Genomic DNA, 269,794 nt, shown 5'->3' on the forward strand with positions numbered 1-269,794 from the left:
GGCCAAGGAAGTCCCATCACAAGGCCCTTCTTTGTGAATTTTATTTGAAGGGACCTGGGTTGGGAAGATTCCCTGGAGAAGGAAATGGCAACCCACTCCAGTATTCTTGCCTGGAGAACCCCATGGACGGAGGAGCCTGCTGGGCTACAGTCCATGGGGTCGCAGAGTCGGACACGACTGAGCGACTTCACTTCACTTCAAAAATAGTTAGGAAAAGCTGAAACCAAAGAAACTTTTTTCACATGTTCCTTTTCTTACATTCCCAGGCATTGTTAAGCTGAGCACCCATACTGAAACAAATATACTATTTGCACCACTCCGACTCTTGTCCCCTCCTCACCCCTCCATCGGGAGCAGATCTCCTGCCCTTCTACTGCTTACAAGCTGTGTGACTCGGGGTAACTTACTTGACATCTTAGAGCCTCAGGTTCGTTGTCTATAAAGTTAGAATAAAAATAGTTTAGTTTCTGCCTCAAAACGTGGTTGGGATTCAAGGGCTCACGCATAAAAGGAGTGAGGATATTTCTGTATCTATCTCTCCGTTGTCTCAACTACCCCAGAAGAGTAGGTTGCTGGGCTCCAAGAGCACTCGCTGTTCAAGTCTCCACTGTAACACTCACTGTGTTGTACTGCAGTTGGGTGTGAGCCCACGGAGGGAAGGGAACTTGTCCCACCCCAGGACTGCACAAGGTGCGGTACACACAGAGGCCCAATAGATGTTAAAGATGAATGAACAGTGCAGATATCCGGCCTCAGCAACATATGGGACATGTTACATCCATTATTTTGCTTCCACACATGGCTTTAGGAAAATTTCATCACCACTCTGAGACTAAGATAGACTGAAATCACATTATCGTGATGCAAATAAAATAAAATGTCCAAGTAGCCTAAAACCTCACAGAAAGATAATTACAGTAGTCTGCAACTCGAAGAAAAGCAGTAATAAGAGGAATTCCAGGAGACAGAAACCTCAGAGCCTTTAATCAACCTCATGATTGCCAGTCATTTTTCTGCAAGGTCCAGGAGGCCTTTTGGGTCCAGTTGACCCACACTTCACTTTAGTGTGGATAGTGAATAAAATTCACGGAGGGCAGAACTCCCCTGTAATCAGAACGATAATTATAGGTGTAGAGTTAAAGCTGTTGCCTAGTGAGTCTCCTTTTATGTTTTAAAGTGTAATTGCCTTTTTGAGTGTTTGTTTGTTTGTTTGTGGCCTCAGATACAACTGGTTAAGCTTCTAATGCCAGATGATTTACAGTAATTAAGAAGATGTTACTATGAAGGCAGATAAAAGTTCTAAAGGGAAAAGAGGAATCCTAGGCTCTAGGATATTGTTGTACACTTTTATTCTCCAAGGATGAGAGCTGGTACATACAAAACCAGCTTTGTTTTAGGCAATTATTATACTCCCCAACGGGCTTCCCTCAGTGGTAAAGAACTCGCCTTTAAATGCAGGAGACGGAGACATGGGTTTGATCCCTGGGTCGGGAAGATCCCCTGGCGAGGGAAATGGCAACTCTCTTCAGTATTCTTGCCTGGGAAATCGAGTGGACAGAGGATCCTGGCAGTCTACAGTCCACAGGGTCGCAGAGAGTCAGACACGACTTAGCGACTAAACAACAGTGTACTACCAAATAGCAGATCTGGCCTGGAATCTGCTTTCCTTTCACAGAGATGGCAAGATTAAAAACAAAATTATATTGGAGGGCATCTTCTCTACAACTAACATTGCTAAAAATATTTTCAAACAGAAGAATCCAGTGTCCTTCTGCCTTCATTCATGCGAAGTGATTGGGCAGTAATAGGACTAAATAACAAAGAAACCTTGGGTAGAGCTGCCTTGCTTTGAGAGAAAAGACAAGAGGTCTTGGAAATACAGCAACAGGATCACAGACCTTCAAAATTCCTTGCTGTGTCTTAAGTAATAGGGGCATTTTTAGCAGTTTCTCTCTCAGATGATAAAGAACTTGGCCATGACCTCACAGATATGGCTGAATAGCAGTCCTTGTGTTGGAATTACAGTCATTCCTCTGTATCCACGGGGAATTGGTTCCAGGATCCCACTCAAATACTCAAATCCTCAGATGCTCAAGTCCCTTATAAAAAATGGCATAGTATAACCTATGCGTATCCTCCCATATACAGGCAGACTTCGGAGATTTCAGGTTCAGTTCCAGGGCACCACAATAAATCGAATATTGCAATAACTCGAGTCATACACTTTTTTTTTTTTGCTTTCTCAGTGTGTATAGAAGTTATGTTGGGAATTCTCTGACAGTCCAGTGGTTAGGACTCCACACTGTCACTGCTGAAGGCTTAGGTTCAATCCTTAATCCCACAAGCTTCGCAGCACAGCTCCAAAAGGAAATTAATTATGTTTACACTGTACTGTAGTGTATTAAGTGTGCAATAGCATGTCTGAAAAAATGGACATACCTTAATTTAAAAATACTTCATTGCTAAAAATGTTAGCCGTCATCTGAGCTTTCAGAGTCGTACTCTTTTTGCAATAGTAATATCAAAGATCATTGATCACAGATCACCATAACAAATGTAATAACGAAAAAGCTTAAAATATTGTGAGAATTACGAAAATATGACGCAGAGAGATGAAGTGAGCAAATGCTGTTGGTAAAACGATGCCCAGAAACTTGCTCCATGAGGGCTTGCCACAGACCTTCAATTTGTAAAAAACAAATTATCTTGGAAGCAAGGAGAAAGAGATGTGCCTGTACTTGACACCATCTCTTGATTACTTATAAAACCTAATACAATATAAAGACTATGTAAATAGTTGTAAATAGGGCTTCCCAGGTGGCAATAGTGGTAAAGAGCCCGCCTGCCATTGCAGGAGACGTAAGAGACTTGAGTTCGAACTCTGGATCCCTGGAGGAGGGCATGGCAACCCACTCCAGTATTCTTGCCTGGAGAATCCCATGGACAGAGGAGCCTGGCAGGCTACAGTGCAGGTCCGTGAGGTCCAAAGAGTCGGACACGATTGAAGCGACTTAGCATGCACACACGCAAAAATGGTTGTAAATACAATGTAAATGAAAAGTGAAGCAGTCGTGTCCGACTCTTTGCTACCCCATGGACTGTAGTTTATCAGGCTCCTCCGTCCATGGGATTTTCCAGGCAAAAGTACTGCAGTGGGTTGCCATTTCCTTCTCCAGGGTATCTTCCCTACCCGGGGACCGAACCCGGATCTCCCTCATTGTAGACAAATGCTTAACTGTCTGAGGCACCAGGGAAGTCCTTGTCACAGGGTACATTCAAGTTTTGCTTTAGGAACCTTTATGGAATTTTTTTCCGTGAATATTTTCCTTCCTCGGATATAGAACTCGAAGATATGAAGGGCCAACTGTACGTACTCTGAGCTTCCTGAAATTAATTCACTTTTCCCTACTCCTTCTGATTTAGTGATTATTACTCTCATTGCCCTATAGACCTTGATAGCTAGTAGGTTTAATCATTTTTAAAGTTTTTAAAATCTTTTCAAAAAAATAAATAAAATCTTTTCAATGTTTTAATTTTTATTCTTTCAAAGACGTCTTGTTTTGACTGTAATTTTGAGATTAATAATAAGAAATACATACAGCATTTGGTCTTTGACCTTGTTCCTGGCACAGAGCTCCTAAAACCCTAGGAATTTCCTGTGAAGGGAGAGATTAAAGGTCTTTTGTTATGTTAATGAGGTGGCTTTGTGAAGGCTGCTAAAGATGGGGGCTGGTTGCCAGAGAAGGCAATCACGTGATTAGAGGGTGGGAACATTCAATCCCACGCCCTCATCTCTGGGGAGAGGAGAGATGCTGGAGAGTTCAATTGTTCTGTCGCTCAGTCGTGTCCGACTCTTTGCAGCCCCACTGCAGCATGCCGGGCTTCCCTGTCCTTTGCTATCTCCCGGAGTTTGCTCAAACTCACGTCTATTGAGTTGGTGATGCCATCCTCTGTCACCCCCTTCTCCTCCTGCCCTCAATCTTTCCCAGCGTCAGGATTTTTCCCGGTGAGTCGGCTCTTCGAATCAAGTGGCCAAAGTATTGGAGCTTCAGCTTCAGCATCAGTCCTTCCAATGAATATTCAGGGCTGATTTCCTTTAGGATGGACTGGCTTGATCTCTTTGCAGTCCAAGGGACTCTAAAGAGTCTTCTCCAGCACAACAGTTAGAAAGCATCAATTCCTCAGCGCTCAGCCTTCTTTATGGTCCAACTCACATCTACGTGACTACTGGAAAAACCATAGCTTTGACTGTATGGACTTTTGTTGGCAAAGTGATGTCTCTGCTTTTTAATACGCTGTCTGGGTTTGTCATAGCTTTTCTTCCAAGGAACAAGCATCTTTTAATTTTGTGGTTCCAGTCACTGTACGCAGTGATTTTGGGGCCCTCTGGGGAGGGGAGAGAGGCTGGAGAGTGAATTCAATTACCAGTGGCCAATGATTTAATCCATCATGCCTACATAATGAAACCTCCATGCTGCTGCTGCTGCTGCTAAGTCACTTCAGTCATGTCCGACTCTGTGCGACCCCATAGATGGCAGCCCACCAGGCTCCCCTGTCCCTGGGATTCTCCAGGCAAAAACACTGGAGTGGGTTGCCATTTCCTTCTCCAATGTATGAAAGTGAAAATCGAAAGTGAAGTTGCTCAATCGTGTCCGACTCTTATCGATCCCATGGACTGCAACCTACCAGGCTCCTCCGCCCATGGGATTTTCCAGGCAAGAGTACTGGGGTGGGTTGCCATTGCTTTCTCCGGAAACCTCCATAAACACCCAAAAAGACTGGTTTCTGAGAGTTTCCAGGTTGGCGTGGAAGCTTGTGACCTTTTCCCATAGCTTACCCTACGCTCTCTCTTTCATTTGGCTGTCTCTAAGTTACATCCTTTTATAATAAGTTGGTAATCTAGTAAGTAAAATGTTCTTTTTGAGTTTTGGGAGCCACTCTGGCAAATTAATTGAACCCTAGGCGGGGGTGGGGGACAGGCAGGGGTATTGGAGCCTCCATTCTATAGTCGTGTGGTCAGAAGCGCAGGTGACACCCGGATTTACAATTGTTTTCTTAAATTGGGGGAGCCACAGTCTCCTGAGACTGAGCCCTTGGCCTGTGGGGCCTGCTTCTGCAGGTAGATGGTGTCAGAACTGAGTTGAATTGTAGGATCAGCTGGTGACAGAGAATTGCAGGGTGATGTGGGAAAACAAACATACATTGTGATTGGAGCCAGAATTGTACTGTCCAGCCCATTGCTCTATTGCTATGCTATGCTAAGTCGCTTCAGTCGTGTCTGACTCTGTGCGACCCCATAGACGGCAGCCTACCAGGCTCCCTCGTCCCTGGGATTCTCCAGGCAAGAATACTGGAGTGGGGTGCCATTGCCTTCTCCAGTGCATGAAAAGAGAAAAGTGAAAGTGAAGTCGCTCAGTCATGTCCGACTCTTCGCGACCCCATGGACTGCAGCCTACCAGGCTCCTCCGTCCATGGGATTTTCCAGGCAAGAGTACTGGAGTGGGGTGCCATTGCCTTCTCCCATTGCTCTATTAAGAACTACCAAATCTTGTTCCTAGATAGAACCGTGGAGCTTCTGTGAATTTTCCCTTCACACTGGCCATTCTAATATTATAAAGCAAAAAGGCAGGGAAGATTCATCCTGGAAATACAGTTTAATTACAGACAGTCTGTGAGTGTCACCACATACACAGGGCAGGTGATTCCTCCTGGGATGTGGAGTCCGGAGAAGGTGCTTTGGAACTCTGTGTTCTCTGGGAAGCTAAAGAGCTGCAGGTTCAACGGTTTTCTGGGTCTATTTAGAAGCACTGTTCTAAGTGCTTCAAGCGTAATTAGCTTGTCAAATTCTCACAGCAGCCCTCAAGGAAGGTACCGTACTCCACCCCAACCCCTGGTGTACATATGAGAGGCCCCAGGACTTGCTGTGGTTCTAGCAGGACTAGTTCATAAGGCTAGTAAGGCTAGTGAGATACCAGAGCATCTCAGACCCCTCAAACTCAGACAGTCCTATAGCGGACAAAATGACTTCCTCCTACGGTCTTTATCTCAGATAAGAGCATCATCATCTCTTAAGATTTAGACTTAAAACCACTGTGTCTCTTCTCTCCTCCCTGCTAACCATAAACAGTCCCTTTCTCTTTTCTACCTTATGCCTTTCAAATTGGTCTCCTTTTCTCACTGCCAAGTTCAAGCCTTTTTTTTTTAACTTCCACATTAGTAGTGAGCATTTTTTTTTGCATTAGTGTCAATTTAAGAACAATATACATGTCTATAAGCTGTCTTTTCCCACAAGAGGAAAAAAAAAAAAACAACACTATCTTCTCCCAGATGGTTGGAACATGGCTCAAGCCTGCTCTTGATTATCCCAGGAGCTTCCTCACTGCCTCTGCTCCCTCCCTTCTCCCCGCTCTACCCAACCCTTTACAGATCTGCCAGAGTTTTCTTCTTCAGAGTCCTAGTGTGCCACTTCCCTGCTCAGAAACCTCTAACACCTCCCATTGCTTCCAAGGTCCTTCCTGACCTAGCTTGCTGCTCCCCACTATTCCCCACCCCGCTTGTGCGCCTTGCCCCCTGCCGAGTGTCTCCGGCTCCTTCCTGGCACTTTTCGCCTCTCCGTTGCACTGCGCAATACTCTGAACAGACTCAGACTCCGTTTTTCTCCACCTCTGTTCCTTCTGTTCACAGTGTTTCCTCCCCACGAAATGTTCCTCCTCTGTGTTCCCACTTCTCAGATCCCTACCTGAACCTACACACAGACACAAGCACACCTGCACGCTCCAATGCAGCCTGCGATGTGTCCACTTTGGCTCAGCCATGGTACCCAGGTATTTGGTCAGATCCAATCTAGGCATCGGAGAAGGCAATGGCACCCCACTCCAGTACTCTTGCCTGGAAAATCCCATGGATGGAGGAGCCTGGTAGGCTGCAGTCCATGGGGTCGCTGAGGGTCGGACACGACTGAGCGACTTCACTTTCACTTTTCACTTTCATGCATTGGAGAAGGAAATGGCAACCCACTCCAGTGTTCTTGCCTGGAGAATCCCAGGGACGGGGGAGCCTGGTGGGCTGCCGTCTATGGGGTCGCACAGAGTCGGACATGACTGAAGTGACTTAGCAGCAATCTAGGCATTGCTGGGAAGATACTTTTCAGGTGAGAATAACTTTTAAGTCGGTAGACTTTGAATAAAGCAGATAATCATAGTCCATAATGTACATGCATGCGTGCCTGCTTTGGTCGTGTCTGACTCTTTGCGACCCTATGGACTGTAGCCTGCCAGAAGAAAAAGGCTTTTGCAACAGCAGCCCCTCCCTGGGTCTCCAGCCTCTCAGCCCACCCTGCATATTTCAAACTTCTGAGCACCCACATCACATGAGCCAATTCCTTAAAATCTCTCTCTTGATAGATAGAAAGACGTATCAATAAAAAAGACACATACACAGAACCTTATTGGTTCTGTTTCTTTGAGAACTCTGCCTGACACAGTTTCTGCCTGCTCTGTGCTCCCGCGGCCCTTTCTCTGTTTCCATTGCTTCCTGTTTTGCGTAACATACATACATGTGTACGCAGGTCAGTACCTCCATGGGTACATGTCCACTGAGGGCAGAGACACTTTCTTTTCTGCAGATCTCCATAGAACTCAGTGCCTCTTAAAGATCTTGCTTCACCCAGAAAAGAGATGTCCCAAAGCAAAGACAGAAGAACTGGGGAAATGAAGGGCTTGGATAGGGCAAAGCGGAAATAACCAACCCCGAAAGGAAACACACGGTCCGAAGGTTATAACCTCAAGACTCCTCAGGGCCAGACAGGCCCAGTGGATGAAGGAAGACAGCCAGACATAGTGGGGGACATGGTGAAACTGGAGGGGTGACTCCATGCGGGGCCTACTAATATTTCCCTAGAGGAATGCAGGCCCAGGGGTGCCAGGTTATTCCAGAAAGGCTAACCATCCAGACTTCTGTGTGAAATGCCCCAATCTTACAGTGTGTGCCTAGAAGGTTTCAGGCTATTGGTACTGTTCTATTTGTTAAGCGGGGTTGACGGGTATGTGAGGGTTTGTTTTTCCTGATTCTTCTTGCCTCACAGATGTTCGAAATACCCATTTCTGTGCATTACAAATTAAACTGAAAAATCTGTAAACCGTTTATATGAATTCAGTCGTGCCAGCAGACCACCCATCTGTGTCCTCTGCTGCAGGTTAGTTTGTTGTTTTGCAAAACTCACAGATTAAATGAAGCTTTGTGGCTATATACCTTCTCTTGAATAATAATTGGATTAGTTAAGCGTTACTTTGGGCCGAAAATAGAAAAAAGGCAGCAATGCTGTTTCTTCCACAAGAATTGCTGTATGAAAGGAAAAATGTCGCAGCTCACTGACTGCCACCCACTCCTTCCTCTCTGGAATGTTTTTGTATCTTTCTTTTTTTTTTTTTTGTATCTTTCATATGCTACCTTTTGCACAACTTGATCTTGAATAGAAGGATATTAATTATACTGCACAAACCAAACTCTGACTCCAAGCATATACATGTCCCTCTTTGCAGCTTTGATGAAGTCTGTATGTGTGTGTAACAGGGCACAATTTGTACTCAGTGTCTGAGAGAGAGATCTAAATACTAGCACCATGGAGATAGCTCTGTCTTTGCTTCCAAAAATGTTCAGCCTGTATTTTGAATGAAGCAACTATGACTCCCTTGCAGCTGGGAACAAGTTACTTCACCATTCTTCGCCTCAGTTTCCTCATTGATAAAATAAGAATAATGAGAGCCATCTCCTAAGTATCATGTATGGGTGATAGGAAATTATTTTATCTGGCTGGAGGAAGAAAACTACAGAGAGGGAAAAATATCAAATCAAATTGTCATTTTAATCATTCTGTTAACAAGCCGAACTTGGGTCTACTCCCCTGAGTACAGTAAAGCAAATCTACTGACAACCAGATTGTCATGAAGGAAAAGTGTGGTATTTATTATAAGGCTTTATACAAGTCATCTGGGCCAGCTAGTGCTGAAAAAACCCCAACTGGGTTTCAGAAACTTTCTTTTTTAACTTTTTTTTTATTATGGAAAATTTCAAACATACACAAAAGTGGAAGGACTAGTGTAATAAATCCCCATGGGGGATTAGCCTTGAGAATTATCAACACATGGCCAATCTGATCTCATCTATCTTATTCTCTTGTCCCTTCTTCATGTATTTATTTTCAATTGGAGGATAGTTGCTTTACAATATTTTATTGGTTTCTGCCATATCTATTGTTTTTTAACAGTAGGTCCTTTTGTTTGTTATTTATTTTAAATAGCTGTGTGTGCATGTCAATCCCAAATTCTAATTATCCCTCCCCACCAGGTAACTATAAATTAGTTGTCTATGACTCTGTTTTGTTTTGTAAATAAGTTCATTTGTATCGCTGTTTTTTTTTCTTCTTAGATTCCCCATATAAGCGATATCATAAGGTATTTCTCTTTTTCTGTCTTACTTCACTCAGTTTGTAACAGGAAAGTATTTTTAAAGGACAGGTAAGGGGGGCGGGTTGCAAGGTCTGTAATCATCTTATGCACGGCTCTCTGATTGGCTGATGGTGAGGTAGCAGGGGGATGTCACAGGGGTTAACATTATCAATCCTTAGGCTCCAGTAGGCTATGTGTTCAGGGTCAGTAGATAACATAATTCCATGTGGTGGAGAGTTTTCACATCTGTAAAACAACTCAGATACTGTTATCTGGGTATCACCTTCCAAAGGCCCCATCTCCTCCTCAGGAGAGGAGCCTAAAGCTAAGGATGCAGGGGAGGGGCCTACCCCAGGAATGCCCCATAAGGTCCTGTTGGTTATGATTCAAAAGATGTTTATTGAACACCATGATAAGAGCTGGATGTGAGGGGTGGCAAGTTTAAAACATGGCCTCTGCCTGTGTATGACTGAGTCCCTTTGCTGTTCACCTGAAACCATCACAACATTGTTAATCAGCTACACCCCAATACAAAATAAAAAGTTTTTTAAAAAAGAAAGAAAGAATGCTAGATTCGAAAATGGCCTCTGCAATCACAGAACTGGGGAGACAAGACATATACACAAAAAGTGATTAACCCAACATGAGGCAATATGTGGTAAATGCCTTCTAGACTGTGAGCTCCTCTACTGCTGGGCCTGCGTGCTGTTTGTCTTGTTAAATGTGGACCAAATGAATGAGTCCAGGGCAAACTGGCGGGCTATAGTCCATGAGGTCGTAAGGGGTTGGATGAGACTGAGTGACTAACACTTTCTTTCAAATGAATGACTGGTGCCAACAGTGAAAATGAAAGTGAAGTCGCTTAGTCGTGTCCTACTCTTTGCGACCCCGTGGACTGTAACCCACCAGGCTCCTCCGTCCATAGAATTCTCCATGCAAGAGTACTGAAGTGGGTTGCCATTTCCTTCTCCAGGGGATCTTCCTGACCCAGGGATCGAACCCAGGTCTCCTGCATTGCAGGCAGACGCTTTAACCTCTGAGCCACCAACAGTACAATAGCTCTTCTAAGAAGGAAAACACCTTGGTGGGCTAGAAAGTTCCAGAAGCCTTCAAAGTTGCAGCTTGAGTCAAACCTGGAGATGTGGTTAGGATTCAGATATGGTTAGGATCAGAGGGGAGGGGAAAGGCGTTTCTGGTGGGGGTAGCTGTGGGGATGAGGGAGAAGAAAAAACCTAGTATATGGAAACTTGTGGGCAGGGTGGGGTAGAAATGGCCAGGGAATTTTTTGTAACAGTGAGTTTTAGAAACAATGGTTGGAGGGGACAATTTGATAGTTTATCAACAAAACAAAGCAGGAATACAGCGGTGAATAAGCAAGACTCCAGTCCTTGACGTCATGGAGTTGGCCATCCATTGACTATGGTGTTTAAGTTTAGACAAATGGGGGAGACTAAAAGGTAAGAAGAAAAAAAGAAAGGTAGGTTGAAGCTGATTATGGAAAATGAAGTATCTGGACTTTATTTTGTAAGTAGTGGGGAGAAACTAAAAATTTCTAAGCAGGGAGTGACAGGAGGAACTGTTGCATTTGGGATGTAAATCTATTGTTGCTTTCTTAGCTTGTGCTGCCATCACAGAATGCCGCAAGACTGGGTGGCTTATGAACAACAGACGTTTACTTCTCATGCGGCTGGAAGCTGAAAGTTCAAGACAAAGACACCAGCAGATTTGGGGTACTGCAATGTTCTGCTTTCTGCTTCATGGAAGAGACCTTCTTACCATGTCTTCACAAGGTAGAAGAGACTAGGGAGCTCTCAGGTCTCTTTTATAAGGGCACTGATCCCATTCTTGAGGGCTCCACCCTTAAGACCTAACCACCTCCTAATGCCATCACATTGGGGATTAGGCTTCAACACATGAATTTGGGAGGACACAAACTTTCAGTCTAGAGTGTACAGGATGGGTTGGGGCAGGGGGCAGAGAAGCTGAAGCTGGATATGTCAAGTGTCCCCACACCAAACTGAAGTAGGAATAGGAAGAAAGGGAGAATATAAGGGAGCAACGTCACCAAGGGAGAATTTACAGAATGAAGTCCTGATTAGACATAAGAACAGAAAGCATTCTCACGTTTTCAGCCTCAAGTATTTGTTATAATGATAATTTGATCAAGCTTTCTACTTAAAAGATTCTTGACCTAAACCACTGGTTCCATCCTTTTTTTTTTTTTTTTTTCCATAAGATTTTTCTTTTGTTTTGTGTTTTTGGCCTTGCCTGCTATGCAGAGCCGTCAATGGGGTCGCACAGAGTCGGACACAACTGAAGCGACTTAGCAGCAGCAGCAGCTATGCACAGCTCCCTGAACAGGGACCAGGGATCAAACCCTTGCCCCCTGCAGTGGAAGCACTGGAAGCTGAGTCTTCACCACTGGACCACCAGGGAATTCCAAATTTGATCCTCTTCTCTCACTTAAGAATCCCTAAAGTGTTAGCGTTAGTTGCTCAGTCATGTCCAACTCTTTGTGACCCCATGGACTGTAGTCCGCCAAGCTCCTCTGTCCATGGGATTCTCCAGGCAAGAATACTAGAGTGGGTTGCCATTCCCTTCTCCAGGAGATCTTCCCAACCCAGGGATCGAACCCTGGTCTCCCGCATTGCAGGCAGATTCTTTACTGTCTGAGCCACCAGGGAAGCCCCTAAGAATCCCTAGGTTCCTCCCAAATGTGTCGCTGGACATACTCTTCTAGGTCCCTGGGGAGGGAACATCATACTTTACTAGGAATATAGGCCACTGCATAATAAATCTTGTCTTGCCTTCTTTGAAGAGTCAGTGCAAAATGAGGCAGCTTGTCATGTGAGTCCAGTCCTTTAAGCTTCTTGGGTGACGTTGCTATATTAAGACCAAGGACTGTTATGCAACAAGACCCAGCTACACCTTTCCTTGATGCCGGAACTTCTTAGTGAAGACCACCTGTTGAACTAACAGGTGTCATTTTATTTTTGAAAAATAATCACATCCAGGGGGTGAATTCTCCATTAATCTCATAGGATCTCAGTTGGAGTATTAGTCAGTGGGGGATGTGGAAAGAATATTCTAGAAAATGAATGAGTGGTAATTTTCATGAGAAGAATAGGTGGAAATGTTTTTACAAAATATGCCATGACCTATGTATAGCTAGAATAATACTAGAGTTTCAACTCACCCATAACTGACAGTCCTTGAGAAGCTGTGTGAAAAGAGGCAAGCAAGGATCAGCGTTCCCACCTTCCCCAGTCAGAGTAAGTGCTCTATCTCGGGCTCCCACAACCTGCTTTCCATCCCTTACCACATTCCATAGAAGGCACGTGCTCCATGTCCCTGTCCATGCTAGATTATGGACACCTAAAGGCAACTGTACTTTATTCCTTTTCACATCACGAGGACCTGACTCTGTACCTGAAACATAGTAAGTGTTTAATAAAAACATTGGATGGATGAATGGGCAGACAGATGGACGAAATATGTACATGCCCTTATTTGGCATGGAATACAGGATAGGCTGGGAGATCACTGTATATCTTTTTTTTAACTTTAAAATGAAACCATGTCAAAATTTCAAACTTTACTCTGCCAAAGACCCTGGTAAGAAGAAGAAAAGACAAGTTAACAACTGGAAGAAAATATTTGCAAATCATACATCTTACAAAGTACTTGTATCTGTAATATATAATTTTAATGATAATAAATAATACAATTAGAAAATTGGCAAAAGACATGAACAGATATTTCACTGAAGAGAGTATACAGATGGCAAATGAGCACATGAAAAGTTATTCAATATCATTAGCCATTACAGAAATACACGTTAAAACCACAATGAGATAGTACCACACACTTATCAGAATGGCTAAAATTTTTAAAATTCTGACAACACCAGATGCTGGAAAGGATGTAAAGAAACAGAATTTCTCCTATGTTGCTGCTGGGAATGTAAAATGATGCAGTCACTCTGGAAAACAGTTGGGCAGGTCCTTTTAAAACTAAAAATGGATTTACCATACAACCCAGCCCTTGCACTCAGGCATTTTTCCCAGAAAAAAAAAAAACTTATTTTCACACAGAAACTTGTATAAAAGGTTCACAGAAGCTTTATTTGTAATAGCCAAAGACTGAAAGCTACCCAAATGTCCTTCAGTGGATGACTGGTTCAACTATGGTACATCCATACCATGAACAGAGTATACCATAGAACAAACTATTGTATTATGGGCTCAATGTTTATGGACTCGCAAAGTTGATATGCTGAAACCCTAATCCCTCCCTGCTCCAGTGTGATGGTGTTTGGAGGTGGTGCCTGTGGGAGGTTATTAGGTTTAGATGAGGTTTGGAGGATGAGACCCTCATTGTGGGATTGGTGCTCTTATAAAAAAGAGGAAGAGATGCCAGAGTGTGCTTGCATTCGGTCTTCCTCCCTCTCCCTCCCCGTCACCATCCTACACACAGAGGAAAGGTCAGGTGAGGACACTGCAAGAAGGCAGCTGTCTGAAGCCAGAAAGAGGGCCTTCCCCAAGAACCCAATCTGCCATACCTTGATCTTTGACTTCCAGCCTCCAGTACTATGAGAAATACATTTCTGTTGTTTAAGCCGCTCAGTCTGTAGTACTCTGTTACAGCCACCTGAGCTGCCTAAGACATATTGTACATATCACAACAAGATGGACATATCTTCAGGGAATTATGTTGAGTGGAAAAAAAAATCCAGTTGCAAAAGAGTACATACTGTACGACTCTGTTTATATGACTTTAATGGAATAACATAATTCTACAGATGGAGAATAGCTTCGTATTGCCAGGGGTTCAGATGGGGGAGGTGAGCGGAATGGGAGTAGCAATAAAGGAATAACCTGAGGGAAACTTTTGGAGATGGTAGAACTCAGTGTCTTGATTGCAGTGGTGGTTACACAAAGCTGCACATGTGATAGCTTTGCACAGAGCTCCCCCCGCCCCCCGACACACACACAAATGAGTGCATGTAAAACTGATGAAATCTGAATACAGTCTACGTATTGTACATTTCCTGATTTTAATTTTGTCCTAAGTTGTACAACTTCCTGTGACTCTATAATTATTTCAGAATTTAAAGTTTTTATATACTAACATAATATTGTGAATCACAAAATTCTTCAACTAAAAGAATTTTTTTCTAGTTAAAAAAAAGATTGTTTTCTAAAAACACCAGTTAGCATTTCTGACTTGCAACTTTGTTTTTTTTCTTTATGTACTCCCTCTCTTTTAAATACTGCTTCTTGCACCATGATTTGTGAGAACTTTGAGGCAATTAAAATATATCTAGAGGCTTCAAAGTGAAAGTGAAGTCGCTCAGTCATGTCCGACTCTTTGCGACCCTGTGGACTGTAGTCCACCAGGCTCCTCCGTCCATGGGATTCTCCAAGCAAGAATACTGGAGTGGGTTGCCATTTCCTTCTCCAGGGCCAGGGATCAAACCCAGGTCTCCTGCAATGCAGGCAGGCGCTTTAACCTCTGAGCCACCAGGGAAACCCAGAGGCTTCAAAGGTGCCTTTAAAGTTGTAATCCTTTTGTTATTGTTTCGTGGTGGTAACAGTGGAAGTCGATTTCTTTCTTTTTTTATTTCTTTTAGAGGCCCAACGCCAATCCCCTCCTTTCCTTTCTTGCTGGTTAGTGAAATCATTATCGCCTTCCTTCTTGGTAAGCTCTTCTGAAAAATGTTGGCCGAAGTGTTTTCTGATGATCCTGGAAGATGATTAGAGAGTGTCCAGAGATGTAAATTAGTCAGTGACATACATGCTGAACTTTCCTTTTGTCACTTCCCCCAAAGGTTTATTGGACAATCATATTCTTCAATTAGCTTAACTTTAATAGCAGGCTGGGCTCCTTACTTGTGGTTAATTAACCATCACAAACTTCTGTTATTTCTTGACCTCATCACAAGGACAACTGGAGAACTGTCTTGTCCATTCAGGCCGCTGTAACAAAATACTCAGACTGAATATCTGAGACTGGGTGACTCAGAAACAACAGACATTGATTTCTCACAGTTCTGGGGGCTGGAAGTCCAAGATCAAGACGCTGGCAGATTCAGTGTTTGGTGAGAACCCATTTCCCAGTTCCTAGATGATCATCTGCTTCTGTGGCCTCATTTGACATGAGGGGCTTGGGAGCTCTCTGGGCTCTCCTTTATTATAAGGACACTAATCCCATTCACTGTGGCTCTGCCCTCATGACCTCATCACCTCCCAAAGGCCACACCTCCTAATTTCATCACCTTGGGAATTGGGATTTCAATATTAGGAAGAACATTTCTCCCAGGTCCTCCAGGGACTCCACAGGGGTTGGATGGTGAAGCAGAGAGAAAAGAAAGGCAAGTCCCCTCAGGGAAACTATTTCTTGAGAAAGATCTGGGAGTCTGTGTCTATAGGGGTGGTGTCAGGCCTCTTCTTGTTCTGCTTCCACGTTCCCTGCCGTTGGCCGTTGGGCCTTGGGTCTGCACTGCTTATATCTTCGCCATGCCCTTGGGGACCCAAGAGAAACCAGCTATCACAGTCCAGTTAACAAGTACCTTTGTCACTTCTGAGTCCCTCTTCTGTGCAAGACTCCTTGGCGGTGCTGACCATAGGGTTTATGCCACACAGGTTTTTTTTTTTAATATTTTTAAAAGTTTTTTTTTAATTTATTTATTTTTAATTGAAGGATAATTGCTTTACAGTGTTGGTTTCATTCCTGTTAAAGATTTTTTTTGACATGGACCATTTTTTAAGTCTTTATTGAATTTGTTATAATAATGCTTCTGTTTTATGTTTTGTTTTTTTTGGCCATGAGGCAGGTGGGATCTTAGTTCCCTGACCAAGGATCCAACCTGTACCTCCTGCATCAGAAGGCTTTACTACCGGACCACCAGGGAAGTCCTCGCACAGGATTTTGAACAAAGCCTTCCAACACACAACAAAGATGTGTTACATCCTCTGAGATCAAACCAGTAAAAGATCAGAAATATTTGGTCTTAATATACAGGGCGTCCATAAACTCTGGAAACAAAGATGCTTTTTTTTACCTGGTGATGTCCTGATGACATTCTATATTTTTGCCCCTGTCCATTCTGGATGACTACCCTGTATAGTTAGCTAGGGTGTGACTCAGTTACACCATGAATGGAGCTGTTTTCAGTCCGGCTATTTATAGTATCTCTGTGGGTTACCTGACTCCAAGCTACTCAGTTTCAGGACTTCTAACTCATAGATTCATTCATTAGGCAGACATTTTTGAGTACCATCTGTGTTTCCTGACAGCATTCCAGGGAGAAGGAAGAAAGCAATTCCCGTTGATTATCTACCCTGTGGGGGACACTGACCCCTGGACAAATTCTTTGTGTCTTATCAGCTCCATCAACATAATTAACATGTTCCTTCTTCTGAGAGGAGGGAATTGGTGAAACTGGAATCTCTCCGTCAGCTCAATGACTGTGTTGTTCTGACTGCCTTCATGTGTGTAATTGTTCAGCGTTGAGTCTACCAGCCTCATCATCATCAACAACAACAATCCTGTGAAAACTCAGCAAGAAAACGACTGCTCTGCTAAAGTCGTTTCGCAGGCAGAGTGCCCAGATTGTCTTTCTTTACTGAGTTCTTTAAGCCAGTCTCTGAAAAACACCTGTACTGTGTTCTATGTCTCCAGAAGGACCCAGTTCTTAGAAAGAGATCCTGGAGAAACATGATTTTAACTAAGAGCAGTGAATTGATAGCAACCGGAAGCTGTTTTTCCAATCAGTTCTGGAACATTGGCCCAGAGTTACTTCCCGGGTTCCACCAGAATGCTACCAGTAGCTAATGTTACCTTTATTCATTCAAGAGGCTCATGATTGTTATTACTTATTTTCCTTAATTGTAATCACAAAACTTCCAATCTAGCAAAGGGGGCCCACAAGTAAGATCCAAGAAGAAACTAATTGAGGTCTAGAAGCTGAGGTATAGGGACTTCCCTGGTGGTCCAGTGGCTAAGACTTTGCATTCCCAATGCAGGGGGCCTGGGTTCAATCCCTGGTTAGGGAACTAGATCCCACATGCTCTTTTTTTTTTTTTTTTTCCCACATGCTCTTAACTAAAGATCCCACATTCTGAAACTAAGACCCAGTGCTGCCAAATAAATATTTTTTAAAAAAAGAAAAGAAAAATGCATATCTTAAAAAAAATTTTTTTAAATAAAAGCTGAAGTATAAATGCTGGGGAGATTCTTGATGTTCCCTTGTGCTGAGCATGCAGAAGGATGAGTCAGCACATCCTCATGGGAGTAGACAGTAGTTTGGAACTGAAATTTTGGTGCACTTAGGAAACTGGGGCTTAATCTGGGTGCTAGTTATGTACTGTTATATAAAAGACACCCCAGGGACTTCCCTGGCAGTCCAGTGGTTAAGACTCTATTCTTCCAGTGCAGGAGGCATGGGTTCAATATCTGGTTGGGAGATTAAGATCCTGCATGCCACTCAGTGTGGCCAAAAATAAATAAATAAAATAACCCTATGGACCATAGTCTGCCAGGCTCCTCTGTCCATGGGATTCTCCAGGCAAGAATACCAGGGTGAGTTGCCATGCCCTCCTTCAGGGGATCTTCCCAACCCGGGGATCAAACCCTAGTCTCAGGCATCTCCTGCTTTGGCAGGCGGGTTCTTTACCACTAGCCACACAGTTCTGAGGGATGATAAAAAAGGCTCAGCTGTGCGGTGCTTCTTTGAGGTTCTGAGTTTGGTTGAAGTAAAATGGTGCACAAGGCTGGACTTATCTGAATCTTCTTCACTCTTGTCTGGCCCCTGGGTTGGAGTGGCTGGAAAGCAACTGTGGTCTTCCTTACAGCATGGCAGTCTCCAAGGACTTGCGCTTCTTGAAGCAAGCATGGCAGCCAAAGCACGTGTTCCAAGAGACCCAGGTGGTAGCTGCAAGACTCCTTAGAACCTAGCCTCAGAAGTCACACAGTGTCATTCCTCACTCTTCTGTTAGCCAAAAAACAAGTTCCAGAGTCAGTCAGGGTCCAGGAGCATGAATACCAGTCCTTTGTAGAACCATGGAGCAGGCATGAGGAGGTTTCAAACACCAGTATTAAAGCAGGACTTATATGTGAGTATGTGAGTGGTGGGATACACATGGTGCCTTGCATGCCTTTCCCAACACCAGGTACAGAACCCAAGCTCCCAGGGCATTCTGCAGGCCAGGACACTGGCAGACCCAAGCTTTCTTTACCTTCACCATTCTTTTTGCTCACCACTGTCTGTCACCATGCCAAGCAAGGTAATTCCACCTCAGACTATCTTTTTTCACTTTTGTCCTCCTTCACCTTTTCCCCAGAGCTTCTTTCCAACTAGTACATAGTTAGTTCAATAATCTCTCTGCCTCTTTTAATTCCGTGTACTAGCCCAAGCCCCACCTAACCATGGCTGATGTTAAACCAGGGAGCTTTTAGGGCTGTGGTTGTATTGAAAAAAGGCCATACATTGTGAACTAAAATTAGACCAAAAGTACCAATGACTTCAAGTCCTTAAACTCTTTGAAAGTATTCAAAAGTACCTATTTAAATCTTCCTAAAAGTTAATGGCTTCTTTTCTACTTTCTATTAAGTGTGTTTTGGTGTTTTTTTTTTTTTAAGTACTAGTGATGTGGATGAATAAAACCTGTCTTATTTTCTGTTCTGAAATTGTTTTTCCTTTGTTTCTTTAAAAATTATTTTTGTAAAATGACAGTTTGTTTCTTACTAAGTTTTAATTATAAGATACGGGTATTTCAGCCATAATATAACATATATAGAATTTTGAGGTCTAGCCTAGAAATCTGACGACCATTTTAAACATTACTGTTTTCCTCTGGGAAAAAGCATTCCAAGCTTGAAACCACAAACTTCGGCATGGCATTTTGTGGACACGCCCCATTTGTTTCTGACTTCTGCCTATTCATCCTCTTCTTTCCATGGAGATATATCATGAACTTGGATTTGGTTGTATTACATTAAGAAACTGAAAAGCAAAGTCGATGGGGGAAGTTTCAAAATATTCTGTGTCTTCATGCCATGCTGTAACCATCTGTGGAAATCTTTAGCCTTACTGTAAAACCAGAGAAATGCAGGCATTTCCCTTTAGGAACAATTTTCCATTTAAACAAACTGCTGGAATCCAGTGGTTAAGACTCTGCGCTTCCACTGCAGGGAGTGCGGGTTCCATTCCACATCCCACATGCCCCACAAGGCGGCCAAAAAACACCACCAAAAAACTGATGGTTGACATTGCTGGCCAGTTTTACAACAGTACTGTCTGAGCTGGTGACTCTGGGGTCACTTTCCACATTTATCTGCTTTCCCTCAGCTGTGCCTTTCAAGCTGCTGGTACCGAAAGATTGAGAAGACAGTGGGAACAGTTGTAACAGCAGAACTAAAAGCAAAATCCTTCCAACGGGTCCTAACACAAAGTTCTTCATACATTAGTATTCTGGTAAACAGACTAATGACTTACAGCCCTCTAGCTAGACAAAAATGTGGATTTTCAACAAATGTTATTATTTCACAAAGAGAATCACCCTGGGCAATCCAAGAGAAATTAGAAATAGGATTTCAGCTAGCCACAATTTTCTGGAATCCCAGCATGTCTGTTCCATAAAATAAGAAATGCCTTTATGCAGATGTTTGTTAATTATGGATGGTTTTTTATTTAGACATGCTCATTTTTTCCCTTGAATTATTAAATTATCGGGGCATGCCAGAGGGACTTTGGGATAAGCCATAATTTGTTTATAATTTAAGTATTGTTGACTTACAATATTGTATTAGATTCAGGTATACAGCAAATACACAGAACTATACAAAAAAGACCTTCACGACCCAGATAATCACGATGGTGTGATCACTCACCTAGAGCCAGACATCCTGGAATGTGAAGTCAGGTGGGCCTTAGAAAACATCACTGCGAACAAAGCTAGTGGAAGTGATGGAATTCCAGGTGAGCTATTTCAAATCCTGAAAGATGATGCTGTGAAAGTGCTGCACTCAATATGCCAGCACATTTGGAAAACTCAGCAGTGGCCACAGGACTGGAAAAGGTCAGTTTTCATTCCAACCCCAAAGAAAGGCAATGCCAAAGAATGCTCAAACTACTGCACAATTGCACTCATCTCACACGCTAGTAAAGTAATGCTCAAAATTCTCCAAGCCAGGCTTCAGCAATACTTGAACCGTGAACTCCCAGATGTTCAAGATGGTTTTAGAAGAGGCAGAGGAACCAGAGATCAAATTGCCAACATCTGCTGGATCATCGAAAAAGCAAGAGAGTTCCAGAAAAACATCTATTTCTGCTTTATTGACTATGACAGAGCCTTTGACTGTGTGGATCACAATAAACTGTGGAAAATTCTGAAAGAGATGGGAATATCAGACCACCTTACCTGCCTCCTGAGAAATCTGTATGCAGGTCAGGAAGCAACAGTTAGAACTGGACATGGAACAACAGACTGGTTCCAAATAGGAAAAGGAGTACGTCAAGGCTGTATATTGTCACCCTGCTTATTTTAACTTCTATGCAGAGTACATCGTGCAAAATTCTGGGCTGGATGAAGCACAAGCTGGAATTAAGAGTGCCAGGAGAAATATCAGTAACCTTAGATATGCAGATGACACCACCCTTATGGCAGAAATCGAAGAAGAACTAAAGAACCTCTTGATGAAAGTGAAAGAGGAGAGTGAAAAAGTTGGCTTAAAGCTCAACATTCAGAAAACTAAGATCATGGCATCTGGTCCCATCACTTCATGGGAAATAGATGGGGAAACAGTGGCTGACTTTATTTTTTGGGGCTCCAAAATCACTGCAGATGGTGACTGCAGCCATGAAATTAAAAGACGCTTACTCCTTGGAAGAATAGTTATAACCAACCTAGATAGCATATTGAAAAGCAGAGACATTACTTTGCCAACAAAGGTCCATCTAGTCAAGGCTATGCTTTTTCCACTGGTCATATATGCATGTGAGAGTTGGACTGTGAAGAAAGCTGAGCACTGAAGAATTGATGCTTTTGAAGTGTGGTGTTGGAGAAGACTCTTGAGAGTCCCTTGGATTGCAAGGAGATCCAACCAGTCCATTCTGAAGGAGATCAGCCCTGGGATTTCTTTGGAAGGAGTGATGCTAAAGCTGAAACTCCAATACTTTGGCCACCTCATGCGAAGAGTTGAGTCATTGGAAAAGACTCTGATGCTGGGAGGGATTGGGGGCAGGAGGAGAAGGGGAGGACAGAAGATGAGATGGCTGAATGGCATCACTAACTCGATGGACGTGAGTCTGAGTGAACTCCGGGAGTTCATGATGGACAGGGCGGCCTGGCGTACTGGGATTCATGGGGTCGCAAAGAGTCGGACACGACTGAGCAACTGAACTGAACTGAACCTATGTGTACGGGTTTATTTCTGGATAAGCCATAATTCTTAAACTTTAACAAGACATAGAAATTTTGACTTAAGCCAGGGATGAGAGGAGGGAATCTTTTTCTTTTATGGCCACACCAAGTGGCATGCGGGATCTTAGTTCCCCAACCAGGGATCGAACTCGTGCACCCTCCATTGGAAACTCAGAGTCCTAATCCCTGGAGCACCAGGGAGTAAGAGGAGGGAATCTTTTTAAAGAGACACCAAATATTTATTTGTCACCACTCAATCTCATGAACTCTAATCACTGCCTGAAAATTAATCTGTCACCATGTCAGGTCTCGTAAACAGGTAAAGAAAAGCAGAGTCATCTTCTATTGAATAGCACCTGTCAGAGAGTTGCCAAAACTCTGGAAAGACTTCTCAGGCAATGTTAACTGTGCAATCCACAGCTAGAGCACAGACCAGCTTCCACAAGAGATGCCAATATGACCTGAGATGTAATATTTCAAATTGCAAATATCCTCTTACTGTGGAAGAATAAATTGCAGTCAACCTTTATGGACAGCAATTTTGTCAATATTAAAGTCCTTAAATAAAAGCATTTATACCCTTTCGTTTAGAAATTCCACTTCTAGAATTGCATTAAAATAAATCAAAAATGTATTTTGAAAATGTATGTAAGAAGATGTTTATCACAATATTATTTATAACAGCAAAGACAAGCAAAAGAAACCAATGTGAAAAAATAGGGCACCCAAAGGACTGAGTACTCTGAAGTCATTTAAGTCATTAAAGTTCTAGAAAAATCTTTAATGTCCATAATACTTTAAGTAGAAAGAAGCAGGTCATAAAGGAGCATCTTGTCCAGATTTTGAGGGATGTGTATACATTTTTTTGGCTGTGCTGAGTGGCTTGTGTGATCTTAGTTCCCTGACCAGGGATCGAACTGGGGCTCTTGGCAGTGAGAGCGTGGAGCTCCAATCACTGGACTGCCAGGGAATTCCCAAAAGTAATTTTAGAGTCTGTGTGCCCATCTTATTTTCCAATTTTACAGTGCACATATGAGTTACATATATAATATAATCAGGAATAAACATATTCTAACAAAATAGTGGTTCTGTAAGCCCCCTTTGTTCTCCTTCTCTGAACTTTTCATTTGTGTCCCAAACCCCCTTGCAAATCTGAGGAAAATTGTACATTTTCTCCCCAGAAGTGTAAATACCCATCATCAGACTTCACCAAACATTTCTGGGGATTTACCACCTACAGGTTGATAGGTCCCAAGTTAAGAACTGTCCACCCAGAGTCTGAGTGGCTTCCACCTTGTGGATTTAGTCACTCCAGTGGTGCCGGGGTCTCCTTTGGCACTCCAAGAGCATGGACATGCCCATCAGCCTCTGTGGATTCATGGACCCAAGCAGGTCCTTTGAAGGTGCCCTAGCCTCTCAGGGCAACATCAACAACGGAGAGGTGTGAGTGGAGAAGATCACAGTGTTCAGGATCTCGCCTGTGAAACCAGGGTGCTAAGAGTACAGCACGCAGGCCACTCGTGTGGCTTCCTAATGAGCCCTGGTCACTTGATGGTCCTAGGCGACTGGGGACTATGTACTCCGATGACTGCTATTTACATGCAGCCAGCATGATCCTGAGTCTCTGAAAATTAATAGCAAGGTGTCATCGTTGAGAAACCTGACTCCATGAAAGAATAAAATGATGAGAGCAGAAAGTTATGACACTGGAAAAGCACAGTCACCGGGTTTCTGTCAGAAGTGTAGAGGGACATAGAGCTTCAAGCCACAATCTCACTGGACTTCAGAGGAAGATCACACACGTGGGCCTCACACACAGGCATAGGCTGAGGCTGAGGAAGCCTGTTAAGGCTGGTTTCTGCAGACTTGGAGTCAGAGCCCTTCGGAAAGCCTCCGAGGTGGCTAGCCTGCAATGATTCCATCCACCAAGACCACAAATACATGAGGCAGAGCTAAGTGGGAGGGCATAACGATGATGATGCCCTGCTGTGGGCTTGTTAATCTGAGGAGCCTGCAGGCATCCGAGTGGAAATGACCAGCGGGCATTAGGAAATAGGGAGCGGGAGCCACTGAGTAGCCAGATGACGTGGCTGCTAAAACAAGCATAGTATTAGGCTGCATTTATAGCTGCGTAGTATTTAGGCAGAGGCTGTTTGCCAGTCAGATCTTAGGTGGAGTGCGCCTCATTGTATCACTAGCAGTGGGGAGGGAGTGGGCATAGTTTCAGACTGACGTTAGTAACCCAGCTCAGAACAGGTCTGGGTGTGGTGGGGGATGGGGGGTGAGCAGGATGGTAGAACTGGAAGTTGTGGTATACACACTATGAAAAACTAGATGTCATTGCTTTCCGGAAAAGGAACTCTAGGTTGAATGCTTAGTGGGGTAACCGATATGAAAATGGAACCCTCTACAGAGACACCAAGTGACAGTAACTGTGAACTTACAGAGTGAGGTTCCAAATTGGCATATGTCATCATATACAGATTTACAAAAGAAATGGTTCCTGGACTCTGGGGGTCAAGGATAGGAAAGGTCTGAGAGTGGGAAGTAGAAAATAGATGAAGAGATTTGAGGTAGAGGTAGATAGTAGTTGTCATGTCTGAGACCCCACCGACCCCCTAAAAATGAGAGTTTATATGGGGAAGGATGTATGTGGGAGGTGGTGCCTTTTAACCCAAAGCCTAATAAGGTGTCCCTCTGAGCCGGTGTCCTCACTCCCTCTTGAAAGCAGAGCCTGAGAAAAGGGCTTTGCGTAGTTTTTTTGTGTGTGTGTATGTGGAATTGGCCCAAGGGCTTCCTTTGTAGCTCAGGTGGTAAGGAATCTACCTACAATGTAGGAGACCTGGGTTCGATCCCCGGGTCAAGAAAATCCCCTGGAGAAGGGCATGGCAACCCACTCCAGTGTTCTTGCCTGGAGAATCCCATGGGCAGAGGAGCCTGGTGGGCTACAGCCCATGGTGTCACAAAGAGTCAGACACAACTGAGCCACTGACACTTCCCACTGCCCCAAGGAACAGGAATGAAGGACAGGGAAGAGTGAAACAGGGAAGAAGGGAACGCCAATCCAAGTTCATCATTATTGTAGGGAACTGGGGTCTCATATCACTGGGGACTTCCTGAGGAGCCACGTAAAAAGTGCCTCAGGAACGTCTGTCTGAGTGATGGAAAAAGACAGTATTTCTAAAATTTTTATTCAGGCTCCAAGCCTGAATAGATTGAGGGTTGCACTTAGGGTATTTGCACACATATAGAATGTCACATGTAGAATGTTGGGTTCCCCCGGCCTCCACCCAGCCACAAAGAAGCCCAGGCCCCAGTGAGAGGTGCTAGTTCAGCAGGGGGACATGCTGCTGCCGGGGCCCCAGGAACTGTGTCAGCTCCATACCTGAGAAAGCTAAAGCAGGCTGGAGACTGGGGTCTCTTCCCACCCTGGACATCTAAAGGGCAAATGACAGGCTCACTGCCTCAGTGACTAAGACAGGAGAGCACTGCCATGTTGGATCAGCCTATACTGTGTTGGGAGAAAGGTTGTCTGGGTATTTCCTTGGCCCTGAAAGGAGACAGCGTCCTTACGGGATATCTCAGACTACCCAAGAGGACTTCTGGGGTGGGGAGTAAGGAGACCTCTACTTAGAGAGAAGCTGGGAGGTACTGCCATTGCAATGCCCATGAACACTCTTGAGGAAGAGAGAATCAGTTCTAGATACCTGCCAGGCCCAGAGAGAGAACCAGATCAATAGACACCACTCCTTCCCCTACTCCACCCTCCCCCTGAGGAGCTGGAGGTGCGGAAGGGAAGGGGAAGTGCAAGATGGAGAAAGAGAAAGGGAAGTCAGTCACACAGACTTGCTGCTGGACAGTTTCAATTGGAAGCAGGCCTGAGCTGGGGGAGGGGAGAAGTTATGAAGAGTATCTTGGGCTGGATATTCTAATTATGGAAGAAGAGAGGCTGTATTTGTTACTTTGAAGGACTCAAAGGCTCTATGTTACCTGAGACTGAGCTGAAAAGTAATGGGGTCCATTGAAATATTTATCTAGTAATGGCATTTATTTATTCAGTGTGTTTGTCCGGATTCTCCAGAGGAACAGAACTGATAGGATGTGGGTATATATATAGAGAGAAAGGGATTTATTATAAGGAATCAGCTCATGCTATTGTGGAGCCTGACAAGTCCCAAGGTCTTGAGTCGACAAGCTGGAGACCCATAGAGCTGATAACGTAGTCCAGGCCAAGTGACAGCAGTCTCAAGACCAAGGAAGAGCCGATGTTTCAGGTCCAGTCTGCAGGCAGGAAAAAAATAATGTACCAGTTCAAAGACAGTCAGGTGGGAGGCATTCAGGCCTTCAACTGATTGGAACAGGCCCACCCACATGCAGGAGGGCAATTTGCTTGGTCTACGGATTCAAATGTGAACCTCATTCTAAAACACCCTCACAGGGGATTTCCCTGGTGGTCCAATGGTTAGGATTTGGTGCTTTCACTCACAGGGCCCAGGTTCGATCCCTGGTTGGGGAACAAAGATCCTAGAAGCTGTGCAGCATGGCTGAAAAAACAAAAAATCCCAAAGCACCCTCAGACACACTCAGAGTAATGTTTGATCAAATATCTGGTCCCCTGTGGTCCAGTCAAGTTGACATATAAAATAAACCATCACATTCAGGAGATACAGTTTAAAATTGTATTTATTTGGCTCCAATGAGTCTTAGTTGCAGCACTCAGGATCTTCAACCTTCTTTGCAGCATGTAGACTCTTAGTTGCAGCATGTGGGATCTAATTCCCAGACCAGGGATATCAAACCCGGGCCCCCTGCATCGGGAGTTTGGAGTCTTAGCCGCTGTGTCAGCAGGGAAGTCCCCACTGAATGGGTTTTTTTAAGTTACTCAATAAAAGTAATGTTTTCATTATATGCAAGTCAAGCATAGACAGCATGCCAGTTACACCCTAGCTCAGGACTTCCTATGGGGCCTACTGAACCTGACTCTGATCCTTGGTTACCCTGTCCCCTTCAACCTTCCTCCTCTGTCTTGAGACATTGTTAGTAGCTTCCTGGCTTTCAGTTTTGGGCTCCATCCTCTGAACTGCAGGCAGCACCCCATAGTTATAACCCTAAGGAACTCCCTGTTACATGTGGTCTTGTGCATCAGTGCTCAGTCGTGGTGTGTGCTTAGTTGCTTCAGCCTGACTCTTTGCGACTCCATGGACTGTAACCCACCAGGCTCCTCTGTCCATGGGGATTCTCCAGGCAAGAATACTGGAGTGGGTTGCCACGCCCTCCTCCAGGGGATCTTCCCAACCCAGGGATCGAACCCAGGTCTCCCGCATTGCAGGCGGATTCTTTACCATCTGAGCCACCAGGGAAGCCCAAGAATACTGGAGTGGGTAGCCTATCCCTTCTCCAGGGGATATTCCTGACCCAGGAATCGAACCAGGGTCTCTTGCATTGCAGGCGGATTCTTTACCAGCTGAGCTACCAGGGAAGCCCCTCCATTATGACAGATGGAAGCAAAGTAGAATGGGTTGAGAGGAGCGTGCCTGGGATGGCCCAGAAATGCACATTGTGTCTTGACTCTATTGCCATGAATTGGATTGAATGCTGGTGAGGCCACCCTGGGGGTGAGGGGACAGGCCAATACAGTAAATCCCCTACCTTCGAATGAGTTCTGTTTCAAGAGCCAGCTCGTAAGTCCAATTTGTTCATTAAGTCCAACAAAGTTAGCCTAGGCGCCCAACTAACACAATCAGCTATATATAGGACTGTACTGTAATAGGTTTATAATACTTTTCACACAAGTAATACATAAAATAAAACATTTTTTATTCTTACAGTGCAGTACCTTGAAAAGTACCATAGTATGGTACAACAGCTGGCATATAGGTGCTGGCATCGAGTGAACAGGCAAGAAGAGTTACTGACTGGAGTAGGGAGAGGAGGTGGGAGATGGTAGAGCTGAAGAATCATCAGCAACAGGAGATGGAGGGCAAGCTGCAGTTTCACTCATGCCTGACATCATTGGACATGCAAATGCACATTGGCATCTTTGAAAGTTTGCAACTTGAAGGTTCATATGTAGGGACTTACTGTACCTCCTAGAAACAGTGGCTCTTCTTCAGCCAAGAGCCAGCCTAACTCCCACCCTTCCTTGTGCCTCTTGCTGGCTCGCTTCTCCCTTCTGGTGTGTGTTAGTTGCTCAGTCATATCCGACTCTTTTTAACCCCATGGACTGTACCCCGCCAGGCTCCTCTGTCCATGGGATTTCCCAGGCAAGAATACCAGAGTGGGTTGCCGTTTCCTTCTCTAATCTGCAGAATTTTCTTCCTACAACCTCTCCACTCCTCATCATCCCAGCTTCTCTTTTCTTTCTCTCCTTTGCCAAGTAGCTGATAGCCTACCTGCAGGGAACTTGCTGTGGACCATCCTTGATCCATCTCCTCTTCCTGGTGGGTTCCCTGGATTCAGTTCTATGTTAAATGTGATGCGACAAGGAAGCCAGCTGGACATATCTATGCATATGTTTTCATTTTATTTATTTATTGCTAATACATTATTCATTTTTATTGAGGTATAGTTGATTTATAATATATTAATTTCAGGTGTACAGCATAGCGATTCAGCATTTTCACAGATTATACTCCCTTGAAAGTTATTACAAGGTAATATTGAAACTTATCATTCTCTGTGCTATACAACATATCCTTGTTGCTTATCTATTTTATACATAGTAGTTTGTATCTCTCTCTTTTGCTGCACAGGGTTTTAGTCACAGCACGTGGGATCTAGTTCCCTGACCAGGGATCCAATCCAGGCCCCTTGCATTGGGAACTCAGAATCTTAGCCACTGGACCACAGAGAAAATTCCCAGTAGCTTGTATCTCTTAATCCCATATCCCTAATTTGTCCCTCCCATCCTTCCTCTCCTCTTTGATAACCACAAGTTTGTTTTTTATATCTATGAGTCTGTTTCTGTTTTGTTTTATGTTCATTTGTATTATTTTTAAAAGCTATGTGTAAGTGCTATAATATTTGTCTTTCTCTGTATGACTTATTTCACGAAGCATAATATTCTCTAGGTCCATCCATGTTGGTGCAAATGCAGGATTTCATTTTCATTTTAAAAGGCTGAAAATTTTTTTATGAAAAATGTCAACATATACACAAGCAGAGAAAATACGCTAATAAAATCCTTTGTACTCAATCACTCAGTTTTAAAAATTATCAGTTCACAGCCAATCTTATATCTTCCATAGTTTTGCATACTTCCCCACTCCCAGAACACTTTGAAGCAAATGCCAGACATCATATCATTTTATCTACAGATTTCTCAATATGTATCTCTAAGATCTAAGCAGTTTTATTTCCCCCCAAGCAGTTTTATAAAAGAATATAATTACAATTCAATGAATACTCCCCATAACAATAATTACTCCATTATTATCAATTATATTATTCACATTTCCCCAATTGTCTTAATACGATTTTAATAGTTTGTTTGAATTGAGATGCAAATAAATCCATACATTTCATTTGGCTAGTATGTTTCTTAAGTCTGTTAATCTATAGGTTTACTCTCTATTCTTTTTTTTTCTCGTAATTTTTTGTCATTGTTGAAAAAAAAATAAGAGTTTCCCATAACCTGAACATTGCTTAGTGCATCCTTATGGTATGATTTCATGTGTTCCTCTGTCCTCTGTATTCCCTGTAAATTGGTAGTTAGAGCTAGGCCAGTGCTGTCCAATAGAATATTTTGCAGCTACAGAAAATTTCTATATCTGCATTATCCAATATGGTAGCCACTAGCCACATGCAAATTTTGAGTTCCTGAGATGTGGCCAGTGTGACTGAGGAACTGGATTTGTAGTTTTATGTAGTTTTATGTTCATTTAAATATAGATGGGGTTGCAGTGAATTGGAAGATTGAGATTGATACATATACATTACTATATATAAAATAGATAACTAATAAGGACTGTATAGCACAGGGCACTCAGTACTCTGTAATGGCCTACATGGGAAAATAAACTAAAAAAGAGTGGATATATGTATATGTATAACTAATTAACTTTGCTGTACACCTGAAACCAACAAGATTGTAAATCAACTATTGTTTTTCAGTTGCTAAGTCATGTCCAACTCTTTGTAACCTCATGGACTGTAGCATACCAGGCTCCTGTCCTCCACTATCTCCTAGAGTTTGCTCAGATTTATATCTATTGAGTCAGTGATGCTATCTAACCATCTTATCCTCTGCCTCCCCTTTCTCCTTTTGCTTTCAATCTTTTTCAGCATCAGGGTCTTTTCCAGTGAGTCAGCTCTTTGCATCATATGACTAAAATATTGGAGCTTCAGCTTCAGTAACAGTCCTTCCAATGAATATTCAGGGTTGATTTCCTTAGGATTGACTGGTTTGATCTCCTTGCTATCCAAGGGACTCTCAAGAGTCTTCTTCAGCACCGCAATTTGAAAACATCACTTCTTTAGCCCAATTAAAATATAGGTAGCCACATGTGGCTATTGACTACTCTAGTGGACAATGCAGATCTAGAGGCTTGATCAGAGTCAGTTTTATTATCAAAACTACTTCAAATACTTCCATCATCCACCACTGTATTTAGAACAAATTTATTTCTTTTTGTAGTCAGTCCACCCTAGCTGTGTCTAAGCCTTTTATGCATGTCCCAACAGTCCACAGTGTGGCACTGTGGGTCTGATCTCTTCTGAGGAGCCCACCAGCACCATGGACACAATTGGCTAGGACCCAGCTACACAGCAGTTTTTCCCTTCCTGTTTTGCTTGACTCTATTATGTTTCTTTTACAAAGCTTATAAAATCATGGAATTAGAATATTTCTTCATTTTACAGGTAAAGAAAATAGAACAGGGAGAGGAATAGGCTGCTTCTCAAAGCTGTGCTCCCCTCCTCAGTGAAGAGCCCTTCCTGAGAACCCCTTTGAAAGTGGGAGGGAGGGATGCAAAAGGTTATACAGCTAGTCAATGGCAGAACAGAGATAGCACTTAATTCTGTCTTCTGATGCCCACCCCAAGAGTTCTTTCAACACCAAATTCCATAATAGATTTGCTGATGCTGAACCATCCTTGCATTCCTGCAATAACTCCACTTGGCCATGTGTTTTAACATCTTATACACTGCTGATGAAAAGTTGGGAAGTCATAATAACACAAACAAGAGGTATATTATGTGCTAATCTGTAAAAGTGCTGCTGTGGAGAAGAACAGCAGGTGCCATTGGACATGGAGAGAGTTGGACTAGTTGGGAAAGCCAAGTAGGGACTAGCTAGGCATGGGGAACACAGAGATAGTTTCAGGCAAAAGAACCTGGTAAAAGATTAAGGATATAGAAGGAGAGAGGGCACAGCTTCTGTATACAAACTAGGTTGGGGTGAGAGAGAGAATCAATGGTATTGACGATATTCTTTCATGGAAGAATATATTTATATATAAGAATACATTCTTGTGGAAACAACCCAAATACCATCAGTGGATAAATGGATAAACAAAAATGTGATATAGTCATATAATAGAATATCATTTAGCTTGGAACTTCCCTGATGGTCCAGTGGCTGAGACATCCTGCTCCCAATGCAGGGGGCCTGGGTTACATCCCTGGTCAGGGAAGTAGGTCCCACATGCTGCAACTAAAGAACCCATGTGCCACAACTGAGATCTGGTGCAGCCAAATAAAATAAATAAATAAAAATTCTTAAAAAGAATATCATTCAGCCTTAAAAAGGAAGGACATTCATACAACATGCATGAAACTTGAAGATGTCCTACTAAGTGAAATAAGCCAGGCACAAAAGGACAAATATTGTATGATTCCAATTATATGAGGTATCTAGAGTAGCCAGACTTATAAGACAGAAATTAGAAATGGTGGTTGCTAGGGGCTAGGGGAAAGAGGAAGTGGGGAGTTAGTGTTTTAAATGGTATAAAGTTTCAGCTTGGGAAGATGAAAAAGTTCTGGAAATGGATGGTGATGATGGTTGCACGACAATGTGAATGTACTTAATGCCTCTCAACTTTTAATATTTCATCAGTTCATTTCAGTTCAGTCACTCAGTCATGTCCAGCTCTTTGCGACCCCATGGCCTGCATGCAGCATGCCAGGCCTCCCTGTCCATCACCAAGTCCCGGAGTTTACTCAAACTCATGTCCATCGAGTCGGTGATGCCATCCAACCATCTCATCCTCTGTTGTCCCCTTCTCCTCCTGCTATTTCATACGTATACATTTTTTAAATGTAACATATATTTTAGCACAATAAAAATTAAATAAAAACAAAATACATACATTCTTATATATGAGAATATATGTATATCTCCCGAGGAATATAAACCAGGGTGAGCAGGTGTTGTTTCTGGAGGGTGGCATGTGTTTTCAGTTACTCAGTCATGTCTGACTCTGCAATCCCATGGACTGTAATTCGCCAGGCTGCTCTGTCCATAGAATTCTCCAAGCAAGAATACTTGAATGGGTTGCCATTTCCTCCGCCAAAGGATCTTCCTGACCCAGGGATTGAACACGCATCTCCTGCATCTCCTATGTAGTGAATTCTTTACCACTGCTCCACTTGGGAAGCCGTCTGGAAGGTGGAAGCACAGAGAATATTCTATATTATATTGGGTTGGCCACAAAGTTCATTTGGGTTTTGTCATGCCATCTTATAGAAAAACCCAAATGAACTTTATGGCTAACACAATATATTTTCATATTGTTTGAATGTCTTCCAAGGAGCATGTAATTTTTAATCACCAGATAATTAAAGATGAAAAAGCTCTAACAGAGGAGGACGTAATATGATGGATGACCATGAAAAGAGCATGTCACGGGACTCTGGCTGAAAGTCATCTCAGGAGAGGGTTTTCCTTTTTTGGAAGAGGGAGGGGTCCACTTTTGCTTAAATCCCTGTGAATGACTGGGAAAGAGGCACACAGACAAAAGGTTAGGGCTCTGGAGGAAGCTGACCTCCAGGAAGTCCTGCTTGAGCAAAAGGGACTTGTCAGCAGAGCAAATGCATACCCTCAACCTGGGCCCTGGCCAGGGGTCTGAGGTGGTTAAGTATATAGGAGCTGAGAGACCCACAAGCAGAGGCCCCAAGACCCGGGCATCTGGCTAGAGAGCCTAGGCCAGGCCTCAGGGGCTGCACAGCAGCCTCTCCACCCAGCAGAGACAGGCTCATACAGACATTCTCTGTGGCCAGCCTGCCCTGTGGGAGAAGCTGGCACGATCCAGGGGGCTGGGAGGGAACTGGCACTTGAAATGTTTGTTCCTCCGCTCTGCTCCCAGGTTGCTAGGGTGAAATTCATAAACACACTGACTGGCTTCGTTGCTGATTAATGAGCTTCAGCTTTATGTCTGACAATGCTTGGACTTGAACCAAGTGGCTCCCAGCTCCTTTTAACAGAAATTCCAAGCCTTGTTCTTCTCCCCCAGCCCCATGCTCCCCCAGCATAGTCCAAAGGGATAACTGGTCCTTCCTTCTCCACCGAGGGCCGCAAACCCTCAACTCCTCTCTCATTTGCTTATTCAGTTCAGTCAGTTCAGTCGCTCAGTCGTGTCCAACTCTTTGCGACCCCATGGATTGCAGCACGCCAGGCTTCCCTGTCTATCACCGACTCCCAAAGCTTGCTCAAACTCATGTCCATCGACTTGGTGATACCATCCAACCATCTCATCATCTGTCATCCCCTTCTCCTCCTGCCTTCAATCTTTCCCAGCATCAGGGTCTTTCCCAGTGAGTCAGCTCTTCATACCAGGCGGCCAAAGTACTGGAGCTTCAGCTTCAACATCAGTCCTTCCAATAAATATTCAGGGTTGATTTCCTTTAGAATTGACTGGTTTGATCTCCTTGAGGTCCAAGGGACTCTTAAGAGTCTTCTCCAACACCACAGTTCAAAAGCATCAATTTGCGTATTAGGTCCCTCCTAATTCAGAGACTGGCTGAGTGGCCGTGCCCCCTCATGTGGCTGACAGAGCACTTGTGCCCTTGAACTCATCCTTCTCATCCATGTCTGAGACCTTTCATGATTTCCCTACTCTTATGTATTCTCTCTTGAACCAGATTTCATCTTCACAGGCTGTTCATGTGATTCATATTTCCCTTGTCCTTGAAAAAACAAAACCCAGTTGTGGCTTGTAGCACAGCCTCTGTCCCAGCCCATACCACATCTCTCTCCCCTCTCCTTCCAGCCTCCAAACCACTGCAAGCCATTGTCTAGGCCCAGGGCACCTCCTGTGTGTTTTGAATTCTTTTTTAAAAGACAGTTTTATTAAAGTATCCTTTACATATAATCAAAGAACCAATTTTAGTGTATATTTTGATGAGTTTACAAATGTATACACATGTGTAACCACTATCACAATCAAGGTATAAAAGATTTTATTACCCTGAAAATTGTGTCCTTCTCAGGCAACTACTGGTCCTCTTTTCTGTCATTCTAGATTAGATTTGTGTTTCTAAACTTCCACATAATAAAAAAAATAACAAAAAAAAAGAAAAAAAATTAAACAAAAAATAAAAATAAACCAAAAAAAAGAAAAAAAAATAAACTTCCACATAAGCGGAATCATACAGTATGTACCCTTTTGCATCTTGCTCTGTTTGCTCAGCATGTTTTTTGAGAGTCATCCATGTTGTTGCATGTCAGCAGTGAATTCCTTTTAATTGATGAGTAGTATTCCATTACATAGAAGTACCATAATTTGTTTATCCATGTAGATGTACCATAATTTGTTTATCCATTTACCTGTTGAAGGATATTTGTGCTAGCTCCAATCTTTTAAAAGATATTATGAATAGAGCTGCCATGAACTTGTATCCAAATCTTTTTTTTTTTTTTAGTTGCAGCATGTGAAATGTGGGATCTAGTTCCCTGACCAGGGATGGAACCAAGGCCCCGTGCATTGGGAGCTTGGGACCTTAACCACTGGACCACCAGGGACCTCCCTGTTTTCATTTATTTTGGGTAAATATCAAAGAGTAAAATGGCTGAGTCATATGGTAATTTTATGTTTATGTTGATAGTTGTTGTTTAGTAGCTAAGTTGTATCCGACTCTTCTGGGACCCCGTGGACTATAGCCTGCCAGGCTCCTCTGTCCATGGGATTTCCCAGGCAAGAATACTGGAGCGGGTTGCCATTTCTTTCTCTAGGGGATCTTCCCCACCCAGGGATAGAACTTGTGTCTCCTGTATTGCAGGTGGATTCTTTACCGCTGAGCCACCAGGGAGGCCCCCTTATGTTGATTAGGAAGTATCAAACATTTTCCAGAGTTTCTGTAGCATTTGACATTCCCACCAGCAGTGTATGAGAATTCCAGTTCCTCTACATCTTGGTCAGCACTTGGTATTGTCAATCTTTAATTTTAGCCATTCTAACCATTGTGTGATAGCACTCTGCTTTCTTTTAGATTTTTATCATGAAGTATTTTCAGCATTTGAAACATTAAGAGAGATTAATATAATGAATACCATCGACCCAGCACCTAGCTTTGTCAGACGTTAGCATTTTATCATAATTGCCTCTGATCTAATTTATTTTTATCCAGAGAATCTACTGAGAATTCCATGTACAGCACAATCACAGGTCTACATTATGTTTGAGGAGCGGAGAAGGCAATGGCACCCCACTCCAGTACTTTTGCTTGGAAAATCCGATGGATGGAGGAGCCTGGTAGGCTGCAGTCCATGGGGTCGCTAAGAGTCGGACACGACTGAGCAACTTCACTTTCACTTTTCACTTTCACGCATTGGAGAAGGAAATGGCAACCCACTCCAGTGTTCTTGCCTGGAGAATCCCAGGGACGGGGGAGCCTGGTGGGCTGCCGTCTATGGGGTCACACAGAGTCGGACACGACTGAAATGACTTAGCATAGCATAGCATGTTTGAGGAGAGAATTTAGTTTTGACCTTATAAATAGTTTTATTAAGCCAACCATTGACAACAAATTGCAGTAAATTTAATTGACTATCAATATCAATACTTGTTTTTAAATAATTATTTAATCTTGATAAACATTTTTCCAAATGAGCACTTTTTTTAAAATCAGAAAGTTCAGTGTATAAAGCATGAAGTGGTGAAGCATCTTCTTTTTAAACAGCTTCCTTAAGATCTAATTTACATACAGACCAGTCACCAATTTTTAAAACCATTTTTAATAATTATATTCATTTATTTTGGCTGTGCTGAATCTTCATTGCTGCATGGGCTTTTCTCTGGTTGCAGAGAATGGGGGCTATTCTAGTTGTGGTGTGTGGGCTTCTCACTGTGGTGACTTCTCTCGTTGTGGAGCACAGGCTCTAGGCCACGTGGGCTTCACTAGTTGTGGCACGTGGGCTCAGTGTTTGCAGCTCCTGGGCTCTGGAGCACAGGCTCAATAGTGGTGGTACACGGTCTTAGTTGCTCCGAGGCATGTGGGATCTTGCTGCAGCAGGAATCGAAGTGTATCTCCTGCATTGGCAGGCAGATTCTTTACCACTGAGCCACCAGGGAAGCCCTCATTTTTATTTTTTAACTTTTTTTTTTTTGGCTGCATCACACAGTTTTCGGGATCTTAGTTCCCCAACCAGGGATTGAACCCAGGCCCCTGGCAGTGGAAGCGTGGAATCCTAACCATTGGGCCACTAGGGAATTGCCTCACCCATTTAAAGTGTACAATTCAATGCTTTTTAGTATGTTTACAGAGAGGTGTAACTATGATCCCTCTGAGTTCTATTTTCATAAATTTGTTGAAAATTGGACACTTTAAATAAATAATATAATATGACAACTATGGAAATCATAGTCTCCCCCATTCCAATGTTAGTTATTGTTGCTGCTGTTTATTCTTATTGTTTCTGAACTAATTCTGTAAAATGTATTCTTTTTTATGAGTGGCCGCTGAAGTCTGCTCATCAGCTTAGTGGTCAGCTAGTGAATGGCCAGAGATGTCCTTAAGTGTCTGGAACCAATAAGTCTCTCAGTCACTGCTGGAGGGCTTTGTGTATATGTTGTTCAGTGCTCAGTCAGGCAGTTGACAACTCTGCCATAGCCTTCACTTCCTATTGGCACTGAGCCTCAAGCTCAGTCAGAACTGAGAGAAGAGGACTTTCTCAGGTCTCTCCTAGGCACGTGCACATCCCTATGCACGCAGGTGGCCTTCCAGATTCCCAGGTGTATGTTGGAACTTTTCAAAGGCCTCCTCTATGGACATCTCCTTCTCAGCTCCTCCTCCTCTGTCATCCCTCTCTGTTGGCAGGATCTCCAGTTTAATTAGGACTTTTTATATTATAGAAAACAGTTTTTCCTCAGGGAGGTCAACTGTAGGTCCCATGTGTGGAAACCAGGGATACAGGCCACAGGACCTCTTCAGGCCACTAAAGGCAGAAAGGAGCCAGGGCAGCAGAAGCCTGAGACTCTTCCAGGCCACCCTCTCATCACATATCCCAGGCTCTTGGGCAATCTGCTGTCTTCTCTCCCTGATGATCACATTCTCTGCTTACTCATTCATCCTTTCTGTTCCCTCATAACCTCTGCTGACTCAGGGCCTACCCACATCATGACCTTTTAGCTTCTGCTCCCACTATTATCCGATGAGTTCCTCAGCATGTCCTAGTTTTAATCACCAAGTGAGAGGAAATCTTGTCTGGGCTTGTGGATTTATTTGTCTCAGGTTAAGTGCTCACGCTCATCTGACTGGCCTTTGAAAGTGGGTGGAGTCAGGTGTTTCATTGAAAAACACCTTCCAGGGGGCCGTGGAACAGTCTCACTCAGAAGATGGTGAGGACTGGCAGACATCACAACTGACATCCTAGGACTCTCAAGTGCCAAGGCAGAGCGTAATGATTAAGAGCGCAGTGTCTGAAGCTAAGCTGCCTCAATTTGCATTCCAGCTCCTCCACTTCCCGGTTATGTGTCCTTAAGCAAGTTAACTTCTTGGAGCCTCAGTTTTCTTACCTGTAAAACGGGAATGGTGGTAATACTCATACCTAGTACAGGAGGATTAAATGAATTAGTGCGTGTAAAGCACTTAGAATAATGTCAGATGTATAATATGTACTCAATTAATGCTAGAAATCATTAATCCAGCCACTAAATGAAGAAACTGCAGACTCACTTTTCCCTCTCTTTCTATCTCCCACTCCCAACATCACATTCTATCTGTTTTATAACCAGGTTCCCTTAAGGTTCCATCTGGACTGCCTCACTGTTTCTCTTTAAGAACCTGGCAGGCACCTCCCAAGTAGTGTCCTTGCTTTCGAATCTTCCCATTCTAGTTCCATCTTCTCACTGCCTCCAGAATTATTTTCTAAAAGACACAACTGGTCATGATACTTTCCTTCTTGAAAAAACTCCAGTAGCCTCTGATGCCTACAAATTACAATTTAAGTTCCTTAGCATTCCCAGGTTTGTCCCAACTGATCCCTCTCAGCAGGATGAAGTACTGAATTAGTCTTTTATATGCTCTTGGGCATGCCAGCCAGGCCTGTGTAGCTCCTTGCCTTAGGGCCTCTGAAGGGTCAAAACTGAGCTGCTCGCACTGTTTACAACAGCCAAGACATGGAAGTAAACTAAATGTTCATGGACTGATGAATGGATAAATAAGACGTGGTGTATATATATACAGTGGAATAGTACTCAGCCATCAAAATACTGAGATAATTCTATTTACAACAACATGGATGGACCTAGAGATTAACTAAGTGAACTAAGTCAGACAAATATATGATATAATACATGTGGAATCTAAAAAAATGCTACAAATGAACTTATTTACAAAACAGAAACAGACTCACAGACATAGAAAACAAACTTATGGTTAACCAGAGGGGAAATGTACAGGGAGGGATAAATTAGGAGATTGGGATTAACATATACACACTGCTATATATAAAATACCGGAGATGGCAATGGCACCCCACTCCAGTACTCTTGCCTGGAAAATCCCATGGATGGAGGAGCCTGGTAGGCTGCAGTCCATGGGGTCGCTAGGAGTCGGACACGACTGAGCGACTTCACTTTCACTTCTCACTTTCATGCATTGGAGAAGGAAATGGCAACCCACTCCAGTGTTCTTGCCTGGAGAATCCCAGGGACAGGGGAGCCTGGTGGGCTGCTGTCTATGGGGTTGCACAGAGTCAGACACGACTGAAGCGACTTAGCAGCAGCAGCATATATAAAATACACAACAAGGTCCTAGTGCATAATACTATATTAAATACCCTGTGATAAACCATAATGGAAAAGAATATGAAAAAGAATATGTATATGTATAACTGAATCACTTTGGTTTTTTTTTTGAATCACTTTGTTATACACCAGAAACTAACACAACATTGTAATCCAACTATACTTCAATCAAAACAAAATGAAGCAAAACAAAACAACACTGAGCTGTTCAAGGCAAGTCCTCTTTACAGTCTTTGGAGAAAACCTGGGTTGATGGAAGAGGTCCTTCGGGCTGACAAGAGAGTAATAGGAGGGAGAAGCATTCATCCCAGTGGGCAGGAAGGGGCACTGGCAGCTAATGCTTAAGGAACTCAAACTCCCACATGGCTTTCAGGGAAGGGTTTTTAAAGTAACATTTGGGGTGAGGGTTGTAGCTTGTGAACTTCCTTCTAATTGGTTGGTGGTGAGGTAACAGGGTGGTGTTTCAGGACACTTTAAAAACATTTTTATTGGATATAATTGATTTACAATGTTGTGTTAGTTTCAGGTGTACAGCAAACTGAATCAGTTATGCATATATCCATTCTTTTTTAGATTCTTTCCCCATGAAATTCCAGGCAATTACAGAGTATCAAGTAGTGTTCAATAACAAGCATACAGGTCCTCGTTAGTTATCTATTTCACATATGGTAGCATGTATATGTCAATCCCAATCTTCCAATTTATCCCTCCCCCAGGTAACCATAAATTTATTTTCTACATCTGTAACTCTATTTCTGTTTTGTATATAAGTTCTTTTGCACCCTTTTTTTAGATTCCACATATAAGTGATGCCATATATTTGTCTTTTTCTAACTTACTTCACTCAGTATGACAATCTGTAGATCCATACATGTTGCCGCAATTGGCATTATTTCATTCTTTTTTATGGCTGAGCAATATTCAGTTGTATATATGTACCACATCTTCATCCACTCGTCTGTTGATGGACATTTAGTTTGCTTCCATGTCTTGGCTATTGTAAATCGTGCTGCTATGAACATGGGGGTGCATGCACCTTTTTGAGTTAGAGTTTTCATCTTTTCCAGATATATGCCCAGGAGTGAGATTGCTGGATCATATAGTAGCTCTATTTTCAGTTTTTTAAGGAACCTCCATACCGTGTCAGGAGAAGGCAATGGCACCCCACTCCAGTACTCTTGCCTGGAAAATCCCATGGATGGAGGAGCCTGGTGGGCTACAGTCCGTGGGGTCGCTGAGAGTCCGACACGACTGAGCGACTTCACTTTCACTTTTCACTCTCATGCATTGGAGAAGGAAATGGCAACCCACTCCAGTGTTCTTGGCTGGAGAATCCCAGGGACGGGGGAGCCTGGTGGGAAGCCTCTATGGGGTCGCACAGAGACGGACACGACTGAAGTGACTTAGCAGCAGCAGCATACTGTGTCAGGAAATTTAATCATCAACCTTCTAGTTCCAACCAGTCTGGAGTCTACCTGCTTATGGTTGGCATGTGGTTGCCATCCTCTATCTGGGTGGGGGTCTTAGTTTCTATAGAACAACTAAAAGGTATGTGTCAGATTGTTATGTCTATTCTGAGAGGAGGAACCAGGACTCCGTTTCATTGCTCAGTTGTTTAAGCTATCATTACTTTTCTTGCTTAACTGCTTTCCCTTTGTTTCTGAGTTCCCTCAGTTCCCTAATTAGTAAGTGATTGAGTCTGCTCTTTGGAACTCACAGAAGGCCTAGGAGATTAAAGCTTTTTCTCTACAAACAAGAAATGGGAAATACGGAGGGGCTTCTGTACCTGGGAGGACCCTACAGGGTTCTGCTTGGTTTTACACCGATGTTTTCCCTGAGACTACCACTCTAGTGAACATGGCTGTGGCCCAGATTTCTCGGCAGAAAGCTCAGACCATTACCTCTTATGCAGAATGGAGGGTGGGGCTGGCTGCAAAAGGTGAGTGTTGATGTCTCCAAGCCCAGAGATCTCCCCTTCACAAAGCTTCCTCTATTGTCTCTGGGATTAGCTCTGCTTCTCAAGCCACACCACCTCGTTAGGGAGCAGCCAAGGCTGAGGTTTGTTCTAGAACCTGGGATCGCCCTGGGGGTGGAAAACTTGCTATGGCAGTAACCATACTTCTTGTCCTCCTTTGTAGCACCAGTGATTTTCAAGGTGAGCTTCTGGGCCCACCGGCAGCAGCAGGACCTGGGAACTTGTTAGAAATGCAAATTCAGAAACTCCGAGGGAGGGGCCCAGAACTCTGTGCTTTAATGAGCTCTCCAGGGTAATGGGATGCAGCTTGAGTGTGAGAACTTGCTAAACTCTTTTAAGTCTTTCCCGGGATTTGATTAGAGTGCATCTTTCCTCCCCACTAAGTAACTCAGCTGGGGTGGGTGTTGACCTGAGCAGCTTCTGCAGAGGCTGGAGGAGCCTCTGGGATCAACTCTTTTTGATTTGGGAGCATTGAGGGGTGAGGGACCTTAGGTAACTGGGTAGATGGAGACAGACTTATAAGCACCATAAAAAAATAAAGTTCTCCTGTGGCCCACCTGAATGTGAGATCACAAACACAGCTTTTTTGTTATCTTTTTTAACCTCAGGTGCAGAGGGTCAAATTAATAACACTCCTCTGTGGTATATCAATAACAACGATTGCATAAGACCTGTCGTGTGTGTGTGTGTGTGTGTGTGTGTGTGTGTGTGTGTGTGTGTGTATGTATGTATTTCCTTCCCCACTTCTATCCCCCATAGACAATCATTTTAATGTATATCTTTTCTTTTATATAGGCTCTCACAAAATGGGTACTGGTATTTTCCATGAATGTATTTTTGGTTTTAATGTAAATTGTATAGCCATGTAACAGACATATGGAAAACGCGCACATCATAAGTGCACAGCTGGATGAATTTCCATAAAATGAGTACAGCTGTGTAACTAGGTCCCAGCCCAAAAAAGACAACATGATGAGTGTTCCAGAAGCTCCTCTCCAAGGGCAATTTGTCCAGACTTCTAACAGCATCAATTAGGGTTCCTGTTTTTGCAATTGAGATGAATGGCACCTGTATGCATATATTTTGAAATTACATCAATGGTATTGTGTTCTATAATTCACCCTGTTTCTTTTTTCACTAAGTTTTTCAGAAGCGTTCCTGGTACTATGTGTACATATAATCCTTTGCTTCTAATCTCTGCATGCTAGCTCTTTGCCATCACCTCTAGAGCAGGTTTTAGGTTTTTCTGTGGGCGTGGTCCTTTTGTTTAGCTCCTCTTCACACCTGTGGTAACAGCCTCCAAGATGGCCTCCAGTGATCGCTGCTTCCTGGTGTTCATGCCTTTGTGTAAGCCCTCCTGTTGAGTGTGGGTTGGACTTAATGAGTAGAATAAGGCAGGAATGATGATGGGTGACCAGGAGAGTAGGTCATAAAAGGCAGGGTGGCTCATCTCTCAATCTCTCTCTCTCTTCCCCTCATCCCTCGGGCTGCGGGAACGCTTGTCCGGAGCAGCCCCATAGAGAGGCCCACGTGTCAAGGCACTGAGGCCTCTTGCCAACAGCCACATGAATGAGGTCAGAAGCAGATCCTGTAGGCCCAGTCAAGTCTTGGGAGACTACAGCCCTGGCTGCCAGCTTGACGGTAGCCTTCCCCATAAGCCCCCCTGAGCATCCAGATTCCTGACCCTCAGAAGACATGTGTGGAACTGTTCATTGTTTTAACCCGCCACGTTTGGGAGTAACTTGTTACACAGCCATTTATAACCATTCTCTCTCCCATCACAGTGTCGTGGTTCACAGCTGAACTCTGAAACTAGGCTGTCTGGGCTTAACTCCTGGTTAGGCTACTTCAAGGCTGTGTGACTTTGAGCACGTGACTTAATCTTTCGGTGCCTCAGCTTCCTCAGTTATAAAAATGGGGGACACTACTGTTACCTGCTTCCTCGGGTCATGAGGATTAAATACATACATAAAAAGGGCTTAGCCAGGTGCCTGGCATGTAATTAGCAGTGGGTAAATGTTGATTGCTGCTGCTGTTATGATTCTGGCTGATGGGAGAAGGTTGCAGAGACTGAAGAGGAGTTGAGGGAAACACTACCACAGCACCACGATCATGACTTCCAGAGAAGTAAGGGTGGGATGAGTCTTTGCCAGTCCTCCTGAAACAGGTCCCTGTGGTTTTGCCTCCAGGCAGAGCATGGCCAAGCTCTGTATATTGCAGGTGGGACCATCCTGCCCAGGTGAGGAGAGGCAGCCCTTAGGATGGCTCCATGGATGCCCATTCTTGAGTGAAGCGGCCATGATTCTGAGCACGCATCCTTGGGTTTTAAAATCCCTGCTCCGGAAGATGAAGTCAGAGAATGCTTTAGAAAGGTTGGACTTTGACATATACACAGTATTATATATAAAATGGGCATCCCTCGTGGCTCAGTGGTAAAGAATCTGCCTGCCAATGCAGGAGACTCGAGTTCAATCCCTGGGTCGGGAAGATCCCCTGGAGAAGGCAATGGCAACCACTCCAGTATTCTTGCCTGGAAAATCCCATGGACAGAGGAGCCTGGCAGGCTACAGTCCATGGGGTTACAAAGAATCAGACGCTACTGAGCGTGCACACACACACACATATATAAAATAGATAGTAAGGACCTACTGTATAGCACAGGCAACTCTCCCCAGTACTCTGTAATGACCTACATGGGAAAACAACCTAAAAAAGAGCAGATATATGCATAACTGATTCACTTTGCTGTATACCTGAAACTAATACAATGTTATAAATATAGTCCAATAAAAAAAATTTTTTTTTAAGTTTGGACTGTGGCTGAAACTGGAAACACTGGGATTTCTAGTTTCCAGTATGCAGGAAGTATGAGTTTTCCTTTTCCCAAAGGAAAAACATTTGTTTCCATTTTATTTGTAAGCCTGACATAAGCTTTTTTCCCTCAACCGGAAGGTATTATGGACTGTGTACTAAAGGAGAGAAGGGTTAGGAAAATGTAAGCAGCAAACTTTTACCACAAAAGTAAGATGAATTACTAAGTGAGAGAAACCAATCCAAAAAGCCATATATACTGCACAATTCCAACTATATGATATTCTGGAAAACACAAAGCTACGGACACAGTGAGAGGATTAGCAGTTGCTGGAGGTGGGGGAGGGATGAGCAGGAGGAGCACAGAGGATTTTTAGGGCAGTGGCACTATCCTTTAGGGCTTTCCCGATGGCTCAAGCGGTAAAGAACTCGCCTGCCAATGCAGGAGACACAGGAGACTCGGGTTTGATCCCTTGGAGTAGGAATGGCAACCCACTTCAGTGTTCTTGCTTGGGAAATGCCACGGACAAAGGAGCTTGGCCGGCTACAGTCCCTGGGGTTGTAAAGAGTCGGACATGACTGAGCACACACTAGAACCCTAAAATGGTGGATACAGGTTATTATACGTTTATCTGAACCCACACAACACCAAGAGTGAACCGTAATGTAAACTCTGGACTTCGGGTGACGATGGTGTGTCAGTGCAGGTTCATCAGCTGGAACAAACAGCACTCTAGGGGAGATGTTGATAATGGAGGAGGCTCTGTGTCGGGGGGGAGGGCAGGAGTTAATATTAGAAATCGCTGCACCTTCCTCTCAATTTTGCTGAGAACCTAAAACTGCTCTAAAAAAAAAAAAATTTAAGTAAAATGAGAAAGCTTGAATTTGAGGGCATTTTATTTAGAATTCTGAATACAAGTAACGGAAGTTTCAAGCTTCCTGAACCTCCGAAGGTGATAGGTCATAGGTGTCTGGTGAAATAGAAGACAAGATATTTTTGTTCTGGAAAATGAGAGAAGGCAGCAGTTGGGGCTCGGAAGGCAGCAGGGAGTTCAAGCAGAATTCCTGTGGCCTGTCCCTCTCTACGCCAGCATGTCTTTATATTCTCTCTCTTTTTCTCTCGCCCCGCCTCAGCCTTTTGTTCTTTCACACAGCTCCCCTCCTCAAGCTCACAGCCTCCCACAATCCCCTACTTACACAGAACGCTTTCTGGCTCTTCATAAACACTGTTTTCTTTTTCTCCACCCCAATCCTAAATTCCTGGGCAAGGGGACGCTGGTGGTCCAGTCCCTTGGGGCGGGTGTTTGCTCCCTGCCCCAGAAGCTCGACCCGCGGGCTGGGGGTGGGGGGCACCTTACAAAGGAAGCTGCCTGGAGCCCATCCCTGCAAAACAACAACGAATAAGGGTTCCCGGAGGTGTGCAGGGGCTGCGGACTTTTAGCTGGGCCGAGTTCTGTGACCTGTGACAGTCCTCTCCCCAGAAGCAGATCATGTTTGCTGCTGGCAGAACTCTGCCCCACTTTTTCCCTTTTGATTTAAGGCCGGTTCAGGGGCTCGGATTTGGAGCGACTCTTTACCGCCAGCTCGCCTTAATTCGTCCTTCTTATATAACCAAATGGCAACCGAGAGGATATTTGGATTCCGCTTGCTTTTTCTGTTGTTGTTGCAGTAGTTTATTTATTAGTGTGCAAAAAAAAAATTAAAAGGAAGAAATTAAATATCCCTGTTTATGTTCTAGTGCGCAGGTCTGTGTGCTTGTATGTTTGCAGCCTGGCAGGGGGAAGGGGGACGCAGGGCCCCCGGGGAGGGGGCTGGACGGAGGGTGTCAGCATCTTCCGCTGCGGAGGCGACGGGCCAATGCAATTCATTCCTCTTCCTCCCTCCCTCCCCCCACCGACTCTCCACCTTCCTCCCCCCTCCTCCGCGGGTTCCGGGCGTCTTTGGAAGGAAAGGGCTTGCTGAGAGAGTGGTTTCGAGGCTAGAGAATCGCCATCAGTCATTCTTTAAGGAAGCAGGGACGGGATCAACAGGGCGGTCGCAAGACGCCCCACCTCCCGGACTGCCGGGCGCCCAGCTGCGCTCCTTCACTTCGGGGCTGCCCGCAGGCGTTACAGTCTAGAATCTGAGCCCGGGGATGCCGGGGTTCCCGGAGAGCGTGAGTCAGAGGGGCAGAATCCTGGAGAGCTCCAGAGTGACCTTTAGCTCCAGGGTGGCTCGCCTGTCCCTTGCAAGGATGGAGGGCTGAAATTCAGGCTGGTCCGCCTTTTCCAGCCGCTTTCAGCCCCAGTCTCACCCTCCCCCGGAGCCCGAGCCCGTGCTGTCGAGCAGGGCAGGCGGGCCTGGGTACAGTCTTGACCTGATGCGACAGGAAGGAGGAAAGGAAGGCAGAGCGGGCTGCCGCAAGCCGAACTTCCTCATCGTCTACTCATACTCCGGGCTGCAGGGTTGGGGGCTCCTGCCCCGCTGAGTCCTGCTGCTGGGGCCCCAGCTGCCTTAGGAGCTGGTTTCTCATCCTTGGTGATCTCATGACACACCCAGAAATTTTATGTAATATCTCTATGACATTCAGGGGTGAACTGGAGAGTCAAAATGTGGCCTGCTGGGGGGAAAAGTGTATTTCGTTCTGTGTATTATGTAATCATGTAAAAAAAATTAAATGTGTTGAATATCAAGTATGCATATATATTTTAAGGGAACTCCCTGGCGATCCAGTGATTAAGACTCACCTCTTCCAAAGCAGGGGTGCTGGGAACTAAGAACCCACATGCCCAGTGATATAGCTAAAAAACAAAAATAGACATATACATTTAAAAAATATATTTATTTAGCTGCACTGGGTCTTAGTTGCAACATGTGGGATCTTTAATTGCGGCATTGGGGGTCTAGTTCCCTCACCAGGGATGGACCCCCGGCCCCCTGCATTGGTAGCATGGAATCTTAGCCACTGGAACACCAGAGAAGAGCCACATTTTTCCAATGAAATCTTTCCAACCCTCCCTTTTATTTTTTACTTTTTACTATGGAAAATTTCAAATATATACAAAAATAGATGAGTAGATAATGAATCCCCAGCTTCAGTAATTATCAAGGAAAGGCCAATTTTGTTTCCTCTCTACCCCCACCCACTTCCTCTGCCTATTATGGTTTTTCATTTTGTAATAATAAATTGAACTCCAGTTTTAATTACCTTTTCCTGTGTAATAAGCCACCCCAAGGGATAGTGGCCCAAAACAGTAATAGTTTATGATGTGTTATGATTGTGCTGGTTGGTTGGGTACTTCCTCTTGCCAGTTTTGACTGGACTCACTCAAGAGAGAGAATCAGCTGAGCTGGAAGATTCCAGATAGCCTGACTCAAATATCTGGCTATGGATTAGGGCTCCTCGGGTCTCCATGGCTTTTTATGTTCTAGTCGGCTAAGTGGACTCCGTTATATGGCAACCAGAACTTTCTGAGAGAATCAAGGTAGAAGCCTCAAGCTTCCTGAACTGACTGTGGGAGTCACAAGTCACTTCCATCTACTGCTATTGGCCAAAGCAGGTTACAAGGCCAGTCCAGACTCTGGGGTAGGACGGTGAAGAAATAGACTCACCCTTGGATGGAAGGAATGCAGGGCAGGGATACACTGCAAAATGAATACTAGCATGCAAGGGATTGTAGCTGTTAACCAGTCTAGTACACAGTTTTTATCAACATATGAGGTTTTATGCTTGTACTGCATGCATGCTCAGTCACTAAGTCATGTCCGACTCTTTGTGACCCCATGGACTATACCCACCAGGCTCCTCAGTCCATGGGATTCTCCAGGCAAGAATCCTGGGGTAGGCAGCCATTTCCTCCTCTAGAAGGAAATTTTCTTCCCCGACCCAGCGATAGAACCCATGTCTCCTGCATCTCCTGCATTGGCAGGTGGCTTCTTTACCACTGAGTCACCAGAGAAGCCCATAGATGTATATATATACACGTATATAAGTATACATGACCTTTTCCATTATGGTTTATTACAGGATATTGAATATAGTTCTTCTCCAATTCACCACTGACACTCTCATTCATCACCTGTGGAAATGCAAAATGATACCGCCACTTTGGAAAATCATTTGGTGGTTTCTTAGAAAACTAAACATATACTTAGCATATGATCCACTACTTGTGCTTCTTGATATTTACCCAAAGGAATTGAAAACTTATGTCCACGCAAAAACATGCACACAGATGTTTATAGCTGCTTGATTCATACTTGCCAAAATTTGGAAGCAACCAAGATGTCCTTCAATAGGTGAATGGATAAACTCTGGTATATCTCAACAATGGAACGTGATTCAATACAGAAAAGAAGTGAGCTGTCAGAAAAAGTCATGGAGGAAGCTTAAATGTATATTAGTAAGTGACCGAAGCCCATCTGAAAAGGTACATACTGTTTGATTCCAACTATATGACACTCTGGAAAAGGCACAACCATGGAGACAGTAAAAAGGTCAGTGGTTGCCAGGAACTGGGGGAAAGGGGGATGAATACGAAGAGCACAGAGGATTTTTGAGGCAGTAAAAAGAAATGGTCTTGTAATAACTAAAATACTAAATGAATAAATGGTAGCATTAAAAAAAAAAGTCTATTAAGAAACAGGGCTGAAAATGGATGTGGTAATGGTTGTACAACATGAATGTATTTTTTTTTTTTTTGCCACACCATTCAGCATGTAAGAGTTTAGTTCTCTGAAAGTGAAAGTATTAGTCGCTCAGTCGTGTCTGACTCTCTCTGACCCCCATGGACTGTAGCATACCAGGTTCCTCTGTCCATGGGATTTCCCAGGCAAGAATATTGGAGTGAGCTGCCATTCCCTTTTCCAGGGGGTCTTCCAGACCCAGGGATTGAACCCAGATCTCCTGCATTGCAGGCAGATTCTTTACCATCTGAGTCACCAGGGAAGTTCCACAATATGAATGTATTTAATGCCACTGAACTGTACACCCCAAAATGGCTCAAATGGTCAATTTTATGCTGTGGATATTTTACCAAAATAAATTTTTTAAGTACATCTTTACCCCAATAATTTGAAATGCCATATACTTTGTCATATACTAAATTGCCAAATATATTTGAGTCTCTTTCTAGACTTTCTCTAATCTATTCCACTGGTTTCTTTTCTATTCATGTACCAATATTACATTGTTTTCATTCTAAAGGCTTCATAGTATTTTTAATATATGTTGGGAAAAAATCATGAAATTTATGCCAACAAATTTGACAACTTAGGTGAAATGGAAAAAGTCCTTGAAAGACATAAACTATTGAAGCTCAATAAGAAATAGGTAACCTGTTTAGCCTTACATTGATTAAAGATATTGAATTTATTGAAAATATTTCTACAAAGAAAATTCCAGGCCCAACTGGCTTCATGGGAGTATTCCAATAAATATTTAAAGACAAAATGAGTCAATTCTCCACAAACTCTTCCAGGAAATTAAAGAGGAGAGACTATTTTCCAAATCATTCATGAGGTGGTCAGCATTACTCTATACCAAAATCAAACAAAAATTTTTTATAAGAAAACTATATACCAATGTACTTCAGAAACACTAATGCAAAAGTTCTTAACAAAATTTGAGCAAATCAAATTCAATAATATATAATAAGAAAAATACATAATATCTGAGTGGGTTTTATCCTAGGAATGCAAGATTAGTTCAATATTCAAAAATTAATCAGTGTAATTCACTATATCAATGATGAGAAAAACCATATGATCATGAATATGAGATAAATATCTCTCACATCTTCTTTATATATAATAGATTACATCTCAGCCATACAAAAGATGAAATCTTGCCATTTACAAAAACATGGATGGATCTTGAGGGTATTATGCTAAGTGAAATGTCAGAAGAAAGACAAATATTGTATGATTTCACTCATATGTGGAATATTAAAAAAATAAATGAACAAACCAAATGAAACAAAAAACAAATATATAGATACAGAGTGCAGAGTAGTGGCTATCTGTATGGCTGGTAGCATAACTGACGCCATCTTGGGCTCTTGCAATTTCTCCCATCTTTTCACTGACCCTACCCAGTCTGTACTATGTAGTGAATCACTTATCTGTCGTCAAGGGTTTTGTAGTTAATAGAGGTTGTTTCATAGTCATCAGGATCTGGTAGGCTCTATGCTTTCTTAGTCCCCAAACAATGATGAAAACCCTTTGTGACATATTCCCAGTGCCCACATGACTAGCTTGCTGCTGCTGCTGCTGCTAAATTGCTTCAGTTGTGTCTGACTCTGTGCGACCCCACAGACGGCAGCCCACCAGGCTCCCCCGTCCAGGCAAGAACACTGGAGTGGGTTGCCATTTCCTTCTCCAATGCATGAAAGTGAAAAGTGAAAGTGAAGTTGCTCAGTCGTGTCTGACTCTTAGCGACCCCATGGACTGCAGCCTACCAGGCTCCTCTGTCCATGGGATTTTCCAGGCAAGAGTGGGGTGCCATTGCCTTCTCTGCATGACTAGCTTACCCATTCGTAAATCTTAATTTAGGAATGCACGGCCTGTTTTCAAGTATCTGTACCCCTACCCTAGATTAACTATAAAATTGTCCCAATGCCCCTCACTGGTGCAAAGTGCAGCTGCCAACTTGATTATATGGAGCTGCTTGCCTAATCTTTTGGTCTCAAGATGACTTCTCAGTTTCATGGGCACTTTTTGTTCCCTCAGTCCCCCAATATTACCAGAGGAAGGGGGACAAGTTGGGTACAGGGGATCAACTGTATGTTGATGGATGAAAACTAAATTTTTGGTGGTGAGCATGTTCTAGTGTATAAAGAAGTAGAAATACGGGAATTCCCTGGTGGTCCAGTGGTTACGACTCCTCGCTTTCACTGTCAAGGGCCCAGGTTCAATCCCTGATAGGGCAACTAAGATCCTGCAAGCTGAAATAGAAATATAATGTTGTACACATGAAACTTATACAAAAGAATGTTACTTCAATTAAAAAAATTTTAGAAAAAGAAAAAAATGGCTGCCATTATTATCTTCTTTGTACTTGCATCCCTGTTCAATGCAGAGTAGCTGCTCCTATCAAGAACTGCAGCCCTTGAACCTGAGCTGGCCTTGGGACTTGCTCTGACCAATTGAATACAAAGTGTTATTCCTGGTCCAGGCCTATCTCAAAAGGCTGTGAGCATTTTTTTGCTGTTTCAGCTTACTCTTTTGCAACTCAGCTACCTCCCTGTGAACAAACCCAGGCTAGCCTTGGGAGATGTGAGACCGCACGGAAGAAATACAATCTAACTAGCTGAGGCTATCTCAGACCAGCCTGTCCCCAGCCAACCTGGCAGTTGATGTCACAGACGTGGGCATGAGCCAAGTGCATCAGTGGGACTTAGCCCAGATTGCCAGTCTGCTAAATCCAGAGTTGGTACTTTAAGGTAGGGGTCCGCAACCTCTGGGATCTCATGCCAGATGATCTGAGGTGGAGCTGATGTAATAATAATAGAAATAAAGTGCACAATAAATGTAATGCACTTGAATCATCCTGAAACCACCTCTCCACCCCCTGGTCCATGAAAAAATTATTTTACATGAAACCCATCCCTCATACCATAAAGGCTAAGGACCACTGCCTTAAGGCACCAAGCTTTGTGGTTGGTTGGTTGGTTTGTAGCAAAAGCTCACTGACTCAGTATGACAAAGGACTTTTTTGATGAGGAGCCTAACCCTCTCGGATGCTGGCTTCCTTAAAGTTGGAGAGTTTGAGGGACACTGTTTGGTAAAGTAACCAAGCAGGACCCTATGGGGGCCTTCCCAGGACAGACACCTCCCCTGACCCATGTCCTCCACCTGCCTCTTGTCTGTAGGAAAACTTTAGCCTTCTAGCCCTTCCCTGGGTTCCAAAGAATGTAATCAGAGTTGTGAGAAAATGCAGAAAGACAACAGTCAAGCAGGACAAAATACTGATAGTTTAGCCCTTAAACAAAGTCAGGGACCTTTAGTTCCTCCTCAAAGGCTAGAGATAATATTCTGAGCCAAACCGTTTGAGCTGTTTTGCAGAGACCGAAACCCCCACCAGATGGAAGAAGTTAACTGTCTGCTGGCCACAAGCACATAGGCCCCAGACCAGGAGGAACCAGGTGGTTGATGATGTTGACTTTTGATTATCTCATCACCAATCCATCAGAAGAATGTCCACCAGCTGATCACATACCCAGCAACCCTCTCTCTCATCTTTAAAAACCTTCCTCTGAAAGCCGTCAGAGAGTTGGGTCTTTTGACCCTTAAGTACTGCCTAGGCTCCTCGCTGGAAGCCCTGAGACAGATGGTGCGCTTTCTTTCCCTACAACCGGGTGTCAGTAGATGGGCTTTACTGTGCCAGAGAGTGGATCCAAGTTTGGTTCGGTAACCCTAAGGGTTAGGGGAAAACTTTTGGACATGGCCGTTCCCTTCAATAACGCTGAAGAAGTCTTCCCTGGTGGCTCAGTGGTAAAGGATCCTCCTGCCTAATGCAGGAAGCACTGGTTTGATCCCTGATCCAGGAAGATCCCACATGCTGCGGAGCAACAAAACCCATGCGCCGCAACTACTGAGCCTGTGCTCTAGAGCGCGGGAGCTGCAACTATTGAGCCCCAATATGCTAAAGCCCGTGCTCCACAGCAGAAGAAGCCACTGCAATGAGAAGCCCGCGTGGCAACAAAGACCCAGCACAGTCAAAAATAAAGAAAGAAAATTATATAAAATAATGCTGAAGAAACCTAGGCTTTCTTGGAGGTCATGTTTCCAGCCGTAATTGTTCTTGGACCTCAGACCCCAGTATGAAGGAGATATGGATGAATCAGCACCAGGCTGAGGATTTCAGTGTACTGATGGTGGGGCATAGGGAAAGGAAGGGGTGGAGAGCCACTGGCTCCCCCATGGGCCTCCAGAATCTTTTGCAGCCAGCCCTGCAAAAACAACTCCCTGCCTGCCCCCCTTCGCCCCTCCGCCCCAGGAAAGCTGGCAGGCCCACCCAGCTTCACCTGGTGGGAGGTTCACACAGGAGATTGTTATTCAGAGCTGGGTTTCACACCTTCTGGCATTCCATGCTAGCCTAGTTTTTAATAAAAACAACCCTATTTTGGTGCCTTAAACCTATTTTTCACCATCTGGCATACCCTTGTGCCTCTTATGTTTCTTCTTCTAGTACAGCCTGACAGGAAAAAACCAACAGTGGGACTAGAAGCTCTCCACCAAAGAGGATACATTGTTGTACATTCGAATGGATAAGGCACCTTTCTGTAACTTGTAGCGGCTTAGTTCTGAGCAACAGACTTTCAAAAAAAAAAAAAAAATCCTCTTTCTACAGATGTCAATAGGACAAGATGAAAGAAGTTTACCTCATGAAACATTAAGGTAAAACATGAATGTTTTGTTTTGTTTTGCATAACAGATGATGACAATCCTAAAATACCCAAAAGACTAAGGAGGAAGAAAACTTACCCCTTCTGTCTGAGGGAATGGTGACAGAATGGCCCCAAGCTGTCCTCTGCAGTTTCTTTGGGGGATGACACTAAAGGAATGGAAGGCTCTGGGGGAACCAACAGCTAAAAGTAGCTTAATGAGTGAAAGTCATTCTCACTTGATCAAGCTTTTAGTAAGTCTGTGATTTTGTGATTCCCTGAATTTTCTAGAGTCAAAGTCAGCTGTTGGACTTAATGTTCACCAGCACCTTTTTACTGATAAGAGAGCTACTTCAAAGCACACAAATGTGTCTAGAAAACAGCTCATGTGCCTCTCTTTACTTAATGAGCCTATAGTTCCTGATTCTCAAGTATGTGATGAATGGTGTTGTGTGGGTGTTCATTTGAGGCAGCTCCAGGTTTTGTGAGTTATTGAAGATTATATAACTTGGTGGGGGGGATTAAAAAAGAACAGAAAATTAGGAATACAGAATTAGTTAGGAAAGGAATGTTCTTTAGAATCAGAAAGAATACACAATACATAACATTTTAAAAGCTGAGAAATACTTCAAATCTCACATAATTCAGAAAACTGACATAAAGTTTTGTTAACTGCCTGACAAACTCCTATAACACATTTTTCCCCCCTACAATTTTTGGCTGCAGATGCTTTGCCTGCCTTTTCATATGACAACAATCTTGTAATATCATTTTCTAGCAAGAGGATAGAAAAATAATTCATGCTGATTTTCTTTTAGTTTGGTAGATGGAAATTTGTTTTTCATTGATAGTTTAGAAGTTTCAGCTTTGCAATTTGTTATTAATGCTGTGTACATTTTTAGGACCACTGTCAAATTTCGGGAAACCTCTGTCAAGTTTCTTTCCTATAAAAGCTGTACATTTTCTGGGCAAATCAGGGTCTCATATTCAGAGACCCATCTTACTCTGAAATGACAATACTCAGTCAACTTGATGTCAGTGTCTTGTAAAGATCTATTATGAGATTTGTGTTATTTTTGTCAGTGTCAGTATTTTGATCAAGTCGGCAAGAAACTTAATTTTCCTCCAGTGTGTTCATATACATCACTTCTTCTCATTAAGTATATTATTAATCTCCAAACCCATATATTGCCTCTATTCAAATTTTCTCTTTCTCTTTTGGTATGATCTGAAAAAAAATTTGTTACAATTTACTTCTCCATGCCAGAATTGTTTCTGTTGGTTACATATGGACATATTTGAAAATATTTTATAGAGGGAGTTTGCAATTGTATTCACTGCATTATTGATGATAACTCGCAACAGGAAAAACTTCCGTTTTGAGCTGCTCATAAATTTAGGCATTTGATGATTGGAAGAATTTTCCAAATACCAGCTTCCGGCTCTGTACATTTCAAACCCTGTTTCTCCTCCTCCTCCTCCCACATCCCAGCTGCTCTAGTGCTCAGTGTCATGATGGCAGGTGGGCAGTGGGATTATTCCTGGAAGTCATTCCTACCCCAGGATGGCCAGTAATAACTATCTATGTAAACAGTTCCCATTAAGGCCACAGTAAAATGTACCCCCAACTCAACTTGCTCTCAGGCAGCTTCTAATGCTTCAGGACCCGAGGGGAAGTGTGACAGAGTCAGGGTGAGGAGAGAGCCATCTTTACCTATTACGATTCAATACAGATCTTAACTAATTTGCAGTTCATTCCTGCAAATGGTACCAACACATAGGACCAGGTGGATCCATTTCTGGCCGCGCCCCCAACCCCCACCCCTACCCCCTCCAAGAGTCCTCTGCTAATGAGGGGCTCTGCCGCTTAAGCTCTGTGTAGGTACCAGCCTGTGAGGGGTTTTTGTTGTTGCTTTGAATTGACAAAAGCGGCAGCAGAATACCAAAGGGCCGACTCCGGAAGCCTTGGATTTGTGTCTCTCTGTGACCTTGAACGGGTTGTTCCCCTCTCCGTCCGCCTCGGTTCCCCCATTTCCCAGCCTACCACGCGCGAAGGGCCTCCTTGCGCCCACCCGGTCCCGGTCCCCTGCCGTGTCAGCACGCGGCCGCTAGAGGGCACCATAGGCCCGTCTCAGAGCTGGGGAGGCCAGGCGACTGGGCCCGGTTGCCAAGGCGACGGCGGCGGCCGTCTAGCCCCTGCTGGCTCAGCTCCGCCTTCTTAGATGCTTTACGCAACCAATCACGAATCGTGCTCCATGGGAAACGTCGGCTCCCACGGAAAGCTGGTAAAGTGGGCAGGGCCTCGCGCAGACTCCGCTTGGCTTTGAATGGCCGCTCGCGATACGACAGGAGCTTTAGAGAATAGGCGGGTTCCGTGACGGGCAAAGTGCTGTGATCCCTGCCGTGGCCCTCCCTGCCACCAGGGGGCTTTGTCACCCCTCAGGCTCATTTCACTCACAGGACACTCCTTGATTTGAGGTGTCTGGGACGGGGAGGGGCTGATCTGTAAGAGATCTGTGACGGACTGGACCACCAATGAGAGAGCAAGGCTCCCGGCCTCCTAGGCGGCTGCTCTTCCGGCTCCGGTCCTGGAGGGCCTGTGTTGGTGGCACTGCCCTGGGCTAGGTGGTAGGGTCTGATGGCGTCCGCAGAGCCATTTGGAGGTCAGGTCATGCACCCGCAGAGGAGCCCATCCTGCCGTGTGGCCCTTTTGCAGGGTGATGGGCATTGCTCAACGAAAGGTCGCAAGAGATTTTGTCTTTCATCCCTGGGCCTGAGGCATGCGAGGGGGCTCTGAGCCCCCCTCCCATGTCTGGGTAGAAAGGGTCGGGGTGAGGAGGCAGAAGCAAAGGATGTAGGTGAGAAAATCGATCTGCCTAACACAACAGTTGTCTGTCCCCACGAGTGAACCCTGGGATAGCCCTGGTCCATGGTGATGTGGAATTCCTTTGTGGCTTAGTGCAGGGCTCAATTTAAATCGATACTTATTTATCGATTTAATAGAGGGGAGGGGGAGGATAGATGGCAGAAAGGGTCAGCCAAACAAAGAGGGTACAGGAGGTTGTGCAAGGAACCAGTGCATACCCAGCAATGGGAGTAGGGGTGTGTGTAAGAGCTCCTTGTAACCACAAGGGGGTGGAGTGGAGGCGAAGCCTATGTAGTGTGTGTGTGTGTTAAAATACACATAACATAAAAGTCACCATTTTAACAATTTGGGTGGTGTTTTTTTTTTTTTTTTGCCCACTCTCTATGGCTGCAGGATCTTAGTTCCCCAACTAGGGATTGAACCCTGGCCCTCAGCAGTGAATGTGCAGTCTTAACCACTGGACTGCCAGGGAATTCCCAACAATTTTTAAAGTATACAATAAAGTAGCATTTAATACATTCACAGTGTTGTGCAACTATCAACATTGTCTAGTTCCAAACATTTTCATCACCCCAAAAGGAAACCCTCACCCGTTAGCAGTCACTCCCTATCCCTTCCCAGCCCCTGGCAACTACTAATCTAATCTGTGAATTTGCCAGTGCTGGGCATTTCGTGTAGATGGAATCATACAATGTACGGTCTTAGCGTCTGGCTTCTTTGACTCAGCATGATATTTCCAAAGTTCATCTACGTTATAGCAGGTATTTAGTACTTAATTCCTTTTTATGGCCAAATAATATCCTGTTGTGCAGATAGACCACATTTTGTGAATCCATTTAGCTGTTGATGAGCACTTGCAGTTTTTGCCTTTTGGTGACTGGGAACGGAAGCACATGTACAATTACATCTGCGTCTTCCTGTCCTCTGTGGGCCTCTCTGGGTGCAGCTCTCTCTGAATGTTGGGCCGTGAGCAGGTCTTCTGGCATCTACCCCCCCTCCTCCCTGACCCCAGCCCAGGGAAACTGTGTGTGGTCTGGGGGAGCTTGGACTCGTCAGTCACCACCTCAAACAGAGAGGGTTCACTGGAGTTATTTTGTTTCCTCTCAGGGGCTAGGCCTTTACAACTCAGACACCAGAATCTGCTTCTTTTTCTGTTCTCTGCTAATATCAATACATCCATAAAGCAGAGAATAAGACTGGTCTGGTTGCTGCCACAATGAAAGGGTGGAAGAGCTAGGGACAAAGGAAAAATACTAAAAGGTGGGAGGACATGGGGTAACAAAGGAGTCAGTTCGAAAATACAACCCCGCATACTTTCATTTTTACTTACTCTCTTGATAACATGTACACGTGATTGGAGGGTGGGACATGGGGGTCACAGCCCAGGAAAATGCAGATGGGAAGTCAGGAGGGGCTCTCTTCTGCTGCAGCAGGGTCAGTGTGCCCAGACCCTGATATGAAGCAGGAAGAGGGGAGGCTGCATGTGTATGTGGAGCAGGGGGGCAACCCCACCTGGACAAGTAGAACCAGGGGGTCCTTTGCCAAGTGAGATGGGTAAATTGTGATCACCGGTCCTGGAAAAGGTTGCCAATGGGCCTCTGTAGGGGGACTCTCTCCCCAAATCCACAAAGTACACACGCAGAGAATCCTCCCTAGGCTTGTGAATCATCAAACAAACCGTGTCAATCTAGGATTTTAATGGCCTAGGATCCTTTGATGTATCAGGTCCTCTTTTTTTTTTTTTTTTAAAGTTGCTCAGTCTTATCCAACTCTTTTGCCACCCTATGGACTATAGCCACGAGGCTTCTCTGTCCATGGGATTTCCCAGGCAAGAATACCGGCGTGGGTTGCCATGCCCTCCTCCAGGGGATCTTCCTGTCCCAGGGATTAAACCTTATTTGTCAGGTGGGTTCTTTACCACAAGCACCACCTGGGTTTGCAAGATTCTGAATCAGCTGTTCCACTGAACACAAGCAGCCCCACTAACTCACTGCAGTTGGGATTCAGCGTTTACTGAGATGTCCTGGATGAGCTGCTCTCAGATTCCCAGGTTTCACTTATTTTTATTTTAAAGGAGACCAACATCCCATGGACAGAGGAGCCTGGCAGGCTACGGTCCACAGGATCAAAAAGAATTGGACAGGACTTGGCACACAGCACAACAGTGGTTTGCCAACTTTGTTTTTTCTTCTTTAGATCCTTCTTTGTTGTCGTTTAAATGGAAGTAAGCACTTCTCTGGTGGTTCAGTGGTTAAGGTTCCCTGTTTCCAATGTAGGAGGCATGTGTTCGATCCCTGGTTGGGGAACTAAGATCCCACATGCTGTGCAGCATGGTAAAAATTTTTTTCAGTTAAAATATTAAAAAAAAACAAAAACAAATAGAAGTATAGTTGATTTATAGTGTTGTTAGTTTCTGGTATAGTCTTCCCTGGTGGCTCAGACAGTAAACGCTCTGCCTGCAATGCAGGAGACCCAGGGTTTAATCCCTGGGTTGCGAAGATCCCCTGGAGAAGGAAATGGGAACTCGCGCCAGTATTCTTGCTTGGAGAATTCTATGGACAGAGGAGCCTGATAGGCTGTAGTTCATGGGGTCGCAAAGAGTCAGACACGACTGAGCACCTAACACTTCTTTTTGGTATATAGCAAAGTGATTCTGTTACATATATGTATATATGTATTTCTTTTTCAGATTCTTTTCCGGTATAATTCATTATAAGACACTATATATAGTTCCCTGTGCTATATAGTAGGACCTTGTTGTTTATTTTATATATAATGGTGCATATATATTAATCCCAAAATTTCTAATTTATCCCTATTTCCTCATCCCCTCTTTGGTAACCATAAAGTTTGTTTTCGATGACTGTGGGTAGGTTTTGTAAATAAGTCCACGTGTATCATTTTTGAGAGTCCACATATAAGTGATATGTGGTATTTGTCTTTCTCTAACTTCCTTCACTTAGTTTGATCTCTAGGTCCATGCCTGTTGCTGCAAATGGCTTTATTTCATTCTTTTATATGCTGAGTAATATTCCATTGTATATATGAACCGTATCTTTATCTGTTCATCTGTCGATGGACATTCTGGTTGTTTTCGTGTCTTGGCTTTTGTAAATAGTGCTGTAATGAACATTGGGGTACATGAATATTTTCAAATTAGTTTTCTCCAGATATTTGTGCAGGAGTGGGGTTGCTGGATCATATGGTAACTCTATTTCTAGTTTTTTAGGGAACCTCTGTGTTTTCCATAGTGCCTGCACCAATTTATATTCCCACCAAGGGTGTAGGAGGGTTCCCCTTTCTTCAAACCCTCTCCAGCATTTATTATTTATAGACTGTTTAATGATGGCCATTCTGACCAGTGTGAGGTGATACCTCGTAGTTTTGATTTGCATTTCTCTCATTTGCACTTCTAATTAGAAGTGTTGATTAACATCTAATAAAAAAGATGGTGAACATCTTTTCATATGCTTATAGGCCATCTGTATGTCTTCTCTGGAGAAAGAACGAGCCTTCTGCCCATTTTTTGTTTGAGATGTTTGTTTTTTTGTTATTAAGTTGTATGAGCTATTTGTATATTTTGAAAATTAAGCCCATGTTGCTCAAATTGTTTGCAAATATTTTCTCCTAGTCTGTCGGTTGCCTTTTTGTTTTTCTTATGGTTTCCTTTGCTGTGCAAAAGCTGATGAGTTTATGTAGGTCCCATTTGTTTATTTTTGCTTTTATTTCTATTATCTTGGGAGGAGACTGACCTAAGAAAACATCACTACAATTTATGTCAGGGAATGTTTTACCCATGTGCTCTTATATGAGTTTTATGGTGTCGTGTCTTATGTTTAAATCTTTAAGCTGTAAGTTATCTGCATATAATGACAATTTTACTCTTCCCTTTCAATTTAGACAACTTTTATTTCTTTTTCTTATCTGATACTGTGTCTAGGACTTCCGATACTATGTTGAATAGAAGAGATGAGAGTGGACATCCTTGTCTTGTTCCAGAATTTAGCAGTAAGGCCTTTAGCTTTTAACTGTTGAGTATTATGTTGGCTGTAGGTTTGTCATAAACAGCTTTTATTATGTTGAAATATATTCCCTCTATTCCCACTTTGATGAGACTTTTTCTCATGAATGGGTGTTGAATTTTATCAAATGCTTTTTCTGCCTCATTGAGATGGTCATGTGGTTTTTGTCTTTCCTTCTGTTGATATGGTGTTTGACAAGATTGGGTTACACGTGTTGAAACATCCTTTTGACCCTGGGATGAATCCAACTTGATCATGGTGTATGATCTTTTCTGTATATTGTTGGATTTGATTTGCTAATATTTTGCTGAGAACTTTTGCATCTATATTTATCAAAGATATTGCCCTGTAGTTTTCTTTTTTGGTAGTGTCTGTCTAGTTTTGGTATCAGGGTGATGGTGGCTTCATAGAATAACTGGGAGTACTCTCTCCTCTTCAGTCTTTTGGAAGAATTTGAGAAGAATCAGTATAAGTTCCTCCTGTGTTTGGTAGAATTCCCTGATGAAGCCATCTATCTGGTCCTGGACTTTGTTTGCAGGGAGGTGTTTTTTTTTTTTTAATTAATACAAATTCTATTTCACGTCTAGGGATCTGTTCAAATTTATCTAATTCTTCTTGATTCATTTTTGGTGGGCTGTCAGTTTCTAGAAACTTGTCCATTTCTCTAGGTTGTTGAATTTGTTGGCATATAATTGTTCATTGTATTCTATTTTTTTTAAATGTCTGCAGTATCTGTTGTTATTTCTCCTCTTTTATTTCTTATTTTGTTTGTTTGGTTCCTCTTTTCTACTTGGTGAGCCTGGCCAGAGATTTGTCAGTTTTGCTTACCCTTTCAAAAAATAGCTGTTAGTTTTATTGATGTTCTTTTTCTATTATTTTTGTAATTTCTATTTTATTTATTTTCTCTCTGCTCTTTATTATTTTCTTCCTTCTGCTGACTTTAGGTTTTGTTTGTTCTTTTTTTCCAATTCTTTTAGGTTGTAAGTAGGGAGTTTATCTGAGATTTTTCTTGTTCTTTGAGGAAGGCCTATATTGCTGTGAACCTCCCTCTTAAGACTGCTTTGGCTGCATCCCATGGATTTTGTATGATTCTGTTTTCATTGTCATTTGTTTCAAGATATAATTAAATTTTCTCTATGATTTCATTGTTGACCCATTGTTTTTTTAGAGCATGTTATTTAGTCTCAATGTAATCATTTTTTCCTTCTTTCTATGGTTGATTTCTACTTTCCTACTGTTGTAGGAAGGGGGAGGCCCCCCTACAGGGCCCCAAAAGCAGGCTCTTGTCTAACATTCGGAAAAGAATTGTCCGAGAAGACACGTGCTGACAAAGCAAGAGATTTATTGGGAAAGGGCACCGGGGTGGAGAGCAGTAGGGTAAGGGAACCCAGGAGAACAGCTCTGCTGCGTGGCTTGCAGTGTTGGGTTTTATGGTGATGGGATTAGTTTCCGGGTGGTCTTTGACCAATCATTCTAATTCAGAGTCTTTCCTGGTGGCGCATGCATCTCTCAGCCAAGATGGATGCTAGCGAGATGGATTCTGGGAAGTGGACGGACACGCGGTGTCTCCTTTAGACCTTTCCCGAACTCTTCCGGTTGGTGGTGGCTTATTAGTTCTGTATTCCTTATCAGGATCTCCTGTCATAAAACAACTCATGCAAGTGGTTACTATGGTGCCTGGCCAGGGTGGGTGGTTTCAATCAGTGTGCTTCCCCTAACAATACCACTGTGATCAGAAAAGATCCCTGAAATAATTTCTATTCTCTTAAATTTGTTGATGCTTGTTTTGTGTCCTACTATTCTAAAGAATGTTCCATGTGTAATTGTAAAGAATGTGTATTCTGGTATTTTTGTTTTTTTCTGGCTTCATTCACTTTATTTTTCTCATATAAAATTATGTGGTGGCTACAGCTAGAGCCTGGGTCCTCTGCATAGAGACTCTGGTGTGGGTCTTTACAAAATGGTCAGTGAATTCCTGATACGGAGACTTGGTGAACGCTGTCTCTTTCCAGAGATCAGGGGTGAGATAACTGTAGGTCTTGGAAATGGCATCAAAAGTAGCCTTGGCGAAAATTCCAGGGTGGTGGTGCAGCCCCTGGCAGAGGTGTAACAATCATCAGTGCCAGCCATCATCAGGAGCTTCTTGGGCACAGGGGCTGAGATGATGCCAGTACCCCTGGGAGCAGGGATGAGGCACACCAGCACAGAGCCACACCGTCCAGTCACCTTGCAATGGACGGTGTGGGACTTGCCAATCTTATTTTCCTAGTACGCTCGTCACATGGGGATGATAGCTTGGCCAGGATGATGGTCCCACGGATGGCAGTGGCTACTGCCTTAGAGCACTTGACATCCGAACCGACATGTCCGTTGTAATCCCTGATGGCAACAAATGCCTTGAACCTGGTCTGCTGACCAGCATGGTCTGTTTTTGCATGGGCATAATCTGGAGAAGGCAATGGCACCCCACTCCAGTACTCTTGCCTGGAAAATCCCATGGATGGGGGAGCCTGGTAGGCTGCAGTCCATGGGGTCGCTAAGAGTCAGACACGACTGAGCGACTCCACTTTCACTTTTCACTTTTCACTTTCATGCATCGGAGAAGGAAATGGCAACCCACTCCAGTGTTCTTGGCTGGAGAATCCCAGGGACGGGGGAGCCTGGTGGGCTGCCGTCTATGGAGTCGCACAGAGTCGGACACGACTGAAGCGACTTAGCAGCAGCAGCAATCTTTAAAACCTCGTCCTTGAGGGACGCTCCCAGGAAAAAGTCAATGATGTCATATTCTTTGATGGGCAGAGAGAAGAGAGAGATTTCCTCCAGGGACTTGATCTTCATGTCCTTGACCAGGCAGCCCAGCTTGGGAACCGGGAGCCACACCTTGTCCTTGGCCTTGCCTCCGTGAGCTCTGTGGTCTCTGCCCTATCCCTGATCCCGGCTGTGACCCAAGCCCAGGACCCCCCTGCTGAAGCCACCTTGGAAGCCACCAGGGCCTCCCATTCCAGGGCCCCCGGGGCCTCTAGGCCTTCTCAAAGCACCAGCATCATCCGCCATTTGGTGTTCTTATGAAGAACCGTATTGTGGTATTTTGAGGCTGTAATGTCCTGAAAATATCAATTATGTCTCTCTATTTTATTGTGGAATTTAGGATCTCTGTTGCCTTACCATTTTGTTTTGTTTTGGTCTGAAAGATCTGTCAATGATGTCAGTGGGGTGTTAATGTTTCTTAGTATTATTGTATTCCTGTCGATTTCTCCCTTTATGTCTACTAGTAAGTTTTATGTATTTAGATGTTCCTATATTGAGTTCTGGTAAAGACTGAGGGCACGAAGAGAGAGGGGTGACAGAGGATGAGATGGTTGTGTGGCATCACCGACTCAATGGACATGAGTTTGAGCAAACTCTGGGAGATAGTGAAGGACAGAGAAGCCTGGCGTGCTGCAGTCCATGGGGTCAAAAAGAGTTGGACACGACTGAGCACACGACTGAGCGACTGAACAACAGCAACAACCAATACTCAGTGCGTATATGTTAATGAGTATAGCATTCTCTTCTTGTACTCATCTTTTATCATTGTACAGTGTTCTTCTTTATCCTTTATGGCCTTTTTTAAAAGTCTGTTTTGTCTGATATGAGTATTGTTACCCCTACTTTCTTGTCATTTCCATTTTCGTGAGATAGCCTTTTTCATCGCCTCACTTTCAATCTATGTGTGCCCTTTGCCCTAAAATGGGTCTCTTGTAGGCAACATATTGTAGGCTCTTGTTTTCTTACCCAGTCTGCCACTCTGTGTCTTTTTTAAAATTATTTTTTCTTGGAGTATTGTTGTTTTACAGTGTTGTATTAGTTTCTGCTATGCAGCACAGTGAATCAGTTATATGTACACAGATGAAAGTTTGCTGCTATGAGCCATGAATGACACCAGGATTCGTGGCCTCTGGAGGAGAGGAATTCAATCCAGGGCCAGAGACAAGGCTTGATCGCTCAGAGCTTTTTGTATAATAAAGTTTTATTGAAGTATAAAAGAGATAGAGAAAGCTGACACAGACATCAAAAGGGGACAGAAAGAGTGCCTCCTTGCTAGTTTTTAGCAAGGAGTTATATACCCATTCAGTTCAGTTCAGTCGCTCAGTCGTGTCCGACTCTTTCTGAACCCATGAATCACAGCACGCCAGGCCTCCCTGTCCGTCACCAACTCCTGGAGTTCACTCAGACTCACGTCCATCGAGTCAGTGATGCCATCCAGCCATCTCATCCTCTGTCGTCCCCTTCTCCTCCTGCCCCCAATCCCTCCCAGCATCAGAGTCTTTTCCAATGAGTCAACTCTTCGCATGAGGTGGCCAAAGTACTGGAGCTTCAGCTTTAGCATCATTCCCTCCAAAGAACACCCAGGGCTGATCTCCTTCAGAATGGACTGGTTGGATCTCCTTGCAGTCCAAGGGACTCTCAAGAGTCTTCTCCAACACCACACTTCAAAAGCATCAATTCTTCAGCGCTCAGCTTTCTTCACAGTCCAACTCTCACATCCATACATGACCACTGGAAAAACCATAGCCTTGACTAGACGGACCTTTGTTGGCAAAGTAATGTCTCTGCTTTTCAATATGCTATCTAGGTTGGTCATAACTTTTCTTCCAAGGAGTAAGCATCTTTTAATTTCATGGCTGCAGTCACCATCTGCAGTGATTTTGGAGCCCCCAAAAATAAAGTCTGACACTGTTTCCATCTATTTCCCATGAAGTGATGGGACCAGATGCCATGATCTTCATTTTCTGAATGTTGAGCTTTAAGCCAACTTTTTCACTCTCCTCTTTCACTTTCATCAAGAGGCTCTTTAGTTCTTCTTCACTTTCTGCCATAAGGGTGGTGTCATCTGCATATGTGAGGTTATTGAGATTTCTCCCGGCAATCTTGATTCCAGCCTGTGTTTCTTCCAGTCCAGCATTTCTCATGATGTACTCTGCATATAAGTTAAATAAACAGTGTGACAATATATAGCCTTGACGAACTCCTTTTCCTATTTGGAACCAGTCTGTTGTTCCATGTCCAGTTCTAACTGTTGCTTCCTGACCTGCATATAGGTTTCTCAAGAGGCAGGTCAGGGGGTCTGGTATTCCCATCTCTCTCAGAATTTTCCACAGTTTATTGTGATCCACACAGTCAAAGGCTTTGGCATCGTCAGTAAAGCAGAAATAGATGTTTTTCTGGAACTCTCTTGCTTTTTCCATGATCCAGCTATTAGCAAGCTGCTAATTAGAGAAAGGAAATGCCTCAAAACTGAGAGAGTTGCACCAGGCCCCTCACCCACAACATGCATCTTGAGATAGCATTGGCACAAGGTAAGTCATCCTGGCCATAAAACAATTGACATGAATCTTGAAGAAAGGCAGATTTCCAAGCAAATACATAGTTCATTAACATATATTAAAGATATTTCCATAAGAAAAACACAATGGTTAGCTCAAGGTTTGAGATTAGTTAACCAGGTGTCGCCATGACAACATAGGATTGGAAGTGAAAAGAAAAAAAAAGTCTGCCATTTGCTGCTTGGGGACCTCTGGCCTCCCTACCGAGGCTATTAACACTCTCACATATATCCACTCATTTTTAGATTGCCTTCCCATTTGCACTGTATGTCTTGATTGGTGCATTTAGTTCATTGACATTTAAGGTAATTATTGATAGATAATGTATTTATTGCCATTAAAACCTTTTTTTCCAGTTGACCTTATATTTCTTCTTCCTTTCTTTTTGTTTTTCCTTTTGTGGTTTGATGGTCTTCTTTTGTAGTTCTTTTTTGAGAATCTATTATGCTTGAGTTATCTTCTTTTTGGTTTTTGTGTATCTATCATGTTTTTGATTTGTTGTTGTTCAGTCGCTCAGTTGTGTCTGACTGTTTGTGACCCCATGGACGCCAGGCTTCCCTGTTCTTCACCATCTGCTGCAGCTTGCTCAAACTTTATGTCCATAGAGTTGGTGATGCCATCCAACCATCTCATCCTCTGTCATCTCCTTCTCCTCCTGCCTTCAATTTTTCCCAGCATCAGGGTCTTTTGTAATGAATCAGCTCTTCATATCAGGTGGCCAAGGTGTTGGAGCTTTACCATCAGTCCTTCCAATGAATATTCAGGATAAATTTCATTTAGGATTGACTGGTTTGATCTCCTTGCAATCCAAGAGACTCTCAAGAGTCTTCTCCAACACCACACTTCAAAAGCATCAGTTCTTCAGCATTCAGCCTTCTTCACAGTCCAACTCTCACATCCATACATGACTACTGGAAAAACCATAGCCTTGACTAGACAGACCTTTGTTGGCAAAGTCATGTCTCTGCTTTTCAATATGCAATCTAGGTTGGTCATAGCTTTTCTTTCAAGGAGCAAGCATCTTTTAATTTCATGGCTGCAGTCACCATCTGCAGTGATTTTGGAGCCCAGAAAAATAAAGTCTGTCACTGTTTTGTTTCCTATCTATTTGAAATGAAGTGATGGGACCAGATGCCATGATCTTAGTTTTTTGAATATTGAGTTTTAAGCCAGCTTTTTCACTCTCCTCTTTCACCTTCATCAAGAGGTTCCTTAGTTCCTCTCCAATTTCTGCCATGAGTGTGGTGTCATCTGCATATCTGAGGTTATTAATATTTCTCCTGGCAATCTTGATTCTATCTTGTGCTTCATCCAGCCCCACATTTCCCATGATGTATTCTGCATATAGGTTAAATAAGCAGGGTGACAATATACAGCCTTGACATACTCCTTTCCCAGTTTGGAACCAGTCTGTTGTTCCATGTCCAGTTCTAACTGTTGCTTCTTGAACTGCATACAGTTTTCTCAGGAGGCTGGTAATGTTAGGGGATTGAAACCGCCCACCCTGGCCAGGCACCATAGTAACCATCTGCATGAGATGTTTTAGCACAGGAGGTCCTGGTAAGGAACAGGGAACTAATAAGTCTCTACCAACTGGAACAGTTCGGGAAAGGTCAAAAGGAGAAACCACATGTCCTACCACCTCCCAGCATCCTTCTCTCTGGCATCCATCTTGGCTGAACAAGGCGTGCACCACCGTGAAGGACTCTGAGTCAGAATGACTGGCTAAAGACAACCCAGGAACTAGTCCCATCCCCATAAAACCCGAGACTGCGAGCCACATGGCAGAGCAGTTCTCCTGGGTTCCCTTACCCTGCTGCTCTCCACCCGGGTGCCCTTTCCCAATAAAATCTCTTGCTTTGTCAGCACGTGTGTCTCCTCAAACAATTCATTTCCAAGTGTTATACAAGAGCCCAGTTTCGGGCCCTGGAAGAGGTCCCCCTTCCTGCAACAGTAAGGTGGTCTGGTATTACTATCTCTTTAAGAATTTTCCATAGTTTGTTGTGATCCACACAGTCATAGGCTTTAACATAGTCAGTGAAGCAGAAGTAGATGTTTTTTCTGAAATTCTCATTTTTTTTCTATGATCCAACGGATGTTGCCAATTTGATCTCTGGTTCCTCTGCCTTTTCTAAACCCACCTTGTGCGTCTGGGAGTTCTTGGTTCACGTACTGTTGAAGCCTAGCCTGAAGAATTTTGAGCCTAGCTTGGAGAATTTTGGTTTGTGGTTACCCTGATTTTCAAGTATGTTAACCCAGTACTGCATCTACATGCTTTAGACCAGTAGTCATATAGGCTGAAGCACATTCTTTAGAAAAAACTACAGAACTTGCCTGGTTAAGAATCTGTCTACCAATGCAGGGAACATGGATTCAATCCCTGGTCTGGGAAGATCCCACATGCGGAGGGGCAACAAAGCCAGCGTGCCACAACTACTGAAAGCCTGTGCTCTGCAACGAGAGAAGGCACTGAATGGGGATCCTGTGCAGCGTAACTAGAGAAAGCCTGCGAACAGCAGCAGAGACCCAGCGCAGCCAAATGAATTATGTACAAAAAAAATCTACAATTTTTTATTCCCCTTCCCCACATTTTATGATTTTGATGTCCTCTTTTACATCTTCATGTTCATCTTTTTGCTGTTCTTTGGAGTTATAATTGAATTCACAAAATCTTGGTTAGTGGAAACACTGAGTCCTAAGCACTGGACCACCAGGGAATTCCCTGTACTCACTTATTTAAGTGATTTACTTTCCAATTGTTATTTTCTCTTACAGATTCTTGCTGCTTTTCTGTTTCGAGTAGACCTTTCAATATTTCTTTTAGGATTGGTTTAGTATTGCTGCAGTCTTTTAGTTTTTATTTCTCTGAGAAATTCTTTGTCTCTCCTTCCATTTTAAATGATTATCTTGCTGAGTAGAGTATCCTAGGTTGCAGGTTTTTCCCTTTCAGGATTTTGAATATTTCTTGCCACTCTTTTTTGGCTTGCCACTTTTCTGTAGAGAAATCAGCTGATAGCCTTATGGGGGTTCCCTTGTAACTAACTTTGTTTTTTTCTTACTGACTTTAGAATCCTCTCTTTAACTTTTGCCATTTTAATTACATCTTAGTGTAGGTCTGTTTGGGTTCATCTTGTTTGGGATCCTCTGTACTTCCTGTACCTGGGTGTCTATTTTCTTCTTTAGGAAATTTTCCACCATAATTTCTTCATATACATTTTGATCCCTATTTCTCTTTCTTCTCCTTCTGGGAACCCTGTTATGAGTGGGTAGGCTCACTTTATATAATCTGATAGGTCTCATATACATTGCTTTCATTTTTCTGTCCACTGTTCTGCTTGGGCAGTTTCTAGTATTCTATCTTCCAGATCATTTATTATTTTTCTGCATTATTAAAGTTGCTATTTATTGCCTTTAGCTCAGCTTTCATCTTAACACATGAGTTTTCTAATTTTTTTTTTAAACATTCTCCTTTTATTTATTTTTTCTTTCAGCCGTGGCTCGTAGCATGTGGGATCTTAGTTCCCCAACTGAGGATCGAACCTGTGCCCCCTCCAATGGAAGCACAGAGTCTTAACCACTGGACTGCCGGGGAAGTCCTGAGTTTTCTAATTTTAATTGTCTCCTCTTTATACTTTCTAATTCCTTGTTATAGTGATCTGTACTTCTATTGATAGCCTTTTGTAATTCCTTCAGTATTTTTGTAACTTCTTTTTTGAACTGAAGATCTAGTAGACTGGAGAGGTTGGTTTCATTGTTTGTTCTTTCAGGGGATTTTTCTTACTCTTAATTGGGAGTGAGTGCTTCCTCTGCTTCTTGATTTTACTTATATTTGTCTGACTATGAATATAGGAGAAACAGTTATTTAGTGTCTTCTTGGAGGTGTTTGTCAACCTTGTGCTATACCATTTAGAGAATGAAACACACATACACACAAAGCCACCTCATCATATAAGGATGGAGATTTAAATTTCAAAGATCCATCTATATAAAATAGATAACTGACAAGGACCTACTCTGTAACACAGGGGACTATACTCAATATTTTGTAATAACCTATAATGGAAGAGAATGTAAAATATATATATATACTTCAATAAAAATTTAAATAATACTAAGAAAAGATCCAAAGATCCTATAATCTTATAGGGCAGTCTTTTATTTTTCATTTACTTATTTTTATAATTTTATTTACTTATTTTTGGCTGTGCTGGGTCTTTGTTGCTACAGAGGCTCTTCTCTGGTTGCAGTGCACAGCTTCTCATTCTGGTGGCTTCTCTTGTTACAGAGCACAGGCCCTAGAATGCACGGGCTGCCGTACTTGTGGTGCACGGATTTAGTTGCCTCATGGCATGTGGGATCTTCCAGACCAGGGATCGAACCTGAGTCTCCTATATGGACAGGCAGATTCTTTACCACTGAGCCACCAGCGAAGCTTATAAGGCAGTCTTTTAAATGAGACATCCAATGTTATGAAAGTCTTACTATGTTGTACCTATTTCTCTCATTTTTCCTTAATTTGACCAGACAAATGTTCAGAATATGAGATTTGGGGACCAGTCCAGGGTTTAGGGCTTCCCTGGTAGCTCAGATGGTAAAGAATCCACCTGCAGTGCGGGAGACCTGGGTTCAGTCCCTGGGTGGGGAAGACCCCCTGGAGAGGGAAATGACAACCCACTCCAGTATTCTTGTCTGGAGAATTTCATGGACACAGGAGCCTGGCAGGCTGTAGTCCATGGAGTTGCAAAGAGTTGGACACAACTGAGCGACTAAACATTTTCACTAGGGTTTAGAAACTTATTCACTGCTCCCCTACCAGGGCCCCTGGAATCTTCTAATCTGGTTGTCTTGTTTCCTTCTTCAATTAGTATTCCCAATTTGGTTTTTAAGCTTATTTATTTATTTATTTTCATTTTATTGCCCTGGAGGAGGGCATGGCAACCCACTCCAATGTTCTTGCTTGGGAAATCCCATGGACAGAGGAGCCTGGTGGGTTACAGTCTGTGGGTTTGCAAAGAGCCGGACACGACTGAAGTCCATCAGTCCATGGGATTGCAGAGTCAGACATGATTTAGCAACTGAACAACAACTTCATATATATGAAGTTCATTTATAAACATTTATATGATTAAAAAATCATATATAAACTTCATTTATATATATGTTTCCTGGGTGGCGCTAGTGGTAAAGAACTCGCCTGCCAATGCAGATGCAGATGAGAGTTTGATTCCTGGGTCAGGAAGATCCCCTGGAGGGAGGGCACGGCAACCCACTCCAGTATTCTTGCTTGGAAAATCTCATGGACAGAGGAGCCTGGTGGGCTACAGTCCATGGGCTTGCAAAGAGCCGGACATGACTGAAGCGACTGAGCACAGCACAGCACGTAGTTTTATAATGTTGTGTTGGTTTCAGGTATATAGTGAAATGGTTCAGTTGTACATATATACAATATATATATGTATTCTTTTTCAGATTCTTTTCCCATATAGGTTATTACAGAACATTGAGTAGAGTTCCTTGTGCTCTGTAGTAGGTCCTTGTTGGTTATCTGTTTTATATATAGTAGTGTGTATATGTTAATCCCAGTCTCCTAATTGATGCCATGTTTCCCCTTTGGTTAACCATAAACTTATTTTTGAAGTCTGTAAGTCTGTTTCTGTTTTGTAAATAAGTTCATTTGTATCTTTTTTCTTAGATTCCATATAAGTGATACTATTTTTGTCTTTATCTGACTGACTGAGTATGAGAGTCTCTAGGTCCATCCATGTTGCTGCAAGTTGGCATCAGTTTGTTCATTTTTTTGTAGCTGAGTAATATTCTATTGTATATATGTACTATGTCTTTTTTTGTGGGGAGGGCTGCTCCCTCAGCAGTGAGAATGTGTTGTCCTAACCACTTGACCGCCAGGGAATTCCCTGTACCGTGTCTTTTTTTTTAAAATCAATTCCTATGTTGATGGATAGTCAAGTTGCTTCCATATCTTGACATTTATTGTAAATAGTGCTGTTATGAACATTGGGGTGCATGTATCTTTTCAGATTAGTTTTTTCTAGATATTTACCCAGGTGTGTGATTGCTGAATCATATGGTAGTTCTTTTTTTTTTATTTTTTAAAAATTTTATTAATTTTTATTTTTGCTGTGCTTGATCCTCATTGCTGTGCAGGCTTTTCCTAGTCACAGTGAGCTGGGGTTACTCTCTAGTTGCAGTGCACAGACTTTTCATTGCCATGGCTTCTCTTGTTGCTGAGCACAGGCACTAGGATATGAGGGCTTCAGTACTCGTGGCACGAGGGTTCAGTACTTGTGGTTCTTGGGCTCTTGAGCACAGGCTCCATAGCTCTGGTGCATGGGCTTAGTTGCTTCTTGGAATGTGGTGTCTTCCCAGATCAGGGATCAAACCTGTGTCTCCTGCATTGGCAGGAGGACTCTTTACCACTGGGCCACCAGGGATGGCGCCGGTAGTTCTCGTTTTAGTTTTTAAAGGAACCTCCATGGTGTTCTCTATAGTAGCTTTGCCAATTTACATTCCCACCAACAGTGTTGGAGACTTCCCTTTTCTCCACACCCTCTCCAGCATTTATTGTTTGTAGATTTTTAAAGGATTGTCATTCTGACTGGTTTGAGGTGATACCCCATTACAGTTTTGATTCACGTTTCTCCAATAATCAGTGATGTTAAGCATCTTTTCGTGTGTATATTGGCCATCTCTATGTCTTCTTTGGAGAAATGTCTATTTAGATTGCCCACTTTTTGGTTTTTTTTTTAATATAGAGTTGCATGTTGCTATTTGTCTATATTGGAGATTAATCCCTTGTCAGTTGCTTCATTTACAAATATTTTTCTCTCATTTTGTGGGTTGTGTTTTAATTTTTTAAGATTTTCTTTGTTGTGCAAAAGCTTTTAAGTTTAATTAGGTCCCATTTGTTTATTTTCATTACTCTTAGAGGTGGATTCAAATAGATGTTCCTGTGATTTATGTCACAAAGTGTTGTGCCTGTGTTTGCTTCTAAGAGTTTTATAGTATCTGGTCTTACATTTAGGCCTTTAATCCATTTTGACTTTAGTTTTATATATGGTGTTAGTGAATGTTCTAATTTCATTTTTTTACATGTAACTGTCTAGTTTTTCTAGCACCATTTATTGAAGAGACTGTCTTTCCTCCTTTGTATATTCTTGCCTCCTTTGTCATAGATTGACCATGGGTTCATGGGTGTATTTCTGGGCTTTCTATCCTGCTCTGTTGATCTATATTTCTGCTTTTGTTTCAGTACCATACTCTTTTGATTACTGTAGCTTTGTAATATAGCCTGAAGTCAAGGAGCCTGATTCCTCCAGCTCCATTTTTCTTTCTTAGGATTTCTTCAGCTATTCAAGGTCTTTTGTGTTTCCATACAAATTAAAAAGTGTTTTGTTCTCAGTTAAGTTCAGTCGCTCAGTCGTGTCCGACTCTTTGCGACCTCATGAACCGCAGCATGCCAAGCCTCCCTGTCCATCACCAACTCCTGGAGTCCACCCAAACCCATGTCCATTGAGTTGGTGATGCCATCCTCTGTCGTCCCCTTCTCCTCCTGCCCTCAATCTTTCCCAGCATCAGTGTCTTTTCAAATGAGTCAGCTCTTTGCATCAGGTGGCCAAAGTATTGGAGTTTCAGCTTCAACATCCATCCTACCAATGAACACCCAGGACTGATCTCCTTTAGGATGGACTGGATGGATCTCCTTGCAGTCCAGGGGACTCTCAAGAGTCTTCTCCAACACCACAGTTCAAAAGCATCAATTCTTCAGCGCTCAGCTTTCTTTATAGTTCAACTTTCACATCCATACATGACCACTGGAAAAACCATAGCCTTGACTAGATGGGACCTTTGTTGACAAGGTAATGTCTGCTGTTTAATATGCTGTCTAGGTTGGTCATAACTGTCCTTCCAAGGAGTAAGCGTCTTTTCATTTCATGGCTGCAGTCACCATCTGCAGTGATTTTGGAGCCCAGAAAAATAAAGTCAGCCACTGTTTCCCCATCTATTTGCCATGAAGTGATGGGACCAGATACCATGATCTTAGTTTTGTTCTAGTTCTGTGAAAAATGCCATTGGTAATTTGATAGAGATTGCATTGAATCTGTACATTGCCTTGGTATTTCCAGTTTACTCTTTTTTTCAAATTGAAGTATGGATGATTTCTAGTTTGCTTAAACTGTATTGAGGAATAATTGCCAAATATAATTGTATGTATTTAAAGTGTACAACGGGGGACTTTCCTGGCAGTCCAGTGGTTAGGACTCTGCACTTCCACTGCAGGAGGCATATGTTCCATTCCTTGGACTAGGAACTAAGATCCTGCAAGCCATGCGATGCAGCCAAAAGTTAAAAATAAAAATAGAATAAAGTGTACAATGTGATTTATTGACATGCATACACATAGAATGATTACCAAGATCAAGATAATTAACACACCCATCACCTGACATAGTTAACATAGTTAACTCTGTGTTGTGTGTGTGTGGAGAGAATGCTTACAATCTATTCTTGCCAACTTTCAAGTATCAAATACCTTTTTATTAACTACCATCAGCATGCTATTCATTACAGCCTCAGAACTTATTCTTCTTGTAGATGCAAATTTGTACCCTTTGACCTACAGCACCCCATGCTAATTAGAAAGCATACTGCTCAAATCAGAACCTCTGATAGCTTCTAGAAGTGTATTAGTGGTGAGCAACCTTTATCCGCTCCCCCCAACCTCCCGCAGCCTTCCTCAAGAGACAATTTCAGGGAAAGAAAATGATGCTTATAGGCTGCCTGTATTTGCATTGCAAATGAAAATAGCTTTGAATCCTGTGGGGGAAATATGTATTTTCTTCCAGGGGAGCTTGCCTGTGCAATCAAGTAGATTTATTCTAATGAGCAACCGATGCCATTTGCCAGTTACTAAAATGTTAATATCGGCAGAATTGAAAACTAGTCACATAGAGGCAGTTTTCTAATTTTTTATCCTAAAATTAGTTGACAGGCTGAAGGTGGAGATAAATAGAAGAGCATAAAACCATTTATTACAAGCAGTAGGCTTCATCTCGCTCTCTTTGATACATCAGTTAGACTTGTTTTGATGCACTACAGGAAACCAGCTTATTAAGAATTCTGCTTGTTGGTAATACATTGCAAACTGTACATTTCAGTCAGAACTCAAATGGTTTCCAAGGTGCAGTCATAAAGGCCAGTGCTCAAAATAGCTGCTGCCCCCAGGGAGTGAGGGCTTCCTAAGAGGCCCTTAAGGGAGCCCAGAGCGAATTTACTGGAATCGCTGGTAAATTGGAGGCTTTAAATCGCTGGTAAATTTGGAGGCTTTAAAAAAATATTACAAATGTAAGTCCTTATGTGTTACCAGGCAGATCTTGACACACAGGTCCTAACTCAAAGTACTATGTGATTGACACTTGTATTTACTAAATCATTCGCGTCCTAGTTGATTAGAACTATGATAACAAAGAATTTGATTCCTTTGATGCTGAGGCCGCTGAGTTAACATCTGGAGTTGAAGGGCCCAGATTGGAACCCCTGAGAAAGCACTGTTATCTATTTAGCCATCACTCTGTTCTGGCCACTAGTGCAGAGAGACTTACAGAAAGGACCAGGGGAGGGTAAGGTGGTTAGCAAGATGGCACATACGGGAACTTATTAATGATACAGCAAAGGAGGAACAGACATAGGGTACAAAACTTGGAGAAATCACACGATCTGGGAGACGCTTCAAAATTCACTTCCTCATGTTCGTTGTTTTAGGCGAGAATGTTCCTTACCATAGCAAGACTAAATATATTGTCTGCCAGGCCTTAATTCTCAAATTGGTTTTCATTGTTAAAAAATGACGTAGAAAATGCTGAGTGGCATTCTCTCCGAAGTCTGCGGCATTGCAGAGCGCGTTTATTAGAAGCCATGAAAGCTACAGAAGTTCTCGTCTTATTTTCTGCATTTCTAGTTTTATGCGATTTCATTCAATTTTTCTGCTTTGGTAATAAATTTAGAAAGGAGAAGGAAAAGAACACAGTTACAAATCCAATACTTACGGACTTTCCTGGTGGTCCGCTGGTTAAGAATCTGCCTGCCAATGCAGGCGACACAGGTTCGGTCATTGGTCTGATCCCACGTGCCACGGAGCAACTAAGCCCATGCGCTACAACTACTGAAGCTCAGTGCCCTAGAGGCTGTGTTCCACAGCCAGAGAAGGCTGCATGCTGCAGCTAGAGAGTGGTCCCCACTCACAGCAACAAAGACCCAGCACAGGCAAAAATAAAAATATTAAAAATAGATACATAACACTTCTTACCATTTGAAAGTGAAAGGCACTCAGTCGTGTCTGATTCTTTGTGACCCCATGGGCTGTACAGTCCATGGAATTCTCCAGGCCAGAATACTGGAGCGGGTAGCTGTTCTCTTCTACAGGGATTTTCCCTGTATTTTCCAGGGATGGAACCTAGGTCTCCCTCATTGCAGGCAGATTCAGTTACAATGTGCTCGCTAATAATTAATAGTAACTTTAATCCCTGCAGTACAGCTTTTCTAATTGAAATACATTTGATGGGTAACATTATGCAAATTTAAAACAATTTTTTCCTTTGTTTCCTTTGAAGATAGTGTGACTTGTTTCTGGACAAAAACATCTTCAATATTCTCTCCTCTGGGAATGTAACATTAATCACGGGGTGGGGGGTAGAATTGATCAACAAATAGTATCAGGCACAGTCAGGAAGAGGAGAAGGGGCGACAGCGGATGAGACGGTTGGATGGCATCATTGACTCAATGGACATGAGTTTGAGCAAACTCAGGGAGAGACCGAAGGACAGGAAAGCCCGACGTGCTGCAGTCCATGGGGTCGCAAAGAGCTGGACACGACTTGGTGACTGAACAATAACAACAGGAAATGCTAGCTATCTCTTCAAAGAGAGAAAACCATGTATTTTGGTCCCCAGTCCCACAGATGAAACATTTCATTATTAAATGCTGATGGAGTCCAGTCAAGTCACCACGCAGGAGCCCCAGCCATCAGCACCATCCATAACTGTGGGGTGGTTTTACAAAGCTACCTCCTGTTTGCTTTATTCATTTGACCAATAGTTTAATACAAAGAAAACAATTTCTCGTTTTTCTCTGAGCAACCCCAGAAAAAGTCATTTAAGCTTTTTGAGCTGAAATTTCTTCCTGTGCACGATAACTCATATGATGCTGAGGATTAGGGCTGTCCTGCTTTCTGGGAATGAAATAATCCAATCTTTTCATGTTGTCCTATTCTGTAGAAAAAAGCAAATAAATATAATGTGATCTCGTGATAGCAAATCAATAAGGAAAAATCCCCACTGGGTTTTTCCAAAGCGAACACAGAGGAAAGCTAACCGCTATTGGTCATTTATGAATATCGTCCCCCAAGCATTACCAGGAATCACTTGAACTACATGGGCCAATGTTCCAGAAGATCCTTTGTGCTAATTTCGGCAACAAAGCCAAATTTAAACAGAAAAGTACCCCCTCAACGTTGCCACACCCCTACATTTTCTTGCTTTTCTTTCAAAAGGAGGGGCGCCTGAGCAACAACAGAGTGCACTACATTTCTTTCTCTGAAGCAAATCACACGTTTCCAAAACATCTTGGCTAAAAATAAATTAAGTTGTGTTTCTTTCCGAGATGGAAATTGCTTTTGGCTGCTCACCCAGCCATACTTTTCTGCTAAACTCTGGGCTTTGTTTTTGATTTTCATGAAAGCAGGTTTATAAACACCAGAGGCAAAATGCAGCAACTAGAACAGATGGTTAAAGTGCTACTTCATTTGTCATTATCGGTTTGGGGAATACTGCAGAGTCGGGCTGCTGGGCTTACAGGCGTTCAGCTAGAGGAATTGTCTTGGGCAGAATCAAAGCCCCTTGTTGCAAAGCTGGGGCTCAGTATTTTCCTTTCCTGAAAGGAACAGGTGACAAACCATTCTCTTCTTGCCCATGGGGCTTTTCCCCCAGGTGAAGAAAAATGAGGTGGCTAGAAATCTTGTCTTTTCAAATGGGGGAAGGCAATGTTGATGAAAATAATCAATAAACAGTCTATAATAGGAATAGGAAAGAGTTTTATTTGAGCCAAACTGAAGATTATAGTGTGAGAGACAGCCTCTCAGATGACTCTGAGAAAGTGCTCTAGAGAAGCTTGGTTTTCAGCGCAGTTATATTAATATAGCTCATCAGAACGAAGAACATTAAACAAGTCAGGGATACATTCCTGCAGGGTCTGAAAAAACAGATCAGCACATACAGAGCGAGTCAGTATGGCCTTGGCATCTGAGAAGGGAGTCTTATTGAAGGAGCACCACCATCGGTGTCCCAGGAAGGGGAGCATTTAATCTTTATATTATTATTTTTATCTTACTTAATTTTTACTTTTTGTCTGCCACACAGCATGTGGGATCTTGGTTCCCCTACCAGGGATCGAACCCGGGCCCCCTGCATTGGAAGCATGGAGTCTTAACCATTGGACATCCCAGGAAGTCCATAATCTTTATTTTTTAACATGAACTTTCTTACTTCTGGTCAATGCACCCTTTTCTTCAATAATTAAAGCAGATATACAATATATGTTTCATAGGCCACACACAGGCTGTTTACTTAGCATGAAATTCGAGTTAGATTATGTCTAAGCCAGAATGACTTCTCCATACCTCAATACCTGAAACCTTCTTCCATGAGCAGTCATGTCATATCCCGCGGCCTTACAGTTGGTGGGGAAAACCATTTGTAACCCAGAATCCCTTTGCCACTTTTGACCTTTGACACCTTTGCCTACAAGATACTACACTACGGTTGTTTTGTTCACACACTGCATTGTCAACGTTCCTGAATTTACTAAATCCGTTTTTTTTTCCTTGGGGTTCTTTAGGGAAGATTCTCCCTGCTCCTTCTCTAGAGAAACCCAGTGAGGTGCCCGGGGGTGAGTTGCTGTGGCTCCTGCACGGGCCGCCTGGCAGCAGACTGGGCACCACCACAAACAGTGCCCGAGGGACACTCGCTGAGTCCAGACCACGATGGCTTCCAAAATGGAGGAGGGGGACGGGGCTGAGGATGGGGTGGGGGGACTCGGGGGCTTTATTGGAACACTTGATGTTTTTAATGAAAATAATACTTGAAGCAAATATACCAGTAATAGGTACCTGGGTGTGTGTCTACTTGTCTATAGTTTTAAAGTTTGGCAACCTCCCTCCCTTTTTTTTTTTTTTTTTTAAAGACCAACAGTGCACTCTGGAAATGGTTTTCAAACCTGACTGCAGTTATATGTGGAACTTTAAAAAATGTTTCAGATTCCTGGGCCTGCTACGCCTATACTCAGTTTTCAGGGGTGGGACCCAGAAATGAGGGTCCTTTAAAAAGCTCCCCAGATGTTTCTCATTCAGCCAGTCCAGGGTTGGCCCTTAGACCAGCTTTGAAGCACCACTACCTTGCAAAGGTCATTCAGCTGATACTTATAAGTATTATAATACTTACATGCATGTGTTAGGTCTTTTCAGCTGTGTCCAACTCTTTGTGACCCTATGGACTGCAGCCCACCAGGCCCCTCTGTTCATAGGATTCTCCAGGCAAGAATACTGGAGTGGGTTTGCTTGCCCTCCTCCAGGGGATCTTCCTGACCCAGGGATCAAACGTGCATCTCTTAGTCTCCTGCACTGGCAGGAAGGTTCTTTACCGCTAACGCCGCCTGGGAAACCCACAGTACTTATAATCCTATGTATAACCCCAAATTGTGTTAACTTACGCTACGGGGTGGTTGTTTTTTAGTGTGTATCTATCATTGGGTCCTTTTAATCTAACTGTAATAACCTAAATTGTTGGTCTTGCTGGAGTAACAAAAGGGTCTCTTTTTAGTCTCTTTGTGAAAACTAGGTCAAAACTCATTTGATGACACACAGATCCTTGTGCAGTTTTAAAGCCAAACTTTTAAACTTTAATAGGTTAGATTTTAGATTACAACACGGTCTATAAATGGCCTTTCAATATACATGAAATTTCCTTTTCAATCTGGAACTTTAATTCTGCCAGGTTTAGGGCAGTTCAGCTTGACAATAGCATCTTTCCCCCAGTATGATTGGATATTATAGAATTGTATACAACATTTCTTTTGCTTGTCCTCGTGTTTAGCTTTAAGTTTCTTTTCCCAGGCTCACTCAGAAATTTTTTAGTTTTATTAATTAATTTTTATTTATTTATTTTTTGGCTGCAGATAGTGAGACCTTAGTTCCCTGACTAGGGATCGAACCCAGGCCTTCAGTCATGGAAGCATGGAATTCTGACCACTGGACTACTAGGGAATTCTGCCATGTTCACTCAAAATGATTGTTTTAAAGGTAACGAGTTTAAGTCCACATATGTGGACTCACATTTACATGTGCACAAAGTCACTTGTTGACACTTTTGCCCCAGTGGCACACGTGACATCCCTCCCTTTTGCTCAGTCTGTGCTCAGCGGCTCAGTCTTGTCCGACTTTTGTGACCCTGTGGACTGTAGCCCGCCAGGCTCCTCTGTCCAGGGGGATTCTCCAGGCAAGAATACTGGAGTGGGTTGCCGTTTCCTCTTCTAGGGGATCTTCCCAACCCAAGGATCGAACCCAAGTCTCTTGCGTCTCCTGCATTGGCAGGCAGATTCTCCACCACTACGCCACCTTCACCACTATCCCCATCCTCCATGAGGAACAAAACAAGGAAGTGCAATTCAATAGCTCTCTCTGCTATTTGGCAGCAGCTTGGTCGAGGTGGCTAAACCTAATAAATCAAAACCAGGACAATTCTATAACTATGTGTGGCTTGCTAGCAAGCATATTTTATGGTTTGTTTTCTTCACAACAGCTAAGACTAGGCTGGGTTTTTCTCTTTTCTTTAAAAAATTTAAGATTGATCCTCTAACAGGTGAGAAGCACTTCCATGTTTGAAGGGCCTCCAGCCCTGGCTGTCCAGAATGTGTTTGGGACTGTGAGTGTGAGGCTGGCCCGCTTTGGGCTGGGCGGGTTCTTAGCCCAACCTTGCAGGGATCATCGTGTATTTCTTCAGCACCTGTCATGATCGTGTCCTACATCCATATTCCTGGGATACCTGTCATGTGTCCAACAACATCTTACATACATTTCAGTAGGTAGCGAAAACTGAGAAGATTCCCTTCTTCTCAGTGTAAAATTCTCCTATTCTCTGACTTGTTTGCAACTTCACTGGTGTGGACAGGCTTATTATAAGAGCAGAACTGGAGACCTAGTGACCAGCTGTGCTCATGTGAGGTGTCCCTGCTCGTTTTGTCTGGCTCCAGACCTTTCCTAGGGGCCACTGCAGCCCTTGCTGGTTCCTTGATTTCATAACATTGGAAAAAGGGAAGCAAGTTCAAGTCTACAGGAACATTAGAACAGCAGAGAGTTTTTGTTTGTTTGTTGGACTGTACCATGTGGCATGTGGGATCTTAGTTCTCCTGCAGTAGAAGTGCAGTCTTAATCATTGGACCATCAGGGAAGTCCCTTGATCATTTTCAGTGCAAACTAATTCAAGCAAATACAAAGAAATAAGGGCTTCCCAGGTGGCGCTAGTGGTAAGGAACCTGCCTGCCAATGCAGGAGATGTAAGAGATGCGGGTTTGATCCCTGGGTTGGGAAGAGCCCCTGGAGGAGGGCATGGCAGCCCACTCCAGTTTTCTTGCCTGGAGAATCACCATGGATGGGGGCCTGGCGGGCTACAGTCCATGGGGTCACAAAGAGTCAAACAGGACTGAAGTGACTTAGCAGGCAGTGACAAAGAAAGTGGCCAGAGTTGGACAACATAATATTCCTTAAATGTGTGTATGTTCAAAATCTGAATATTAAAGGAAAAGTAAATATGAACAAGCAACTCAAAAGCCAACAATGTAAACAAACCACTTTGGGCTGTGTCCACCTATCCAGGTAACCAAGCTCAACGTAGGATTTTATTTACAGGAATCCTAAACTTAGTTTTTCGATTTTAATGCAAAACTGAAAGGTTTGACTGGTTGCCTTTCTTTAAACTTGAAGGTTGCAATGACTATAAAGAAAGCTGCTTTTCTTATAAAAGGCACAAGCAAGTACATCTGAAAACCCCAGCAAGGACATGCTGACCCTAGCATTTCTCTGGAGAGAATGCAAATGACTTTATACTCAGGATTAATGACTGCATTTGATGACCAGAGACCACAGCTTATGAGGGATGTAAGGCTTGTCAAAGTATAAGGTTTTTCAACACTCACTACATTCTACTCTGGCCTGCACTCCTTCCAAAACAGTATATTGGAAGCTTTTCCCTGTAAGAATGGAGTGTCTGCTCATCTCAGTGTAAGAAGCCTACTTCAAGTGTCTGATGCTGAGTGGATCAGTGCTAAACAAAAACCCAACATCTGATTTATCTACCACTTACGTTACTAGTTACAGTTAACTAATCCAAGCTTCAGTAAATCAGAAAGGCAAATCTGTTCATATTTTACTGCAAATCTGAAGTTTTTTTTAAAATGGATTTGGCTGTGCTGGGTCTCTGTTGCTCCGCGGGCTTTGTTCTAGTTGCCTCGAGTGGGGGCTACTCTCTATTGGGGTGTGTGGGGCTCTCATTATGGTGGCTTCTCTTCTTGTTGAGGAGTATGGGCTCTAGAGCACAGGTTCAGTAATTGTGCTGCGTGGACTTTTTGTGGTCTCCAGGCATGTGGAATCTTCTTGGACCAGGGATCAAACCCGTGTCTCCTACACTGGCAGGCAGGTTATTTTACCAGTGAGCCACCAGGGAAGCCCGCAAATCTCAATTTTTGGTTTTTGGCTTTTAATTAAAAATCTCAACCTTGGGGCAATAGAGAAGGCTAACTACAACCCAAGAGCTTGGGATTTACATCTGACTCAGTAACTTTAGCTTTTAAATCTCTTTAGTGTCATACATTCATGGTCTTAGCCTCTGACCTAGTCAGACTTCCTAAGGAAGATATGGTTAACAGCCTTGTAGGAATCCACATTAGGGCCATTTTACTAAGAAAGGATTTATACTAAGTGCTTAAGACATTCTGAAAGTAGATGACTGGAAGAACTACTAGACTACTGATGAATAGTTTTCAGTAGTAATAACCTTCTAGACACGCAGCCTGAAAAAGCTGTTTCCCTATTCACCCAACAGAACACACTAATTTACATCAAGAACCCTTCAGGGGCACATCCTATACATAGAGACCTTTGGGAAAAGGATTACGAAGGGTTAACCTCTATTTCCTTGGTGCCCGGAGACACTATTCCTTGTGCATAGTAAGACACTGCCAGCCTTCACAATGTTAACACTTCCTTCTCAGTCCCACTTAAGTGCACCAGATTATCTACTTCTGGATTCCAAAGAAGATGCACCCAGTGTTTTAATGGGTGGGGAAGAACTAGATGGCAACTCAAAGAATACACATCGAATCCTCATGTGAGCCCCCCGCCCCCAGGACTTGCGGAAAAACATTCCAGTGTCCAAAGCATCTGTTTTGAATAGTTTTACATCTATACAATTGAAAAGAAATAGGAAATGAGTAGACTTCAATTTTGTAGGGTGGTCCCCGCTGGGCTCCCTCTGGGGCAGGACGTGGTGAAGGGAAGGTGAGGCTGGGGCAGCTGGTGTTTGACTGTCATTTATGTGGAAAAAGCCCACCACAATGAAAAACTTCTATTTTTAGATAAATGCTGATGGAGCAAAATGAGACGACCTTGTTTTCAGATGACAAAGCATTCCCATTTTACTCTTGAGCTGTGTACATTTCAGTGGAATGTCTTTAAAAATCAACTGATTTTATGTGGGTCTGTAATTTGTTTTGTGGAGGAAAGTTTTTAGTATAGTTTAAGAACATTTCCCTTGAGAATTTAGGTCCTAAAGCAAATGAATTATTAATAAAGCCTTTGCTATCACCCTAACTTTAAACTTTGAGGTAGAAATACTATCCATTTTCTACCTACCTGTAAATCATCAGATTATAATGAAGCAGTTCAAAATATTGGTGGCCATATACATTTTCATCGTTAGATGTGTTCATGTGTCTAAAAATACTTAAAAGTCAAACGGCTTAATCCAACTAGTTTTCCAAACTGCAGAATACTAGATTTATTCATCTTCTGGTTCTCATTTTTAAAAAACAAAGTTTGATGAAAATTAGGGCTATGTCTCTTTCTTTAGCAGTAATGCTTGCAGAAACTCAATTTAAGGGAAGTACCAACGGGTTTCTATGGAAGTCATATTTCTTTGGAACATGGCAACAAAGAATTGCTTTTCAGATACTAGAAAGCAGAGCAGATGGAATTTGTTAGACAACTGAATTTTCACTTCTATTAACACATCATGAGAAACGCTGGGCTGGAAAAAGCACAAGCTGGAAATCATGATTGACGGGAGAAATATCAATAACCTCAGATATGCAGATGACACCACCCTTATGGCAGAAAGTGAAGAGGAACTAAAAAGCCTCCTGATGAAAGTGAAAGAGGAGAGTGAAAAGTTGGCTTAAAGCTCAACATTCAGGAAAACTAAGATTATGGCATCTGGTCCCATCACTTCATAGGAAATATATGGGCAAACAGTGGAAACAGTGTCAGACTTTATTTTTTGGGGCTCCAAAATCACTGCAGATGGTGATTGCAGCCATGAAATAAAAAGACACTTACTCCTCGGAAGGAAAGTTATGACCAACCTAGATAGCATATTCAAAAGCACAGACATTACTTTGCCAACAAAGGTCTGTCTAGTCAAGGCTATGGTTTTTCCTGTGGTCATGTATGGATGTGAGAGTTGGACTGTGAAGAAGGCTGAGCGCCGAAGAATTGATGCTTTTGAACTGTGGTGTTGGAGAAGACTCTTGAGAGTCCCTTGGACTGCGAGGAGATCCAAACAGTTGATCCTAAAGGAGATCAGTCCTTGGGTGTTCACTGGAAGGACTGATGCTGAAGCTGAAACTCCAGTACTTTGGCCACCTCATGCGAAGAGCTGACTCATTGGAAAACACCCTGATGCTGGGAGGGATTGGGGGCAGGAGAAGGGGACGACAGGGGATGAGATGGCTGGATGGCATCACCGACTTGATGGACATGAGTTTGGGTGAACTCCAGGAGTTGGTGATGGACAGGGAGGCCTGGTGTGCTGCGATTCATGGGGTCGCAGAGAGTCGGACATGACTGAACACCCCTCAAATATGTGACCTGCTTTATTGCTGATTTAAGTGAACTTTGAAACCAAGTGTTTGACCAATCTTGGTTTTAGAATGAACGGTTGTCAATAGACCACAATCTCGTTTGAAAGGCTTAGATGTGAAGATACAAATTAAGGGCTGCATCCCTCTACTTACAAACATTTTCCTTTTAAAGTTCCCTTCAGATCAATTACACCTCTAATTTACCTTCCATTTAGAAAATCTTATTTTAATAAATAAAAGGGGAAACCGAAATTTAATTTATAAAGTTTTATTTTTGTATATGTGCTAAATCTTAGGAACTGTGGACAATCTTCAGTCTGTTGGCTTGTAAAAGGCTGAGAAGTATGTGATCTGGGTGGTGAGATTTCCTTTTAGGAATCTGGATTTCAAAATGCAAAAAAATTTTTTCACTCATTTGCAAGTTTAAAACATGGTGCACCTTTCCCCCTTTTTTCTTAGACCTATAAATTCGGAGGAAAAGTGCTACATTTCTGCAGACGTAAAATAATCTAAAATAATCGTAAATACAATCGGCAGCAAGTTAATACATTTAGCACTTCTGTAGTGATTTACCACACCCAAAACCTTATTTTCAAACACTAAACACTCACATAGGCGCAGGCCCTATTTTAGTTGAGCCCCACTAGGAAACCAGTACTGAACGTTTGTTTTAAAATCAGTAACACAAAAACTGGAGGGGAGAGGAGCAGTGTTTACTTTCTCGGCAGTATGTAATACCTTCAAACTAGAGACCAAAATTGGGCACTTACGAAAAGGCAATTTTTAAAAATCCAGTTATAATTCTAAATAAGGCAGGATATATCCACCAAAATTAACCACAAGATTCAGCAAAGTAAGAATTCCAGCTGGAAAAATAAGAAAAAATGGAACTATTTTGGAGTAGTCATCTGAGTATTCACAGACTTGCTTTCATTTATAAATGTAATTCAAATAAAAAAGGCTCCTCATCTTTTTAACCCACTACTAGGGTTAAATACTTAAATTGTTATCATTCACTAATAAAAGTTAATCATGAAAAAAATATAAAACATTTTCATAATTCTAAATTTGTACACATAACAGCTGAAAGACAAGGCTGGGAAATTATCATTGAGAGAAAAATCAATGAAGACAAAAATCCCAAATACGAGGATGTTCTTATTTCTGCCTCGACAATGCTGAACATGAAAATTTGGTTGGTAGAGGGCTTAGAAACAGCAGCAGTATGGTTTTCGCCAAGTTGTGCACTGAAATACTTAGATCCAATAGGGCAAAGCCCTTGTTCACAGAGATTAACGATGCAAATAGCTTCAGTCTTTATGTTAACAGATTCTACTGTCTCCTAAAAAGTAACCATGCCATTTAGAATTTTCGGGGGTACTTCTCTGAAAGGAAGACTAGTGATTCTGCAACAAACATTTAAAGTGGGAAATATATATATGGCTCAAGAAATCAGTTGAGGGAGAATTAAATAATCTGTAGGCACTTTGAAGACTTGAAGTTTAAAATGTGCCATTTGTGTTCAGAAAAAGACCTCAAAATCACTGCTATGTTGCTCTTACAATAACATGCATCTTAAAATTTTCAGTTATACATTAATGCTTGCTTAAGAGTTAGAGAAAATAATTTGCACAAACAAACAAAAGTAACTCTTTCCATTCACTTTCCCTAGATCCTGATCACAGCACAGACCACTCTTCCTCAAGTGGAGGGGGAAAGGATTCACAAGCCCTCAAAGCAGCCAAGGTGGGATCTCCCTCCAAGGAGAAAAATTCACAGCCTTTTAAAATGTCAAGTTTTCACATCTAGAAGTCATTCGTTTTTAAATTAAGTATATTACATACTTTTGTTAAGGACCAGAACACACACAAATCAGCTCAGATGGTGTAATTTATGATAGCAAGTTGTTCAAATAAATTTAACCTGTTTTTGCTCACTGTTAAGGAGACTTGGAATTGAGGAACTTCTAAATTCAGGTTACCAATTGGAACTGCAGATGGTGTGTATGACTTTGGCTCACACTTAAACTCATATGTAATATACTTAAGGTAAAAACAGGCTCTATCCGGTGTCAATTTTCCTAATGTTACAGAAAACCTAGAAGCACAGGTTGACTACAGAGTACTTACTGCAAATAAGATATCCAAAGCTTTATCTTAAATACCTGCCCCCTTTAATCACAAAATAACAAATTCTCAATTTTGTTTCTGCTTTGTTCAATTCCAACTATAGCCTTTTTGACAAAACATTTGCCTATTAACTGAATTGTAAAAAATACAACCAAGCTTGTGCTCATTAAATATACATGTATATAAAAAACATACAAAAAGTACAAGATTGATTATGTTAGGAAACTTTTACAGTGTCAACATCCTGTTTTTGTCTTAAATCTTCAGTCAAGGGCCAAAGGTCAAATCTTTCTGTGCACAAAAACTCAATGTGACTGAACTCCTGAATTCAGGGTCATGTCTAGGTGTGCTATGCACAGAATTAACCTTAATATGCAGTCCTTAAAAAAAAAAAAAGTAACAACAACAAAAAACCCCCAAACACACCACAGGACAAAAAGTTCTTCTTAAATCAAATTCTATTTGTGAATTCAGCAAAATAATTTCTATAAAATAAAACAGCAAAATATTTAAATAGAATAGGGTGGACTGTATCTGTTTGCAGGGGTATTTGGTTTTTAGACAGGTTCCAAAAAATTACACACATTCAAGTTACCAATTCTCTTTTAAATACAGTATTAACTGATGAATTTATCATCTTAAATGTTTATTCTGATATTGATACCTCAATTATATTAACCAGTTTTCTTTTTAATTAGACCCTGCTTCAAACATGAAAATTTTTGGAATAATGGAGAAGGAGCTAGGACAACTCTTGCTTTCAAGTGAACTGTGACTGAGCGGCAGCTCAGCCAACATCTTGGTGCAATGGTATTCCAAGTACTGTGGGTTTCTGATGACCTCCGCTTCACTGGGATCCAGCAGAAGGCAAGTTTTAGAAGGTTCTCCTAGTAAGCTCTACAAAAGAAACAAAACAAGCACACCAAATACAGTCTTCTATTATGCTCCGAGCATCCTGGCATAGCAAATTTTTGCATATTTGTTTTAATCTTTTAAAATTCCCATTACTGACACTTAAAGTTTCTTTATCCCACCCAGAGATTGAATTGTCAAACATTAAGATGTAAGCAACATATGTGTAACTGAAATCCACCTGTTTATCACACTTCTCCCCTTGTTTTTATATTTTATATTCTAGGTGTAAGGAAAAGCTCTGAGCAATACAGCTGTCACACTGGGACAACTGCTGTCATTATGGTAATTTTTTCCTCATTGGCTACACTAACCTGGTGTGAAGCCATGCTAAATGTTACAGCATAACTATAGCTTCAAAGTGATTAACCTAACATCAGAATAAAAAGGCAATGAAAAAGATCTAGAAACAATGTTACATCACCAATTTTCCACATCAACCAAATAATTTAAAGGTTACCAGCCTTACATTGCTCATAATAAAACTGACTCCAGTGGCCAAGAATGAACATGAAACTATTGGTGTGGCTGACATGGACGGGCTCTGGTTTGTTGCTGTTGGTTTATTTTTTGTTTTTGTAAAGGAGTTGATCCAACTGCCGTCAGGCAGGCAACACTGGTTGGAGAGTGCAATGGGTATAACAAGAAAATTAATTTTTGTAGGTTTTGTAGATCTGTGAGTCTCATCAAGAAAAAAGTCTTGCTTAAGAATTAACAGTCAGACATTAATATACTATATACACCTTTGCCATTTACACATTAGCATCAGGCCATTTATTACAAAACACTATACACTTTCCACTGCAGGCGAGTTATATATTGACAGCAAATTTCTGCAGATAAGACAGTGAATAAACTTTCCACTCCATATTGATTAGGAATAGTTTTTTCTAGTTTTAAATATTAGCCAGACACAGAAAAAGGTTGGACTGTAAGGCCTGGGTGCAGTCTTGATGGAACCAGCTAGTCGTGTGCATTTCACTGATCCTTCGTCTGGGGCGGGGACACTTCTTCACTGCCTTCGTAATTTTCTTGTGCTCGCTGGCCAGTTCTCTGAGGGTTGTTCATGTGATGTGCTGCTGGGCCTGTATACGGCTGTCCATGCACATGGTTATTCTGGGCGGGGAGACAAGATCTGCATGTTAAACTTAATATAGTGAACTTCAACTTTAAAGACCACAGGCTGAAGCTTGTGGAAATGTAAACATTTCTTTTTATTCCTGGGACTTAACAAGTAAATATGCTTGGGCTAATGATGAAAAACACTGGTTTGAAACAAAAAAAGATAGCCTCAAAGCCCCAAGTAAGAGCAGCGTAGGTGTAATTCTTCGGCCAAGGCGATTTAAAGTGCCCCAAATTATTCACATTCAAGTCTGACAAATAAGGGATAACAGCCCATTACTGGTTGCCGTTAAAAAAAAAAAAAAAATCACAAAAGTGCCAGAACACATCCACTCTCACTCTAAGCACCTTGAAACTTCTATACGAGAAATCTGACTAAATGGTCATATGAGATCTGCGTAAGCAACAACCTTCAACACAGAATGATGATAATGAAAACAAAACAACATTGAAGATAATGGATTAATCAGACATGATTAAGCATGAGCTGTCTCAGGGCTGAGGGAAGTAATTCTTCTCCTGCTGGATTTGGGTCCTTAATGTTTTAAACTCCTGAACTCTCATTTTTCTGTACATTCCCACCACCCAAGCCAAGAAGATTTTAGCTTTCACTTTCTGTAATTTCTATTAGGAAAATAAATATCTTGAATGTGCATTTTCTAATTAGCCAGCATGCTTCCACCTCTACTATGAACTGTAAGAATGCTTAAACAATGGTTCTGAAAGCATGGTTCCTAGACCAGCAGCAGCATCCCCTGGGAATTCTTAGAAAAGTAGATTTTTCTGCTCCCACCTCCTAGACCTATCGAATCAGAAACTCTGGGGTGCCCCCTCCCTCAACAGCCCACCAGGGGATTCCAATGCTTGTTCCAGAATCACTGCCACAAAAGATCAAAATGCGTCACACCTGGGACTTAGACACGTTCTCATTTAGGAAGTTTCTTCATCTAAATTTAGTTATTGATCTTCTAAAAAAATTCATGGAAATCTGTCAAATCCCTGACTTTTTTCCAATAAGTTTTTACTGTCATTGAAGTCTTGATTATGCTATGTAAGCAAACAGTTCTTCTTTCATTGCTATATCCAGGGTCTTCCTTCACTGCCATATTTCATGTCTCTACTCGTAGACCTGGCCTATTAGGAAATGTCATCTTAATCCATTATAGTAAATATTATCATTTTATATTGATACAAATAATCATAGTTTTTACTAACTTCATCTACTAAGTACAAGAGGGGTGCATATATTTGACCAGGAAACACCACAGGGGAAGCTCAAACATATCACACTGTGACCCCATGCCAACCATTCCTCTTGATCATGCCCCCAAAGCTGGTCTAGATTATCCCCCCGTTACTTTACAGTGGCAACAGAAAACTTAGCCATCCTATAAATAATGCGTAAAAATTCTAGGGGATAAAAACACAAACTAAGCCTGATACCTGCTGATACTGAGATCCAGGTGAGTGGGGGTATAACGGGGCATCTTCAGGTGGAGGTGACTCATGCTCATCTGGGGCATCTTGGTCATCTGGTTCCTGATTTTAAATATTTACAAATAAAGAATTATGTAGGCAAATTCCATTTTTTTTGGTTTGAAATAAAATCTTTAAAAAACCAACCCACTGACAAATTTTATTATAGATAAAATAACTGAAAGAAACCTGATTTGGCTTCTCTCAGAAATACTAGATTCAGGCAATCTCCCCAAAATTTCTTTAAAAGATTCCCTCATTAAGACCACATATAGTATACATATTAATGCAAACAAAATTCCACATAATTCTTCCCCCATTATCATTAATAAACACTGGCCCTATAAAGTAAAAAATTACTTTGCTTTCTTCCATTTCTATCTGCTGCACACTGGTGGCTTTTTTTACCTCCTCTGGACAGAGTTCACAAGCTTTTGCAAGTGTCATCCTAGCACTATGTGATCTCTCCAAGAAATAACCATTTGATGTTTCATTGCTTTGCACTGGAGGAGACCAATTGTTGTAAGTGTATTGAGGATTGCCAGTGTATGGTCGTCTTTCAAGTTCATCCCCAAGCCATTCCACTGCCCAGGTCCACTTCCTTTTAAGATCTCCATTTCCCTTCAAAAGAAAATAAAGCTATGTATGTAAAAAGGTTTTGCAATGTTTTTCAAAGTTAACTTGAAATGACAACTCCAAATTCTTGTAATTCTCATCTTTTAAAACAGAATCCTTAGATTCAGGTTTCTATGCAATTATACACACACAGAGGTTTCTACACAATTATACACACACACACACACACAGAGAGAAAAAACCCTCACCTGTAGAATCTGGTAAGCAACAGGACAATTGCTAAAGAGCGCTACCATACATTTTATACACTGGTATGCTCTTTTTTGATAGTGATTCTTAGAGCGCTGGATTGTGTCAAACAGCCCATCTCGGTCATCTGGGATTCCTTTAAGTGCGTTGTGAATTCTGAAAGGGAACGACATAAATTAAAACTTCTAAAATCAAATAGCAGCTAACATTTACTAAGTGCCTACTATGGGCCATTCAATAAAGGTCTTTGATGTAGTCATGTGATCTATTATTTGAACATGTAAGAAAAAAAGAGGTTAAAAGGCTTGCACCCAAGGTCATATGGCTGCCTAGAACCAACTTATTTCTGATCCAAAACGACAAATATTGTATGATTTCTTATACGAGGAATTATTGTATGATTACTTATACGAGGTATTCAAAATAGGCAAAAGTTAGAGAAAGCAAGAATGGGTACAGAGTTTCAGTTTGGGATGATGAAAAAGTTCTGGGGATGGACAGCAGTGATGGTAACACAACACTGTACACTTAAAAATGGTTAAAACAGTAAATCTTGTTATGAATACTTCCAGTTTTTCAAAAGATATTTTAAAAATTACCTGCCTACAAGTCTACTCTGAGCTATATATAAAAAGAGAATTGAAAAACAGGTGTTTTTTTGAAAATACAAAATGTGTACATGAATGTTCACAACAGAATTATTCACAACAGCCAAAAGGTGGAAACCCAAATATCCACCAACAAGTGAACAAATATAGAAAATGTAATGTATCCATACAACAGAATATTATTCAGTCATGAAGAGGGATGAATTATAGATATGTACTCTAACATGGATGCATTTGAAAACTATGCTAAGTGAAAGAAGCCAGATACAAAAGAACATATTGTATGATTCCGATCACATGAGATGAACGGAATATCCCAAGTCCTGGGTATTTGCCCATGGATAGACAAATCTAGAGAGACAGAAGCAGACGAGTGGGTGTCGGGGGTCGGGGCAGGAGGACTAGGAAGTGACTGCTTAAGTGGGTTTGGATTTTCCTTCCACAGTGATGAAAATGAATGGAATTAGACAGTGGTAATGGTTGCACAGCACTAAATATACTAAAAGTCACTGAACTCCATATTTCAAAATGGTTAAAATAGTGAATTAAAAAACAAATAGTGAATTTTATCTCAATAAAGAAATCAAACATGTAAAATATCATGTATGAAACGAGATGCCAGTCCAGGTTCGATGCACAATACTGGATGCTTGGGGCTAGTGCACTGGGACGACCCAGAGGGATGGTATGGGGAGGGAGGAGGAAGGAGGGTTCAGGATGGGGAACACATGTATACCTGTGGCGGATTCAGTTTGATATTTGGCAAAACTAATACAATTATGTAAAGTTTAAAAATAAAATTAATTAAAAAAAAAGTTTTGCAAGATTGGAAAAAATAAAATGAATTCATAATTAAGTATTAAAAAAAAATAAAATAAATCTTACCTGTATAGTCAGTAATTTAAAAAAACCTTTTATACACTGTACATTTTACTTAATAGAATGTTTCAAATCAAAAGGCAAGTTTTGTTTTTTTGTATTACATGCATTCATAAAACTTATTTTGTTTGGAAATAACTTTGTAATTTTGCAAAGTTAAACAATCTCAGGCCACACAGTCAACCATGTAGAGGCTTCCTGCTATTTAACTGGAAACACTGCAGTGTATTTTCTGTTTTTACCTTCAGTTTTTTCAAGTGATAATGAATCAACTGCTTTAAAAAATACCATTTTTATCAATATTACCTTTGCCTCCCTTGTTCCTCAATGCCTAACAGTGCCAAGCCCATGGGAGATGCTCCATAGATACACAGTTTACCGAAAGACTAAAAGCCCACTATGAGAAATTTATTTTCAAGCTTGGTGCCAGGGAATCATAACAACAATCTTATTACACAAAAAAACAAATTCCCATGTTTAAACCAGCACATGTGCCTATAGTGTTATTACTTATTCTAATTAGGGCTAAGATATGGCTAACTGGTTTAAAGCTATACATGTTTCTAGTATTTTCAAAAGAAAACAGTGAAAACTTAAGATTCCATTTCAACTGACTCATAAGTTTTAACTCCTCTGATCATACTGAGAAGGGTACTGGTAGTGTTCAAAATAAACGGCTACAGTTTTGGAACTATTAAATTTTGTGTTTAATGGAAAACTGATTTCTGGTTTAATTCAATTTTTATAATATTAACTGTTTGAAATCTATGATTGTTAATTTTGGTGAATAATTTGAAAATATTATTTCATGATTTCTGGCATTTGCAATCCGCACTAACACTCAAGACTTTAATTTCTCTTTAAGCATTTTGTTGTTACAGAACTTGTTTTCAGGTTTGTTTTAGTTATAGTGACAGAGAGGAAGCAGTCTACTATACAAAATCTTAATTGTTTCCCAACAAATTCTTCAATATATATTAAACAAGATTTCTTTAAACAGAACACATTTTAAAAAAGGTTATGTATTGATTGGTTGAAAAAAAATGTGCCCAGAGGCTTGCACGAGCCTAACTGCGTATCCCCCGGGGAGCAACGGCCTAGTAGCACTTGCTCAGTGCTCACACTTTCAGATCATTAACTACAACGAATACTGGGACCCGCCTATACTTCTTTACAGAAGGGACTCTCACATAATTCTAAAACTAACGTAATCCAATCCTAAAATAACTCTAGAGCATCACTGATGAAATGGAAACATTTACCAAAAAATTCCTCCAAATATAAAACAACGCCAACTGAAAGAAAAAGGTTAGTATATTAAGTATGCAACTTGGGCAATGAGAGGGAAAAAAAAAATGAAGTTGTGAGGGAACCATTTTATTCATCCTTAAGTTTTACAATAAAACATTTATTAGACTTCCAAGAGGTTAAAAATAATAAATGTGCTGTTAATTTCACTTACTCTAAGAACTGGGCAAGAAACAAAAAAAAGGGTAGCTACCTGTGAGTCTGCCAGGAGTCCTCAATCAGCAAGATCTGCAGAAGCAGATCCAAGTAGGGCCGGAGTTCATAAGTGTAGGAATATGCCACCTAAGAACAGGTAAAACGTGGTAAAGAACTTATTTAAAGCAGCAACACTGGTGATCACTTTGTAATGTGTAATGTATAAAAACATCAAACCACTATGTTGCACACCTAAAACTAGTATACTTGTATACTTACAAAGATAATAAAAATAAAATAACAAGTTATAGAGACGTATGAATGTATATTTTCCTTTAACCTGCCACAGAAGTTCACTGAGGACAGTAGATGAGAACTGAGGATTCTCCCAGCAGCAAAAACGAAGCAATTTGACGGTTTCCTCTGAGTTGCTGCAGTCCTCAATGATTTTCTTCACATAACTTGTCCTCACAAATAAAATGTCTGCCACGTTCTGCTGAATTGGCATTATAGGTTGTGATAAATTAGGATCACCAAAAGGATTGGGAAGAGGAGGGTTACCTAGAATACAGATTTGTCATCAATGAAAAACTAATCAGCTTCTCCACAAGAATATCCAGCTTTCACTACAGAAAATAGCTTTATCATTTTTTTTTAAAGAAAAAAATAATATAGATCATTTCCCAAGTACAAAGAAAGTAATATGAAGCATTATAATGATCAGATATATCAAGATGATAAAACATAAAAGTTAAATACCAATACTGGTATTTTCTTATTTAAAAGTTAGTTCTTAAACTACTTCATAAACAAGATGCCAACCTCAGCAGCAAGTAGATAGAAAGATTCCCTTAAGCATGTGAAAACCATGCAGGACTCAAAATATAAAATATTCCAAAGCATGGACTTTCACAGATTCTTGTTTTATACTGAAACTTCTTCAGAATCACTTTAAATATTTATGGTCAGTAGTACTTTAAAACCAATGTAAAGAATGGAGTATTTGACTTTACCATTGATTGAAGACTGCATTCTTGATGAGACATTGCAACAGCGGATTAGCTGTGACACTACCGAGTATAATTTGCCTAATTCAGCATACTGATACTTGATTGGAGGACCCGGACCTTCGTCTAAAGACACAAGCATAAAGGTAGCAGGTACACTCAATTTCAGAAGCTGTGTCTTCTCTGCCACACCTACAGTACAGAAGGGAGAAGCAGGAAGAGAGGGGAAGAATTATATGAAAGAACTGGGATGGAAGGGCTTCATAATAAAGTAGTTATTTTTTCTACAACCTTTATGATCAGAAGATTACTTTTACTTGGCATTCAGAGTATTATTAAAAAATAATAATACAAAAAATAATTATTAAAACAATTAAAAGAACCAAAAATCTAATTGGAGTTAAATATTAAATGGTTAAACAGTGACTATGACATTGCAATCCTCGGGACACTTCTATGGCCTGGGGAGTCTCAGGGACCAGCCTAGACGGCAATCCTAAATGAACGCCGAAAATGGAGAAATCAGAATTCTCTTATAAATTGCCTTTCTTCTTTCTTCTAAGCCAAGCTTCTTGAAAGACGCCTAACCTCGTTCCCTCTACTTTCTCGTTGGCCTGCTCTTCAACCCATGCTTACCTGGCTTCTGCCCCTCTTTCTGGTTTAAAGTTAAGGGAATAGTTCTCAAATTGTAACTATTTCACCCTTTCTTGGGTTCCTCTCATTTTCTTTCTACCTCTTCTTGTTCTTATTTGAGTCCTCCTCCTGTCTCTTAAAAAGTGATGGTCCTCCAAGTTCCCATGTCAGGCTATCTCCTTACACTGTATGCCTTCCCTGGATGATCAAACCCATTCTAATGGCTTCAAGTTCCAGCTATTTTTATTCAGCTGATTCAAAAATATTTCCAAATAGATCCTGTTCTACCAGACACCTCTATTTGGGTGTCACAAAGACTCAAATTCCCTGTCCATGTTCTTCCTGTGTCTGCCCTGCTCAGTACATGGCACTACTACCTGGTCAGTTTAGCAAGCTGGAATTCTGGGCATCATTCTTAACATCTCTCCCACATTACCCTTCCCTGAATATCCAATCACCAAATCCTACTGGCCTTACATCTAATGAAAAGCACCAGAATTTGTCTACTTGTATTCCCCTCACTGTCAATTTCTCAGTATAAGCCACATTTCTGTCAACAGGTGGTCTAGGATTAAAAAATCCTCTAGTCTTACTTTCCCTGTAATCCATTTCACACTGCAGCCAGGATGATCTTTCTAGAAGCCACGTCTATTCAAAATTCTATAATGGATCATCAATGCCCTCAGGATAAAGTCCAGAATCTCTCAAGGCTTGACAGAATAGCACAATTAGAGAATTCTGCTCACCGCTCCTGCCATCCCCATATTACATCAATTCTAGTCAGATTGAATAACCTTTCATTTCTTCCATGAGCCGTGCTGAATTTACTTCCAAGTCTCTGCACCCACTGTTCACTCTGCATGGAAAAATTCAACCAATTCCTACAATCACTTTCTCCATTAAGTCCCACACACTCCCCAAATCTGGTCAGGTACCCCTACTGATGTACTTCTACAGCATGCTGTATTTTCCTCATTATTGTCACATATTTTATGGCAAGTACCCTTTGATTTGCTTCTATACCCCATTAGAAAGTAACAGTCTTATTTACTGCCATGTTCCAAGAAGTATAATAAATACAAGTCCACAATCCCTATTTGAAATCCCTAGATTCAAACAGCTCTTTTCATCAATATAAACAAGTTCACTCATAAAATGTGTTTGAAAATCTGGCCTGAACTGACAAGAGCTATTACAGTCTTCCATCCAAGCCCTCTCAATGTGAATATTCATATGTATGATTACAAAGTGCTGTCCTGGACACTGCTCCAGGGATGTTACATAATTCATGGCATATGCACTATTTTACCTTTCTTAAACCCGAACACTTCTGAACCCCAAAGCCTATTGGTCCTAAGGATTTTGCATTAAAGTTTATAGACCTGTATTTGCTTTCAGCAGAGAAACTTTAGATTTCATTATGGGCAAATGATGAATGCTTTTTTAGACAGGGAATACCTAAAAAAGGGAGTTGAACAGAGTATAATTTTTATAAATACCTAAGATTTGGCACATCTAAATGTGAAGTACAGATTCCCCTTATGCTTGTTTGTGTAATAAATATTCTTTTCAACTGCAAATATGCAAGTATCTTTAGTATGGGGAGGTAAGGGAAAAGACGACAAATACAAAGTAGAATGCTGCTGTGTTAAAGGGTTATGGATCATTGGTGGGTTAGTAAGTGACACACATAAAACCTGGAATGACAGTCATGTTTGGGTTTAGAATTTAACATAAATAACAGGCAATTTAAGTGAATATTTATATTATCCTCAACTTTTAATTTCATTTACTTCAACAAAACTTAAGTATAGACTAAATCCTTCACCCAACCATGGTGAATATTACACAATCATCTGGGACCTTTTGAAAATGTGGATTCCTTGTGTTAGTTCTGAGAATTCTTATTCCGTTGGTTTGGGATGGGGCCTAGGAATCAGTATTTTCAAAAAACCAGGTCTAGCACCACTGCTTTAGGAGATAAAAATATGATTAAGATACAGATTCTGACCTGTGTCTGAGCAGAGATAAGACACATGCATAAATAAAGTACAAGGTAAAAAGTGTAGCAAAAAGTTTCAGATAAAATTCATAGTAGGTTTTATGAAACACTTTCTGTTTTAGACCAGGTTATATTTCATCACTTGACTTCAATGATTTCATTGCTTAATACGTTAAAGCAGAATTATGAAAACTTAAATTCTTACCTAAATTGGCATACATTACGAACAGGTTGAAATACTGCTGTAAATGACGCCCATGCTCTGAAACTTCTCTTCTCAGCAGATTTAATACTGCTCTTAGTAAGTGATCACTCAGGCTTAAGTTGTCATAAGCCTGTAAAAGATGAAAACATTGGTTGTTTTCCAGCAACAAGATGCAGGTACGATATAATTCTCTTTGCATAAAAACGGAAGACGCACATAGACATGTTAAATATAGGCAGAAATTTCTGGAAGGACTGATCACACAAGGAACTATTAAAAAGGGTTACTTTTTTAGGAAAGGGGATGAATTAAAACTCATGTATAACAGTAAGTGTATAACTAAGCCACTGAATGTAACTGAATTAACAGAAAATTCTGTTAAGTTTTAAAGAGCCAATAGTCACTATTCATTGCTGGGAAGTACTTTTTAATGGAACTCATAGACATTGAGGCATCAGATCACATGGTTATTACATGCTCATGCACATTTATTAGGTAAACATCTCAAACAGATGCACATATGTGTGGCTTCAGCTTCCAGGAAACAGAATTCATGTGTAAGCATTTAATCATTAGAAGTAAACTGGGCAATTACCTGACTAGAAGGTCCTGGAGATGCAAAAGGCGATGGACATGGCCCATCTTGCAAGGAAAAATGTGCAATAAAAACTATCAGTTTTGCAAATGCACCTCTCACTTCTGCACTAGGGCACTCCAGAAGGTATTCAGAGAAGCGATTTGAAACATTAAAAAGGACATTATGAGCAAACCAAAATCGTACATTCTTGCTGTGACGAAGGAGAATACATAATGCATCATACCTAAGACAAAACAAACAAAATCCTAGGTTCAATGACAAAAACGATAACCCCCATTCTCTTAACATCTTACTATTAGAATAGTTAAGTAAATATTGTTAAATCAAGGTATGATATAAATGGTCTCTAAACTTCCGCAATTAGAAACAAATTCCGCAATTAGAAACAAATTCATTTTAAGTTTCTACCTTTTTAACCTATGGCTGAATGTAATCTAGGGAAGCTAAAATGTAATCATTTTGTGATTAGATAACCTTTAAGTATCATCCTGTAATGTTTTGTACACAAAAGTCAAAGATATGATACACTATAACAGAAGCCGGCTCCTGAGTAATAAAGGGCCACATTTAATCTCAGCAATTACTTAAATATGATTTCTTTCACTATTGCTACCAAGATTTTTTAAATTCTGCATTCCAAATCTGAAACAAGATTATTAGGGCTTGGAAAAAATAAAGCAGTATATTAAAGAACCAAACTAAATGCCAGTAATAATAGGAATGAAAATCCAAAACAATGTACCAATCACTGGCGGAGCCACGGACTATTTTCTTGGTGTGAAATCCTGTGGTAAAGAGGAACCTAGCGGCAAGCTGAATACTAATCATTGTGATTTCTTCTGCTTCAGGCAACAGGTGATCTTGCCCTATAAATAAAGTGCAGATTAAAAAATAGTCAAATTTGTATGCCCAAGCCCCGTTTTCATACAAATCTGCATTACCTACAATTTTCCAAGCCCCAACTATGTTAAAACCCCTGAGGCTGCTTATGAAATAATTCTATTCATTAAAGCAAACTTCAACTAGTGCTTGAGTAAATAAACACAAATTGTTATAACAAACAAAAGCTCCTCTGTCTCTAAATACCCAGATAATATATAATGCTCAAAGGTAACAGTCATCTGAAACAGGACTTGAAAACAATCAGAAAGAAAGAAAACAAGCATGTTGATGCCTGCCAAGAAATCCTGCAAGAAGAGGTATGCTTTGTTACTAAGAAGCTAAATTCTTGATGCTTACCTGGAGGAGGATTTAAGTAAACACCATTACATGTAAGCAGTTTTTTCATAAACTGAAAATATTCCATACTGTATTGCATTCGGTTATGCATGAATTGCACGTTCTGTTTCCGTACACTTCTCTCAATGGCTGATGGCATAATAATCTGATGGGGTCTTGCGGTGATAGCAAGCTCTGATATGTATCGTATCAATTCATCACCCTGGTCTATTGTGTCCAATCGTTCATAAAAAAGTATATAAGCATTCCACCACCTTTTCTGGCGCCTGTATGACATGCGCTTCATCATGTGATCGAATACTTCTCCCATGTACTCTCCACCGAAACACTGGTTTTTCATTTCTTCATCGTCATCCATTTTACATTCAGTTACATCTCCATCATCAAATTTGTACCAACGGTTTCTCTCACCATCTCCTCCATTCCTTTGAATGATGTAAGAATAGTAATGTCCTCCGCTTGCTTGACCGCTGTGTACAAGCACCCCGACAAGTCTGTATTTCGTGCTTCCTGCTGTCTCACTGTCAGACTGCTCATTCTGTTGTATCAACTGACTCTCTGGGTTTACATTATCTCCTTCCAGCTTTGCAACACCTGCAACTGTGTACGGTTCCATGTCCAGCTCACGAGGAAATTCAAAATAATCATTAAACTTGATTGCACATTCTCTTTCCCAATCATAGTCGAATCGTTTTAGTTGGATAGCAAGAACAGGAGGCAATTTTTTAATAAGCAAGCGCTTTACAGTATCAACCTAAAATGAACAGAACAAATTACTAGATGTTCTTATAATCCACTGCAAAAAAACACCAAACTTTAAAACTCTGTTATTAAATTCTCAACACTCATCTGAAATTTTAAGTGTTAACATAACGTGATAGTGAACATAATCAGAGCAGTTCTGTCAGTTTATAGTTTATGTTAACTGAAACAAGTCATACAGAAGGTACTCTGATGCCACTTGCTACCAACTGCAAAAATTAGTGATTTACTCGCTGCCTGATTTCTATGTTGGCAGTATTACCTAACCATTATTAACCTGTTTGCTATTGTTATTTTAATGAAGGTGTAATTTGCTGTGAGCCAACTACAGAAATATAATAATAGCAGCCAATATTTATTGGGCAGTTAGGTGCCACATTATATGCTAAATGCTGCCCCAGTAGTAACATGTATAATCCTCACAACCCTCTCAAGCAGGTACTACTGAACCTTAAGCATGAGAATGAGGAGCAGTTGAGAGATTTAAGTAACCTGCCTCAAGGCTTAGAGCTTGAGTGGCAGGGGTATGACTTTACAGATCATCTCAATCTCTAGATTTTAAAACCTCTCCAAGTGGTATGTGAAGTCAAAATAATACAGGTGACTTAGAGGTAAGAGGGCTTGGGAGCCCAGAAAGATACTATTAAATGCCCACAGACAAAAACCAATACCAGGTGAGTCACAAAAAAATTGATCCAAGTGGTTTTAAAAAACAGGTGGTAGAAGAAATCTTATGTGGCTACATAAAGCAATTAACAGTTAGGTTTCAGCGAACTTCTCGGTCTTGGCTAGTAACTCTGGATGTGAGAGGAGCAATGTTTTCCTCTATGAGCTCTGTAGCTTTGCGGAGCTCAAGCAGTCTGGTCAGATATGGATGAAAGGTGCCTGTGTACGTCAGACAAGAGATTGTGGTATTAAGCTATTGCGACCTCTAAAGTGATTCACTCTTATCTTTACCTGCTTCCCCTAGCCCTTTCTGGTACTAGCTTCTCTTTACCTGACAAACCCTTTAAGTCCGTTATCTTAACTACCTCTCTGTTACCACTGTTAACAAAGCAGGGCAGGGAATAAAGAGGGCAAATTTTGAGAACAAATGAAAACAATCATTCTTCCAAACCCATTATATGTAACCATCATTATTTTAAACAAAACTGGGCAATCCATACCTTTTTATTGCATTTTTCACAATGATAAGCATTTGCACCTTCTAATAAATCTCCTTTGACATATTGTTCCAAAGAATCAAGAAGATTTTGGTGATTTCTAATGTCTACATTCAAAGTCGTAAAAGATTCTTCACACTCGTATCTAAAGATATTATTTAAGAAATGATCAAAGAGAATTTATTCCTTAATTTTCTAAACATCTTACTTAATTATGGGCTCAATGTAAACCACTTTTGCAATATTTATAATAGAACACAAAAGCCATCAAGTTAAAAAATGTACTCATAAATGACAGTTACCATTTACAGGCCATTTATCCTCTGCTGGGCACTACATTAGATTGTTTACACACTATACATAACAGGTTCTTTGTCTTCACAACAAATATTTTCTATGACCATCTCCGCATCAGAGATGAGGGAAGTGGGGTTCAGAATGTGAAGATTACCAGGAAAAATGGTGTTCTGAAGCTAGATCTGTCTGGCTTCACAGCTCCATCTCTATATAGTCTACCATGCTCCTTCCGCCATCATCTGTTTAGATTATAATGAGCTAAATTTCTAAATGTTTCTCCTCTTCTATAATGGAAACATTACTAAAGCACAAGTTGAACATACAAATGAACATGGGCTAAGCAATCTGAATAGGAGCCAGAATCCCACCTTTTGGCAATATTCTACCAAAGGAATTTTCAGATTTGTGAAGAGACATATTTATAAATTTAGAACATAGGATGTGAGAACTTCACTCTCAACCATTAAATTAATTCACTGAACAAATATATGCTGTGCCTACCATGTATAAAACACTGTGGGATAGTCAGTGTTTAAGATGGTCCCTCGTATTAAGGGCTTTTCAATTTAGTTAATGAAAAAGGCATTTATAAGTGACATGAATGGAATATGAAGTATTAAGCAAATTGTTATGATAACTAGGGAAGAGCCCATGGATGAGAAAAAAGAAGTCCGATTTTATGATTTCAGGTAAAAAATTGGTCATTCGAAAAATGAGAAGTCAGCAAAGTTTCTCTGTATGTGAAAGGCCAGAGAGTAAATATCACCAGTTTTTTGGGGCCTTGAGGTCCTTATAGCAACTACTCAACTCTGTTGTTACAGTGAGAGCAGTCAGACAGTTGGTAAAGGAGGGGGTATGTGCCAATAAAACTTTACAAAAACAGATGCAGGGCTGGACTTGACCTATGGTCCACAGTTTGTTAACTGTTATTCTAGATAAATACCCTAAAACAGACTGTCACAGGACTCTCATTTATGTAACCTTCTAGCATGGAACAGGACTAGTTTAGTTGTGGAGTAGGTATTTGAACTTCAGGAATTTTACTTAAGATTATATGTTCTCTGGACATTTTCACTTAGCAAAGAAAACCAGTAATTTCCCAATAATTTTGAAAACTGTCTATAAGAAACCAAGAAAAACTGACCAAAACAGCCAGAAAAAATTTTTTAAATCAGTATAAAATCAAGAGGTTAAAACGACAATTTTATGGTCTACCTAATAATGCACAAAGTCTTTCAAAAGAAGCAAAAGTTGCCCCCTCTGTGTAAACAATTTTATGGCCTCATTCAGAATGAATAGCTTAACATTTATATATAATATTACCACTCCCTCAATCATTTCCAAAATGAAATGATTCTAAAATGGTTCAAAAATGAAGCACCCCCCACTAACTATATACACACAACCTATGACTATACATAATGCTCTTTTGTTCCTGTTGTTCAGTTGCTAAGTTGTGTCCTTGTAGAAAATACTGCCTTACTGTGATATTTTGGTGAGAAGGGACTTCAATAACTAACATTAATTAATTGATGACATATAAGAGAAGTTCCAAAGTAAAACTTCCATAAAGTAGTCATAAATGTGTATCTATCAGTAGTAAACTTTAATAGTTATTTTAACTATTTTCAATAAGAGTTCTTAATCAACTTCCCTTTTAAGAAAAAAAAAAAACCCCAAACAAATGTTTATATTTTTTGCTATAAATGCTTTGTGTGGGAAACATACCTTAAAGACAATGACAGTAATCAATGCTATTTTCAAAGAGTCAGCATTTCATTTGTATAGGAAATAGTGCCCCACACTTGTCATCTTCTAAACTTAACATATTTACAATATTATTAACTATTTTAAGATAAAGGAAAAATTCATTAGTAATACCTGTATATGCAAAATGCCATGTATTTTCTTAGGCATGATCATACATAAGGACATATAAGAGTATAAAATAGTAAGAGCTTAGGTGGAGTTAAAGGAACCAAGTATTATTTGACAAAACCAAACAAACAGATCCACAAAGTTCATGTAACTTTTCTGTTGTTAAACTTCATTGTAATAAAATGAGAAGACAAACAATCAACCTCCTCCAATAGTAAGGTACGCACAATATATAATTCATCCCATCTCATGTATTTAAGTAAGTGGTAGCATTACCACTTCACTTTTTTACGTAATTAATAATAAACAGTACAACATACATATAAAGTATGCAATTAGTACTCACCTATGTGGGCAGCCTTGGCAAATCTTCTGATCCGCAAAGGAACCTCCTAAGACTTTACTTAGCATAGCTGGATGTCCTAAGGCTTTCAAAGCTTCATCTAAACTATCCACCAATGAATTAAAAAATTCTAAAGCATCATGTTGTTCACGAAGATTAACAGGCTCACCCCAAAGCCTAAGAAATGAATGGAGTAAAATATGTAACGTGTGACAGTCCCAGAACAATAAATACAATATATTTTTCAGGGAAAAAGCAATACAACCTAAAAAACACATATAAACTGAGATTTTACTCCTCAATTACATGAGGAAGTAGGAAAAAAACAAATGCTCTTTATGTATTGATTGTTGAGTAGGAGAAAGTAAGATTCACAGGAAAAGTGGTACTTTACTAGGAAAGAAATACCACAAAACTACAAAGAAAAACTACATGGTGATGTTACTATATGCTTCTCATTGCACTGCATTCAGAGGTATTTCTTCTTGCCAACAAAGTTTAACCTGAATCTAATCATGGGGAAAAAATTACACAAATCAATAAAGCACCATACATCATGACAAATTAGGGAGATTAATTTAGAGATGACTGAAGAGCTAATAACCAAATTCTTGTGATTCTTTCTAGGATACCAGTCTGAAATTGGGGGGAAAAAATTACAAAGACTATTTTGGGGAAATTGGAATATATACTGATGACATTACTGAATACTGTATTTCATGCATATGATAATTGTATTAAATATTATGTAGGCAAATGTCCTTATTCTTAGAGGATACACTTTGAGGCATATGAGGGGGACCAAGAGTAATACCTCCAACTATCAACTAGTTTAGAAAAAACAAAAACCAAAACTCAAGTACACCCACAAGCAAATATGGCAAAATGTTAACAACTGGTAAATCAGGGTGAAGAATATGCATCATAAAGGTGATTCCTATACTACTTTACCTTTTCTGCTGCTGTGAAATTTTTCAACATAAAAAATTAGGGGTGCGAAATGTGGTTAACTCACCCACATGTACTTAAGAGTACATCACAGGTCTAAAGTGTAGATAATCCAAAAGTGCTAGTCTAGACAAATTGAGAGCTCCACTAACAGGGAACAATGAACTCAGAAGCCAAAAAAAGCAAATGTATTACAAGAAGAGTGAGAATTATAACCAAACAACACATTTTAAGACAAAAGTTCAAAAAGTTTAAGAGTAATAATCTGGAAGAGAAAGAACAGAAATGCTAAAAGCCTTATGGCAGAGATGGGACAAGCTAGAGAAAGAAAGAAAACTTGGAATAGTCAGAGGAAGGTGCGAGTTCTGCCAGGTGATGGGACTGCAAGAGTGAAAGCGGAGCTGGGAAAGGGTGGGGGGTGTGCAAGCCAGTAAGTGTGGATTAAATAGGGGGCCTAGTTAGAGCAATCGGTGGAATTTATATGGTGAGTCATACAGAGATCATTGTATTAGAAAGCAGTGGTTTCAAAAGAAATCTAAGTAGTATCCTGGGAGGGAAAAGGGCAGCCACTATGACTGAAGCAGAGAAGGCGGACCAGAGAGGCAGCGTCAGGTGACCCTGGCTCCCCGCTCTCAGCTGTCTGGGAGATACCCTGAAGGGATTCTAAGGAGTAGTATTTAAGGGAATACCCTGCTGGTCCAGTGGTTAGGACCCCATGCTTTCACTGCCAAGGGTCTGGGTTCAATACCTGGTTGGGAAACTAAGATCCTACAAGCTGTCTGGTACAGCCAAAAAAAAGAGAAAGGAGTACTATTTAAAAACAAAAACACTATTATGAAGGATTAGGGTGTTTTCATACATAGTACTACATAGTACAGATACATAGTTGTATAACACTACAGTATTTTAGTACAGTGCATGACACAGAGGTAATAAAAAAAAAGGTGAAATAAATGAGGCCAGAGAAATAAGATCAAGACATAACTGAACAACAACAAATTCCACCCCCCCCCCCAGGTATTTATCACACCTTTCCTATAAAATTGTACATTAGACTAGCCAAAAAGTTGCTATGGGGACGTTTCCTTTACAGATCTACTCTGGCTATTAAATGAAAGAATGATAAACTAGGATGTGACCATTTTGTAGTACTGATTAAACGCTGCATTTAGGCAATGATAATCAATGGGTGTTATCCTAGGAGGCAGACAGACATTATATACTTCTCCTCACTGAGCTCACTGTTATCACCTATGAGGTAGGCCTTGTCTATCCACTCCAAGAAAAAAATAACAGCGGAACCTGATCGAGCCTCTAGCTCTCTCTACCTATTTATATGACATGTAGGGAACTGAGGAAAACAAAGCACCACAGGGATCTCAATAAAATCCAAATGGGAAAATGTATGGAGTGAACTACTTACTTGTTTTTTATCCCCAACAAGTAACTACAAGGGTGAAAAAAGAAGAGACTACAGAGACATATCAACACCTGCAGCATATGGACTTCATTTGGGTCATGATTTCAAAAAATTAAGTAAAAAAAAAAATTATGAGGTCATTGGGTAAAACCAAACATTGACAAGGATATTAAGGAATTTTTAAAGGACACGATAATAGTATCATGGTCACATTAAAAAAAGACATTAGAGATACACACTGAAATATTTATGGGTGAAATTATGCATCTGCTTCTAAAAAGAAGTAGATGGGAATGCAGATTAAACGGCAACGAGTTGACAATTATTGAAGTTGAGTGATGAATACATAAGGGTTCATACTCTTCTCCCTACGTATGTAAATATTATAAGCTTTCAAAATAAAAAATCGTTAACATCTTAAGAGACTAAAGAATGCTGCCTCTTACTAAGACATTTTCTACCTCCTTTGGGGATAATGAGAAAACAAACCCAACTATGAAATAAAGTTTGACTATTACTACTGCTTAAATATTAAACATAAAAGTACTTTCCAGTATAGGTTTTAGAAGTTTAATGTTAGTGTCATGAGACGGTCATAAAGGTTTAAACAATATCCCAATTACTGCTGCTGCTGCTAAGTCGCTTCAGTCATGTCCGACTCTGTGCGACCCCATAGACGGAAGCCCACCAGGCTCCCCTGTCCCTGGGATTCTCCAGGCAGCCATCCATAATTTACCTGAACTGTTTCCAAAATCCTCTGGGCACATAGTACTGTAGTCGAGAAGCAGCTAAATGACCAAAGATGACCTGAAGGTGTCTCAAAACACCAATATTGTACTCTTTTCTGTCTTCTGTTTTACTTAATGCTGGTTTGTCTTCAAATTGTTGAGGGTATCCAAATACATCATCTCTGGGATCAACATTGCTCTGGAAAGCAAAACATATCACTAATGAGCTAATCGAACTTCAAAGTATAGTAAAAATTATGTTGAGACAAATGCTGAATGATCAGTGAACAAATCACTTGTATTTCTATTCATTTCCAAAGCACGTAACGTTCAATTTATAAATTTTAATTTACAGTGTCAGAGTTTATCCCCACCCATTTCACGTAAGAGTTGTCATAAGGAATAACTATGTATTTCAGAGGTAGGTGATAGAGCAAAGGACAGTGAGGTAATTAACTCAGGCTGTACTGGTCACAAACGCAGGCTTTGCTACTTATAAGGCTAAGTGACTTTGAGCAATTAAGTGCCTCGTGTAAATGGGTGAACACACTCTTCATGTAGGTGTTCTGAGGAGGATATGAGATAATGTATGCAAACTGCTTAGACTTGTAAACATTCAACACAATGTATATGTTAAGAGAGTAGTACTCTTCAACAAATGGTGCTGGAAAAACTAGATATCCATATGCAAAGGAATGAAGTTGGACTTTCCCCTAATACTATACACAAAAGGTTATTCAATGTGGATCAAAGATTTGCTAAAACTACAAAACTCTTAAAACATAGAGCAAAACCTTCAAGACATTAGATTTGACACTGATTTACTTGATATGATACCAAAAGCACATGCAACGAAAGAACAGAGACATATTGGACCTCAGAAAAATGAAAGAGCTCTGTGCAAAGAAACTGGAATCCTAGGACGCTATTGGTGGAAAATGTAAAATGGTGTAGCCACTGTAGAAAACAGTTCCTAAAGAAAAATAAAACTATCAAATGATCCAGCAATTCCATGCCTGGGTTCAACAACCAAAGAACTGCAAGAAAGATCTTAGAAGAGATATTTGTATACCCATGTTCAGAGCAGCATTATTTGCCAAAAGGTGGAAGCAGGGACTTCCCTGGCGATCCAGTAGTTAAGATACCAAGCTCCCAATGCAGGGGCACAGGTTCCATCTCTGGTTGGGGGACCAAGATCTACAAGCCGAGTGGCAAAAAAAAAAAAAAAGAAAAGAAAAAAGTAGAAGCAACCCAAGTTCCCACTGATGAATAAATGGATAAACAAAATGTGGTACATACATTCAAAGGAATATTATTCAGCCTTTAAAAGAAAGGAAATTCTGAGACATGCTGTGAAATGGATATTACATTAAGTCAAACAAGCCAGTCACAGAAAAATAAACATGGTACGGATCTACTTTGGTGAGGTACCTAGAACGGTCAAATTCATAGAGATGGAAAGACAATGCTGGCTGTGGAACTGTGTGTGAGACCTAGATGTAGAAATAGAAATGGCCAGTCCCTGCTCAAGAGAAACTTAGTTTAGCAAAGGAAAAAAGCACACAGGCAAAGAAAGCAAACCTGGGGAAGAGTTGAGGCAAGTGTATGTTTCAGAAGCCCTCCCTGTGATTCAACTACTCAAGAGCAAAGAGTTTGGTGACTGAAGAGATGGAATGAGAAAAGAACCATTTAAGACATTTGCTACAGACAGAGCACACTCTGGCTTGTCTCCTCGGCTCTCACCAACACCATGAATGGGAAAAGGTCAAATAAAAACAAAGAGATACAGGGTGAACACAAACATGACCACAGTCTCTTCTTTAAAGAACTATGCCATAGTTAGGTCAACTCTGATCCACCACTATCTAATTTATTCACAGCTTTATTTCTGCATTGGATACTTGGCAGGAGCCTAAATTTTGTCCGAAGTAGAGAGAAGCTTGTTTCCTAAGTAAAACGAGTTATGATCTGGGAGAAAGGCAAAAGCAATCAAAAAGAAAGCATAGGTAATGAAACTGGTATAGTATATAACAGCATAAGTGGAGATACATAATTAAAATATCAAACAGGAAAGTAAATGTAATTAAAGTATTATTAAAGATGAAGGTTTTTATCATCATACAAACTCTAAATTAAACCAAACCTCCAAAAGTTAGTACATTAACTGTTGCTTTAAAAATATTAACTATCATAAAAATCAGCTGTAGCTGAAAGTCTCATAGGCAGTGAACACTATGTCGAGGCAGCAGTCTACACTGGGAGGCTCTAGCTTTATTTTCAAATATATGCCAACAGGTCCAACGAAAGTAGCTCTCTAAGAGAGAACAACAGTTATCTAGAATCAGAACTTCGAACACAGAAGACAAAATTGCTAAATAAAATTTACCTCATTGTCCTGCTTCTCATCCCCAGACAAATCATCGTCTACATCACTACCTGTGCCTTCAATTGCAAGAATACCATTCCTAATGGACGGAATCATGTAGAGCTGCTGAATCACAGAGTTCATGTAACAAGTAGCACCAGCGTTTTTCAGCCCGACAAATCCTTTTGGTGGGCGGGGTCCAACAGGTGGTAGATATTCCCACTCGGTAAGTGCTTCACAAGCTGAGAGAAGACAAAAGATTCTTGTAGCGTGAATACAAATATTTTGCCCACTTTATACTTTACCAAGTTGATAAGTTAACATCACCAACAATTCCACTACTTTTACGGCCACCTGAAGCAGTGCTCTAAGCACACATTTCAGTCTCAACAAACCTAAGATGTATGGCAACACGCACCTCTGTATACATTCTTACCCAGGGTCTGTGAACTAGAGTTTTAGCTGAGGTTGCTTCTATGGCAGTCTCAGTAGTCTCACAAGACGGCACAAGGCAAAATATTTTCTACATGTTTACTTTTAACTTTATTATAGTTTAGTCATTATGAACTTTAACTTTTTCTACTTTTGTATGTTTTTTTAAAGCACCTTCAAACTCATTCTGGCATGAAGTGTTATATAAAATATATAAATACATTATAGTTTACTCAGTTTTAAATAATCCTAAGATATTACGTGTTCATGGGGTTCTCAAGGCAAGAATACTGAAGTGGTTTGCCATTCCCTTCTCCAGTGGACCACATTCTGTCAGACCTCTCCACCATGCCCGCCCATCTTGGGTGGCCCCACAGGGCATGGCCTGGCGTGCTGCGATTCATGGGGTCGCAAACAGTCGGGCACGACTGAGCGACTGAACTGAACTGAAGATATTACCTGGGTTGATAGCTAGGTTCTGATACCTACCAACTCTTTCATCTTCAGCTAAGCCTCCGTTTCCTTCCTAAGAAGTGTCGTAATAAGAGTAACACTTGCCTTGCCTATAACTACAGTGTTATTTTGAGGAGCAAGAGACAGTGGATTTGAGTTCTGTGTGAATTGTAAATCAACGAACATCTCCTTCTACCTAGTATAAACCTGAAAACAATGCAAATATCATCACTGCCTATAAGACCAGTTAAAGAAATTATAGTACACTGAACTGAAAGATATATAGCTAATAAGTGGATTTAGGTAAAAATTTATGTGTTGATAGGAAATAGTCAGATATATTAAGGGGAGAACAAAGAACACTGTGCACTACATCACAATGTGTGGTTAAAAAACTAAACAGAACAACATTTTGTGTGCAGATTCTGCATACAGAGATGCTGGGAGGACAGACAGGGACTGAAGATGGTGGTTACAGCTGTTAAAGGGGACTACGGGACTGGAATGGGCAGGAAACAGTTTGCAGAACATACCGTTGTTTGGTACTTGAAATTTTTACTGTGCAAATGAACTCCTTAAAAACAAGTGGCCTTTCTCTTTCTGCCATGTTGCAGCCTATGGAGGAGTGCTGGGAACAGGACTTCTAGAACAAATAGGTCTGGAAGGCTATGATCCAAGGCTCCACTTTTGGTGGCTCTAAGCAGGGTACTGTGAAACCAGAGGGAGCACTTGGATCCTCTTCTGAAAACTGGAGGTGTTTATGCCCAAGATGAAACCGAAATTTGGGCAAGAGATGTGTTCACGTGTACAAAGCAAAGAACAGTGACTCCTGGCACTAAACTGAACAAAACTGTAAGAATCTGGGGAAAAGATAACTTGTGTCTATGGAAATAGTGGCTTGGTTCCTGTGGAATTCTGCTGTATCTCTTGAGGGTTTAAACTTATTGAAAACTAAAGTGTGGAATTATTTAAAAAAATGAAAACAAAAAACCCCCATCCTATTGTATATAGATTTTGATAGGATAACTATCTAATCTTTTAAGCAGTTTAATCAGAATCTCCTACAATATTATTAAAAACATCTTGAAATTCTAAAATACAAGATATCAGAAAATAATGTGACATGTTCTTGAAGACTGCCCATAATCAATTATATTCTTAAGCTTTGGTTTTCTTCTAAAACAGAACAGCCTCCATTGTGGTTTGCTTTCTTATGTCTGTTGTGTCAGTCATTTTGTGTGTGTGTGTGTGTGTGTGTGTGTGTGTCAGTCATTTTAATATCGTCCTCATCCCCTGAGCTTCAGTTCTGTATCAGTGAGATCTGGAGTCTACAGTCTGTTCCATGGGTTTCATGTGAGCATTAACTGAGGATCAAGGGCACTAGAATGTTATCTTCTCACATCCTAGTCTTTAAAACCAGATTTCTCAGAATTCATTTGAAAATAACATTAAAGAGCTTCTAAGTGAGGGCCTGAAAGGTTTTTCAATGCATGTAATTTGAATTTTTACATTGTTGAACTCTGAAATCTATTGACTATTTATTTCCTCCTGGAAAAGGAAATGGCAACCCACTTTAGTATTCTTGCCTGGAAAATCCCATGGATACAGCAGCCTGGCAGGCTACAGTCCATGGGGTCGCAAAAGTCAGACACGACTTAGCGACTAAACCACCATTTATTACTCTGGAGTCTGGATTTTAGTCCAGATTTGACTGAAGTCAAGTTTTGTTGCTAAAGACTTGTACCACTCACAGGAAGATATTTTACAAACATCTGAAAACTTTTCTACATTAAGACTCACTTGTAATGGTGTTAAACTAGTTGCTGAAAGAAAGGAAAACATTGAATTGAAGATATTTACTAAAAGGAAAAGAATTTGAACACATTAGAGAATTACCTGTCATCAGAACTTTGTATTTTAAAATACTTACTAGTTATTGCTGTGCCAATGTAGTACATTTCAGTCAAAGAATCTACTATCTGTTTGAGGTTCCTCACACAGCCAACAGCTAATGCTACAAGTAACTCAAAGCCCGCATTAATGGTAGCTGGTGAACCACAGACTGGAATAGCCTGTTCGGCTGGCAGTTCTCCATTTCTCATATACTGCAGGTAAACATTGGACGCAGGGAAGATGAAATCATCAATTAATTCCTACAAAGTTGAAAAAAGATTATGTATTAGCAATGGTATGTATTTATATTAAAAAATATAGTTATTTATGTGTGCATGTGTTTCTTAAGAAAGAAATCTCTTGGCAGGAAATATTGTTAAATTACTTGTCAGAACACAAGATCTCATTACATTTCCGCTAACTTACTTGGATTTTCTAATAAAAAGATCCCTGCTTCAAAACACTTTCCTACAATTAACAAACAAATCTAATTTGTCAGGCTAAAAACTACGTTAAGTATCGAGAACAAGCTGACTGTAGCACTTCCAATTCACATTAAGTAAATTTACTCTCTTAATCACATGTATACCAAAACTCATTTTGAATTAGAAGAAAATGTCCGAAAGTGGTACTTTTTGTTTCCTTGCATTACCACGTATGTGAAAACACTCATTATAGAAATATGCAGTCTTGGGACTTTCCTGGTGGTCCAGTGGCTAAGACTCCACACTCCAAATACTGGGGGCCAGGTTCTGATCCTTGGTCAGGAACTAGATCCCACACACCGCCACTAAATACCCTGCCTGCCACAGCTAAGACCCAGTGCAGCCAAATAAATATTAAAAAAGGAAAGAAATATGCACAGCCTTACATAACAGAGGTCTGTCTCATTTTACATAGTCTGATGAAGTGAAAAGTTCAGATTTTCTAAATAGAAAAATTAAATAGTGCTTACTTACACGTACTGAAATTTATGTAAAAATTTTAGAAACGGTACTTAAAACATTACTGTAACCTCTATATTCTTTAAAAGGAGAAAAGAGAAAAGGACAAGATAATACACCAAAGACTAATGATACCATAAATTAACCAGACAGATTTACTAATAAACATTCAGAAGGTTATGATATCCAGCCAAGATGACATAACTTACTTTAATGAGATTAGCACCTCCTTTTTCACAACCAATATGATACTTTTTCTCAGGGGTTTGAAAAGCCAGTAATTCTTTTGTTACCCCAAGATGACCTTCCAAGATCGTCTCTTCAATACCCGTTTCACCTGTTCTCTTAACATCATCCTGCCAAAGAAAAATATCAAATGCCTAAATTATGAAAGGGTGGTAAAGAGGGAAGGAGAAGTCAGAATGAGAGAGAGCTGGACAGAGACAATTCCCTTAAAACTTTTCTATTCTAAGCAATTTTTTTCTCTCCAGAACTTTCAGAAGTAGGCTTCCCAAACTAGGAAGAAATGTTAATCTGAAGAAATATTAATCCGAAGGCTATTAACTACCAATCTCTTTAGAAATAAATTCTTCTACAACTAAGTATCAGATGTTAATAAAGTTAAATGAAGTGCTGGCCTATCACTGATTTTTTGATGAAAACAATTCAAGAATACTTTTCAAAAGATGAAAATTTGCAAATGGGCCTAAGATTCTAAAATAGAAGAAGCTGCATGTCAGTGTTTTGAGTCTTATGTGAAACAAAGCATTTGACAAAACTAGTTATGCATTCATTCAGTGAATCATGAGTTAGGAATATCCAATAACACAGAGTACATTCTTTGGTTCTTTAACCAAAGTGCTCAAAGACTATAAACTATCTAATAATAAAACATTCTATTTATTGATACGATAAACACAGTACTAAATGCAACTTACCCTGATTCTCTTAAGCCAATCAATTTCGTTATTGAGAAGAACTTCTGCATTGGGTATGTTAATATTACTATTGTAGGCATAATTAAGAAGGTGCCTTAAAAGAGTAAAGTAGTCGCCTGAATGTTTAGCTCTCTCTCTGGCTGTGCTCTGAAACAATAAAGTTGAATAATATTAATTTACAAGTCCATCCTCAGAATCCACTTTTTAAAAACCCAGAGTTAACTAGAGTAGATGACCAAGATAGTATGGGCAATTACTAATATTTATTAAATAAATATAGACTGCTCTAACTTTAATATAAGCTAACACCATAAATTCTTGACTGTTCCTTGTGTAAGAATGAATCACAATGATAAGCATATTTTTAAAATGTCTCACCCCCAAAACGGTGAAGAGCAGAGTAATGAAGAAAAGTAGAGGCCTGTGTCCCATGCAACATCTGGTGCACATTAAAAAGAACTGCTCCTGTGCCACCTGGCGAACAGTTCTGAAATAAAAATTTTTCACATTCAATATATTATCTTCATGAAAAAAAGGAAAAAAAAAAACAAAAAAACAAAAAAAAAACTTCCAACACTGTCTCTTGGGACGGGGGACGGTGTTAAGGGGTTGGTAAATTCAAAGTAAAAATACAAGAAAGAATATGTAACACCCCTTTAAGCAGCAACATTTCATAGATGAACTTAGGCTGTGTCAAGAACTAAAATGTCAAAATGTCACCAAGGGAGTTTGAGGGATACCCTCTCACACCCTCTTTCTTGGAACAGGCTGGAAATGTTCCTCTAGATACAAGAGTTGTATGGTAAGCCTTATGCATCTTCTGGGCATTCCACAGAATTTTTATCTCAAAGCATATTACCCAGATCAGCAGCATCTGAGAACTTGCTATGTGGTTTCTTAGTTCCCAGCAACCTGTGTTTTAATAAACCCTTCAGGTGATTCTAACATGTGCTAAAGACTGAGGATAACTGTATTACACAATGTTCTATGATTACTCATGGGAAAAACTTCTCTGGTCCCAGTACTGGGAATTTTACCTAAGCACCATGGATCTCTTAAAAAATATGTATCCTATACAGCTATCACTAGAATAAATGCTTTAAGAGGGCAAAGACATCATCCATTTAGTTTACTTCTGTGCCTCCAGAATGAAGAATCATGTCTGGCATGTAACAAGTGCTAAGAACTAGTTACCAGATGTTTAAGTACTGTTGGTTTACAAGATGGAGGTCTGTCTCCATTAGATAGCAAGCTCTTTCAAGGGCAGGGCTTGGCTTCTTTGTTACATGAGTTCCTGGCACTTAAAGCAACTTCTGACATAAGGAAGATGCTCAAAAAGTATCTCCTGACAAAACACTTGTGCATTTCAGACATTACCAACTACATTTTGTGAATAACTGTTTCTGTCAATGTGCTAGCTGATAGACAGCTTAGAACCAGTTTTTTAATTCAATATAAGAAGCTGAAAGTATACATTCTGTGTACTAACCTCCCTCCTGGATATTTTTAAGGTTTCTGAACTCAAGTACATGGTCCTATAAACCAGAGGGACCTTTAGAAGCTTTGTTGGTTGAGTCTGGTGAAACTCAAATAAATTAACACCCAGAGTACTTAGTTTTGGGGGTAGAGGGTCTTTAACTTTTACAAAGTAAGTGTCATTCATACTGTCCCAGTTTATTTATCTTTTTTGAAGTTAGGTATGCAGCCCAAAGAGCATGAGGGTCTATAAAGAGTTGATGCTTGCCAGTTCCTAATGAACCCTCCCTCACACATGTAGACTTCAGTAACTCATCAAAAGAAACATGTCTTTAATAGGATTTTAAAATAAAATCTGGTTGTCTGTATCCTCACAATTTATTCAATCTGATTATTTCTCACATCTACTATTGCTGTACTTCCAGAGTCTCTCATCTTTTATTTGGACTAATGAAGTAGTCCAAGTGCATTTCCTGCCACTCTGTAACTTATTCTCAACAAAGCAACCAGAATAAACTTAAATGTTAACCCAGGGCACATCATTCCTCTGCTCAAAACCCTTCAATAGGGGCCTTCCCTCACGGTCCAGGTGTTAAGACTCTGTGCTCCCAATGCCGGGGGCACAGGTTTTAATCTCTAGTCAGGGAACTAAGATCCCACACGCCCAGCGGACTGGCCAAAAACAAAACAAAACAAAACAACCCAACCAACCCAAATGGAAAACAAACCCTCCAATGGATACCCATCGCAGGTAAAAGTTAATGTCTTTACAATGATCTATAAAATCCTCACAGGCTGCTTGTTGCCTCTCTGGCCTCACCTCCTATGACTCCCCTGCCTCTGCTGTTCCAGTAATCCTCGTCTCCTCCATATTGTTCCTGCCTTGGGATATTTGCATCTGTTGTTTCTTTCTGCTTAAAGCACACTTCCCCCAAGGCAGGAGGGGGAGGGATAAACATGGAATTTGGGATTAACAGACTACTAAATATATATATATAAAGGACCTACTATATAGCACAGGAAACTATATCCAGTAGCTTGTAATAACCTATGATGGAAAAGAATCTGAAAAAATATATGTATATAACTCAATCACTTTGCTATACATCTGAAAACACTGAAAAGCAGCTATACCTTAATTAAAAAGCAAACATTAAAAAAATATATATTTGGCCACATAACCAAAATATATTTTTCACATAAAACAAAATTTTAAATAAGATATGATGGAGGTGTTAGCTAACCTAAGGCTATGGTGGTAACCATATTGCAAGATACGAGTGTATCAAACCAATACTTTGTACACCTTAAACTTACAGTTATGTTGACTACATCTCAATAAAGCCAAAGAAAATAAAAAAATACAATTCAAAATGAAAAACAAAACACAAAAAAATCCCACCCAAAAATCCAACACACTTCCTCCATAGATCACTATGTCACTCTTTCCAGAGCTTTGTTTAAAAGGTCTCCTTCTCAGGGAAGCCTTCTCTGACTATCCTACATAAAACTGAACTCCATTGACCGCACCCCCGCCCTTTATCCCTAATTCCTGCTTTCTCTCAATAGCATTTATTATTATAACATACCATATATTTTCCCATGTCTTCCCTCCACACTCCTCACCTCCCTTTTAGTACAGACTCCAAGAAGGCTGGCATTTTGCCTGTTTTATTTGCTGCTATATCCCTAGTAGCTAAGTTACATATGACAGTAATACTGATTAGAGCTCAAGTTTAAAAAGTTACCTTATGAAGGTCAAGATTAGACTGACATAAGAGGATGGAAAACTGACATTTTCTACAAATTTCATTGACTTGCACAAAAAGAAGCCCAAAGCACAGTCAATGTCATTGATTAAATGCTCTTAAAATGAAAAGCTAGGACTTTATAATTGGTCTTTATTCTTGGTGTATAATGTTAAAGTTCTTACCATAACCACACCTTGTGAATTTCGTACTGACTTAACAACTTCACTAAAAAAACACTTGCCTTCTAGGTATGCAAGAAAGGAAGCCAATGTTGTATTTACTTAAATCCTGTAAACCACATTTTTAAAATGGACTAAAATACATACCTCTTAGGTGAAATTAAATTCTGAAATTATAGAAAAAGTAATTTTACTTTTGAGAATAATGTTGACATTGTGTAGACAAAACCGAACAAATTCAGATCTAAGCAAAAACACAGTTTAATAAAAATTTCCTCAATATTAATGTGCTATAGAGACAATAAACATTTGATTTCCGGGATAAATTCTGCCAACATAAATTAATTCATTTCTGCTTTAAAAATTAAGATCAAATCTCTTACAATTAAAAAGATACTTACTTGCTGTGACAGTGCAATAGTAAATCAATAATGAATGTCTGCCAAGCCTTTTCTTTACTAAGAGTATCTAAGGCTGTTGGAATCAAGGCAAAACATAATGTCATCACTTCCATTGCTTCACAGCAAACCTGTTCATCCTCCAAATCTGGCTCATTGCCTGCATTGGTCTGTAAAATTATAGTCAGGGACAAATTACCTAGAGATGCATTTAAGAAAAATCTCAAACAAGTTCAAGTTAATGCTTAATACATACCTACTCACTTAAACCACCTGGCCTCAGCCTCTTTACCTACAACTCCTAAGACCCTTTTGGAATAGTACAGAAATGGCTATAAATAAGAGGATGAAGTCTAATTCTATTCTTCTGCTACATCCCAAGGAGGGCCGCAGGAGTACACTGAGCATACTACCTGCTTCTTTGCCCCTCAGGCTCCTGGAGACCTTCTGCGTTGTGTACTTCTGCACCAACAACTGTTCTCAAGAATCATTCTGGCACTGCAACCAGACCACTCAACTGACTAGTTCCATCATGCAGCCTGCCTAAAGTGCTATTTTATTCAAAAGTAGTGGTCTCAGACCACTGTTCAGGAAGGATTCGAAGGTTTTCTAAACTAAAATATGCTTCAGTAGGTAGCTAATAAATTCTAACCTGAATTTATCAATAAGCAGTATTTCTAATACATGCTGGCAAAAGAATAGGCATTCAAATATTTGCTAAATGAATAAACACCACCACACCAGACATACTATAGGACGTCAAAACATATCCCAGGCAAATCAGGGTTATGTTGACCATAAAAGGGAAGCTCCTACAATTTAATTTCCCCTTCTATATATGTGGCAGTGGTTATCAAGGGCAGGTATATATAACAGAAAGTCAGAGTCAGTCTCTCTTCTTTAAATAACTTGATTAATCTAATGGGAGATCAAGGATGATACCTAACTGGCTGATATTCTTGACTGCTTTAAAAGAATCAAAAATACTTAATGCCATGGTATCCCAACTGACAGTCACCTAAACTAAAATTTACACAAGACATAAAGATAATGAAAGAAGAATAAAGAGAATAGGAGAAAGCAAATTCAGTATGAAACAATCATATCTGACCATAGTGAGAAGTACAAAAAGATAGTTTAAGAAAAAGCCTTGTGGCACAAATTCGAAGTACTTTATTTTCAAAGTAAAATTTTACTATATCCTCACCTTAACTATAGCTATCAGTTTATTTTCAACCATTAAAATGCAACTGGTTTTACTTTTAAAGATGGCAAATAATTCAACCTCATGTACAATTAAACAGCATTTACTTTAAAGTATTACATTTCTGTGGTAATTCTTACCTTCTCATAAATTTTAGTGATTTCTTCATTTGGGCTAAATACTAGCTGTAATGCCCCACATCCTGATGCCCAGATGATTTTTTGGATAGCTCTAATTACACAAATATCAGGCATATATCTTGAAGCCTGCAAGACAATGAGTAATTAGAACAGTTGATAAAGCATTGGAACGAAATAATCCCTAGAAAAGCAAAAATGCTTCTCTGTAGAGGAAACAGAAATGGCTATGAAGCAGCACCACTGACTTTAGGTTCCCACATTGCCTTTGTCCCATTATTTCGTTTAACAGCAATACCATGAAGTCTGCTATTATTACCTGGCTCTACACTACTTCCAGAAGAATCTGAAAAAGACTACAGACGTGACCTAACCATTCCACTCCTAGTTTTTCACCCAGGAGAAATAAAAACTTAGGTCCACGCAATCACTTGTACAGAATGTTCACAGGAGCTTTATTCAGAGCTAAGAAAGAGACACAATCCAAATGTCCTTCGCCAAGTATGTGGATAAACACCATGTGGAATATTCATAATGGGATATAATACTCAGCAATAAAAAGGAACGGACTAATGATCCACACCACTCAGATAATGCTCAAAGCCATTACTCTGAGTGAAAGAAGCTAGACATAAAAGAACACAAACTGTAAGATTCCACTTGTGTAAAATTCTAGAAAGTGCAAACTACTATACAGTAAGAAAAGATCAGTGGTTATCTGAGGCCAGAGGAAGAAGTGACTGCAAAGGGGCATATAGAGAGAGGGACAGAGATGTTTTGTGTCTTGACTACAGTGGAGGTGAGACACAAACATGTATTTGTTAGATTGTACTTTAAAAGGGTGCTGCTATTCATTGTATATCATGAATTATGTGTGTTCAGTTGCTCAGTTGTGGCCAACTCTTTGGGACCCCATGGACTGTAGCCAACCAGGCTCCTCTATCCGTGGGATTTCCCAGACAAGAACACTGGAGTGGGTTGCCATTTCCTCCTCCAGGGGATCTTCCCAGCCTCGGGATCAAACCCACATCTCTTACATCTCTTGCATTTGCAGGTGGATTTCTTTATTATTATTTTTTTTACCACTGAGCCACCTGGGAAGCCCCTTATTGCACATAAAGGCGATTAAAACCAAAAAGTACCAATATTAACATTAGACACAATTCATGTTAAGGGAACTTTATCTAGACTAACTTGGTGATTTGAGTGGGTGGGTCTAGGAAAAGGAAGCCCCAAAATGTGATAAGGGTTATTTCTACATTAACAGAGGGTCAAAAATGAAAGAAATGAACCTTCCGGAATTTGAGAGCCTTACAAGTTTAACACTAACCTCATCAGATATTTGCTGAGCAAGACGAATTGACACATTTCTAAGCATGCATTCAGACGATGGATTGGGAATGCTCTGAAGGGCACTTTGTAGCACCACTGCTTGATCATGAGTCACTTGGTTGACCTGAAAAAAGTCAAACATTTTAATACTATGTACATACCCAGACTCAATCATTTGCCCCTCATTCATCCCCACTCCCCCAGGATGACATGCCCTCTGTAAATATACTGTAGAACCTATGTGGCTTACACAAAGAGTTCTTTGCATTACCAACAATGTGGGCTTTCTCTTTCCCTTGTGCAGTGGAGGGCCACGTATCCCTCTGCAAATCCCTTTTAGATCAATCTGACTTGTGTCTCTACAACTGCATTCAGCATAACTTAGAGAGGTGAATGAGTGATCAACCCACTGACTCATTCCAATTCTATCTAGAAACTCAGTAAAGTACTCCACATGCGTGCTCCTACGCAGACCCTGCTCCCCATTCACCTGGTCATCAAATTCTTCTTAGAAAAGGAGAAAAACTAAGGAATATCAGTAATAGAATAGAAGCATTAATGTATAAAAGGCACCAGAGCGTCACACTTAAGTTCATAAAGAAAAAATGTTCAAGTCACTAGCCAGGCAATTCTGACTGTTTTACAAGTTCTACCTCCTCTTTATGCTCCAAGTATTTCTACAACAGTATTTAAGACAAGTCTGTTTTACTAATTTTGCCTTTAGTGTCCTGATGACTGTGAGCTCCTTGAGATTAGAAGCTATTATGTACCTTTGTATCCACAGTAGCACATTCTCCGAATAAAAGAGAAAAGTGAAAGAGGGAAACATTTATATTTTGTTTACCTCATTAATAAGCTCCTGTGTCAGGGATTACAATAAAAATGTTTTTATCTTAAGAAGAACACCACTGTTTAAAAATCCTAGTAAGTATGCTACTTTTAATACAGAACAATTTAAGACTTAGGCCACTTTTTTTCATTAGCTTTTTAAATGAAAATTTCTAACATATATGACAATGAAGAGAACAGTATTATCCACTGTGCTGCTTTAACAATTATGAACAAAAGGACCAAAATTATCTTAGCTAACCACTCCCTCTCACTTTCCATCCTCTTCCTACCCCAGGATTATTTTGAAGCAAATCCTAAATACTATATAATATCATTTGTAAATGGCAATTATTTTTGAGAAGGTTCTTTCTTTTAAACATAATCATAAGTATCATTATCACACCTATTATGTTATTATCTCAATTACATGTGATTATTATAACATCACATATATAATCAATATTCTAATCTCCCTAAGACCTAAGCCATTCCTAAAACAGAAAATTTGTATTCCTGAACCTTATGTCTTCTATTGTTAACTTAGAAAACCATCACTTATGAGGCATGTAAAAGAACTCAAATGCATAATTTTAACTTCTCATAAACAGACATTGAATTCTGGCATGTCTTGAGAACCTTTGCTAAAATGGATTAAGAATGCCATCAAGACGAAAATGAGATCAGAATTGGAGGTTAAGCCTGTTAAGGTAGGGAGAGAGGCTGGCAACAAGGTAAATCAGTTACAGGTGACCCCTGAACAGCATGGGTGTTAAGACAGACATTCCATGCAGTTGAAAATCTGCACATAGCTTTACAGTTGGCCCTGGGTATCTGTGGTTCCAATCAATTTAGGATGGTGTGGTACTGCAGTGCTTATCGAACAATCCATGTATAAGCAGACTCGAGCAGTTCAAACCTGTGTTGTACATGGTCAACTGTACATCTTTTTTATTACCACCTGTGTCTATATGAGGTAGTAAGAGATTCATATGGAGTGTTTCATAGGTTGAAAATAATTGAAAGAGCGACTTCCCTGGTGTCCAGTGGTCAGGACTTTGCCTTTTCACTGTTGAGAGTCCGGGTTCATTCTCTGGTTGGGAAACTAAGATCCCACAAGCTGCTCAGCAAGGCCAAAATAAATAAAATAACTGAAAGACTATCTGGGGTTTCTAGTGGTTCCATACCAATTTTAGGATTATTTGTTCTAGTTCTGTGAAGAACGTCACAAGTATTTTGATAGCAATTGCATTAAATCTGTAGATTGCTTTGGGTATGAACATTTTAACAATATTAATTCTTCCAATCCATGAACACAGCATAACTTTCCATTTCTTCATATCGTATTACAACTTCTTTTTATCAATGTCTTATAATCTTTAGAGTATAGGTCTTTCATTTTCTCGGTTAAATTTATTGCTACATATTTTTTTTTTCCATGTGATTCCTTTCTCGATTTCTCTGATAGTTTCTTATTAGCATATAGAAATGCAACAGATTTCTGTATATCAATCTTGTATCTCACAACTTTACTGAATTCACTTATTCTACTATTTTTTTTTTGGTGGGGCTTTTAAAGTTTTCTAAAAATAGTATCATGTCATCTGCAAACAGGGATTCAACAATTCCAGTCCTGGGTATATACTTGAAGAAAATGAAAACCCTAATTTGGACAGACACATGCACCTCAATGTTCATAATAGCATTATTCACAATTACCAAGATACGGAAGGAAGCAACCCAAGTGTCCATCAACAGATGAATGGATAAAGAAGACGTGGGGTGTTCGGCCATAAAAAGAATGAATGTTTGCCATTTGTGACTACATGGGACGATCATGAGGGTATTATGCTAATAGAGTAAGTTAGAGAAAGACAAATACCGTATATTTTTATGTATATGTGGGATCTGAAAGATAAAACAAACAAGTATAGCTAAACAGAAATAGAACCACAGATACAGAAAACAAACTAGTGGTTACCAGAGTGGAAAGGGGTTGGTTGGAGAAGGGCAAAAAAGGTGAAGGGGATAAGAGGTACAAACTACTAGGTACAGAGTGAGTGAGTTATAAGGGTGTAAGGTATAGCACAGGGATAGAGCCAATATTTTATAACCACATGAAGTATGATCTATAAAAACATCAAATCACTATGCTGCACACCTGAAACTAACCTAACAGTGTAAGTCAACTACGTGTCGATAAACATTAACTGAAAGTCAACAGGACTTAAGGGGGCTGGGAAGAACTCTCCGCTCAGAGTACAGTCAGTGAAAAGCATTTGTAATTTTAATACAAATATAATTTAATAGAAGGAAACCAATAAAATGAGGCACTACTGGAAAGGAACTGAAAGCACTTTGAATCAACTCTGAACTCTATACTTAAGAGTTGCTAAGAAGTTTAAATTTAAAAACTGCCATCTATTATTATAAAAAGATTTTTTAAAAGTCTGTATTACCGATGCCATCGGATTCACGCCTTCCACACCCGGCTGACAAGCTTCTGCCACGGCTCGAACGTGACCATAGCCAATGGCAGTTAGCAACAGCTTGGCTATTTTAAGAGCATTGAGGTAGGCACCCCTTCGAGTTTCCATATCTGCATTTGGTAAGAAGTTATTTCTGGTTAGCATGCTCAAGACAAGGGGGAGGCCACCACTTTTCAAGAAGTGAAATTGAAAATCAGAGGAATCATCAGCCAGAAGTGCACCAGCAGGCATTAACAAGGCATAGACTACCTGGAAAAAAGAAAAACTGTATTAAAAGATGTAAAAAAGACAACTTATTTGCCTCATCATCATTAGTTTAAAATTTTCCTGTATTTTTAAATTCTTTCAAAAATACTTCACAAGTTTTCCATGTTCTTCACACTATCATATAAAAGGTCAAATTTAAAGAACATGGGATAAATTCAAAAAGTAAAACAAACCTCTGTTAGGTATAGTACTTGTGAGGCTGAAGGACCAAAGAAAAGTGAGTCAAGAGATGGACTAAGGCTGCTGTCTCCAAGTTTGGCATGGTCTAAACAAATAGCTCTTAATTTTTCTATTGTTGTGCTATCTGTAAGAAAAAAAAAGAGACATAGTCTAAAATAAAACATAATTCATGCATTCATATTTCATTTTGGATATTCTAAAGACTACTTTAGTATGGAACAGAAATCAATTGAGTTACAGACTCAAACTTCACAAGACATAACGAGATCTGCATTGATTTAAAACAAAGAAAAAGTCACAATCAACCAGGGCTCTTTTATCACTCAACCCAGGTATGAGGGAAGCAGTCTCCTCCTACTCAGAGATCTGAAATCAACATGTCTTCCTCAGACACTAGAGACTGAAAATGGAGAAGGAAATGGCAACCCTCTCCATTATTTTTGCCTAGGAAATCCTATGGACAGAGCCTGGCAGGCTACAATCCATGGAGTCACAAAGAGTGGGACACGACTGAGTGACTGAGCACACAGCAACGGAGACTAAAAAATACAACACATTTCAAAAGTAGCTGAAAATAACAAAATGAAAGTATGACAAGCTCTTCTCTCCAACTTTTCTAATGTTAGCCTCCATGACACCACACATTAACTGGTTTGTTATAATGCAAGAAACTTGGTGGTACCATTAGAAACTGTACCTTAAAAAGTAAACATTAAAAAAAAAAAAAAGGGAACAGTACCTCAAAGAAAAAATATTTTTGGGATAATATTAAAAGATGCACTTCACTTAAATCACAGTGAAAAGATACCGTAGGAAAAAATCCCATTATTAGCTACCAAACACTCAAACTTACTTCAGAAAGTAGAAGTACTTTAATTTGCAAGGTAAATGCCCTATGATTTAAATACACTTGGATAAATAAGATTTTCTTTTTTCAGTAAAAGCTTTTTTTTTTTGAAAAGTAAAGATAACTGAAGATTACTATAATTTCCATAGGCTAAACTAATTTTTAGTGGCCCAGAAATATCTTATCAAAAAAATTCAAATTAGTGTCGAAATTGTTGGTTTTCCCTATTCTGAAGAGGGAGTAACATGTAACTAAATGAAATATTGTTTTAATAATATAACATTTGTGAATATCTTCTCCTGTCATTAAATATTCACCCTCTACATCATTTTTAAAGATTAAAATGATACTCTAACAATGGGTATTTTAGGTTTTCTCAAAAAACTTTTTTTAGACAATAAAGATCCAAATTATTCTCTACAAAGAAACCAATTCATACACTATATCTGAAAATATCTTGCTTAGTTTTATAAGTATTCTGAGTGAAGGGCAAAGGGAATAGGAGAAAAGAAACACGGGCTATAAGAAAAGGATGCACTGAATTTTAAGTAAATCATTTAATGTTGGATTATAGTTTATTCATTTGAGGGATCTGAACCAAATCACTAGTGGCCATTTCACCTTTAGCATCTATGAACCTAAATAACTTTAGGTCTTCGATTATGTACATGCTCATTTAACAGAATATGGAAAATAAGAGAAAAATTTAAACTGCCCATAATCCTGGATTTTAGTTTATTTCTTTCTAGTCCTTTGAAGAGATACCTAAGCCTAATTAATTACATGATATAGCAGCATGCTATTAAAAAGTCTAGAAAAATGATGAGCAGTAACACATGGGTTAAGAGTACAAAGTTTAGAGCCCAACTGCATGCATTATCTTAGAACTTCCTCTAAGCTGTGTGTCTCTGGCTAAAAGCAGCAGCGGCAGCAGCATCAACAACAACAACAACAAAAATCACCCCGTGCCTCAGTTTCCCCATCTTTAAAATACAAATAAAAATAATAATTCCCTCCATAGGAATGTTGTGAGGTTAAGTAACTTAACAAGTGTGAAGATATTAGTTAGACCAAACTCCTGGGAAAAAGAAAGCTCTGAAGAGGAAAAGCAACTCCTCTGCTGGTAAAGCAATATACATTTTAACTTCTCTGTATCAGGCAAGAACCTGGTTTCCTGATGTGCATGGGTCACAAGAACTTCTGAGTTTACCTACAGAGGACTGTGTAAGTTCTAAGGTTTAACAGCAAATTATAACGGAGGCGCTTGACTTTAGGCAAAGACTCAGAATAAATAGAAGTCAATTACTAGGAAAAAGCTTCTAATTCCACCTTGGTTTTGTTCCTCCTTTTAAAATATGTGCAAGTGTGCACAAACACTAAATGATTCCTCAAATGTTAGAATGTATAACTACTTCCTCTTCTTTGAGCTCCTGCTTCCTTTCTTAAAGAATGTGTTCATGCACGTGCCCATGTGTGTAACAACCACAGTGACAGAGACTAGGTTAACACTTGCTGAATAATGCTTAAATACCAGTCACTAGGCTAGGGTTTTCCATATACGATCTCATTTAATTCATACAGTTGTATGAAATCATTATTATTGGTCCAGTAAAACTAAGAAAACTTATGGCTAAGGCCATGGAGTAGCAACTTGAAGAAGCAGGATCTGAACTCAAGTCCATTTGAGTCCAAAGCCTATGATTTGTCTACTGTCATACAACCATTACTGGCATTTTCAAAGCTGGCTATTTCTAATTTAGGTACGATACTTGGATTACATAAAATATGACAAAAGCACCCTCCTAAGTTTTCTGCTTGAGCTGCCTGGCAAGAGCTCCCTCTCACCACCTGGTGGCAGTATGCTCCAACCACAAGATCAGGGATTATGAGATGGCCCTTTCAAATATTAAAGTTGAATTTGCATATATCAAGCAACAACTGTGACTCGAATACTAGGTAAGTAAAATAAATTCTAAGCAATACAACAGATAAAGATCAAATTAAATCAAGTCATTAAGAAAAGCTTTATTTAAGAATCTAATTAACATCTGAATTGATTCTATACCATATAACTCAGGATGGGGTAAGAAAGGTCAACATGGTGTCTACTTTAGAAAAAGGAGACAATGGAAACACAAGACAGTTTTAAAATTTATCTAGGCCAATTACTGAACTGCATTTATCAGCAATAAACTTCACTAAAATGAGAATAAATTAAAATACATGAACTCAGAAAGAATAAAGACACTGAAAGGAGTGGAAAGAACGTTAGAGATGTCGGCAAATTATTGAAGGTGTAGAGGGGATGGAAGATATTAATAGCTGGCTTAGCTGAACCCAAGAAGTGCTTTTTGGGGAGAAAGAAAAAGGGTACCTATAAATTAGCACCCCACCAAATTCTAGGAAAGTTAAGGATATGAAAGCAAAACATACTTAGCAGATGCAGACAGAGTGACTGAAGTCTGCAAAAGAAGCAACTTTCTACTCTATCTCCCTCCCCAACACACTGATAAAGCTGGGAAGCAGATGTCTCACTAATGCAGAGAATAGAGACAAATATGGAATACAGAAAAACTAAAAAGCAGGATTAGTCAGTATGAGTCCATGTTGGTTTTCTGATATAAATGTGTGTGTATTTAAGTGTGTATTACTTCCTCAGATCAAAGAAAAGGCCTAGGTGACAAGAACACCGCAGTAGTTACGAGCACAATTTAGCTGTTGCATTCTGGTTTCTAGCAGAGTACCCTCCCCCTTGCTAAAAGGAGAAATGCCTGATTCTAGGGCTGGAATAGAGAAAGCACTACCATGAACTTTAAATATCTCGTGCCAGAAAGTAAAAAGTACTTGAAAGATGATAAAACTATATCTAAGCTACATCTAAAAAAGCATTGGGTTCATATAAAAACACAGTGCGTACATCCACTGATCGTGACTGGGACAACTGAGTATCAAAATAAATAATGATTGTAATGGCTATTATGGATAAGGTGGTTAGATAGCATCACCGACTCAATGGACATGAACTTGAGCAAACTCTGGGCGACAGTGGAGGACAGGGAAGCCTGGAGCGCCTGCAGTCTATGGGGTCACAGAGAGTCGGATATGACTCAGCAACTGAGCAACAACAACGTAATGGCTATAACCCGATGGATAAAATAAGAATCTATGAGTAAATAGTGATCACACATTAATTTACAGGGGAGAAGCAAGGCTCTACTCTATCGTTCTTGGAGTTCTTGAATTGTACTTACAACTTTTCTGTAAGGTAGTAAATGTTTCCAAAAAGTTTTTTTAAACTTTTTAAAGTTGTATAGAATTGAATGATCTGGTCCAATTCTCTCCACCGACTCTTATTTTCAGCTCATAACTGTGTAGAACATTAGGTTTTAGACGAAAACATCTATTAGCGCACAAACACTGAAATGTGTTCATGAAAAACAAAATCCTATGGAAAGGATTCCTTGGAGGAAGATCTTAAAATTTTAACACTAGAACATCTGGGGTCAAGAAGTTAACAGAAGAGCTAGAAAAAGTTAAGGATGCCACCACAAAGCTGAACTACTAATCAAATGTGAACTATTATTCAGATTAGTATTGTTTCGGAAACAAACAAACCAAACCACCTCCCATGTACCCCTTCTGAAATAAATGCATGAAGGTGTGCCTCAGAAAGATAACAGAGTCCCTCAAGAAAGGCTCAAGACATAGGAGCTGATGAACATGAATCTACCATAGGAAGGCTGAAGAAAGAAGTCCCAAAATGGTAACTGCATAACAAACAGCAACCAGATGAGAGGAGGCAAAAGAAAAATTCCAGGACAACAGTGGAGCTGACATATAATACCCATGATAATGGAAAATTATTTTGAGAGATTATTAGAGAATACATGGGAAGAATTAGTGATAGGTGTATAGAAAACCAAGAAAATGAAAAGGGAAAATTAAGCCCTGAAAAAAAAAAGCTGCCATTAATCTAGCAAACTACTTTTCACATACTCTTAAAAACATAAATGCTGAATATGATTTTAAGAAAATATTGGAGGAGGGATTTCCCTACAGGGCCGGTGGTTAAGACTCTGCCCTTTCACTGCAGGGGGCTCGGGTTAGATCAGGGAACTAAGATCCTGCATGTCATGTGGCACAAAAAAAGGAAAAAGGAAAAATGGGAAGAATGTGGAAATAACTTTTCATTTACACAATGGAAAATCAGTAGGTAGGTAGGTAAAACTGACAGTTGCGTGAGGGTATTATTTACAGATAACACACACAGATAATAAAAGCTACAAATTGAAAATGGCTGTTTCCCAGGAATAAAAAAGAAACAATGCTATAGATGACACATGACCCAGAACACAGTCCAAGGGTCAGAAAATGTTTTCTGTCAAGGGCCAGATAGTAAATATTTAAGGCTTTGCAGGCCATATGGTCTCTCCCATAACTGCTGCTATGCTATGACAAAAGCAGTTACAGACAGCATGTACATGAATGAGCAGAGCTTGTACACCAATACCTTTGTTTATGGATATAAAAATTTTAATGTAATATAATTTTCGTAAGTCACAAAATATTCTTTTTGATTCTTTTCTTTAGCAATTAGAACATGTAAAAACCATCCTTAACTCTTGGACTGTTCAAAAAGCAGGCAGTGGGCTGGATTTAGCCAGTGAGCTGAAGTTTGCCAACTCCCATTATTTTCCATCTAGGAACAGAATTTGTTAACAAACCCATTCCTGTCCAACATGTACTTTATCAACACCATAATTATTTACGAAGGAAATTCTTACCTGGTGGCATAAGTTTCATAAGTACTCTTGCTCCATCTCTAAGAGGTGGCATATTTAAGCTGCTACCCAAGTCTGCGACTTGCCAAAGGAAAGAGATGTATCTGGGATTCAGTGACATTATCTAGAATACAAAATACACGGAATGTTATCTGTAAATTACACCTCCACAAAGGAAGAGTCCCCAAATAAATGTGTTTGTTAATCTCCATACTGTTGCTTCTGTCATTTCTATCCTGAAATGGTCGGCCTACACATCTTCTCACCTTTACAAATCCTTCGTAATGTAGACTGAATATATTATCCAAGCCACCTCTAGTACTTTGTGTCTGACAGCTTTTTTACTATTTTGTTAAACTATTCTTATTATTCATACAAGTCAGATTCTGTATAAACTAACGGCTGCCATGCCCCACTAACAGTTAAATTCCTAATCCAACTGATTGAGAGAGCCAACTCTTCTGACACTAGAGCGGCTGGTATTATTAAAATTTTTGTGGGGAGGTAAGGGAGGGAGAAGTTACTTTCTTTAGAAACAAAATTACGTTACTGGCGATCTGAGAAAGACTGTGGGTATTTTCCTACAGAAACAGTTCTGAAGAATTCATTTTTTGTGGCACAAATACAAAATACAGTGCTATTTTTCTCAGTGAACTTACAAATTATAATTGAGTTGTATAATAGGCTAGTTTTATATAAATATAATGGCACTCTATCTATATAAAATGTGGTTTTTAAAATTTCAACCAAGTTACAATCACCTTTCAAAGGATCTATTTGAAAGTTGATGGTTAACAACTATACAGTTATGTACAGTTATTTGATATTTTGCCACAATAAATTTTAAGCTCAAAAAAAAAAAAAAAAAAAAAAGAACTATTCTATACACGTTCTTAAATAATCTAGCATAATGCCTTGCATACAATAGTTCAAAACTATCTACTCACCACCCCAGGCAAACAGCTTTCCACTTCTGGATTGGGACCATCACTGTAATGATTACCATGGTTTCCAGGAGACCCAGTTGAGGAATCAGAAGAGCTATCAGGGCTTGAAGGCATATTGGAACTGATCTGTGTAAGTTTGGCTGTAATTAGCTAAAAAATGATATATAAGTTAGTATCAAAGACAAGGAAAAATACACAAAACAGTAGTGATATATACCAATCAAAACAAAAAACTACATGCTATCTTTTCAGAAATATAACTATTGTCTAACCTAATCACTTAAATTGTTTTGTTTTTAGAAATCTTTTCCTCTGCTATATTGTAGGTACCATTATGACTGTCTCAGTGTTACAGTAATTCAAACACCTAATACAGTCACACATATAACGGATGCTTCATTAATATTTATTGATTGAAATGCTGACTACTAAATTGAGAGTCCCAGGCTTGATTTTCTTGAAAAATTTGGTAATTATAGATACTTACCGACTTATCTTTTAAGTTTAATTGTCCGATCAATTTTCTATCATCTGCAGGATCTATCAGTTCACCACCCACAAAGAGCTCAATTTTTGTATGAGCTACATTGGCTTTGATACGATTGAGAATACATCGTCGTACTGAACCGATTGTATCATTTGTATGAGACCATACATCCAAGTCATCAACCTGTCTGCCTTGGTTTGGAAATCGAACTATAAAAGAGAGATGTTTACCACGGAAAGCTCTGGGGAAATAAAAAAAGGGAAAACATCATCGTATTCAGCAGACTTTCAATCTTCTTGCTAAGAAAATAAAGCTAGGAATTTAAAATGGAATATTTTCTTACTAAACAAGGAAAAATGAGTTAAAGACATATCATTTTTGTGTGCTATGCTTAGTTGCTCACTCATGTCCGACTCTTTGCAACCCAATGGACTGTAACGTGCCAGGCTCCTCGGTTCGTGGGGATTCTCTAGGAAAGAATACTGGAGTGGGCTGCCATGCTCTCCTCCAGGGGATCTTCCCAACCCAGGGATCAAACCCAGGTCTCCCATGTTGCATGAGGATTCTTTACCATCTGAGCCACGAGGGAAGCCCATATTATTTTTAGGATCTTAAAAACAAGTATTTACTGCTCCTTTTAATTCCAAATATTATAAGTAATCTTCAAAACCCAACAATCATAGTTGTTACTCTTGTACTCAGTTTGTAGGTATCTAGTTATAAGACATTATAAGAGACATGAGTAATATATCACTTATTTTTATGCTATAAAAGCCCAACTAATACCAAAACTCATCCCCTCAATGATACTTATGTTGGCATATTATTTTCTGCAGGTAAGAAGCAAAAAAATAAAAAACATATTCAAGGAGCAATTTAAATAATTTCATGGTTAAAAATAGAACTCTTAAATACTAATGGCTCATATTCAATAAATATTTCTAAATTATACATATTATTTGAAATTACTAAATGGTAAAACCTTAAGAGAAATATTAATAGACCCAAATATGAGTGAATTAGGTAAGGGAAATTTTAAGAGGCACAAATTCTCAGTTACAAAGTAAGAGTCACGGGACAGGTGGTAACTAGGCTTATCATGGTGATCTGTAATGAAATATTCAACCACTATGTTGTATACCAGGAATTAGCATAGTATTGTAGGTCAATTATACCTCAAAATCAAACAAACTCATAGAAAAAGAGATCAGACTTATGATCAGCAGGCAGAGGGAAGGACAGGGAGTGAGGAATTGAATAAAGGTGATTAAAAGGTACAAACTTCCAGTTATAACTAAGTAGTAGAGATGTAATGTTCAACATGATTAACAAAATGCTGTTATATATGAAAGCTGTTAAGAGAATAAATCCTGACACTTCTTAGCACAAAGGAAGAGTCATTTCTTTTCTTTTCTATCTATATGAGATGATGAATGTTCACTAAACTTATTGCAATAATTTCATGATGTACTAAATTATTATAAACTTATAAAGGCTGTATGTCTATTATATCTCAATAAAATTGGGTGAAAAAAGAAATGTTAGTAATCATTTGAAAATATTTCTTACTGTATTGGCTATCTGTCAAAGCAGCCTATTTTAAGAGTTCTTTCCAATTAACTCTGCAATCAGACTATACTATTATTTTCAAAAGTGGAAACGAATGGTGTCAAAACACCTCAACAGCAAAAATATCCCTGGCAACATTTAATGGGCAATAAAATCAATCGCAAAAACAAAAACAAAACACCAAACAACCCCCCCCCCAGAATAAAAAGAAACTAGACTTAATTTGAATGCCCTAAACAAAAAGCAACAAAAAACAGATCCAGGAAACAAAACAAAAAAGGTCTACTATTAAAAAAAGATTCTGTAAGATACAAACACTGTTCTTAAGCAAGATGCTAAGAACATTTTTTCAAAAATGAAAAACTTCCTTTCCTTCTTCCCGTACATCATCACTTTAAAATCCAATGGCTAGGAGACTGTCAATTAAGTAGCAGCACAGTAGATCAGTTACAAACCTTGACATAGGCAGAATTGTTCTTTCCTCATGATAATCACTATCACATTCATTTATATATTCCCTTAATACAGTTAATACTCGAACCATTCGAACAGCTTCCTGTCTCGCACAATTAATACTGTCTTTGTCACCATCCAAAACACATAAAGTGTCATAGGAGGCTTTCAAACGATCAAAGCAAGACTGAATGAAGTCTTCATGGATCACCACCTACAAATAATGGGCCAAATACAGACAGTTCAAGCTTTATATAATTAAAGATGGGAACAATTAACTTAAAGGTAGATCTCATTTAACCATAATCATATTTAACAAGAGTTTATACTGATAATAAAACACACTGTGGTTGCCAAAGTGGGGAGAGAGGTTAGGGGAGGGAAGGATTGGGATTAGCAGAAATAAACTATTATATATGGAATAGATAAACAACAAAGCCCTACTGTATAGCACAGTAGCATAGCATATTCAATATCCTGTGATAAACCATAATGGAAAAGAATATGAAAAAGACATATTGTATATATGTATAACTGAGTCACTTTGCTGCACAGCAGAAATTAACAAAACATTGTAAATTAACTACACTTCAATAAAACAAAAACAACAACAACAAACACTCATTATGTTTTATCAAAGAAAGCTAAGGTTATTTAAAAGTTAACAAGTATAATCTAGACACACAAAAACTGAATTTCAGGATGAGGTGTTAAAATTGAAAGAAATTCAGCTGAAATCTCCTACTATAATTATACTCAAAATAATCACTTCAAGATAATTTTCAAAACGAGACTCATTTAGACAGCATTTTGTATGAGAGAAATGTGGACTAAATATTTTAGGTATATTTTTATAATATGAGTTAAAATAAAAATTTTCTAGTTGATTCTGAATTAAAGAAAAAATTCTCATTAACAAGAGTTCTTCAATCAGAATTCAAACTTGTGAAAATTTTAATACATGTTAATCCTCACCTGATTGACCTGTAGCCTTGGACCAAGGTTTGTGTATATCTCTTTAAGGAGATCTATAGCTCTGCTGGCAATATCATCATTACTCTGAATCACCACCTAGATTAAAAAAGATTGAAGTGTAAATATCTTTCAAGAAATATTTTAGTTGGCCATTTCCATTCAAACCATACCTTCAGGATTTTTAATACAGCATTCAATAATTTAAAAAGCAAACCTCAAGTCTTTGTATAAATCAAGTTAAGAAAGGAAGACACATTTCACTAAGAATAAAATATGCTGTCATTAGTATCATTTACTCCTGCAATTCAACACCTTGGTAACCAAGCAGTGGGCTTCCCTGGTGCTGGGTTTACTTGCTCAGTTGTGTCTGACCCTTTATGAAACCATGGACTGTAGCCCTCCAGGCTCCTCTATCCATAGGGATTCTCCAGGCAAGAATACTGGAGAGGGTTGCCATGCCTTTCTCCAGGGGATCCTCCCAATGCAGGGATCGAACCCAAGTCACCCGCATTGCAGGCAGATTCTTTACCATCTGAGCCACCAGGGCAGCCCAAGAACACTGGAGTGGGGAGCCTATCCCTTTCTCCAGGGTATCTTCCCAACCCAGGAATTGAACTGGGGTCTCCTGTATTGGCAGGTGAGCCACCAGGGAAGCCCCGCCTGCCAATGCAGGAGACGCAAGTTGGATCCCTGAGTCACAAAGATCCTCTGGAGAAGGAAATGCTAATCCACTCCAGTATTCTTACCTGGGAAATCCCATGGACAGAGGAGCCTAGAGGGCTATGGTCCATGGGGTTGCAAAAGAGTTGGACACGACTCAGTGACTAAACAACAATAACCAAGTAGTGAGATATTAAAGTAGGAATTTAAATTAGTTAAAGGAAATCAAGATAACATGAAATACAGCTTAGCATAAAAGGCTACCCACCCCATCTTTATCATCTAATCATATCAATGGTTTTCAAACTATGTATAGACTCTGTGATGAAGAGTTTTAGGGATGAACCCTATAAAAGGCATGGGAGGGGGAAGGAAGTAAAGCACAGGGAGACTGAGTCGCAAGAAAAAAACACCAACCAGGCTTTCTTTTCTCACTTCAACTAGTTTTACATTTTGAAGTTTTATGTAAACTTTGATTTTAAAAAGCAGTTTCTGCTGTTTAAAAATGTTGAAAACCACTTAAAGTGTGAATAATCAAATACTAAAATAAACAATTCAGTCTGCCTATGGTTTGCAGAAACACATTTCATATCCAGAAAACAATATAAACTGCTGCGAACAGGTCAGATTTTTAAAGATATTTAAAGATAGGACTAATATATTAATAACTACAACATGGATGGAACCTCAGGGCATTATGCTAAGTGAAATAAGTCAGAGAGAGAAGTACTGTATGATCTCACTTATATATAGAATCTAAAAATCAAAGAAACACAAACAAAAAATTGAACTCATAGATAACAAAGAATAGATTGCTGTTTGCCAAATGAGTGAAGGGGCTCAAAGTAACATATAGCGTGGTGCTATATTTAATAATACTGTATTGCATATTTGAAAGAGTGAATGCTAAGGCAATACATTTTTCTTTTTGACCATGCCACACAGCTTGTGGGATCTTAATTCCCTGCCCAGGGACTGAATCCAGGCCATGGCAGTGAAAGCAGAGCTCTAGCCACTGGACCACCAGGGAAGTCCCAAGTAAATCTTAAAAGTTCTCACTACAAGGGAAAAAAAAAAAACTGTAACAATAGATTGTGATCATTCTGCAATATGTACACATCAAATCATTATGTTGTACACCTGTAACTAACATGGTGTTGTATGTCAGTTATAACTCAACTAAAAAATATATATAATATTGTAAGTTAAAACAGTGCTGATAAAGTATACATTCATAAGCCTTTCTAAATAAAGTCTTCTTTTCTCCTATATTAGCATTAAGTGTATAATAAGCTAAATTAATACTGAAAAGAAATAGAGGTCTACATTAAATTAAAAAGGGGAAGAAAATAATTTTCATGGAGAGGCATGAAAGATTTCTATGGTTAGTGCACTTACATTCTAAACACATCGGGGGCAGACAGATTCTAAGCCAAGAGAAAAGGAGTATCAGTGGCAGAAGGAGGGGAGGTGGAGGGAGAGAGAGATGAAAAAGTCCAAAGACAGATGACATAGTAAGATAAAGATGAACTATCTCTAGCTCCTAGGACAAGCATCAGAGCAGCAAATTGTGATTTCTTACCTATTTGAAAAAACTATATCACATACACAGTTTATCAAGTTCCCACTTCTCACTTACCCTCCAAAGGTAGTCTAATCCAATTAGTTCCAAATCATCCATCATATATGCTCTCCTTTTGGCTACCAGTTTTCCTTCCCGACAATTCACAGCTTTGAAGAATCGTTCAAAACATTTCATCCCATTTTCAGTCAACAAGGATGGATCAAGCTGAAGTACATTGCTTTCAAAGAAGTCCTTATTAATATCAGGATCCAAGTCTGGTTCATCCCCCATCAACTTGGAATACCACTTAAAACAGGCTTCACGATCACAAAGGTAAACTGCATTCTCTGCTAAGCATTTCCATATTTGTTTTGCCTGAGGAGCGCATAGCCACAGTTGGCCATCCTTTAATAAAAATCTTGAAAAACATAAAATTAGCAGTTAGATCTACATAATTTTTATCCTGAAAGGCAATCTATCTGTATATATGGGAAATAATCCACTTATCACAACTATATTTTAACTACAGGTAAAAGGATGTCAGTTCTTATCAGCATCTTAAAATAATTTATTTCGTAATTTTTATCTATTACTAAAAAATACTAGGTATTCATTCATTCAGCAAGCACATATTAAGCATCTACAATGTACCAAGAACTCTGCTACATCACTGGACCTAAACTAGGGGGAAAAAAAAACAAAACAAAACCAAAACAAACCTTTGTTCTCTGTACACCTGAAAACACCGTAAATCAACTATATTTCAATAAAAACAAAAGGATATACAGTGGGAGAAAAAAAAAGATTTGTTCCCTGATTTGATCTCTGAAACCAGACAATTTTGAAAGTATGTTTAATAGGCTATCTGAGTTTTAGCATTCTGCTTATATGGTATCACCGGAGAAAGAGGTATTCTACTTATGTAACTTTCACAGATAAATCATAACACTGAAGAGTTAAAATTCCTTAAATTTTAATATCTGCTGATGATCTGATCTAATAGTCATCACTCAGCACTTGGCCACATTGAACTGAGTAACATACATATGTCTTAAACTTTTTAATGTCAAAATTCAACGGGATGCTTATCAATTATTCAGTGGCATTCTCAGGGGTCTTTCTAGTTTGAGGACTATAGGTTTAGTTAAAGACAATAATGGTGAACTCTGTTTCACCTAGTTTCTTCAGTTAGCTTTCTTTTTCTTTTAGCATTCATCCACCCACCCTGTCTGGCGCATCTCCGAATGACAGAATGAACATCTCGTTTTATTCTGAAAAACTTCACACAATTTTTAGCTAATCTAAGGGTGCCTCTTTACCCAATTACAGAGTAAGGTGAATGTATTTAAGGTTCCCTTTTCATTTCAAAGCATTTTGAGTTATTAATTCCAGTGTCTTTGACATTTTCATAAGACTGTTAAGCTTAAAGAGGGCTTTCTAGCAGCTGTCCTACCTAACCCTGTCACCCTGTCTAATTTACAGACAGGAAACTGAGGTCCAATGTGATAAAATACAACTGTTTTCATTTTGGGGTTGTGTGTGTGTCTTCTTTTTCTTTTTTTTTTGCTTTCTTTAAGCAAAAATTCCATTTGGAAGGGCACTGTATAAAAAATAAAAGCAGAGCCGCTCCAACTGTTGGGAAGAGGAGGAAAGAAGTGAGAAAGGGGGATAAAACTTCCACTGCTCGTCCAGAAATCTTGGAGGAAGCTCCTCAGAAGCCCTAAGGCTCCAAAGTAGGTTTGAAAAAATCACTTGTCTAATAGAAAGAGCAAAGACTGAAGCTGGATACACCTAGTTGAGTAGTGTAACCAACTATATACCGGGGCTGCATGATTTCAAACATAGCTTTAAGCCATGTGAATCTCAGTTTCCTTATTAATCAAATGGGGATAATACCTATCTCCCTGTGCTGCTATTAGGTTAAAATATAAAGTGAGTAAAGCTCAGTTCCTGTGCCTTCAGAGAACTGATGTAGGTCATACAGATAAGTACTAATAGAGCAGGGACTAAAACAGCTTCTCTGATCCCAAACTTTAATTTAGCAAAAAAGTTTATAACACCTCTTCTGTTCTAGGCAATCTAAAGGATACAACACACACCAATCAATAACAATGTCTTACTATGGCAATGATTCTCAATCTGGGGAGGAAGGTTCTTTCATTCAGATAATTGAAAAACCACACCCACACCCCAACCCCTCTACAACTCACAGAACCATTTTGCTTTAAACAAAGGCCAAATTTCTTTAACTCTGGTGTCTAGACTTTGCCCTCAAGTTAAAATCTGAATGTAACTACTTATGCAAATATTTCCAAGTAAGCACATAATTCAATAACCATAAGCCTATAATTAATGCAGTCCAGGAGAAAATTCCCCAATGTATCAAAATAATACATGCAATAGATTTTCTGAAGCACTGATAATTTGGGCATTTCCCTTAGGGTGCTTATGATCTGAAAATATATGATGGGGGTTTCTGAATTGCAAGAAACCTCTCATCATCAAAAATTTTAAACAATTTTAAATCTATAAGTATATAATCATTAAAAGCTAATCACTGGAGACGTCGCAGACCCGGGACCCGGAGCAGCTCAGAGGCGGTGAATAATAGCTCTTCAAGTCTGCAATAAAAAATGGCCTCCAATAAAACTACATTGCAAAAAATGGGAAAGAAGCAAAATGGAAAGAGTAAAAAAGTTGAAGAGGCAGAACCTGAAGAATTTGTAGTAGAAAGAGTGCTAGACCGCCGTGTAGTGAACGGGAAAGTGGAGTATTACCTGAAGTGGAAGGGATTTACAGATGCAGACAATACTTGGGAACCTGAAGAAAATTTAGATTGTCCAGAGTTAATTGAAGCATTTCTTAATTCTCAAAAAGCTGGTAAAGAAAAAGATGGAACAAAAAGAAAATCTTTGTCTGACAGTGAATCTGATGATAGCAAATCAAAGAAGAAAAGAGATGCTGCTGATAAACCGAGAGGTTTTGCCAGAGGTCTTGATCCAGAACGAATAACTGGTGCCACAGACAGCAGTGGAGAATTAATGTTCCTCATGAAATGCAAAGATTCCGATGAGGCAGACTTGGTACTGGCAGAAGAGGCAAATATGAAGTGTCCTCAAATTATAATTGCTTTTTATGAAGAGAGACTAACTTGGCATTCTTGTCCAGAAGATGAGGCTCAACAATTGTTTGCATTGCCTTTTATATATATTTTTATATATATATATAAAATGTGGGTCTTGGTTTTTTGATTTATTAGTGTGAAGAAATAACTACATTCTAATGAAAATCAGGTTTGATTTGTTTGTTTTGAAGTAATATTGGGAAAGTTACATTGGGTTTTTTGGTTTTTTTTTTTTTTTCCATCTGTAGCACTGGTTACTTTGAACAAATAAAAGCTTTCTGTTGACTCCTTCAGTAGGAAATAATTTGATACCATGGTATATTATTTCCTCAGCATTAGAGAACAGTTTTTCTAAATGTTGGAGGAAATCTCCATAATCATTACTCAATCAGAATTTAGAATTTGCATTTAACTTATATATGCCTGAGGACCATTCTAAGTTTTTTATATGTGTATACATAAAAGACATATGTAAATGGTTTGGGAGTTAATTTTTTTATTTTGGTAAATATATTTAAACCACAGCCTTTCATAACCATGGATAAGCCCATGTTCTGGAATTACATCATTTTGAGCAATATAAGAAATAACTTCAACTTAGATTAAAAATTTAAGTCTTAACCTTTCAAATTAAATAATTTTGTAATTAGACACATTAAGGAATTTAAATTCGGTAATTTTTTTAAAGCATCCCTATCAGAATCTGCATATAAATGCAGTTTTATATGCAGAAAACCTGGAAGGAAAATTTTTATCACTATCAACCACCTTCCCAATCAAATGAAAAAAGTAGAAAAATTCTGGTATGTTTTAATATAGCAAAGCAAAACTTAATTAAATGGACACTTGATGATTCCTTTTGGTGAACCATTGTTTTATAAGAAATTGAAGTCTCTGTGCTATATTTAGGAAAGGTTGTGATACATGGGATGTCTCAGATTTGTTTCATGGAAACCTAATCAGATAGTTTTTAAATATTGGCAGTTTACGATCTACAGGAATAAATGAGTGAACAAACTTTTCTAATCTACGCTTGACCTACATGTATTTTCAGACTTGACTCCAATCCATTCCTTACATGAAGGCTCAATTTTCTCAGTATTTTGGGTTACTAGTTCAGCAGAAGCCAAGAAAAACAATAACTTTGTAGTAATCAGAATATTATTCAGCTGTATATTGTTTACTTTATTATAAATACTGGTGAACAGTGGTCAATAAATAGTTTTATATTCCTTAAAAAAAAAAAAAAAAAAAGCTAATCACTGAGTGTATCAAGCCCTGGACTACATTTAGCTTTGGCTTACAGGAATAAGGGGCTTCTCTGGGGGCTCAGCTGGTAAAGCATCTGCCTGCAATGTGGAAGACCTGGATTCAATCCCTGGGTTGGGAAGATCCCCTGGAGAAGGGAGCGGCAACCTACTCCAGCATTATGGCCTGGAGAATTCCATGGAGTTGCAAAGAGTGAGACACAACTGAGCGACTTTCACGCCCTCACTCACTCACTATGGGAATAAATCTCCTTTCTCTATCCCCAACAGAATGTTATTAACACATAATCTCAGGCTGCCTTTGTCAGCCGCTGTTAGCATAAACAAAGCACCAGAGAACTCAAACCACTCTTTTAGGGTACTGGTCCAACAAGACTTTTGTCCCCATTTCCTTAATATGGTTCTCCAGCCGGCTGTGTCAAATATGGAAATTTGTTCTTTAAAGACTAAATATATTCCTAATATAAACAAATATGAAGACCAGAAGTCTATACAAAAGGTTTAAATATGTTCTTTTCAAATACTGCAAAGAAGAAAAGTTGACACTCAGTCAATAATTTAATATTTAATCATGAACACAAAGGGAAATGTCCTGTGACTTTCATATAAGGATTTCCAGATGGGAAAAATCAAAGGTGACAAGAGCCACCTAACAAAGACCTAGCCATACAGCATATCAACTTGACATTCTTTATCTGTGTCTTAGAGCAACACTAATTGTTTAAAACAAACCTAAGGAAGTTAAGCCGTTCTTGAACTTCTTGAACATGACTGTATCTACTTCCCAGCCTCACAGTTTGTGGGTCATAGTCTTCATGGTCTGCAAATTAAGAAAAATTGTGCATTATACACATGGTTACCCATATCATTGCTGACTTTAATCGAAGGAAAACAAGTCGTTAAAAGATCATTAATTCTTTATCATTAAAGGCAATTTGAAATTTACTTATTAGTCATAATTTCTATCCATCTTTTTACCCAACCAAAATAATCGTCCCTTTTTTCTAACCAAAAGAAAATGGTCTGTTAAATGTGTCATCAAAAATAATTCTTCATACAACCCTCTGTCCAATTTTCATATATAATGAAGTAATGTCTGATTACAGCATAAGATTGACCTGAATGGTCTATGAACTGACCACCAAGACAAACTTTTTTCTCTAATTTCCTTTCTGTTACATTGAAATGTCTTCATGGGAAAAAAAAATGTAGTTATAAAAAATTATATTATTAACTTTTATCTACTTTTATCTGGACATTAGAGTAACACAAGATGCTCCTCTATATAATGAAGTTATCATACCGTAATTATCACCACCATGTTGTTATGAAAGAAAGTCTTAGATAAATCTAAGAAAATCTACCCTTCTATCATGAGTATGAGTAGGTACTGGTCACAAGGTCTAGCCTAAATTGGAAATTCTTAAACAAAAAAGTTAAAAGCCAGTAAACCCTTTGATTTTACTTTCATTAGAGTATATCATACAACGGGGGGGAAAAAAAAAGAGCCTCGGTGTTTGCAATGGAAGAGCAGAGCAAAAAAAAAAAAAAAAAAAAATCATCTTTAAAAGCACCTCCAGTCCTAAAAACATCTTGGAGAGTGTTTTCTGTTTTTGTTTTTTTAATTTATTAGAAAAAGTCATATGATCTGGAAATGTTCAGGTTGATTTGTGACTTATAGCAGAAGAAAGCTGAAGCAAATGTTCTGAACAAGTGCTGTCAACCTCTCAGGAACAGTGGCATTTCTCCCAGAAAGCTGATGAAAGTTATGGAGGAATAAGAAACTGTGTAATTTCCCCTTAGCATTAATTATTGGTGTTTTCATAGCCTGAACCTTAAGGTACATGTGTGCTGGTGCCAAAGAGTTCTAAATGAGTGAGACCCTTAAGAAATAGTAACGGTAATCAATGTCTTCAAAAATAGTGAGGTTTTTTCTCTGAACAAAATCTTGTTCAGAGAAGAAACATTTAAAGATGGAAACATTTACGATGTTTAGAAACATCTTTTGATGCTTTGGTGAAGAAAAGCAGCCCAATGTATTACGACTACCTGCTTTCTACATCTACATATACTGCAATCTACCCAAAGTCCTAAACACATAGTCTACTCCCCCAAAATTCAATTTCATCAGTGCTCAAAGCACTAATTCTCAAGAGGTCTTCTCAAGAAACTGAACAGAATTCTCTTCCACTATGTCAGCAATTTTCTTTTTCAGAGCATCAAAGGATCTGAATAAACAATGGACTACCTCCACCCCCACCAAGGAGTTTACTCACAGCTTTGTTTACTTTGCAGGTTCTTTTTTAGTGGAAGTTTTAATAATTTCAAAATTGAGCTTAAAAAATATTAGAAACCCTCATCACCTTTACCCATATCACCAGCTGTTTACATTTTGCCCTATTTGCTTGATTAGTCATTACATACATGCATGCATGTGTATAATTTTTCTAAACCATTTGAGAGTGAGCTGACAAGTCCCTAAATCCTGCAATGAGTATTTCCGAATAACAAAGACATTATCTTACATAACCACACAATTATCAAATTAACACTGATAAAATAACATTATCTAATCCAAGCCTTCTCAACAGCACATTATTGACATTTGGAGTGGATAATTCTTTGCTGTGGCACTGCCCTGGGAAGTGCAGTGTATCTAGCACTATCCCAGGCCTCTATCTACTAAATTCCAGTGGCGTCCTTGCCCAATCTCCCCCCACCCCAAATTAAGATAACCAAAAAATAACTCCAATTATAATTTTACCAATAATTCCCATTTATGCCTTCTTTTCTCCAAATCCAAGATCGAACACACTGCATTTAGTTGTCGTGCCTTTTAACTCTTCTTTAATCTGGAGAATTCAACATCCTCTCTATTTCTTGACCTTTTATAAAACTATGAGCCAATTTTGTTGCCTGTTGCTTAATGTAGGCTTCTCTGATGCTTTTTTATGATCAGATTCAAGCTAGGTATTTGGCAGAGTACCACAGAAATGACCCTCTGGCCACCTCAAAGAATCACCATCGGGGGAACAGTGTGTGTCACTCTATGGCAGTATTCACATCAACTATGATCACCTGGTGAATGTGGTTTCCACCAGGTTTCTCCACTGTAAAGTTACTATTTTTCTTTTTAATGAATTCGTGGGGAGACACTTTCAGACTATGCAAATAACTAGTCTATCAAATTTACCCACCAGTTTCAGCCTTCTCTCCCTTCTATTTAGGTGGCAGCACTTGAAGAGCCAGGACCCTGAACATATAGAAGAGCTTTGAAAACACCCAGTGAAAGCCAAACAATAATAACAAAACGTCAAGAAGTAAAAAGATCCCTCTCTGCTAAATAGGAATAGAGAGGCCTTCCACTTTGCTACAGATGAGCTTCTGGGCTTATAAAACATAAACAGGATGTCTGTGATTCTCCCTCTAAACATGTAATACTTAAGTATTGGAGAAGGCAATGGCACCCCACTCCAGTACTCTTTTGCCTGGAAAATCCCATGGGTGGAGGAGCCTGGTAGGCTGCAGTCCATGGGGTCGCTAAGAGTCGGACACGACTGAGCGACTTCACTTTCACTTTCATGCACTGGAGAAGGAAATGGCAACGCACTCCAGTGTTCTTGCCTGGAGAATCCCAGGGACGGGGGAGCCTGGTGGGCTGCCGTCTACGGGGTCGCACAGAGTCAGACACGACTGAAGCGACTTAGCAGCAGCAGGAGCCTGATATTATCCTACTGAATAATGTCTCATACCTAATGAGATCCATGCAACACTTTATAGAGGCTAAAAGAAATTTATTTTAGAATTATAGACTTGAAAATTGGTGACTGATGGTATCATCAACCACCAATTTCTAAATGCTGTGAAAAGTCTGTTTTAATAGGAGAATTTTACTAGCTGGAGACTGTTCAGTATTAATCAGAAGAAGTACTATAATAGAGGAAGAAAAGGTATATCAAAGGTTAGGACAAACAGAAGGTATGGTTCCAATAAACTCAGGGGAACATAGCAACAAAAATTCAAGGGCTTACTATGTGCCAGGGATTATTCTAGCATAAATAACTTGTTCAAGGTCATACACCTAATACGTTAGGTCATGTTTCAAATCTAGGCAATCTGTGCAGATTCACAGCTCTTATTTTATGAAGATACAGATAATATAAGAAGGGGAAACTAAAGCCTGAAGATGTTAAGTCCATGCAATTGAGATGAAGCAAAGACTCATGTAGAATTTGACTAAAAGGAGCAGAAAATTCGAGTGAGGCTGAATTGCATGTGTATCATCTCCTGATAGCCTCTACAGTAGGTGTCTCAACCTGTGCCAACGAAATTAAATGAAATACCATATGCAAATAAAGTATGTAAAAATTAGCAATGGAGTCATGTGATTTATATTAAGGCTTCATGGGGGGGGGGGGGGGGCGCGGGCGGGCAGGAAAGGCCTGCATTAGCTTCTGTTGAGGGCACTGTACCAGAAAGAGGAGGTGACATCATAATGAAGAATCAATTACATTAAACTAAGCTTATACCTCTCTCAGATTTTGTTTGACACATGCAAACATGTCCAAAATGTTGGCTGCATTCATATATTGCCATGATTCTTCTAGCATGCTACTTAGAAGGAACTAAGAAATGAAACAATAAAAGATCACTGCCCGGTGCCTATCAGTTGCCTGATGCTTAGATTGCTTATGCTCAGAGTGGTAAATGGAAGACAGTCAACAAAATCAGCTCAGGTATCTGAGAGCTGCTTCATTTTTCAATTATGTTTACCTGAATTTTATATGGGAATGTATGTATGTACCTGAAGTGTTAAGGAAAATTATCCTTGCAATGTGTAAGAGCCTTTGTTGGAATTTTATTCAACAATGCCAACAATCTAAATCTTCAAATAATAGAGGTATGAGAAATATCCTCATTTTTAATACATATATTGGCTTCTGCAGACTCTTAATATATTAAAGGAGAGGTATGTTCAATATCCATTATGTTAATTCTACCTCTCTGGTAATATAAAGTTTTCTTTCTGTGGCTATGGGGACCAACTTCAACCTACAAGAAAGTTTGGGGGTTTATTTTGGAGCCTATGAATTTGGTGTAAGACAGAGGAATATGTACCAACAACCCATCTGCACTCTAGCACACACATTCAGACACAACTGTCGTCTGAATTGAAACAGAGCTCCATATATGGCAGGCACTTAAAAACTGCCTGTTGACACCACAGAAATCACCTGAACACGTTAAAACAAATTCACACTTTGAAATCCAATGTAAAATGTGGACTCTAGTAGTCTCGGATCTCATAAACTTTCAATTAATAAAGTCTGAAGAACTTATGAGACACAGACTTAGGATTACAAAAGAACTATGGTATTTGGAAGAATAGACTTTAAAAAGATAAAGGTGGTGGTAGGAAGGAAACAAAGGATGGAACCAAGTCAGGTACATACCTAGAAAGGTAACAAACAATTGTAGTAGAGGCAGCAGAGCTCCCAGGCAGGGAAGAAAAAGAAATCAATTTAAGAAGGAGAGTAAGAAAGGCAAGCGCTTACTAAAGAGCCTTGAACTGCTGGCCTGGAGTTTAGGGTGTGTAAGATTCAGAAGTAAAAGAAGGTCACAAGCTCATAAAGGAACACAATTTATAAAACCAACTACCTTGCATCTTTAAAAATATATCTGTTGTCACTTCTACGGTAACTGATTAAAAAAAAGCTGGGAAGGGAAACTGCTGTGATTTCCCATAGCTCATGTTAGCTTACAATACATACCTCTAGCATACAGCCTCATGCTTTCCATGTAAGTTGCAAGGTTTTCTGCTACCAAAGTAACTAGGGCATGATTGTGCTGAAGTTGATTGATTAAGTCATGGCGATAGAATACATGGGGACTTCGCTGAGTTTGACTGAAACGAGAAGAACTTAACAATATAATTAGGCAATTAAATGCTGCTGTAATCAAAAGAGCTTATATAATCTAAATTCTTAGCTCCTAATTTAAAAACTTAAAATGGTTTCCTTCGTAACAGAATTAACTTGGCCATTTACTTTAATGATAATATTAAGCAATTTAAAAGAAAACAATCAATGCCTCAAAAATAAGACATTAATTCCATTATTCTTACTTTATACAAAAACTATGCATTAATATTTTCCAATTCACACCATGGGAAAAATCAATGATTGATGTCTTCTTCTATACTATATATAGTAGTACCTAGGTGCTTCTAACTTTACATGATTATCAGAGTTATAAAACAGAAACATTTCTTGTAACATTAGCACTACGAAGATTTATGTTGTAATTGTAGTGGAGATTTAATCAAAGAAAGGGCTTTCATTAAAATTTTATTAGCCAAAGTACAGAATTCTCTCTTATTTCTAGCAAGTATGCCAATGTACTTTCAGTGGTGTGTTTTCTGTCTATTAATGTCATTCCTCATTTCATTTTGTCCCTCTTGCTTTGTTTGCCTTTTCACCAGTATCTACGCTAATCCATTAATTTTTCTTTCTTACAGATGTTATCTTTCCATGATCGGTTCACTCTGAAATAGTTAATGTTTTATTGACTTTGAAATGTCATACTATGTAAGTCTTCACAGTAAAATAAATCTACTGGTTTTTTAAATAGTTAATTTTTAAAGTTAATTTCAAATATTAGATTGCATGTATGTTTAAATGATGAAAGATGACAAGGTACAGTTTGAAAATACTTTTTTTCTGATTTATTTTAGCTAAATTTCTGTTAAATAGCCAACTTTAAATATCTTACATGCCAAACTTTAGTTACTGAAATAATTTGTTCTTGGACTTTCTGGTTATATGAACTGAATAGACAACATGAAGGCGGTATTATCACCTCTATTCTGATACTTATCACTAAATTCTGTCTTCTTCGTCAGTAAAATCAAAGAAGTGGATGTGATAAAGGAATCCTCTTTTGTTTGAATTTAGTGTGTAAGCTTCCTGTCACCCTACTCTAGTTTTCTTAAAACCTGGTTTCACCAAACAATGTTTCTTTTCAGTAAAATATGTAATTAAAAATATTGAAATTTTCTGTTAAGTCTTACCTCAAATTCTGAGGTGCTTCACCAAACAAACTACAAATTTCTCTAATTTGTTTCAGTGCAGGAATCACCCATTTGTCATTTGTACGAAGCTCTTCTATAAAGCGATCTATCCACTGTATCTTCTGTGTGTCACGGTCCTTAAGAAACAATTGCAGTTTTTTATATAGGTCAATACTCAGAAGAATTCTACCTCCAAATTAGTTTGAGAATTACCAAATACAGCTCTTCTTGTAATACCAGCATCATTGCAGTAAAGAATTTAATAATAAAAAAAGCTGCTTTAAACATGCTTTTATTCCACATATACTACCAAAGCTCCTAAATACTATTATAAAAACTCAACATGACATGGATTCAGATATATCTACTGAAAGGTATTAAGCACCCTGACAGAAAGTTTGATTTTAAAAGTTGCCAGGAGGTAGGCATTTAAGCTTTATCCAATGTTTTAAGAGATTCTACCATATAATAAAAATCCAGCAAACATGTAACTCCAATTGCTACTCTGTATGGATTTGTTTTTACCATTGTTAAGAACACAGAAAATTTGTATTTTACCAAGGAAACAATGGTACAGCAACTGAATGAAAAAAATTCACCAAAAATAAAAATAAGGACATCTCCACATACACACAAGGAGAGAAAGAGATAGAAACAGTGATAAGCAATTAAAAACTAATGTTATAAAATAAAAACTATCTCCAAATATTTTTACTTCTCATACTTTATTTACTTTACTCCTTCCCTGAGTCCATAGTAATCAGAAATACAGGTTTGTGTACATAAAAATTTAATAAAATGACTTTTATTTTGTGTTTGTGTGTTTAATGAAATAATTTAAACTCGAGGTTCTTATTATTTGATATGCCAAATACTTAATGAACTATCACAAGTATAGTTAAAAAACACCTACACCTGCTTGAACTCTTGGTTTTTCTCTAAATTTCAGTTCATCAGTACAGCAAATAGTTTTAACAAGCAGGAAAATTAGTTTTTCAGGAATATTCGTTTTATCATGAATTAAAAGATACACATGCTACAAGTTAAAATGCAGGGAAGTTGTATGACTTACTTATAGGGAAGGCACTACATGTTTTAGAGTTTAGGAAATTCTATTAATTTTTCTTAACTTCCCTAAGAAGCAAAGAAAACCTAACTTCTCTTACCTCTAAAGGCCATAATTAGCTTTAGTATCTTATGATCTACTTGAAACTGGTATTTAGCACCATACACCTGACATTACCACGACTTTGTAACTTATTTATACTGTCTTTCTACCAAGAAGACTAAAATGTTTTCAGATGATGCAGAAAATTTAAGACATAAGAGACAGAGGAAGGCAGACTTATATGAACCAAGTATGTCAATTCTTAAAGATCACTTCAAAAATAATGTCAGAAAAACCTAGAACTATTCTATATCTAAAAGCCATCCTCATCGTGAAAGAGAAAGGTCACAAAAAGTGAGCAAGACCGCACACCCTTACCTGGGAACAACTATAATCTAGTATTTTTATGTGGGCGCTGAGAGCCAGGTCCATGATGTCTACAGGCACATCATCACTATGGGCCAGATTCCAGAGGAGGTTCAACACTTTGTGTGCCATCACACCATCTTTGTCATCTTCTGCAAGACGACGTATCAGCTCAAGTAACTTTTCTCGCTGCTTTTTACTTGCATTTGTCCAACTGGCCTAGAAAATAAATTTTAAACCATATGGCAACAACACCTATTTATTCATCACTGCTTAAAAGTGTCACTAGATAAACAATATTCATCAGAGAAACAACACAGCTGAGCACAGAATTATTCAACTGGTATTTTAGCAATAAGATGACAGATATAAACTCCAAGAAAAATCAAAAAAATCTCCATTTACAGTTAAATACCATAGATCAGGGTTTCTCAGTCTTGGTATTACCAACATTTTGGACTAGCAAAACTGTTGTGGGGGGCTGTCCTGTGCACTCTAGGAAGTTTAACAGCACCCCTGGCCTCTACCCCACTAGAAGCCAGTAGCAACTCCTGCTTTTATCTGTGACAACCAAAAATACCTTCACCTATTGCCAAGTATCTCTGGGAAGCAGAAGAGCCTCCGGCTGAAAACTAATGCCTTAGATTCAGTCTGTCATTTGTACCTTTAAAATTATATTAAAAGATGTTAAAGACAACTTGATATACAAAAATATTCATAATAAATCAAAAAGCAATGTGCACTGCACACATTAAAAAAAAAAGTCTATAACAAAGTCTGTTATTATCTAAAAAGTTTCTAACTTACAGACATGATACAATGCTATTTCAATTTAGTAGAAGACTGGCCACTCATTTAAAAGTTCTAAAATAGAAAAGAAACAAAACAACCAAAAAACCCTCCCTAAAATACTACTTTTTAAACACCCGGTTTATATAATGGTGTGTGTGTGTGTGTCTGTGTGTATGCTCTAGTGGCACGTAGTGGGTAGAAACCAGGGACGCTGCTAAATAATATGAGGAAAGGTATATGTATAAAGTTGGTAATTGGTGGTTTATTGGAAAATAAACTGAAAGCAACCAAATGGCAAACAGCAGGATAATTAAGTAATTACAGAGGATTCTTTCAATGGAATTATTACACAGACATTAACAATGTGATAAATACAGGATATCTTGAAGTCAACTGGAATGCATACTTCTAATTCCTCCAAACCCCTTAAAATTATGAAAGGAATATGAGAAAGCTGCTAAGAATATGACTAAAATATTAGATTATATTACAATTAAGAATATTTTAAAGAGACCAGCAAGCATAATGTGCCTCCTAAAGGAAGAGCACACCACCACCTATGATATATACAGACTCCCAGGTCCTAGCAACTCAGAATTAATTGGTCTTGGATGGAAGCTAGTAATTGGTATTATTTTTTCTTCAACTGTGAAATACACATCAAGAAAGGTACAAACATACACACTATAGTACAAATATAAACACCTATGTAACTATTACCCAGGATGAAAATAACAAATGGTAAGCAGCACTCCAGAAGCTAGCTGGGTCTATTTCTGAAGTTTATGTTCTATAAAGGTTTATGAATTCTTGTGTGTCTTCATTCCTTTCTTCAACCTTCTGTTCATTAGACTCATCCTTGTGGTTGAGTTGGTCATTCTCATTGTTATGTTTCATTACATGAACATTCCACCATTTATCCAACTTACATAGCAATTTTTTGCTAATACAAATAATTCTGCTGCAAATGTTGAATGTGTATACTGGTGCACATATGCATCAGTTCCTCTAGAGTATATATTCAGAACTCAAACTGTCATGAAAATCTTAACCGTTTTCCAGAAACACCAAACTATTTTCCTAAGTGGCTGCAGGAACTTATGTTCCTATCAGCAGTCAGTATAACCTATTTTTAACAAGATACCTTCATGATCTTAGACCAGTTATTAACAGAATACCCCTTTGTGAACACTGCCATAGCGTCTTGTCTTCTTAATCCACAAATTCACTCATCACTTGGCTTTTAAAAACCCAATACTAGTAACTGGAGAGACCACTATACAATATGGCCTTAAAAAGTACATGACAGCACTAATGCAGATATGACAACAGGAGCTCTTGGGCTACACCGTATGAATTACAATTCCACAAAGTCCATGAATTACATTTCCAGCTTGCCTGTGCATATCACCCTAGACTACCAGGACTACCCACAGCAGGTAGTCCTTGCTGTTGACGATGTTTCATTGTAACCAATTATCTTTCCCTTCAGTCCTACAGAACCTATAATAAAAACACAAACTGCGAGGGGAAAGGAATCCAAATTGATCACCTGAGTTTAAAAAACAAGAAAAAAACCACCTGAGTTTAAAAAAAAAAACAAAAAAAAAGGTTCTTTATTTATAAGGGCTATTATTATAAAAAGTGCTCATTGAAAGAGAAAACAATGGTAAATTCTGTTACACCAGAAATCATTTAATAATTTCTATTTAAGTATTTACTGGGTAAGAATCATTCATAGATCTAATGAATTAATTCTATTAAAAATGAAACTGTACTACTAAACTACATTAATTATTACCTTAAAGCAATCAAAAAGATGATCAAGTTGCTCAGGAGAAAAATCCCATGCCAATTTCGCCAGTAGATCATGTACATTCTTCACAATGGCTTCATGCTTCCCTGCCTATGGAAAAAACAAACAAAATCAGAGCACACTAAAATCTAAACAGCAATAAGCAGGATATACTGTCTGTGAACACTATTAATTAATACAGTGTTCCCATCTCCATCTAACTGTGTAACCTAAGAAAATTCCTAATGTTTTAAATGTTTTACAACAGCCATCTAAAACCTGCCCATTTGATTTCCTGATATACACGGTTAATGTAGACTTTGCAAACACATGTTCACTTTTAGTACAGTTTACTGAATTTAACATGCCAATTTTAACAATGCAAATAGGAAAATAGTAAGGCACACCAGCGGTATTGTTTCAAAACTGGAACCAAAGTCAAAATTGAATGTTTTCTCAGCTTCTAAAGACTCAATAAGGGCTTCCCTGGTAGGCTCAGTGGTAAAGAATCAGCCTGAAATGCAGTAGACGTGAGTTCAATTCCTGTGTTGGGAAGATGCCCTGGAGAAGGAAATGGCAACCCACTCAAGTATTCTTGCCTGGGAAATCCCATGCAAAGAGGAGCCTGGTGGGCTACAAGTCCATGGGGCTGCAAAAGAGTCGGACACAACTGAGCGACTAAACAACAACAACAAACTCAATCAACAAAGCTTTGTAGTGTAGAACTCATCAATACTTCTCAAGTGCTCCATAAATAGAAAACATGTCATTAAGATAACCAAAGGAATCACACAGTTCCTATTTCTGAAACCAAAGATTACTTACCCTTCTAAAAACTATTAATCCTTTGTATTACAGGTTTTTATAAATAATCTAGTGATTTAACTCTCCTGACACTAGAGTTCTTTAAGTATATGAAGAAATCAATTATAGATGTCTTATACTCTTTCCATAGACATTTCTCATTATTTTACTGTTTGTCTCTTATTTAAAACCTACAAATTGCTGACCTTTACCAAATATATACAGTAGATGACGGACTATTTTTATTTTAAAAATATTACTGGCTATTTCCAAAAGATTCTTGACAGGACTTTCAAACAATGTTAAGTCTTCATTCCATTTCACTACAACTACTTCATTTTCTTTAGTTTTTAGCATGTTTCTTTTTACAAATCAAATAACCACCATCTTAAAGTCCTTACCTGTGCTGCCCAGATATTATCAAGATCTTGTAAGGTCAGGGCTTTTTCTTTGATGACAAAACGAAGAATCTTCTCTAGCTTTTCCACATACTGTGGTTGATGAAGACTATCTCGCAAGACTATGGACAAAATATTGTTCTGCTGTATCCATTCCTAAAAAGAATTCAAAAACTTGTCTCAAAGCTTTCAAAAATATATACATAAAGTATTGCTCACACTTGTAAGCCTTAGTAGGAATTTAAAAACTCACAAAATATAATGTACTAATGTTAACACATTTATGTGTTTTGATACAAAATTATGAAAAAAAAAATCACAACTTCATGGAACTTAATTTTGCACAAACAGAAATGCTTCCATGAATTAAAAATAGTGAATTCATTAAAAAATTTTACTCTAGCATTTACTCAGAAAATTATTGCTTAAATGTAGCAATCACCAATGGTTTAAGTATGGTAGGTATAAGACCCATTTTAGGATTTACATTTTTTATACCAGTTTTTATTTGGATAAAAGGTACTTTTTTATTTTGCTCTTATTTATTATCCAACTACAATATTATTGTTTATCTATTAGCTTGTTTAATCTTAACAATCCTAATGAGGGCTATACTGCCCTATTACAGAAAAATAAACAGGCTCAGTAGTGTTGGAACCAGAAACTGAATCAAGGCTATAGGCTTCCTAAGTCTGAACACTATGCTATATTGCTTGACAGGCATTTATTTAATATTTAAGCCAATAAAAGAAAACTAACTCATGATATAATACAAAATCATAGCCCACACTATATGATTTTATAGTATTCAACTAATGAGAATAAAAACTATATAGCCCCAAAACATGTTAGAGAAAGAAGTACACTTCTCAGCTAGTAAAGGTCCATTTTTACTTCTAATCTGTTATAGGCATGTATTTTTGAAGAACACAATGAAAATGTGGCAATATCAATTTGCTACAGAAGTTCGTAAACACTTAATGCCATTTTCTGTATTCATCTAGGCTTTGTAGCAGCTCAAGGACCAGAATAAGACCTCAGACCACACTGAGTAGCTCTGTGCTAGACCTCCCACAAGGCGATCAGACAAATAACATACCCCAAACCAGAAGGCTACCACCTGACCCCCTAACACAGGGCCAATATCAAGGCATCCTCCACATACCATACCTTTTCTCACATTCTAATCATTATCTTCTTTTACAGTTCTTTTACAGATGTCTCCTCAGTACTGTCAGACAGTATGCACTGAGGTTATGCAACCAATATTTAAGGGGCATTCTTATTCATTTTTAAACTGTAAGTATGCAAGCATCTATGGTAAATAAAATTTCCTAAACTTTCAACATCAAAATAATAGAAACGCAAGTACATAAGTGAAGTCCTTACAATTATGATAAAACATTAACTCATGTGTTTCTTATTCCAGTAATTTTATTTCCTAGTTTAAAATCTTTAAGTGGAATTCATCAAACGAATAGGTCACTTCATTCAATAGGTACCAGATACTACCCAATCACCTTTCTTTACTCAATTTCAACTTCTACCCAGCTAATAATTACTTCAGAACGCCTACATTCAGCAGTAAGTTTATCAAAGATGTGCTAAGCTACCCATTATCATCAAATAATTATATATCACCAAAAATACCAAATAATAAACCACGTTACTTACAAAAAGTTCTCAGGATTAACAGTTACAAATTGATCCAAACATCTCCCAAATGCAAAATTTTCTTTAAAATGCTAATATTACTAACTTTAAGTAGAGCTATGGTTTTTGCCTTAGACAGATTCTTATTCATGAAATTAGAATCAAAGGACTTACTGCCATTCGTTCAGCTGTGAGCCATTCTTCCTCCTCAGGGTTACCATGCCGATGGGTGTAGTATGATACACTAGATATCACCTTATTAACCTCATTAAGTGCATTCATTTTTCCATTGAAAGAAGAAATCTGCAATAATCTATAAGAGAATTTAAGTGTTAAATATGATTCTAAAATTCACATAAATTATTTCAAGAGGTAAATATCTTACCTAAGTATCATTTTTAACCTAAATATTTCTAAGTTTTTTACAGTTTCTTCTTGTCCTGGAACTCTTGAAGCTAAATTTTTCAAAGATTTAATAATCATTGAAAGAGCATCATTTTTGGCTTCATTCTTTGCTTCTTTTTTCAGTTCTTCATCAGTTAAGTTTTCTAAAAACTGTGGAACCATTTCTATTACTGGAAGAAAGTACTTTTTCACCGTATGAAGAGTGAGAAACTCATAGCATTGTCCAAATGGTCTGAAACAAGACAGACAGAAATTTCTTTCAATATACAATTTCTTACAATCAACTAGGACTGAACTCAGACTATTTGTTTTTTTTAATCCAAGTTACCAGCTAAAGAAACCATATTTGAAAAAGGAAACTCAATTTTTACTAAGCAATTAAGTAGCAATTTCTAGAATGCACTGAAGATTCATTTTAAAACATAACTTACTTAATAAGGGCTGCAATTATTTGAACATTTAATGCTGATCCATTAATAAAACGATCATGCAAAATCTGGAATCCATTTAAAGTGCCGAATTTGTTGAGAAGATCCACTAGCCAACCCTGTAATACAGTTAATAAAAAAGTTAACTTCCTACTTTTGGAGAGAAAATGCTATCTGAAGTAATTTCTTAAACACGTTGAAAACAGGAAATGCAATAAAGGAAAATAATTATGTAAAATCATCTTTGAAAAAAAGACACAAAATATTGCATGTTGTTCACAGTAATCCTGCCTATGAGAGAAAAGCATAATTGGTAGTACAGATTAGACCATTAGGGCACAGCTGTTTGTTTGTCTCAATATAACTGGTGAACTGGAATTAGAAGCCATGCTTCCATCTCAAAGATCCCATCATGAGAAAACCTTATTATCTGAAGGTCTATTTTTAAAAATTTAAGAGGGTAAAAAGACTTTAAAAAAAGAAAGATTATTTGGTAACCTAAGATACCGTTTGAAATTTATTTTTTGTTGTAGCTGTGAATAACCATAAATACCCTTGAAACACAATAATCTTAAAGCCCAAGAGTGACCTATCCATTAAAAATGAATTCCTGGTATTCTGTTTGTTGCTCTTAATTAGAACATGCTGGATGATGCTTTGTTCTGACTTGTGAATATCCCCAGTTCTCATGTTAGAGGTACCACAATGCAATATAGTATCAATTACCTTTCAACCTCTTCCCTAAGAGACAACAAGTACAATGTAGCTGGGATAGGCAACAGTTTGTGTAGTTAAAAGCACGCCTATAGGTAAAATTCGGAGAAGGCAATGGCATCCCACTCCAGTACCCTTGCCTGGAAAATCCCATGGATGGAGGAGCCTGGTAGGCTGCAGTCCATGGGGTCGCTAAGAGTCGGACACAACTGAGCGACTTCACTTTCACTTTTCACTTTCATGCATTGGAGAAGGAAATGGCAACCTACTCCAGTGTTCTTGCCTGGAGAATCCCAGGGACGGGGGAGCCTGGTGGGCTGCCGTCTATGGGGTCGCACAGAGTCGGACACGACTGAAGCGACTTAGCATAGCATAGCATAGGTAAAATTAAAAACAAGTCAATAGCTTATATAGATAAAAGAATCAAGTGTATTTAAAAAAGAATCAAGTGTATTTAGAACAGCTTTCTATTCCTTGCCTTCTAAAAGGCTACATTTTGGAAGTCCCTAAGGGAAGAAAAACAAAGGGGGGTGGGGGTGGGGAGGAAGGGGCACTTTCTATATTAGGTCTTAAGCAAAAGTCATTTCTACAACTATTTAAAAACAAAAAACAATGTTCAGGACACAGGAAAAATGCCAAGTATTAGATAATGCTTTAAAGAAACACTATGGCAGTTTTGATATGATTTTTATGAGACTCTAAATCAATTAAATTCTCAAATAAATCAACTACCATATTTCTATGTAAGTTCATTATAATATTTTCCTTTTTATTTGGCCTTAAAAGGCTAAATGAAAACAATGAAAAATCTGAGCGTTTAATTCACCAGGTCCCTTCTGGCATTCAGCAATTCAAAGAAAGTACATACTTATTATGTAATGTATTTTTATTTCTCCAGTAACCAGAATGGGACTATTAGGCTGATATACTCAACAGTTATTAAATATATATAGCATATTATATATATGTGCACAAAGTAAAAATCAGTCTAAAGTTAATCTCATATGTTTTTAGTTGCAATGTAGATTTAAGCAATTAGAAATACTCAAAAACTAGTAATACTCAAAAAAAGCTAGGCTTCAAAGAAAGATACATAAAAAAATCTTCAACTCGAAGCCATCCTAAATCAAGTTGTCCCCTCTGAGACTCTTGCAGATTATTGTTGACTATAGAGCAAAAAATTAATTAAAAAAAAAAATACAGGTATATTTTGGAGATTGTCATTATTTAAATACTGATTTACTCAAAAACAAGCCTGAAGCGGCAACAATATGAATCTAAGGACAAATCAGAAAATCTTAGCTCAATATAATCAATATTCTTTGATGACTTCCACTTTCAACAGAATAAACCAAATATTTTAAATTCAAATTTTCCTGTTTAAAAAAAAAAATAAGGTCAAATTTAAAAAATGTCTTAAATTCTAAAATTTAAAAACTGTATATGGTTAATTATTTAATATTTATTAGAATATAGTTAGGCACTCATTTTTAAACGTACATTATATTTATGCTGGTATAGAAAATTTACACTGGAGGACTTTTACATTTTTAATTGATATTTGTCAGCTTTGCTATTTTGCTTTCATTTGTATTTTATATTGTTTTATGACACATTAGACAGGCCTCAAAGAAATAATCTACTCCACCCTTACTGAAAAGGAAAAACATGTTCTGTTCCATACTAACCCAAATTATGACTATTTCCCAAGAGACTGGGCAAAAGACAATTGGACTAACTATACAGAGAAAGCCAAAAATATTTTTATATTAAAAAATAATAATAACAATGCAAAAGCTATATGAAATAACTCTACCCCATGCTACCAGGAGGTTAAGATCATTTAAAGTTCTGTAGCAGAGCAGAACAACTGTAACATTTAACTTTGAAAACAACAAATCAACACACTTTTGGCGATCGAGGGTCTGGAGAACGAGCAAAGAGTTCATCTTCAGGCAACTGAACATTTGAGGAAACGGATTCACATGGACGTGTACCATTGTAGATATGGAATTTGCAATGAGGATTTAAGGCCATGGAGAGAAGTTCTAGAAGTGGAAACCAATCTTGGGACAACTTGGCCACACATAGTTCCACCAGGCGATGAGTATTGTTGATAATACACCTCTGTTATATAAAAGGAAGGTAATTAATGAGATAAAGAATTCCGAACAGAAATATCTTCCAATCTTAATTAATTATATTTTAATAATTATCCTTCAGTTGTTCGATACTGATCATCTGAGTTATGTTTATCTTTACTAATATTGGGATCAAATTGATATATCAAAAAAGAAATTAGGGAGGTGAGAGAGAGGTTCAAGAGGGAGGGGACATGTGTACCTATGGCAGAAACCAACACAATATTGTAAAGCAATTATCCTTCAATTAAAAATAAATTTAAAAAAGCAATTAGCATTTACTTTATAAATTATATAGTATCTACTTTCAAGAACCATTTGCAATGGCTTACAAAATGAAGTAGGCACTGCTCTGTGTCCCCAGACAAGATGCACATTACCACTGCTTCCTCCCTGTAATTTTTAAACTGGAGGCAACAACTCTAAAATCTAAGCAATGTAGAAATATCCAAGATGGAGTAGGTTTGCTATCTAAGCCTCAATGCAAAAGTCTGGTACTACTCCCAAAGCTTCCATTTCATACTCAAAAACTCACAATTTGTGACCATATTTCCCTATAATAAACAAAAAACAGAAACTTGTAGTAATTACGGTACTTCAATCTAAAAATGCACATTTTTTTTCACTTTTTAAGATCTCTGGAATTTGGTTGTATCATATAATCATACATCATATAAACCTGAGACCACTACTGAATATTGGCTTGTGGTTTAAAATTTCAAGAGATTTTCTCCCCCTCCACCAGGCGCCAAAGTTGAAATGCGCAGGTTTCTTTGGTGTCTCTTTTTGTACGTAAAGTTTACTTCTCTGCATTGACCCTTTGTGTGCCAAATAGGTTCCCCATCTTGGGCGTTTTCCTTCCTTAGTGGTACATAAAATGAGTAAATGGTGCATTTTACAACATGTCATATTTTCAATGAAATATGGTGGCATCTCAAAAATCACAAGGCACTCGAGAAATAAGGAAACAGATTAAACCTATGTTTTCTAACTTGAAAACTCACGTTCTAAATGATCATGCTTCTTCAACAGAAATTATAAAATTTCTCATTTTAAAAAATCCTTTAATTCAAGTAATGATCAAATATGTAACCAAATATATATATATATAAATCATGACTATGTAAGTCAGATTTTTAAAATAAAAGACTCACATGAATCTCAAACTTCCAGCCACTCACTGCCTCGTCTGTAAGGATTTTCGTGAAAGATATTGTTAGCCCATCTCGAAAAAATCGCTGACATGCTTCACTTTTAACATCAAGGCCTAAGAGGAGAGAAAAATTAATGTAAACAAATTATTTCTCTAATTGTCTTACAATGTCCAATTACATGATAAAAAGTAGTAACTGTAAAATATTCAGTAACAGCTAACAATTGCAGACTAGTTTCAGAAAAAAATTCAAAGCATTATCTAAGAGGTCAAAAAAGTAACAGATTGAAAAATAAAAACCACCATCAATGAATTTCAAAAATACTTAACAGTATAAAAGTACATTAAGCCAAGTAATACTAAGATGAACTGAAAATATTTCTAATTATGACAGTGGCCCAACATTAAAAACAAAATGGTTATGAGAACAATGTGATAGGAGATTTAAATACTTTACAGTATTTTATTGACAATAAACTTTAAAACAAAAAAAACAAAAAATGATGTTTCTCAACTATTTTTAAAATCTCATTCTGGTTGTAAATTATCCATTTGACAAATACTATTATATTATTCTAAAGAAGAGCTTCATCAATTAAAGATAAATTTTCATCTTCATTATTAGTCTCTTTTACTGGCTCAACATCTGTTTATGTCTTTAATTCCATCTGATTTCAGAAAGGCAATAGTGCTACATGTCCCCAGTCACACACACAAAATCTTTAACTCTCGACGACAAAATGAAAACCCATTCAATTTGTATATAAAGTATCTGATTTTGGTTGTACAAAAGACATGACATTTAAACCTAGTACTATACTTTAAAAAAATCTGAACCTTGTCTAAAATTAAAATAAACCATGGGTCCTAAAAAAATATGGGGGGGGTGGGAGGGGTAGAGACTGCATGTCCCGTGAATGGCAATGATATTAAATGAAATAACCATTGTGTGTTTTTGCCTATCACTGTACAGTTAGGACTTAAAACATGCCTAGGACAGAAGTCTTCAAAAAATTTGCTGAACGGATGAATAAATGTGTAAATGAACAAAAGAAATTTGAGTAGTAGAAAAACAATGGTAATCTGATAATGCATTTTCATAACTCATTAGATTGGTTTTATAAGATTAATACGGTGTAAAGACACATTCTTTAAATGAAGGCGGGTAATTAAGACAAAGGAAATTTTACCCTTGCTTGGAATGAGACAGACTTAAGTACCAAAGACAATTTTTGTAATAATTAATTTCAACTGATAATGAGAACATATCCATGGCTACCCAATTTCAGAAACTAAAATGTTACTGCTGTTTACTTTAATCTCTAAGCCTTAAAAATATGTACATATTACAATAGTAGCCCTTTGCTAAGAAAATTCAGTTGCACCTTAAGAACCAATCATTGAAAAAAATTAATTCCAAAGTTAAGCTTTTACTTCTAGACAAGAATAAAAACATAGTTTTAAAAAAAACGGGTTATTAAGGAAAAAACCAGTATCTCATCTTTCAAGTCTTTTTTTCTTTTAGAGGAAATTCAAACCTTTCTATGTATTAAAAAATAACACATAAGCTGGACAGTTTAAACATGAATATATACAAATTTCATGTATAACTTCTGAGAGTTCACAAACATCCTTGAAGGTTGTCCAAAGGATATGAACCCTTGCTCCAGGTATAAATCTTAAGCATAGCAAGAAAACTTAGCTAAATGTTCTTATCTAAGAATATACAGAAAAAGTATTCAGGCATGAAGTGAAACTATTTTCTAGTAGGATACATTATATGCAAAGCCTAATACCATTTAAACTTACCTTTTTTACTAAGGTCAATAGCAGCTTCTAAAAGCACTTCTAATTCCCCTTTTGGCAAAACTGGAACCACCCATCGAGGCCTAAGAGTTTTAATAATATAAAAAGATGTTTATTGGTTGAACACTGAAAGAGGCACTATAAATGAGTTACTAATTACAGTTACTTACCTCACCATGAAAATATTAAAATGACACTAAAATATTAAAACCACAAAGTTGGCAGACTATCTGCTTTGTTTGACTAAGTGTCATCTGTTGTCTCTACAAACAAAAAAATTTTTAAGGAACTATCAAGAAAAAAATATAGCAATGAGAGAAGGGGGAATAAATTATTTTAATAACTTAGATATAAAACTACTATAATAATCATATATCACTTAAATGGATATCTATTGTTAGAGTTCATACGAAAGTGCTCATTTACATAAAAAACAAGCATTTTATGTTTCTCTTCCCCACCAGATTTGCTAACATGCAATTTTGTCCCTGAGTGAGCAACCACCAGACAAAAATTGAATAGCAAAATACAACTTTTTGCTATTGTACCTCTGTTATAGAGAATGGTCAGGGACATTACAACTTTATACAATTGTTTGTTTGCTTGACTAATTCATTATATACATTTAATGTGTTCTTTCAAATATATCTCTAAAAACAATGAATTAAATACATATTAATAGGAAAATTAAGATAAATGAAATGAGGAAAACATTTCAGTAATATAGTAAGAATTCCATTATTTCTAGAGAAAGCAGTGCTTATGATAATAAACACAAAGATAACCTGGAAAAATGAAAACCTTATTGCTAGTGGTTAAGTTTTGGTTGGGAGGTGTGTACCTAACAAGGAAATTATAGTGAACCTTACTGACATAATATATTTCTATGTTTAACAATGTGTACTTACATTATATTAGTTATGTAATCAGAATGTTTTTAAAAAGTAAATTTAGTAAAGCAAGTAAGTCCCTATAAGTGTGTGTCTTCCTTTTCTTTTGAGGGGATGTGTCACACCTCCCTAGGACTCACTGTTGAGCTTACAGCCTGGTGTAAGACCACAGACCAGTGGGGATGGGGGTGGGGGTGGGGGTGGGGGGGAGGGTCCCTAACACACTCTTCCCTTATCTTCTTTTTACATATTTTCCTTCCCGTACACACAAGCTTAAACTTTCACTCTCTGAGTCTTATTCCAAATAAAGCGTGGGGGTGGGTGGGGGGTGGAGGTGAATGTTTGTATTATGAATATGAAAAAATGTATATGCTGAACTACTCTTTAGAGATGAAGATCAGGAGAAACAAATGGGTGAGATGCTTAAATGCCTCCAGCTAATCAGTTGACAAGGGGCAGGCTCTGAGGAATTCAATCTCCTTATGACCTGGTTTACCTTAGGGCCATGCAAAAAGTATTCAAGTCATCCAGTAACCCATTCACCAATAAGAAAAAAGGGAAATCACACATATGGTTCTACTTCAGTAATACACCAGCTAGAGTGATCATCATTAATCTTAACACTTTATTGACACTGTTACTTCCTTTCATTTTTAAATCCATTAAGAACCACAGGTTGCAAAATACTTGGCAATGACTAAGATGTTAAGGGTCTTTAAAGAGGCAACATGGTTAACTGTGATATTCTATCCACTCTTGCTCTTTTCTTAGTACTAATCACTATGCTGATTAGTACTATGAAAATATACTATATTTTCATAATATGAAAATACAGTATGAAAATCTTGTTTTCCCTGTGTATGACATACATCAAAAAAACAAGACAAAATCAACTCACCTATTGATCATGTCATCCAACTTTGCCAGGTCAGTATGTGGAAATGCAGGCTCCTCATCTTCAAGCTGTGATGGGGCATCACCTTGACCTTGCTCATCTGGAGGAGTTGCCGGGGAATTTTCATTGGAGGAATCAGGCGATGAGGTCTTAAAGATTAGATATTCCAGATTTAAGTTTCTATAACAAACGTACATCTAATAATTCAAACACCAAAACAGATTGGGGGCAATAATTTAAATTTTTAAAGATATGGTCATTGTAAGTTTATGATGTATCAGGCAGTCTGTGTGCTACTACACATGAACATAAATTCATTTAATCCTCAACAGCCTAAGGAAGTATTCTTCCACTTAATAGATTAAAAAAACAAAACCTCGGACAATACGTAATTAGCCCAAGGTCACACAGCTCCAATTCTGTGGTCAGGATTCAAATCCAGGTCTAATTCTAAAGTCTGAGTTCTTATCTACCATGTGTACTGCTTCTCCACTTACATTTCCCATATATGAGCCGTTCATGATACAAATTACTGCACACATTTTACAGATTAAAAAGTCTCTGACTTCATCTTCAACTAATAAGGCTAACTTTACTCTTCACTGTTGGTGCTTCTTTTTTTCCCCCCTCCATACTTTTTAGTTGTGCACAGTATTTCTACAACTAAGTGAATGAACTTTTATAACCCTTATTAATTTTGAAAGCAGATAGTATTTTTCTCCTAATTGAAACTAGTCTAAATTTTGAGCTGATTTTTGTGTGTTTGTGTGGAATTTTCTACCCACTGTAGGTTGATGGCCCTTTTAGAGAAGGTCCCATTCCTTATCATTTTATTAGCACTCACTGAACAGATGCGTAAATAAATGCTTGTACTGAAGACAGGTGGATGTACTATATTCTAGTTACAAACTTTATACATGAACTCATAGAGCCAATTTGCAAGAAAACAGCAAATCTTTACTTAAGATGATGAACACTATGTAGGTGCTAAAGGGCTAGTTTCAAGGCAAAAAAACTACACAACAGAATTCAAGTTTTAGAAGCCCAACAGAAATATTTGCATTTTAAGTATGTAACTTAGGAAGTCTGCTTCATTAATTTTTAAAAAGCCTCCCCCATTTCCTCTGGTATATATGTATTATAGATATGCTCACAGAAATTGTAAAGACAAAAATAACAATTAAGATACCCATAATAGTACACCAAAGCACCAGAGACATTTTCAATTATTTCCTGAAATTTTTGTTCTGTGACCCCCACAAATCCTGTCCATATATATGTATAAATTTTCACTAAAATTAGGATAATACTTGCTTAAGTTTGTGTCTTTTTCCATTTAAGTATTTTCCCACATCACTAATAATCTTTTTTAAAGAGCTGATTAATGGCCATATGGACATTGCATTCAATCAATTAAACAAAATTAAGGGACATTTAGCATTCTGCAATTTTTACTGCTAACATAAAATTATACTTTTATATATAAATCTTTTACATAAAAATTTTCAATTTTTCCTTAGGACAGGACCCTGGGAATATAATTAGTACAACAACGGTAAAAATTATTTCTTTTAGGGCTGCTGACATATATATTACCAAATTCCATTCCAGAAAGTCTGCACCCTCCCATAAATATCTCCCAAGAGTGTTCATCTCACAGGGCCTTTCCCAAGGCTGCTTCATTTATCACTGAGCTTTAGTAGAGCTTAAAATTCTCTCCTGTGGGAACCCTTTTAAAAATTACTATATATTAAGTGAAAAATCTGATTGATTTTAGAAATTCCCTTTATGCCATATGAAAAAAATATATTCAAGGTAAGCCATAAGGTGGGCAGTGATTAGTGCTATGGTTGCTTCTTCCAGGTCCATTAAGTGCTAAACCTTTTGAAATAACTAGAATCCTAACATTAAAAAGCAGAGGATAAGAAAGCGAAAAAGGGATACTACAGACGGTTATGAATATATTTGTGGGAATTCCCTGGCGATCCAGTGGTCAGGACTCCGTGCTCTCACTGCCAAGGGCCCAGGTTCAATCCCTGGTTGGGGAACTAAGATCCCACAAGCCACGAGGCCAAAAAAAGGGAAGAATGCAATTTGTTTGTTCCTTTTTAAATTATCATCTCCAAAAATGTAAAGAGCTATTTAAAGTAAGAGGACATAAGGCAGATGCATAATATTAAGTTGAAGATCACAAACCCAACAGCTCTTAGTATATACCTTAAGATAAGAGTAAGATTTAATTTCTACCTAAAGCCATGCAAACCACAAACACTGGCGAATGATTTAGGAGTCTGTGCATGGTGCAGGTATGAAACAGAAAAGAGAGGGCAATAGACACTGGAAATCCACCCACAAGCTCCTGGTTTAAAAATATAAATCTCTGGCATCTACCACAAACTGACTATGTTTAAAGAAACACGAGTACTGACTAACAAATTTATGACATAGGAAAGACTTAACTGTGTCCAAGACCTGTGACCATATACTTAAGTATTACATGTCCTAAAAGTGGGAACTGGAGAGGAAAAGGAATAAAATTGACATTTATTAAAACCTGACTTGCTCACTTCTCTAAAATGACAGAGGGAGAGGATGAAAGTGGGGGAAGGAGGGAGGGAAAGAGGACGCGCATGAGCGCGCGCACACACGTGCGACTCTTTCCTATCATTCTTGTCAATAGAGAGAATAACCTATAATAGCTAGACAATAAAAAGTTATCCTCAAATGACAGATATAAGTACTCTACAGTAACTTTTGCCTAACACTAACCCATACAGAATTCTACAGAAACATGCACCAACTGTAAGCAAGTTTGTGATTCACGTGCATGCCCCGCAGTGACAAGTTCACCTCTAAGCTCTGTCTGAGCTGCGTTACAAGTTTTAATGTTTGTCTTATTCAGTTTAATATTTCCTGGTATAAAAGTATGTACAATAGAAAGCTGAAAATTAATTCTTTAAACTCCCATTTCAAGAAGTGAGAAAAAGAACGGCAATTCAAATGCAAAAGAAGTAAAAGGGAACATGAAATAAGGGTTAAAAGCATACAAGTAGGAAGGGGGGAGATAGTTAAAGCCAAAAATTGGTTTGAGGGAAGGTTTGATGAAATTGGTAAATCCTTTAGGAAAGGGTAATCAGAAGACAGAACACAAATTAGCAGTATCAGGGATGAAAAAGGAGATGTTACTACAGATTCTAAGACATTAAAAAGATAAAAAAGGATATTATAAACAGTCTTGCTTCAATAAATTTGACAATCTAGATGCAGTGGACAAATTCCTTGAGAAAATATATTACCAAAAGTCACACACACACACAAATCAGAAAATCCCCCTATTAAAAAAAAATTGGATCTGCAGTTATATCCTTTCCACAAATAAAGCCCCAGGCCAAATTGTTTCAATTTTACTGGTGAAATTATTAATGCAGAAATAACTGAAATCTTACACAAATTCATCCATAGAACAGAAAAAGAATATTACCCTCTGAGTTTTGAGGTCAGCATAAACTCTTGATACCCAAATCTATTTTAAGCTCTAAGAAAATATTATTTCATTTGATCCTATTAATGATCCCATGAAGTAGTTACAGTATTATCTTTTTACAGCAGAAAAACTGAGGCTTAAAAGGTCATATAATTTACCCAGAGTCATAAAGCTAGCATCGCATGGTGCAAAGCTCAAATGTGAACACAAGCAACATGACTTGAGCCCATACGCTCACCACAGGCTACATCAAATGATTTAATGCTTTGTTCTGGAACCGACAAAGGGCTTAACTTTAATGATTACTGATAGAATAAGACACCAGAGGGAAAAAAGGGGCTACATACCCAAGCATCACCACCTATACAGCATTTGAGATTCTTGTTACTGTGTAAGACACACGTTTATTTTTCTTAATAACAGCTTTATGTAACTTCACAAATTATTCAGAATATGCTACTAATTATTCAGAACATGGGATATTTAGTTATTTAGAACATGGGATATCTGTACCCGTAACAGATACACCAACATAGCTTTAACTATTAAACTTCCTACCTGATTCTGTTGGAGGGCGGGCTGAGACTGTCCATCAGGAGCCTGGCCCTGGCTGTCATTCCCTCCTACTGGAGAGCCACGAGTCGTGGCTGTCATACTCGACACAGGGCAGATCTTTGCAATTTTGTCTGCTTATGTAGTTGTCTTGAAAAAAGAAATTATAGTCCACTTATAGAAGGTGAAGTACCAGCATTTGTCAGTCTTAAAAAGCTCCAATTCAAGAATAAACCATCTTGCAGAGACCATTGCATAACCTACAAGTAAAAGAAAAAAAAGCACATTTGTTTTAGACATAAAAAACATTAAGGAATTGTTCAAATTCAGTATTACCAGTGAATCTAGTCAGAAGGTGGCTATATAAAAGAGAGGACAAAGTGAAAAGTTAGTTTCATTAATACTATATTTAAATAAACTGATAATAGTACATCAGTAGTTACATCAAGAAAACATACCAGTACAGCTTCATAATATTTCAGTTTCCTCCTGGGATTCCAAAGACATTATCAAGGTTATTTATTTGGCTGTTATTTCCATTCAATTATGGAGTGGCAAAAACTGTCTTCAATTTGCTAATGCCTTGAATATACACAATCTCACAAACATATTTAAGATATAAACCAAGTAATAAAATCTGATTATTAAAAATATTTCAGGAAGAACTGCACAACTAACATTTATCACTGGTACATGGGTATTAAAATGGTTTCTAAACAAATGTACAAGTGGTTTCAACAGAAACTTTAAAACTTTGGGGGACTTTTTCTTTGGAGAGGATTCAAACTGTATCCTACTCCTCCAATACAACCTGTTTTGTCAAATGACCTTGACTTTTCCCTTTTGGGAAGGTTTTGGCCACAGGCACCCCCAGAGCCACAGCAGGGCTCCAGACCCGAACTGTTTAACAATGGAATTCTTTGCTACCTGAGCAGCAAAGCTGTATAGAGGAAGACCACCAAACCCTCAATTCTGTATTCTTGGCTGCAGAGTAAAATCATCCGAGGTGCTTTTAAAAACACTGATGTCTAAACCCCTCTTCAGAATGAATAAATTACAATACTTTGGAGTTAAGCCTAGGCATCAGTACTTTTAAAAATACCTCCCCCATAACTGATTCTAACATGCCCCAAGAATGAGAGCCTCAACTGACTGATTTACAGGTAATTTAGTTTTAAGGAAACCACATTTCCATTTACTCCATGTTTGCCTCAAGCTTAAATATAATCACTTAACCCAGAGATGGGGTTCTAAGAAGATTTCCTTTCACTTATCAAACTGGAATAATAAAAAGTTTAAGACTGATAATATCGAGCACTGGTGAGGCTAAAAACGGAAAAATCTTTAATACGTAAAGTGGAAAAACAAAGGTAACATGGTTGAACAGCCTCTCTCTCACTTTTGCTTTCCTTTTTTATCAACCTACATTACAAAAAAGTTTTATGTGAAGTAGACAATTAAAACGGAGAAGGCAATGGCACCCCACTCCAGTACTCTTGCCTGGAAAATCCCATGGGCGGAGGAGCCTGGTGGGTTGCAGTCCATGGGGTCGCTAAGAGTCGGACACGACTGAGCAACTTCACTTTCACTTTTCACTTTCATGCATTGGAGAAGGAAATGGCAACCCACTCCAGTGTTCTTGCCTGGAGAATCCCAGGGATGGGGGAGCCTGGTGACTGCCGTCTATGGGGTCACAGAGTCGGACACGACTAAAGTGCCTTAGCAGCAGCAGCAGCAGACAATTTAAAAAACCCACCTACCATTTTCTTCAGCCATTTTGGGTTGGCTGGCAAATTGTTTAACTGTTCTTTTTCTTACCACTCAAAACATCAGCTAACCGATTCAACTTCAATCTTCTCTACTTCAACCCTGCTCCAATCTCTTCCTTTTGATCCCATTACTCACGATCCCCAATGAATAATATCTCAATTGTCACCCCCCTCAATCTTTTCCTGGATGTCTCTTAGCCTATAAATGTGCTTCAATCTTCATTACCAAGATGAAAATTCACCAACTTCCGTCCTTCCCTTTCCCCCCAAATCTTAAAAAGAAGGCCTCTGCTTCCCCCTTCCTTTCTTCCATTGTCTCTCTCATCATCTAGTTGTATCTAAGCTATCAAGACTGTTTTAAGTCTTAGACCTCAGTTGAGGTCTATGGACAGGTTTGAGGATTAACTCCCCCCAAATTACATGCAAATCTTTATAAATACGTACTTTGGAGGGGAAAGAAGGTCTGGTTCACTGATCCATGCTCTACTAATTGACAGCTGATAGTCAAATGACTGTTGCTGTTCACCCTGTCTGTTCTCTTCTCAGAATTAGCCACAACTGGCTGCAACTACTCCCACGTCCGTTCCTGAACCTGAGGTTCCTTGGCGTTTACAATCCTGAACTTCGATTTCCTTTCCACTTCTTTTCAAAGGGGAGGGGAGACAATAGTAAGTAGATAGTAGTCACATTAGTGACAAGTACACTTTTTGACGCTGAAACAACAGTGAAAACATCCACTAAAAAGTTGACTCTAGGTCAGGAACTGAAGGAAAACTTGGGGGTGGGGGTCTTGAAGAGAATGTTCACAAAAGAGTGCAAGATGGATTCATTAGCGTCAGATGGGTTGTTGTTCAGTCGCTAAGCCATGTCCAACTCTGTGATGCCATGAACTGAAGCGAACTAGGCTTCTCTGTCCTTCACTATCTCCCTGAGTTTGCTCAAAATCGTGTCCACTGAGTCGGTGATGCCATCCAACCATCTCTTTATGTTGCCCCATTCTCCTCTTGCCCTCAATTTTCCCCAGCATCAGGGTCTTTTCCAATGAGTTGGCTCTTTGCAAAAGACAGCTGATGTACTGGAGCTTCAGCTTCAGCATCAGTCCTTCCAATGAATATTCAGGGTTATTTCCTTTAGGATTGACTGGTTTGATCTCCTTGCAGTTCAAGGGACTCTCTAGAGTCTTCTCCAGCACCACAGTTCCTAAGTGTCAATTCTTTGGTGCTCAGCCTTCTTTATGGTCCAACTCTCACATCCATACATGACTACTGGAAAAACCATAGCTTTGACTATATGGACTTTTGTCAGCAAAGTGATGTCTCTGCTTTTTAATATACTGTCTAGATTTGTCATTGCTATTCTTCCAAGGAGCAAGTGTCTTTTAATTTTGTGGCTGCAGTCACCATCCACATTGACTTTGGAACCCAAGAAAATGAAATCTGACACTGTTTCCCCATTTTCCCCTTCTATCATACGGTATCCCCCACAAATAAACACCTCCTTCTGAAAGTGAGGAGTCACAATCTTGGGGGGTGGGAAGAAGTCTATTATTTATTCCCAAATGTAGGGCAAGTTGGAAAGGGGGAAACAAATCCTGAGGCACAACAAAATTAAAATGATATTTTTAAGGTACATCCTTACAGTTTACATAGAATGTGGTATTTTCCTGTAAACTAGAAAACCATGGCTCTAAGAAGTGACTTGAACAAAACACAGATAAGTTAATAACTCTAAAGTGAATTTTATTACTTCGTCCATTAAACCAATGCCATCACTCTTCAAAAGGTATTTCCAGGAAGCAAACCCAAGGGTGGATGGATAAACATTTGGTATACACACACAATGGAATAGTATTTAGCGTTAACAAGGAAGAAAATTCTGACTTGGATGTACCTAGAGGACGTAATGCTAAATGAAACAAATCAGTCACAAAGGGGCAAGCGGTCCATGACTCTACTTATATGACGTAACTACACTCAGAGAAGGAAAGTAGAAAGGTGGTTACCAGGGGTTGGAAAAGTGGGGTGACGGGCAATTATTGATCAAGAGGTACAGAGTTGCAGTTTGGGAGACTGAAAAGTTGTGGAGATGGTTGGTGGTGATGGCTGCACAATGTTAATGCACTTAATGCCACTGAACTGTATTCTTAATAATGGTTAAAATCGATTATGAATTTTTCCCACAATAATATATTATATATATATATATATAAAACGGCTCTCTTGCTTTGTACTCCTTTAACATTAGGACATTAACTTAAAACATCTTAGAATTATATTCTCATGTTGTTTGTTTATGCTCAACATCGTTCCATTCATATGCATCTCAGTAACTCTCCATCTACAGACAAATCAAAAATATCTGGCAAAAAGTCAGAGGACAAATTATTCTAGATAAAAGCATTCTGTGGATAACTAAGGGACTATCCTTTTCAACAAAATAACACTAAGGTAAATGGAAAAGGCAGCAGTCTGAGACCTCTCCCCAAATAAAACACCTTTCTCTCAGACCACAGAACTAAATCATCTTCTCCACATTTCTGTGCTGGGCAGGCACAGTAGGTGTCAGCACAGCATATACTCTGCTCTATTCTGCTATTTTTAACAGTCATCTCTCTACCACCACATAAGAATTGGATACTTTTCCCTTAGTGTGCTAGGTTGAGAGATTAAGAACAGGACACAGGAATGGAACAATTAAAAGTAATTTCTGGATTCAAACATAACTCTTGCTCAAAACCCCACCTCTGCCACTTACAAGCTGCCCTATCTTAAAGTCCAGTAACAAGTACTGTCACTACTTTTCCAGGTCTTTAAAGCAGACAGTGCTACCCACAAAAATGCCATGAAGGGGCTTTCCTCGTGGTCCTGTGGTTAAGACTGCATGCTCCCAAGGCAGGGGACAGAGGTTTGATGCTTGGTTGGGGAACTAAAATCTCACATGCCATGTAGCACAGCAAAAAGAGAAAAAAGTCATGAGAATTATTTTGATAAAAGTGTTTCATAAATACCAAATACAGTAATTCTCAAAAATTTTAATTTTCTCTTCCTTTTCTATAGTGTACTGTGTAGAGCTATTGAATATTTGAGCTAAGAATTTGAAAATAATGTATTGAAATATAATGTGGAAAGTCTGAATGGAGGGGAAAAAAAAATCAAAGATATACTACAACTATGTTACCCAAGAATAACACCACTATTTTTTTCCTCCTTTTTCTTTCCTTTTTTTTTGGGGGGGGGGGGCTACACCACAGGGCTTTCAAGACTTTAGTTTCCCCACAGGGATCGAACCTGGGTCACTGGCAGTGAGAGTGCCCAGTCCTAACCACTGACAGCCAGGGAATTTCCAACACTGGTAACTTTCTTACCTTTTTTTTTTTTTTTAAGTGAAATGTTAGTTGCTCAGTCATGTCCAATTCTTTGCCACCTCATGGACTATAACCCGCCAGGCTCCTCTGTCCATGGGATTTCCCAGGCAAGAATACTGGAATGGCTAGGGGATCTTCCTGACACATGGATCGAACCAGGGTCTCCTGCACTGCAGACAGATTCTTTACCATTCGAACCATCAGGGAATCCCCTGGAACACTGGTACCTTTCTTAATAAATCCCATTCAATTCAAGTGGATGGGATATGAATTGCTATCACACTCCTTTACTTGATTACAAGAAGTACTCTCAAGGTTCTAAAGGAGCTTATCTTCCAAGTCACAGATATTTAGGCATTCATAGCTGAGTTAGACGGAGAAGGCAACGGCACCCCACTCCAGTACTCTTGCCTGGAAAATCCCATGGGCGGAGGAGCCCGGTAGGCTGCATCCATGGGGTCGCTAGAGTTGGACATGACTGAGCGACTTCACTTTCACTTTTCACTTTCATGCATTGGAGAAGGAAATGGCAACCCACTCCAGTGTTCTTGCCTGGAGAATCCCAGGGACGGGGGAGCCTGGTGGGCTGCCGTCTATGGGGTCGCAGAGTTGGACACAACTGAAGCGACTTAGCAGCAGCAGCAGCAGCTGAGTTAGAACAAACTTTCTACCAAGTCAAAGTCAAAGTATCCTACACAGAACTGAGCAACTCAATAATCATTCAAATCATTTAAAATCTGACACAATAGCCACCACTTCTTGTAGGAGCACTAAAAGTCGACAAATCACAATGCGAAAATTTACTGTACAAAGTAAAGTTTGAAGCTTAACATTTTATTTTAGAAAAACAAGAGTACTGCAAGGGTCATTGTTCTCCCTCCCTTTCATACGAATTTTACCAGAATGCATCTTGGATTTTCAGCAATACAAAATGGCAATATTAGGTGTTTTATCTGGGGAGAGGTCTCAGACTGCTGCCTTTTCCATTTACCTTAGTGTTATTTTGCTGAAAAGGATAGTCCCTTTAGAACCTATAGTATTTTTATATTCAAACTTAGCATCTTCCAAGATGGGAATAGCATCACATTTACCTGGATAAAGCTTAGTTATCCATTATACTAAATAACCTAGAATTCCATAAACATCAACCATTTGTATTTATTTTAAACTTTGTAGGACTCAATTTCTTTTTTTTTTTTTAATTTTATTTTTAAACTTTACAATATTGTATTAGTTTTGCCATATATCGAAATGAATCCGCCACAGGTATACCTGTGTTCCCCATCCTGAACCTTCCTCCCTCCTCCCTCCTCCCACCCCATACCCTCCCTCTGGGTCGTCCCAGTGCACCAGCCCCAAGCATCCAGTATCGTGCATCGAACCTGGACTGGCGACTCGTTTCATACATGATATTATACATGTTTCAATGCCATTCTCCCAAATCTCCCCACCCTCTCCCTCTCCCACAGCAGCTTTCAAATGGAAGGGCCTTAATACCACAGAAACCCTTAAGACAAAGAATGGTCCTTCTCTACAGGACCTTCTCTACATTCTCCCATCTCTGCTCAAACTTTCCCTACATTCCAGTATCTCTTTTATACAGCACACTGAAAGTCTCTACAATTCCACATATATGATACTACTATACTTAAAGAGTCTTTTCTCTTTCTAAATTTTTCTCTTTTCATCCAAAATATAAAGGACGTTAAAATAAAAACTCAAAGCTTAGTCATTTAAGAAATATATGCTGAGTATCTACAGTGGGCCACATATTGTTTTAAGCATAAAGGAATAAATACATGGCATTACACAGCTGGCAAATCTCTCTGCTCTTGTGGAACTAACATTACACAATGTGTTGAGAGACAAACAAGCAACAATGGCAAGTCCAACAAATTATTTACTGATCACCAAAATGAGTTCATTAGAAACTAATTTGATAGATCATCCTTATATACATCCACGAAATTATCTTGAGAACTTAACCTATTCTGGTTTTATGTATCAAAACCAAAGGGGAAAATTATTCAATTATCTTTCTTCATCTAGTGACTTTCCACGTTTAATTGGCATCTATTACCCTTGTTTTCCTCTTAAAATACTTGACTCAAGCGGTGAGAGACATGCCTGTGAAACACAAGCTATACATACCTAGCACTAGGCCTTCCTCCTCTGACCCATCACTACAAAATGGAGACCGTAATTACAACTAACTAGACAAACTATTATTTTGCAATTAATACTCTAGTACATAACAGAAAGAAAGAACTTACACGTTGGTTTAAAATTTAACTGCAAAATGTGTAAGTCGTCTCATCTTTATTATAAGTCAATATGAAACATCTTTTAAGTACTAAGCTTTATTTCAAAATAACCACTATTTTAGTGTATTGGCTTATTTTAAGCCCAGAGTACTTAGATATTTTTGAATCTTAAACTGGAATTTCTATTGCTATGATAGATTCAACATGTTTAAAAACAAATTTTTTATGCATTGTAGTCTGGAAGAAAAAATATCTTTCTCTACATAGCAGTTCTACAGCATAAGAAATGACACACATGGGGTATTACAGGTTTGACACACGTCCATGGACAGAGAAAAACTGCCAAAACCCTCAAAGTATATGAAACAGAACACAAAATTAAAATAAACAAACAACGATCAAAAACAAGTATGTACTTTTAATTATCTGTGCAATACCTGGACTTCTGCTTTTTAAAAAATCCCTTCTAAGATAACATTGAAATGTTAAGTGAAAATTATTGGGGGATAATCCCGACTAATTTTTAGATAAACTCATTTGCAAACATTGTCACTGTATTTGTTTTAACTAATTATTTAACTACCTATTATTATTATTTGTGACACACCTCACAATCAATTATATCAATACACCATGATCCATAGCCACTCTAAGTGGGTAAGGCAAAACACGTTTCAGTATTTATACTATCCAAGGATTTTTTATTTTGTGGAGTTGTTGGTTCTATTCCATTCAAAGTTTCTCTGTGGCTCTACAATTCTGTATCCCATTATTTACAATGGGTGTTTTTTTGCCCTACACCAATTATCGATACCAGCTGGATGTCCTACAATTCAACTCAATTCTGACACTATCTCCTGAAAGACAGCTCAAGATTTACTCTCCCCCCACTTCACATATCAGCCATAAATCCAAGTTGTCACCTGTGCTTCTGACCGACAGGCTACAGAATGGAGGCTCCAAAGACTCCCTCCTTGGGTTAATTTGCTAGAGCAGCTCACAGAAATCAAAGAAACATTTTACTTACTACATTATTGGTTTATTTATTGTAAAAGGATATAAGTTAAGGAACAGCCAGATGGTATAGGGCAAGGTATGGAGAAAAGGCATGGAATTTCCATGTCCTCTTTGGGCTCACCACTTGGCCCATATTTCCACGGGTTCACCAAACTGGAAGCTCTCTGAAACCCATCCTTTTGGGGTTTTAGGAAGGCTTCATTACCTAGGCACAACTGATTAAATCACTGGCCATTAAGGACCTCTAAGCCTTTCTCCCCTTCCTTCAGGAAGGGAGAGAGAACACTATTCATAGGGTTGGCTTCCCTGGCAACCAGCCCCCATCCTCAGCGATCTAGGGGCTTTTCAAGTCACTTCATTAACCTAACAACAGACACCTTCCAGATCCTCACCACTTAGAAAATGCCAAGTTCTAAAAGCTCAGTCGCCAGTAACTGGGATAAAGACCATTTCTTATTATCAATCATAGTATCACAGGTCCCCTTCCAGTTCCATCTTAATTTGTACATTACTCTAGACAAGTTATGAGCACTTATGTACGGGGCACAATAGTAGGTCCTTTATTTATGTAACCTCACTTAATCACCAGGATCCCTATTCCATGATTATCAGTCCAATTTAACAAACAGAAGCAGAAGCTAAGAGATTAAGTAACTTCAGTTTGTCCAAGATGGCATTAACATCTTTTTAGATTCTCAAAGCCGTTGGCTCTTCCATTATATACCATGAAGATTCTCTACAGCCCCCAAGATAAAGATATTCTTTCCATATTTGAAGAGGGAGAACTAAGAATGGGGTGGGGTGGGGCAAGGATGAGACTGATTTTTCTCTTAAAAGTATGGTTACTGTCAGGCCTGTCTGTGCCAATTATGTTTCTCTTTTTTTGGCATTAAAAATGATCACTACTGAATTTTATTAAAATGCAAACCCTAAAATATCATGGCCCTGCTTAAAAAACCCTCAAAGACCCAATGAAGACCAAAATACTTCTCTAATGGTTTAGTATGCTCTAGAACACCCAACTTTGGGCTCATCTTGCAACTACTCTACCCAAAGCTGGTTCTAACTCCAATTCGCCTTCTTGTTGTTCCTTCAAAATGTACTTTCTCATGCTGACTGTGGAGCCTTTGCAAAAGTGGTCTTAGTCTGGCCCACCAATTACTGATGCACCAATCCTCAACTCTCCTCACTCAGAATCCATCAAGTACTCCTCCCAGAGGCTCTCAGAGGAAACTGCATTCTTCTTTCACAGCACCTGTGTATGATCTCGCTCCCTACCAGAACAGAAAAGCTCCACAAGCGGCAATTCCCCTCGGTGAGTGGTTAGGGCTCTGAAAGTCCACTGTAGGGGGCACGGGTTTGATCCCTGGTAGGGGAACGAAGATCCCACATGCCTCAAGGAACAGTTAAAAAAAAAAAACAAAACAAGTCTAAGGGCAGAAGCTGCATGCGCTTTGCTCATCATTGAATTCCAAGAATTCATTGGCACACAATAGGTAAACACTCAAAACAAAAAAAAGAGGGGGTGGTGGTGGTGAACTACAAGTCAAACCCTCTCCCTTTTCAGTTCTAGAAATTCCTTTTATGACGTGTCCAACATTATTTTTTCCACTCCCACTCACACCACTCTAGGCTAGACTCCAATTTTAACATCCTGGATGGTCTCCACACTACCAATCTTTTTAGTATATTATTGCTAAATTAATGTCAACATTTTCAGTCTCTGAAACCTTTAGTTTTCAGAGGAAAAAACCTCTCTACTTCTTACATAATACTGTTCAAGATCAATCACAATCAGCCCTAACTTATTTTTCCAAGTCCATCTCTCATTCCTCAATTTCAACACCATCACAGTCAGGTTGACAAGCCTCAGAAAGTGAGGCAGAGTGAAGAGGCAGTCAAGTGGAAGAGCCAGAATTCTAACTGAGGGAGTACAAGTTCCAGGGTGACAGTCTTAACTTCCAGGCCACGCATGAATAATGCTTGAAAATAGGGAGAAAACTACCATTAATCTCACCATATCCACACCTCCAAGATACAGTATCAAAATATTTATGATGCAGAAGCACATTTGATAAAACCGGATTTTTCACCTAATTTATAATTTCCTCATGCTAAGTATTCTTCTATATTCACCTTTAATGGCAGCTGCTGCTAAGTCGCTTCAGTCATGTCCGACTCTGTGCGACCCCATAGACGGCAGGCCACCAGGCTCCCCTGCCCCTGGGATTCTCCAGGCAAGAACACTGGAGTGGGTTGCCATTCCTTCTCCAATGCATGAAAAGTGAAAAGTGAAAGCTAAGTCGCTCAGTCGTGTCCGACTCTTAGCGACCCCATGGACTGCAGCCCACCAGGCTCCTCTGCCCATGGGACTTTCCAGGCAAGAGTACTGGAGTGGGGTGCCATTGCCTTCTCCACTTTAATGGCTACATATCACAAAATATTTTCTTCTAAATCACAACAGCTGTACTCCTAAGAAACATGGCATAATCAAAAATGATGTTATAAAAACAATAGTTCAATGGGAAAATGCCATTTCATGTCCATAACTATAAACCTAAATATCCCTTGGCAATTTTAAAATGCAGCCTTCACTCAAGAGTAAAGGCCTTTCTTTCTGTAGTTCCACCAGCACTGCCATTATCATTATAACAGGACTCATCATTCTTATCACACATTATGATAAAATTATACACAAAACCAGTCAAGGCAGCTATATTAAAGAGTCCCCACCCCTCCAGTGTGATGCTAGTTTTAGATAGCTTCAAATTCGATCAATAACTCAAGCTAATGCAAATGAAGATGTCTAATTAATCTGTTAAATCTAAAAACATTACTTAAGCTAAATGTCCGTATTCTATTATCATCACTATTAAACACACACACCATTAATTTTTGTCACTAAATCACCATGTACATCCACTCGTACTTCCTAGAAGTCATCACAACAGAACTGCATCCTTCATTCTAAACTCTGTGGCAACAGAAATTTATTCATTTAGAAGTGCTCAGTAAATGGTCCTTTTTATTCAAAACTTCTCCATACTGTATCTGTCAAGCCATATGTACACAATTAGGGTACCAGAGGTTTTTATATGTACATAAAAGCTTCAATAAATTCTAGCATCCTTCCGAAAGCATTCTCAAATGTGAATTTTTTAGTGGCTGTAGGCAATGAGTAATAAATTAAAAATGACTTATGGGGGACTTCCCTGGCAGTTCAGTGGTTAAACACCCCCCCATCCTCCTCAACACAGGGGAGACTGACTGGATCCCCGGTTGGGGGACTAAGATCCTTGTATGCTGTAAGTGTGGCAAAAAAAAAAAAAAAAGACTTGTGGAATGATGGCATCACAAGTTCTGTGGACACTCTCGCCAGTGAAACAACTGTAACTGGTAAAAACCATTAAAAAACTTCTGTAGTCTCTAGAAATGACCCTAAGGGTACACAGCAAATGAATACTAAAGAAAATCTACTCAGTAAAAACAGAGAGTCTGGCATTTTGAGCCAGCTCAGCAGGACAGAAGCCCCATTCCAGGTGGGTACAGAGAGGAACACAGGCTCTCACCCACAAACTCCCAGTCAACTCCTGCCCCCGCCCACCCCTCCCTCCCCTTAAGAGGAGGAAGATAGCAAGCATTTCTCATCATCCTCAACTCTCAGCTGCAGAGGCTCCCACTGCAGGGAAGAGCTGGGTGGGGAGCCTTTCTTCCATCCAGGTCCCACTTGCAGAGCAGAAGCTCTGACCCCAGGTTCAGCAGGCCAAGAATAACGCGGTCCTAATGACCCTCACTCCATCTCACTCACATGACTGAGGTTCCACACCAGGAGCCTAGAGGCTGCTGCTGCCACTCAACACTACTCATGAAGCAGGGGTACCACTGGCAAACACCCCGTGAGGCAGGGCCACTGCCCCACCCCGATTCTGAAGCAATGGTGTAAAGGTTTTGTTCAAGGGGAGGAGGAGGCCATAAGGGAGCTCTGAAGTTCTCGCCAAGTGAGCTGACTTTACTTGGAACAGAGTAAAGGCAAGTTCGTGCCCGAAGCACTTGAACACAATGGAGGCTGAGATGATAAGCAATTAAGGGGCTGGCTGTCTGAGAAGGGCAACAAGCTCAACTTTACCAGAGAGAACAAAGGGAAAAAAACAGCTAAGAAGAGCCTCCCTGAGGTCAGAAATAAAAGCATTACGACTACTCACAATCACTGATTTTTAAAACTGTCCAGCCCTACAAACAACAGGTATTCAAACATATACACCCAAAACATTAATGAAAACTTAGGAAGTATTGGAAACATTAATAGTCATAAGTACAATCTATATTTAACTATTTCAAATCAATGATACGAAGAGATGGGGAGGAAAGCGAGAAATTAGGAAAACAGTATGGAATTGGCGTAGAAAAAGAATGAACCAAAAAGGAAATAAGGGAAGCAATGGGGCAGGAGTGACAGTTAACATCTACTGAGCAGATACTGCGCGTCAGGTATCATTGAAAAGTTTTAACCTATTAACCCATTTAATATTCAATCTCAAGAATTAAGTACTCATTATTATCATTTTACAGATGGGAAAAAATGAGGCACATAAAGGTAATCTGACTAAAATGAAATAACTAATGGGGGACAAAGCTAGCAAATTAAATTTCAAATCTAGATACCCTGGTACCAACAGTTTTGCTCATCTCCCCGCTATGCTACAATTGCTATTTCAATTTCAGTGCTGGAGGAGAAAAGACCATAGAGGGGATAAATAGAAGGACTTCACCAATTCTTCCCTGGTGGCTCAGGTGGTAAAGCGTCTGCCTGCAATGCAGGAGACCCGGGTTCGATCCCTGGGTAGGGAAGATCCCCTGGAGGAGGAGATGGCAACCCACTCCAGTACTCTTGCTTGGAAAATTCCATGGACAGAGGAGCTTTGTAGGATACAGTCCATGGGGTCGCAGAGTCGGACACGACTGAGCGACTTCACTTCAATTCTAGCAAGTGTCTTAGTCAACCACTTTTGTTAAAGATCTCAAACTTATTTTGCCAGAAGCAGTGTGGTATACAAAAGCAATTCTCTGGCCAAAAATATATGAACTTAAATTTCTACTCTGGTCCTTAACTGTGTGATCTTGGGCAAAATTCCCAAACCTCTTTGGGACTTAGTCTCCTCACCTGAGGAGGACACAAGGCTATGTTTTTGAGGATTAAATGAGGTAATGATTACCCTTAAATGTCAGAGCTGTCCAGTTAAGCATTAGTTTCCTTTCCTCTCAAGTAACATTTCATTGGAGGGGCGACACTTCAAAGACAACTATTTTGTTAACTAAGTACTGCGGATGGAACATGTCTGAGGGTTTGGGAGTGAAAAAACACTTGGTAAATATGAAGTCTGGGGGAAAAAAAAATGATGTGTTCTGTTACAAAACAAGTACAGGCATACCTTGGAGATACAGTGGGTTCAGTTCCAGATCACCACATTAAAACAAATATCACAAAGCAAGTCACATGAATTTTTTGGTTTCCCAGTACACATAAAAATTGTGTTTACAGTATATTGTAGAGCAAATGCCGTTGGAAAAATGGCACCAACAGACTTGCTCGATGGCAGGGTTGCCACAAACCTTCAATTTGCAAAAAAAAACACATCTGTCAAGAGCATTAAGCAAAACACAATGTAAGGTAGTTTTGAGATTTACCTCACTAGCAAATACCAGTAAACACATCTGAAAATCATATTAGCTCATAAGCAACTTTCCCCTCAATATGCTAATATTTTGTACTAAGTAACGGCAGCTGAATGCAGCCTGAGGATGGGATAAAGGTCTGGACTGGAAAGCCGTCACCCTACATTTTTCTTGGCTCAGTCTAGCCGTATGCTGCTCTGTCCTGGAAGTACACATACTGTTCCCTCTAGTCTCTGTGCATTTTAATTTTATTTCAGTCTTGTCCCTAACTCAGTAACCTCCCCATTCCCTATATAGAAGGGTTACCTTAAAAAAAAAGAAAAAAAGAAAAAACTATATTTACTATACTTTGTCAGGAATTTAGAATCTTTTAAACTGTGCTGTTTATTTTATTGAAATTTTTATAGTTTTTGTTCTAACTACAAAATTATATAGCTTCTGAGTGATCAGTTTGCTCTCAATCCTGCTTTCCCCTGAAGTCGTGTTACTTTGTAGTGCCTGATTTTGCAGAGCATGAGGTTTCTCAGCAATTTCAACATAATAGATACACATGGAACAGATCATATTTAACCTCCAAGCATCTTTTTCTCTCTCAAGGTGGCCAAGACCTTTAGAGATTCCTGAAAAACTTTAATGGAAGAATGAATTTGAAGTGCCATGCAAAGAAGGCACCCAATAAATAGTAATGTTTTAACAAACACTGGTTATTTCTCCCTTGAAATGCTAGTTCGATTATTACGCACACTTGACAATTAATTCTGAACCTTCCTGGGCTCCCTATGAATATGATCTCTAGATCAGTCCAGAGGAAAAGTATTCTCCCAACTGTTAATTACCAGGATTCTGTGTTCCTGATATACATATCATAACTGTGCAGATTGAACTTAATAAAATGAACAGTGTCAAAAATGTTAAAGTAGTTGCTTTTATTATTCTGTTAACATTAACACAGAAATCCCATATTTCAAAAATTTGCCCTACTTTTTGAAATGTCTCAAATCAAATCTTACCATCTGTAAGACAATTCATAGCACAGCATTCCTATGAGAACTTGTGCTGGCTCTAAAGAATATGTTACAATAGGAAAACTAAAGAAACCAGTAACAGGACATCGAAATTATTCAGTGTTACACAGTAAGTAACCTATCTTTTGAGTAAAATAATGAACATGAACTGCCCTTTTAGGTATAAATATATTTTTCACTTATTAAATAGGGAAATAACCTGGTAAATATGGAATTGGAGCTCCAGTTCCAGTCACGTGACGCCAAGCATCAGCGTTCCATCAACAATATACTAAGCTGCCTCAAGTTTGCCAAATTTGGTTCTACCTTAACAGTATTTTAAAAAACTAAATTACTTTCTACTTTAATGCTGCTTAAGTATGTGCATAAATGAAATTAGAATTCAACTCCTTATGCTTACTGCTCTGCTACAAAACAAGTTCACAAACTAAATACATACAAAACTATTACTGTTACTAACACGTGGCAGATGGCAGCACACCGCTGGCTGTTAGGGCAGAGGCTCCTTTGGGTTTTGCACGCCATCCTACCACCATCGTGCACCATGTGCGAGATACAGCTTTCCCACTTAAATGACTCCACCACTCTGTCTGTGTACATGATTTGCCATGACATCATTCTTCCTTCACATCAACACATCATTTGCGTGTTACGTCTGCTTCTGTTGCTCTCATCTGACAAACCCTACAGTGGAACACTAATACATTAAAAACACAAAGCTAACGCAAGTGCTGAAATGGTGTGGCAGTTCTGGACTATCCATCCAGGTACCCAAAACACATACACTAATATTTAATATCATAAAAATGAAAAAGACGTGTTTTAAAAAGAAAATAATTGTTCTAAATTGAGCACAAAAAGGGCACCAAAGAGATACATGTTTTTAAGGTTAGAACCTTGCAGGCCATCAGGGAGAGGTGCTCAAAGACTACTGGGATTTGGAAACTGCTCCAATTGTAGGAAATTCTACCTTTACATTTTCCCTTTAAAGTTCTCAGTTATAACACTGTAAAGCTCACTGCTCTCAGCAAGGTCTCTTTTTTATTGAGTCTAAAGTCTATTTCCCTTGTCACTGACACCTATTGCTTACAGTTATGCCCACTGAAACAAAAGTTAATAATATTCACCACTTTCTAAATTATAATCCTTCAAAATACTGAGATTTATACTGTACATAAACTCAAATCACTTCTCAAAAAAAGATACACTTTTCCTTAAATATTCCTTTATTAAATCCTTAAAAAGAGTGCGAGGTCTCAATAAATTTTAGTCCCTAAACAAATCAATCTACTCATAAAAAGCAAGTGAACATCACTGACTTAAAATATTAGACACGGTAACATATCAAATATCACAGAACATATGCCTACTTATCAGTCCACTCTTTGTTAAAAGACAGGTTAAGATAAACAACTCAGAGTTATTCATTAACAGCTCTTACCAATCTTTATCAAAATTAGTTAACACTTTCTTCCCTGGCGGCTCAGACGGTAAAGAACTTGCCTGCAATACCGGAGACCCAGGTTTGATCGAGTAGGAAAGGTCCCCTGGGGAAGGAAATGGCTACCTACTCCAGTACTCTGGTGCAGGAAATTGCAGGGACAAAGGAGACTTGTGGGATCTCAAAGAGTCGCCACAACTTGAGGGAGTGACACTTTCACTTAGAAGTTACTAATCCAAGCATGAACATGCTGATCCAACAAATTGAAAAGAGACTTCATTTCATTTAGTCATTTTATACACGGCAGACAAGATTGCCCAAAATTAGCATTTTCAATGTGCATCCAGTAGGTAAGTACTCGTTTTGCCTGAACCTTCACAAGACTAAATCACAAATGTAAAGAATCTGAAAAACCAAGAATTTGAAATTCCTTGTAGTCAATGAGATTATCTTCACTATGTCTGAAGTTATATATAATAAATTTTAAATAAGTCTTAAGATATAATTCAACTGTATTTATTCAGAGTTGTACAGCTATCATCAAAATCAATTTTAGAATATTTATCACCCCAAAAATAAACCCCATACTATTAGTGGCAATCACCCCCATTCCCTCCTGCTTCACCCCTAGCCCCAAGTTAATTGATATTTTTTGTCTTTATAGATGTGCCGGTTCTGAATACCTCTTATAAATGGTGCCATACAACATGGAGTCTTGTGACTGGCTTCCTTCACTCACCATGACTGTTTTCAGGCTCATCCAAGTTTTACCACGTATCATTTCTCTTTGCTGTTGAAAAATACTCCATTGTATGGTACACATTTTATTGATGTATTCATTAGTTGGACACTGCATTATTCTGTAATATGGTTTTATACATGTAGACTCCGCTGAGAGATAGAAGAAAAAAGCTATCCTTTCAAGTCTGCATGACTGTGTACAATTAATCCTAAAGGTTCAAAATAACATCCTGCAGTATGCCATGAAGGCTAATATTCAAATCAAAAGAGGAACTTATATAAAGTCACTGAACACGAAAACAACATTAAAAACTTTAAAACATTCTAATTCAATTATGGCCCCTCCCCCACTTAGTGTACTGAGACCTTAAAAAAAAAAAAGAGAGAGGCCAGAGGTTAGCAACATTTTTGACAGATCGCAAATGAAATAAGAAGCAGAAGTGCTAAAAGCAAGGGAACCTCATCTTTAAAATGAGAGGCTGCATGCTAAGGGCCCTTTAGCTACATTTTATGCCTCCATGCTGTGGCAAAAGAAGGCCAAATTAATAACAAGGGGAATGCTAATGGAACTCATTTAGTCAGACATTATACAGTGCAGTGGTTAAAAATATAGAATGAAGACAAACTGCCTCAGTTACTTACTCGGAGTCCAAACTGGACAAGTTCCTTCACATCTGTATCTTGGTTTCCTTATATATAAAATGAGGACAATAGTGCTATGTTTTCAAGTTGCTGTAAGAATATATAGAAATTTTATGCACATATATAGGTGCTACGTGTGTGTGCTCAGTCATGTTCGACTCTGTGTGACCCCATGGACTGTAGCCCGCCAGGATTCTCTGTCCATGGAATTTTCCAGGCAAGAATACTGGAGTGGGTTGCCATCTCCTCCTCCAGGGGATCTAACCAATCCAGTGATCGAACCCTCATCTCCTGTACTGGCAGAAACTGGCAGGCGGACTCTTTACTGCTGAGCCACCAGGGAAGCCCAAGGATGAGTAGCAGGTCAACCCAATAAACGTGTGCGGGACAGAGGAACCTAAGGCAGTCAATGTGACAGCAGTTCAGAGTCACAGAAGACCAGCACCAATTACCAACTAAGGCTGATGGCATGCATAACTGGGCAGCACCCACAACCCTGGTTCTCCCCGTCATCAGATGTAATACAGATGTATTTTTTGGCCATGCCACAGCATGCAGGATTTTAGTTTCCCTGACCAGGGATCAAATCTGTGCCCCGTGCAGTGGAAGCACAGAGTCTTAACCACCAGACCTCCAGGGAAGTCCCTAGATGCAAATTTATAACAAAGAAAATTTGGCCTATACAAAAAGTTCACTGGTGGTAAAACATGCACTCTTATTAAAACAAATCAGTAGTTTTAAGAGTATGCAAGAGTTATCTCTATCCTTGCCTATTCCTTAATGTATGTTTATATAGGTGAAATCTGGTTAAATAAAGGCAGGGTGAAATAAAATATCTATGAAAAAGATAATTTATCTTGGTGATATTACTGAATGTCATTACTCTGTGCCAGACCCTGAAAAGATGGACTAATAAACAGTTTCTGCCCTTAAGGAATTCACTAGTCTAGCTCCCTCCCCGCTAAAGGAACAGACAGCAAGCAAATTCTTTAAAATGTATTTCATAACTGAATTTCACACACACACACACACACACAAAAACAATAGCCAACCTGGGCTTCCCTGGTGGCTCAGTGGTAAAGAACCCACCTGCAATGCAGGAGGCTCAGGAGATGCAGGTTTGATCCCTGGGTCCAGAAGATCCCCTGGAGAAGGATATGGCAACCCCACTCCAGTATTGTTGCCTGGGAAATCCCACGGACAGAGGAGCCTGGCGGGCTACAGCCCATGGGGTGGCAAAGAGTCGGCCACGACTGAAGCAACTGTGCACGCACACAAGCTTAGAGACATTTATTGGGATGCACTAAAAATAAAAGTCCTGGACAGTCCTGAACAAACTGAGAATGGAATAAGCTTCCTGGTTTATATCTTTTATGATAACATACTATTTTTTTTGTTGTTTTTACATTTTGCCCCCTCTTCGCCCATTTCTCCCATCCTACTCCCTACCTCTAGTAGTCACCAATCTGTTCCCAATACCAGTGAGCTTCAATTCGTTTAAGATTCCACATACAAGATAAATTATAAGTTTTTTGCCTTTCTGACTTATTTCACTTAGCATGTTGCCCACAAAGTCCATCTGTGTTGTCACAAATGACAAAATTCCATTCTTCTTTATGGCCAAGTAGAATCCCATGGCTAGAGGAGCCTGGTGGGCTGCAGTCCATGGGGTTGCTAAGAGTCGGACTCGACTGAGCGACTTCACTTTCACTTTTCCCTTTCATGCACTGGAGAAGGAAATGGCAACCCACTCCAGTGTTCTTGCCTGGAGAATCCCAGGGACGGGGGAGCCTGGTGGCTGCCGTCTATGGGGTCGCAGAGTAGGACACGACTGAGGCGACTTGACAGCAGCAGCAGTATATACAAACATACCACAATTTCTTTATCCATTTATCTATCAATGGACACTTAAGTTGCTTCCATATTTTGGCTACTGGAAATAACGCTGCGATAAACATGGGGGTGTATACGTCTTTTCAAGCTAGTGTTTCCATATTCTTAGGCAAAATACCAGAAGTAGAACTGATGCATCATGTTGTAGCTCCTATTTGTAATCTGAGGAACCTCCATACCATTTTCCACAGCGGCCGCACCAATGTACACCCCACCAACACTGCACAAACGCTGCCTTTTCTCCACAGCCTCACTAACACTTGTTATTTCTTGTCTTCTCAGTTTATTTCTAAAGTTTATTTTAATTGGAAGTATTCAGTCTCTCAAGTGCAAACATATTTCCAGACATATTCTAAAGCCATAAAATGCACAATTATTTTTTAAATTATCACAGGAATGTTAATCCTCTTTGTCACTACCAGATCAATTACTAGTGTATCTTAAAGAATCTCTTATTTCAGGGAATTCACTGAGCTAGTGACTTTGAGCAGCAAGACCCTTGGCTGTGCTGTATCTTCATTGCTGCGGAGGCTTTCTCTAGTTGTGGTGCACGGGCTTCTCATTGTTGTGGCTTCTCTTGTCGTGGAGTATGGGCTCTAGCGGGTGTGCACTTCAGGAGTTGTGGCTCCTGGGCTCGAGAGCACAAGCTCAATAGTTGTGGTGCACGGGGCTTAGTTACTCCGTGGCATGTGAGATCTTCCCAGGCCAGGGATCGAAGGCATGTCACCTGCATTAGCAGGCAGACTACTTTACTAGTGAGCCATCAGGGAAGCCCTTGCAAGAGACTTAAGTCATTTACTGGCCAAACTTCAATTTTATAGGTAAGAAAGAGTTAAATGGACCAATAAATAGAGTTTAAAAGACCAATAGGCATATGGAAAAAGTTCTAACATCATTAAACACAGGCAAATAGATACCGAAGCCACAATTAGATATTCCTAAATCTCCACCCAAATGGCCAAACTTAAAGGACCAACAATACTAAGTGCTAAGGAAGAGCAGCAACTACACTCATGGTAGGGTTCGAAACTAGTACAAATACTTGAGAAATCTGTTTGGCAGTATTTACTAAAGTTAAACACACATATACCCTACAAGCCAGCAATTTCACTTCTGGGTGTATACCAAAGAGACCATCAAAAGACACAGACTGGACTTCCCAGGCGGTCCAATGGTTAAGACCCTGTGCTGCCAATGCAGAGGACACAGGTTTGATCCCTGGTGAGGGAACTAAGATCCCAGATGCTGCGCCACAAGGCCCAAAAATAAAAAGTAAAGCTATATAGCAGGTAAGCCACTCCAAAGATAATATCAAACTTCCCTTGGGAGTCTAAGGCACTGGTTTTCAAAGTGTGGTCCACTAAGAGCCTTTCAGTAGACTGAACAGATCAAAATTGTTTTCACAAATAATATGACATTATTTGCCATTTTCACTGTCGTTCTCTCTGGAGTACACAGTGGAGTTCTTCCAGTCTATATAATGTACAAATTGAAGAAAGTAGTGGACAGAGACTCCATCTTTTTTCTTTTATTAAGTCAGATATGAAATTTTGCAAAAACATTTTTAAAATGTCACTTTTAACTTCTGTTTTGGAAGTTATTTTACATAGAAGTATTATTTATATTAACATGCAATGAGTTTGATTTTCAAACACACAAAAAGTTTTTAAATGTCTCTGTTTTAGTTTCTAATATACTAAGTATCAATGGACAGAACCCCACATAAATAAAAGCTCCTTGGGGTCCTCAATAATTATAAATGGGTCCTGAGACCAGTAAGTTTAAGAATGACTGGCCTACTGATAAACAATAAAAACGATAAGCTTCTTTTGCTACTTAAAAGTGATGAAAAAAACACCAAGGTTTTCAACATTTTCTCTGAAACCATCTGTGCCAGACAAAAATCATTGCTACTATATTTATCTGCATACTTTCTTAAAGCTTAATCTGGACTTCAGATGCAGAGAAGGAAATGGCAACCCACTCCAGTGTTCTTGCCTGGAGAATCGCAGGGACGGGGGAGCCTGGTGGGCTGCCGTCTATGGGGTCGCACAGAGTCGGACACGACTGAGCGACTTAGCAGCAGCAAGTCTGTAATCCCTAAATTTACAGTACAAGCTGTTGGGCAAGCACAATTAACCCACAGGATACTAAATAAAATAAACCCCTCCACACACACACGGACAACCAAAAACAAGGGAGAGGAAAAATTCAAATTACATTATCTCTCCCTACTTGGGCTTAGGACTATTAACTTAAAAAAAAAAAAACAAAAAAAAAAACCTTTTCCAATGTTCCTTTACTTGAAAATGTCTCTTCTTTAAGACTCCAGTTTTTTCCACATCTCTAGGCATACAGATAAAACTTACTAACTTAAAAAATAAAGTTCCTTAAGTCATCTCTTATCCAACACCTTGGTTTTACAGATAAGTGTAGTGAGGACTCAGAAGGTTAGTTAATTGATTTAACATATGGAGGGGGATACTGGAACTACAACAGCCCTTCTGACTACAAATCCAGTACATTTTCACTGACTACATCATTTTCATTTCAAATATGAAAAGTTTTTTTTAAAACAAAAAACTCTCCAAAATAGGAGTCAGTGGGGTTACTGCAACTATTTAAACAATGACATTATTCATCCATTTTGTGTATCAATCTATTTAAAAAGCTGTAAAATATCACCTATACAAACCATGGAGAGCCTATAGTTAACACTTAACTGGATGCCAGCCAGATTCTAGTCCCCTACATGTTGAGGGAAAGGGTTGCTTTTATATATACATACATATATATGTATATATAAAATACATATTTTATACACATGCATATATGTGTATATATAAAATACACACATATTTTATACATATGTATATATATGAATACATATACATATATGTATATAAAATATACATATATATGTGTATACATATATATACATATATAGAGAGGCATGTGCTTTGAGAATCCACTGTTTAAGTAGTAGAGCCACATTGAGAAATAGTCATTCTATAACACAGATTCCTTTCTCCTGATGACCATTCAATAGATCTGAACAGAAAGAAGCTCTCAGTGGAGAGTCGGGGGAAAGAGTTTAAAGGGAAGGTAATAAAGGTTTTTAGCTAAGTACTGTTTTTTAAAGGCTTTCCAGGTGGCGCTAGTGGTAAAGAACCTGTCTCCCAATGCAGGAGAAATAAGAGACACGGGATCAATCCCTGGGTTGGGAAGATCCCCCTGGTGGAGGAAATGGCAACCCACTCCAGTATTCCTGCCTGGAAAATTCCACGGACAGATGAGCCTGGCAGGCTACAGTCCACAGAGCAGCAGAGTCAGACACAACTGAAGCGACTTATCACGCACTCCATTCAGTGATATGGAAGCCAAAGCATCATCTTCATATAAGTGAAGTCTCAGGTACCTCCTTCCTTTACTCCACTCCCCCCAAACCATGCGTGTGTACATGCATGCTCAGTCACTCAGTTGTGTCTGACTCTCTGTGACTCCATGGATTGTAGCCCGCCGGGCTCCTCGGTCCATGGGATTCTCCAGGCAAAAATACTGGAGTGGGTTGCCATTTCCTTCTCCAGGAGATCTTCCTGACCCAGGGATCGAATCCAGGTCTCCTGCATTGCAGGCAAATTCTTTACCGACTGAGCTACGAGGGAGAAAATAAAGACCACTTCCTACTATAGAGAATCAGAAAAAAGTTCATGAAGATGGCTTGTGAGCTAGGTGGCAGGCTAGCCACAAAGGGGAGATAGAGTTCCAAAAGTAAAGCCATGGGTAAAAAGCAAAGACTAGCGCATCCACATCAACTATGGATAGTTTGATTCGGTAGGAGAACAAGAAGTAACCTCGGAAAAGTAGATGGCAATTACATCCAAATGACCTATTTGGGTAAAGCTGACATGGTAAGAGTTTTGAGCTGTATTTGGGAAGAGAGAAGGAAGAGAAATGGAGGTACTTGAAGAACCTCATTTTTGTGGCTGTGTAGATGAACAGAGGGCTCCCCAGGTGGCGCAGTGGTAAAGAATCTGCCTGCCAATGACACAAGAGAAGATCCCTAGATTGGGAAGCTCCCCTGGAGTAGGAAATGGTAACCCACTCCAGTATTCTTGCCTGGAGAATCCCATGGACAGAGGAGCCTGGCGGGCTACAGTCTCTAGGGCTGCAAAGAGTCGGTCATGACTGAGCGACTAAACAGCAACGAGAGATGAACAGAAGCCAAAGAATCTTTCCATTAGTCTCCTTTCACTGACGTGATTCTTCTTCCCACGATGCACTAAGGTAATCCTCGTGTACTGTGCGTGTGTGTTCAGTTGTGTCTGACTCTCTGCGATCCTGCCAAGCTCCTCTGTCCATGGGATTTTCCAGTAGAAGCAATTCAAGATAGCTGACAGGGAGCTCTGATAATGACATTCATTATGAGACAGAGACTCCACTGGGCTTCTCCAAACCTCAGCCCAGACTCACAGTCTCTCTCAGCCCAGTTCAGCATACTTCAAGTTAAAAATTCTCAAGATTTTTGGATAACTATATTGTACACTTAATACTAATACTGTATGTCAATTATATTCAACAACAACAACAAAAATATTTTTGGTAACTGATTGATATCTACGTACAGAGAACACAGTAAACATATATACGTAGGCAGGTTAAATATAAGAAAATGAGACTTTCTGTAGTCATTTCCAAGAGAGTCTGGGCAAACGCTGTATATAGTCAGTACCCTTTCATACATAATGCATTCCCGAAAATGTGACAGAAGTCAAATATTTCAAAGCCAAACAACAGATTCATTCACATGTTTATAGGGGTTTTTCCAACTCTCAGTCAGAGTAAAGGAAAGTATTATAAAATCCCTAATTACACTTCACCTTTCACATATAAGCTTTATTACATACTTGCCGTACTTAATTTCCTATTTTGTTCTCATTATTTCACTCACCACTGAACAAAGTCAACCAACATAACCAATGAGCAGAACCTAATCCAGTAAGGTTAAAGATTCATGTCCCCAATCAGTTCCTTGCCTCAAAGACATTAGGTTTCAGCCCTCAAGCTGATGCACTTTTGTTTTCCTACTCATTTTATAAAAGGACAAAATACCGTTGAACTTGCAAATTAACACACAAGACAGTGCTGTACAAATATAGCATTAACTGCCGAAATAGAACTGTTCTCAGACAGGCACTACCACCATGCAATAAAAAGACGTTTGCTTCATTTCGGCTAATGGACAGAAGTCTGACTTAAAGAAGGGAGGTTACTTCCCTGGTGGTCCAGTGGTTAAGAATCTATCTTCCAATGCAGGGGGTGGGGGTTCAACCCCTGATCAGCTAATTAAGATTTCACGTAACTCGGGGCAACCAAGCCCACGCTCCACAACCAGAGATGCCCTTGTAGCACTAGGAAGAGTCCATGTACCACAGCAAAGACCCGGCGCAGCTCCCCCGCCAAAAAAGAACAAAGAGAAGGGAGGTTAATACATAGTGTATTAAAGTACTGAGTATACAAAAATCTTATGCATCACAGTTAAAGACTAACATGTTTCAATGGTAAAAAGTACAGAAACAGGAAGCAGAGCTCAAAGTTCTTGTACGAAATCCACACTCTATATACATATACATATATACACAATTAGACTACTAACTCTTACCTCCTTTCCCACTCCACAGCACAGTTTAAAGGTCGGGTGGGGGGGGAATAAGATTGAAACCAGGACTGACAACAGTGAAAATAAACATTGAGAAAGTGAGATAGCTTAAGAAAAAAAAAAAAAAACTTAATTCAAAACAGTCTGGCACCTTTTTAGTGTATATGTGAACCATCCTTAAACTTCAATAGCCACCAAAGAAGAAAAGCAAGAAATACATAAAATAAAACAGGTCAAAAATAGTTAAATTATACTCCTGATGTTACTCCCACTAGCAAAGAACAGAAGGCCCCTAAAAGAGGGATTGAAGAAAAGGCAAGAGAAGTGGGGACGCACACAAAGTGTACCAAGAATCTGGAGTCAGATGAACAGAGGACAGGGGAAAAAAAAGTTTTAAACAGCAGGAAAGTTGGAAAATCATATTAAAATCAATTTCATGATTTTTGAGCAATATTTACCAAAGCAATATCTAAAAAAGGAGCAGCAGAGTGAGGAGGGACCCAAAACAGCGTCTTCTAGGATGAACAAACAGCACACTCTGAAGTCCTGAGGCAGAAGTGGAGGCAGAGGACAGGAGGAAACACGACTTAGTCAGCTGATCATCTGATGAGAACCTTTAAACACACAGCTAATAATAAGGTTGCTTCCACATGACGGAATTATCAGGGGGTGGAGTCTGTGTGTTTTGCTCCTTGCTTTCATTCTCTTATGCTACCCAAACTTTTTAACAGAATAGATAACAGTCGTTTCATAATTAGAAAATTTTAAAAAAGCATATAACATCTTTAGAAAGCTTTCCATCAAATAATAAATTGGTTTTAAGTATTTAAAAGCAAGTTTTGGTGTTCTGAAAAATTCATTTAAACAGAATATTATCCCCTAAGAAATCAAATTAATGAATATTTTGATAACGAACCTTTCCAATTTAGCTTTCCTTTAACATGAGTATCAAACACCACTGTACTGCTTTTAAAATGGTGCTCTTTGTCCCCAGACTCCAGTTCTAAAGGGTTTGTGGAAATTAATTTTTAAACTCCCTCCAACCAGTATGTATAATGGGGACAACTCTGTTTTGTTCACCTTGTGCATCTGTTACCTGGTATATTACGCAACAGGCATTTAACGTGTAATCATTGAATTTAAAGTACAAAGTAAAACAAAATTAAAAATATTCAAAAAGATTAGATAAAGCGATTAACTCGAAGAAAAGTAGGATATGCTCGATTTCACCTCTAAACCAGTTAATTCTCCAAGACTAGTTCCATGCTTGGGAGTTGTTTGAGAATGCATGTTCTCGGGCCCCATTCCATACTTACGGAATTAAACTCTGGAGGCAGGACCCAGCATTCTGTTTTAACAAGCCCTCCAGGTTTGAGAACCAATGCTCCATACCAGGGCTGCCAAACTACAATCACAGATCAAATCTAGCCTCCTGTTTTTGTACAGCCCACAAACTTTAGAATGGATTTCACACAGGGTCATTATAATTACAATCAACTTGATGGCAGAGCATTCGAACTTTAAACTCCCAATAGGCAAAATACTGTATTGTTAGTCCTCCCCCCCATTCTATGCCTCTTATTAGACCAGAATTACAATTAATTGAACTCAATTATCATTATAGTTTAAATTTTATCAACAAAAAATTTACCTAATAGCTTTAATTTTGCCTCTTAGAATGCAAAGTCTACCGTCTATAATATTTACAATCTGGCCCTTTACAAGAAACAGCTTGCTGATCCCTGCTCTGAACTCAGGCAGTGTTATTAAGGAGAGGCCAAATCTTTCTACACTACCTAGGCAGAACATGGGTCCAATACCATATAATTTCTTTATCCAAGTTAAACAGGGTAGACTTACTTAGAAGTTCTAAGTAGCTAGCTGAAAGAAAAGACTAGAACAGAGCGGAAACCAACTACCTAAACTAACAATTCTTAATAATCACCAAAGTCAGTAGGAATGAAATGGACATTAATAAATTGACAGGAAAAAGAGGTTTCCCCTGCTCCTTTTCTTTCTGTTTTCTTCTCTTCCCACTTCATAGGCTCTGTAGCAGAGGATCAGATCCAAGACAACCAGCTCAAAACTGTCCCAAGGAAAACAATTCTTCGGTAACGGTTGGCCAATTAGTCTAAAGTGTTCAAAGTGTACATGATTGATCAGTTACAGAAAAGATAACCAGAAAGGGGCCATAATACAATGATACATCAATTTTGTACAGGCCATTCTAGACATCAGGAGTCAAACATTCCCCCAAATGTTGCCATTCAGGCAGTCAAAGTGATTGTTTACAATTTTGAGGAGAGGTTTCTTTTTGTTTTGGGGGGTTTGTTTGTTCTTGGCCACAAGGTGAGCCATGTGGGATCTTATAGTTCCCCAACGGGACGGAACCCATGCCCCCTGCAGTGGAAGCAGAGTTTTAACCACAGGACCACTAAGGAAGTCCCGGTAAATAATGTTACTCTATGTGTTCTGTAACACACAAAGGTAAAGGACAGAATCTCTGACCTTTTTTATCCATTATTAAGAAAAGATTTTAAGTGTGAATTTTGAATCACTACAAAGGTCACGGAATCCAAAGAATTCAGTAATTAACGTGACTTGTTAGATATGGAAATAGCTTCACATAGAAGCTAGTCTATGCACACTATCTTAGTGAAGTTACTTAGTTTGTTGAGCCATGTGCCACACCTGAAAAACAAGGAGTTTGACTAGATTGTTCCAGGACTTCCAGGACTGCTCATCATAAAAGGATTATCTGGTCAAGTTAAGTGACTCCAAGTAATAAAGGGGAGGGGGGGGGGGCGCCGCAAAGAAATAGAGGAATCATATTAAGAAAATGAACTAAACGTCCAACAAATAATTATTGAAAGTCTATGTGCCAGGCATATGTCAATGACTTAGGACCTTGAATCTGATCAGATAGATGCCACCAACCTAAAAAGAATTTGAACTAATAAAATTAATCAAAGCATCTGAACAAAATAAGTAAGACAAACAAAAAACATACAAGCAGTGCAGAGGTAACTGACAGAGTATCAATACAGAAAAGGAATGGTAAAATAACGGTTGACACCAGAGTTATGTAGTAGTTACTGGCCCAAAATTAAAAGCATCCTAAGTACGGCTATTTCTAAAACCAATACTAAAAGAATACATGTCTGCTGTACTTGACATCTGGGCTCACTGGAGAAGGCTGGCATTCATAGGGAAATTCTATTTAATTTACTTAAAGAGGATAAAAGGTAAAAGGCAAGTTCCACTGGCTTAAACCATAACTAAGCATATTTCTTGCATGCGTGCACGCTCAGTTGCTTCAGTTGTGTCTGACTTTATGTGAACCCATGGACTGCAGCCTGCCAGGCTCCTCTGTTCACGGGATTTCCCATGCAAGAATATGGAGTGGCTTACCATGCCCGCCTCCAGGGGATCTGACCCAGGGATCGAACTCATGTCTCCTGCACTGCAGGCGAATTCTTTACCGATGAGCCACCAGAGAAGCCCCAGCATATTTCTTATAACAACTTAATTAAGGCCCCTTCTATAAAGCACAATAAGGAATAACAAAATTAGAGCTAGGAAGGACCTTAGAGACCAGCTAGTCCAATGGCCCTCACTTCATATAACAAAAGCTTCCAGACAACAGTAATCTCTAGAACAGTGCCTGGCACATGGTAGATGCCAAATAAATATTTGATGAAAAGAAAACTAATGCCTTAACAGGTATTAATACTGTTAGTATTAAAGCTGAAACTCTAAGACGATGCTCAGTAAGAGATAATGAATAAATGTGTGTGTTAACTCAGAATCTCATCTTCCCTTTTTCTAAAAAACATTGCCAAAAAATAACCTAGCTGCTCATCAGAATCATATTCTTAGTTTTTAAATGCCATTTGCTACCTCAAATCTACTCAATTATAATCTCTAGAGAGTAAGACCCAAGCAAATACATTTTGAAAAAGCTGCACAGGTGATTCTGATACACAGCTCAACTAGAAAACTGTTAAGACAGTGACTGTAGAACTGGAAACCCACTAGCTATGAAATGCATATAGAGAGAGTGTGCGTGTGCTGAGGCCCAAAAGACTAGCATAGGCACATTTTAAGAAAAAAATTTATGTAACACATCTCATCTTAACAGTATGCCTTTTCACACCATATTCCTTAAAAGCATATTACATTGATCATTACTTTATATGCAATAGTAATAACTGAACGATAAATTCAAACTCCAATATCAGACCTTTCCTGATATCTTTTTTCCTTATGATGGACCCTACAGCATAGAAAATAGGAAAACAGTGATCATTAATATAACAGATCTGTGACAAATCATGTGACACCTTAAGGATGCTCACAGACTCTGTATTAGCAGCCTTCTCATATAGAATTTAGCACAATGGACCAAGGGAATTAACAGAAACACCAAATAAAGGTGTAATTGCTATTTCATTCATCCCATAAAATTATCAACCAATACTGCAAAAAAAAACAAAATAAAACCTTTCATTTTGAAATTTTTGTGAAAATTACACTGATTTTAAACCAAGCTAAATAAAACTCAAGAGTTCTCAAATTGAGATAACAGAAATTCACATGATACTAAACGTTCACTTATGGGATGATTTAAATAAATTGCTGAGAGAGAAATGTCTGATGTTGCATCTTTTAGGAATCTTAAGTTGCCTTACGTTATTTTAGTCATAAACAGATCCACCAACTAAACTATCAACCTGAACGTGTTGGGAAACATATGGAAGGGGAAGGAAGAACCTATTTGCAGCAGTTTTAGCATTTCCCTTAGTCAATCAAGATATTTCCCAAATTGCAGACCATTATATTTTTATTAAAATTTTAATCTAAAGCCTCTCTGGTACAGGAAACAAAAGTCCCATTAAAAAAAAAAATGGTGTCATTTTACTAACAAGGCAGAGTAGTCGAAGCACCACTACTTGAACCGGACAGACCTTAGTCCTTTGTTTAATGCAAATAATATTTAAGATCCACATATGGTGTCAAACCAAGTGTTTAACATAGCGCTGGCACATAATTCAACAAATGACAATTGTTGTGATAACAGGAAACAGTTAAGGAAGAAAAAACTTTCTTATTTATCCACTAGAAAGTTCAATAGGAACATGCTACCAGCAATAACAGTGGTTTTTCAACCCTGACAACGTGACAATCACCCACAATCCTTTTAAAAGACACCTCTGCCCAGGGCCCATATCAGACCGATTAATAAGTCTTTGGGAGCGGGACCCAGGCATTAGTTTTTGCTTTCTTTTTAAAAACAGAAAACTTACCTAAGTGATTCTAATGTACAGTCAGGGTTGAGGTCCAACGCATTAAACCTTTGTTAAACATTGTTAGATTCCATGTTAAAATTAGAAGAGAATTTAGCAATAAATACAATACCTTTCAAAGATACAGCTCCTCAAAGAACTACATAGAAACTAAAACCCCATTTTCCAAATTTTGGGGGAAAATATTTCAGGATTCAGAAAACATACCACCACTAAGAAAAATATAATGCAGGCTATCATAAAAGCATTACACTGTTTAAAATTAAAAAAAAAACACACAAAAACACCAACTAGCTCCACAACCACAGAATAAAATTCCCCTACTCCTTTGTAATTGTCCAAAACATTTATGAGAACTAATCTTTAAAACAATTTTTTTAACCTGATATAAAAATTCTGAAAGTACAAAAATTGTTACTTTTAAAATTCTTATGAAACAAACAATAAGCTTATGAAACAATGAGCTAAAAGAAAGAATGCTTGCTGTGCCCAACTAATCAAGAACTTGAGGACCAGGAAATTCATGAGAAAAATCCATTTTCAAAAACGAAGCAGCATTATTAACATCATATCAGAAGAATTATCTTTAAGGAGGTACTCATAAAATATCTCGTCTTCTTGAGAGGTCAGAAAATTTATTTCAAAAGCCTGGGTTAAAAAAAAAAGATTCAAAGTAAATCCTCCTGAAGCATTTTCATTGATAAAACAAGAAAACTATGTAACACCAAGGGATTCCAGTAATTTGATGAAAGGTAACATCTGCCCTTCAAAGCTACTTTCTAAAGAATTTAGATTCTCAGATTCTAGATTCATAGATTCTTGTACGGTTTTTGCTGTTATTTAATCCCTCCAAAAATTTTCTCTCTCAGAAACTACCAAGGTCAGCAAACAAAAGAAACGGCAAGAGAACATTAAGATAACAAGTTAAGAGTTACAAACTGTGTTCTTGCAAAAAATAGAGGGAACAGGGTAGAGGAAAAAAAAAACACGTATAGTTCAAAAGGATCATTTTTAAATGAGAGAAAACAAAACATAATAGGCAATCAGAAACATTATGAGTCCGCCCTTGGTGTATTAATTCCAAATGTTTCTTTCTCACTCTAATCCAAGCGCTGTTACAAGTATGACAAAGCACATGGGTTATCAAATTGAGAATGTTGACATCTTTGTACATTTAATGCATAAATCTTTCAGAACTATGAAGGCATTTGCTAAAACCAAAATGGCAGCCCACCGAATCAGTACACCAGTAAGATCTAAAGAAGAGTTTGTAGTCTCTATTTTTAAGTTCAAGTGTACGGATTAACAAAGCCAAGCGAGTCACGGTTAAGGAGTCCTTACCATATAATCACTAAGAATGGATAATGCGCTCCAAAAGAGATTAAGTAACTGCTGAAAAGTTTCTTTTAATCAAAGACTCCCGAATTCTTCCTCAAAAGTTACGGTTTACCAATGTTATGCAGATTCAGGGGGACTCGAGGGTTTCCAGGTCAGAGAACGCTGCAAGTCTTTCCCTCTCCTCGAAATGAAGCGTGACTATTTAACCAAGAACGCGCTCAGTTACATTCAAAGACAATCTGGAGAAATTAAACACACCTGTAAACTGCACGACGGAAAACCCAATTAACATTTTAAGTATGGAACTTCCAAATAATAACAAGTTTAATTTAAGCAGATTCTGTTGAAGAGTTTAAAAATCCCCGGGTAAGTTCCAGTCACCCCAGAAGTCCATACAAATACTGCAAAACACGTATACACCTGTTCCATAACTCTTGAATATTTCACAATGAATGAAAAATATACCATTTCTCAAATCCGAAGCCTCACGTCACAAGAATCCGAAGGTTTTATCATTATCCAACTTACACATGCTAGTACTTTTTTTTTTTGCACAAACCGTTAAAAATATAAAGGTGGTGGGTCCAAGCTCGCTGGGAAGCGACTTCTGCATCAAAACATCTTCCGCAGCTTTGGCCCTCCGTAAATGAAGGGGGGCGAGGGAGATGGAGGAGGCCGATAACCCGGCTCCGGCTCCCAGACCCCAAGGCCCAGGAGAAGCTGCGGGTTATCGCGGGAGGGTGGGGGAGAGGTGGACAAGTCGGCGGGCCCGATAGCCAGGCGTAGCCGAGGCCTAGCTCTACGGCTCCAAATCACTCCACCTCAGTAATGGCGTTTGGTGTCAAGTGGAACGAGACCGGGAAGGAGAACGATTGCGAGCCCGCCGAGGGCCGGGCTGCAAGCCCCGAGGTCAGGGGGCGACGAGCCCCCGGCGCCGACCCGGCCGTGGGCTGCGAATGCGGGGGTTGCACGCCGCGCCCGGAGACTCCATCCTCCGACTCGGCCCCAGACAGGACGGGAAGGGGAGGAGGGGGAGGGACGGAGCCGTCAGCCATTTTCCCTTACAGTCCAAAACACACAGACACGCTCCCGGGACGCCGGCTCGGCGTGGAACAGAGCCCCGCGCCCCCACCCGCGCCGCGCGCGCCCGCCCCGCCCGAGGCCCAGGGCCGAGAGCCGGGAAGCCCCCGGCCCGGCCTCCGGCCGCGGCGAGAGGAACCGCGCACACGCACACCCCCTCGCCCTCCTCCCCTCCCCTCCCCTCGATCCAGCTGTTGGCCCCGGAAAAGCGCGTCGTCCTGGCGCTGCTGGCTACTCACCGCACGACACAGGCGTCTTCTCTTAAGAAGCAAGACACGCGGAGGCGACAACCAAGGCTCAGTCCCGGGACAAGGCCGACCCTGGGTGCATCCCAGGCCCAAGGGTGACGGGCGACAAAGTGTGTCGAGAGATCGTAGGCGTAGGGACCGGGGAGCTGCACAGAGGCACCGAAATTCGCTGCTCGCCGCGCCCGCCTTGCAGCAGAGGTGGCCGCGGCCGCCTCCTCCCCCCCCACTCCTCAGCCGGCGGCGGCCCTCTTCCCCCTTCTCGCCTCGGGCTGAGGCTCTTTCTGAGCGCAGACGGGCTCCGGGCTGTGCGTTTCTCCTGCGTCACCTCCTCCTGCTCCTCCTCCCGCAGTGGCGGCTTCACCTTCCACTGGTCGCCGCCTCTGTCCCCGCTCCGGGCCTGCTCGCTCTGCTGCGGCTTGCTCCTAGCACCCGGCGCCCAGCGAAGCACCGGGCGCAGAAGCAGCCGCCTCCCGCTAGGCCTGTGAGCTGAGCGATACGGGGAGGGGCTCCGCGCGGCAGAGGCCCGAATGGGCCGGGTGCAGGGAGGTTGCGGCTCCGGCGGCGGCGGAGACTAGCTTCCGCAGCCGCGGATGCCCGTCCTCTTCAATATGGCGGATCCGGCAAACCAAAAAAAAAAAAAAAAAAAAAACCGCTCGGCCAGTGGCGGCGGCGGTAGCGGTGGCAGCAGCAGTGGCGGCGGTGGAGGCAGCAGCGCGACGGCGCAGACTCCTACAAGCCCCAGCACCGCCCAGACCCGAGGTTCCCCGCCCCCGCCAAGCCCCGCCCCTCACGGGGCCAGCCCCAGAGCCCTCCTCCTCTTTCTGGCTCAGCTGCTCCTTCTGCTCTCCCTTTTCTCCCCCGTCCAGCCGGGGCGGTCTTCCGCCGGGGAAGAATGGCTCCTGCCTCTGGGAAAGCCGGGCCAGGCGAGAGACGCTTGGAATTCGGGGAGACGGGGTGGGGGAAGGGAGGAAAATGCGGTCAAGATTTTTCAAACAGTACTGTTTCTCCAGGGTTGCACTACGGCCAGGAACTGTTCCATGCCCCTCGCCTCCGGGGCGGTGTGAGGGCAGGACGGGCAGAAGCGGGGGCGGGGCGGCCCGAAAGGATCTGGCACGCCGGAGAAGGAACTGGGATGTCGGGATTGGCAGGGTGCGTGGCCAGGACAGAGTTAACCGTGCAAGCCACAGTCGCGTCGCTCAGAGTTCGACTTGGGCCGCTTGTTTTTGTTCCATTGTGAACCGAGGCCCCGCCGCCGAGTGCCCGGATGATGACGTCACCACCCCCCTTTTCCGGGATTGTGGGGGGAGGGGTAGCGGACCCAGAGACCGCGCGCTGGGCGATCGCCCTCACAGTGGTTGTGGGGGGGTGGATCCCAGTGGCACAGCTGACCCTCGTCACGTGTTTCGTGAGCCGGCCAAGCCCACGGGGCGGGTACCTTGCGGGGGCCGTGGTGCGAGGTGCCAAGGGCCAGCCACCTGCTCCTTGCCGATAGGGAGAAGGTGTGGCTATCTCCTGCGGCGGCAGAGGGGAGTTGGGAGTGGGGGCCCTCTCCCCAATCTTGGAAGCAGGTGCTCTGAGAAGTTCATTCAGGTGATCGTGCAGCACCTGTGCCAGAAAGCATTTGGGCTCCTTCACTGCCTGATCGTGACCTGCCACCCTTTGGAGCCTTAAAACATCAAAGAGAACAGTTAGGTGCCACTGATGGCATAGCGAATGTACCAAGATTAGCCTCATACCAAATCATCAGCACAATTCAGTGTTAGAACCCGGAAGGGCCTTGCGAACCTAAGACATCCATGTCATGGGTTATTTTCTACGTGTTTATATTCCAACGTGAAGCCTATCAGGCTAATCTCAAATAAATGGAGTGCAAGGAAAATACAGCCTGTCTTGAATGCCCAGATGAAGAGAAAAGACATGCAGCTCCTAATTTAAGCAGATACTCTTTGGACGTAAAAAAATGCTGTGGACACCAAATTGTATGCGAAATTATAGCAAAACCCTAAAAAATAAAATTATATTTTGTGTAGAACAGGGTTGGATTTAGTGGCTACAATTAAGTTGCTTTTTAATAAACGGTTGTTAAAATGGAGTCCAAACTAGGATGACACCAGGAGAGCATAATGTTATTAGTACATTAAATTTTGAGGGCTTCCCTGGTGGTCCAGTGGTTAAGAATCTGTCTCCCAATGCAGTGGACACGGGTCCAAGCCCTGATCCGAGAAGACGCCACGTGCTAGGAGGCAACTAAGCCGTAGCCACAACTACTGAGCCTGAGTGCCCTAGAGCCTGTGCTCACTCCAATGAGAAGCCCAGGCAGGGCAACTAGAGAGTAGCCCCCATTTTCTGCTAGTAGAGAAAACCCATGCCCAGCAATGAAGACCTAGTGCAGCGAAAAATAAATATTAAAAATAAGTTTAAACCATTTCCATATACAGTAGTAAACTATAAGTTTTCACTATGAAAATCATCCAATAAGGTGTCCAAGACACAAAATTCATGGGCCTAATAATTGAAACCACATTTAATCTTATTTTTATAATTATTCCATGAATGGATTGTCTTCCACTAGTGTATGAGCTCCTAAAGAGTAGACTACCATCCACATACACTCTGAAGTGAATGGTTTATTTAATCCTCAGAACCCCATGAGATAGCCAGAAAATTTATTACTATTGATGTTAGATAACAGAAAGGATAAGTGATTTTCACAAGGTCACCAGACAGGATTGGTAAATGTTGAACATAGGTCTTTTACCCCTATCAAAACAGCACCTTTAGGGACTTCCCTGATGACTAAGACTCTGAGCTCACAATGCATGGGGTCTGAGTTTGATCTCTGGTCAGGGAACTAGATCCCACATGTTGCAACTAAGAGTTCGAAAGTTACCACTAAGACCCAGCACAGCCAACTAAATACTTACTTAAAATAAAAAAATTTTTAAATGCACCTTTAAAAGGATGTCACTGATTCTATTCAACATTGTACATGTGGCTCAAACCAGGGAAAGAAAAAGAACTACAAGGCATTCAGGTAAGAAAGGAACAATGTAACTACTATTTGCGGATGACATAATCTTGTATGTAGAAAATCCTGGTGAATCCACTATAAAAAATTATTAAAGGGACTTCCCTGGTGGTCCAGAGGTTAAGAATCCTCTTGCCAATGCAGGGGACATGGGTTCAATCCCTGGTCCAGGGAAGATCTCATGTGCCCCGGAGCAACTAAGTCCATGCGCCATAGCTACTGAGCAAACACTCTAGTGCCTACGAGCTGTAACTGAAGCCCACGCATCCTAGAGCCCATGCGCCGCAACAACAAAGTCACTGCAATGAGAAACCCATACACCACGACTAGAGCAGCCCCCGTTTGCCAAAATCAGAGAGAGCTTGGGTGCAGCAATGAAGACCCGGTGCGGCAAAAAATAAGAGAGCTAATAAATGAGTTTAGCAAAATTGCAGTATATAAGGTCAACATTTTAAAACTCAATTATATTTTTATATGCCAACAATCAACAGTCTGAAAATGAAATTAAGAAAATTCTACTTCCAATAGTATCAAAAAGAATAAAATACTAATGAATGAATTTAAGTAAAGGACAAGATTGGTATACTGAAAACTACAAAACATCATTGAAAAATTAAAGACCAAAGGAAATGGAAAAACAGCCAGTGTTCAACAATTAGAAGATTTAATTGTTAAGATAGGAGTACTCCCCAAATATATCTACAGAGTCAGCCCACTCCTTACCAAAATCCCAGCTGGCTTTTTTGCAATATGCACAATGAAAAGATGCTTAACATCAACTAGACATTAGGGAAATGCAAATCAAAACCATGAGAAGAAGCCATTTCACACCCATTAGGATGACTGTTATCAAAAAGTGGAAAATAACAAGTGTTGGCAAGGATGTGGAGAACTTGGAACTCTTGTACACTGCTGGTGGACAATGTAAAATGACGCAGCCAACATTTGGCAATTTGGAAAAACAGTTTGGCAGTTCCTCAAAGAGCTAAACTTAAATCATATGATCCTGCAATTCCACTCCGAAGTATATGCCCACAAGAATTGAAAGCAGGGACTCAAACAAATACCTGTTCACCCATATTCACATCAGTATTGTTCACAATAGCCAAAATGTGGACACGATTCAGATGTTCATCAACAGATGAGTGGAAAAACAAAATGTGGTATAAACATATAACGGACTACTAGTCAGACTTAAAAAGGAATGACATTTCAATATATGCTACAAATGGATGGACCTTGAAAACATTGTGCTCAGTGAAAGAAGTCAGACATAAAAGATCACATATCATATGATTCCACTTAATGAGGTACCTATAATAAACAAATTCAGAGACAACAGGGCTTCCCTGGTGGCTCAGAAGGTAAAGAATCCATCTACAATGCAGGTTTGCTGCCTGGGTTGGGAAGATCCCCTGGAGAAGGGAATGGCAACCCACTCCAGTATTCTTGCTGAGAGAACTCCCGTGAACAAGAGGAGCCTGGCAAGCTACAGTCCATGGGGTGGCAAAAAGTCGGACACAACTGAGCAACTAAGCACACACATATAGACAACAAGTAGGATAGAGGTTACCTGGGTTGGGGGAAGGAGAGAATGAACAGTAATTGTTTAACAGGTACAGTGTTTGTTTGCAGTGATAAAAAAAGTTCTGGAAATGGAAAGTGGTGGAAGTTGCACAGCACTGTGAATGCACATTAAGCCAATGAATGGTACACATTTTAAAATTTTATGTTATATACATTTTACCAATTTTTTCCTACTTGCAGTGTTGTGCAAGTAGGAAAAAAATCAATGTCATATGCTTTAGCCTGAACTACATCCCCATCAGTAGTTCTAGGGGGACTTAGTCCCCCAAGTCAGCAGCAACTCATTCCTTTCTCTGCTCTTTGGAGCTACCCAGTGCACCGTGGCTCCCAGGGTGAGTGTGGCCCGTAAGACTGCCCCCTTTTAACATCTTCCACTTGATTCCCTCGAAGCTCAGTTGGTAAAGAATCTACCTGCAATTCAGGAGACCCAGGTTCGATCCCTGGATTGGGAAGATCCCCTGCAGGGGGAAATGGCAACCCACTCCAGTATTCTTGCCTGGAGAATCTCATGGACATAGGAGCCTGGCAGGCTACAGTCCATGGGGTCACAAAGAGTCCAATAGGACTGAATGACTGAGCACATCACAAGTTTAAAGAATAGGTTGAATGTCACAGTGCAGCTCCTTAAAGTCCATATTGTCCAGGGCTTCCTTCTTAGGTCTTTTATTTTGGTTTCTCTTTTCTAACACCTGTCCTTTAGGTTTAAAACTAATTTTTTACTTCCTAGTTCTGCCTTTGTAGAGCAAAGCCTTATTATATCACATTTCCTCATAAAATTTCCCAATATACTCTTATTTCCATGATCCCCCAGAAAAGCTTGATAAGTTTACTCATTACTTCCTAGTACACTTTACTTAAAGACTAGACAGAATTTCCTGAACAAATTGTTATTATTTAATATTTTCAGAGCTACACATTTCAAAGTTCTATAGGCAAAGTGTTAAATGCTTCATTCCTGCAGAAGTGTCTTCTAGGTTAATGGCCGAGCTAATATAAAAAAGGAGGGATCTTTGATAATATGTCCCCTGGAGAAGGCTTTGTGATTTGAATGGAATGAAGAAAATCCACAGTGACTGAGTATTTTAACATAAAAATATGAGAACTAAGAATCTGAGGACATGGCCCCATTTCATCTTCCTTCATGACATCAAGCAGAGAATGAAGCCAGGGAGAAAAGGTACAACATCAAAGATCACAGACGATAATATGCTAGTGCTCAAGGATATTCAATTGAATTTTAGACACCAGTGCCTAGAACAGACATGCTTAAAAATAGTCCGTCCATCCTGCTCTGAGAGGATCTCTCTGAAATGGACTTATTCCCAGTCAAGCACTTGGTTACAGTCCAGGTTATTATTTGACTCATTTTACTCTAGAAGTTTTGGTTCTCTTGGGTTTTACTTAAGTTTTGCAGGGTTCTATTTCCTATATTTCACGTAAACCACAGTGCAAAATAATCTGATCCTTTAAATGTGTTTTTACTAGCACAGTCTTGCTATTTCATCTAAGCAAAGAAATACATATTTTCCCACTTGGAGAGTAACAACTTGCGTGTCTAGAGAAGCCTGAGTCTTCCTTTCACCAGTTTGTGGCATGGGTGAGCTGCTTGAGCATGACTTCCGGCTGCTAATTAGGCCTCCCTCCTGCCCTTATGCTAGCTCTAATAAACTCAGAGCACCCCAACAGTGGTATAGCAAGGCTCCGTCCACATATCTGTTCAGAAGATTCCAAGTCTTACTTAGCCAAAGTATATGCCTCATGATTTAAATGTGGACGTGCCAAGTCAATCTGATCTTCTCAACCATTTTCACAATCAAAATAGCACTGCAGTTACCCTGCCCCCAAGATGCTACTATTTAGTGGCTGTGTGTGCGTGCGTGCTAAGTCACTTCAGTCATGTCTGACTTTTTGCAACCCTATAGACTGTAGTCGACCAGGTTCCTCTGTCCATGGGATTCTTTAGGCAAGAATACTGTAGTAGGTTGCCATGCCCTATTCCAGGGGATCGTCCCAACCCAGGGATTGAACCCATTTCTCTTATGTCACCTGCATTGGCAGGCTGGTTCTGAGGGCCCTGAGAAGCCCTCATTTAGCTGCTACAGGATGCCAAATCATAGTGGAAAGTTCCAAGGCAGGAGAAGCTATTTGCACTCTGCATAGGGGTCAGGCTGAAACCAAGAAGCTGTAGATTGGAAGTCTGGGCCTTAAAACACATTTTTCTGGATAAATGTTATTGATTTTATAATTAGAGCCAAAGGCCAATCCGCAGTCATCCATTAAACCTTTGAGATGCCCAAATGTTAACCAGGTACCCAGAGTATTATGGCCTGCAGGAGTATTTGAGGCCAAGTACCTCCTTGTAGCTCAGTTCGTAAAGAATCTGCCTGCAATGCAGGAGACCTGGGTTCGATTCCTGGGTCGGGAAGATCCCATGGAGAAGGAAATGGCAACCCATTTCAGTATTCTTGCCTGGAGAATCCCATAGACAGAGGAGCCTGGCAGGCTACAGTCCATGGGGCCGCAAGAGTCAGACACGACTTAGCAACTCAACTACCACAGTCTCAAAAATGACAGAATGATCTCTGTTCATTTCCAAGGCAAACCATTCAATATCAAGGTAATCCAAATCTATGCCCCGACCAGTAATGCTGAAGAAGCTGAAGTTGAAGAATTCTATGAAGATCTACAAGACCTTCTAGAACTATCACCCAAAAAAGATGTCCTTCTCATTATAGGGGGCTAGAATGCACAAGTAGGAAGTCAAGAAATACCTGAGTAACAGACAAATTTGGCCTTGGAGTACAGAATGAAGCAGGGCAAAGGCTAACAGAGTTTTGCCAAGAGAATGCACTGGTCATAGCAAACACCCTCTTCCAACAACAAAAGAGAAGACTCTACACATGGATATCACCAGATGGTCAATACCTAAATCAGATGGATTATATTCTTTGCAGCCAAAGATGGAGAAGCTCTATCCGGTCAGCAAAAACAAGACCGGGAGCTGACTGTGGCTCAGATCATGAACTCGTTATTGCCAAATTCAGACTTAAATTGAAGAAAGTAGGGAAAGCCACTAGACCATTCAGGTATGACCTAAATCAAATCCCTTGTGACTAGCAGTGCAAGTGACAAATAAATTCAAGGGATTAGATCTGATAGAGTGCCTGAAGAACTATGGACAGAGGTTTGTGACATTGTACAGGAGGCAGTGATCAAGAGCATCCCCAAGAAAATGAAATGCAAAAGGCAAAATGGTTGTCTGAGGAGGCCTTACAAATAGCTGAGAAAAGAAGAGAAGTGAAAGGCAATGGAGAAAAGAAAAAATATACCCATTTGAATGCAGAGTTCCAAAAAACAGCAAGGAGAGATAAGAAAGCCTTCCTCAGTGATCAATGCAAAGAAATAGAGGAAAACAATAGAATGGGAGAGACTAGAGATCTCTTCAAGAAAATTAGAGATACCAAGGGAACTTTTCATGCAAAAATGGGCACAATAAAGGACAGAAATGGTATGGACCTAACAGAAGCAGAAGATATTAAGAAGAGGTGGCAAGAATACACAGAAGAACTGTACAAAAAAGAGCTTCACGACCCAGATAATCATTATAGTGTGATCACTGACCTAGAGCCAGACATCCTGGAATTCGAAGTCAAGTGGGCCTTAGGAAGCATCACTGCGAACAAAGCTAGTGGAGGTGATGGAATTCCAGTTGAGCTATTTCACATCCTAAAAGATGATACTGTGAAAGTGCTGCACTCAATATGCCAGGAAATTTGGAAAACTCAGCAGTGGCCACAGGACTGGAAAAGGTGAGTTTTCATTCCTATCCCAAAGAAAGGCAATGCCAAAGAATGCTCAAACTACCGCACAATTGCACTCATCTCACAGGCTACCAACGTAATGCTCAAAATTCTCCAAGCCAGGCTTCAACAGTACATGAACCATGAACTTACAGATGTTCAAGCTGGATTTAGAAGAGGCAGAGGAACCAGAGATCAAATTGCCAACATCTGTTGGATCATAGAAAAAGCAACAGAGTTCCAGAAAAACATCTATTTCTGCTTTATTGACTATGCCAAAGCCTTTGACTGTGTGGATCACAATAAACTGTGGAAAATTCTTAAAGAAATGAGAATACCAGACCTGAGAAATACCTGAGTGATACCAGACCTGAGAAATACCTGAGAAATACCAGACCTGAATACCTCCTGAGAAATCTGTATGCAGGTCAAGAAGCAACAGTTAGAACTGGACATGGAACAACAGCTGCTAAGTCACTTCAGTCATGTCCGACTCTGTGTGATTCCATAGACAGCAGCCCACCAGGCTCCCCCATCCCTGGGATTCTCCAGGCAAGAACACTGGAGTGGGTTGCCATTTCCCTCCCTGGCCCACCTTCTAAATGTGATTGCTATAATTTTGGTGTATTTTCCACTAATCTCTTAAAATTATATTTTCTGTATTAATTAGTAGTTGTATACACATACCCCCTTTTTAAAAAAAAATAACACTCACTTCAAAGAACATTCAGCAAATATTATTATTCTATTTATTCTATTTATTTTCTGCACCATGCATTTTTCACTTCAAATGTCTGGTAATCTTTCCATATCAAGACTTCTAGAGCTAACTCTGTTTTTTGACTGTATAGTATTCCATTAGGTGGATGCAGCATAATTTGGATGAAAGTGAAAGTCACTCAGTCATGTCTGACTGTTTGCGACCCCATGAACTATACAGTTCATGGAATTCTCCAGGCCAGAATACTGGAGTGGGTAGCCTTTCCCTTCTCCAGGGGCTCTTCCCCACCCAGGAATCGAACCAGGGTCTCCTGCATTGCAGGCGAATTCTTTACCAGCTGAGCTACCAAGGAAGGATAGCCAGCCATTATTGGTGCATCCATTTGGTACGTTTTTAATCTTTTGCTATTATAAGAAAATGCTGAGTTACGGTTTCCCATCCAGCATGTAAGGAGCTTGGAATTCATCACTTCTATCCTCACAAGAAGAAAGGTAAATAGATTGAAAATCAACAACTCCTTTTAAATCTTTACATCAGAAAATTGAGATCTCACAGTTAACTGCCCCTCAAACGGGAGAGACAGGCAATTACAGAAAATTACAGTTTACTAGAGCAGAAGCCTTGGAACCGAAGCCTGCAGCTGGAGCCATTACCTGGATAGGAAAACTTAAATTGTAATCGATAAATCACTGGAGATTCAGTGTGCAAAAATTAGAGAGCTAAAAACGCGAGGTTGGGGGTGGGGGTGTCCCGTCTTAGGAGAGCCCCCATAATTTTCTATGTTTTACCTCTAGGAGTTCCACCATATTTTGTGCAGACTGAAGAAAAATCCCCTCCTACTTCTCAGCAGGGAGAGGGAAAAATAACCTTTGCGAAATATGCCCAGAGTATTCTGTTCTCCTCAATAAAGACCTGCCTTCAAGGGAAACTTTTTTTTTGGTTGTGCTGGGTCTTCTTTGCTGCGTGAACTTTCTCCAGTTGCAGAGTGAGGTGACTGTCTAGTTGTGGTACTTGGGTTTCTCACTGGGGTGACTTTTGTTGTGCAGCACAGGCTCTAGGTGGGTGAGCTCACTGGTTGTGGCACGCAGGCTTAGTTGCCTCACAGCATGAGGAAACTTTCTGGACCAGGAATTGAACCCACGTCCCCTGCATTGGCAGGCAGATTCTTATCCACTGGACAACCAGGGAAGTCCCAAGGGAAACTTTGTAACATTGCTGAACTATTTTGGCTATCCCTAGAGCCTAAAAGATGTGGGCTGGGATGTTGGTCCCTGTAGCCTTTTACAAACAGTAAGAGAAATACTCAACTCCAGTCCCCACTAGCCTTCCTGTTTCACCTACCATGAGAAAGGGGGAAAGGATGAGAAGTACCTGTGAAGGTCACGGTTCAAGGACCCAGGCCCGCAAAAAGACTAAGACCTAATCATAAACTATAGAATGCTTCCCCTTCCCCACACATTACCACCACATCACTAAATGGCCATTTACTACAGTTTCCTTTTCCCAGTACATCATGTCCGACTTTTGACCAAAAATTACAAGGCATACCAAAAGACAAAAAGTTTCAAGAGACAGCAAGTATCAGAACTAAATTCAGATACAGAAAAGATGTTAGAATTATCATACAAGGAATTTTTTAAAAATCTGTGATTAATATCCTAAAACTTCTGGTGGGAACAAGGGACAACATGTATGAACAGACAAAGAACATAAGCAAAGAGTTGGAAACTCTAAGAAAGAATTTAAAAGAATTTCTAGAAATAAAAAACACTATAACAGAAATGAGTGCCTTTGGTGGCTTCATCAGTACAAAGAATAAGTGAGTTGGAATATATGTTAATGGGAACTTCTAAAATTGAAATGTAAAGAGGAAAAAAAGAATGAAAAAGACAGGATAGAATATCCAAGAACTGGAAGAGGAGGCACAATTATAAATGGTATAATGTATACATAATGGGAATAATAAAAGGTGAAGAAAGAGAAAAAGGAAATGAATAAATATTTGAACTAACAATTGCTGAGTATTTTCCAATATTAATGACATCAAACACCAGACATCAAACCACAGATACAGGGAGCTCAAAGAATACCAACCAGGATAAATACCAAAAAATCTATACTTAGGCATAGCATACTGAAACTGTGGAAAGCCAAGGACAAAGAGAAAATCTTAAAAGAAGCCCGAGGAGATAAAGAAACCTTACCTATAGAGGAGCAAAAATAATAATTACATTGGAATTTCCTTCAGAAACCAAGCAAACAAGAAGAGAGAAGGTTTGAGTGAAACATTTCTAGTGTTGAAAGAAAAAAAACACCAACCTAGAACTCGGTATCTAGTCAATTATCTTTCAAATGAAGGAGAAATGAACATGTTCTCACACAAAGAAAAATTAAGAGGATTTGTTGCCAGTAGATCTGCTTTTCAAGAAATGTTAAAATAAGTTCTTCAGAAAGAAGAAAAACAATGATACAATTTAGAAACTTGGATCAAAAGAAAGAAAGGACATTAGAAAAGGAATAAGTGGGGGCTTTCCTGGCAGTCCAGTGGTTAGGACTCCAAGCTCTCACTGACATGGGCCTCAGTTTGATCCCTGGTCAGGGAACTAAGATCCCACAAGCCATACGGTATGGCCAAAAAAAAAAAAAAAAGATAAAAGGAATAAATGAAGATAAAATAAGGTATTTATTTTTCTTATTCTTAATTGATTTAACAGGTAAGTTTGTTCAAAATAATAATAGCAACAATGTCAGCAATAATAGCAATACTTAATAAGTGCAATAGCTAATACATAACTGAAATGAATGACAGGAGGTTATGAGGAACAGGAGGGAGGAATCGAAAATACTCCATTATAAGGTATTAGCACTACTCATGAAGTGGTATAGTGTTATTTGAAAGTGAACTGAACTAGTTGTAAATATATATGGCAAACTCCAGGGGAACCACTAAAAATATATATAACCAATATGCTAAGACAGGAGAGAAAATGGAGTCATATACAAAAGGTTCAGTTAAAACCAGAGAAGGCAGCACCCTCCATGTTCATTGCAGCATGATTTACAATAGCCAAGATATGGAGACAACCTAAGCGTCCATCAACAGATGAATAAAGAAAATGTGAGATATATACAATGGATAATTCAGCCATAAAAAAAGGATGATATCTTGGCATCTGCAAAAACATGGATGCCCTTGAGGGCATTATGCTAAGTGAAATAAGTCAGACAGACACAGACAAATACTGTATGCCCTCACTTCTATGTGAAATCTTTAAAAAATAAAATGAAAGCATGCTCATAGATACAGGAACAGATTGGTGGTTGCTAGAGATGGAGGGGGCAGGTGGGCAAAACTGGCGAAGTGCATCAAAAGGTACAAACTTCCAGTTATAAAATAAATAAGTCACGGGGATGAAATGTACAGTATGGTGACTATAGTTTATAATACTGTATTGTCATATTTGAAGGTTGCTGGGAGGGTAGATAGGAAAAGTCCTTATCACAAGAAAAAGATTTTTGCTGTAACCATGTCTGGTGACAGGTGTTAACTAGACTTATTGCAGTGATCATTTTGCAATACATACACATAACAAATCATGTTGAACACCTGAAGCTAATATAATGTGATATACAGTTATATCTCATAAAAAGACAAAAGGCAGAAAAAGAGAAGGCAAACACATACACACAAAACACACACACACACAAACAAGGACAATGATTAGAAAACAGGAATATTAATCCAACTATATCAGTAATCACTTTAAACATCAGTGTTCTGAGTACATCAAATAAAAGACAAAAACTGTCAGAGTAGATTACAAAAAAACAAGCCCCAATCATTGTTGTCTACAAGAAACCCACTTTAAATATAGAGACAAATAAATTGAAACAATAAATTAAAAGTAAAGGGCTAGAGGACTTCCAGTGATTAAGACTCCGCCTTCCAGTGTGGGGGACATAGGTTTGATTCCTGGTTCAGAAATGGAAATCCTACTTGCTGTGTGGTGTGCCAAAAAAAAAAAAAAAAAAGGAAGGGATAGAGAAAGATACACCAAGGTAACTCTAGTAAAAAGAAAGCTGGAATAACTATATTAATTTCCAACAAAAATACTTCAGTGAATATCATTGTACACATATTTTTTTCTTATTTAGAAAACAGATTATCTCTTTCTCTAAACTTTTTTGTTTGGTTTGTTTTCCTCTTAGACATAAAATATATATGGTAACTTGGATAAAAGGCACTAAAGCGTATAGCTTGATGAATTTTTTGCATACATGTATTTTTCATAGGTTCAACAATAATATTATCAAATAGTAATGAACTTCAGCACTGTTCTAAGTGCTTTACATGTATCGATTCCTTTCATTCTCTTACCAAACCTATAACTTAGGTACTGTGCCTGCTAAGTCACTTCAGTCGTGTCCAACTTTTTCTGACCCTATGGAACGTAGCCCACCAGGCTCCTCTGTCCAAGGGATTCCCTAGGCATAGATACTGGAGTGGGTTGCCTTGCTCACTTTACCACTAGCGCCATCTGGGAAGCCCAACTTAGGTACTATTATCATCCTATTTTAGAGATGAGGAAACCATGGCACAGGTGGATTAAGCATTTGGCCTCCCACACAGTCAGGCCACAATGTCTGTGCTCTGAATATTTCCATACTATAAAGATAATCACGGAAGTGGCTTAGCACACTGTGTGATACACAATATTAAGTGCTCTAAATATTATCATCAGGGCTTCCCTGGTGGAAAGTGAAAGTGTTAGTCGCTCAGTTGTGTCCAACGCTTTGCGACTCCAGGGACTGTAGCCCCCCAGGCTCCTCTGTCCATGGAATTCTCCAGGCAAGAATACAGGAGTGGGTTGCCCTTCCTTTCACCAGGAGATCTTCCTGACCCAGGGATCAAAACCAAATCTCCCACATTGCAGGCAGATTCTTTACCATCTGAGCCACCAGTGGTTTAGAATCCGTGTTGCAATGCAGGGGACACCAGTTCGATCCCTGGTCCAGGGAAATCGCACATGCCTCAAGGCAACTAACCCTGTGTGCCACGACTACTGAGCCCATGCTTTAGAGCCTGTGATCTGCAATAAGAGAAGCCACCACTTCAGAGTAGCCCCCTTTCACCTAACCAGAGAAAGCCTGTGAGCATCAACAAAGACCCAGTGCAGCCAAAAAAAAAAATTTTTTTTAATATTATCATTGTTTTTACAACCATTAATAAATACAGTTTCACTGAATCTGAGGTGCTACCAATTGTAAGATACATCATTATTTTAAGTACTACCACCAAGGAAAGATAACACCATCAGTCATAATCGTTGAAGACTGGACTGAGTGTTTTGACATACATTCCAATCTCAAAAAGGTGAAAAAATGGACTTTATGGAATGAATGAAATTTGTGCAGTATTATTTGTACATACAGTGCTGCCACTAGGGTTGTCCAATGGCTTTAGATACCATCTAGGGCCTGAGGGCCCTCCTTTGAACTGTAAAACCTGCATATCCAACTGCCTTTTTAATGTCTCCACATGGAAGCTTCACAGGCACCCGAAAGATCACATTGGTCAAAACTGAGTTCTCAATAGTCTTTTACAGTCAATCTATTCTTCCAAATTATTCAAGCCCCAAACCTTGGCATCAACAATTCTGATGTCTCTGCTGCTGCTGCTGATGCTAAGTCGCTTCAGTCGTGTCCGACTCTGTGCAACCCCATAGACGGCAGCCCACCAGGCTCCCCCATCCCTGGGATTCTCCAGGCAAGAACACTGGAGTGGGTTGCCATTTCCTTCTCAAATGAATGAAAGTGAAAAGTGAAAATGAAGTCGCTCAGTCGTGTCCGACTCTTAGCAACCCCATGGACTGCAGCCTACAAGGCTCCTCCCTCCATGGGATTCTCCAGGCAAGAATACTGGAGTGGGGTGCCATTGCCTTCTCCTCTGATGTCTCTAGCTTCAATATAAACCCAGAATTCAGCCACTTCTCACAACCCTCACACTGCAAATGCACTGTTCCACAGCACCCCTTGACAGAGATGGATAGCTGCTTACCTAATCCAGGTTTTCTGTGTCTTCTTGGGGACGCATTTCCCGAGCCTCTTTTGCAGTTAGGTATGGCCAGGCAATGAAATGATAGCAAAGGAATGTGAGAACAAACTGCATGTGCCACTTTCAGCCTGCCCTTATAAAGAACCTCCCAAGCATACTCCTACATGTTTTTGCCTTGCTACAAGGCAAGCTTGTAGCTTTCCAGTTTGCTACAACGTTTCCAGCTTGCTACAACATTTCCAGCTTGCTACAACGTTTCAGGCTTGCTACAACAGAGGTGGCTCTGTACCTTAGGATATGGATGACCTTGGTTGCAGCTGCTGCTGCTAAGTTGCTTCAGATGTGTCCAACTCTGACCTACAAGACCTTTTAGAACTAACATCCCAAAAAGATGTCCTTTTCATTATAGGGGGCTGGAATGCAAAAGTAGGAAGTCAAGAAACACCTGGAGTAACAGGCAAATTTGGCCTTGGAGTACAGAATGAAGCAGGGCAAAGGCTAATAGTTTTGCCAAGAGAACGCACTGGTCATAGCAAATACCCTCTTCCAACAACACAAGAGAAGACTCTACACGTGGACATCACCAGATGGTCAACAGATTGATTATATTCTCTGCAGCCAAAGATGGCGAAGCTCTATACAATCAGCAAAAACAAGACCGGGAGCTGACTGTGGCTCAGATCATGAACTCCTTATTGCCAAATTCAGACTTAAATTGAAGAAAGTGGGGAAAACCACTAGACCGTTCACGTATGACCTAAATTAAATCCCTTATGATTATACAGCGGAAGTGAGAAATAGATTTGAGGGTCTAGATCTGATAGATAGAGTGCCTGAGGAACTATGGACGGAGGTTCGTGACATTGTACAGGAAACAAGGATCAAGACCATCCCCATGGAAAAGAAATGCAAAACAGCAAAATGGCTGTCTGAGGTGGCCTTACAAATAGCTGTGAAAAGAAGAGAAGTGAAAAGCAAAGGAGAAAAAGAAAGATATAAGCCTCTGAATGTAGAGTTCCAAAGAATAGCGAGGAGAGGTAAGAAAGCTTGCCTCGGCAATCAATGCAAAGAAATAGAGGAAAACAACAGAATGGGAAAGACTAGAGATCTTTTCAAGAAAATTAGAGATACCAAGGGAACATTTCATGCAAAGATGGGCTCGATAAAGGACAGAAATAGTACGGACCTAACAGAAGCAGAAGATATTAAGAAGAGGTGGCAAGAATACACAGAAGAACTGTACAAAAAAGAGCTTCACAGCCCAGATAATCACGATGGTGTGATCACTCACCTAGAGCCAGACATCCTGGAATGCGAAGTCAAGTGGGCCTTAGGAAGCATCACTGCGAACAAAGCTAGTGGAGGTGATGGAATTCCAGTTGAGCTATTTCACATCCTAAAAGATGATACTGTGAAAGTGCTGCACTCAATATGCCAGGAAATTTGGAAAACTCAGCAGTGGCCACAGGACTAGAAAAGGTCAGTTTTCATTCCAATCCCAAAGAAAGGCAATGCCAAAGAATGCTCAAACTACCTCACAATTGCACTCATCTCACAGGCTACCAACGTAATGCTCAAAATTCTCCAAGCCAGGCTTCAACAGTACATGAACCATGAACTTACAGATGTTCAAGCTGGATTTAGAAGAGGCAGAGGAACCAGAGATCAAATTGCCAACATCCGCTGGATCATTGAAAAGGCAAGAGAGTTCCAGAAAAACATCTATTTCTGCTTTATTGACTATGCCAAAGCCTTTGACTGTGTGGATCACAATAAACTGTGTAAAATTCTGAAAGAGTTGGGAATATCAGACCACCTGACCTGCCTCTTGAGAAACCTATATGCAGGTCTGGAAGCAACAGTTAGAACTGGACATGGAACAACAGACTGGTTCCAAATAGGAAAAGGAGCCCGTCAAGGCTGTATATTGTCACCCTGCTTATTTAACTTTTATGCAGAGCACACCATGAGAAACGCTGGGCTGGAAGAAGCACAAGCTGGAATCAAGATTGCCGGGAGAAATATCAATAACCTCAGATATGCAGATGACACCACCCTTATGGCAGAAAGTGAAGAGGAACTCAAAAGCCTCTTGAAGAAAGTGAAAGTGGAGAGTGAAAAAGTTGGCTTAAAGCTCAACATTCAGAAAACTAAGATCATGGCATCTGGACCCACCACTTCATGGCAGATAAATGGGGAAACAGTGGAAACAGTGGCAGAATTTATTTTTGGGGGCTCCAAAACCACTGCAGATGATGATTGCAGCCATGAAATTAAAAGACGCTTACTCCTTGGAAGGAAAGTTACGACCAACCTAGACAGCATATTGAAAAATAGAGATATTACTTTGCCAATAAAGGTCCATCTAGTCAAGGCTATGGTTTTTCCAGTGATCATGTATGGATGTGAGAGTTGGACTGTGAAGAAAGCTGAGTGCCGAAGAATTGATGCTTTTGAACTGTGGTGTTGGAGAAGACTCTTGAGAGTCCCTTGGACTGCAAGGAGATCCAACTGGTCCATCCTAAAGGAGATCAGTCCTGGGTGTTCATTGGAAGGGCTGATGCTGAAGCTGAAACTCCAGTACTTTGGCCACCTCATGCAAAGAGTTGACTCATTGGAAAAGACCCTGATGCTGGGAGGGATTGGAGGCAGGAGGAGAAGGGGACGACAGAGGATGAGATGGCTGGATGGCATCACTGACTTGATGGACATGAGTTTGAGTGAACTCCGGGAGTTGGTGATGGACAGGGAGGCCTGGCGTGCTGTGATTCATGGAGTCACAAAGAGTGATTCATGGGGTTGCAAAGAGTCGGACATGACTGAGCCAGTGAACTGAACTGAACTGAATTATACTCCTACATGTTTTTGCCTTGCTACAAGGCAAGCTTGTAGCTTTCCAGCTTGCTACCTTTCCAGCTTGCTACAACGTTTCCAGCTTGCTATAACGTTTCCAGCTTGCTACAACATTTCCAGCTTGCTACAACAGAGATGGATGACTCTGTACCTTACTCCATGGATGACCTTGGTTGCAGCTGCTGCTGCTAAGTGGTTTCAGTCGTGTCCAACTCTGTGCGACCCCATAGATAGCAGCCCACCAGGCTCCCCCTTCCCTGGGATTCTCCAGGCAAGAACACTGGAGTGGGTTGCCATTTCCTTCTCCAATGAGTGAAAGTGAAAAGTGAAGATGAAGTCGCTGAGTCATGTCTGACTGGTAGCGACCCCATGGACTGCAGCCTACCAGGTTCCTCCGTCCATGGGATTTTCCAGGCAAGAGTACTGGAGTGGGGTGCCATTGCCTTCTGCAATGGAAAGATGGAGAGTTTTACTAAATGGTGTGAAGGCTTGATTAAGGTAACACCTGTATTAAAAAGACGTCAGGGGATATCTCTGGTGGTCCAGTGGTTAAGATTCCAAGCTCCCAATGCAGGAAGCCCAGGTTCAATCTCTGGTCAGGGAAGTAGATTCTGCGTGCCACCTAAAGATCCCACGTGCCGCAACTAAGAGCTGACATGCCACGATGATGATTCTACACGTGACTGAGCCAATGGCTTTAGGGAAAGAGGATAGAAGGAAGTGTTCATAGTGTGTATTGATGGTTACCTGGTGTGTTTAACAAGGTATTTTTCCAAGAAAATGAAAAGCTCAGGCCAGAATTGGCAGATTTAATGACAAAAAGGAAAAGAGGGAAAAAATTGGGGAACACAGGGTTAGAAAAGCTGCCTGCTTTTGAATCCCCAACGACAAGAGAGAAGACTGAAAGAGGCTTTGTGCAACAGAGTGTAAGGGACAAGCCGTATCAGGACACGCTGGTGGCCTTGCACATCTCCATATAGGTCACAGAAGCAGGGCTTGTCGGTAGTCTGACCAGACTTGGCAGAAGGCTCTGTGATTCCTCCTGGAACAAAGGGAGATAAGGACAGGGAGCTGCTGCAAGGCAGTTTCCCCTCACTATCTTGTGGCACACTGCCACAAGGCCAATTCTCACCCATCTCCCTGGTTCTGGGGAGGGCAACCCTTTCTACCCACCCCACTACCCGCCAGGCTACAGCTGCCAACTTCCATGGCTATCTAGAAAACTGCTTGACTGTAGTTTAGAATTGGCCTCCCCCTAGCAAAACGACTTAGCACACTGGTGTTCAGTCATTTGGCTCCTCTTGTTCAGTATGATGCTGTGGGACGAGGGACGTGGGGAGCGGAGACCATGCTGATCTTGCCTGTGTGTCTGTAATATATAATCTATAATGCATTTGGCCTCATTATCTCTCCCCAGCCTAACAGCTGCAATCGTGTCAGCCACCAGGCCCCAGCTTAGGGACTGCTTAAGCACTTGACACAAGGCACATTAAGACTCCTCAGGTTAAAAAAAAAGAAAAGACTCCTCAGTTAAACAGAGGGACTCTGCCCTGGAGCAAAAATCAGACTGAGTATGAAATAGATAACCAGCAAGGACCTACTGTATTGCACAGGGAACTATAGTCAATGTTTTATAATAACCTATATGGGAAAGGAGCTTCCCTGGTGGTTCAGTGGTAAAGAATCCACCTGTCAGTGTAGGAGATGAGGGTTCATTCCCCAGGTTGGGAAGATCCCCTGGGGCAGGAAATGGCAACCCACTCCAGTATTCTTAATTGGAAAATCCCCTGGACAGAGGAGCCTGGAGGGCTACAGTCCATGGGGTAGCAAAGAGTCAGACATGACTGAGCACATTCGCATAAGGGAAAAGAATCTGAATATATATATATATATATATGTGTGTGTGTGTGTATATATATATGTTTAATTGAATCACTTTTCTGTATACCTGAAACTAACACAACATTGTAAATCAACCATACTTCAATAGTAAAAAAAAAAAGAAAAAAAATCAGATTGAGGGTGGTGGTTGGTGTCCATCCTTCTTATCTGAGCCTGTTTTCTGTGACGGCATCAAGGTAGCCACCATTCACTTGAAAAAGGAAAAGCATGGGAAGAAGGAGGTAAAAACACAAAGCAGACTTAACTATATCTAGGAAAGAACTTTGAATATGGTTACAAAACTCAAAACTGCCTAGAAGCAAAAAGATCAGAGGCCTATTCAGGTTTGAGGGAATTGAATCGCCAAAGAAACCAAGAGCCCAGTCTGGAAAAGCCTGGAGGTTTAAAACAACCCTTGGGCAGGAGTGAGCTGGAAAATTGATGTAGTCGCCAATCCCCATCATTGCCTCTGACTCTGTATCCTACTTGTCCTCCTCACTCTGTATTCCAACCAGCTCTGGACCATTCCTTCAACACGATAAGCATGTCCTCACTTCAGATCCTAGGACTTTGTGTTTCCTCTGCCTGAAAAATATTTTTACAAATATTGACATGGCCAAGTACACCGTGGATCCCAATCCCAGGTATGCTTAGGGATAACTGAAAGAAACCAACTAGCCTTTCTCATGCAGATGCCACTAACATTGAACCCGATGCCCATGGACCTGATGCCACTCCCACAGGCACTGGGTCCAGTGTTAGTTGCATAAAAGAAAGGCTATGGTAAGCTACTCACTCTGCCCCAGGGTCAGGCAAGGACTTCAGTTTAGTTAAGTTCAGTCGCTCAGTCGTGCTCGACTCTTTGCTACCCCATGAACCGCAGCACGCCAGGCCTCCCTGTCCATCACCAACTCCCGGAGTTCACCCAGACTCACGTCCATCGAGTCAGTGATGCCATCCAGCCATCTCATCCTCTGTCGTCCCCTTCTCCTCCTGCCCCCAATCCCTCCCAGCATCAGAGTCTTTTCCAATGAGTCAACTCTTTGCATGAGGTGGCCGAAGTACAACTACCGTAAGTCTCCTACATATGAAACTTTAAGTTTCAAATTTTCACAGATACGAACATTTGTTTGCATGTCAGGGGCTTCACTGGTAGCTCAAACAGTAAAGAATCTGCCCGCAATGCGGGAGACCTGGGTTCAGTTCCTGGGTCAGGAAGATCCCCTCGAGAAGGGCATGGCAACCTACTCCAGTATTTTTGCCTGGAGAAGCCCATGGACAGAGGTGCCTGGCAGACTCTAGTCCATGGTGTTACAAAGAGTCAGACACTACTGAGCAACTAACACTTCTTCGAATGTCAATCATGTAAGTTAGTTCAAGTGTCTGGCGTACATTGTCATATATGTGCATCCTGTACAAGTAGTTGTACTTTTGTGCACTTTATTGCACAGTACTGTAGCCTGGTGGGCTGCCGTCCATGGGGTCACACAGAGTCGGACACGACTGAAGCGACTTAGCAGCAGCAGCAGCAGTATAGAGTACAGTAGTGTGTGCCTTGCTCAGTCACTCAGTCATGTCCAACTCTTTGCAATCCCATGGACTATAGCCCACCAGGCTCCTCTGTCCATGGGATCCTCCAGGCAAGAAGACTGGAGTAGGTTGCCATTCCCTTCTCCAGGGGATCTTTCTGACCCACAGATTAAACCCACATCTTCGGCATCTCCTGCATTGGCAGGCAGGTTCTTTACTTGCTGAGCCACCAATACTGTACTGCAAGATTAAAAATGTTTTATTTTTTGTGTTTGTTTATATATTATTTCATGCAATTATAAGACACTTCCTCCTTGGAAGAAAAGCTATGACCAACCTAGATACCATATTAAAAAGCAGAGACATAAGTTTGCCAACAAAGGTCTGTCTAGTCAAAGCTATGGTTTTTCCAGTAGTCATGTATGGATGTGAGAGTTGGACTATAAAGAAAGCTGAGCACCGAAGAACTGATGCTTTTGAACTGTGGTGTTGGAGAAGACTCTTGAGAGTCCCTTGGACTGCAAGGAGATCAAGCCAGTCCATCCTAAAGGAAATCAGTCCTGAATATTCATTGGAAGGACTGATGCTGAAGCCGAAACTCCAATATTTGGCCATCTGATGTGAAGAAGTGTGTCACTGGAAAAGACCCTGATGCTGGGAAAGATTGAAGGCAGAAGGAGAAGGGGACAACAGAGAATGAGATGGTTGGAGGGCATCATTGACTCAATGGACATGAGTTTGAGTAAGCTCCGGGAGTTGGTGATAGACAGGGAAGCCTGGCATGCTGCAGTCCGTGGAGTGGCAGAGTCGGACACGACTGAGCGACTGAACTGAAGTGATATATCATTTGTGTGAAAAGTATTATAAATCTATTACAGTACAGTACTATATAGCCGATCGTGTTAGTTGAGTACCTAGGCAAAGTTTGTTGGACTTCCCGAACAAATTGGACCTAATGAACGCACTCTCTGAATGGAACTCATTCATATGTAATTACTGTAATTATTTCCAGGAGTTGCTAAGGACTGTCACAGAGGCCCAGGAACAAGCCCATTCCAACAATCTCTATGAGACTCTGTTCTCAGGGGACACCACAGACATTGCTGCCAGCCTGAAGACTCCCCTTTGGTGTCTCTGTGACATTCAAGTTAATCCTGTCCTGGTGGCCCCGTGGACAGTAGAATGCAGACAATGTAGGGTGGCTTGTGGATGGTTGGGGTGAACAGCTAGCTCTCTCTCTCCACTGGGTTATCCTCTACTAAGGGGGCCCAGAGCAGTGCCAGATGGGAAATGAAGGCTAAGACAGCTATAGTGAGTCCTATAGTAAGAAGAACATTGGCACCTTCCTAGTACCCTGTCTTTTAGGTGTTCTGAGATCCAATTTTCAATGTATGTTGGGGGCAGGGAGGTTTCCCCAAACAAGCAATTCTCAGACACCAGCAGGGTGTCCAAGAATTCAGCTCAGGTCATATCAATTCTGATACCGTCTACCCAGAGACAGCATCAGATTCCATAGGTTGAAAGTTCAACCTACAAGACTGCCCTCTACCTCACCCCCATTTCAGATGCCAGTCACAAGTCCAGGCTGTGACCCATTCTTCTGACAAACTGGCTATAGATCAGAGATTCCTACCATGTCTTCCTTGGTAACTCAATTCAGACACCAGTCCCAAGTCCAGGTTGTGACCTGTACTTTGGAGCAGTTGGCTTTGTTCTAACAACCCACTCCTTAGGTTCAATTAATTTGCTAGAGCAGCTCAAAGAACTCAAACATTTTACTCACTAGATCACTGGTTCATTATAAAAGGCTACAACTCAGGAAGCCAGAGGGAAGAGATTCATAGAGCAAGGTGGGGGGACAGGACTCCCCTGGGCTCATGCTTCCATGCCCTCCCTGGGCTCACCACTCTTCCCACATCTCCACGTGTTCACCAGCCTGGAAGCTCTCTGAACTCTGTACTTTTAGGTGTTTATGTAGGCTTTGTTACACAGGCAAGATTGACTAAGTCATTGGCCACGGGTGATAGATTCAACTTACATACAGCTCCCCTCTACTCCTCCGATGTGAGGTAGGACTAGAAGTTCCAACCTTCTAATCAACAAGTTGGTCCCCCTGGCAACCAACCCCATTCTAAGGAACAGTCCAAAAGCCACTTCGTTAGCATAACAAAAGACACCTTTGTTGCTCTCTTCACTACGGAAATTCCAAGGATTATCCTTTAGTAACTGCCACAATCGGGGACCAAAGATATATATTTCTTATTATAAGTCAAAATATCCCAGTTCACTCCCTGATCTTCAAATATGGATCCCTTACAGCAAAATAGTCCTAAAAGTCAAAAGATACCGGCCCATGACTAGAATCCCACTCAGTCATTAATAAGTTTCCAACCCAGCATCAGATCCTATGAAAATGTCTCCCAGGGCCAGGTCCACTCAGGTTGTAAGCTTCAATTTGATCTTGTCAGGTTCTAAAAGCAGGAGTGGGGTCAGCAACATGCGGCTTCACCCTTTCAGGTATCTTGCTTTGAGCCTCTTGGGAGATGTTAACATAATATTGGATGTCCCTCATTACCCAACCAATTTATTTATTCATTCCTATTTACCCTCGGCTACCATTTTCCCTTTTCTTTGTCTATATCCAAATTTTCCTACCTTTGGGAGGGACTTTAGGTTCGGCCTCGGCGCTGGTCTAGATGGCAGGCAGCAATACTAGTTAAGCAAGCGCCTCCCCCTGAGTGCTCCTCTAGTCAGATAAGGTTACAGACTCAGAACTAGCAGGCTATCTTTACCTCCAGGCAATATCGCTGCTTTCGCTGTTGATCCCAATTTTGTTACATGCGTGAAGGCACATCCTGCCCCATCAGGCTCTTAGGAATTATGACACAAAGGCTAAAAACACAGTTACAGTTACTTGCTCAGGAACCATCCCTGTTTCCAGCCCTGGTCTTGTGACCCCTGTATCAAGTAGGAAGGAAAAAAAAGCCAAAGTGATGTGGGGAAGAAAAAAATACCAATGCCTTTCACTCCCCCTTTCCCTCAGATCCACCAGAGAAACAGAGAAATCTACCCAGCAAGGAAACCCTTTAGCCCCACTCATATGAGTGTTGAAGGCATGGAAGCTGGCCCTTCATGCTTCTATCCCCTGTTATAGACAACCATTGTTCTAACTGCCCCTTCAGATTCCATCACACTCTGAAGAGGATATATTGCTGTCCATCCTTGGAGATTCCCATGGACAGAGGAGCCTGGCAGGCTACAGTCTGTGGGGTTGCAAAGAGTTGGACATTACTGAGTGACTTAGCACAAACATACATCCTTCGACATTATGAGCTGGTGAAGTGTGTTCCTTAGTCTGAAGAAATGATGATCAGATGTTCAAATTGGTGCCCTCTCCTGTGTTCAGGTCCTTTCCTAACACCCTGAGAACTGGCATCGACCACCGGGCAAGTAAAGCCCAGGCTGGGCTCAACATTGCTCCTGTCAGGACCCAGGATCCATTTGGAGCCCTGAGCCTCCAGCCTTGGCCTCACTTGGCAGCTACAGTCAAGGTCTTCCCACCAGAATCTGCCACACAGCCCACCGCACCTCCGTCTGTCTCGCTGACAAAACAGCTCTTATTTGGCATCTTGCGTCTCAGAGGGAACAAGAAGACCACGTCCGGATCAGTCCCATCTCTGCAATGCTGCAGCACCCCCATATCCACTCGCTTCATGGGCCTAGGTGGCCACCTCCAGCAAGCGTGGGGATGGATATCTGCTTGTTGATTCCAGTCACCTCCCAAAGCCGGAAGGGGGTTCTCCCAAAGAGCATTGACACATCCTACCTTCATGCCCCCTCCTCAAATTCCCATAGTGATTTCCAAACGGGCATCCCTTTAATAAGCCAGGTTTCCCTTGCCCTCTGCCTGACCATGTGGCCAATGGCCGCTGCCCATGAGTCAGTAAAAACTCAGACACAGGGGCTTTACCACTGATCAATTCTTTCATCACTGCTAGGCAAACACCATGCAACTCAGCCCACTGAGCTAATTTGTTTTCACCTTCTTCGATCGGGGGTGTTCATTTACTGTGGAACTGCTGTCCACAAACCAAGCGGCCCTTTCTCTGTCGGTAGAGAGCTGTTTACAGGGCACTGTTCAAATGACGGTAGAATCCAGCCGCTACTCACACAGTTCTGGAGTCAGTCCTAGGAGAAAAGAGGCTTCCTGCTCCTGACTGTCTCCTTGCTTTCTTCCTCCCAATAACAAAATCCTGTATAACCCATTCCCATATTGTTATGGAACTGTTCTGGGCCCTGCCATTCCCATTAGGGCATTTCTCCAACGTTGTCCTTGACATTATAACCATTTCAGATTTAAGAGCACTTTAAGTCCTTCAGTCATAAGGGTAGCTTCAGTTAATAACGTACAATAACAAGGTAGCAAATAGCCCTCAAATGGGAATTCTTAGTTACAAGTCCCAGTTGTCACGGGGAGTGCTAACAGGCTCCTGCCCTAAGTCCAAGCTACATTCTATGTCAGGCTATGGCCCAGAGACTTTGTCCCTACTGGTACTCCAGCTTCTATTCCACTGTGTGGACTTAGGCGGTCTTACTGGGTCCCATTTAGCAAGTCCCATTAATGTTGCTTGAGGGGTGGAGTCACGTGTCCTCTGTTTTACAATCCTCAGTGGGAGAAACATTCCCTGGTCAGATAGTATGTCCGTCCCCATGACAGTCAGGTAAGAGAGACACCACCACTTCACAGAAAGCCTATTCCAACATACGGCTTCTCCCACAAAACTTTACCTTAGTACCATCCATTACGGTACTAACTGTAGCCTCCCTTAGGATTTCATCCACAGGTTTGGATTTTACAGCACTAAGTAGGGGAGGTGTTCCCCAGCCAAAAATAACAGCCATTCCCACAAAACATTCCGGTAATACCAACACAACTTTTCTACAAAATCCCTGCTTAGACATTTCAACTTTCATGATTCTATCAACCATTCCATTTTTACTTTCTCTCGATTTAGTTGTAACCTAAGTAAGGGCTTCACCAATGGGTTCATGTGATTCTCCTATCAGTGAGTACTGGCAACTTCTCTTCTTCACCCCCTACGCATTTTATCCACTCTAGTGTAAAAGGCTTTAGGTCTTCAGCGAGGGGTCAAGCCTAGGGACCCCAACCCTTTTATCAATCTGTTTTGATTAACAGGCCTAAGCATGACCCCAAGCAATTACTATACTGGTCATGTTTCTCATCGCAAAGTTTGCTTTCCAGCTTTTAATTTCTCCACTAGGGTAAATAGAGCGGACTTGTTTGGGGTCCTTTAATATTGGGAGTCAACCAGGGGTCCTTGTGCCCACCCATCCTTAGGATCCCTTTGTTTTGGTGAGTTGCCTGGCGGTCTACTGGATAGGACTTTTTCACTGCTGTAGCCCAGGCTGAATCCCTGGTCAGAGAATTCCCCCAAACCGCACAGCGTGGCCAAAAGAAATTATTTTAAAAAAGAAACCTTTGTTTTAACCCCACCAATGTCCCATTTTTACTTCATCCTATTTCTTAACAACCATCTAAAGATTTCCACCCTACTGGTACAAGTCCCCAGGGCTCTCTCCATATTCTTCTTTGTTACATTCCAGTCAATATTCATGTTATCTACCTTATGCCTTAAAAACAGTTTAAAAAGTTCCACCTAGTGGGGAAGAAGAGTTGCCTCTCAGGGTCTTCTCATTGTCTTGTTAATTAACCTGATGTTTTTAATTAGCATCTGTAAGACCCTTGAGGGGAAGCAGAATAGCAAATTATGTTAAGACTTCCTAAACTAGTTTAAAATTTTGTAATAAGGTTATATGTACCTCCCCATCCCCATTCATCCTTTCCCTTCCTAAACTACAAGTTTCTTTGAGCCTGGGCCGTTCTAGCAAATCCCATTTCACTGACACCAACTCTTGAGTTCCCAAACCCAATTTGAACGTGTAGGGTTTTTTTGGTGGGAGCGGAGGTGCTTCCCATACAACACCAATTTTCAGACACCAGTTGGGTGTCCAAGAATTCAACTCAATCCTGACATTATACTTCTGACCAACTGGCTAAGTTCCAAAGATCCCCTCCTGGGATTCAGTTAGTTTGCTAAAACGGCTCAAAGAACTCAGAGAAACGATTTACTTACTAGATCATCGGTTTATTATAAAAGGATATAACTCAGGAACAGCCAGACGGAAAGGATTCTTAGGACAAGGTGTGGGGAAAGGATGAGTAGCGTCCATGTCCTCTCCAGTAGTCCCATTTCCCCCCAGATAAGCACGAGTTCACCAATCCAGAAGCTCTCTGAATCCTATAGGTTTGGGTTTTTAAGGAGGCTTCATTACTTAGTCAAGATTGATTCAATCATTGGCCATTGGTGACTCTGGTGACAACCTCCAGCTCTCCTCCCATCCCCTCCCCCGAGGTTAGAAGGTGAGACCGAAAGTTGCAACCCTCTAATCACAACGTTGATTCCCCTGGCAACCAGCCCCCATCCTTAGGTGCAGCTGGGGAATCACCTTATTCACATCACAAAGACACCTTTGTTGCTCTCTTCGCTTAGGAAATTCCAAGGGTTTTAGGAACTCTGCCAGAAATGAGGATGAAGACCAACTACAGTATGTCTCCTACATAGGAACGTTCAAGTTGTGAACTATCAAAGATGCAAACGTGCAGTTGCACATCCAATCACATAATTGTCATGCACGTGCATCCTCTACAAGTGGTTGTGCTTTTGTGTACCTTACTGTACAGTACTGTATAGAGTCCAGTAGTACAGTATTTTTATTTCAAGCTCAGGATGCCCGGAAGCAAGCGTGAAAGCTGTACTTTGTACTGCTATCAGCCCCTGTATGCCAGCTACTGTACTATAGTACTGTACTTTTCAAGGCACTATACTGTAAGATTAAAAACGTTTTCCTTATTTTTTGTGTTTGTTTTTTATGTATTATTTGTGTAAAAAGTATTACAAACCTATTACTGTACAGTAGTATATAGCTTATTGTGTTAGTTGGGTACCTAGGCTAACTTTGTTGGACTTACAAACGATTGGACTTACAAATGCGCTCTTGGAATGGAACTCATCTGTATGTAGGGGATTTACTATATATATTTCTTATTATAAGCTGCAATATCACAGCTTGTACATTAGAACCACATTTTAGAAGACATATTTTTAACATCTAATGCACATTTAAAACTGACCCAGCATTTCTATTGCTCTGTATCTAACCTGGAAAAACACTCCTAAACTGGTACAAAGACACACAGACATGGATATTAATCATAGAATTTTGTTAATTGTGAACATAGATCACAAGCAAAATAAACAATGGCATATGGACATTAGGGAATATTATGCAGCAGTTAAAAAGAAATAGGTGGATCTATGTGTCATAATATGGAATGAATTCCTAGACAAATTGTTTTGTAAATAAAGCAAATTGCAAGAAGACATGTATACTCTGAAATAAAAACCAAAACCTACAAAATAATGCCGTGTATGTTTTATATACATATATATGTAGAAAAACACATGTAAATGATAACTGATAACAGTGATTACCTCTAGGGAGGAAGGAAGCAAAGGGAATCTAGATGGGGAATGGTGACTGAGAGGACTTTTGCCTTATGCTTAATGACTAAGAGTCTTTCAAAGATAATGAATGCTTGTGTAATGAGAAATTAATTTTTCATAAAGAGCATTAGGCTGTGTAGGAAACATTGTCACACCCTGCCCTTGTTCCCTCTCCCTTATCACTTTAGTACGCACTGGCCCAACTTCCAAAGCCAGCTCCTACAGTACTTTGCCTGAGTGTTGTCTCTTGCCCCTGGAGCCTGCCCTGCTGCAGGTGTCGACTTGACCTCCCCGTGACTGATCGTAAATGCTGGGTAACGAACCTCCCTGGAAGCAGCCTTCAACCAATGACTGATGGGTGTACCTTTCAGTCAGGGCCCAGTCAGGAGGCAGAAGCCACATTAGTTATTTGAACGGGCAGAATTTCATGTAAAAAGCGTGAAGTAGTCATAAAGTTGTTAAGTATCAATAGATTAACTCAAATGGTGCAGAGAACTGTAAGATATCTTGGAGTAGGAGACAGAAAACTGCTACCACCCCCGCCCCAGGGCTTGAGTACCAGGGAAAGAGAATGGAATTATTACAACTTAGAAGCTTAGAGGAAGGGCTCCGTGGGCTGGGACCCAGACCTCTGAGGAGGGGCTGCTGCTCACCTCATGCTGGTGTTTCTGATGTGGGTTTGACGAGGCTCATTCTGTGAATGTTGGAAAACTGCAAACTGCGATCAGCTGTTGACATGAATGGCGCTGCTGGTTCAGGGGTGAAGAAATGCTCCTGGGTGGGGAGATGCTGAGGGAGGCAGGAAGCTGGCAGGAAGCAACAGGAAGAACAGAAAGGAGTTTAAATTCCTTTATCCTCCTCCAGCCCTGCAGTCTCCCTCTATCAACCCGCTATGGTCAGAATCTGATGGGGAACAGTTGGCAAAGCAGAAATGTGGATGGTCAAATTCCATCCCCAGAATCACAAGGTATAGAAGGGTGAATTGAAGCTCAATAACTGAAGAGCTTCTTAACATACACAAAAATAAAGAAACAAGTTTAACAAGCCCCAGTTTATCTATCATTCAGCTTCAACAGTTATTACCCTTGTGGCTTTCTTGAGTCGTTTATTCCTCTCCGTATTTCTCCCCAACAATATTTTAAAGCAAATCGTATAATTTCACCCATAAATACTTAACTATCTACTAGGATACAGACTTTAAGAACACAATACTACCATCACATCTAATAAAATGAACACTAATTCCTTAATATCATCTGTGTTCAAATGATTCTGATAGTCTCAAAAATGGCTTTTTATAGTTGGTTCGTTTCAATCAAGACCCAAACAATGTCCAGATACTGTTTTGATTAATATGTATCTTAAGTCTCTTTTGGGCTTCCCTTGTAGCTCAGTCAGTAAAGAATCTGCCTGCAGTGCAGGAGACCGGGGTTCAATCCCTGGGTTGGGAATATCCCCTGGAGAAGGAAATGGTGACCCACTCCAGTATCCTTGCCTGGAAAATCTCATGGATACAGGAGCCTGGTGGGCTGCAGTCCATGACTAACATTTAAGTCTCTTTCAATCTATGACTCATCCTTTCCCCTTCCCTTTCCTTTTTATATCATGAATTCACTGAAGAAGTCACATCATTTGTCCTGTGCACAGATGCATATTCAGTCACTCAGTCATGTCTAACTCTTGGCTACTCCATGGACATATATTCTATGAAAGTGAAAAGTGAAAGTCGCTCAGTCATGTCGGACTCTTTGCAACCCCATGGACTATATAGTCCATGGAATTCTCCAGGCCAGAATCCTGGAGTGGGTAGCCTTTCCCTTCTCCAGGGGATCTTCCCAACCCAGGTCTCCCGCATTGCAGGCAGATTCTTTACCAGCTGAGCCACCAGGGAAGCCCCATTTGTTCTATAGAACGTCCCATATTCTCCATTTGTCTGGTTGTACCCTGTTGGTATCATTTAACATGTTCCTCTGTTCTCTTTATTTTTTGTGAGCTGGTAGTTATTTTTTGTGAGCTGGCGGAGAAGGCAATGGCACCCCACTCCAGTACTCTTGCCTGGAAAGTCCCATGGACGGAGGAGCCTGATGGGCTGCAGTCCATGGAGTCGCTGGGAGTCGGACACGACTGAGCGACTTCACTTTCACTTTTCACTTTCATGCATTGGAGAGGGAAATGGCAACCCACTCCAGTGTTCTTGCCTGGAGAATCCCAGGGACAGGGGAACCTGGTGGGCTGCTGTCTATGGGGTCGCACAGAGTCGAACACAACTGAAGTGACTTAGCAGCAGCAGCAGCAGCAGTTATACATGGAGCCGTGTTTAGATTCAAGTTCAATTTCTTGGCAAGGATATTTCATAGGGTGCTGTGTACTTCCTATTACACTACATGGGAAGACATAATGGGAACTTTTTTAAAATTAAGGTAAAATTATTAAATTGAAGTATACTTGCAATAAAATGCATAAAAATTAAATGGATAGCTGGAAAAATATTTATATATGATCCAGTCATGTAGCTACCACTTAGATCAAGATATAAAAGCATTTCCATAACCGAAACCATTCCTTCATGAAATGGTGATTTTCCAATTCTGACATTCTTTCAGAGCTTGAATTATAAGCTGAAAAACTTTCCCATTAATTCTGGATGCTCTGAAACACAGCCGGGCAGAAAAAAAATGTTTAAATTTTTTCCTTTGTCAATTTTATGATTAATAAGTTGGTGTCCAAGCAACCTCCAAAAAGTGAACATTGAGGTTTTACTTATATTTTAGTATCATTGGTGCCTCAGATGGTAAAGAATCTGCCTGCAGTGCAGGAAACCTAGATTCGATCCCTGGGTGGGGAAGACCCTCTGGAGAAGGGCATGGCAACCCACTCCAGTATTCTTACCTGGAGAATTCCATGGACAGAGGTGCCTGGTGGGCTACAGTCCATGGGGTCACATAGAGTTGGACACAATTGAGCCACTAACACACACATCGTTATGAACTCACGGAGTTTTAAAGTATTTGGTGTATAAAAACATATACACTTTTTGGATGCTCAAAGTATCCTATCTTGGGCCAGTGAGAGCCCCTCAAAAAGTTGGCTCCTTAGTCCTTTAATTTGACTCTGGTAGCTCTTAATTTCTAGTAACACAGAACATTCGAGGTTCATCTTTTCTATTTCCAGTATCAGAATTGAAATTAGCCATTTTCCTAAGGAATTCTGCATGTTTGTTTTAACTTATATTTAGTCATTACAATCTGGGTGGGTATTTATTGCTACTATGTTGTTATTTCTTTTAGGTCTTTCAGTGCACAGAGCTAGAAAGACATATTTCTGGAGAAAGAAAAATAATGAATCTATACCACTATTTCCAATCCAAATTAAAGAGCAAAGAATTTTTACTTCTTTGATTTTGTGTTTGTGTCTCTTTTCTGACTCATATAAAATCTTGGTTCTTAGTGATGTTAACATAATGACTTCTTTGCTTTACTTCTATATAGATAGAATAGTATCAGGGCAGCAATACCAATGTCATTGCTTACAATTAAACAACTGAATGTCATTTAAGATTTATTTGCAGTTCTTTTTGTCCTTAGGATCTAGCACATTAGGGATGTACAGTAAAAAGTACTGTTTGCAAGTCACTTGAAGTAATTATTGTCTGTGTAGTTTTGCCACTGGCTTGATAGTTCATAGTTGATATTTGTTTCCCTTTGTCTTGAATTTTTAAGGACTGCTTTTTTTTTCTTTTTATTTATATTCAGGTTTTTAATTATTTAAATCAATTTTATGGCGCCAACGTGTATTCATGATGTACTGCTGCCTAACAAATTAGACCAAACTTAACAATTCAAAATAACAAATGTTCATTATCTCACAGTTTTGGAAGGTCAGAAACCTAGGATGGCTTAGCTGGATGGTTCTAGATCAGGGTCTCTCATGAAATACAGTCTAGATGTCAGCCAGGGCTGCAGTCATTTCAAGGCTAAACTGGGGCTAAATGATCTGCTTCCAAGATGGTTGGTTCACCCATGTGACTGTTGGCAGACCTCAGACCCTCACCCTGTGGGAGTGACCGCTCAACAGGGCAACTGCCTTCCCCCAGAACAAGTAATGCAAAAGAAAAGAAAGAATAAAACGGAAGCTACATTGTCTTTTAGGAACCTAATCTTGGAAGTCACATCATCATTTCTGCCAAATTCTTTTGGCCACACAGACCAATCCTGGCACAATATTAAGGGAACATTACAAAGATGTGAATACCAGCAGGTGGGGATTTTTGGAGGCCATCTTTTACAAGCTTCCATCTTTGTGCTTTCCACATTCCTTTCCTTTTACTTTACAAAACCACTTTAATTATATCAGTTTTTGTTTTATCTTTCCATTGCTCTGTTTTAAAAAATATCAGGAACTATGTACCTATAGTCATACTCTCAAAACATATTCCCTACTATTCAGCTTTTTTGCATCTTGCTTATTTTCATTAGCGTCATCTCCTACTGAATCAGCTAATAGCAACACACAGGGATCTTCATTACTCCATTTTATAGTTTCATTAAACTCCATTATAGGAACTTCGCTGGTGGTGCAGGGCTAAAGACTCCATCCACACTCCCAATGCAGGGTGCACAGATTTGATCCCTGGTTGGGAAACTAAGATTCAGGATGTTGCTTTGTGTGGCCTAAAAACAACATCAGTAACAACAAAAACTCCATTATATAGATATCTTACTGGTTTCATCATTTATTAATTCTTCTCCAACTTTTGGACATCTAAATTGCTTATAATTTTCATCACTACAGACAATGCTGGAATGGATATCTTTGTGTATACAGGTTTTTCGAGATGTAGGATTATTATATTCAGTTCAGTTCTGTCGCTCAGTCGTGTCCGACTCTTTGCGACCTCATGAATCGCAGCAGGCCAGGCCTCCCTGTCCATCACCAACTCCCAGAGTTCACTCAGACTCACGTCCATCGAGTCAGTGATGCCATCCAGCCATCTCATCCTCTGTCGTCCCCTTCTCCTCCTGCCCTCAATCCCTCCCAGCATCAGAGTCTTTTCCAATGAGCCAACTCTCTTCCAAAGAATAACAAGAAGAATTATTATATTAGACTACTACAGATACATATTTATTAAATCAAAAGTATGAACAGTTCTTATGCTCTATTTATGTATTACTAAATTGGTTCAGAAAAGAACTACACTATATTACATTTTCTCTATATTCTAATCTGAATTGAGTAGTCTAATTGTTTTTAATCTATACTATTTTGACAATTGTATCTAGGTATAAATTGCCAACATCCACTGGATCATGGAAAAAGCAAGAGAGTTCCAGAAAAGCATCTATTTCTGCTTTATTGACTATGCCAAACCCTTTGACTGTGTGGATCACAATAAACTGTGGAAAATTCTGAAAGAGATGGAAATACCAGACTATCTGATCTGCCTCTTGAGAAATTTGTATGCAGGTCAGGAAGCAACAGTTAGAACTGGACATGGAACAACAGACTGGTTCCAAATAGGAAAAGGAGTTCGTCAAGGCTGTATATTGTCACCCTGTTTATTTTACTTATATGCAGAGTACATCATGAGAAACGCTGGACTGGAAGAAACACAGGCTGGAATCAAGATTGCTGGGAGAAACATCAATAACCTCAGATATGCAGATGACACCACCCTTATGGCAGAAAGTGAAGAGGAACTCAAAAGCCTCTTGATGAAAGAGAAAGTGGAGAGTGAAAAAGTTGGCTTAAAGCTCAACGTTCAGAAAACTAAGATCATGGCATCTGGACCCATCACTTCATGGGAAATAGATGGGGAAACAGTGGAAACAGTGTCAGACTTTATTTCTCTGGGCTCCAAAAACACTACAGATGGTGACTGCAGCCATGAAATTAAAAGACGCTTACTCCTTGGAAGGAAAGTTATGACCAACCTAGATAGCATATTCAAAACAGAGACATTACTTTGCCAACAAAGGTTCGTCTAGTCAAGGCTATGGTTTTTCCTGTGGTCATGTATGGATGTGAGAGTTGGACTGTGAAGAAGGCTGAGTGCCGAAGAATTGATGCTTTTGAGCTGTGGTGTTGGAGAAGACTCTTGAGAGTCCCTTGGACTGCAAGGAGATCCAACCAGTCCATTCTGAAGGTGATCAGCCCTGGGTGTTCTTTGGAAGGAATGATGCTAAAGCTGAAACTCCAGTACTTTGGCCACCTCATGCAAAGAGTTGACTCATTGGAAAAGACTCTGATGCTGGGAGGGATTGGGGGCAGGAGGAGAAGGGGACGACAGAGGATGAGATGGCTGGATGGCATCACTGACTCGATGGACATGAGTCTGGGTGAACTCTGGGAGTTGGTGATGGACAGGGAGGCCTGGCGTGCTGCAATTCATGGGGTCTCAAAGAGTCGGACACGACTGAGCGACTGATCCAATCCAATATTCTTGTAGTGGCCATGTAATTTCACATCATGCTTTAGTACTGTTAGTTTATTACTTTATATTTCAGGCATAACTCTTATTAATTTACAAACTATAAATATATCAAATATCTTTTTGACTGCTTAAATTTACATTTCTATATCTTTTAAGTGCATGTGGACTTAATATTTTTCTGAGCCAGTAAATACTTAGTACTTACATGCAAGACTATAATGTGTGCAAAAATTATAAAATGCAGCAATGATTGTACAAAAGTCATATAAAATGCAATAAAAATTATTCTAGCAATTTTAGTATGATATTCATATATTTAGAGATATTACAATATTCATGTGATTTTTTTTCAGATTTATAGCACTATGGTTTTATTTTTGCTCTAATAATAACTGTTAACCCTTTTTCACTAAGAAAATACAATCTGGAGTTAGAGATCTATTATTCATGAACTAAATATTCAGTAAATGTTTTTAAAACAGCACTGCCATGTTTCCCAATAAGATAGCTATGGCATATGTTTCTAAATTCACAAGTCAATCCTCACTGGAGGAATTAGCAAAATTATTTTTTTCTCCTTTTACCTTGCTGAGTGATATCTTAAAAATCAATTTATAGGTTATACAAATATTCATATGTGTAGTTCTACTGCTGCCACAGTGAATACTATGAATAATTATGAACATATATTTAGGTATTTGTAACACCTAGCCATTTTCCAGAAATGTAACCAGACAATAAGCCCTCTGGGGGTGGAGGCGGGGATGGGTAACATCAAGACCACCTGCAAATCATCAGCCTCACTGTTATTGATAAACAATGTTAACAAACTGGGTCAAAATGCCCTGAAATTCCTTGGGCCCCAGGTTAAAAGGAAACTGTTAATCACTGTATTTCATGTCTTGACCAGCAAAACAACTCAGTCCAGCTGGAATTAACCCCTAGAGCATGACAATGAAACCCTGATTATATCTCCTTATTTTCCAGAAAGCTACAGTCCAAAGCACATTTTTGTTTTTTAGACCACAGTGAAAACATTAGCAGAAATGGTTAATAAAAATCAAAGCAAAATGCAAATCAAAACTAGGTACTTTAAAAATTCATGTATTTATTTATTTTTCATTGTGCTGGGTCTTCGTTGCTGGGAGGGCTTTTCTCTAGTTGCAATGCGTGGGCTTCTCATTGCAGTGGCTTCTTTTGTTGTGGAGCATGGACTCCAGCTGCATGGATTTCAGTAGTTGCAGCACATGGGCTCAGCAGTTGCGGTTCCCAGGCTCTAGAGAGTGGGCTTGACAGTTGTGGCCCATGGGTTTAGGTGCTCTGCGGCTGTAGGATATTCCTGGGCCAGGAATCGAACCCATGTCTCCTCCATTGGCAGGTGGATTCTTTGCCACTGAGCCACTGGGAAAGCCCAAACTGGGTACTTTTTAAAGAGTATAAAACTGGGAAAATTAATGAGGATGTTAATATCCAGGGTCAGTAAGGACAGGCTTCTTCATTCACTGCTCAAGTACAATATAAATTTGTTGAGCCTTTCTAGGGTACATCTTGGCAATCTGCATCAAACATTTTTTGAAGGTACATTCCTTCTGCCTAGCAATTACATATACAGCATTTCGTCCTGAAGAAATAAATGAGGATATGGGCAGGGGAAAATTACAAAGACATTTATTATACTACAGTAAAAGTGTTAGTTGCTCAGTCATGTCCAACTCTGCAACCCCATGGACTGTAGCCTGCCAGGCTCCTCTGTCCAAGGGATTCTCCAGGTAAGAAGACTGGAGTGGGTAGCCATTCCCTTTACCAGGGGAATCTTCCTGACCCAGGAATCGAAACTAGGTCTCCTGCATTATAGGCGAATTCTTTACTGTCTGAGCCACCAAGGGAGCCCTATACTACCGTGGATAATTGCAAAAAGCTGGAAACAACCAAATGTCCAGGGAGATCATTTCAATAAGTTATATCTATATGCAATTATTCCAAAATAATTTTGTAGGGGTCTATTTGTGGCAGGCCTTGTTCCTTTTGGGTCTAATATCCTTTCCCCTTCTCTTCTCTGCTAACAGAACCCAGAGATTGGTCAGTTAGCAATGAACGTTCACTGCTCGAGGCACAGAATCCTGACAATCCTGTTCCCACTTTTCCATCTTCCCTTGCCCCTAGGGATGGACCTGTGATCCAGTTCTGGCCAATTGAATAGAAGGGGAAGTTTTCTGGGGACTTCTGAGAAATAATGTTGCTTTCCTGATAAAAAGGGCAGATACTATTGATGCCAGCGCTCACCTGCTGCAGACGTTCTGTTAAGTCAGACCGACTCCTGTTTATTTAGCAAGGGTCGGTCAGGTTTTCTGCTATTCAGAGTCAAAAGTGTCCATAGCCGTGGTGGACCCTGTGATGTGCTGCACAGATACCTCTTCAGGAAGCCCAACTATTGGAAGTACTACAGGCTGACCGCCTCCATCTGTCATCTATCTTGAGGAAGTCAGCTACCTTGCCCAGTGTCACGCCCTCTTCCCAGGGTGGGGGCAGCCCACATCTAACAGCCCAGGAATATCAAGTCCTAGACTTCTTTCTTCCGGAGAAGGCAATGGCACCCCACTCCAGTACTCTTGCTTGGCAAATCCCATGGACGGAGGAGCCTGGAAGGCTGCAGTTCATGGGGTCGCTGAGGGTTGGACATGACTGAGCGACTTCACTTTCACTTTTCACTTTAATGCATTGGAGAAGAAAATGGCAACCCACTCCAGTGTTCTTGCCTGGAGAATCCCAGGGACGGGGGAGCCTGGTGGGCTGCTGTCTATGGGGTTGCATAGAGTCGGACACGACTGAAGTGACTTAGTAGTAGTAGCCTTCTTTCTTCAATTAGAGACAGCTTTACGGGCCTTTTAAGCTCCAAAGTTGGAGCCCTTGTTACTCCTGGGCCATTACCTAGCTTGCCCTCCTGTCTGATCCTATGTCACTCCCTTCCCCCGTACATATTGAACCTGAAAGCCCTGCCTAATAAACTTCGTGCACACAAATCTCTGTCTCTGGGTCTGTTTCCTGGGAAACCCCACCCACAACATTACGGACACATTTATTCATATGAAAAGATGTTCAAAATCTATTGCTAAATGACAAAACCACAGGCTGTACAACACTATGCATGATGTCATCTTGTTTTCTTATTATCCAGACTATAAATATGCAGAGAAAAAAAATATCTGGAAAACTTTTTAGGAGATCATATAAGAGAATATCTTGATGATCTTGTAATAGCAGAAAATTTCTCAAGACAAAACATGAAGAAAGGCTTATACATTTGAATGGGCTTCCCTGGTGGCTCAGGTGGTAAAGAATCTGCTTGTAGTGTATAAGACCAGGGCTCGATCCCTGGATTGGGAAGATCCCTAGAAGAAGGGAATGGCTATCCATTCCGGTACTCTTGCCTGGAGAATTCCATGGACGGAGGAGCCTGGTGGGCTCTAGTCCATGGATCGAAAAGAGTTGGACACGACTGAGCGACTAATACACTTAAAACTTGTTAATAGAAGGACACTATAAAGAAAGTGAAACCATGATCCACACACTAGGAGATTTATATTTTCAGCATGATAACTGACAAAGGAATAGATCCAGAATATATAAAGAATCAATTAGAAGGAGCGAAACCTAATAGAGAAGAGGACAAAGAATATGAAAAGGCAAGTTACAAAAGAAAAACCATACATGGCCAATAAAAGACTGACTCAGAAACTCACCAACTCTCAGGAAAATGCAAAACATTTTTCACCCATTGGACAGACAAAAGTGAAAAAGACTGATAATGTTCAGTGTTGGCAACAGTGTGGGGAATCAGGCATTGATACAAATATTTAAAAAAACCCAGCCCTATTATACTTGATTTGGCCCAGCTGCTTTGGAGAGGTTTATTTTTTCAACAGCAAAAAAGTCAGTAACATTTGTGCTGATGTAGAATGATCTCCAAGACAAAGTATCAAGTGAATAAAGCAGATTACTCAATGTGTGACTAGTACAATCAATCCCCTTTGTGTTTTAAAAAGATCACTATATATTTCAACCTTTACATTTATGCAAATTCAAAGAAAAAGGATTCACAATAATATCTACCAAACTGTTAATAATAGTGGTTACTTCTGGAAAAGGGCAAAGGTTGAGGTGGAGAAAGGGGGATTTTTACTTTTTACAACATGCTTTTCTGTATTATTTTAATTATTTTCTCAGCATTTTAATACTAAAATTTCAAACATACAGCAAAATTGAATTTTATAGTGAACACTGATATACCCCATCTTGATTTTACCATTAACCTTTTACTAAATTGTTTTATCATACATTTCTTGATCCATCCCTCTATCCATTAATCTATCTCATTTTTAATGTACTTTAAATTGTGGACATCGGTACATGTCCCTCCAAATACTTCAGCAGGCAGATAATTAATTAGAATAGAACATTTGTTTATAGTTTTTTTATATAAAATCTACGTATAATGAGACACAAATTTTAAGAAGACATTGACCGTATTTTGCCAAATGACTAGTGACCTAAACCCCTACCTACCAAGATACAGAGCACTTCCATCACTCATGAAAGTGGAACAGAGAAGAACAAACTGGACTTCATACTGGGTCTATTCCTTTAGCTCTAATCCTTATGCTCTGTTGCCTGTGCTTAGTCACGTTGGCTCTGCACCTTTGCAAAAGAATGAGAGGCAAATCTCATACCTTTAAAGGTGTAATACTTCTCCTTTCATGTAACAACAAAAAGTTGCAGAACCAAAATAACCTCCCGAGGGGAGTTTATAGCAACATTGTGACCAGATCTATATGGACAGCTGCTAGAACAAAAGATTCCAACACCAAGAAGTTTCCAAAAACAACCATACTCCCTCCCCTTTTAATATAAAAGAAGTCTGAGTTCTAACTCGGATAAGATAGTTGTTTGGGACAGTTGAGTATCTTCTCAGGCTGCTAGCTTTCCAAATAAAGTTGCTATTTTTTGTCCCAACAACTAATGTCTAAATTTATTGGCCTGTGTACTGCAAGGAGTACAGCACTATGAACTTGGATTCAGTAACAAAAGTTTCCTTATGTTCTTTCCTATCATTCCCCAGCCCTATCTGCCAGAGGCAAACAATGTTTTGACTTTTTCCACTGCAGATGACTTTTGCTCATTCTAAAATTTCATATAAATGAAATCATACAGTATGCATTCTTTTTGTAAGGCTTCTTTCACTCCGTGTCATGCTTTTGAGATTCTTCATGTTGTTGCATGTTCATTCCATCTGAGTAGTATTCCAGTATAAGACTATAGGAAAGCTTGTTTATCCATTCTCCCAGAATCATTGACTGTCCTATTGATATTTCCTCATCTTGGTTGGAGAAGGCAATGGCACCCCACTCCAGTGTTCTTGCCTGGAGAATCCCAGGGACGGGGGAGCCTGGTGGGCTGCTGTCTATGGGGTCGCACAGAGTCGGACACGACTGAAGTGACTTAGCAGCATCTTGGTTATTATGAATAAAGCTGCTATGAACATTCATATACAAATCTTTGTGTAAGCATATGTTCTCATTTCTTTTGTGTAACTAGCAATGTAATCACTGGTTTTCAGGGTACTAAACATTTGGTTTTATAAGAAACTGCCAGATCTTTTTCTGAAATCATTACACAATTTTGCATTCTCACCAACAGAGCTTGAGAGTTGGAGTTTCTCTACATCCTCATCAACCTTTGGGGTTGTCAGTCATTTTAATTTAACCGCTATAATAGGTGTATAGTGGTATTTCATTGTGACTCTAATTTATATTTAATTGTTAGTGATCTTGATCACTTTTTAGTGTGATAATTGGCCATTTGTTTATTTTCTTTTGAGAAGTAAGTGTTCAAATTTTTTGTCCATTTTAAGTCTAGTTGTTTGTCTTTTTATTACTGAAGTTACAGAGTTCTTTTCATTTTTTGCATAACAATCCTTTGCCAGATGTATGTTCTCTCCATATTTCTTTCCCCAGTCTGTAGATTGCATTTCAATATTCCTAATGGTGTCTTTTTAATTTTTTTTTTCCTGGCCACGCTACACGGCTTGAGGGATCTTAGTTCCCTGACTAGGGCTTGAATCCAGGCCCTTGGCAGTGAGCATGTGGAATACTAACCACTGGTCTGTGAGGGAATTCTCTTTAATAGTGTCTTTTGATAAGCAGAGTTTTTGTTTTTTCATTCAATACAAATTTATTTATTCAGTACTTATTTTACAACAGGAACTGTCTAGATAGAGTTTTTTATTTTGATGAAATCTAACTTATCAGTGTTTTCTTTTATGGTATTGATATCTGTGATCTGCTCGCCAACTTAACCTATCCCAAATCATCAAGATATTCTTCTAAGGTTTTCTTTTGAAAATATATGTTTTATATTTTTTAAACACTTCTTGACCTTTTCGTTAAGATCAAGTGTAAAATATTTGTTTTTTGTTTGTTTTTTGGGGGGCCATGTCATGTGGCATGCGGGATTGTAGTTCTCTGACAAGGGATATAACCCAAGCCCCCTGCAGTGGGATGGGAGTCTTAACCACTGCACCACCAGGGAAGTCCTCCTAAAATATACAGTGTTACTACTTACATTTAGGTGTATGACCCATTTCAAATTAATTTTTGTATATGGTGTGACATTCATACCTTTGCATATGGATAGCCAGTTATTATAGCATCATTTGTGACATAAACTTTCCTTTCCCTATTGTATTGCCTTAGTGTTTTTGTAAAAAAATCAAACAACCCTGTAAGTGTGGGTCTATCTCTAGCTCTCTATTCTATTTGTTAATTTATGAGCTATACTCTCTAGATTAGTGTAGGTTTACAATAAGGCTTAAAGTTGTGTGGTGTAAGTTCTCAAACTTTGTTCTTCTTTTTCAAATTCTTTGCATGTTCTTGGTCCTTTATATTTCCATACAAAGTTTAGAACTAAGATTTTCAGTATCTACAAAAATAACTGCTAGTGTTTGGATACAGATTGCATTGACTCTTTTGACCAATTCAGGGAGAACTGACAGATTAACAATATTGTCTTCCAATTCATGAACATAATCTATCTCCCCATTTACTTAGTTTTTCTTTAATTTCTGTCAAAATTATTACATAGTGTAGAGACTTTGATATATTAAATTTATTCCTAAGAATTTTGTTTGTGATGTTATTATACATGAAATTGGAGAAGGAAATGGCAACCCACTCCAGTATTCTTGCCTTGAGAATTCCGTGGACAGAGGAGCATGGTGGGCTGCTGTCCATGGGGTCTCACAGAGTCGGACACGACTGAAACGGCTTAGCATGCATGCATGTATTGGAGAAGGAAATGGCAACCCATTCCAGTGTTCTTGCCTGGAGAATCCCAGGGATTCCCAGCGACTTAGCAGCAGCAACATACATGAAATTCATTTTAGTTTTAGTTTACAATTGTTTGTTGTTGCTGCTGCTGCTAAGTTGCTTCAGTCGTGTCCGACTCTGTGCGATCCCATAGACGGCAGCCCACCAGGCTCCCGCGTCCCTGGGATTCTCCAGGCAAGAACACTGGAGTGGGTTGCCATTTCCTTCTCCAATATGCATGAAAGTGAAAAGTGAAAGTGAAGTCGCTCAGTTGCGTCCGATTCTTAGCGACCCCATGGACTGCAGCCTACCAGGCTCCTCCGTCCATGGGATTTTCCAGGCCAAGAGTACTGGAGTGGGGTGCCATCGCCTTCTCCAAATTGTTTGTTAGTAGCATATTAAAATACAATTGAGTTTTAAAAAATTAATGTTGTCATCTGTGAATTTAAAAATTAGGTAGTAGTTGTGTATATTCCTTAAGGTTTTCTAAATAAACAATTCTGTCAATTGCAAACAGACATCTCTATGCCTTTTATTTTTCTTCCCTGTTGCACTGGTTGAGGCTTCTAGGATCATGTTGAATAGAAGTGATGAGAATGGAATTCTTACTTTGCCCCTGCTTTTAAGGAGAAAATGTTCAATATTTTACTATAAACTCTAATGTTAGCTATAGGTTTTTTGGTAGGTGCCCTTTATAATTTTGGAGGAGAACAAAAATAGTGAATTTGTAGACATAGTAATCAAAACTATTTAAATTTTTTAAAAATTAAAAAAGCATAAGTGAGATATTTGATCACTTTAAGAGGTCTGGTATGTGATAATTGTGCCCCTGAAAAGGGAGAAGGACAGAAAAAAGTATTTGAAGAAATACTGGACAAAACATTCTAGACTTCATGGAAATTATAAACCCACAGATCCTAGAAATTCAACAAACACAAGAAATGAGAAAAAAACTAGTATTCTATACCTGGGGAAAATATCCTTCATAATGTAAAGCAATAAAATGTCATTTTCAGTCACTTGAATGCTGAAAGAATTCATCACCAGCACACAAGCAGTACAAGAAATGTTAAAGGACGTCTGTCAGGCAGAAGGAAAGTGATACCAGATGGAAATCTGGATCTACACAAAGGAATGAAGAGCACCACAGAAAGTCAACTACATAGATAAATATATAAGACTTTTTCTTATTATGTAAATCTCTTTAAAGGACAATTGACTAAACAAAAATAATCAGACTGTATTATGGGATTTGTGACGGATGTGAAAGTTAAGGATAAGCAACAATTGCTATGGAATATGGAAGAAAAGCTATGACCAACTTAGATAGCATATTAAAAAGCAGAGACCAAAAAAAAAAAAAAAAAGCAGAGACATTACTTTGCCAACAAAGGTCCGTCTAGTCAAATGGACTAGTCCATCTAGCTATGGTTTTTCCAGTAGTCATGTATGGTTGTGACAGTTGGACTATAAAGAAAGCTAAGCGTGAAGAATTGATGCTTTTAAACTGTGGTGTTGGAGAAGACTTTTGAGAGTCCCTTGGACTGCAAGGAGATCCAACCAGTCCATCCTAAAGGAAATCAACCCTGAATATTCATTGGAAGGACTGATGCTGAAGCTGAAGCTCCAATACTTTGACCACCTGATGTGAAGAGACTCATTAGAAATAAGACCCTGATGCTAGGAAAGATTGAAGGCAGGAGAAGGGGATGACAGAGAATGAGCTGTTTGGATGGCATCACTGACTTGATGGACATGAGTTTGAGCAAGCTCTGGGAGTTGGTGATGGACAGGGAAACCTGGCCTGCTGCAGTCCATGGGGTGACAAAGAGTCAGACACGACTGAACTGAACTGAACGACAGCTTAAAGGCCAAGAGAGAGAAATAGAAGGATCCTATTGTAAGGTTTCTTATACTATAAATGAAGTGTTAAAATGTCACTTAGATGTAGACTGATAAGTTAGATATGTGCACTATAAACCCTAAGACAGCTACTAAAATTTAAAAATATCTGTGATTTATTATCTATTGCTGTATAACAAAGTATCACAAATTTGGCAGCTTAAGACAACATCTGTTGATTAGCTCATAGTTATATAGGTCAGAAGCCAGGCACAGCGTGGCTTAGTTCTCTGATGAGGGTGTCAGAGGCGGAAATCAAATTGTTGGCCAGATAGAGCTCTTGTCTGTCAGTTCTATGGGGAAAAATGCACTTCCAAGTTCTTTTGCTGTTACACTTCAGTTCCCTGTTCGTGTTGAACTGAGGTCTATATTTCCTTGCCAGTTGTCTGCTAGCTGTCCCAGCTCCTGGAGCTTGCCCACCATCTTTGACACATGGCCCCCTCCATCTTGAAGGCAGCAACAACACAATTAAATCTTCTTGGGTTTTGATTCTTTGACTTCCTCTTCTGCTATTAGCTAACAGAGGTGGTAAAACTTTATTATACAAAATACTCAATTAAGATTAAAAAAAAAAGTTAGTGAAAGAGAAAAAAGCGAACAAAGAGCATGTGGGGTAGACAGAAAACAAATAGCAAGATGTTAGACTCAAACCTAATCATCTAAAAAATTACATTACATGTAAATGGTTAAACACCTCGATTAACAGGCAAAAAACTAGAAGTACTCAGGAAGCTCTTGCCTCAGTAACGGGGAATAATTAGTCCTAGACTGCTCCAGACCAACCTAACAAATATCAGGAAAGCAAGAGTCAAAAGGATAAATCTATATCCACATAGTTGAACTGCATCCCAGACAAAGGTTAAAAATATTTATAGGTATACAGAAATATCTGGCACCTTACAAGGTAAGATTTACAATGTTTAGCATTGAATCAAAGATGACCAGGCTGGGGGGTGGTGTGTAAAAGAAAAAAAAAAAAGATTGCCAGGCATGTAAAGAGGCAGGAAAACGTGCCCTGGGACTAGGTAAAGGCTTTTTAAATACAACACCAAAAGTGCCATTGCTCCCTAAGTGATAAATTGAACTTTATTGAAATGAAAAACTTTTGTCCTTTGACTGACACAAGAGAATGAAAAGACAAGCCACGAACTGGGAAACATATTTATAAAAGATATTTAAGATTTTTTAGTTGTGGCAATTTTTATATATAAAAATTCACCATCTTAACCATTTTAAGTGTACCGTTTAATCAGTGTTAAGTATATTCATGAAATTGTACAACCAATCTCCAGAACTCTATCTTGTAAAACTAAATCTCTATACCCATTAAACTCCCATTCTTCCCTCCTCCAGTCCCTAGTGATCACCATCCTACTTTCTGTCTCTGTGGGTTTGACTACTCTAGGCACTTAATCATATAAGTAGAATCATACAGTACTCATCATTTTGTGACTGGCTTATTCTATGTAGTATAATGTCTTTAAGATTCATCTATGTTGTAGCAACTGTCAGAATTCCCTTCCTTTCTAAAGCTGAATATGTTCCTTTGTATGGATATATCAAATTTTACTGATCTGTTATCTATTGAAGGACACTTGAGTTGCTTTCATCTTTCAGCTACTGTGAATAATGCTGCTGTGAACATAGGTGCACAAATGATCTCTTTAAGTCCCTGCTTTCAATTCTGGAGAGTCTAGACCTAGAAATGGAATTGCTGGGTTATACGGTAATTCTATTTTTAAATACAAAGCATATATTTTATAAGGGATTTGTGTTTAAGAGGTATAAAGAACTCTCAAAACTCAATAGTAAGGAAACAAACAACACAATAAACTTTTAGTAAGTGATTTGAATAGATACTTCACTAAAAAAGATATATGGATGGGAAAATAGCACTTGAAAAGATGCTCAATGTCAGTATTCCCTTTAGGGAAAAGTAAATTAGAACCACAAGAAAACACCACATACTTATTAGAATGGCAAAAGTTAAAAAGACTGACTATACCATGTATTGGCAAGGATGCAGAGGAACTGGGAGTTTCTTAAATTGCTGGTACAAATGTAAAATGGTACAACCACTTTGTAAAATGCCTGGCAGTTTCTTAAGAGTTAAACATACCTATTTTATGATCCAGCTATTCTATCCCTATGTATTTACCTAAGAGAAAAGAAAGAAAAGAAAGCATATATCTATACAAAGACTTGTACACAAATGTTCATAGCAGCTTTATTTGTAATAGCTCCAAATTGCAAACAAACCAGATGTCTATCAACAGATGTATGGATAAACAAATTGTGATGCAGCTGTAGAATGGAATACTACTCAATAAAACTAAGCAAGGTGAAAAGACAACCTTCAGAATGGGAGAAAATAATAGCAAATGAAACAACTGACAAAGGATTAATTCCAAAATATACAAGCAGCTCATACAACTCAATACCAGAAAAACAAACAACACAATCAAAAAGTGGGGAAAAGACCTAAACAGACATTTCTCCAAAGAAGACATACAGATGGCTAACAAACACATGAAAAGATGCTCAATATCATTCATTGTTAAATAAATGAAAATCAAAACTGCAATGAGATATCACCTCACATGGGTCAGAATGGCTGTCATCAAAGTCTACAAACAATAAATGCTGGAGAGGGTATGGAGAAAAGGGAACCCTTTTACACTGTTGGTGGGAATGTAACTTGATACAGCCACTATGGAAGACAGTATGGAGATTCCTCAAAAAACTAGGAATAAAACCATCATATGACCCAGCAATCCCACTCCAAGGCATATACCCTGAGGAAACCAAAATTGAAAAAGACCCACGTACCCCAGTGTTCATTTCAGCACTACTTACAATAGCTAGAACATGGAAGCAACCTAGATGTCCATCGACAGAAAAATGGATAAAGAGGTTGTGGTACATATACACAATGGAATATTACTCAGCCATAAAAAGGAACACATTTGAGTCAGTTCTAATGAGGTGGATGAACCTAGAGCCTATTATACAGAGTGAAGTAAGTCAGAAAGAGAAAGGTAAATATTGTATACTAACGCATATATATGGAATCTAGAAAGATGGTACCAAAGAATTTATTTGCAGGGCAGCAATGGAGAAACAGACATAGAGAACAGACTTATGGACAAGGGGAGAGGGGAGGAGAGGGTGAGATGTATGGAGAGAGTAACATGGAAACTTACATTAACATATGTAAAATAGACAGCCAATGGGAATTTCCTGTATGTCTCAGGGAACTCAAACAGGAGCTCTGTATCAACCTAGAGGGGTGGGATGGGGAGGAAGATGGGAGGGAGGTTCAAGAGGGAGGGGACATATGTATAGCTATGGCTGATTCATGTTGAGGTTTGACAGAAAACAACAAAATTCTGTAAAGCAATTATCCTTCAGTTAAAAAATAACTAAATGTTTAAAAAAGGGACAAGTTACTGATACATGCAACAACATGGGTGAATTGCAACCTAATTATGTTGTGTGAAAGAAACCAGACAATAATGAGACTATACTGTATATATTCCATTTATATAAAATTCTAAAAAAATGCAAAATAACCTACAGTGACTTAAAGCAGATCAGTGGTCGCTTAGAGCAGCAGTGGATTGGGGAGGGGCTGGAAGGAAGAATTACGAGGGAGCACCAGGAAAATTCTGAGAGTGATAGGTATGTTCACTATATTTCAGTGATCATTTCATGGAGATATAAACACACAGATATATATATATAACTATATATATTTATATTATATATAGAACTATATATATAGTTTTCAAATTGTATAGTTTAAATGTGTATAGGTACAGATTTTTGTGTATCAATTACACCTCAATAAAGACTTGCAAAGAAAAAAAAAAAAAAAAAAAGACTTGCAAAGAAACTCCCGGCCTTGGGTTCACCACTCCCCCAACAACGGATCATTGTTATCTTACATAATCTTGACAGCAGGGAGACAGAAAAATTTTGGCAAGTGCTTGCTTTTTCAAGTTTTTTTTTTAATCCAATATTTCATTTTTTAAGACTGTTCCCCATTCACACATGGATTCTCACATAGTAGAAAGAACCCACCAAATCCACACACAGAGCAGTGGTACAATCATATACTGGCTATGGCTTAACACCAAAAGGCAACCTTTGAGGCTTCTACTTCTGGGAATATGGAGTAAATGTACTTTTCTCTAGACTTTGTATGTACAATAAGCATTGTTGGTGTTGTTGTTTAGTCGCTAAGTCATATCAGACTCTTTGTGACCCCATGGACTGTAGCCCACCAGCTCCTATGTCCGTGGAATTTTCCAGGCAAGACTACTGGAGTGGGTTGCCATTTCCTTCTCCATGGGATCTTTCTGACCCAGGGCTTAAGACCCGTGTCTCCTGCTTTGGCAGGACGTATTCTTTACCAGTCTGAAAAAGGCAGACTGGTTAGGAACCTCAGAACCCAAGCAACAGCATGGTGGTAAATTCCTAGAGTTTTCTTTTTGTCTCATCTCCTTGACTGGGTGCTGGAGAAGACCACAGATCAAAAAAAGAAAAAGGATTCTACGAAAAGCCTGCCCTTTCTAGCCAAAAGACTAGGAAAAGGACAACCTAGCGAAACTTTTAGACATTAATCTCTCTACCTCAGGCAAACCCCACAGAACAAAAACTGGGGTCCTACTCTGCCAGCAAAGACCAAGTGGGGACCTCCATCTTTGCCGTACTGTGAGGAAGTGCCCTCAAACCATCCCTTCCCCCCCACCCAAGTGGTATCAGGGAAGGCTGAATGGGAAGGTGGGACTTCTATCCCTTGTTGGGTAGTAAGGAGCCCTGTACCCCTTGACGCCAATGGAAGCCACCAGGAAGCCTGAGCTTTCACAGCTCCGTCACCCTGCAGTAACAAGGTACCCCTCCCCCGCTCTTGGGGGTGGTTTCAAAGGAGATCCAATGCACGATCAAGACTTTCACCAAGATTCAGAGGTTATGAGGCCACCCCCCCACCACAGCGTCAGTGACGGCAGTCATGAAGCACCTTTAACCTTCCCAGGAAGGGTGGGATCAGTAGAGGCCTATGGAGAGCCTGAACTCCCGTCTCTGTCCAGCAGTAACAAGGAGCACACCCCCACACTTGTCAACAAAGGAGCAACTGGACTTTCACCCTCATCTGGCTGGGCAGTGTCCTCACTTCCTCTGCCTGAGCAACTTCAGAAAAGGTCAGCTAACATACAAGATTTAGATAATATTTGAACTCTTATAACACTGTGCTGCCCTAGATGTGCCGGTTCCAATCAAAAATCGCTGATCATACCAAGAACCAGGAAGGTCTCAATCTGCATGAGAAAAGATAACCAAGATGACAGAATTGTTAGAATGATCTGACAAGGGTTTTAAAGCAGCTGCCAGAAAAATGTTTCAATGAACAATTGCAAAGAGGCTTGAAAGAAATTTTTTAAAAATCTCAAGGAAGAAATTCAAGATATAAGGAAGAACCAAATGGAAATTTTAGATCTAAGAATTGCAATAACTGAAATTAAAAAATCAATGTATACACTCAACAGCAGAATATAAAGAACAGAGGAAAGAGAGAATTTGAGGATAGAATAGAAATTACCCAATCTGAACAAAAGAGAGAAAACAGACTAAAAAATAAAAGAAAGAAAAGAAAAAACAAGAACAACACTTCAGTAACATATAAGACTATAAGAAAAAACTAATATTCAGATCATGGGTGTCTCAGAAGGAGAGGAGTAAGAAGGTGGAGCTGAAATAGCATTTGAAGAAATAATGGAAAATTCCCCCAAATTTGGCAAAAGATATAAACCTACAGGGGGGCTTTCCAGTTGGCACTAGTGGTAAAGAACCTGCCTCCCAATGCAGGAGACATAAGGGACACAGGTTTGATCCCTGGGTTGGGACGATCTCCTGGAGGATGTCATGGCAACGTACTCCAGTATTTTTGCCTGGAGAACCCCATAGAACCCTGGCAGGCTACTGTCCATAGGCTCCCAACAGAGTTGGACACGACTGAAGTGACTTAGCACTCATGCATGCATAAACCTACAGATTCAAGATACTGAAGCAAACCTCAAACAGGATAAAACTCAAGAAATGCACGCTGCTGCTGAGTCACTTCAGTCGTGTCCGACTCTGTGTGACCCCATAGACGGCAGCCCACCAGGCTCCCCCGTCCCTGGGATTCTCCAGGCAAGAACACTGGAGTGGGTTGCCATTTCCTTCTCCAATGCATGAAAGTGAAAAGTGAAAGTGAAGTCGCTCAGTCGTGTCCGACCCTCAGCGACCCCAGGGACTGCAGCCTACCAGGCTCCTCTGTCCATGGGATTTTCCAGACAAGAGTACTGGAGTGGGGTGCCATTGCCTTCTCCAGAAATGCATGCTAAGGCTCACCATAGTCAAACTTCTGAAAACTAAGACAAAGAAAAGATCTTGAAAGTAGCCAGGAGAAAGGACACTACCTACAGGGGAAAACAGTTTGCGTGATGGATTTCTTCTCATCCAAAACCATGAAGGATGGAAGAAAATGGCACATTTTTCAAGTGCTGAAAGAAGAGAACTTTCAATGCAGAATTGTATAGCTAGCAAATATATTCTTAGAGAGTGAAGGGGAAATCAAGACATTCTCCGATGACAAAAAAACTAAGAGAATTTGCACTCTTGTGAACGGCTAACAGAAATTCTCTAAATCGAAAGAAAATGATAAAAGAGGAAATCTTGGCCCACCAGAAAGGAAGAACAGCAGAGCAAAATATGGGTAAATACAATAGACTTTCATTCTCTTTATTGAGTTTTTTAAATTATGTTTCATGGTTGAAACAAAAATTATAACACTGGCTTGTGTAGTTCTCTGTGTATATGCATGCATGTGTGCTAGGTCGCTTCAGTCATGTCCAATTCCATGTGGCCCTATGGACGACAGCCTGCAAGGCTCCTCTGTCCGTGGGATTCTCCAAGCAAGAGTACTGGAGTGGGTTGCTGCGCCCTGCTCCTCAATGTATGTAGAGGAAAATAATTAAGACAATTATATTATGAATGGGGGAGGGTAAAGAGTCTTAAAAGGAAGTAAAATTTCTGCACTTTTACTCCAACTGGTAAAATGCTGACATCAGTAGACTGGTAAATTGTGTATGTATAAAACAGCACAGCCACTAAAAATGCTGTACAAAGAGATACACCCAGGACATTCCTGGTAGTCCAATGGGTAAGAATCCGCCAGCCAATGCAGGTGACACAGGTTCAATCCCTGCTCCGGGAAGATCTCACAAGCTGTGGAGCAACTAAACCCGTGAAGGTTATGAGGCTCACAACTCCCGAGCCATGCTCTGCAACCAGAAAAGCCACCACAATGAGAAGTCCATGAACTGCAGCTAGAGAGTAGCCCCTGCTTGCTGCAACTGGAGAAAACCCTTGAGCAACAATGACTCAGCACAGCCAAAAAAAAAAAGATGCACCCAAAGAACACTAGAGGTAAATCAAAACGGAATTATAAAAAATGATCAAGCAGCTCACAGGAAGGCAGGAGCAAGGTCATTCTGGTGGCACATGAGAGGCTTCGAGGGTGAGGAGGCTGGGTGCAGAAGTGGTGGTATCTCTGCCTCTACTGTCAGGGTTATTCCAGAACTAACCCAGATTCTTTTGCACAAAGATTGCTAGTCCATCCTACTGCTTTGCAGTGCACTGGAGGTGGGGACAGGGAAAAGAACTTGCCAAGTTCTTCCATGGAGCTTTGCCTTGGGCGTTCCAATTGGTTAGTAAACTGTTTATAGTGGTACTTAAGGAAGGTTCTTTTCCAGGCCAGCAGGCCAAGCTGCCATCACACAAGAAGGGGCTCCTTGCCAAGGCTTGGGCTCAGCTAACCTTCATCACCATAGCGGTTCCCTCCTGGAGCAGGATGATACCTTTGTGTACTGATGGCAAAAGCCAAAAGCATCACTTTGTGGGTGACCTATGCTGCTGGAAAAATGAAATTAAGATATCTTTGAAAAGGGCCTGATGCAACTTTGGCAAGGAGGAGAAACAAACTCTATACATTTGGAGCTCTGCCCTAAATGCTTAAGCAATATTTGGGTTCAAAATCAGCCAACCTTGGCAAACTTACCCTGGCAGAATATAAAGGCCTATTTGAACAGGCATTTTTAGTCTTTGAACAATTAGAAAGAAAATGAAGACTGAGTTCCAAAGCAGTTCAACTTGCCTTTCATTTTACTGAGGATGTTCTGTATCCTTCCAGGTAGGTGGTAAGGCTCCAAGTCTTGAGGTAGATCATGTCTTAGGACCCTCTGGCCTTGTGTTTCTGGTCTCCCAACTCTGAGTCTTCCAGAAGAATGCCTCTGCAGACTTTCCATTATATAATATATCAATATATCTCCAGATATACCTATAAATATATATTTTATATATAAATATATATATAGTTGTTTATACTTTTTATACTTAAAAAAAAAGTGTTGGGGGCTATTTGTACATTACTCATCATTCATTATTCCAAATGTCATTTTAATCATTTCAACATGAAACCATCTTAATATTCTCAATAACAGAAATGGTAACTTTATTTAAAAAATTTTAAAAATTGAAGTATAGTTGATTTACAATAATATATTAGTGTCAGCTGTACAACATAGTGATTCAGTCTTTTTATAGCAAGAGAATTTCAGAAAAACAGCAGCCTCTGCTTCACTGACTACACTAAAGCCTTTGACTGTGTAAATCACAACAAACTGTGGAAAATTCTTAAAGAGATGGGAATACCAGACTACCTGACCTGCCTCCTGAGAAACCTGGAATGCAGGTCAGGAAGGTCAGGAAGGAACAGTTAGAACCGGACATGGAATGAAGACTGGTTCCAAGTTGGGAAAGGAGTACATCAAGGCTGTATATTGTCACCCTGATTATTTAACTTACACGCGGAGTACATCATGCAAAATGCTGGGCTGGATGAAGCACAAGTTGGAATCAAGATTGCCAGGAGAAATATCAATAACCTCAGATATGTAGATGACACCACCCTTATGGTGGAAAGCAAAGAGGAACTAAAGCAACTGAACTGAACTGGCTAGCTTATTCTTTTTTCCTAATGTTAGTTTTAATATTTAAAGTTAACAGTGCTGATAAGAAACAAGGATATAATGCATAACATAGGGAAATATAGCCATTGTTTTGTAATAACTTTAAGTTGTTGTTGTTCAGTCGCTCAGTCGTGTCCAACTCTCTGCCACCCCATGGACTGCAGTATACCAGGCTTCCCTGTCCATCACCAACTCCTGGAGCTTGCTCAAACTCATGTCCTTTGAGTCGGTGATGCCATCTGCCTTGAATCCAGTCCCATCACTTCATGGCAAATAGATGGGGAAATAATGGAAACATTGACAGACTTTATTTTCTTGGGCTCCAAAATCGCTGCAGATGATGACTGCGGCCATGAAATTAAAAGATGCTTGCTCCTTGGAAGAAAAGCTATGATCCACCTAGACGGCATATTAAAAATCAGACATCACTTTGCTGACAAAGGTCCGTCTAGTCAAAGCTGTGGTTTTTCCAGTAGTCATGTATGGATTTGAGAGTTGGACCATAAAAAAGGCTGAGTGCTAAAGAATTGATGCTTTTGAACTGTGGTGTTGGAGAAGACTCTTGAGAGTCCCTTGGACTGCAAGGAGATCCAACCAGTCCATTCTAAAGAAAACCAGTCCTGAATATTCATTGGAAGGACTGATGCTGAAGCTGAAACTCCAATACTTTGGCCACCTGATGTGAAGAGCTGACTCATTTGAAAAGACCCTGATGCTGGGAAAGACTGAAGGCAGGAGGAGGAGGGGACGACAGAGGATGAAATGGTTGAATGGCATCACTGACTCAAAGGACATGAGTTTGAGCAAGCTCCAGGAGTTGGTGATGGACAGGGAAGCCTGGTATACTGCAGTCCATGGGGTGGCAGAGAGTTGGACACGACTGAGCGACTGAACAACAACAACTTAAAGTTATTACAAAACAATGGCTATATTTCCCTATGTTATGCATTATATCCTTGTTTCTTATCAGCACTGTTAACTTTAAATATTAAAACTAACATTAGGAAAAAAGAATAAGCTAGCCAGTTCAGTTCAGTTACTTTAGTTCCTCTGCTTTCCACCATAAGGGTGGTGTCATCTACATATCTGAGGTTATTTATACTTCTCCTGGCAATCTTGATTCCAACTTGTGCTTCATCCAGCCCAGCATTTTGCATGATGTACTCCGCATGTAAGTTAAATAAGCAGGGTGACAATAGACAGCCTTGATGTACTCTTTTCCCAATTTGGAACCAGTCTATTGTTTCATGTCCATTTCTAACTGTTGCTTCTTGACCTGCATACAGATTTCTCAGGAGGCTGGTGAGGTGGGTCTGTTATTCCCATCTCTTTAAGAATTTTCCACAGTTTGTTGTGATCCACACAGACAGAGGCTTTAGCGTAGTCAATAAAGCTAGCCAATGTGCCCTTATGAACAATACATAGGTGCTTAAGTTTAGCTGATTTGTGGAAAATTGCTATCTTCACAATATTAAGTCTTCCAATCTAGGTTTCCATGCATTTCTGTTAACAATATTGGTGGTTTAGTCACTAAGTCATGTTCGACTCTTGAGATCCCATGGACTGTAGCCCGCCAGGCTCCTCTGTCCATGGAATTCTCCAAGCAAGAATACTGGAGTGGGTTGCCATTTCCTTCTCCAGGGGATCTTCCCAATCCAGAAATTGAACCCGGGTTTCCTGCATTGCAGGGAGATTTTTTACCGACTGAGCTATGAGGGAAGTCCGTCAACAATATTAATAGTATTTTATAACTTTCTCTATAGAGTTCTTGCACAACTCTGATAGATTTACATGTTTAGTGTTTTTGATGCTAATATAAATTATTCCTCTTAAGGTGTCATTTCCTAATTACACTTTTTTAAAAGATTTTTTTGATGTGGAGTCTTTATTGAATTTGTTACAATATTGCTTCTGTTTTATGTTTTGGTTTCTTGGCCTCACGGCATGTGGGATCTTAGCTCCCTGACCAGGGATCAAAGCTGCACCCTCTGTACTGGAAGGCGAATCTGAACCACGGGACCGCCAGGGATGTCCCCTAATTATGCTTTTAATGTCATATAAAAACTTGATTGTGTGTTTTGACAATTTCTGCTGCACCTTGCTGACCTTCCAACACACACAACTTTCCATGTACACAATCATGCTGCTAACAAATAAGATTGTTTATTTCTATTTGCTAGACACAATGCGCTGGTGGTATAAAGAACCTGTCTGCCAGTGCAGGAGACGTAAGAGACGTGGGTTAGATCCTTGGGTCAGGAAGATCCCCTGGAGGAGGGCACGGCATGACACTCAAGTATTCTTGCCTGGAGAATCCCATGGACAGAGGAGCCTGATGGGCTATAGCCCCTTGGGTCGCAAAGAGTCGGACTCGAATGAAACGACGTAAGCACACAGACATGATGCATTCTTATTTATTCTTTTTTGCCTTATTGTCCTAGCTACATTACGATGGCTGTTAAATAGAGTGGACATCCTTGTCTTGTTCCAATTTCAAAGCCTTCAATATTTCATCACTGTATGATGCTTGCTGTAGGGTTTTAGGAGGTGTCACTTTAAGGAAGCCCATTTCTATTTGGAGTTTTCCAAGAATTTTTTTTTATCATGAATGAATGTTATATTAAATGCTTCTAATGTATTATGAAATAGTCATGATCTTGCTCCTTTATTTTGTTAATATAGCGAGTAGCATTTACTTTCAAATTGCACACCAATCCTGCATTTCTGAAATAAACATATCCCTTTTCATAAAAATAAAAGGCAACCTTGCCAGCTCTACCCAGACTGCGTCATGATGACTCATAGTGGCAGCCCTCTGGAGCTTTGAATATTTTTGATGTTTTGTGCTGGAATTTTGTGGAAAATTCATTCTCTAAGAGGTAATAACCAAATGGGGAAAATCTTTAAAAATATTTACTGGTTTGTTTCTTGTATGTGCGTGTTTGTCTCTCTTTCTTTCTGTGTTTGCTTTAAAACCAGATTCCTAATTATCCATCCCTTTCTTACTAAGGTAAGTTTACCTATTTTGGTAAGGCATTGCTGATTAACAAAATGCTCCAAACTTACTGGCAAAAAAACAACTAGTATTTTATTATAGATGGATCAGGAATTCACAAAGGAAGTGGTGGGGTCCGTTTGTCTCTGTTGTATAAAGTCTGGGGCCTCAGCTGGGAGACTGAAATGTCTGGGGATGAGCTGAACAGCTGGATCAAAGCATGACTGGGAAGACTTCCTTTATGGTGTCTGGTGCCTGGGATAAGATACTCTGGCGTCTGGGCTCAACTCGGATTGTCTGCCAGAGTGCTTACGTTTGGTTCTCCTTATGGCTTGGGTGCCGACTGCATGGTAGCTCCAGGTGGCTGGACTGATGACATGGCAGCTCAGGGCTCAGAGAGTATTGTAGTGAGCAAGGTGGAAACTGCATGGCATTGGATGGCTTAGCTCAGGGGTTAGCAAAATTTTCTGTAAAGGGTCGGATAGTAAATAGTTTAGGTGTGTAGGTCGTAAATTCTCTCTTGCCCCTGCTGTTGTAGCATGAAATTGCGATAGACGGTACATAAACAAATAGGCATGGTTGTATTAGAAAAGAGAATCAACTGCATTTATTTCAACCAGTAGCAGTGAAGTTGCTCAGTTGTGTCCAACTCTTTGCGATCCCATGGACTGTAGCCTACCAGGCTCCTCCATCCATGGAATTTTCCAGGCAAGAGTACTGGAGTGGGTTGCCATTTCCTTCTCCAGGGGATCTTCCTGACCCTGGGATCGAGCCCAGGTCTCCTGCATTGCAGGTAGACGCTTTACCGTCTGAGCAACCAGGGAAGCCCTAATTTATTTAGGGACACTGAAATTTATTTAGGGACACTGAAATTTGAATTCCATATAATGTTCACATGCTTCTTTTGAGTTTTCTCAACGCTCTAAGAAAAATGTACATTTGTCACTTACTGACTGTACAAAAATTGACAGTGGACCAGATTTGACCCATGGGGGTGAAGTTTGTCAACCTTTAACATAGAGTATTTGTAGCCTTTCATAAAGTTCCCCTGGTCGTCTTTTCAGTCAATGTTAACCTTCACTCATAGTTCCAGGCAACCATCAGCCTGTTCTCTATCAGTATAGATTAGTTTTGCTCATTCTAGAATTTCATGGGAATGGAATCATACAGTATGTCTGGCTTATATTTCTCATCACAATGTTTTGAGATTTATTGGTGTTGTGTGTATAAATTGTTTGTTTTTTAAATTGCTGAATAATATTCCTTCATATGGATATACCATAATACGTCTAACCATTTTTCTATTGATTTTCATATTGTTCCCATTTTTTGGCTACTATGAACAAAGTTGCTATGCACATTTGTGCACAAATCTTTGCATGTTTTCATTTCTTTTGGATTGTATAGTAAGTATATGTTTAACTTTGAATCTTCAAAATTGTTCCCCAAAGCAGCTGTAGCATTTTTATTCCCAATAGCAACGTATGGGAATTATAGTTGCTTCATATTCTTGTCAACTCTTAGCAGTGTTAACCTTTTTAATTTTACCAATCTAGTTGGTGGTATTTTTTTTTTAAGTGGGTGGTTTTAAATTACGTTTTTTCATTACCTAATGATCTTGAACATCTTTTCATGTATTTATCAGCCATGTCTTCTTTCCTAAAGTATCTGTTTAAATTTTTTCCTATATATTGGGGATTTTCTTATTGTTTTTGTTTGTTTGTTTGTTTTTTCAAGAAAAACATTTATTATGCTTATGTTTTGACTTGTTCTGTAGATTCTTTTTTTTTCTTTTTTAATTTTATTTTATTTTTAAACTTTACATAATTGTATTAGTTTTGCCAAATATCAAAATGAATTTTTTTTTTTTAATTTATTTATTTATGGCTGGGTCTTTGCTGCTCTGTGTGGGCTTTCTCTAGTTGTGATGAGCAGGGGCTACTTGTTGCAGTGGCATCTCTTGTGTAGAGCACAGGCTCTAAGCTTGGGCTCAGTATTTGTAGCCATGGGCTTAGTTGCCGAAAGGCACGTGGGATCTTCCCACACCAGGAATGGAACCCTTGTCACTTGCATCGGCAGGCGGATTCGTTACCTCTGGACCATCAGGGAAGTCCCTGTCTTATTGTTTTAAGAGTTTTTTATGCATACGAATCTTTCATCAGATATATATATATATATATGGAATATTTTCTCTCAGCCAGTCGACTTGTTTTTTAATTTTCATATTATTGATTATCAGTGAACAGTAGTTTTAAATTTTGATGAGGTTCAATGTATTAATTTCTTCTTATCTAGTTCACATTTCTTGGGTCCTATCTAAGAAATTTCTTCTTACACCAAGACCACAAAAATTTTCTCTTATGTTTTCTTATAAAAGTTTTTTATTTTGGGTTTTATATTTAGAACTAAGATCTATTTTGAGCTTATATTTGTGTATGGTGTAAGGCAAGGTAAAGCTACATTTTTTTTTTTTTTCCAATGTGGATATCCTTTACTAAGTCTTGAAATCAGGTTATATAAATCCTCCAACATTGTTCTTCTTTTTCAAAATTGTTTAGTCTAATCTAGTTATTTTACATTTCCACATAAATTTAGAAGTAGCTTGTCAATTTCTTAAAAAAGAAAACAACACTGGTAGGATTTTTATTTGGATTGCATTGAATCTATTAAATTTGGGGAGAGCAGATATCTTAATAATTTTGAATCTTCCAATCTATGAATATGCTATATGTCTCCATTTATTTAGTCTTCTTCAATTTCCTTATGTAGTATTTTGAAGTTTTCAATGTCTAAGTCTTGGATATATTTTTTTTTAATTTATTTCATGTATTTGGATGGTATCATTGATGATATTTTTAAAATTTCAATTTCCCACTCTTCTTTACTTGTAGATAGACATATAGTTAATTTTTGTATTTTTGTCTCATATGTCTTGAAGACTTGCTAATCTCACCTATTAGTTCTAGTGCTTTTTTTAGATTCCTTAGAATGTTTTATGTACATGATCATGTCATATAAGTTCAGTTTTACCTTTTAATTTCCAATCTGTATGCCATTTATTTCTTTTCCCTGATTTATTGCACTGGCTAGTACAATATTAAGTGTAAATAGTGAAGATCAGTGTTTTGGCCCCATTCCTTGTCTTACTGGGAAAACATTTATTCTTTAACATTAAATATGATGTTAGCTGTAGGTTTCACATAGACATTCTTTATCAGATTAAGAAAACTGTCTTTTATTCCTAATGTTCTGAATGATTTTATTATGAATGAGTGTTGGATATTGTCAAATGTGGGGGGGTTGTATTGATATGATCATATAATTTTTGGGGGGCTGGACTATGCAGCTTGCTGTATCTTAGTCGCCACCTCAGGGATCCAATCCAGGCCCTGGCAGTGAAGGCACTGAATCCTAACCATTGGACTGGCTGGAAATTCCTATTCAGTTTTTTTTTAGCCTGTTAATATGGTCATTTTATTGGTTGATTTGCAAATGATAAACCAACCTATATTCCTTAGATAAATACCACTTGGTCAAGTGTAGTATCTTTTATATGTTGCTGGATTTGAGTTGCTATTTTATTCAGAATTTTTGTGTCTATGTTTATGAGGAATACTGGTCTGTAGTTTTATTTTCTTTGTTTTGTTTTGGGGGGGCACGTGGGACTTTTGAACTTCGCCGCAGCATGTGGAATCTTTAGTTGTGGCATGTGAACTGCTAGGTGTGGTGTGTGGGATCTCGTTCCCGGACCAAGGCTGGAACCCAGGGCCCTGCACTGGGAGTGAGGAGCCTTAGCTGTTGGACCACCAGGGAAGTCCCTGTAGTTTTGTTTTCTTATATCAGGATAATGTTAGTTTCATACAATGAGTTGTAAAGTGTTCCTTTCTCTTCTATTTTCTGAAAAGAGTATAGTTGAATTAGTATTATATCTTTCTTATGTGTTTGGTTGAATTCAGTAAAGCCATTGGGGCCTAGAATATTCTTTCTGGAATGGTTATTTGTGAATTCAGGTTTTGTAATTGACATAGGATTTTTCTTCTTTTCTATTTCTTGTTGACTCCATTTTGGTAATTTTTGTCTTTCAAAGAATTTGTTCATTTCATGTAGTTGTTAAACTTATGGTGTTAAGTCATTATATATAGTCTCCATGATCCATATGATATGTCCTCTTTTATCTCTGATTTTGATAATTTGTGTCTTCTTTCTCTCCTTGATCAGTCTAGCTAGAGGTTTATCAACTTCACTGACATTTTCAAAAAACCAACTTTTTGTTCCATTGATTTTCTTTATTGTTTGTCCATTTTCTAGTTTATTGATTTCTGTTCCTATCTTTACTTTTCCCTTTCTTGCAATCTCTTCAGGTCTAATAAGTTCTTTTTCTAGCTTCCTTTTTAAAAATTGATTATAGTTGATTTTTTTGTTCTAGCTTCTTAAGGTAGAAGCTTAGATCATTAGTTTTAGACATTTATTTTATAATATAAATATTTAAAGTTATAAAAATTTCCTTGTGATTTCTTTCACTTATGTGTTTTATAGAAGTGTGTGGTTTAATTTCCAAATATTCGGACATTTCCAGATCTTATTGGTTTAATTTAATTCTGTTGTGGTTAAACAGCATGCTCTGTATGATTATAATCTTAAATTTATTGATTTATGGCTCCCCATATGGTCTATTTTGGTGAATGAACCATACACACTTGAAAAGAACATATATTCTGTAGCTGTATGAAGTATTTTAATTTTAATTTAAATATTAAATCTAAATTTAATTAGGTCAAGTTGAATGATTATGTTGTGTTCCTTACTCCTATCAATTTCCTGTCTGCTTTTCTATTTATTTCTATGGGAATTGTTTCCAATAATAAATTTGGCTTTCTCTCCTGTTTTTGCTTCTTGTAGACAGCATACCGGTAGGTCTCACATTTTTATTTTTTTAAACCCTGCCTGCTAATTTTTCTTTTGAATTGAAGCATTTGGACCATTTACATTTAATGTATCAGTATGATTAAATCTAACATTTGCTTTCATATCTTATTTGTCTGTTCTTCACTTTCTTTCCCCTCTTTTCCTGTCTTCTTTTGGATTGGTTGAGTACTTTTGTGTTCCTTTTCATCTCCACTGTTGGCTTACTTTCCATTCGTCTTTGTTTTGAGGTATTTGCTCTAGAGTTTACAAAATGCTTGTTTATCCTATCACAATTTGTTTTCAGATACTATATCATTTCACATATGGTACAAGAACCCTACAACAGTGTTTCCTTTCTCCTCTCCTGGCCTTTGTGTTAATTTCTACATATGTTATAAACCCTACAGTACATCATAATTATTTTTGCTTTATTTATTAATTTTTTTGTACCTAAATGTTTGTGGGCAAGAATTCCTTAGAAGAAATGGAGTAGCCCTCATAGTCAAAAAGGAGTCCAAAATGCAGTACATGGATGCAACCTCAAAAACAACAGAATGATCTCTGTTCATTTCCAAGGCAAACCATTCAATATCAAGGTAATCCAAGTCTATGCCCCAACCAGTAATGCCAAAGAAGCTGAAGTTGAAGAGTTCTATGAAGACCTACAAGACCTTCTAGAACTAACACCAACAAAAAATGTCCTTTTCATCATAGGGAACTGGAATGCAAAAGTAGGAAGTCAAGAGATATTTGGAATAACAGGCAAATTTGGCCTTGGAGTACAAAATGAAGCAGGGCAAAGGCTAATAGAGCTTTGCCAAGAGAATGCACTGGTCATAGCAAACACTCTTTTTCAACAACACAAGAGAAGACTCTACAATGGACATCACCAGATGGTCAACACCAAAATCAGATTGATTATATTCTTTGCAGCCAAAGATGGAGAAGCTTTATACAGTCGGAAAAACAAGACTGGGGGCTGACTGTGGCTCAGATCATGAAGTCCTTATTGCAAAATTCAGACTTAAATTGAAGAAAGTAGGGTAAAGCAATAGACTACTCAGGTGTGACCTAAATAAAATCCCTTATGATTACGCAGTGGAAGTGACAAACAGATTCAACGGATTAGATCTGATAGACAGAGTGCCCGAAGAACTATGGACAGAGGTTTGTGGTATTGTACAGGAGGCAGTGATCAGACTATCCCCAAGAAAAAGAAACGCAAAAAGGTAAAATGGTTGTCTGAGGAGGCCTTACAAATAACTGAGAAAAGAAGAGAAGTGAAAGGCAAAGGAGAAAAGGAAAGATATACTCATTTGAATGCAGAGTTCCAAAGAATAGCAAGGAAAGATAAGAAAGCCTTCCTCAGTGATCAATGTAAAGAAATCGAGGAAAACAACAGAATGGGAAAGACTAGAGATCTCTTCAAGAAAATTAGAGATACCAAGGGAACACTTCACGCAAAGATGGACTCAATAAAGGACAGAAATAGTACGGACCTAACAGAAGCAGAAGATATTAAGAAGAGGTGGCAAGAATACACAGAAGAACTATACAAAAAAGATCTTCATGACCCAGATAATCATGATGGTGTGATCACTCACCTAGAGCCAGATATCCTGGAATGCGAAGTCAAGTGGGCCTTAAAAAGCATCACTATGAACAAAGCTAGTGGAGGTGATGGAATTCCAGTGGAGCTATTTCAAACCCTAAAAGCTGATGCTGTGAAAGTGCTGCACTCAATATGCCAGCAAATTTGGAAAACTCAGCAGTGGCCACAGGACTGAAAAAGGGCAGTTTTCATTCCAATCCCAAAGAAAGGCAATGCCAAAGAATGCTCAAACTACCGCACAATCTCATCTCACACACTAGCAAGGTAATGCTCAAAATTCTCCAAGCCAGGCTTCAACAATACGTGAACCGTGAACTTCCAAATCTTCAAGCTGGATTTTGAAAAGGCAGAGGAACCAGAGATCAAATTGCCAACATCTGTTGGATCATCTAAAAAGCAAGAGAGTTCTAGAAAAACATCTATTTCTGCTTTATTGATTATGCCAAAGCCTTTGTGTGGATCACAACAAACTGTGGAAAATTCTTCAAGAGATGGGAATACCAGACCACCTGACCCGCCTCCTGAGAAATCTGTATGCAGGTCAAGAAGCAACAGTTAGAACTGGACATGGAACAACAGACTGGTTCCAAATTAGGAAATGAGTACATCAAGGCTACATATTGTTACCCTGGTTATATAACTTATATGCAGAGTACATCGTGCAAAATGCTGGACTGGATGAAGCACAAGCTAGAATTAAGACTGCCAGGAGAAATATCAGTAACCTCAGATATGCAGATGACAGCACCCTTATGGTAGAAAGTGAAGAGGAACTAAAGAGCCTCTTGATGAAAGTGAAAGAGGAGAGTGAAAAAGTTGGCTTAAAGTTCAGCATTCAGAAAACTAAGGTCATGGCACCTGGTTGCATCACTTCATGGCAAATAGATGGGGAAACAGTGGAAACATTGACAGACTTTATTTTCTTGGGCTCCAAAATAACTGCAGATGGTGACTGAAGCCATGAAATTAAAAGATGCTTGCTCCTTGGAAGAAAAGCTATGACCAACCTCGACACCATATTGAAAAGCAGAGACGTTACTTTTCCAACAAAGGTCCCTCTAGTCAAAGCTATGGTTTTTCCTGTAGTCATGTATGGATGTGAAAATTGGACCTTAAAGAAGGCTGAGTGCTGATGAATTGATGCTTTTGAAGTGTGGTGTTGGAGAAGACTCTTGAGAGTCCCTTTTACTGCAAGGAGATCCCACCAGTCCATCCTAAAGGAAATCAGTCCTGAATATTCATTAGAAGGACTGATGCTGAAGCTGAAACTCCAATACTTTGGCCACCTGATGTGAAGAGCCAACTCATTAGAAAAGACCCTGATGCTGGGAAAGATTGAAGGCAGGAGGAGAAGGGGACGACAGAGGATGAGATGGTTGAATTGCATCACCGACTTGATGGGCATGAGTTTTAGTAAGCTCTGGGAGTTCATGTTGGACAGGGAAGCCTGGCATGCTGCAATCCAAGTGGTCCCAAAGAGTTGGACACGACTGAGCGACTGAACTGAACTGAAATGTTTAATTTTTTTAAAAAACTTTTTATTTTCTTTTGGTGTATAGCCAATTAATAATATTGTGATAGTTTCAGGTGAACAGTGAAGGGACTCAGTCATACATATATATATACATGTATTCATTCTCCGACAAACCCCCTTCCCATCTAGGCTGCCACATAAAATTGAGTAGAGTTCCATGTGCTATACAGTAGGTTCTGGCTGGTCATCCATTTTAAATATAGTGGTGTGTACATGTCCATCCCCACCTCTTTATCCCTTCCCCTTTTCCTTTCCCCTGGCAATTGTGCTTGTCCTCTGTGAGTCTCTTACTGTTTTGTAAGTAAGTTCATTTGTATCATTCCTTTTTTAGATTCCACATGTAAGAGATGTCATACAGTATTTCTCCTTCTCTGTCTGACTTACTTCAGTCAGTATGACAATCTCTAGACCCATTCATGTTGTATTTTTGCTTTAAATAGTTATTAAGATAATTGGAAAATTAAGAAAAGAACTTGTAATATATTTAACCCCATATATACCATTTCAGCACTCTTCATTCCTTTGTGTAGATCTAAGTTTCTTTCTGGTGTTATATGCTTGGAAGAACTTTTAACATTTCTTGTAATGCATGTGTGCTGGTGCCAAATCCTCTCAGATTTTGTTTGTCTGAAAACTCTTTCATTTACTTTCTTGTTTTTTTTTCACTTTCATTTTTGAAGGAGATATATTTTCTGAGTAGAGAATTCTAAGTCAACATATCTTTTTTATTTTTTAGCTCTGTAAAGATCTTCTATGCCTTTCATAGTTTCTAAAGAAAGGTCTACAGTGATTTTTACATTTGTACATCTGTACATAATGTGCCTTTCTTCTCTGGCTGCTTTTTTTTTTTAATATAAATTTATTTTAATTGGAGGCTAATTACTTTGGTGTCTGGCTGCTTTTAAGATTCTCTCTCTGTCTGATTTTGAATGATAGAAACAACTTGATTTAACACTTTATGACATTTCCCTGGTGGTTCAGTGGTTAAGAACCTGCCTTGCAATGTAAGGGATGTGAGTTCAATCCCTGACTGGGGAACTAAGATCCCACATGCCAAGGAGCAACTGAGCCCGCATGCTCCTTCTAGAGAATTAGTGTGCCCCAAGGGAAGATTTCGTGTGCCACCACTAAGATCTGATGCGGCCAAAAGAAAAGTTCTTGAAGTGGACAGCTGCCAAGATTTTCTCTTGATCTTTGTTTTCTAAGTTTGATTTGGATGTGTCTTCATGTAGTTTTCTTTGTGTTTATCATGTTTGGGGCTCCTTAAGTATATAGATATGTTTGTTTATAGGATTTTTTTAAGAAAAGAATATTACTTTTAAAAAGATCTTTTTAAGAGCAGTTTTAGGTTAACACTAAAATTGAGAAGAAGATACAGAGATTTCCCATATGCCCTCTGTTCCCATGTATGCATAGCCTCTCCCATTATCAACATCATTCATGGGAATGGTACACCTTTTTTTTTTTAAAATGAAGATGAGCATACACTGATTTATTACAATCATCCAAAGTCCATAGTTTACATTAGAGTTCACTCCTGGTGGTGTATATTCAGTGGCTTTGGATACATGTATAATGACATATAGCCACCATTATAATAAATACAAAATATTTTCACTGTCCTAAAAATCTTCTGTGCTCTGTGCTATTCATCCCCATCTCCACTCCGACCCCAGCCCCTGCCTGACAACCATTGATCTTTTCACTATCTCCATGGTATTACCTTTTCCAGAATGTCATATAGTTGTTGTTGCTGTTGTTTAGTCACTAAGTCGTGTCTGTCTCTTTTGCAACCCCATGGACTGTAGCCTGCCAGTCTCCTCTGTCCATGGGATTTCACAGGCAAGAATACTGGAGTGGGTTGCCATTTCCTTCTTCAGGGGATCTTCCTGACCCAGGGATCGAACCAGTGTCTCCTGCTTGGCATGCGGATTCTTTACAACTGGGCCACCAGGGAAGCCCTGCCATATAGTTAGAATCAGGCAATATGTAGCATTCTCAGATTTAACTTAGTAATGCACACTTAAGATTCCTCCATATCTTCTCATGGGTCGATAACTCATTTCTTCTTAGTATTGAATAATACTGTAGTCCTTTGTCTGGATGTACCACAATTTATTTATTTATTCACCTACTAAAGTTTATCAGATTTTAAAAATCAATTTTGGAAAAAGGTTGGCCCTTACTTCTTCAAATTTTTTCATGTTCTTTTTCTTTCTCTTCTCCTGGGATTTCAGTTGTGTATGTGTTAAACTGCTTAATATTTTCCTATAGATCATTGAGGCTCTGTGGGTTGTTTCTTAGCCATTTCCTCTTTATCTGCATTTTGATAGTTTCTATTGCTATGTCTTTAAATCCTCCGGTCTTCTGTGTTGTCTAATCTGCTGTTAATCTCATCTAGTGGAATTGTAAATTTAAGTATTGTGTTTTTCATATCTAGAGTTTCCATTTATCTTCCATTTCTATTTTCATTCTGTTTATATTTTCTTTTACTATACTTCCTATTTTTACTTTACTATATGGGGAATACTTACAATAGCTGTTTTATCACTGTTGTCCATTAGCCCTATCATTCTGTAATTCCTCTTTCTGTTTCTATTGACTAATTTTTTTCCTTATGGGTCATGTTTTCTATTTCTTTGCATGCTAAGTAATTTCTCATTGGATTTCAGGCATTATGAATTTTACATCGTTGAGTCTTAGAATTTGCCATATTACTTTAGATACTATTGGACTTGTTTTGGCAGATAGTTATTTTATTTGTAGATCAGCTTGATCCCTTCAAGACTTTCTTTTAAGAATTTTTAAGGTTGGGCTAGAATAGCCTTTTCTTTAGGGCTAGATTAGCTATACTCCTAAGGTATGATATTTCTGGGATCAAAGTTTCTCTACTCAGACTGGTAAGAACTTGAAGATCCCTGATCCTGTGTAAACTCTGGAAATTGACTGAATACAACTTTTGGAAGTTCCTTCATCCGAAGTTGTTCTTTGCCCAGCCATATATTGAATAGCATTTCATTCTATATGCTTGGGATATCAATTCAGGTTTCTGCAACTCTTAGAAGAATTCTGTCTACTGTATCATGGTACATAACCACAAATCTTATTTTGCAGCTTGGTGTCCTGAACAACATTGAGAATGAAATTGCATATATGTTCTAAATTATTAAGCTCTATTCCAATGGTTTATCCAGTAATAAAGCATTCTGTTTGTTTTGCAGTTTCATTGAAGTCTAATATTCTAAGTATTACTAGACCTGGTTACATAGTATGATGAAAATATGAACACACACATGTAATTGATATCACAATAGATCACTTTATCGGGAAAACTACCTTGAATAATTCAGAATCTCCATTTCACCAGTGAGGACACTTGTTAAATTTGTTACTTATGCCCCTTGTTGGAATGGAACAAAGTTTGCAAATACCTAGAGAGCCTGCCTATCTATAGTTCACTGGTGTGTCAAGAGCATTTCTCTTTGCCTTCTAAGCTAACTAGCTTTTCAGTCTAAATGATTATGATGCTTTTATTGTAAAGTAAAGAAAAAACGCTGTGGCAGAGGCAGAACCATTTCTTAGTGGCAAGGATGAGGAAGTCAGTTGAAATTACACATTATAAGATATATTGTATATCAGTAGATAAGAGATTATCTTAAAGCAAGTGATAATTATATTTTTTTCACATTATCTGTGTAGATGACTCTTTTGGTCACATGTCAGTAAAATTTAGTGATACGTTAAAGATTTTTGCTCTGCATTATGATAATACCATACCTCTGGCACTTTTTTAGGGGAAGGAATTGTAGTTG

General features: G+C 39.8%; 1 protein-coding gene, 2 non-coding genes and 2 pseudogenes across 7 annotated transcripts; 3 read left to right on the forward strand and 2 right to left on the reverse strand.

The window, feature by feature from the left end:
• The first annotated feature begins 17,430 nt into the window (after positions 1 to 17,430).
• TRNAG-CCC (transfer RNA glycine (anticodon CCC)) lies at positions 17,431 to 17,503 on the forward strand. Its single transcript has one exon. It is a non-coding gene; the product is annotated as a tRNA-Gly (tRNA).
• Positions 17,504 to 61,987: 44,484 nt separating this feature from the next.
• On the reverse strand, positions 61,988 to 63,147 carry LOC139180931 (small ribosomal subunit protein uS5-like; annotated as a pseudogene).
• A 21,762-nt stretch (positions 63,148 to 84,909) lies between these two features.
• On the reverse strand, positions 84,910 to 216,339 carry USP9X (ubiquitin specific peptidase 9 X-linked). Of its 5 annotated transcripts, none has more exons than XM_070785209.1 (45): positions 216,323 to 216,339; positions 167,675 to 167,928; positions 163,636 to 163,781; positions 161,851 to 161,930; positions 160,043 to 160,155; positions 158,656 to 158,874; positions 156,037 to 156,152; positions 155,586 to 155,837; positions 155,375 to 155,513; positions 153,551 to 153,703; positions 152,352 to 152,456; positions 149,771 to 149,977; positions 148,285 to 148,421; positions 146,987 to 147,135; positions 141,948 to 142,035; positions 136,899 to 137,241; positions 134,600 to 134,695; positions 133,627 to 133,838; positions 131,603 to 131,843; positions 131,116 to 131,265; positions 130,172 to 130,292; positions 124,534 to 124,664; positions 124,064 to 124,342; positions 120,775 to 120,900; positions 119,448 to 119,573; positions 118,107 to 118,273; positions 114,678 to 114,786; positions 114,300 to 114,446; positions 113,571 to 113,717; positions 112,455 to 112,677; positions 109,661 to 109,881; positions 107,283 to 107,473; positions 104,182 to 104,355; positions 101,664 to 101,805; positions 99,736 to 100,489; positions 99,239 to 99,362; positions 98,494 to 98,719; positions 97,899 to 98,028; positions 95,065 to 95,250; positions 94,392 to 94,612; positions 94,110 to 94,198; positions 91,121 to 91,277; positions 90,657 to 90,917; positions 90,264 to 90,359; positions 84,910 to 88,814 (listed from the first exon to the last, which is right to left on the reverse strand). In XM_070785209.1, exons 2-45 carry the CDS (start codon positions 167,768 to 167,770, stop codon positions 88,677 to 88,679), a joined length of 7,728 nt encoding a protein of 2,575 aa, XP_070641310.1. In that variant the 5' UTR covers positions 167,771 to 167,928; positions 216,323 to 216,339; the 3' UTR covers positions 84,910 to 88,676. The 5 variants fall into 5 exon arrangements, with proteins under 5 accessions (XP_070641310.1, XP_070641313.1, XP_070641311.1 ...); XM_070785212.1 differs by lacking the exon at positions 216,323 to 216,339 and adding an exon at positions 201,120 to 201,257 and having other exon boundaries at positions 90,705 to 90,917; positions 146,987 to 147,120; XM_070785210.1 differs by lacking the exon at positions 216,323 to 216,339 and adding an exon at positions 201,120 to 201,257 and having other exon boundaries at positions 146,987 to 147,120.
• LOC139181663 (chromobox protein homolog 3 pseudogene) lies at positions 139,387 to 140,396 on the forward strand (annotated as a pseudogene).
• TRNAC-GCA (transfer RNA cysteine (anticodon GCA)) lies at positions 180,859 to 180,930 on the forward strand. The gene has a single exon. It is a non-coding gene; the product is annotated as a tRNA-Cys (tRNA).
• Positions 216,340 to 269,794: the final 53,455 nt, after the last annotated feature.

Source organism: Bos indicus, chromosome X (assembly GCF_029378745.1).
Source record: "Bos indicus isolate NIAB-ARS_2022 breed Sahiwal x Tharparkar chromosome X, NIAB-ARS_B.indTharparkar_mat_pri_1.0, whole genome shotgun sequence".
NCBI classification, from domain to species: domain Eukaryota; kingdom Metazoa; phylum Chordata; class Mammalia; order Artiodactyla; family Bovidae; genus Bos; species Bos indicus.

Excerpts from the sequence above, each read along its gene's own strand:
- USP9X (XM_070785209.1), bottom strand. The coding sequence starts at position 167,770 with ATGACAGCCACGACTCGTGGCTCTCCAGTAGGAGGGAATGACAGCCAG. Across the intron at positions 152,457-153,550 it reads ATAATATCTGGGCAGCACAG|GCAGGGAAGCATGAAGCCAT; the intron begins GTAAGGACTTTA and ends TTTTTTCCATAG. Across the intron at positions 109,882-112,454 it reads CATTGGCACAGCAATAACTA|CTTGTGAAGCACTTACCGAG; the intron begins GTAAGTATTTTA and ends GTCTTCTCTCAG.